This window comes from Halichoerus grypus, chromosome 2 (genome assembly GCF_964656455.1).
Source record: "Halichoerus grypus chromosome 2, mHalGry1.hap1.1, whole genome shotgun sequence".
Lineage (NCBI taxonomy): Eukaryota > Metazoa > Chordata > Mammalia > Carnivora > Phocidae > Halichoerus > Halichoerus grypus.
In genome coordinates, this window is record NC_135713.1 from 137,944,948 (window position 1) to 138,233,305 (window position 288,358).

The 288,358-nt window shown below is 40.5% G+C and overlaps 1 long non-coding RNA gene across 1 annotated transcript; it reads left to right on the forward strand.

The window, feature by feature from the left end:
• Positions 1-54,940: 54,940 nt before the first annotated feature.
• LOC144380990 (uncharacterized) lies at positions 54,941-220,758 on the forward strand. The gene is made up of 4 exons (XR_013445380.1): positions 54,941-55,093; positions 101,318-101,398; positions 159,247-159,350; positions 220,627-220,758. It is a non-coding gene; the product is annotated as an uncharacterized LOC144380990 (long non-coding RNA).
• Positions 220,759-288,358: the final 67,600 nt, after the last annotated feature.

Below are 288,358 nucleotides of genomic sequence, written 5' to 3' on the forward strand. Positions count from 1 at the left end.
TCCTGAGGGAAGCTGTCTTCTGGGTGACCGTGGGTGATTAGATGATGGACGGCAAAGAACTTTCGCTGGCCTGGAACTGGGCCCCAAGGAACTGTGGGAGAGCCTCTGTCAGGGAGTGGAAGTCAGCTTCTTTTAGGACTCAGGAAAAGCCTCATAGAGATGCTTTGGAACACTGGAACTTAAGTTTTTAAAAAATTGATGATAAATTTTAACTCTCGTTCTTGTCAATGCCAGAGGCCAGGAGCTGGGATCCTGGGTAACTTTATTAAGGGCAGTCACTCAGGACTTCCTCCTGAACCCAAAGGGACGTGAAACATCACTCATTGCTGGGGGACCCCTCAACCAGCTGGTGCAGAACAATCAGGGGCCTCTGATTGTGCGCCCTCTGTCCAGCCCCCGTGGGACTGACTTCCCTCTGCTCCCATGTCACTGTGGCATGGGAAGGAGCTAGGAGTTGGGTTCAGCTTCCAGATGGAATAGTTGTAAAATATCCAATCCACTCAATTTTACCAAATGCAGCAATTTGGATTATAATATGCCATTAAAATAAATCTGCACAGGAAGCAAATGTGGTATTATGAATTTATGTCAGTTATTGTTCTACAGATAAGAATATTATCTATCAACTTATCATACATTACTCAATAGATCAGCAATAGACCTTAGAGGAGAGAGCCCAGGATTTCTCTTGTTGCTCTTTATTATGCTAAACCAGAAAGGAATGTTGAGGGTACTACGATGGCATAACAGTCTGTTTGTCCATGCCCATCCTTTGAACACAAATAAGAGGAAATTGAAGGAACAGTGTGAAATCCTTAGGGTGGGTCCCACATAATATGATAGACCCAGCAGAGGAGGCTAAAAATAGGGTTTCCTCTGAAGGAATCACTGCCAGAGTATAACTGAATTTTAGTCTGATTGGAAGCCAGAGTCTTATTTTTTTTTTTTTTGCACTTTTTAAAATTATGTTATGTTAATCACCATACATTACATCATTAGTTTTTGATGTAGTGTTCCATGATTCATTGTTTGCGTATAACACCCAGTGCTCCATGCAGAATGTGCCCTCTTTAATACCCATCACCAGGCTAACCCATCCTCCCACCCCCCTCCCCTCTAGAACCTTCAGTTTGTTTTTCAGAGTCCATCGTCTCTCATGGTTCGTCTACCCCTCCGATTCCTCCCCCTTCATTCTTTCCCTCCTGCTATCTTCTTCTCCTTCTTCTTCTTCTTCTTCTTTCTTCTTTTTTTTAACATATAATATATTATTTGCTGGAAGCCAGAGTCTTAAGGAGCCTGTCCCCAAAGAAGAAATTATCTCCTTCATGGTGGATTCTTGAAATTTTTGGTGTTTATGACCTCTTGCTGGGGAATTTAGGGATCTAGGTTTCCTCAAGCTGGGATTCTGATTGTCAATTAAGTATTCACTTAACTTCTATGGGCTCCATTCCCTTATCTTCAAAAAAAGAGCATTGAACAGGATGGTTTATTAGATCATTTCTTTATCCAAAGTTTACCTTAGTTATAGGAAAGGGCTATATTCACTTTTGATGCGGATTCATTTTTCTATCATTCACTTCCTTAGCAGATACTTATAGACTACGTACTTAGGTTTCAAGCACTACGTTAGGTTGAGGGATATGCCTGCAATGGTGAATAGCAGAGTCTGGCTTCCAAGGAGCCCAACACAGAGTATCTGTGTTGTCAGTATGTGTGGGGGGATGATAGATGATACAGATAAATTAGTAACAAGTATACAGTATAATACATGATAATCCATTAGAAATCTAGAGTGCTTTGGAAATGTGAAGGAGGGATACATCACTTAGTCTTAGGAACAGAGAAAGACAGATTCTAGGAGGAGGAATGGACATTTAATTTCAGCCCTGCAAGGGTTCTGCTGAGCAAGAGGATGAGGGGTTGAAGCTGCAGGGTGAGAAGGGTTTACACAAGGATTGAGAGAGAGAGAGACAGAGAGACAGAGAGGGAATGAGTGATATTCTAGTGAGGTTGGAGGAAAATCTGCATGAAATCCAGCACATGGACAGGAAGGGAGGAAATGGTAGGAGACAGCTGGAAAGTAGGGCGAGGGCAAGTCATTGTACTTTGCACCATGGGGGTTGGAAATTATTCTGAAGATTAGCAGAGAAATGGGGGCTCGTGAAGCAGGGGTTGTGGAGCTATCAGCACTTTGCTTGAGAAGGATCTTTGGCTACTCTGTGTAGATGGTATTATGGGGATGGGGAGGGGCTTGGAAGGCTAGACTGGAGGGGAAACCTAGAGAAGATGCTTCCATTTCTTGACAGGGCCACCAACTGCGTAATTGGAGTTTTCCAGGCTGCTGGACATGGATCCTGAGGAGGTTGAGCCAGGAGTGAATGATCAGAGGGTACCAGATGCTGCTGTGTAAACCTGGGCCCCTTCTGAGGGTGCCTCAGCAGACAAGAGAGGAGCTGCTTACTGCCTCTTCTAACCTGGGTGTTAACTGAGGCGTGTCTCCTGTCCAGATTGGGGCTGGCATTTGCAGCCTCACCAGGAGTGGAGAAAGAAGAGCCAACTCCCTTGCAGGCTGATAGGAAGGAGCTGAGGCTCCACAGGACACCATCAGTCAGGATTTGCTCATTGCCTGGCTGAGTTGTCCAAATGGGCCCATATGCCCCACAGTTCCTGTCCATGCCCTTGAATGACCTTGCGACTCTCAGCTTTTACTTTGTTGATTCATGTAATACTTGGACTTTCCAAAGATTATGCAAACTCCTTCTTTGTTGGAAGCAGACATCTTGGTCATGCTTGCAAAGGGCTGCAGGGTCCTGGATGAGGGGCCTGCGAGATACCCAGAGAGAGCAGACTTATAAAGGAAAACAGGCTTGGCTACATGTCTCAGGGCCCTCCTGAGTCCTGGTAGACAGAAGAAGTGCACATGTATGAGAACACCAATTTTGGCAGCTGTACCACATCCCATTCACACCACATGGAGAGTAGCAAGTCCAATAAGGTGGGCTGGGGTTGGGGGATAAGGATTGCCAGTCTCTCTACCGAGAAGAATCAGTGCTTGTATCTCTTCCCTATGCTTCTGGGCCTGAAGCATAACCACTGGGTGTCAGTCCTTAATGAGCCTGTACAAGACCCAAGGAAGGCCTGTGCTTTCTGAAGGGGCTCTGTGAATGTGTTATCTTGGATTGCATTTTCTCTGTTACCGTTACGTATAACTGCATGTTTAACACCCTCAGTGGGCTACAATTCCTTGAGAAAAGCAAATGCATTTATCCCTCCTAGTTTTCCTGGAAGCAGTAAGCAGGGTGCCTTGCATTTAGGATGTGCCCAATAAATGCCTCTTGGAATATCAGGGACTATGTGCTATAGGGTTAGGTTTGCTCACTCAAGTTTTAAGAGTCTAATAGGGAAGGGAGGTCCTGTAGTCAGGGTATGCTACCAGCAGTCATATGTCTTAAATTACTGGATTCTAACATTTGATGCCTTCCTAAGATGAGATCCCAGAGACAGAACAATTTCTGAGGGGCTCAGAGCACACAGCCATGGGCAGGTCTGTGAAAAGCATGGTTTCACATGTTTGCAATGGCTTTGGAGACCATTTACTACTGATCATTAGTTGCCATATCACCACATGTTCCCCACATACCAGGCCTCAGGGTCAGGCCCTGTGCTCAATGCTTTACATCTAGCGTCTCTGCTAATCCTTGCCACAACCTGTGAAAATAATATTGCTATTTTTAAGATGTGGGCACCTATGCCCAGTGGAGATTATAGCTTTTGTTCAAGCTGAAGTCATGTTAAAGCTGGGACTCAGATCTAGATCTGCTTGACTCCAAAACTTTTTCTCCTTTCCTTAATAGCTTCACCGGTTGTGTTAGTAGGATGGGGTCCTGGGCAGGTGGGCCAGCATCTCTGGAAGCTTCACTGGCCCTGGCGGACCAAGGATAGACATGTGTGTGCGAATTTGCTTCCCAGAAGATGCCACAGGAAGTAGAAGAATACCACAAACCCCAGACTCCCTCTTCCTAGTCCTGGGATAACTTTTTGGTATGTCCAGTTATGATCTAGAACAGAAGGAAGAGATGTAGTTGTGGCTGAGGGACCATTTTAGGGCAGGACAGTAGAAAGTAATAGCGTGTATGTGTGTGTGTGTGTGTGTGTGTGTGTGTATGTTTGTGTTGGTGGGGTGGTTTATGGACTGCAGATCTCTGGGCCCTCTGGCTGACAACTATAGAGACAGAAACAGCAAACTTAGAGTTTGGTGAGTTTGTGTGGACTCTGAGTAAGGTAACCTGAGCAGGTAGTACCTTGTCTCTATGAAAGAGTCACACTTGAGGGTCAGTAAAATACAGTCTATGGAGCAGAGAGGCTGTTTCCCCTACAGGGTTTACCCAGATTGAGGGGCTGGAGGGGAGAAGCAGCAGGGGAGAGGAATGTATAGAAGTCAAGATGTCTAGAAACAGCAAGGGATAAAGCAATCAAAGAGCCACTGATTATTTGTGTTGTTGAAATAGTCTGTGTTTCAGCCTTTGAGTCTTTATGACAGGTAGAATCATTCCTTCCTGTTAGGGCATTGGGTACAGAGAAAAGACAATATTCTCAAATGCACTCAAAGTTTGGCAGAATTGTATGAACCCAAGGTGTTATTACTATAATGTAGCAATCTTTGCTTTGCTTTACCAATAATGCTGATATTTTCTTGTGAACACAGTCAAGAAGTTGAGACACAATTTTCCAAAAATTCTGAAGTTTTTGTTGGGAAAGTAAAAGGTGCTCTTCGTTGTCACATTTACGATTCTAGTGGAAGTTCTCCTGTGATCCCCAAAGTCCCTACTGACTATGTTTTAGTATATGTGCTGCCGAAGCGAGCACCCTACTGACTATGTTTTAGAAGACGAGGGTAGAATTATAGAACTGACCATATAGATTTGATTTATCTGTTTATATTATTTTTTCTCAGTGGGAGGGAGAGGGCATCTTTGTTTAAAAAGGATTTGGAAACAAACCCCCAGTGTAATGAAAGGCATTTTCCTGGTGATGTTAGACATCGTTTCTTAGAAATCGTTGCCACTGGCAGAAGAAATGGTTGAAATTCTCTTGACAGCCCTGAGTTATTTCCATCTGCATCGTGAGCGTGTAGTAGTCCCTTTTCATTGTGGTAGGCTTAATTCATTCAGGGAGGCTTTGAGCGGTCTCTTTTAGGTATGGCTCTGGCATGATCGAGGCCACCATGAAAGGGAAAAAAACAAGATATATGGCCGTCATGCAGCAGAACAAATAATTATAGCTCGACCTGGCTTCACTACTATTCCCCCTAACAAAACAAGAGCGGCGAGAATTGATCTGTTTACAGAGAGACAGCTTTAGACTATAATGACCCATTCCTGGCTCACCACATACCCTAGACTCATTAAATCCATTTCAGCCTTCTTTCTCCTTTGTTGGAAAAGCTCTCAATAGCACTACTGACCGAAACAACTCGAATTAGTAAGTTGGTTTTTGAGGTTCTATTATTTGGTTGGTATCTGCATAGTTCATTTAACGGAGTTAAGTTAAAGAAAATTGCACAAGAGTTAATCTCACCAAACAAATAAATGTGAAACAAACTTTGTGATTGCATTTTGGGTGCATTTTTCAAATAGCATTACCTATCTTGAAGTCCCTTTCAGACTGAATAAAATCCATCATTCTGAATGGCAGTATTTACAGCAACCAGGTCTTATTTGGATCACCTTATATAGGCAAATGTCCATCTGTGGCTGGGTTTGAAATCTTCGGTTGGTCCTTTTCTGTAGAATCTGGTAATCAGCAGACCTCAGACATAGGTTTTAGGGGAGAAAAATCTGTGCTCCTGAGATGTGAAATATCTTGAAGTTTTGCTCAGAAATCTCTATGGGTGCTTCTTAACCATTCTCTTACAATCATTGAAATGATTCTTAGCTCAGAAGCGAATACATAGGAATGGTATGAATGTGAACTTCGGCTTTATGCTGCTTCAAGTTCAGTGGGAGCCTGGGGGCAAGAATGCATCTGTGACATCAACAAAATAAAACACTTCTGTGATTCAAAGGATACCATCAAGGAAGTAAAAGGGCACTCCACAGAAGGGGGGAAAAGCTTTGCAAATCATACCTCTGATATCAGGCTTGTATCTAGAATATATAAGGAATTATTACAACTCAATAATAAAAAGATAACCCAATTAAAAAATGGACAAAGGATTTGAGTAGACATTTCTCCAAAGAAGATATACACATGTCCAGTAAGCACAGGAAGAGGTGTCCAGCATCACTAGCCATGAAGGAAATGCAAATGAAAACCAAGTGAGTGAATACTTGATACTCACTAGGATGGATTTAGTCAGAAAGATAATAAGTGTTGATGAAGAAGTAGAGAAATCAGAACCCTCATATATTGCTGGTAGATATGCAAAATGATGTAACTGCTTTGGAAAACAGTCTGGCAGGTCTTCAAATGGCAAAACAGAGAGATAAAAAAAAAAAAAATCAGTTGAAATCTTGAGGGGAGAAAAAGACAAACATTATATGTGAAATCCCCAATGTTCAAACTTCTGATTTGACCAAGCACAGTTATATCCCAGAATGGGTTGAGATGGCACAGAGGAATTGTCTTTTGATACTTTCTGCTTTTGTAACCAAGGAGAAAATTTTGTGGGAAGTCTGGGAGTTAAATAATTCCAGGAATGGCTAAGGCAGGTAGTGTCCAGACTGGGAACTGAAAAGGAAGGAAAAACAAACAGAGAGGAAAGACCCTTTTCTAGAGTGCAAGAAGCCTTTGAATCTGATGTTTTTTTGTGGCACCCCATTCCAGAGCCTGGTGGTGACTTTTTGCAAGCCTGTTTGTCTGTGGATGCGAGATAAAGAATCAAAGCTCTGCCCACGGCTACTCTCCTTAAAACTACACCTTTCTGGAGGTTTTTGTGTCACCTGACTCTGTAGTGTGTTTGGGACAGAAATTGTGAAAAGAAAATACAACAGAGAGTTTACAGGCCCAGGCAACATTGGAAATCGTCCAGGCATCCTGCAGAGCATGCACAAAAGAGATGTTGAAAGCAAGGCTTCATTTTGAAAGAAAACCCTTAAGGGAACACGTTTTAAAATTCTTTAAAAAGTCTTTGTTTGGCACATGAAAGTGAAATGACCAGAGGGAAGACTGAAGAAGTTAGACGTAGTTTAAGTCCAAACTTGAGGGCAGTCCCCTGTTTTCTGTTTTTCCTTATTGTCTTCCTTGTTGGATCAGCTCTCCTGTTTCCATTTATTACTTGAGTGATTGATGAGTGAGAGAAAAGAACCTCAGGAGAAAGTGGCGTAAAATCCTTATCAGTGAATTGGATTTAAATAGCACCCAGGTGGCTGGCAAAGGAAAAAACCCAATAGCACAATCAATCAGAAACCCGCTCTAGTCGAGAAGCACAGTTTATGCCACGTATTAAGTGAAGGATTCAGGATTATTGGAATTTTTGCTCTCCTACCCTTTCTCTTTATTTGGTACAAGTGTGTGCTTGAAGAGCTTAATTAAAAAATGTAAAAAGTACTGGGGGAGACTGAAATAGAAGTCCTTCAGAGCCAAAGCTCAAAGCTTCTTGCCGTCTGCTTTCCTAATATGGCCTATCTATGCCGTGTGCTTGTAGGCATATTGTTTTATTAATTGGTGTTGGCTTTTCTGCATGCTAATCAGTGGATACAGGCAGATATTGATGTTAATTAGTGTTCTGTTAAAAACACAAAACAAAAACAAAAACCCTTCTCACAGGAGGCACTCTTTGGAATGTGCATTTGTAGTTAAATTGGCCCACTTGGGCTGACCTCTAATGACATTAACAGACAATTTAGATTAGCATAATACCCTTTGTACCGTAGATGTTTCTACAATGGAATTTACACCTGGACTATAGAAAAGACAAGTGGCCTATAAATATTTTCTGTGCATGTTGAAATAGTTGTTCACAGGTTGTGCTTTTAGTCTTTGGGAACGGACAGTAGGGGTGATTCCACTCTATCTCATTTCAGCAAGACACAGAGAAACAGGTGGACACCTGTACTCCAAGATCACATTGTCGTCCCCACCTTAGGCCTCTGGTATACCTAGCACCTGCTGATGGGGAGTTGTTTCTGGAGTGGGATCTAGAGAACTTGCATTCCAGACATTGGCACTTTGATCTCGGACAAGTCCCTTAATCTCTTTTGAACGCTGGTTTCCCTTTTTGAAGTAAGAAGATTGGACCGGCTGAACCCTTGCATCCTTTCTAGCTCTCAGGGTCCATTATTGTATGATTTATATGCCTCAGGACTACCATTCTTAAAACAGGTTAGGTCTAATCACATAAATTAAAATGTAGGTGAGGTAAAGCATATGGGACAGGGACATTATGCTTACCTTTGTTTTCCCCAATAAAAAAGGAAAATATGTTTGCATATGCACAGATATACAAACATATTACACATACACAACACGTTAATAGCCTTTTTTTATTAGTGATTGAACTGAACTTTGCAGATAAATTTTCACTGCATTAGCCCAATTATTTGTGACTCTTATAAATTTCACCAGTGTGCAAACCAGTAGCCCACCAAAGTCAACTACTATCAATCTCTTTCCCAATTAACAACCGATTATTGTATCCAATATGTGTTCACATTGTGCTAGGAACTCTAGGGCAATTGAAGAAATTTAAAACTTAGTCCAATTAAGAACAAATAAGTGCTACATTCTTTGTTTTTTTTTTTTTTTTAAAAGATTTTATTTATTTATTTGACAGAGGGAGAGAGAGCACAAGCAGGGGAATGGCAGGCAGAGGCAGAGGGAAAAGCAGGCTCCCTGCAGAGCAGGGGGAGCCCCATGTAGGACTCGATCCCAGGACCCTGGGATCATGACCTGAGCTGAAGGCAGTCGCTTAACCAACTGAGCCACCCAGGTGCCCACATTCTTTGGTATTAATTGTATACATAATAGGGATTTAAGAAGGAGGGAAAAATAGAAAATGGTTCTATTTTAGAGGAAGCACCATTGGGTTGTGACTCATGAGTTGGACTCTGAACATGGAGTGGAGTATGGGCCTTCTAGTAGGAGGATGGAAGACATAAACATAAGCAAATGAATGGAGATGGTACTAATCATGTGCACAAACTATGTTGCTATTGGACACCACTATAAAAGTGTTTTGACTTGAGGGGGTGGTCACCACGGACATGGTGTTTTGAAGAAATCACCAGGGAGTGTGCAGAATGAATGCTCATGCCCTGAGATTACTTCCTCTATAGAACATTCCATATGTTCCCAGATGGAATTAAAGTGTCCATTGCATGCTCTTTCCATTTCTTTTTCTTTTTATTTGTTTTTAATTTTTAATTTTTATTTTTTTGAAAGAGTGATAGTTTTTAATTTAAATTCAATTAATTAACATATAATATATTATTAGTTTCAAAGATAGAGATCATTGATTTATCAGGCTTATATATACCCAGTGCTCATACATCTTGTGCCCTCCTTAATGCCTGTCACCAAGTTACCCCATCCCCCCACCCCCCACCCCTCCAGCAACCCTCAGTTTGTTTCCTATGATTAGGAGTTTCCTGGTTTGTCTCCCTCTCTGATGTCATCTTTTTTATTCTTCCCTCTCTTCTCGTAGGATCCTGTTTTGTTTCTTAAATTCCACATATGAATGAGATCATATGATAATTGTCTTTCTCTGATTGACTTATTTAGCTTTGTATAATACCCTCTAATTCCATTCACATCCTTGCAAATGGCATGATTTCATTTTTTTGATGGCTGTGTACTATTCCATTGTATATACATACCACATCTTTATCCATTCATCTATTGATGGACATCTGGGCTGTTTCCCTAGTTTGGCTATCGAGGACATTGCTGCTATGAACATTGGGGTGCAGGTGCCCCTTCAGATCACTACATTTGTATCTTTGGGGTAAATACCCAGTAGTGTAGTTGGTGGGTCATAGGGTAGCTCTATTTTCAACTTTTTGAGGAACCTCCATACTGTTTTCCAAAGTGGCTGCACCAGCTTGCATTTCCACCAACAGTGTGGGAGCATTCCCCTATCTCCACAACCTCGCCAACATCTGTTGTTTCCTGACTTGTTAATTTTAGCCATTCTGACTGGTGTGAGGTGGTATCTCATTGTGGTTTTGACTTGTATTTCCCTGATGCCAAGTGAGTTGAACATTTTTCATGTGTCTGTTGGCCATGTGTATGTCTTCTTTGGAGATATGTCTGTTCATGTCTTCTGCCCATTTCTTGATTGGATTATTTGTTCTTTGGGTGTTGGGTTTGATAAGTTCTTTATAGATTTTGGATACTAGCCCTTTATCTGTTATGTCATTTGCAAATATCTTCTCCTATTCTGTCGGTTGTCTTTGGTTTTGTCAACTGTTTTCTTTGCCGTGCTAAAGCTTTTTATCTTGTTGAAGTCCCAATAGTTGATTTTTGCTTTTGTTTCCCTTGCCTCTGGAGACATGTCCAGCAAGAAGTTGCTGTGGCCAAGGTCACAGAGGTTGCTGCTTGTGTTCTCCTCTAGGATTTTGATAGATTCCTGTCTCACATTTAGGTCTTTCATCCATTTTGAGTCCTTTTTTGTGTATGGTGTAAGGAAATGGTCCAGTTTCATTCTTCTGCATGTAGCTGTCTTATTTTCCCAACACCATTTGTTGAAGAGACTGTCCTTTTTCCATTGGATATTCTTTCCTGCTTTGTTGAAGATTAGTTGACCATAGAGTTGAGGGTCCATTTCTGGGTTCTCTATTCTGTTCCACTGATCTATGTGTCTGTTTTTGTGCCAGTACCATACTCTCTGGATGATTACAGCTTTGTAATACAGCTTGAAGTCCAGAATTGTGATGCCACCAGCTTTGATTTTCTATTTTCACATTCCTTTGGCTATTCAGGGTCTTTTCTGGTTCCATACATATTTTAGGATTATTTGTTCCAGCGCTGTAAAAAAAGTTGATGGTATTTTGATAAGGATTGCATTGAATGTTTAGATTGTTCTAGGTAGCCTAGACATTTTAACAATATTTGTTCTTCCAATCCTTGAGCATGGAACATTTTTCCATTTCTTTGTGTCTTACTTAGTTTCTTTCATGAGTATTCTATAGTTTTCTGAGTACAGATCCATTGCCTCTTTGGTTAGGTTTTTTCCTAGGTATCTTATGTTTTTTGGTGCAGTTGTAAATGGGATCAACTCCTTAACTTCTCTTTCTTCTGTCTTATTGTCAGTATATAGAAATACAACTGATTTCTGTACATTGATTATATATCCTGTCACTTTACTGAATTCCTGTGTGAGTTCTTGCAATTTTGGGGTGGAGTCTTTTAGGTTTTCCACATAGAGTATCATGTCATCTACAAAGAGTGAGAGTTTGACTTCTTCTCTGCCAATTCGGATGCCTTTTATTTCTTTTTGTTGTCTGATTGCTGAGGCTAGGACTTCTAGTACCATGTTGAACAACAGTGGTGAGAGTGGGCATCCCTGCCATGTTCCTGACCTTAGGGGAAAAGCTCTCAGGTTTTCCCCATTGAGAATGATATTCCCTGTGGGCTTTTCATAGATGGCTTTTATGATATTGAGGTAAGTTCCCTCCATCCTTACATTGTGAAGAGTTTTAATTGAGAAAGGATGCTGTACTTTGTCAAATGCTTTTTCTGCATCTATTGAGAGGATCATATGGTTCTTGTCCTTTCTTTTATTAATGTAGTGTATCACATTGATTGATTTGTGGATGTTGAACCAACTTTGCAGCCCAGGAATAAATCCCAATTGGTTGTGGTGAATAATTCTTTTAATTTACTGTTGGATCATATTGACTAGTATCTTGGTGAGAATTTTTGCATCCATGCTCGTCAGGGATATTGGTCTGTAATTCTCCTTTTTGGTGGGGTCTTTGTATGGTTTTGGGATCAAGGTAATGCTGGCCTCATAGAAAGAGTTTGGAAGTTTTCCTTTCATTTCTATTTTTTTGAAACAGCTGCAGAAGAATAGATATTAATTCTTCTTTAAATGTTTGGTAGAATTCCCGTAGGAAGTCCTCTGGCCCTGGACTCTTATTTGTTGGGAGTTTTTTGATTACTGCTTCAATTTCCTTGGTGGTTATGGGTCTGTTCAGGGTTTCTATGTCTTCCTGTTTCCGTTTTGGTAGTTTATAAGTTTCCAGGAATCCATCCATTTCTTCCAGATTGCCTAATTTGTTGGCATATAGTTGCTCATAATATGTTCTTATAATTGTATTTCTTCGGTGTTGGTTGTGATCTCTCCTCTTTTATTCATGATTTTATTTATTTGGGTCCTTTCTCTTTTCTTTTTGATAACGTCTGGCTAGCGGTTTATCGATCTTACTAAGTCTTTCAAAGAACCAGCTCCTGGTTTTGTTGATCTATTCTACTGTTCTTTTGGTTTCTATTTCATTGATCTCTGCTCTAATCTTTATTAATTCTCTTCTCCTGATGGGTTTAGGCTTTATTTGCTGTTCTTTCTCCAGCTCCTTTAGGTATAAGGTTAGGTTGTGTATATGAGACCTTTCTTATTTCTTGAGAAAGGCTTGTGTTACTATATACTTTCCCCCTTAGGACTGCCTTTGAGGCATCCCAAAAGTTTTGAACCGTTGTGTTTCAACTTTCATTTGTTTCCATGAATTTTTTTTAACTCTTATTTAATTTCCTCATGGACCCATTCATTCTTTAGTAGGATGCTCATTACCTCCAGGTATTTGAGTTCTTTCCAAATTTCCTCTTGTGATTGAGTTCAAGTTTCAAAGCATTGTGGTCTGAAAATGTGCAGGGAATGATCCTGATCTTTTGCTACCAGTTGAGACCTGATTTGTGACCTAGTATGTGATCTGTTCTGGACAATGTTCTATGTGCACTTGAGAAGAATGTGTATTCTGTTGCTTTAGGATGGAATGCTCTGAATATATCTGTGAAGTCTATCTGGTCCAGTGCGTCATTCAAAGCCCCTGTCTCCTGGTTGAGCTTCTGCTTAGATGATCTTTCCATTGCAGTGAGGGGGTTGTTAAAGTCCCTTACTATTATTGTATTATTATTGATGTGTTTATTTAATTTTGTTATTAATTGGTTCATATAATTGACTTCTCCTGTGTTAGGGGCATAAATATTTATAATTATTAGATCTTCTTGTTGGATAGACCCTTTAATTATGATGTAATGTCCTTCCTTGTCTCTTATTACAGTCTTTGGTTTAAAATATAATTTGTCTGATATAAGGATTGCTATTCCATCTTTCTTTTGATGTCCATTAGCATGATAAATGGTTTTCCACCCCCTCACTAAATCTGGAGGTGTCTTTGGGTCTAAAATGAGTCTCTAGCAGACATCATATCGATGGGTCTTGCTTTTTTATCCAATATGATACCCTGTGTCTTTTGATTGGGGCATTTAGCCCATTTACATTCAGAGTAATTGTTGAAAGCTATGAATTTAGTGCCACTGTATTACCTGTAAAGTTGCTGTTCCTGTACATAGTCTCTGTTCCTTTCTGGTCTTTGTTACTTTTGGCCTGTCTTTCCATTCAATGGGTCCCCTTTAATATTTCTTGCAGGGTTGGTTTAGTGATCACAAATTCTTTTAGTTTCTGTTTGTCCTGGAAGCTTTTTATTTCTCCCTCTATTTTGAATGACATCCTTGCTGGTTAACTATTTTTGGCTGCATATTTTTCTCATTTAGCACCCTGAATATTTCATGCCCGTCCTTTCTGGCCTGCCAGGTCTCCATGGATAGGTCTGCTGCCAGTCTTTTGTTTCTACCCTTGTAGTCATGGACCTCTTGTCATGAGCTGCTTTCAGGATTTTCTTTTTGTCTCTGAGATTTGCAAGTTTCATTCTTATATGTCAGGGGGTTAACCTATTTTTATTGATTTTGAGGGGGGTTCTTTGCACCTCCTGGACTGGAATACCTGTTTCCTTCCCCAGATTAGGGAACTTTTCTGCTATAATTGTTCCAACATAACTTCTGCCTCCCCGCCCCCTTCTTCTGGGATCCCAATTATTCTAATATTGTTTTGCTTTATGGTATCACTTATCTCTCAAATTCTCCTCGTGATCCAGTAGTTGTTTATCTCTCTTTTTCTCCATCCTTTGGTCTTCTATATCACTAATTCTCTCTTCTGCCTCATTTATACTAGCAGTTGGAGCCTCTATTTTTGATTGCATCTTGTTAATAGCCTTTTTTTATTTCGACTTGATTAGATTTTAGTTCTTTTATTTTTCCAGAAAGGGATTCTCTAGTGTCTTCTATGCTTTTTTCAAGCCCAGCTACTATCTTTATAATCGTTTTTCAGAACTCTAGTTCTTATATTTTACTTATATCCATACTGATTAGGTCCCTGGCAGTCAGTACTGCCTCTTGTTCTCTTTTTTGAGGATGAGAGTTTCCATCTTGTCATTCTGCCCAGAGAAGGATAGATGACCCGAGATAATAAAATACTAAAATGGCAACAATGACCCCAGAGAAATATACACTAAAGAAATCAGAAGAGACCCGCCCCCCCCCCCAAAAAAAGAGAGAATATAATCAGACAGGTGAACAGAACAGAGCAATACACTGGATTCTGTGTGTATTTTGGTCTGTTTGTTAGAAAACTAGATCCCAAAATTGTAAAGAAAGAAAAACTTATATATGTACAAAAATAAAATTAAATACAATGAAAGGATAGACTGTAACTATAAAAATGGAAATTAAAAGACAAAAAAAAGGAAAGAATATAAACAGGCAGGTGAACACAACAGAGCAATACACTATATCATGGGTGTATTTTGTATGTTAGAAGAAACTGCATCCCAAAATTGTAAAGAAAGAAAAACTTATGTATATACAAAAATAAAATTAAATACAATGAAAGGATAGAATGTAACTGTAAAAATGAAAATTAAAAAAGACTTAAGAGAAAGAGTTGATAAAATAGGAAATTGGTTGAAAAGGAAAGAGAAAAAAATAAAATTGAAAGACTAAAGAATCATGGTAAAAAACCCCATGAATTCTATATGCTATATTCCCCTAGTACTGGAGATTTGCAGTTCTCATTGATCAGTAAACTTGGTCTTAGCTGGATGTTCTTGCTGATCTTCTGGGGGAAGGACCTACTGCATTGATTCTCAGGTGTCTTTGCCCCAGGCAGAATTGCACGATCCTTGCCAGGGGGTCAGGCTAAGTAATCTGCTTCAGATAGCTCTATGTGGCTTTTGTTCCCTGAAGTCTTTCTGTGCCACTTTAGGGAATGAGAATGAAAATGGTGGCCTCCCAATCTCCAGCCTCAGAGCCGAGAGCTCGGGACCCCATTCCTCAGTACTCCCTCAGGGAGAAGCAGTCAATCACTCCTGGCTCCCTGGTCTCCGTCAGCACTCTGTGCTCACTCAATCTGTGACCGAGTGTTTCTATCTCAGCCACATGACCCTGTTTCGAGCCTCTAAACCCTGCAGAGTCCTGTGGCATGCTCCCGTGCCACTCCTCCCAGGGGAGGGAGGGGAGTCTCGCTGGTTCTGCTGCTTGCTGGGCCCCTGCTCAGAGAGCGGTCACCCACCCATGCTGCAGTTCTCAGATTATGGCAACACCAAGCTGAAAATCCACTCCTGGGCTTGCTGATTGCAGCCAGCTTCCCTGTCTCAGATGCTGAGACCACACTGTCCCATCTAGGATTCTGCCCCGCTTTGACACCTGAGCACCTTTCACACAGGAACATCCCTTGCATAAACAGACTTCTAAAAGTTCTGATGTTGTGTTCAGCTGCTATATCACTTTCAGGTAGCAGGCTGATGGAGGCTCCCTCCGCCTGTGGTTTATCTTCCCATATATCGCTTCAGATTCACTTCTCCACACCTCCTACCTTGCAGAAAGTGGTTGCTTTTCTATTTGTAGAGTTACACCTCTTCTTTTCTTAGATCTCTGGTTGAGTTTGCAGGTGTTCAGAATGATTTAATAGCTATCTAGCTGAATTTCTGGGACCAGACAAAACTAAGGTCTCCTACTCCTCCACCATCTTGGACTCATCTTCTTTTTTCCATTTCTAACTGTTGGGCTGCAATTAAGATGATGCTTGCTGAGGAAACCTAAACTATCTAAGACCTACCTTATTCCAGCCTAATTCCTTTTGAGGCCTTCAAAGGAGATATAATGCACAGAGTTGTCTTTTAAAAACAGAAAGCATATGACATCACTCCTGTGCTTAAAATTCTTTAATGGACTTCAGCTCCACTCTGAAGTGTGAAAAACTTAGTCAACACTTTAATCCTTATGACAAGAAAAAGCTGGACACACTGAAAATCAAGGACATTTTTGGACCCATCAGAGAACAGGTCTTCGGGCAAACCACCAGTATGAAATCTGAAGAAAAAGGTGCATCCAGGGAGTCATGGCCAAGATCTATTTCCCTCAAGCAGAAGCTGCTGAAGCCATAGACTTGGACCACTTCAGTGGTAATTTTGATGAATTGTTAGAGGCTGAGTATGGACTGTTTGAGAGTGAGAAACACCTGGGGGATATTACTTTATGGGCTTTACCTCCAGGAACCCATCAGGTTCTCATGGTGAAGATCTGAGAAAGAACCTTGTATGGCTCTGATAGATAAGGGAAGCATAATTGTTATTAAATTTGCCTGGACCCCTCTCTGTAACCAAAGGACACTCTCCAGGGGAAATGGCTTACCATGTCCCAGTTCAGGTCAGGTCATTCCTCACACCCCAGCTCCTTCCAGCCTTCCCATCTCACCTAAGAATGGAATGGTGGTAGTAGTGGACATAGGTGACAGGGCTAGGAAGAAAAGGAAGTTACGTCTGTGGAGAAACACTGTGAAGATCACAGCCCCAAGACAGACCAAGCAGAAGACTAGTGAGGTTTAATTAGAAGATTATGAAACACTGCCCCTTTCTACACTTTACCACCACATCAGTACGGACCCAGTATAACAGTTGGTTATAGTTGAAAGAGCTTCAAGACACAGACTCTTTATGGGGAGGAAAATACTCAGGGAAGCAAACATCAGGGGTGGATAGGGGGAGACAAACAAGGACACTGGAAGACTTTGAAGCTCTGGCACATATAGCTACAGCAAACATTAAATATAGCCCAACTCCTACTCAGATTGACATAAATACTCACACTGAAGGCCATATACCTCAGTTCCTATGACCTGATATGTGTGAAACTTTCAACAGACCATTATAAGGCATGACAAAAGGCAAGAAAAAAAAAACAGTCTACAGAGACAAAGCAATCCTCAGAACCAGATGCAGATATGACACACAGTATTGGAATTATCAAATGGGGAATTTAAAATAACTGATTTTTATGAGTTCTAATCGGAAAAGCAGACAACATGCAAAAACAGGTGAGTAATATAAATGGAGGAATAGAAACTCTAAGGAAATACTAGAAATCAAAACAGAAATGAAAAGTCGCTTCGATGAGCTCACCCATGGGCTCACCATGGCCAAGGAAGGAATCAGTGAGCTTGAAGATAGGACAATAGAAACTTCCCAAACTAAAATGCAAGGAGAAAAGTGAAAAAATAAGAATAGAGTATCCAAGAACTGTAGGATAACTTCAAAAGGTGCAATATGAGTAACTAGAATAACAGAAGGAGAAAAAAGAAAGGAGCAAAAGAAATATTTGAAGGAATATGGCTGTGAGCTTCCCAAATTAATGACAGGTATCAAATCACAGACCCAGGAAGCTCAGAGAACGCTAAGCAGATAAATACCAAAACCCAAACCCAAACAAAACCAAAACCAAAAACAACCCCTACATCATGACATATTATATTCAAATTACAGAAAACCCAAAACAAAGAGAAAATTTTTAACCAGAGTTAAAAAACCAAACAAAATAAGAGTACACTTGTCATGATGAGCACTGAGTAATGTATAGAATTGTTGAATCACTTATATTGTACACCTGAAACTAAGATAACACTGTATATTATTTTATTAAAAGATTTTATTTATTTATTTGAGAGAGAGAGAGAGAGGAAGAGCACAAAGGGAGAGGGAGAGGGAGAAGCAGACTCCCTCTTGAGCAGCGAGCCCAATGTGGGACTCCATCCCAAGACCCTGAGATCATGACCTGAGCTGAAGGCAGACGCTTAACTGACTGAGCCACCCAGACACCCCCAACACTGTATGTTAACTATACCAGAATTAAAATAGAAAATTAAAAAACAAAACAAAAAAGACACCCCAATTTTTTTTTTAACATATATTGCATTATTTGTTTCAGAGGTACAGATCTGTGATTCAGCAGTCTTGCACAATTCACAGCGCTCACCATAGCACATACCCTCCCCAGTGTCTATCACCCAGCCACCCCATCCCTCCCACCCCACCCTCCACTCCAGCAACCCTCAGTTTGTTTCCTGAGATTAAGAATTCCTCCTATCAGTGAGGTCATATGATACATGTCTTTCTCTGATTGACTTACTTCGCTCAGCATAACACCCTCCTGTTCCATCCACGTTGTTGCAAATGGCAAGATCTCATTCCTTTTGATGGCTGCATAATATTCCATTGTATATATATACCACATCTTCTTTATCCATTCATCTGTCGATGGACATCTAGGCTCTTTCCACAGTTTGGCTATTGTGGACCATTGCTGCTATAAACATCAGGGTGCACGTACCCCTTCAGATCCCTACATTTGTATCTTAAGACCCCAAAATTAAAAAAAAAAAACCCTTTACCTAGAGGAACAGGAAAAAAAGCCATGAAAAGAAGAAGAGAACAAAGTGAAATATTTTACGTGTTGAGAGGAAAATTCCCACCAACCCAGAATTCTATAGCCAGCCAGATTCTCCTTCAAACTTGAAAAAAGAAATAGATTTTCTCAGACATCCAAAAACTGAAGGAATTCATTGCCAGCAGACCTTCCCTACAAAAAAATGTTGAAAGATGTGCTTCCAGGAGAAGAAAAATGATCTGGGTCAGAAACTTAGGTCTACGTAAAGAAAGGAAATATTTTGCAGAAGGAATAGATGAAGGTAAAATAAAATATTTTCTTTAAAAGATAATGGTTTTTGGAAGTGATGATAATCACTGGGTGATTATAACATTGGTAAGTGAACTGAAGTCAGTTGTGTCACAGGACTAGAAGGGAGAAAGTGGGAATGTTCAGTTCTATGGTATCTGCACCACATGTGAAGTAGCATGGGAGCATCTGAAGGTGGACTTAGCTAAAAAGGCATGTTGCAAACTCTATGGCAATCAGTAAAATTTTAAAAAATTTTTAATTTTTAATTTTTAAAAAAGGAGAGTAGTTGATATGCTAAGAGAGAAGATAAAATGGAATCATGTGAATGCTTTAAATTAAAACCAGAGAAGGCCAAAAAAAAAAAAAGAAAAAAGAAGGGGGCAAGCAGGACATAAAGAGTAAATGCAGTGAATAGAAAATGGTTGCAAACATGATAGACGTTAACCTGACTTTATCAGTAGTCACTTTAAATGTGAATGGTCAACATATACCAATTAAAAGACAGACAAAGTGGATTCGGGGGGAGGGAAGGCCCAACTATGTCAACTCTGTTGCCTACAAGAAATCCATTTTATTTATCTTTATCTATTTATTTTTGATTTGAGTGTAGTTGACACACATCACATGAGTTTCAGGGGTACAGCATCGTGATTGGACAAGTCTATACAGTATGCTGTGCTTACCACAAGTACAGCCACCATCTGTCTGTCCCATTACGTCACGATTACAGTATCATTGACTGTATTCCTTATGCTCCGCTTTTTATTTTCATGACTTTCTCATTCCATAACTTGAAGCTTATATCTCCCTCTGCCTTTCACCCATTTTGCCCAGTCTCCCATCCCACTCCCCTCTGGAAAGACACAGATCAGTTAAAACCTTCTAATGGCTTTCCATGGCATTGAGAATAAAATCCACATTCCTTATTAAGGGCTACAGGGCCCTGTGGTCTGGCCTCTGTTATTTCTCTGGCTTCATTTCATACTGCTCTTCCCGTTCCTTGAACATTTTTCTCCCAAATGGAATTTTCCACATGTACTTCTGCCTCATGACCTTTGTATATGCTGCTTCCTCTAACTGCATTGCTCTTTTCCTCAGATGTCTCATTCCCTTGCTGCCTTTATAGGTCATTTTTCAAATGCTACTTCTTCAGAAAGCCTTCCATGCTCCTGTGTTTAAAATCTTCACTTTCCCTCCAGCCCTGCCTATGTCTTTTCCCTACTGCATTTTTTTTCCACCTTAGCTATAAACCATCCGATGTTCTTACATTTTACTTTTTTTTTTTTGTTTCCAAACTGTCCTTATCTACTACAACGAAATTCCATGAGATGATTTTTTTTTTTAAAATTATTTGTTAGTACTATATCTCCAGGGCTTAGAATGGTGCTTGGTACAGAGCAGATCTTGATAAATATGTATTGCATGTTTGAAGGAAAAATGGATATATTGTTAAATGCCATGTCCTCAGTGCCTAAAACAAGTCCTAGAAGAATGGGAGCTGAATAAAATACTTGCTGAATGAGTGAAGGTAACACCTTATTATTAACTGAGTTTTGGACTCAAACTCCAGTAAACTCCCAGGAGCTAGGCTACTTCATGTGGGCGGATTCCTTTTTCTTAGGCAGTTTGGGCCTCAGAGGGGCTCAAATCAAATAGGCCTTAAGGCCTGATCTATCTTTCCCCCAATGCCCCACGAGCAGTGTGCTGGAGCCAGTTTGTACCAGATCTGGAGAGATCATTGTTTAATTCTTAGGAATTATACAAGCTAATTGTTAAGTTTGAACTTGGCCATGATGGGAGTATTTATAGCATAGTATTTATACTCCCCATCCTCCCATGGGCTTGAAGAGCTAGTCTTTTACTAACATATCAGTGGGGGACAGGAAGGAGATGGGAGAGATATTTGTTTTTTTCCCTTGGTGGTTTTCAAATGGGAACATACATTTTGATTTACCTGGGGAACGTAAAATGCACACACTCACACATAAATATCTAATACCTGGGTTCCATTCCATTTATCTACTGGTAAAAGCAGAGGTATATTCATTGCCTATTGCTGCTGTCACAAATTACCATAAACTTAATGGCTTAAAACAACAAAAACGTATTCCTCTATAGTTGTGAAGGTCAGAAGTCTAAAATTAAGGGGTCAGCAGAGCTGTGTTCCTTCTGGAGGTTTCCTTGCTTTTGAATGCTTTTTCAGCTTTTACAGCCCACCTTTGCTCCTCGGCTCATGACCCTTCCTTGCTTCACTCCATCCTCTTCCTTGTATTATCACATCTCTTACTACTAATGCTGAAAGTTCTCCCTACCTCTTATGAAGACCTCTTGTGAGTACATCGGGTCCACATGGATGTCCAGGTAATCTCCTCATCTTAAGATCCTTCACGTAATCATATTTGCGAAGTCCCTTTACCAGGTAACATATTTATGGGTTTGGGGAATTAGGACATGGTCATCTTGGGACAATTATTCAGCCTACCGCAAGAAGTTTTGGCTGAACATTAGAATCACATGGGGATCTTAAAAATTCTTATGCCCAGGCAGCATCCCAGAACAATTAAATCAGAAATTTCTGGGCTGGGACCCAGGCATCTTATATTAAAAACTCTTCAAGTGATTCCAATGTACACGTGGTGAAGGTTATACAACACTGGGTTAGAAGTGCCAGGATGGGATCCAAGATGCACATTTAAAAACACCCTCAAAGGTGAAATCTGAAGAGTACCCTGATTTAGAACTCCTGCTTTTAAAACTGAGAGGATTTATTAATTTATATTCTCTTTGCTTATCAACCTAGGGAGACTGGGAACTCCTTAGGTTCAGGGCCATGTTTTGCTCATCTTTGTCACCACAGGACAATGTGTGATAAATATTTGTTTAATGCATGAATATGGTGAGTGCTGTGAACTGTGTAAGACTGTTGAATCACAGCCTGTACCTCTGAAACAAATAATACATTATATGTTAAAAAAAAAGAAGAAGAAGATAGCAGGAGGGAAAGAATGAAGGGGGGAAATCGGAGGGGGAGACGAACCATGAGAGACTATGGACTCTGAAAAACAAACTGAGGGTTCTAGAGGGGAGGGGGGTGGAGTTAGCCTGGTGATGGGTATTGAGGAGGGCACGTTCTGCATGGAGCACTGGGTGTTATGCACAAACAATGAATCATGGAACACTACATCAAAAACTAATGATGTAATGTATGGTGATTAACATAACATAATAATAAAAAAAAAAGTAATCTTGCTTATGCCATGCTTCACCTCAACACTGTCTTCTACAAGATGCATGCAGTCTTTCTACTGTCCATGAACCTGTACAAATTTATTAGGAGTGCCAAGACGGGGTAGAGGAGGGTTGAGTCATTTCAGTGGGAGAGGACCATTGCCTTATCCTCATCTCACTTGCCTGGTGGCTAACTCATTTTCTTCATGCAGTCCCCCCTCTACTGTGGCTGTCTTCTCCTAGTGCATCTATGAGACATATAGTTTATCCATTCAGAGCAAGGGTATTGCATATTCCCCAGAAACATGAGTGTTAGAAGTTTAAAGAGATAAGCTTCCATCTAGAGGAAGTGATGCAAAGTAATCTGTGTCAAGACTTTTTTTATTAACCAGTGGCAACCACTTTTTTAAAGGTCTAGGAACTATCCATACACAGATGCATATTATCAGGTTTTAAAGGGATATGCTTCTACTTTGAGTGGAAGACACCGAGTGCATCAGCAAGCAGAGAAAGCCGGTGATATTCCAGAGGGGTCAGCTAACCCCCATATTCACCCTTACCCACACTGCTTTGGCCACATTGGCTAGTCACTGCTCCCTGAGTGTTCCAGACAAGGCCAAGTGCCCTTCTGCCTGAGAGCCTTTGGTTAAGCCGGCTGTCTTTTCTCTTCCCTAAGATACCTGCTTAGCTAACTCCCTTGCCAAGTTCAAGTCCTCCTCCATGAGGTTACCTTCACCATACTCCTGTTTGCCTTGCCCTGGTCTACTTTTCTCTTTTTTTTAAGGTACTAACCATCATCTAATAACATTTATTTTTTTTTAAGATTTTATTTATTTGAGAGAGAGAGAGAGACAGAGAGAGAGCATGAGCAGGGGGGAGAGGCAGAGGGAGAGGCAGACGCAGGGAGTCCGATGCGGGGCTCCATCTCAGGACCTGGGATCATGACCTGAGCCGAAGGCAGATGCTTAACCGACTGAGCCACCCAGGCACCCCAATCTAGTAACATTTAAACAGGATCCTCATTTTTAAATTTGTCTCCACTTTCTAGAGTGTAAGCTCTGCAAAAGCAAGGATCTTAATCTGCTTTGTTTGCTGATGTTCATCCTGGCACATACTTGGTGCTCAGTAAAGACTTGTTGAATGAATGAGCGAATGAATGAGAGAAAAGGATTCCAACAGCAAACGGAGAAGCTAGAGAAACACAGAGCATGGTATGGAGGAGACAGGATGCAATGTCCAGGATCTATGGGAAGAGAGAACACTTTAACATCCAAGCCAGCACGAGAAGAGATACAGAGAAGTCAGCTATGAGGAAGGAGGTTGGGATGTCAATGTGGTTTTGATTAAGGTTAAGATGCAGGAATTATTGTCCAATGGAAGAGACTTATTACTCCTGAGGAATCCAGAAAAAGGCTAAAGATGGTAATTTAACTTGGGAATTGAAGGGAGAAGTGTATAGGTACTAATCATTTATAAGCTAAAAGTTCAGGGCTTTGGAAAGAAGGTAGAGAAGACAAAAGGGCATTTAAGGAGAATGCTGACAAGCAGTGCCTGGAAAGAATTGTGCTTAATGTATTTATACCTGAGCTGTCACCAAAAATGGTAATGGCGCGATTGAGTGCTTTAATTAAATCTGAGCTGTGCGGACCGTACAGTGTGAGTGTAGGTATTGTGGTGCTTCAGTGGGATGTGATCTGCGTGAAATTCCCTGCCTGGGGCTGCTCAGCTGACTTGTGTGTGCTTGACTCCTCTGAATAATCAGGGTTGTGGCTGGATGATGGTGCAGGAGGCAGTCTAGAGGGAATCGCTCTAGGGATACTGGAAACAGGGGAGCAGGCCAGAGCCAAGGGTAGGCAAAACGCAGGTACACACATACACACACACACCCACACACACATTTGCAGGCATGTGTGCACATTCCCATAATGGCCAATCAGGACCAGTAGCAACCATATTTCATACCATTCCTGTTGGCCTCATGGTCCTCAGCAGAGTGGTAAGTAAGCGCTTGAAATAGATAACATTCGTGTTTGGGGATGGCTGGGGGTACACAGGGCATTTTTTTTTTTTTTTTTTGCAAAGAGTTCAAGGAGGATGGGATTTGAAAGGTGGTTGCTACGGTTCCCTACCCCACCCCACCTTGTGCTGGAAACGAGCAGGCAAACTGACTCCAGGACTATTAGTAAATAGCACCTGATTGATCATGTAAACCTGCTTAAACATCAGTGCTTGTAGGTCTTACCAAGGGAAGGAATTTCTTTAAAATCTGCCCACCATGATTGGATCCTAAGGAAACATGAGCTGCACTTGGTTGTTTTTCTTTTCTAGTTTGGGCTAATTGGGCATTTCTGGTAAGCCCAACAATTCCACCCCTGTCACAGGCTCAGGGATTGGGAAAGGGTGGAGGGTGAGTGGGCTGGAGGCTGAAGGCGAAAGAGCTGTGGCATATAGCTCCAGCTTTCTCCTTCAGTTTATTCTTTAGATGATTCCTTCTGAAATGGCTCTTACAAATAAGCAAGCGGCTGTTAACACAACCATGCAAAGTCTTTTGAAGTTACAACACCCCTTTCTCCTTGATCTCTGAATCTCACTGATGAGCTTTTATCCTTGGCATCATCCCAGTCTTGTTTGGCTTTGATTGCTGACATAGTGGATATGTTGTTATTTTCTGTAAACTCTACAAGTAGGTCTTAAATAACCTAATTAGCATTGAGGTTAATTAATAGGGAGGAAATTGGCCTCGTGATTAAAAGGACAGACATGTATACAATGTCATATGCATTGAAGGCTGGAAACAAAGAGGAAAATATAGAATGTTGGTTTTTAGGATTAATAAGACTCAGTTCTGTTTATGTGCTTGCTGAGAAGTGGAATACTTACCCTGATGTGCAGAACATCCTGGAAACAGTCAAAATCCTCTTCATTAGTAAGATGCTTTGGGAAGCTTTTCTCTTCTAAGTTATTTACTCTTTAGTGCTCTGGGGAGATAGAATTTTAAAAGCCAGAAGATAGAACTTCATGCTCTCCCTGACCCCAGGGCATATACAAAGGGATAAAAAGAGACAAACCTAGATAATATCAATGGATTAAACACTGAGCACATTAGCCCTTTGAGTAAGCATGGTACTAAAAAAAACAGCAGAGAAATGTTTGCTTTGTTGAAACAAAAATAAATGGAACTTAATGATGTCAGTCAGGACTCAGTTGCCAAATGCAAATCACTTACTGTAACTTTTAAGCTCTCTAAATAAAAATTATGACAGAAAAATGACTCAGTATTCTGGATGTCATACTGATAATTCTAAACAACGAACACAGACCAGCATGCACAGAACACAGACTGGTTTGTAATTCCATTCTCGCCCAACAGGGAACCAAAAGGACCCAGGTTCTCCCATCCTATATCCCACCAGGCTTCTGTTGTGAACACTTCATATAAACAATGGACAATTTTAGTAGTTGCATTGAATTTCATAAGAGCTACCCATTAGTGAGTATGTTAGGCAGCCTGTCTACAAAAAAACATGACGATGGAGGAAAGTGAAGACCAAAGACCAGAAACTGCCCCCAGATCTGAGGTGTCAGAGACAGATTTTGAGTATGAAAGCAAATCAGGACATGGAAGTAGGAAGTACAGCAAAGAAAGGATGTTTCAGGGAAATTGTTCCACTTAAATATTTTAAAATAATAATTCCAGCCCCCAGTGTAGACAATGAACCTCCTATCAATGTTTAAAAGTTTCCAGTCTTCCTAAAAGAAGTGTGGTCTTTTGAGCCGATAGATCAACATCATGGATCAAATCTATTGCCAAGGAACACAGATTTTGACCTGGTGACATGAAATCATTCTGGAAACCTAGAAGTCACTGCATAGCGCCTTCAGAAGGCCACCGGACAGAGTGCAGAGAGGTGGATGAGGATGCGCCACTCCGGGAACTGCGAGGCCCCCGCGGCAGTGGTCTCAGGCAGTTTGATTTTCAACAGAGTTGAAAAGGTAGAATAAAAATAGTAGCTCTGGATCTGCTCCCAGAGTATCTGAGGGGAAGACTGGCCAGCCAAGACGGCTGGGGGAAGGATAATGGGGGAACAGGACTCAGGAGCCAAAAATAGATTTGGTTTTTGTTTCATCCAATTTCTAAGTAAAACTTTGTGTGTGTGTGTGTGTGTGTATGCTGAGGAGAGATGAAAATACATTTCTTAGTGCCAGGCTGAATGTTTGGCCAGAACACAACTCACCCTTCGGCTGCTAGCAATACGGGCACCTTTAATAAACCCCGGTCTTGATAGGTAATGCGTGGGGACATCTGGCTGCCAGGCGCGATGTCTTGACACTTGGAACTATTGACTTTCTGAAAGAACAGTTTTGCGAAGGCAAACAATAGTATCTGCTTGTGTTAACAGCCTGCTTAGTTTTGAGTTGCTCTCAAGGGCGGTTTTTGAGGCTTCCCACCATCTCTGATGGCAACTGTAAAGATATTTGCAGCTTAATTTCACTTTCTTACTCCCCCCCCGCCCCCCCGGCCTTGGCTACTCTCAGTTCAGGACATTTATCAGGGCCCATTACCTGCTATTTACATTGGCTTTTTACTTAAACCTCCTTGGGCCTTGAAAATGTGAAGTCTTGAGAAGAAACGAATCATAGATTTTTAGGGTTGGAAAGAGACCATGAAGGTCAACATTTATCATCTTTATTTACTATAAGGTTCTTAAGACATTTTACAGAGATCATTGCGCCTGTGCTGGAGAATGAAGTGGGACTAAAAATAAAGACTCTAGCAACTGTGAGGACCGAATTTGCTCTAGGATCTGTATTCCCTACTTTAGGTTTCTACTGTTTGGAAGTATTAACAGAATCTGATCACCTGGGAGTAACAACCTTCTTGGAGTCAATGGGCCTTTTAGGGGCAAGCATGGCGATATGCCAAGCTGCCACTGAGGGGGGTTGCCCTCCTGCACATAGCAAGTGGGCTGTGTGGTATGTTGGGGAAATAATGTTTACCATCAGGTCTTTGATGCTGAAACATAGGGGAGACCCCATAGCTGTGTCTGGCCCCATAACAGGTGGCTGGGCTTCCATACCCACTTAAAATAGACATGCACAATTTCCTAGAGAGATTGGGAGGCAGTTTAATACCATTGAAAAAGGAGGACATTTCCTTACCTTTCAGCAGCAAAGAAGAATGCTGGAATATGGTTGTACGATGCTCACATCTGATACTGAAATTTAGCAAGTGAGAAGAAAGGCTAGATATTTACTGGGTCATTTGAAGATCTTGCTCAGAAATTGTATTCTATTGTAGACCATCCTGGAAAAGGACTCCAGAGTCTTTCCCGTGTGTCAGTGAGGACTCACATACATGTACGTGTGCTATCTGTTGAATGGAACTAGAGTTTGTTTGGACCTGCCATGTGGCAGACATGGTGCTAGACCCTGGAGATGGAAAAACAAAGAAGACTTAGCTCCTGCCTTGAGGGAGAAAGCAAAAGATAGCTATAGATGGATGTCCTGCTGCTGATGTCATTCTTGTCACCCTTGGAAGAGGAAATCATTTTTCAGGCTGAAAGTAGCTCTCTTTTCCCAAAGGTGGGCATAGCCCCAACTCTCCCTGCCCCAATTTAATTCCCCGTGTACAAAGGAAGCAAGTAGGGTTGATACCCTTTAGTAGGTGAATGGAAAGCCCTGTTTTCCAGCATAAGCAATGTAATCAGAAGTCTATGGGGGCGGGGGAGAGAAATCCATGGGGATGCTCCTCCTGCATGACCACAAACGGATGGTGTGTGGCTTGATTATCTAGGAAAAAAGATGTATGGAAACATTTTGCATGTCAGGGGATGAAGAGAAAAACTGTTTTTACTATAGGTGATGAGAGCCTCCTAGGAGGAAAGGGAGTTGAGACCAGGTGTGTGAGGGCAGACACCGAGCTCTGTCTGTCATCTCTGACACAACATTCCTAATTTAGCTAATGCCCAGGCTATGGTGGGTACAGGGTTCTCAAAGCTTTGGGAACCCAAGGCTGGGACATTCTTGGCTGAGGTTAACTTCCAGGGAGTGGATTCATGCTCCTGTGCAATTCCATGGATGGTTTGTGGAAAGACTTGGAGCCCTGCCCCCAACCGTCAGCACAGGGCATCCCAGATCAGTTAGGAGCATTATGTGAGCACCTTCTTAGCTTCCAAATCCACTTCCCAGCTTGCCTGATCCTTTTCTTTTGTATTAGTAGAGGTGTTCCTTCTCCTGGCAGAGGCTAGGCCACCCTGTCCTTCTCAGAGCATTCCATAATCATCCATCCCCTCTTGAGCTTGTATGTTCAGCTGTGTGTCCTCCTCTCTAGCTTCATCTCATTCCTTATCTCATCCTCCTCCCTCTTTCAGGTCCTTAAAGGCATTAGGATTTCTTCAGCCACAGATTCTTTGCTTGTGTCATGCTCTCTGCCCGGAAGGTCTTTCCTATGTGGGACTAGACCGTACTGTGAGGGAATACCAGATTTGAGGATTGGCAAAATGTGGATAAATAACCTAGGTTATTTTTCACTTTATTTATTATTGATCCAGGAAATGTAGATCAACATTACATGACAGTATGAATTGTCTCTTTCTCTTGTGCAGGAGGGAAACCCAGGGAGTTGGACGACAGAATAGGGCCCACTGCCTCTTTAAGGCTAGATGTAGGAGAGGGCAGCAAACATGAGAAGAATTCCTCATAAGAGGAATTCCTGATTCCACCAGTTGTATGTTTCTGGGCTTAATCAAGGTTTAGTAAGACTGGATATGGCCTACCAGGCTCTCTCTCATCCTGATACCTTCTCATCCCTGGATGTTTGTTGAACCTTTGCTTCCTCAGAGAAGACTACCCTGATCCCCACTCTGCCTTCCCTTCTTGAGTGATTTATATAGGGGATTATGTGGCACATCTCCAGGACCATAAGTTCACATAGTAGACTCAGATGTGGATGGTGCCACTTCGAGTTAGGTAGAGCAGCTGCTCTTGGCATAAATGATGAGGCCAATTTATTATCTTATATAACGAGTATGTGTGTGTGTGCTGGGGTGGGGGGACTTGAAGATTGCTTAATTCACCTCAGTGATGGCATCAGCCCTAGCCTACCTTCTTCAGTATGTCATTTAGCTTTCCTGATGGCTCCCAGATGCCTGCCATAGGACCTACACAGTGTAAGAAGAGTGTCTAGCTCTTGCTACATGTCTCCGTGTAAGAGCTAGACACTGTTTCATAGATGTGACCCTGAGAGTCTTATGTGCATATCTCATGAAGCTGTAGGTGTATACATGATAATTACTGCAAGGGGAATGGGGTCATACCTGTTGACATAAACCATTGTAGACTTACACTTGGGCTCACCATAGGATCCCCTCCCTGAGTCACATGGAGGGAAAATACCTAAATAGAACGAAGACTCTGCTACCAAGGAAGAAGAGAGAAGAGGCTTTTGTGCAGGCTACTCCCAGTGTTGGTGACATCATTACATATTTACTAGTGTTACTGTTGAAGTGGTCTCCTTGGCTCATCTAAGCTTTCCCTGAGAACAAACTGGTGACTCTCAGTCCCCAGCACTTTGCGCGGGGTCTGACTCATAAGAGGCACTCAGTAAATACGTAGAATGTCTGAGCCAATGAACCACCCTCTTCCTTTGGGGCATTGAAACAAGACTGACTTCCCCTTCCAGACTCCAAAAGTCCCTAGGGATCTTGGACCACACTGGGGTGAATCCTCAGGAGGGAGATCCCGAAATTCTACCTACAGTCAATCCTCATTATTTGCAGAGTCTCTATTTGTGAATTTACTTACTTGCTAAAATGCATTTGTACCACCCCCCACCAAATTAATAAAGCACTTTTGCAGTCATTTGCAAACATTGCAGAGTGATAAAAAAATGTGAATTTTTAGGAATGCCTAATCTGCATATTCCCTACTGATGTAGAATAAGGCCAAGTTCTGCCCTTTTGTATCAGCTCTCATGCCGCAAGTGAATGTCCTTTTTATGATCTATTTAGTGCCATGTTTTTCACATTTTTGTGCTTTTTGTTGGTGATGTCACTGTTTAAATGGCTCCCAAGTGTAGTACTATCTGTGTTCCTTAGCGTAAAAAGACTATAATGTGCTTACAGAGAAAATGCGTGTGTTAGATAAACTTCATCAGGGATGAATTATAGTGTTGTTCGCTGTGGGTTTGATATTAATGAATCACCAGTATATATTAAATAAGGTGTCTTTAAAGAGGAACACACACAAAACAAGGTAATGCACTGATTGGTTGATGATAATATTGTGACCAGGGGCTCACAGGAACCTAATCCTGTATTTCCCGTAGGAGCAATGGTTCAGTATTTGCTAATTCAGTGTTCATGGCAGCTTTATGGAGCATAACTACTACAAATAAGGAGAATCAACTATACTTTGGTTATTTTGAGTAAAGAGTAAATGAGAGAGGACTACATTAGTATTTGTAGATTATAGAAATATTCGTAAAGTTAAATGGTTAACACTAAATCTTTGTATATTCTGTGACAGAAATTACATAAGCATGCTCCTAACATTTTCAGACAAGGGAACAAATGGCTCCTCCAATCTAATTTTTTTTCCCATCTCTCGTTTTATCCTATACCATGTAGAATCTTGTATGCATGTGTGAACAATTCAAATTCCATGTCCAAGCTCCATTCATACCCTCCTGCCAATATTTGCCCCTTGGTGACCCCTGTGATCCAGGGGTGAATATGCTGGTGGCAAGGTCTGCGCTTGGGAGTCAGGCCAGGGAAAAGGCCTTTGCAAACCTTGGAAGAGGGCTCAAGGCCACTTCTTGGATCCAGTTTTTGGTCTAGAAGGAGGGGGAGACATTGGGTGCTTGAATCCTTCTTCACTTCTCCTAGATTCTTTGACCCTAGGGGAAGGTCACAGTCAGAGGAAGGACAGGGTAGGACCCTCCAGAGTACTGGGCCCAGCATAGGAGACCAAGTTTGTTAAGTTTAAGGTAAGTACTGGGTATGGAGTATGATGGGGCACAAAAGTGGTTATTTCTATTTCCAGATTAGATAAGAAACAGGAAATTCCTTATGAAGAAACAGTGTTTTAAGTGAGTTTTGAGAGATGATTACGAACTTCCTTGGTATGTGAAGATAAAGGCTGGGTTGGGAGGTGAAAATTTCTCAGGCAGAACCAAGTAATATGATAGTGTTTTCAGTGAGCTGTGAGTAATTCTGTAGGGGTTCAGCATCATATGAGAGGCGTGGACGCTCCGATGGTGGCAAGGGCTGGGTCATGGAGGGCATTGCATGCTGAATTGGAGGGTTCCTTCTTTATCTTGCTGTGCTGGGGAATTTTTGAGTGACATGGTCCCATCTCTGTTTTAGTTACAGCAATATGCATTGGATTGAAGAAGCATGGGGTGGAAGTTGGACTTTGGAAGTAGCTATGGGTTTATTGTGATTTTTCCAGATGCAAGGTGAAGAAGGGCTGAACCTCAGTCCTAGCCCTGTGGGGTAATGAAAAAGAACATGAGCAAGAATGATGAAAATACATTTCTTACATAAAAGGAATCATCCCAAGTGTTTTACAGACAGGATTTAATCTTTATGTCAACCCTGAGCAACAGGTGCTATTTACCTCTATTTTATAGATGAAGTTCAGGCAGAGAAGGGTTAAATAAACCACTTCTATGGACTGAATGTGTGTGCTTCCTCAAAATTCATATGTCAAAGCCCTAATCCCCATTGTGATGGTATTTGGAGGTGGGGTCTTTGGGAGGTGATTAGATATAGGGAGGTCATGAGAGTGGAGCCCCCATGATAAGAAGAAGAGGAGTCCAGAGCTTCCTCTTTCCCCCATGTGAGAATACAACGAGGGGACAGCCCTATGTAAACCAGGAAGAGAGCCCTCACCAAGAACCATGCTGGCCCCTGATGTCAGACTTCCGGCCTCCAGAAGTGTGAGAAATAAATGTTTGTTGTTTAAGGCACCCAGCCTATGGTATTTTTCTTACAGCAGCCTGAGCTGAGATATTGCTCAAGGTCATATTACTAGTAGGTGGTAGAGTCAGGATTTTAACTAGCTATGACTCTTGTCTCTTTTCCCCACACCTCTAAATCCAAAGGGGCTGGAAAGAACCAGCTTTTCATCTCCCCCTTTGTTTTGTGGGACATTCTCCATGTCATAGTCACTTCCATAATGGTGTTATGTTCCCTATTCCCCTTTCTGGAGCTAAGGGGGAAATGAAAATAACATTGATTCTTCCAGTGATACCACTGATGGGAGCCCGTGTTTCTGATCAAAGATGCGCCATTGATATAAGCCACCGGAGCCCTGGAAGGAAAGATAGGACAACCATACAACTCTACAAACATGTATGTAATAAAGCTATTCTAAATCTTGTAAAGTCATTTTTTAAAAAGATTTTATTTATTTATTTTAGAGATTGAGAGTAGGGGTGAGGGGCAGAAGGAGACAGAGGGAGAGTCTTAAGCAGACTCCAACTGAGTAGAGAGCCTGATGCAGGGCTACATCTCATGACCCTGAGATGATGACTTGTGCCGAAATCAAGACTTGGACACGTAACCAACTGCACCACCCGGGAACCCCTTTATAAAGTCATTTTAATGCACTTTATACCTTAGTATATGTGAGGAATTCCACAGTATCGTAAGTGTTACTTTAGCATATAAAAGGAAACTCAATTGTGTCATAAATTGGACCTCTTTAAAACCAATATGCTAACATAATAAGTATTCATTAAATATTTAATTAGCAGGAATTTAGCCTGCTTTTTAGAATGTGGTTATGTCTCCAAAACCCCAAGATCATGTAATTAATGCATACTCTTACTAGCAATGTGTTTCTAAAAAAGTTACTTAGCTCTTTGTACCTAAGATGCCCCATTTGTTTGTAAGATGGGTGTATCAATAATACCTACGTCATCGGGTCATTGTGAGGATTTGATTAGAACAGCACTCAGCACATAGTAAGCACCATATTAGCATTCGCTACATTCATTATGGTTTGGGTAGGCTGAGTCTTAACCTCTTAACCAATGCTTTCCTTCACTGCTGCAAAGATGGGTGTGAAAGTTTATCTTTCTTTGATCGTCATTCTTTTTATTATTATTATTATTTTTGTTACATGTATTGGAGCAGCTGACATTTGAGTTCACCCATGATGCCTGAGGTGAGAGTTTGGAAAACAAAAGTAACTTGGCTTAATGTACAGCTTCATTCCCATTGCTTCACTGTTTTTTAGATGTCTGAGGTCCTATCCACTCAGGAATGCCATGATTCTTTCCGCCTTTCTTTCTTTCTTTCTTTCTTTCTTTCTTTCTTTCTTTCTTTCTTTCTTTCTTTCTTTCTTTCTTTCTTTCTTTCTCTCACATTCTTTGAGCACTAAATAATTCAAGCATTACAATGATTTTTGGTCATTTTCTACTTGATTTATATACAGAATTCTTTCAAATGGCGAAAGATACGATGTCATAGCATTTGCTAATCATAGCTAGACCCTCAAAGGTTGTATCAAAGATGGGAAAAGTTGGAAGACACAAATGTTGGGTGTTTGAGGAAGGAGAGAGCATTAAACCATCTTCTTATTTAAATTTGCATTTCTGGGATTACTAGTGAGGTGGGCTCCTCCTCCCTTTTGTTTGTTCTCTATTTGATTATTTTGTTGTCTAAATTCTCTGTTCCTGTCCTTGTCCATTCATCTGTTCAAGTTTTTACCGGTTTGCACCTTGATTTACGTGAGCTCCTGAAAATTAATAAGACCTTATTGGTCATATTTACAGCAAATATTTGTTTTTACCAGTTATCTTTTGAGTTCGGAAAAGAAAAAGTTTTGAAATTTCCCATAACCAAATCTACTGACCATTTGTTTTGAGACTGCTTATGTCGCTTTAAAGATTGGACAATTTTCCTCTCCCTTCCTTTGGCAGAGTCACTTATATTATTCCGAAGTTGGTGAATTTTGACTCTTTCAAACACTCAACTCTTTTATATCCTTGGAGCTTATACTGTTCATTGGTTGATATATATGTATATTTACATATATATGTATATATATATACACACACATATGTATATATGGGCATATCAAAAGAGAAACTGTTTTAATATCACATAATGAATTCATGTTTTGTTTGTTTGTTTTTAGAGAGGGAGAGAGAGAGAGGGTTGAGGGAGGGGCAGAGGGAGAGGAAGAGAGAGAATCTTAAAAGGTTCCACATTCAGCATGGAGCCTGATGCGGAGCTCCATTCCAAAACCCCAAGATCATGACCTGAGCCAAAAATCAAGAGTTGGATGCTTAACCAACTGAACCACCCTGGCACCCCTGTGTTTTTTTTTTTTTTTTAAATCACATTTGCTCTGTATCTGCACTAACACTGCAGCCTATAGTTATGTGTGACTCGCAAGCACCTGAACTATGGCTAGGCCTTGCTGAGCTGCGCTGTAAGTGTAAACTGCCTACTGGACTTCAAGTCCTTAGAACAACAGCAGTTAACAACAGAATGTAAAACACCTCGATAATGTTTTGATATTTATGGCAAGTAAGAGTGATAATATTTTGGGTGTAATAAAATATATATAATATGATATATAATATATTGACATAAATAATATAATTGACATTTTTCAAGTTAACTTCACTTTTTCCTTACTTTTTAAAATGAAAGTATTAGAGAAATTTCAATTCTCTATGTGGCTTATATTGCATTTCTGTCAGACATCAGCTCCATACATTAGAGTTTGTTCTTTTTTTTTAAGATTTTATTTATTTGAGAGAGAGCGAGAGTGAGAGAGAGAGAGAGCATGCACAGAGGGAGAGGGAGAGGGAGAAACAGACTCCCCACTGAGCAGGGAGCCCGATGTGGGGTTCCATCCCAGGACCCTGAGATCATGACCTGAAGTCAGACGCTTAACTAACTGAGTCACCCAGGCACCCCTAGGGTTTGTTTCTATACACTTGATTTTTTTCTAAATGCTGTTTGCAGGGCGCCTGGGTGGCTCAGTTGGTTAAGCGACTGCCTTCAGCTCAGGTCATGATCCTGGAGTCCCTGGATCGAGTCCTGCATCGGGCTCCCTGCTCGGCAGGGAGCCTGCTTCTCCCTCTGACCCTCCCCCCTCTCATGTGCTCTCTCTCTCTATCATTCTGTCTGTCTCAAATAAATAAATAAAATCTTTAAAAAAAAAATAAATGCTGTTTGCAAATTCAATGATGGTAGCTTTAAAATATGTTTTCAGATCTGCTAATTTCTTTTCTTTGCCATTTTCTTTCTTCTTTCTTTCTTTCTTTCTTTCTTTCTTTCTTTCTTTCTTTCTTTCTTTCTTTCTTTCTTTCTTTCTTTCTTTCTTTCTTTCTTTCTTTCTTTTGCCTGTCCTTCTGGACAACTTAAACATTTTTTCCAAGTTTCAAGAAAATTAAATCCCTCTGAGTCTTTGATTTAAATCACACAAAATTTGTAAAGTGATTTTGAAAAAAGTGACATCTTTACAAGGCTAAGTCTTTTTTTTCCCAAGGAAATAGCATCTCTTTTCATTTTTGTCTTTGTGTTTACATTTCTCTAGCAATCTATGTGTTGTTTTTTGTTTTTTCATATAAATGATACACATTTGTTCTTTGGATTATTGTTAGGTATCATGTTTTTATTGATGTTGTAAATGTGAGTTATTATTATTCCAATACACTTTTTAACTGGTTTATGTTAGTTTGCAAGGAGTGACCTTTAAAAATGAACCTTGTAACTACTTTTACTGAGCCTTTGAAAAATTAATTCTAATAGTTTTTCAGCTGATTCTCTTGAGTTAGTCTCCATTTCAAATTAAAATGCTGTATCACAGTAAGCTCCAAATCAGCTTCTATAGTTCTCTCCCAAATTCTAGCTGTCTAAAGGTGATTTTTGAAAAAAGTGGAATGTTTAGGTATAAAGTCATCTTGTTTATTTTAGATGCAGTTTTATCAGAATTTATTGGAAATCACGGAGATAGAACGCTTTTTTTTTTTTCCCCTGTGTCTTTCTTGTTTCCAAGGACTTGATCCAAGGACTAGGGAAAAGTGGTGTAGGATTCAGCCAGCATAGCTAGTAAATTCACAGCCTGTGCGTGTGCATAAGACTAGTTGTAAGGAAACATTTTGACTTCTGATAGTTGCCTTTTGCTGGGCATTTTTACATTCATCCGCAGATGGTTACAATGGCTCGCTGAATTATCTTCTCAATTGGGATTTCACCTTGAAACTCTCAGCCTTTTTCTTGGATTTCTGAGAGCCTGCAGCTTACGTTTCATTCTTGCTACATGATTATAGGAATTCAATTTTTATTTGGTCTTAAACATCTTTTCTTTCTGCTCTCTGCCCATATCCTTTTACTAATGCCTTTAAAAAGCTTTCTTTCTTTTTTGGGTAGCATGAATAACACTTTTATTTCATTCAAAAATAGTAGTTTATTTTTAACAAAAATCTTTGAGCACAAAGTTGCTCAGGTATTGACAGTTTTAGTCCTCTCTGAATCCGCTCATATACAGAATTGTTTCTAATCACAGAAATTATGATGATGTTGCATTCCATCATAGGAGCTGCAGAAATATAGGACAAAGGCAAGAAAACAAAAACACGTCCTCGTTAGAAGGAGTGTTGGTAATCAGCAGTATCAGAGATCAAACCAAATTAATACCATCTTGCAAAAGATAACGCGTATTTGTAGATTACCTTCAACCCTTGCCTTAAGGGGGAAAATTAATTTTCTCTGTTGATGTATTTAAACAAAGTTACATGACTACCCATAACAAAATGTTTCCTCTCTAGGTAACTTACGGGGCAAAAGACAGGCTCCAGACTTTTGATGTGTTCGTGTGGGCATGCACCAGCTTCCCCCACCCACTGCCCCACTGGATTTCCATCAAGGTGCTGCCATATCACTGGCTGAAAACCCCTTAGTTTGCTGGTGTGGATTTTTAGCATCCTTACATGGAGGCCTCTTGATTGGGTGTTTTTTTAGTCCTCTCCTGGGGCCAAAGGGAAAACATGAATTTGACATTTGGAAACATGAGGTAGCTGTTACATTTTATATACTGTGAAAGTTTATGTATACACACACACACACACAGGCACATTGTGTGATGTGGAATGAAATCTTTAATGAAAAATGTTATATTGACATGGTGCAGGTGTGTGTGTGTGTGTGTGTGTGTGTGTGTGTGTGTGGTGGTGAAGCCATACCATTCCAGCCTACTGGGATTTTTATGTAAAGAGAAATTATTTATATGTGGTTGGTATGTGGACTGTGACTCTCTTGCCAAGTCCTCCAGTTGGTTAGCTTATTTCCTGGGTAATATAATTAGAAAAGCAAAAACCCATAGAATTTAAGGTGTTACACATCTCTTCAGCTCCGAGTGAGAAATCACTTTACACGAGACAAGAATATATTCACTTGTATTCCAAGCAGAGATGGAAAAATATCTTATAAATTTTTAATCCACCAAGTGGCATGTATTATCCTGAGTGATTGTCCCGGGTCAGTCTGCATTTTATACCTGTTTGTGTTCCATTTGGAAAGGAAGCTACTGTGATGTGGAGGACAGAGCCACTCCTCTCCCCCACGCCACTCCCAAACTCAAGAAATACCGAAATGATGGGTTTTAATGAGGGGGTAAAATTACCGGAGTTTATTTTTATTCATATCCTTTTCCACCAGTGAGCTTCACTGAAGCAACATAGATTTTTCTTTCCTCCATCCCGACACTGAACTCAAAATGTATTCTAAACTTAAAAAAAAAACACCTTATAGTAAAGAAAGGAATGTATATATATGTATTTTAGTTACAGTGTATTTTAAAACAGAATATATTATACTACTACAATAGCAAGATTCAGGACACTGGCTACCTCTAAGATATGAAAAATTGAGAGCATTACCAATGATGATCAATTATTAATTTTAAATGATTAATATTATTTATTAAGATTAAGCATAGCCTTAATGAAATACATCATATTCTTGTAATTATTAAATTCTACTGCAGAAATAAATCTTCACTAATTAAATCCAAATGTTTACAGAATAAATTCTCAAAGTTACTACAAAGACATATAATATCAAATGGACTGTTAATTTTTCTCACTTATTTATGGCCAGAAGTAAGAGACTGAAATATCTTAGGAAATCTCAAAGGTGAGGACGAAAATACCTTTCAACCAAAAGGCAAATGAGGATATAAGGTTCTGGGATTACTTTTGGCTAGGATTGTTTAGATAGTTCAGATATTTTAGGTAGGGTTCGTGTATTTCAGGGAGAGTTTATGTATTTCAGGTTTAGAGTATTTAGCCCACTGGATGTGTCTCTGCACTTAATAATGCAGTAAAAACAAGACCCTATACATAGTTGAGTGGTAGGGGTGCCTGGGTGGCTCAGTTGGTTAAGCGTCTGCCTTTGGCTCAGGTCATGATCCCAGGGTCCTGAGATCGGGTCCCACATCGGGCTCCCTGCTCAGCGGGGAGTCTGCTTCTCTCTCTCTCTCAAATACATAAATAAAATTCTTTTTTTTAAAAAAAAGGCTCTGCCCCTCCCCCTGCCCCTGCTTGTACTGCCCTCCTTCTCTGAAAAAAGAAAAAAAATAGTTGAGTGGCTAAAATTCTCTTAAACTCTGTCCTACACCAATTTCTCTATTGTGATTTAGTGACTTAGGGCATAATGTAGTGCTAATAAACTTATTCAGGCTTTTCTGTCAAGGATTAAGGATATTTTCAGAGAATGGAGGAGGGTTTCTCTGGGAACATAACTAAAGGAGGAGCCAGGATGAATATTTCCAGCCTGAAATGTCTTGATGAATGATTCGGCCCCTGACGTTCCTTCTGTGAACCGTGATGACTGCGGCTGTGAGAGAAACATACTTTCGTTAGAGTGAGGCTTTCTTAAGAAGAGGATTTTTATAAAATAGCATTTGGCAGTAAAACTCAATTTGCAGTAAAATATGTTTAAAATTGTACTGTTTAAAGTTCCCTGGGCATCAGGGGTTATGACATTCTTCTCTGAGACAGAAGGTCAGAATTTCCATGGTGCCAGAAATTAAGACCCTACTGAAGTATCAGGTCATGGGAATAGCCTGGTCCACAGTAGGAAGGGGAACCCCCTGATGGCCAAGAGGGCCTTTGATGTTTTGCCCCCAGCAGGCTCTGCCCCACCTCTATTTCTGATCTTAGACAGAATAACCTTCTAACTAACCTAATTGGAGGTCCAGCACACTCCTCCTGCTGGTTACCTCCAATTCAAATGAAAATGGCTAGATAATTAAGCCCTTTCTTAGCTGCCTCAAGCCTGGCCTTTGTGACCCGGCAGAACCCCTTTGCCATCATCCCCCAAGTTCGCTGGGGTGGATTTTTGGCATCCTTCCATTGAGGTCTCCTCATTGGATGCTTCTGTTAGCCCCCGCCCCGTGCCAAGCAAACAGCTGCTTTAACACTGGACATGCCCAAATGATTAAAGCACCATAAATTACATCCCATAGTGGCCTTATACTTGACTGCTTCCTCCCCTTACCTTGTTCACCTGCTTCGACCCCATCTGAACAGCAGTTCTTTACACTACATTCTTAGCAAGGTTATTTACTCGGCATGCCCAATGAGATTGCGCCTTATGTAATAAGTTCTCGGCCTTGAGATATGCCCGAGAGCACAGACTTTTCAGCTGCTAAAAGAATTAACCTTTTAGCTGAGGATGGCCCTTATTGCTGGATCTGCCTTCGAAGCCACGTCTGTGACCATTTAAGAATGTCACCGTGGTACCCGGAGACTCTTCATTCCCCACAGTAGATCCGTTTCACTAGTCGGAGTGACCAGGAGGTAAGAGTCTTTGCCAGTTGTGTAGTTAAGTATGCCAATTTATTTTAAAAATGGCTCTGTAGACTCCCCTCCATTATTTATGGAAATCGGAGTGACAGCGATAATCAGCATCCACTCGTCCTTTCAGACCACATTTGGGTGAGTTCAACCCACCGCCTGGCTCCTTAGAAGGCAGAAGAAGAGGTCAATGGGTCAGGCAGTGGTCTCGTTAGACTCTCAGGATATTGAGATTCTTGGGTGAGAGAGAAAACATTTCTTAGTATTATAACTGTGTACTGAGTGGTTTAGACAGATCTGATGGTGATATTTAGGCTCGGCCCAGGGTAGGTGTTCTGCAAATTCTAATTCCCCTTAATGGTTCTTGCCTTGTTTGTGTGTGTCTGTTGGATGTATTTACTCACCCAAATTTGATAGCACCCAAATACTACCTGCGTCCCACATACTCACCGCTGCTGAACTTTCTCTCTCCACGTTACATACGGCGCACAAGGGGGGGTCCTCTTACAACCTTAAACAGCACCCTTCTCTTCTCTTCTTCTCCTTTTGTCCCCGTTTTATTTTCGTTTTGTTCTTTCTTGTGCCTCTTTGCTTCTCTGTCATGGGGTGGAGGACTTGGCCCCACTGGATGGCATTGAACAAGGAGGATGAGAGATGGCAACAAGAAGTAGGTGAAAGGCCTTAAAACTTGGCTCAGCTGCAGAATCTTTATATTCAGAAGGGACCTCTTGAAGGTGGATCACGCGGTAGTTGTGCGTTGCCCTCCTTTTGCCGGCACCTGAGGATATCGCCGTGATTGCGGGGTGCAAGGGGGGTGGGAAGATTGAAGAGAGCAGACTCAGAGTCCCCTCAGACTCAAAATACGAAAAGAGTGATTTCACAAAAATACTGCATGAAAAATGCAGTGTGTGGAATTCTACTATGTTACCTTGGAGCCCTCACTTAAAACAGAAAAAGACACAGACCCTGTGGCTCTCTGGGCTTGCACCTGCCCCTCCACACTGAAGCAGGGTTCTTAGAATTGAAGGTTTGCAGGGAGGAGGGAAGGCCCAGCCACAGGAAAGAGGAAATGACAGCCTCGTGCGGCTGTGGGGAAGGAGCTGCATGGGGGCTGCCTGCGGATTCATCTGAAATTCTGCATTATTCTCCTGAACGAGAGGGTTCTCATGCTCAGATAAAACAATCGCGGTGAACGGCCTATTCAACGATCTATTGAAAAAGAAGTTCATGGGTAGGAAGTTGTCAAATCTTTGGCTTCTGCTGCTATTTATAGTCGAATCTGGAACAAGATGGTGTAGAATTTAACCCCAGGTGATCGCATTTTAATTTCAGCACGTGGCCATTGCGCCGCGCTCTGAGAGAGCTCCTTGCTCTCATGAGTCCTGCATCTTGGAAGGCAACACGTCCTCGCCAGAGCACAGACTTTGGATTTAGGGTCCCGGCTTCCTGCTTACGCTCTTGCACTTCCTAGCTTGCCCTTCCCCAGGGAGCCCCTGCACCTCTCTGGATCTCCGTTTTCCCTGAGCTTTGGCAAATTGGGATACTGACAACCGCAGCAGAGGGCTGTTAGGATGATAACTTGCAGTTACGCACGTTTAAAGCGCTCAGCCCTTACCCCTGGTGTGGGACCTGTATCTAAGCACAATGTATGCCTCTACTTTTTTCCTTTACTTTTCCTGTACCAGTAGGAAAGACCACAAGTAGAGGCAACACCGTTTTTTAAGGCAATTTGAGTTCTTTCAAAGTAACTGAGGCTAGTGTTCTCAGACTTTCATGAAATCTTACCTGAAAGCTCTCTATGGGACAGGTAAAATGGAACTTGGGGAGGGGGCCTGGGGTTTCCACCATTCAGTCCCTCCAGCAGCATTTCCCCTATGACCTGGGAGCAGCAGCCCCAGTTCCTTGGGTAGAGTGACCACTGATCATTTATTAGAATTGCTTGTTCTCCTCTAATTTGCTTGTGTATCTGAGATATTTTAATGGTGTCATACACTGGACTCATAAAGAATATGTCAAGGGGTGCCTGGGTGGCTCAGTTGGTTAAGCTGGCTCAGGTCATGATTTCAGGGTCCTGGGATCAAATCTCCCATTGGGCTCCTTGCTCAGTGGGGAGTCTGCTTCTCCCTCTGCCTCTGCCCCTCCCCCTGCTTGTGCTCTCTCTCTCTCTCTGACAACTAAATAAATAAATAAAATCTTTAAAAAAAAAGAATATGTCAGAACTCTGTACCACACATTCTCTCTGAAACCAAAGGGAGAGAAGCACATGCCTAGGGGATTCTGAAGCACCACGTGCTTGGACCTGGCATATTTCCTTGAGGGCATTCCATTTTTAAGCAATGTGAGCCAGCAATCAGCACGTTTCTCAAGGATTATTGCTTGTCCTTGGGCATACTCTGACACCTGAGGTCAAGATGAGCCAGAATATTTACTCAGTCCCTGGCAGGTAGTGTATTTCCTGCTGATAATTTATAAACAATAGATTTTAGTGGAAAGTGATGGAAAATATTCCTTGAATAACCGAGTTCTCCTATATGTGCTCACTGATGCTTAACTCAGTGGAACATCAGTACCCAGAATATTAAATCCTTTTTACACAATTAGATGGTACACTTACGCATACTAATAAGGTGTGAATGTGGGATGTTTATCTTCTTCCTGAGGATTATAAATTCTTTTGGCAGGTACTGTCTCTTTCTATTTCACTGTGTAATATGTGCCCAGAGGCAACTATTCTTTGCCAGAGTGCATCCTCCAAACAACAGAAATCAATGAGGTTAAAGAACGTCCTGAAATGTGTGTCTCAAACATGTTGCATTTTCCCTCACTGGTGCATGTACCAACCAGTTGGTGGCTGTCCTGCAGCTGTTATATTTATCATGTTGGTTTTCGGGATAGATCCTTTATTTTATGATCATTTAAAGAAGAGAAATAAAAATTGGTAGAGTATTGAATGCCGTACTTTGTTTTTGATTTGGGACAAATACTTAAATGGCTTATGCAAGAGCCAAATTTTATTTTATTTTTTTAAGATTTATTTATTTATTTGAGAGAGATGGAGAGTGGTGGGAGGGGCAGAGGGAGAGAGAGAGAGAGAGAGAATCTCAAGCAGACTCCCTGCTGAGCATGGAGCCCACTGTGGGGCTTGATCCCAGAACCCTGAGACCATGACCCGATGCTTAACCAGCTGAGCCACCCAGGTGCCCCAAGAGCCAGATTTTAATTTTCAACTGCACTTGACAGTATTTCGAGGTCTGAAAAATGTCTTTATGCTGTCCCTGCATTTGGCTTTCATTTGTTTGTTTTGCTTTGCTTTGGCCCATCTTGTTGTATCTGCGAAGTAGAGTAAAGGTAGTGGTTACCTGTTCCTTTGATGTTTCCAAGCCAATCTGGATCAGGTAATTTATTGAGAGGTCATACCTTTGGAGTCGAATTGCCAGATCAGAGAGCTCTCAGCCTATTCTTAATCTCAGGAGGGGAGCAGTCCTGGGTTATAGAGAGATAAGGAATAAGAGGAAGAAGGAGAAGAAAAATTTCCATGCCTCTGCATTTTCTGAAATCCGGGGGCCCATATGACTCTACCATCTGTTTGCAAGTGGTCAGGGCTTTCTTGTGGATAGGGAGGTCGACATCCGCCGGTGTGGTTCTATTGTATTTTTTGGGTCATCTTTACAAATTTGAAAGCAACAATATGCTTTAGCCTCTCATGATTTAGTAATAGATGTCTCCTTATTGTCTGTGAGGCATCCAAGGTTGGGCTCCCACAGTGGTGGTGGGGACTGTGTGCTTACTACGACAGTACATCAATTTGAAGTACTGGTTATTTGCTTCCTCCACTCTGCTAACCACAGTGGATCTCAGCCCTTACATGTGAAACCAAGAGAAGTGATTTGAAATGAAAATGAATATTAATAATCTATCACATAGGTGGCTGCTGGCTGTAATTCATTCTGAGTAATGCTGGCGCGGACTCTGAGCACATGCCTGAGAGTCTTCAGACATATGACGAATTCTATCCCACAGAAGCAGCTACGCACAAGTACGCTGCACCAGGCTTCAGGGTGTGCCTGCCTCCGTCAGTCTGAGCAACATCCTTTTCTTGGATCTGCTGTCACCAAAGATAAGCACGCCATCATAATTCTGTCACGGAGATGGATTTTTGGGTGTGGTGGTATTATACCTCTACCACGAGTGGCCATGTGTTCTGAATAAAGGTCTGATGGTAACTGTAGACATCATCTTCATTTTGAAGAGTAATTTGGAAGTCGTGCGGAAATAGTGCATGCCATTATTATATATGTACGTGTGCACATGTATCCAAATTGCATGCTTGGAAAAAAAAGTACATGTTTTTGTTTCCTGAGGTTGCATCGGAGGTTAGGAAAGAAAAGTAGACGCTTGCTCAGCTGATGAGCAAAGAGATAGATTCACTGGTGACGGGGCATTAATCAGGGAAGAGGATCCCAAACGAGCTGGGAAAGGTAGCTGGCAGAAGATCTGGGAGGGATATAGGCAGGGAGAGGGCTATCCTCACAGTGTCTCATGGCCCCAGGGGACCCTTGTACTCTCCTGTCTCTTTTAGGCAGAGGTTGGCAATTGTTTTTCTTTGAGGCGAGAAGGAAGCATGTAGAGCAGAGAGAACAGGGCAGGGGAGGTACAAGCAACAGGCGGAAATCTGAAGGTAAATCTTTGCAGGTTGTTAAAGGCCCAAGAAAATCCCCCCAGAGTGCTGGTTCCGAGTTTGTGTGGTGGATGGCTTGAGGCCTGGAGGGGATTCCAGGCCTCTGCCACAGAGCAGGTAGCAGGAACCATAAAAATGACAGCAATAGCCAGAGTAACAGTGACGAAATGGGCAGCTGACGTTTACGCGACAGCTTCTAAGTGTCGGTTACTGTGGTTAGCACTTGATGTGCGTAATCTTATTTCATACACTGGGCACAGAAAGATGATATTATGCCCATTTTACAAATGAGGAGACTGATGTGGAGAGAGGTTAGATTGCTTGCTTAAGGTTGTACAACCAGGAATAACAATAATTTAAATTTAATCAAAAGGAACCAAATTGCTTTTAGGTGTTTGTAGCTTTTTTTCTTTTTTGCAAGAGTAAAGCAATTGACTCTCAATCTCAGCTGTGCTTTAGAGTCATTTGGGGAACTTTAAAAACTGGTGCCTGATCCTACCTCCCAGACATTCTTTAGTTGATCTGAGGCGTGATTGGGAGTTTTTAGAGCTCCCCGGGAGATTCTAATGTAATGGCCGAGGTTGCAAAGCCCTGCTCTAAAGTAGGTTCTCTTCTGGCTTTTCGCTAGACTTTCATTTGATTCCATCATTTAACTTAATCATAACTGTGAACCTGTGTTTATGGTCTGATCACGTGTTTGGTCTGTCCCTCCTAGAAGAATGCAGACCCCATTCCCATATCTCCAGAGTCCCGTTTAATGCTGGATAAATGAAAATGAGTAAGTATCATCCCTCTGTAAAAGTAGTTAATCACCAGTCAGAAAGTATCCATCCCTCAGTTTTTAAAGCCAGCATTTAGTACTTTAATTGAAATAGTAATTTATTTAAAGGGGTGGAGGGGGTCCTGGCAATTTCTCCTTATATGGGACCACCTAAGATGGTCAGATGGAGGAGGGGATGAGGAAGAAGAGAAAGACCAGGAGCCCAGTGAGGTCAGTGGTGTGGAACTGTGTTCCTGAGAGGAACATCCATTACACAAGGATTTTTCAGGATGAGACGTGGGCTTTAATATTTGATTCAAACTCTTACATCAGTTTAGATAAGGGACTTTGATGGACACTGCAGGATGGTTGAAGACAACCTGGGTAGGGAACCTTTGGTTTCACCAGCCGGGCAGGGAGCGACTCTGCCTTCACCCAGTGCAAGCTGGTGTGGGCTGGACTGGGCTGGGTGGGGCAGGGGATCGTGAGGAGGTAGGCTCTCCTGTGTCTACTTTAGTTCTGGACCAGGTGACAAATACAACCAAAAGGCATCTGTCAGCATCTTTCAGGCCCCAACAGCTCATCAATCTGCTATTGCTTTGCTAGAGCAAAAATAATATGTGATAAATAATTTCTCACTGCCTCAAAAGGAATGAAAATTTCTTTGTAAGAATCTTTCCTATTTAAAGGTAACCATCATCACAGCATTAATGCTTGATCATACACTTAATTTGGAATCCAAATATGGGAGATTTAAACTGAAATTCTACTCATAAAATGAAGTGATTAACTTGGTAAGTTGTGATTTCGGCATGTAGTTCCAATCCTCACAAAGATAGGATGTGGAGGAGGAATGGAAGTAAAGCTGTCAGGGTATGTGTTCATATAATGAGTGTCATGAACTGTTTTAGATTTTATTTAATAGGCGTTTTAATAATACTTAGTATGTACCAGGCACTCTTAGGAGCACAATATAACTATTAACTCATTAAGTCATCATATCAACTCTATCAAATAGATATTATTGGTATCATTCCTGTTTTACAAATAAGAAACCAAGGCACAGAGAGGTTAAGTGACTTGTTGAAGATCACACAGCACAAATGTGATATAGCCGGACTCAAACCTCAGCTCTGGCTCCAGAGCCTGCGTACCTAACTACGATGTACCTCACCTCTCTAGGGAAATGCCTCCCAGATTCACATGCTTTCTTTTTTTTTTTAATTTTTAAAAATTTTTTATTGTTATGTTAATCACCATGCATTACATCATTAGTTTTTTTATTTTTAAAGATTTTATTTATTTATTTGAGAGAATGAGAGAGGGAGAGCATGAGAGGGGGGAGGGTCAGAGGGAGAAGCAGACTCCCCGCCGAGCAGGGAGCCCGATGCGGGACTCGATCCCGGGACTCCCGGATCATGACCTGAGCCGAAGGCAGTCGCTTAACCAACTGAGCCACCCAGGCGCCCCACATCATTAGTTTTTGATGTAGTGTTCCATGATTCAATGTTTACGTATAACACCCAGTGCTCTATTCAATACGTGCCCTCTTTAATACCCATCACCAGGCTAACCTATCCCCCCACCCCCTCCCCTCTAGAACCCTCAGTTTGTGTCTCAGAATCCGTCGTCTCTCATGGTTCGTCTTCCCCTCCGATTTCCCCCCCTTCATTCACATGCTTTCTTATTAAAGCTGAGCAACTGCTTCCTGTGGAAAAAGCCCATTCTTGTCAATTCAGTTGAAAACGTCCCATGCCTGAGATGAAATCTGTAAGACTGTTGAATAATGACAGGTGGCACTGTAGGTTCATTCTGAGGGATGGCCATCCTGGCTATTAGACAGGCACTCATCGGATCCGCCCTTCCCTCCACGGTGGGAGTGGCTAAGGCCAGAAAGGTGAACTCACACGTGTGTTTGCAGGTATGCTAAAGGAGAAAGAAGACGTGGATGGGATGGACACAGAAAAAATGTACTCTCGAAAGTGGGCTGAGAGGTATGTGGCAAGTGGAGATGCACTTTTCCTTGTATATTTTCTGCGCTGCAAAAATTTGTTTTTCTTTTTCAATACTGTGCAAGGGCTAGTTCCATAATCTTTTCAACAAAAAGGGCTATCACTCTGTATATGTGTCAGTTGAGGTAAGACTGGAGTCAGGGAGGCTAGGTGGCCTTTGCCGTGATACATGTAGAAATTGTGAGTGTCTGAGCAGAGAGAGAGCAGATGAGGAGAGGGGGGTTTTGGGGCCATTCAGGAGAAGTAACCTCGAGTCATCGGTGACCTGTGAGTTCTACCTTCTTGGGCTACACACCTGCCGATAGGAAGGTGAAATGTACATGGCAGGTTGAAGTGCTAGTGATGATAGAGCAGATAGAGGCTGAAGAGATTCTGGAGAAGGGGGCACACACAGGTTAGGATACATTACATCAGTGGATGTATATCTATTACAGCGGTGCCCACTGGCATCTGCAAAAGGGAGAGAACCAAGATGCATGGTCTTCATGCCAGGTGGCGTTGCTCCTTGATGCACCTACACGTGTTTGATTCTGAACCCTGGACAGACCTTATTTTGACAACTTGCCCGTAGGAAATGTGCAAGGGAGGTAGTCTGTGCCTGTCCAAGCTGGCAAAAAAGATAAATCTTTTTTTTTAAAGATTTATTTATTCATTTTGGAGGAAGAGAGCAAGAGTGAGAGAGAGCATGGGGTAGAGGGGCAGAGGGAGAGGAGAGAGAGTCTTAAGCAGACTGCACTGAGCATGGAATCTGATGGGGGGCCTGATCTCATGACGCTGAGATCATGACCTGAGCCAAAACCAAGGGTTAGACACTTAACCGACTGCGCCATCCAGATGCCCCAAAACTGGTAGACATTTTTGTTTATGCCCATGTCTGTAAATCTAATAGGAGAATGAGGTGTCATGAATTAAAATACATATGATTATTTTTTAAAGCTATGGTTAATCAGATCATGACAGAGTTAAATGAATACATTTAAACCCTTATTAATGTTTCTAATGCTAAGCAGTTACTGTTAAGATCAATATTTTTCTCAAAGTGATGACTCTAGGTACTGGATTGTATCCATTTAAGCATAAAACTTTCTGTGATAAATATGCATTGGGAAATGATTTTGCTTCTAACTTTCCTTTTAGGAAAAGTGGAAAAGTTAAAGGGTTTGGCAAAACCACATATAGTAATTTATTATTTTATGTAAAAATAAATTTTTGTCAATAATTAATATGTATTTAAAATACTGTAAAAGTATGAACTCTAGTACTGTATGAATTCTTTTTTTTTTTTTTTTTAGGTTTTTATTAATTTACTTGACAGAGAGACACAGCGAGAGAGGGAACACAAGCAGGGGGAGTGGGAGAGGGAGAAGCAGACTCCCTGCTGAGCAGGGAGCCTGATGTGGGGCTCCATCCCAGGATCCTGGGATCATGACCTGAGCCAAAGGCAGATGCCTAATGACTGAGCCACCCAGGCGCCCCTACTGTATGAATTCTAAGAAGGCAAGAAAAATGATTATTAACTGTTGGATTCATGTTGATTCTAACTAGGAATTTATATTTAGAATTGTCAAAATTATGATAGGGCGGAGCTGTATACTTTATATGCTGTAATACTTTGGGTCCCCTCATGAAAGTCATGTGTCAGCATTAATAAGAATATCCTTTTAAAATTGAGCTTAACCATTTTATTGTTCTTTCCATTCTTTGTTTCCCTAAGTGGGTCTCAAGTATAAATTCTTTCTGCCTTCAGGTAAAGAGGAATTTGGAAAGTTCATTTAGTATAATAATTAAGAGTGCGAGCTCTAGAGAGACTCCATAGATTCCAGTCCCAGTTCCAGGGTTTACTAGCTGCATGGCCTTGGGAAAATTACATAACTTGTGTGTGTCACAGTTTCCTAATCTATAAAAGGGGAATGAAAGTGGTACCGACCTCTATAGACGTGGGAATTACATGAGTTACTATATAAAGCAATTAGGACAATGCATACATATAGTAAATGTTCACTTAATATCAGATACCATTATTAGTCAAAAGCTAATGACTGCGAATAGCTTCTGACTAATAATAATACCTCAACATCTTTGACTCAAGATCTTAGAATAATGTGCTTTTAAAGCCTATTAGGAAAGACAACGAGAGAACAGTGCAGCTGACCCTCATTGAGTGCTTTCTCTGTGTCAGGCTATTTTCTAGGTACTTCACATGTACTCTTTTAGTCTGTGTCAAGAAATAAAGAGTAAAAAGGAATTAATAGGCATAGAAAAACTGTCTTAGATAAACATAATGGAGAAGAATTTTCCCTAAACCTAAGAGATCCCCTAAGTTGGCATGAGAGACCGTAGGTCTTGGTAGAAGGATGGCCTTGGTTCCAGCTTCTCAGCAGCACAGCCCCAAGAGACACTGCTGATTGGTGTTTCCGGGTCCATGAGATCAGAGGCCAGTCTTTTGTGAAAGATTCCTGATGGAAAGATTTCCATCATGGAAAGCTCAGAGGACCCTCCAAGTAGGGTCACGGTTCCAACTCATCTTGTCCTGCAGATTGGACAGTGGTCACTAGAGGGCGCACTGCCCACATTTGCACACAAGGACTAGGTCAGCTCTTCTGTACCTGGACATCTCCAGATTTCATTTAGAAATCTAGGGCAGTCCTTCCACCCGGAGAGGTACCTGCCCAGTACCGAGACTGCTCTATTCCATGTGTACATCCTTCCTCTTCTCACAACACTACAGCACATCTGAGACCAGAAAAGGTGGTGTGGCCCCCATCACTCAGAGGGGTGGGCTATGTTATTATGGGGTACAGTGAAGCCACTTAAAACCCCAAGCTGAGACAGCCATTAATGCTCCCCACATTACATTAGTATTTGGTGTATATTTGTGCTTATTTCAGAGAATTTTTAAAAAGCATACTATGTCCTATAGCAAGACAGAAGAGGTAGATTCCTTACAGATTTCCCTATATCCTTGTGAACCTAGTTACTTGTTTTCTTCATCTTGAAGCATCAAGGGGTTGGCTTATAAGATGATGTTAAAAATTTCTAACAGTCACAAATACTTTGTGCCTTAGAACTCAATTTAATGATTTTGAATGCTTATAGAAGACCAGGGTTAAATTATGGAAGCAAGGTTGTAATACAGGGTTATGATTTGCAGATTGACAAGGATGAGGGCTGATAAAAGCAGAGCAGCTTTTGGGGACAGGGACAACAAGCTGGTCAAGGAAGGAAAAACTATAGTCTGGAGAACAGAAATAAGATGGAGAGTTCTGGGGAATGTGATTAAGTCCTTAACCTCTGTTGACATCAGGCAGGGGTTTTGAAATCTTTGTGCCTTGGGTAGATTTGTAGGGTGATTTTTGTTTGTGGACAAAACAATAATTTACAGCTTCTTTCTGATTTCCTTAGGTCCTTTGATTTCCTTAACCCTGAGAACTTGAAAAATAGGAAGCTATGCATTGAATGCCTGGACAAAGGAAAAAGATAGGAAGGGTTGGACAAAAGGAATAAGATAGGAAGGGAAATAGTTTCTTAGCTTTCTGGTCCCCAGTGCTTGGCTCCAGGATGTAGTCGTTCACAAGTCCAGGCCCACTTTCTTTAGGGAGGAATGTGGCATGGAGTGAAGAGATATTCATCACTCCTTGTGGACCATGGTGTGAGTGGCACATACAACCTTGACCTTGAAGAAAACCAAGGACTAGAAATAGGTCTCAGGGGATAGATATCATGCCAGCAGTAGCAACTGTGATTCTCCCAGCTTCTGTGCATCAGAGTCAAACCATTCTCTTACTGGTTTCTTTTCTTAAAAGCATCAAAAATGTGTATTTATCTCTCATTGGTTTATTTCTTCCTCAGACTCATAAAATGGAGAATGCATCTAATCACTTTCTCTTACATAAGGATACATTTTTTATAAACTTAAAAAGTACTTTTTTGGGGGCATTGGTTTCAGCATATATCTTTTGATATACAATACTCACTTTTTAGATTTTTCACATTGTCATAGTACTTTTAAAAATAAAAACAGGAGATAAAAATATCTGTAGAGGGATGTTTCCTTGATGAGGCTGAAATTTCTTTTTTTTTTTTTGATGTAGTGTTCCCTGATTCAATGTTTGCGTATAACACCCAGTGCTCCATGCAGAATGTGCCCTCTTCAATACCCATCACCAGGTTAACCCATCCTCCCACCCCCTCCCCTCTAGAACCCTCAATTTGTTTCTCAGAGTCCATCGTCTCTCATGGTTCATCTCCCCCTCCGATTTCCCCACCTTCATCTTTCCTTCCTGCTATCTTCTTCTTCTTCTTCTTTTTTTTTTTTAACATATAATGTATTATTTGTTTCAGAGGTACAGGTCTGTGATTAAACAGTCTTACACAATTCACAGCGCTCATCATAGCACATACCCTCCCCAATGTCTATCACCCAGCCACGCCATCCCTCCCACCTCCCACCACTCCAGCAACCCTCAGTTTGCTTCCTGAGATTAAGAATTCCTCATATCAGTGAGGTCATATGATACATGTCTTTCTCTGATTGACTTATTTCACTCAGCATAATACCCTGCAGTTCCATCCATGTCATTGCAAATGGCAAGGTTTCATTCCTTTTGATGGCTGCATAATATTCCATTGTATATATACACCACATCTTCTTTATCCATTCATCTGTCGATGGACATCTTGGCTCTTTCCATAGTTTGGCTATTGTGGACATTGCTGCTATAAACATCCGGGTGCACATACCCCTTCGGATCCCAACATTTGTATCTTTCTTTTTCATTTTTTTATCCTAAGTAGTTAGGTCCAAACAACCCATATTTATACTCAACAACTTAATAGCCATTTGAAAAAAATAGTATATATGCATTAAAAATTTTTGAAAAATTCTTTAAAACCCACAGTTACTTACTAATGAGATATGTGTATCGGTTTGGCAATTCCCAGTTTCTCAAACTTTGGAATCAGACTGAACTACCTTCACTTCGTGTTCCATGTTGATTTTCATGAAATACTTGCTTTTTATCATAGCAACTACCCAAAACTTAGCCTTGCAAAGATGTGAACCTCATTAAAAGCAATAGAGTGTGACCTAATGTCAAAAGTATGAACTATCTCAAGCTAGGAGTTGGTGCTGTGTCTGAAAGATATCAAATATTATAATGTTTTCCTCAAAAATTTAAAACACCTGAGATCACTGTGGTGTCCCAGGGTGCCTTGGTGCACAGTTTGGGAACCATGACTCTAAGGTTCGATGGTGGAACTTAAAAAGTGGAATTCAAAGTATTGGGTGTTATATGAAAACAATGAATCATGGATCACTACATCAAAAAATAATGATGTATTGTATGGTGACTAACAAAACACAATAAAATAAAAAAATTCATTAGTTTCTAAAAACAAACAAACAAACAAACAAAACAAAACAATTCCACTGTAGTAGAGAGTTAGTTAAACAACCAACATCTTCTTCATTGCCTGTCACTTTCCAGATGGTGGGAAGTTGAGAGATGACAGTTCGAGCAACCAGGAAGGCAGGTGTGATACTAGCAGGCAGAAAGGAGGATGGCTCTCTGGGGAAGGGGCTGAGAAAAAGAAAAAAATCTTGGCTCATTTTGACTCAAGGAACACAGTGAAGGTCCTAGAAAAGATAATTTTAACCTGCATCTTAAAAAATTAATATTTGAATAGATTTAGGTGACCAGATCTCTGCTTTATCTGGTACTGTCTTCAAGGTAGGATTACAACATCTAGCTCTAACATTGTATCTATGGGAAAGTATGATCTGTGTTAAGTTGGTTCTTTTGCATGCTGGTTTTCTGTAATGCACTATGCTTAAAATATGGATCATTTATCTAGTATTATTGGTTTTTCAATATACTAATGCTGAGTTATGTCTATAGCATAGTCCTGAATGTATAGAGAATCTCCTTCAGGTGAATGCTTCTAGTCATTAGGATATAACAATGCAGATTTATTTCTAGGCATCTGTAAAGTCTCCAATCCTATTAATACATGCCTATTTTCCATTAAAGTCCTAATGGTATGTTATATACATAAGTTTCTGCCCCCCCCATTAAAAACAAAACAAACCCTCTTCCTTTTATATCTTTTAGACAAGGTGGGAAAAAGAAAACACCAGAAAATATGGACACCAAAATATCACAAAATATAGCAGATATGGTTTAAAGACTGTTAGTTAAATGGTCATGTTAATATTGAATACCAAAATTAGGCAGACTTAACCATTCACTTCAAGTCAGTATTAGAGTGAGGCGGTCTTCTCCCTGCGGGAATAGGCCCTGCACAATTTATGCCATGGGGGAGTAGAGGAAAATGTGTGCTTTCCTCAGATAAAGCCCGCCTACCAAAGAGGGATGGGGTGGGCATGTCTCTTATGCTCCCCACACTAAGTGGTCTCTAGGAGGAGTGTGAATCTGGGCCAGCAAATGATCAAGGATTACACTGATTAGCACCCTTCATAGAAGCGAAATGTTGGGAGTAGGGAAGAAATATTCCCAGTCACATCTGAGTTACTGGGAAGGGCTCAGGGAGTCCCTTACTTGGGGCTGAGATCATCATGTCAGTTTAGAGACTTCCAATCCATGACTCAACGTCTTTAAGGGTTAAGTTTGGGAATGCTGGTTTTAACAATTCCAGACTCTTACAGAAAGCAGTTGTGTATCTAATCTTTTGCTTATGGTGGTGAGTAAGGACCTACTTAATCTAAACCAGAAAAAGAACAAACTCTAGTTACAAATAACAGATGACAAGAAATGGGAATGACTGCCCTGTGCTTATAAAAATGGCTACCAGGAGATTTCACGTGAAGGACTATAAGGGCATACTCTCTGGCGCCAGGGTTTCCCTTTCCCATAGGAATGATGGCCAGCTTGGCATTGATGGGGACGCCCGGTAAGAACACGGGATTATGGGGCGCCTGGTGGCTCAGTCATTAAGCGTCTGCCTTCGGCTCAGGTCATGATCCCAGGGTCCTGGGATCGAGCCCCACATGGGGCTCCCTGCTCCGCGGGAAGCCTGCTTCTCCCTCTCCCACTGCCCCTGCTCGTGTTCCCTCTCTCGCTGTGTCTCTCTCTGTCAAATAAATAAAATCTTAAAAAAAAAAAAAAAAGAGCAGAGGATTACACGCATAGCGCAGGTCCAGCGCCTGCCCGCAGGCTCGCTAGACTCCCCGCTGCGCCGCTACCACGGAGGACGTGGCATTCAGTGCGCATGCTCACTGCGGTAACTGCCAGTGGGCCGCTCAGGTGGGGCCGCCTGCGCATGCTCACTCCGGTAACGGCGGTAGGCCCCTCAGGTGGGGGCGCTAACACCTAACCTCTCATCGCCCCCACGGCAGTTCAACGCCTTACTCAGCACTGGGTTTAAGTTAGCTAGGGCTCTTTTCAAACTCAAAACAACCCAGCTGGGGAGAAGGATGATTTCACATCATGGAAACAATTTGTAAGGGGTTTTGGTGTAAAGCAGTTCGAGAAGCTCTAGAACCCTGGACACTGGGAACGTTAGGGTCTCAAGTGAAGAATTCCGGGCAAGTTACAAGAGGAGTCTGTCCACACCTGGAGTAGGAACCCAAGGTGAGAAGCAATTTGTCACTAGCTGCTAAGACTTAATAAGGAAAGCAATAGCAGTCCAGATATTTTGTCTTTCTTTACATCTCGTTTTAATTGAATGTCTTTAAAAAAATATATAGAGGCTAAGAATAGTTTTTTTTTTTTTAAGATTTTATTTATTTGACAGAGAGAGACAGCGAGAGAGGGAACACAAGCAGGGGGAGTGGGAGAGGGAGAAGCAGGCCTCCCGCCGAGCAGGGAGCCCGATGCGGGGCTCAATCCCAGGACCCTGGGATCATGACCTGAGCTGAAAGCAGACGCTTAACGACTGAGCCACCCAGGCGCCCCTAGGTTTTTATTATTTTTATTTTCTTTTTTTAGGTGGAAAGGATTATTGAGTAGCAAAAGTGTCCCTTCTTCTGCCTTCCCATTTTTCTTACGTTCATTTCCTCACACTTAGTAGATCAGTACTGAATATACAAAATTTGTTGCCCAAACCATGTATCCTTTCTCTTTCTGGTCACAGCATGTCCAGATAATAGACAAAATATCTAAGAAAAAACCATGTATCTTAAGTGTGGAGTTTTCTGTCTCAAATGCATATAATGAAAGTGTAAGTCCATATTGTGGGAGTAAGGGTTTATTTATAGAAACTGAAATACCAGATGTGCAGCCATGATTATTTTTCCAGATAAATCTAGAGACAGTGAATCGATTTCATTAAGGAAATGAGGACACTTTTAAAAGGGATTTATTTAATGAACTATTTTAAAAGTCTTATTTAAGGTAATGGAGGTAAGGGGGTAGTAGGTTAGTACCTGGGAGAGTCCATTTGTTTGGGCGCGGAGTGTCGAGTGCAGGGTTGCTACAAGCAGGAAGGACTGGAGTCTTTGTTACCTAGATTTGAATATGGCAGCGGTTAATTCTGGAGCGTGGAGGGCATTGTCTGACGCAGAGCCGGCCCCACGGCGAGGGGGCTGGAAAGTTGCTGGGAAGAACAGAGACCGCATCCGGCACAGCTGAAAGAACTTCGCTTCCCCTCCACACTGGTCAGTGACACACAAAATCAAGCATGAAAACAGGAAAAAGTGGTTTTGAAGCTGAGGCGGTCCAAGCCACCCACGATCACTTTGAAAAACTTTTAGCATTCACCTCAGGAAATGACCCTTCACATCTCTTGTTCACATGCTGGCTGGCGGCCCAGAAGTGGGGGGTCAAGGAAGATGATTATACAATTCAGAACTTGCTTGAGGAAGGCCTGAGCTGTCGGCAGGTTTCATATTAAATTCGTCCCGTGTTGTGGCGGGGGCCGAGGGGATGGGGAGGAGTGTGAAGGCAAGTTGTCATGATGGTGATGTGTTTTAGTTCTGAAGAGAGTGCTTAGAAGATATTGTAGAAGGCCTTTAATTAAAGAGTTTATTTTGATGAACCAAAACACATTATAAAATTCTTCAACTTTGACGTATTTATGACACAGTGTGGGGCCAGATTGATGGAAATGTTAAATCTGTGGGGTGGTGGGTGCTCAGGTGGATATCTGAGTCACAGATGATTGACTTGGGATATACTCTTTCCACCATCCAGGCCGACTAATATACCGTGTGGTTGTGGAAGTCCTATCTCAGAGAAGTTCAATTTCTAAAAATCTCAGCACAACTTTATAGAACCCTCAAAACTAGCACCTGAGTTTTTTGTCTTGGCATCTGGTGCTGCCCTTGTTCTGAAAGGCCTGAAACAATGGCATTGTTATGTTGTCTTGCAGGATAAGATGCGGGATCTGCACCAGGGGCCACAGAAGTTCCTCTCTTGCTGAATTCAAATGGCTGAGTGGCAGAGTTTCCAAGTCCCTGTGGATCTAAAGGCAGTGCTTTAAGTCATAGTATTTCTTTGGATAAATTTTTTAAAAGTTTACTAGAAACCACTTTCTGCCAAGTTAAGTGGGACATTTTTAATCATTGGGTCAAACGGCCACCTGGAATTGCGATATCTTATTGAACGAGTTAGCATTTCTGCCAAACCTATTTAGTTTACGTTGAGCCCTAACTGCCTTTGGCTGAAAGTGGTTACTAAAAGCCGTTCTTTGAGCTTGTGATTGGCCCATTGGGGTATCCACTTGTGCAAATTCCTGCATCCATCAGTAAATGTGTCTGAAATCACGGCTCTGGGTTGGGCAGAATAGCCCTGACAACTCAGACTTTCATGTGGGTTCAGGACATAGGTTCTGTGCAAACGGGAAGCACTCTCACTCTTGGCTCATTCAATGGACTCGTGAGTCCTTTCCTTCCAGGAATCTGACCAAACAAACAAACTCCAGGTTTCCTTTAAGTGAAATTCCAGCCTATCTGCATGAACTTTGGACACTTCTTCCTGAACTTTCAGACTTTGGTTTGCCTGTGAATTTGCAAGGTTGCACATATTGGTGACTGGGATAAGCACAGGGAACTTGGGGCTGGCATCGAAAGGGATATGGAAAGTTATATTAAAGTCAACTCAAGACTTTTTGCAGTGAAGCCTTGGAAGAGAGAGTTAGCTGAGGGAAAATGGAGGAGGATAAGGAAGAGGGAGAGGAGTGAGGTAGGGAAGGGGACAGGAGGAGAAGAGGGGAGGAGAATGAGTAGATAGTAATTGTTGCATTAATTAGAGCACTGTGCAGTGAGTATGTCCAGCTCTCCTTGCCAATGAAAATGGATAATTCGCTCCTCTGTTTCTGATGTTAATCATGGCCTTCTGGCTTGCTTGGCTAGTATAACATGGGTGGGTGTGGTATATGTTGCTTACAGGCAGAAATGTAAAGAATGTAGTTCTCCACATTTCCTTCTGTCTGCTGTGATCATAGAAGTGTCTGCTCAGAGTTAGCCCTGTCAGCTTGATCCCCGAGTGACAGTCATGAGCAGAGTCCCTTTGCCAACCTGCATTGGACATGTCATGTGAGCCAGGAAATAAACTTCTGCTAAGGCATTGAGATATTGTTCCCATAGCATAATCTAACTTATCCCATCTAATACAGAAATTAGCACCTAGAAAGAGGAAGCTTGTATAACGAGACCATACAATAGGTGGCTTTGGCCTGACTGCTGAGCAGCAAAACAACTTGTCAGAGCCTAGAAACGCCATGATCCATATTAGATAGTGGCAAGTCATTAAGTAAAAGTGTTGCTTGCAGTAACTTTGAACAGCTATAAGTCAATAAAGAAAAGTCCAACAGGACAATAGCATGATGTGCAAAGAATATGAATAGTTAATGTATTAGTCCAGATCCCCTGGGGCCTGGATGCCAAGATGGGATTACATGTGCAAGGGGAAATGTTGTTTGAGAGGAAATGGGAAGGAGCTGGGAGAGGTTGGGCCAGTTCTCAGACCATGATGTGAGTGTGATGCTAAGTGACACTCGGGCAAAAGTGTCTTAAGCCATCCTACCATCTCAGGAAACTTCTGCAGGGTCTTTGGAGAGTCCTTGGCCAAAGCAACCCTTGGAGATGTCTCATGGAACAGGCCTGCCTCAGTGTCCCTGCCATGCTTGGTTATTGGCTGGGAGCAGAAGGCGGCCGCTGGGACCCTCGGTTTCTTTCAGACCCTTTGGTTGCAGGTCTGCAAGACGCACTCTTCTGGTCATCACCGTTAGCTTCCACATGTTAGACACATGACAAGATGGGTAATCTTCCTCATCCTAAGTGGATTTCAAAGAACACAAAACGTGTTTTCATCCCTCACGTAGGTAAAATATTAAAAATATTTGATAATAGACTATGTTGACAGAGATGGGGAAAACAGCACTCTCCTCCTTGAGTTATGAGAATTTAAATGGGTATAACCTTCTCAGAGACCATTTTCCATATCTTTCAAAATCACACATGCATATACCTCTGGCCCAGCAATGCCTTCTTTCTAATCTCTCCCAAGGACACATTCGCATATGCACAGAGTATTATGTCCCGAGATATTTACTTAAGCAGTGATTGTAATAGCACAAGAGTGGAGACAAATGCCCACTGATAAGGAACCAATTCTATAAAGTATATCTATCCATAGAATTAAATATGTGCCTTCAAAATAATGAGGCATGTAATGATAAGGCACACTCTCTCAGATTTAAGTTTAAGTTAAAAAAAGAAGATACACCAGTGGTAAAAGGTGCTCACATTTGTGTTTTGAAAAGAGAAGTCCTAGATATGCATGCCACTTGCATCTCTGGATGACCACATAAGAGGCTAATGGCAGTGACCGTCCCTGTGGGCACATCCAATGAAGGGGTATTAAGGGACAGGAGTGGAAGGGCGACTTAACTTTTCACTGTGTTTTTTTTTAGTATTATCTGAATGTTTTACCATGAATATGGATGACCAATTAAAAAAACAATTAAAAGATAAATAAATAATACAGTAAGAAAAAACTTTCTCTCCCTTCTGGCACTCACAGCCACTCTGTGTCAAAATGATTTCTTATCCTCCTGTTAAATGGCCATGTAGAGCTGTTCTTGTCTGGCATGAGTACATATTATTAAATTGAAAAGGAAAAGAACTGAAATGTTATTTCAGCGACCCTGGAATCGTGTTTGAGGACAATTTTTGCAGTATTGGGAAGATTTGCCTTTTACCAGGATCTGCCGTATAATGAATAGTGCCACCACAATCTAGAGAGAAACCAGAATGCAATTATAATCCAGTTTGGGCACATGATTTTAAGGTTCTGTATATCATTTTGCCAAAGATTTTTTTTTTTTTTGAAAACAAAACCAAACTCCGCATTTCTCTTGAAGGTCACACACTAGTATGAACCTGGGGGAAGCTATTCAGAGAGAACAGAATGTGACGCACTTCACTTTTTTCAAGGAAAATCAGAACAAGGAACATTATTTTTTTTTAAAAGGGGATGGCCATTATTTGTATCATCCTCTTTGAACATATATTCTAGGCTCCTATCTGCATCTCTGAGATCTGGTATTCCAGAATCACCCAAGCGAAGGGATCTCAAAGGCCATCTCTTTTTCTGCTCTCATTTTATAGATGAAAAAACTGGAGCCCAGAGAAATTGAACACATTTTCCAAGGTCATACAGCCAGAAGCTTTCCCATTTTCAGCATCAGAACACTTAATGTGAGCATGGCCCCGTCCTTAAAAATGCTGTGTCCCTGACCACTTCTGGCCACACTTCCCAGAGGCTCAAGAAATCTTTCAGGTGGGCTCCTATATATGTTCTCTTTCCCACCTATGCTTAGGCCTTTCCAGAAAGACTATCTGTTGGTACACATTTGCTGGTAAAACCGGATAGCAAGATGGGCATGAAGAATGGAGATTGTTCATTGTTCTCCATTTTAAAATTTATCTTGAGCCCCCCCTTTTTTTTCTTTTCACGATTACCATATGAGTATTGATTTTAATTAGTTCTGTCTATTAAGATTCCCCTTAGGTTCAGAAGCCAGCCTTATAATTAACCATTCAGCTTTCCTCTTGCTGGCTGTTTTGTTCGGTGAGTTACTGCCGCCCTCGGTCACAAACTGGGATCGATGCTCCTCTATGGATCCGCCCTCAAGAGTTCAGACTCAGATGGAGTTACTGTCTCGGGTGGTTTTCCCTGTCTTGTTACAGACATGGGAGTAGGAAAAGGTGGCTCTCAGACTATATGACCCTTTTCCTATTCATTAAAGCAGATACACTTGCATCAGGGTCTCCAAATGGTGTGTATGTTGCTGGCAAGGATTATGGTGATGTCCAGATGAATGTTTTGAAGCTTGCTTGATATAAAAAACCTCATCATGCTGCACCCCTTTGTATTTTGTGATTAACTTGGTACTTCTGTTGGGTGGAGTAGGGCTTGAAGCAAAAGTTTATAGTCAGTTTTCTCTTCTGCTTTCATGCCATCATGAGTTCTGGAAGGGTAAGGAATGCTCCTCGGTAATTTATCTCATGTGTGAGATCTGATCACCCAGAAAACATGTGTGGTGTTTAAAGTTTTAGAATACACATTTTGAGGCTCAACTCCCAGGTGCATTTTCTGTGCATATGCAGATTTTACCAACCAATTTGTATTTGGGTTTGTAGTTACGATAGAGTAGGTGTTTGGGATAATGATGGTAATTCTGGACTTTGTTTACAGACAATCAATTAATAATTGGATGAGAGCCATGACAACAGTCCTTTCAGATTAAATCAAAATCCCTGACGTTTTCTGGGGCCTATTATTGAATGCAATCCATTATTTTTAATGAAACAGCTCAACAGTTTAATGTGCTCTTTGTGATGTTTAGAGACTCTGGATTTGCTGATGAGACTACAAAATTCTCTGTGTTCACCTGAACAAATGGTGAAGGAGGAAAATGTCCAGGTCCATCTGTTCCTTAGGTGCCAAATGCCTTTCCTTTCCCATGGCCCTTCCCTCCTTCAGTGTCCCGTCTGCCTCCCAGACTCTCTCTCGGGTACCTGGAAACCTTTACAGTCAGAGTTTATTTCCTGATGTTGGTAGCTAAGGCTATCACTCAGAGCTGAGGCTTTACTTCTCTTGTGACTTTTTGTTCTTTCCTGATCAATCTGGGAGAGTTTCAACTGCATGGAAGCCCATCTTGAGGGCTAAAGCCAGAATAACTGGGTCAGGGAACTCAGAGTAATCATTATAAAACAATTATGTAACCAGAGGAGTGTCTTCTCTCATCTGCTCCTGGTATTTTTAAACGACTGTCATATGGCAGGCTGAAATGAGATACTTTGTGTCCTTTGTCTTATGTTTAGCAAAATATCACTGGACAAGAAAAATAGAGCAGTGCATTAAAACATGCGTTACTACAGTGAAGCAATTTACTATTTGATTATTATTTATTGAGTGCCTAGTATTTACATACCGACATCATGAGGTATATAAAATAAACTCTAAGTTTCCTGCCCTCAAGGAGGCTCTATCTAGGAGCGATTAGGTCTGATCAAAGACATAGAGCTGTCTGTGAAGCCAATGAGTCGAAGTGGCCCAATGGCGAACCTGGGAACAGCGGTCATGCAAATGAGCCAGAGGAAAGCGTATTCACGTACTCAGCTCAGAAAAGACTTGGGTCACATGTAACTGCGTGTAGGAACACGACTCACAGCTGGGTTTTAAGGACAATTATGCAACTATGACAATACTAAGCAAGATCTGATTTCCCCTTAGACTTGAGTCCTGCAAAGTAGGAATGTGTTATCTATCTCCTTTCACAGCAATGCTTAATGATGTGTCTGTGCAACAACAGAACAATCCTTTAAGGGGGAAAGTGAGTGACAGTCATTGACAAAATTTGCTGGGAATTAATTTTCTGCGGTTCCCTAGTGAGCACATGCATTTCATATTTCAAGACCATTGTTGCAGATGAAAGAAATGTAGGAAAAATGGAGCTATATTCAATACATGTTAAATGTAATACTTTATACTTCCAGGGGAAAAAATGTTCATATTTGCTCCAAAGAAGGTTAGAAACTAAAGTTGCCAGTAATGAAACATTAAATGTTTGAATACTAACCCACCTTGAGATGGTTTAATAGTGTTATATTCTGAGGCCTGATGGCTTCAGGTGTGTGATGTGTGGTTATTTCCAATGTTCCTCTTCTAGAAGATGGTGCTCCTGGGAAGAATAAACAGGACTAGGCAATAAGTTTTTTTTTTTTTTTTCTTAAAGCAGTTTCTTTTAAGTTACTCACAGTTTATCCTCTGAAAAAAGTGCTTTAGAGAATAAGTAGGATGCGAAATAGGATCTACATGCAAGTTTGGTATTAGCAAATGACCCCAAAATAGTATGGTAGGTTAAAGCGTCCTAGGGAGTCCAGAGGCCCTCTGGAATCGGACTGCTGGACTGGCTTCGAGTCATGGCTTTGACACTCATTAGCTGTGTGATATTGGCCAAGTTAGTTAACCTCTCTGTGCCTTACAAGGTCTATCTCGTATGGGTTTTGTGAGAATTAAGTAAGTTAATAGTAACCGAAGTTGTAGATCCAGTATGTGTTTAGCATACGCTGGAAATAGTCCTGAGCATTCATGCCTTCAGAAAGTGCTGTGTAGTGGAACCTGAACATAATGTAGCCTTGTGTGTCAACTGTACTCCAATAAAATAGAAATAGTTTCAGAAGCGCTGTGTTTGTGGTTGTCATTAGCACAGAGCCTAGCCACCTGCTGTTAAGTCGTGCCAGGGGCCACCAGGCTTCAAGTCTGTCAGTGACTGCTCAGCTTAGTAACCCCAGAAACATGTGGAGTGGCCCTGGAAATGGTGATTCCTTCCGTGAAGGCCTAGGCTGATTCCCGAGACCGCTGCTTCTTCCCCGGATGCTGCCCGTTGGATAAATTCCCCATTGTTTACTTGGTATATAATTTATCCCCTGTTTCCAAAAGGGATTCAGAGTGTTGATGGGGGGCCTCAGTCCTCCAGCTGCGTTGGCATTTCCTGGCGGGCCATTTCACCGTTGGGTATAGAGACCTCATTGTTCTCTGCCACCAAATGTGACACAGTCCTTTTCTTGTTGGAATCTGCGGCGGGTTTGCCGAGGGGGGAATTTCTGTTGAAAAATCTCGTGTGGGGCCAAAGGGATCCTCTTTGGCTCCGTATAGACTGCAGTTGCACTGATGTTGGAGGGTTGGGGGACAAAAGCGACCTCCCATCCCACCAGGCCTGTCAGTATTTCCTTAGCACCTGCTCTGTGTAAGGGAGAAAATACTCATCTGCTTTCAGAAGATCTATTTCCAAATCAGAAAGCATCAAATGTGAGATTTTCCCCATGTCAGGCGCCAGAACAGATCCAGTGGAAAGTTTCTGAGTATTGTGTGGAAAAACACAACAAAACAAAATGTAAAACAGTGACTTTCTCTCAGCCTCACCTGGTAGAAAATATCCAAGTGTATCAGAGTACCAAGACTAGGGCAGCCCGAGGAAGGGGAAAGAAACATGGCCCCCACACCCCATTATTCTTAGAGGCTGTGTGGAGACAGGCCATAGGGCTGCCCTCCATCCTTTGCCCCTTGGTTTGTGGTTTCTGTCAGCTTTACACCTGCTGGCAGACCCTGCCCACCATTCTGCCCTGTCTCCACCCCAGTTCTCAGGGAATTCCGTGATTTTGGATTCCTTCTCCGGTCAATCTAAACCTTCTTAGGCTCTGTCCCTCTGCTGTCTTCATTCTCAGACAGCAGAGAAATAAACAGTGTTACTCACATTAGCTGCCTCGAGGTCACTTTAATTCCAAGGTAGGCATGTGTGTGCCTCTGTGCATTTGTAAGAGTTGGGAGAGGTGAGGATTGATATATATATTTAGGGAAGAATGTGAGTAACTCTTAGGCTATTTCTAATTAATCTAGGCACCCTAGCTATTAGTTTTATTGTTGTTCCTCTGAGTAAGCTAGGACTGTGAATGTTGATTGGATGTATTTTTTTCAATCCATCCATCCATCCATCATATGTCATAAAACACAGTTTGTCCCTTATTCTACTGATGGACCAATTTGATTATTTTCAGGAAGAAATATTTAAAGAGATGTGCAGATGAAGTCCAAGTATGCCATCCTGATTGGGTTAAAACAAATCCCTATCAGAATATGGAAAGAGGAAGGTAAGGGAGAGTTGTACATTTATTTTATTTATTTTTTAAACCTTATAAGTGATCATGTGTCATCATGTGACAGTTATCTTGACAAAGAAAAATAAACCCACCCCAACAGTGTGTGGGGACATGCTCTTGGTCTGTATCTCAGTGCTGGCCCTACTTTACCCTCTTGAGAAGCCGTGAAGGCTCCTGGTCTTGCTTTCCCCCATGTCTTTCTCCTGGTCAAGGGGAGATTTTTCTCATCATCAGACTCACCCAGGGGCAGCTCCTTGGCCTGGAACTGCTGTGAGGCCCAATGTCAAGGGCCTTCTAGTTTCCACGGCTCTGGCAAGGAATTCAAGAGACCTGCCACATTATATAACTTAAAATCAGAAGTGTCCTAGGGAGTCCAGGGCCCAGAGAGCAGGCAGTGTTTTACCGGACGACCCCTAGCCGCCACAGTTGGGTTGAGGAGGAAGGGTACCTGCCAAGTGTCTTTTCAGCATGGAGTCCTCTCCTCATAATGGAAGACCACCATCCACATGGCATTATTTTCAGGTGTTGATAGTCTCTTTGCTGCCTCATTCATTTTGCTCTGATAGTTGGCTTGTGATATGGATATTATAATATACCTGCACATTACCTTTTGTTGTTTACAGAGACTAGATCTACTCATTTCATTGCAAACTGTGTTTAGTCATGTAGTTAAGTGGAGAGGGACAGAATGCAAATAATGAAACAATGAAGATATATAGGAGCAGGATTTAGGGAGAAATAATGGGACGAGTACTGGACTAGGAATCCCAGGGTTTGGATGTGAGTCCAAGTTCCCATGTCTCGGGGCTGGTCCAAGGATATCTGAGGCTCTGTCTATGCTTGCTTCATTCTGTGTAGTCCCCGGGTGCCTTTTCTCTCTTCTCTTGTCCAGCTACATGTTGACCCTCTTCTTTTGATTCCTTATAATTTTTCTAGGTCAGGGGCAGGGTCAGCTCTTTGTTTCCTCCTCTCTTCCTCTTCCCTTCCCTCCCTCCCTCCCTCTTTTCCTGTTCTTGTTATCCTTTATCAAGCTGCCCAGAGGATGGGGAAATGACCTAGCATTTATTGAGGGTCTCTGTTTGCCAAGAATTTGACCTGAATCCTTGAAACAATGCTGAGTAATTGGAATGGTTGTTTTCGTATTTTTATTATTTCAAGGAGGAGGAAACTGAACCTAAGCGATGTTGAATACCTTGGCCAAGATCACATGGTTGACGTTGGCAAATCTACATCTAGCTAAGTCCAAAACTCTTTGATCTTCCCATTATGGAACACTGCCTCCCCTTGAGAGTGTCTTGCCGCCCAGGGTTTCCAGTGCTTTTAAGAGTTGACCCTCTTCCAGTTTTGATGAGTAGAATGATGATGGTGTCTCATCCAGGGCTCTTCTGTCTTTACTCTTCCTAATTCTACACTGAGGCAGACAGTTCTAATTTTTTTTCAGCCTCATCAACATACTTACTTTGGGGTCCCCTTCATCTATAGAGACCAGGATTCTTAACCTTTCCCGGGTCATAGAGGTAGAGAATCTGATGGAAGTTATCCTTATGAATTTTCGTGTGTGCACGTGTGCATGCACACACACATACACTCCACGTTTTTGCATAGTAATTATGGGGATTCAGAGAACCCCAGAGGCTTAACTCTGGACCCCTGTTAAAGGTTGTTGGATCAGGAGGATTACTTTTCACCAGTCAGGGGCTGGGAAAATGTCCAGTTTTCTCTGTCCTGGGTAGGAAAGTAATTCATTTTCAGCACCCTGCAACGGCATGGTGCTCATGTCTCATCCCAGGTGGAATTTTTTTTCCAGGTAGGCGTTGGCACGTGCTCTGCGTGTCTGCCGGCTTCCTCGGGCTGGCGAGCCCAGTGAGGCCGTCACTAAAGATGATCAGCCTGTCTGGGCTCTGTGTCTGTGCCTCCTTTCTCCACCGGAATTACTGGCATAACTCTTGCTTCCTCTGCTTCTCAGGGCAAAAGGGAAATGGGGTAAAATATACGAGCACTTTGAAAGTAAAGCTACATGTCAGTGTGTCACTGAAGAAAACACTCTGGGCTTGGCCATGTTTTGCATAGTCTTCTATTCCAGCACTTCTGCTTGAATCATCTTGATTCAAAATAGCTGTAGCTGACATTTCTCAAACTTTCTGAAGGAAGGGAGAATTTGGTATTCCACCTGAGGCTTAGCTAAGGACCAGCAGCCTGCTGGTATACGTCCCAGCTGCTCAAGGCCTTCATTTTAAACGCACTCTGAGGCTTAAATTGGACAGACCCTTGCATTTTGCATTTTTTTTTCCTTCTTTCTGAGAGCTACCCAGCACTGCTGGCAAATTTATAGCTGGCTGGTTTGGTTAATTAGGAAAAAAGTCTGATGCATGAAGATTATGTAAACCACAAGCACTATAAAGTAAGCATCTTTCGGGGTTCACAATCAACCCAGGGAGATGTGACACCTGTCCTTAAAATGCCCGACACGGTAATTTTGTATTATGGATTCGAAGTTGGGGATGTGTCATGGCAGTTTCCCTGTTGTTTGCTTAGGTGGAGGCACAATGTTACCGAAGCCCTACCATGATCTTATTACAGGAACGGCTCCAGTGTCTTGCACAGAGTGAGCAATTCTGATTCATTTTCTCGTCGTGATGCAGAAGACACTTGCAACTTTAATGTGGTCCCTGCTGCCTGTTGGAGCCCTTTTTAGGACTAATCATTTGACTTTGCACTAATGAGATTAAACCCAGCAGGGGCAGATATTTTCCTTTTTAATTTTCATTCCTGTTATTTAATTGGCATTACACACACATAATGAGACCAGAAAAAAATAAAAACACCCTGTAGCAATCTGTTCAATACAAATAATTCAGCCAGATGCAGCCAGATGTATCCATGGTGACTTCCTTGACTCTGTCACTGCCGGCACGACAGGGAAGATGGCCCAGAGCACTTAACTCCCTGGTTGCTGAATGGGTCAGAGAGGTGCTTTCTGCCTTGCTCCTTCCACAGGAAAAGGCAGTTAGCCCAATCCGTGTGTTTCTCTGGATTGGGAGTTGTCTGCTCAGCATCTGTGTGAGTGATATGGCCTGGGGTTCGGCGTGGGTGCTGGTCCTGGTGTTGGGGCTGGCTCACCACCATGTGGTTCCAGTGGTGTAGACAAAGACATCATCCATCAGTTCCCAAGGCTCCATTGTATGGTATTCTTCCTGGCGATGAAACACTGAACCACACTGATGGTGAGGCCATCAGAACAGGTAACAGACAGGAACACTTCCTTTTTGTGCACCAGGTTTCTGTATCAGAACCAGTCTTCTCTTCTGAAAAAAAGGTACCGTCTTTTGGCGTCCAGTAGGAGGAGGTCCTCTCTGATGAGCCGTCATGGTTTTAATCTTTTTAGGACCTTTCGCTGGATTCAGGATCTCAGGATCAGCCTCTTCATCCAGAGGTGTCCAGCAGAGCACCATCACATGGTGGTGACCATGAGGCTTCCTTCAGTCCACCAGAAGCACCTCCTTTCTTCCCACCCCCGTCAGGTGACCATTATTGTAAACGCCACATCCCATGGAACAAATGGGTTGATTCTAAAGTGTATTTTGGAACTTTCCTTTGTTGACACAGCACATGGAACATAGAAGTTTCCGTGCCTGTAATATACAGGACATTAACGTGATATCGTCCATGTTCCCACTGAAGGAAAGGGGCGAAGGAAGGAAGCCTCACTCCTCTTCATTATGCTCTGTCCTTGTGGTTTTTTTCTACCCAGCGCTGGTTCTCTTGCACTCTTCCCTTTTCCATGAAATGCACCAGCATCCTGGTGATAGGGAAACTAGGAGGCATCTTTCAGACTCCCTCCCTTTTGCCAATGCATTTCCTTGTGTGGCTTGGGATCTGGCTCTTGTCTACTAAGATGCCACCATCTCTTGCAATTGCCTCTCCTGCAATAGTCAGTCGCTTCTTTATTGTCTTCATTTCATTCTTAGACGAAAGCAGGATGATTAGCATCCCTCCCTGGCTCTGTGCTGTCTGTCCTTTGCTGGACGCTCCAGCCTCACCTTGTTCTTTGTTCTGTCTGCTCTAGCCACTTCCTTTCAGTTTCCTAGTGCTGTGCCTCTCCCTCGCGGAGGATGACTCTACCAGCTTCAGACTTTACCTGGAACGTCCTTTCCTCTCCCCTTACCCACCTTCATCTTGCCAGCAGCATAAGCGGCCGTTTCCCCACAGCTGGCTCTCCAGGTCACGTCATATGCTTTGTCATTCCGGCTTCTACAAGGGTGGCCCCTTCCCAACTCCCACCACGGGCTATAAACTTCCATCTGTAAAGTGACCCCAATTTTCTCTTTTCTCAATGAGAAGATCTCTCTCTTTTTTTTTTTTCCAAACAAGAATAAACAAACCTGGAGAGATAGAGTTGAAACAGACAACAGCCTGGTTATGATATTTTATGTCGGCATATATTCCATGTTCCCAATCACATTATGTAAAACAGTGTGAATGCAGAGACATGCTTTTTCCTGCTTTCACTGTGTCTGTGGTCTTCATATTCATCTTTGACATCACGTCTTCATCATCGCTAAAGCCACTTTTTGAATTCTCTAACGCAGTTTTGGGAGGCATGTCACTTTCACTTCTGTCTAAGTTGTTTGAGATACAGCACTTTTTGAATCATGTATGATGCTGTCACTGGAAATTTATCCCGAGCCACTAGAACCCATTTGTGTAACATTAGGACAGTCCCCCCCCCCCCATTTGTCCTGTGAGTATGTATTTCTGCTTGCCACGCTCTAGCCACTCACTGTATTGCTTTTAAAAGGGATCTTTAAAAGGCTTGTTTACAATGACATCCAACATTTGCAATTGTTAGGTCATCCCTCAGGGACAATTACTAAATCTTCGTTAAATTCCATTCCTTCTTTATTGCCAATTATGTCCGTTCTAGGTTAATTTGCTGAAAGACAATTCAGTGAACGACCAATTTGCTTAATTTACCTGTTTCTTTTCACTATTTAATTTTAGCCCACAGGCTTTTGTTTTGTCTGCCCAACAGCATTGTAAGGAATGTGAAATTGGTCTCCACCTCAGTTCCTTCTACTTGGACTGGGTACTGTTTGGCAGCTCAACCCTCCCCTCCCCAATTTCTTTTTTCTAATAGAACATTTTCTTTTCTTTTTTTTTTTAAAGATTTTATTTATTTGACAGAGAGAAACACAGTGAGAGAGGGAACACAAGCAAGGGGAGTGGGAGAGGGAGAAGCAGGCTTCCCGCGGAGCAGGGAGCCCGATGCGGGGCTCCATCCCAGGACCCTGGGATCATGACCTGAGCCGAAGGCAGACGCTTAACGACTGAGCCACCCAGGCACCCCAGAACATTATCTTTAGGTATGCACCCCTCCCTCCCAGCCATGGGACCCTGGAAAAACTGACCCCATCTTTGTTTTAAGCATTTTACATTGGGTGAGGCCAGATGCAGATGAAGAGAGAAAAACCAGAGTTTTACAGTTTTGTTAGACCACAGACCCCTGGGGAGAACTCAGTATGCTACTCAGGGACACTTGGGGGAAGCATTGAGGGCCTACATGATGCAGAGTGAGGGAGCAGAACTGGGGGCAGGCACGTGGATTGTGGTTTCTGTGGGAAGGAATGGGAAAGGCAAGGATAGGCGATCTTAGGATTGGATACGTATCTTTGAAAGTGGCACCCCCACGGAGTTCATGTTCACTGTGACATTAGAGTATATGGTTTGGGGTTATCTAAAATTTCCAGATGTTTTTGGGTGAGTCCAGGTTTATTTGGGAACAGCTAATAGACATTTTGTGGATGTTAAGGCATTGATTTACAGAAATTAAAAGAATGTCTGATATAATCCCCACTTCACAGGTGAGTCTCAATGAGTCTAAACCATGTATGGAATATGGAATCTCCCTGGTGAAATATGACATATGTTTGCCTGATCCTGTCTTAGGCTGAGAAGGACTCAGAGAGTCCTGGCCATCTGAGGCTATGCAGGATCGCAGACTTCATACTGGATTCCAGTATGGAATATTGAGACCCAGATGAGGCAGATTACATCTTAGCAGAGGCCAGCGTGGACAAAGAATTTTCACAGACATGTTGCCCCATTCCTCCTGATGCTCGCAGATCATCCACAGACCACAGATCACCCTCAGGGAGAAAAGAAGAAGGAGAGGTGAGAAAGGATAAAAACTGTGTGTTTATCCAAAGGAGTCTGAGTGTGTGTGTGTGGGGGAAAGGGGGGTAAACCTCTGGGATGGGCTCAGTTTACTTGACTTGATATATTCAGGCTTCTACCACAAGCGTCCAAGAGCTAAGCTGAGATGTTCAGAAATGAAAGAAGTGAGACTACTGCATTCATCCCTGCTCTTTAGCAAATATTCTGTCTTGATCTCTTTAAATGGCCTTGAATGCAGAAGTTCCGGGCCACATTTCTCCTTTGTAAGTTTGGTGTTTCAGTTGGCTTTACCTGTACTTTGTCCTGCTCACTCTTCTTTTAGTATGGTACCCCTTGTGGGTGTTGTTAGAACTACAGGGGTCTGAGCCAAGGTGAATTGTGTCGCATTGGATCCTCTGGCTTGCCTATAGTTAGTGGAAATTGACTAAAGGTGGCCTTGTCAAATTATTTGTACTGGCTCATTTGACATAACAGAAATGCCAATGCAAAATTCTTTAATCTTTCTAGACTAAAAAGCCACAGTATTTCAAGCCCTAGGTGGGTGTCAGAGATGATTGGTCAGTCACCCTGCAGGTATGGATGCTTGCAGCCTTCTCTCTCTCTCTCTCTCTCTCTCTCACATACCTAGGTATTTTGTGATAATACTCTGCAGATTAAGTCCTGCCTTTCACATTTTTACGTTGTCACTTAAAGTTTTTCATTACATATTTCAATGTTCCAAAGGATGTAATTTCCATTATTTGGTAAATATTGACACCTTAAAATAAACTTTAAGATGACTCTTTTGAATGTATCCAACACATATGAATTCCATAGTAATTTGATTCCCACTATAATCTTTTAAAAAAATTCATGAAGAATCTTTTGTGTAACAGTAGGAAATTTTGCATCATTTCTTTCTGTGTTAGCAGTCATCTTTCTGTTGGTCTTCCTTCACAGAAATGTATTACAACGTAATATATTATTATATTTGAAAGTCTTTCACCTCACCTTACTTTTCTAGCCCCAAAATAACTATATACATTTAAATTTTTAAAAATCTCTTACCACCTTAAGGCTTTAAAATGTGAATACTTTTCTTCTCGATTCACTTATCATTATAATTATTCATATGTGGATCAGAAAGCATGCATTTATTATAAATTATGACAAAATACATAAAATTATGACAATATACACAAAAATAAAATTATTATTGAAAATGCATTTATTGGGAGATGGTTAAGATGACTTTGGCTTCAAAGAGCATTCATTTTCTCTCTTTGTTCGGCTACCCAATTTGGCCCCTTGGGAAAATGGACCAAGGTAAGACTGGCCAGATATTGTGAAAGGGGCAACGAGTGATATAACTCAGGCATACTGTCTCGAGAAAACCAGTGTTAGGAATGTGTGCATGGAGAAGTTGAGGATCTATTACCAGCCTCACCCTCCTCAGGGCATCCTCAGGGGTGTCCATAACCTACTTTGAAGACCAGTGTCTTTCACGATGGGAAATGTGGCAGAGATATATTTCAGCAAAATATCACCCCACTTTCAGGCTCCTCTTTTTAGGAAAGAGCAGTACCAGAGCAAGCCTTGGTCTCCTCTGCAGACTGGGACGCCTACCGTGGCAGCTAGGCACCTGAAGTAAAATGATGACTCTGCACGGCTGAAAGAGTAAACTCCTATATTTTTAACATGGAAAATATCTGAAAAGCAAGTTAAAGAGGGCGCCTGGCTGGCTCAGTTGGTTAAGCGACTGCCTTCGGCTCAGGTCATGATCCTGGAGTCCCTGGATCGAGTCCCGCATCGGGCTCCCTGCTCGGCAGGGAGTCTGCTTCTCCCTCTGACCCTCCCCCCTCTCATGTGCTTGCTCTCTCTCATTCTTTCTCTCTCAAATAAATAAATAAAAAATCTTTAAAAAAAAAAAAAAAGCAAGTTAAACATGATAGATGACCATTTCTTGGAGTAGAACCAAAATTCTCAGGTGCTAGGGAATTAGCATAGCTCAGTGATACTAAAACTTAACTTATTTAGAAATCTATAGAGATTTATTTGTTCTGATACAAAACAATGGCATTATTACGAAGGGTAAAATGACCCCAGAAATCAGAAGACATTCTGAGGTCCAAATCAACAAAATATCAGCGCAGATATCAAAGGGAAATCTTTGATTTATCATATGAGGCTGGAGTACCTTCGGGGAAGGTTTCTTTCCCCTCCCCCCCAGGTTAGCCGATATACAAGTCAACTGGATATGTCAAATGTAAGACAAATAATGGTCTTAATAGAATTGCACAACCGAATTGCTTTGATGGAATTGGATCAAGGGAAAGCAAGAGAAGGAACACATTTGTACAGGGTGAAGAATTGTCTCGGAATACATTGTCTCGTGAAATTTGGCTTTCCAAATGGGCTCAATTTAATTTTAAGAATAGCCCTTTGAATTGAAAATAAGCCCTCAGAACCCAAAGAGGAATAATAATAGCACCGGGTTGAGCTGCGGACAGTGTGGGCCTTTCCTGAGGTTTCGTGGCAAGCTTGGTTTGACCTGACCTGTCCGAGTTCCCTGGACAGGTCTGGTGTTCCTACTTGTGACTTTGACAGTGCGCATGCCGGACCACCGTACCAGACCTCTTCTGCCATGTCACAATCACAGGACATACTCCTTGGTAATTTTGCTCTTGGGCAAACAGTCACACAATAGCAAAGATCTCCAGTGACCTTCTACTTTTACCTTGGTCTTTGGCAGGTGTGATATACTATTTTAATATAGAAAGTGTTATAGACTCTGAGATTCTGGACACTTCAGCGAAATTTTTTGTGGGCAAGTGCAAGGGTTTTTCCTCTGCTTTTATTTGTGTTCTGGCTTTCTGATGATGCACCTTTATTGAGAAGATGTAAATATCTCTTTCTGTTAATTTATTTTCTGGTATCTCTGGTGGCAGTGATTTGTTTGTTTGTTTGTTTGTTTTTGGTTCTGCCGCTAAGGAAGGCAGTTGTTTTGAGACTGTGTTGTTGTCTATCCTTGAGGGTTTCTGGTCATTGAAAATGATGTCATTAAGTACTTGGAAGGAGAAATAGGTCATTATTTACAGTTAAAGGGATATACTTTAAAAAACATCGTAATTATATGCAATAATTCTATGCAGTTTTAAAACCAATATTATATGAAAATATTTTAAAATTCAGAAGTAAGGGAAAATGTGTTCTATTTTCCTAATATTGTTGTATTTTACAGAATCTGGTCTCATTTTTTGGCAACACCATAAATACTAGATGAAAATCTCATTGGTCCAAATAGTATTTACTGTGTGATTTCATGAATATTCTAGCCACATGCATGACATATATATATAGTATCATCATATTTATACTCAAAGTAATTATGAAAGTTGTAGATATATGACCTGAACTATTCCCCTCAAAATTTTGGATCACCTTGAGCAATAGTCCCTAGGACATTTCCACTGCTATTATGATAGATACAGATCCCCGCCTCTAGATACACAGAAAACTTAAAGGGAACGGGAGAGGGGTGGTGAGGATGGGACCAACTTCATATTTAGCAAAATGCTGATTTGGGATTAGATGACCTTTCCTATAAATCAGAAGGAAGGCTGTCCGCTGGGCCCTTTCTCATTTGCAGGAAAATGAGGCAAAGCATTCTTTGAAGCGAAACATTACATGCGATGCAATTCATGCTCACCGTTGTTTTCTCTCCTCGTAGAAGCTATTAGTGAACATAAATCAGGTGAGTCCCTGGTACATCCTGCTCCTCCACAGGCCCTTCCTATTAGTAGCATCTTTATTTTCCTACCTGAAGTGCTCTTGCCCTTCCCAGCGACAGGAGGGAGATAAGGTAAGCTTCTGCTGAGCGGGCTTTCTTCAACAACAACAACAACAACAAGGAATGTTTTGCAATACAAAAACGGAAAGTGTTGGGGTCACATTGTTCCAGAGGATGGTAGTGAGATGCTTTTAAATTTTTCTGAACTGCAGAGCGACAGCACTCTGCTGTTCCTGGGAACTCGATGTATTGGTTTGGAGCCCTGGGAAACTTCCTGGTACCTTCGGGAAGTCACATCGATCCTGGCCATTGTTTTAGACTCCCAGAAGAATACCAGCATTCCTAGTGGCCACATGAGAAATGCCCCAACTGTTAGATTGCCGCCTTCATTCTCTGGGGGAAAAAAAAAAAGTTTTATAATTGAGTGCTTGTTTTCCTTTGCCCCTCTCCTCCCCCCGCCCCCCATCTTTCCAAGCTTCTTTCTGCTGATAGCAGATTCACTGTTTCTTCCAGTCAGATCATCCTCTTTCCCAGGTGGTTCACTTGTCATGCTCTTCTCCACTCTAGCCCCTGCTCACACCTCCCATTCTGCCCCTCTTGTCCCCTCAGCTCTCCAGATTTCATGCCCTCCACCCAGTGCAGTGAGTGCCCAGGGCTGCTATTTTTCTCTCCAACCCACTAACTGTCTGTGATGCTGTCTTCGCCAGTGTGACTCGGTTCAGGGTGTCAGGGGAGAAAACACTCTTCGAGAGCCTCAGGTGAATCTTACCAAAAGGGGATAGTAATGAGATATCCTACTAATGGCCCAAATTAGATTGTTCACTTATCTGCCTTTGAAGCCCATTCCATCCTGAAAATCGTGTCCCTGAATCCTTGTGGCCCTGTTGCAGCCGCCCATAAATAGAAAGAGCGTTGGAATGACACACTCCTTCTAAGGACCCTTAATGTTTAAGGCAGTCATCTTGCCTGTGTTTAAAGAAAATTGTCATCTCGCCTGTGTTTTTAAAGAAAGTTAGGGATGCCTGGGTGGCTCAGTCAGTTAAGTGTCTGTCTTAGGCTCAGGTCATGGTCTCCGGTTCCTGGGATCGAGTCCTGGGTCGGGCTCCCTGCTCAGCGAGGAGCCTGCTTCTCCCTCTGCCTCTGCTGCTCCCCCTGCTTGTGCTCTTGCTCGCTCACTCTCTCTCAAATAAATAAATAAAATTTAAAAAAATAAAGAAAGTTAAGCTCTGGTCTTGCCTCCTGGGAACTCTCTCATCCCATTCCTGGGAGTGTGCAATTTGTGGTTGGGGCAAAATAAGAGAGAGTTTTCAGGGACCCTGACTGTGGTCTGGATGGCATGTGGAGGTCTGGGTGCTATGCCCAGCATATGACAGTGGGTGGGCAGCAGGACAGCATGCTCGCTATGCTGTAGGTAGAAATCCTCCATCTCCCCCCATTTCAGCAGCTGGTGGCAGGACCGCTACGATCCCCTTTACTCCGGTTCCTTTTGTCTGTGGCTACATCGAAGGACTTGTAGTTTCTGCACTGTGTGTTTTAGCAGAATTAGCTATATTCATTATATTTATTGTGAATTCCCTTCTTAATAAGGATTTGGTGCAAACTTTTCATAGGGTTGGGTTAGAGAGAATACCATAGCTTATCCTGGACAGGCATTTGTTTGCATTATCTCCTCGCCGCTTCGTGATGACAGGAGGGAAAGATGAGGCTCAAGGAGTGATTTTCCCGGGTCACTCAGCCATCAACAAGTGGGGCTGGGATCTGTCCCTATCAGCCTGACCCCATAGCTGGCGATCTCACCTGCTGGTGTCACTGGTGGTTGGAACTGGTTTGGTCACTGGCATGTGTCAGGGCCGACACCTCTGCAGTCCCCTGAGCTTTTCCTTGGAGGTGGCTGCTGTAGTTTCTGCTCTCCCTGCCTGTTTTCAGGTGAGAAGGATGAAGGACGCTGGGATTGTGAGACTTCCAGTTAGGTCTCATCAGCTTGAGCTCTGCCACACGGCATCTCTAGCTACAGAGGAAGCTGCAAGAGGGAGTGTGTAGCTTTTCAACATTTACAGTTAAACGAGTGAAAGGACATGGTTTGGGCTTGGTTGTGGGGTGACCCAGTTGATAGGGTCATCCACGTGTCTGATTCTATGGAGGTCTCTCTTACTGGGCTTTGAGACAGGTGCCAGGCAAAGGACGGTTTCTTTCCCTGAACACTGCTGTTCCCTGTGGAAGGCTGAGTAGTGTCCCCCACAGACATCCAGGTCCTAATCGTGACAGAATGTCCTTGCATCCTTGTGGCCCTTCTATGGGCAAAAGGGACCTTGAAGATGTCATTAAGTTAAGGATCCGAAGATGGGGAGATGTCCTGGATTATCCACCTTGGACCTAAATGGAATCACAGGTGTTCACCCGAGGGACAGCAGAGGAAGATTTGACTGGAGAGGCAGAGGTTAATGCAATGACTTGAAACAAAATGATAAGCTTCTGGTCTTGAAGTCAGAAGAAGGGGTCCTATGCCAAGAAATGCAGCTAGAAAAGGAGCTAGAAAAGGCCAGAAGTAGATTCTCTCCAGGGGCCCCTGGAAAGAGTATGGCCTTGCTGACATTCTGATTTTGACCCCGTGAAACTGATATTGGGCTTCCAACCCCCAGAACTATAAGAGAATACATGTGTGTTGTTTGATGCTACCAAGTTTGTGACAGTTTGCTTGAGCAGCCTGTGTGTGTGTGTTTGTGAGAGAGAGAGAGAGATGGCCAGAGACAGAGAAATAGAAAGAAGTAGAAGGCAGGGTAGGGTGACCCGGAACTCACCCCAACTAATGGAAGTTCTCTGCCCCATGACATAGTTGCTTCATGTCTTTGTTCACAGCTCTTGTCCTTAGCAATTAAAGCTGAGAAAATAGGGGAAAAAAATCCCATTGGATTCCATTAGACACTTGATAGTACCCTGTGACATCTGTGGTGGTGAGGTCTGAAATAATAGGGCCTGAAACTTTTTCAAAGGCAAGAACTTTCATATGTAAGTCGAAGGGGTTGGTTATGTAAGTCAGATTTCTATTTTTAACTCCACTTGGACTCAAGTAAGGGATCCATTTGCCATCAGGGCAGTACCACGATGATGTCATCAGTTGTCAGAATGGGATTCTTTTCTCTGGTTTTTGCCAAGGTCCTAAAGGCTGAGAAGAAAGCACTAGAAACCCCACATTTCAGAATGAGTTGCCCCAGTCTCCTACACAGGACTGGCAGAGGAAGCAGCTGAAGCCGGTGTCGTAACCTTACCTGGAGGGTACCTAGGAGATGGGCTAAAAGAAGGAATGACTTAGGACAAAACTGTGGGAGAGCAGTGGCCTTCTCTTCCCTCCTCCCATGCCATCCTCTTCTCAGCCTGAGAGGGGCTTCAAGAAGTCTGCCTGCAGATTTCCAGCTCTCCTGTGGAGCTTGTAGGGGAAAAAGGACGTCAGACCCTTTCTGAGGAGGTGGCTAGAGCCGTGTGCCTGGCAGCATGACACACACAGAAGTCTGTGCCGGGAGCCAGCTTGCCCCCCTTCAGTAGCAGGACAGAAGGCACGAGTTTTCCCGGGGGGCGTGAGGGTCTGTAATGGTGGAGGCAGCGGGGAGCTGACCAGGATGCAGGCAGGGAGCCCACGCGATGTGACGACACAGGAGAGTCTGCACGGGGATTCTGCTGGGGGGTCAGAATGGACCTGCCACCCAAGGTAGCATCACCCACATCCAGGGCCTCAGTTAGAGGTCACCAGAAGGGGGCGCTCCACATTACCCTCCAACGGCCTCATGACACAAGAAGCTGGGTTAACGTCGCCAAATGTTGGATCACAGAGGAACTGGCCATGCTCAGACTCTGTCCTTCCCCTAGTGCCTTCCTCCCGTGGGCCCGCTCCTGGACTCTGGGCCAAGCAGGGAGGCCTGGGAGTGTAAAGCTGGGAAGGCGAGAGCCCAGTCCAACAGGCCTCCCCCACCTTATATTTATTTCTAGGCCGAACACAGTAACATAGTGGAGATGGAAAGGGACTCTAAATTAGGTAGGAGTTTGGAGTGTTGATTTTCATGTTTGAGTAGGCATTTATTTCCCAAAAGAAACTCTTCTTGTGCCTCAATCAAACTGAAAGAATTGAGGAATCTTCCAGAGATTTCCTCCAAGAGGTCAGGAAGAATGAGTGCAGATGAGGTTTGAATGGGGGAGCAAATGAAGAATCAGTTGTTTTCGGCTTGTCCCCTGGGGTGGATGGCTTGTTCCATTCCCCGGGTATAGCTGCTTCTGTCCCATTCCTGGGATGCCAAGGCAGAGTTGCTGGGTTGCTGAAGCTTGAGTTCTGGATGATCTTTCAAAATATGCACAGCAAAATAAGTCAAGCAGAGAAAGACAATTATCATATGATCTCACTGATATGATGAATTTGAGAAACAAGGCAGAGGATCACAGGAGGGAAAAGTGAAACAAGATGAAACCAGAGAGGGAGACAAAACATGAGAGACTCTTAATCTCAGGAAACAAACTGAGGGTTGCTGGAGTGGAGTGAATCACAGACCTGTACCCCTGAAACAAATAATACATTATATGTTAATAATAATAAAAAAATATATAAAAAGAATGTACTTGGCCAGACTGAGTAAAGGTGAAACTTCCATGCACATTAGGGGTGGTGCTTTAGTTGCACGGCTCCCTTGGGTAACTCCACGTAAAGTAGATCTGAGCATGATGCGGGTCAGAAAGACCCGGCTCCCCGCCAACCCCTTCCCCTGCAGCTGGCCTCCTCCTTCCTCCTTTGCTGGAACTCAGACTCAAGGCCTTGAGTGTTCTGCCTTTGATCCCATTAAAGTGCTCAAGGCTACACTCAGCAAACATTACTTCTGTCCTGTCATCCACCTTAACCCCACCTTCCTCCAGTCATTGCCTCGAGTGTCCTTTGGATACAACAGCAAGGATTGAAGTGAGGGTTGGCAGGGGGTAAGGGTCCTTGTCAAAGCTTCAGCCTGGGTGGAAGATGAATTTCCCTTTATGCTGTTGTTATGGGGACTTTTGCTGAAATAAAGGGACGATATGGGGTGAAATGGAGGTGGTGGTCTATATAAAAGGGGGGGAGTGTCCATTTTTGGTTCAAATCGTGAGTGCATCTCAGGGAAAGACCGACTCCTCTGTACTTTGTGGAGGGGAAAAAAAAAGATTGATTTAGTGAGTCATTTCTGAAATGCACTGAAACATGCATTTGTAGGCTCCAAGCTATGCGATGGATTGATCCTGACTTAATGCAGTTCAACAATGCTTGTTGAAGCAATCACCGTTAAAAGGATACACTAGCAAAGCTGAAAAGTGGAGGGTTGAATGGGTTTCAACTTTCCTCCGCACTGAGCCAGAAACTCCTCATTTGTTTTCCTTTTCTGAGAATCACCTCATGCCATTCAGACAAGGTGACAACCATGCCTGAAGAAGCTCTGTTAAGCCAATTTACTTCAGGCGTGTGGCTGCAGAGTCTAGAACAAAAGCCGTGAGCAAGGAGAGATAATTTTCCCAACTCCATGGAGCTTTCCAGGGACCAAATAAGTGAGCTCTTCTTTCAGAATAGTCACAGGGTTAATCTGGTGACTCTATCCCCCCCCACCCCTCACACGCCATGTAACCTTGGCAAGCCATTTAACCTGACAGGTCTCCAGTGGCTTCATGTATAAATGGTGGAAAGTGGGCTAAAGCTGGACGCTATGCGAGCAACAAGTCTGGTTTCATGTCTGTTGCTGGACAGTCAGCGTGGATACCTGGGTGGTTTTCACCTTACTGTGGTCTTGTGATGTCACAGATAAGCCACCAAGGTGGTCTGACCGGCAAGTTCTAGCCTCAGTATTTGAAGACCCGCCAAGCTTTGACCACCTTGGTCATCCTGCTTCTCGCTGCCCTGACCGGAACTGCATGCGGGCTCCTTACTCAAAGAAAAAGAGCTAAGAATACTTTCTTTTGGACTTAAAAAGTAGATCCTAGAGGGGTGCCTGGCTGGCTCAGTTGGTGGAGCCTGAGACTCTTGATCTTGGGGTTGAGTTTGAGCCCCATATTGGGTGTAGAGATTACTTAAAATCTTGCAAAAAAAAAAAATAGATCCTGGATTTCTTGTTTTTAAGTATTGACTATTGCAGTACAGTATTGTAATACTTCTATTAATTCTTTAGAAGAATTATATAATCAGACTCAACTCATTATTCCTAGATAAGATATGAAGGCTGTGTGTATTATTGGCTCTGTTAAATGGACCTTTGATTGTTCTCAAACACTATTTTGGCTGGAGGTGGGTAAGGGAGGTGATTTTGCCTCCTTTCTTCTTCTGGGTGTTATCACATGTGCCGAGAGAGAGAAAACATGACTCCTGTTCTAAAACACAGACGAGAGAGTTGGAGATCACACATATGAACCAGAGTTCGATGATGTGGAAAGGAGGCTCCTCACCAATAAACATGATGTTCCCAGGTGTGGAAAGCCCAGGTGAGGGCTCTGTCACTCTACCCACTAACAGTGTCTGGTCTTCTGGGTCAGTTCAGTCTAGGAGTCTCTGCATTTTGAGTCTCCATGACCCATTCTATGTGCCCCAAATTACTCTATATGTCATGAGGGGAGTTGTTATATCCCTGATTCCTCTTCCAGTTCTCTCTCTTACCAAATGTCTGTAAGCCTCATGAAGGGTCAGATCTACTTGCTTATTATCATTTTCCTAGTGACTGGCATTTATTGATTGAAGTACTTATTGATTGAAAAAAGTCATTGATAATTTAATAATCTGATACTCTTGAAAGACTACTGGAAAGTTTCCAGGAGAGGTTTAATGATTTTCTTCAACTTGGCCCCTCTGTACTTACATTCCCCTTCTGCCATGGTAGACTGAACATATTAGATGCTATTTATTAATTCAACAGAAAATGTCTGTGCATCATGATTTCTGTGTATGAGGAGTGGTGCTGGGTTCAGAGTTTAAAGGGGTGAATAAGAGACAAGAAGATTGCTGTCCTGGAGAGCAAGAGGAGACAGAAACTAAATAAGCAAAGAAATAAACAAGGATCTTTTATTTATTTAGGACATTTTAGATAGATCTTTGTGCTTAAAAACAAAGGCTGCGTGGTGTTCTAGAGATTGGGTGGTGTGGGAAAGCCTGAGGAGGGAAGCCCCCTGAAAGATGGGGAGGAACCAGCCATGTAAATGGCTGGGAGTGGGGTAGGGTGGAGGGGACAGTTTAGGCAAAGACAAAGGTCCAGAGATAGGTCCAGACTTGGAATATTTAAGAACCAGAGAGAAATCCCAAGTGGCTTGGGAGGAAGTGAGTGAGAGTGAGTTCAATAATATGAAGCTTGAGTAGGAGGCAGAGGTCAGATCATTTAGGGCATTATAGGCCATACAGAGCCAGAAACCAAAAGCACACTAAAATTGGGTTATTTGGAGAGGGTTTTGATGTGGGCAGGCTTTAGGAAAAGCAACAAGGACTAGTGCAGTACCCCACGGGTGGTGAAGGGAGGTGGGCAAGGGGAGGGAGCAGCTCCTGACTGTGAACCAGCAGGGAGTTGGCTGGGGGGGGAAACTATTCCTTCATTTGCCTCCTTGTCCCAGAGTTCCCATGGATGCCTCCCACTGGCCACAGCAACCAGAAGCAGGAAGGCAGGGGAGCCCAATGTTTGCAGGCCAAAGAATGAGCCCACCATGGTATAGACAAGAGTCCAGCTCACCCTGCTGACAAATCTGGATTTTCATCCCATGCATAATGGAAAACCACTGGGGGATATTGACAAGGGGAGTGACACGGTCTGATGTCTTTTGCAAACTCGACCGCAGCTGCTCTGTGGAGACTGGACTGGGAGTGCAGAGCTGTAGGCGGCCTGCCCTGTTCAGAGACCCACACCATGGCCCATGGCTGCCATCCCGCCTCGCCCAGATGATTCAGTCACCGGAAATGGCTCCTGGCCCTCCCTGGTGTGCCAAAGCTGGTTGAGTGGTTCTTCAGGTCCACCCGTGATGTTACGTGCTGGGGTGTTGCATGAGGTTCCTGAGCGACGTGGGGGAGGCAGGATGGTAGTCGCACAGCTTTGTGGGACACTGACCGCGGCACTCTTTCTAGTGTGCAGTTTGGTCTGAAACTGAGTACTGGCTTGACTAGCCAAGGGTGGTCCTCCTTCACGTCAGACTGCCCTGCGTGCTGTGTATCACCCAGCAAGGCGGGTTCCGGGGGCATGCTTGGCAGAGTGTCTCAGAGGAGGAGCTCAGCTAGGAGGAGTCCTCTCCTGCTGTGGGGACTGTTTGCTGGGGTCTTTGCTCTTGTTTCTGTTAATGGCATCCGGATACTCCTGGCCATTCCTGGGGTCTGGTCTCTCTAAATTGGGCTCTGGTGAAGGAGGACTGGATCTGAAAGAAATTTTTTGGAGAAAACGTAATAACGGGTTGGCAATCCTGGGGAGAAAGTATATATTCTGTGTATGCATACATGTGTGTGCTTATGGGGAGCAGGGAGGGGAGAGGGAGGGAGGGACAAAGGAAGAAGGGAGAAAGTGCGAGGTGTTGACAACACTTAGATGAGTTCAGCTTACCTTTCAAAAATGTTTTGTAGAAAATGTTCTAAGGTGTGCTCTGCCCAAATTGAGGATAATGGTAAAAATTCTTGAAATTTAAAAAACAACACACACATAAAACTTTCCTCTCTTTTTGTTTTACGAGTGTTGGACCTATCAGTCTGAAACACTGAAATTCTGTATATAGTTTGTGTTGCTATCTATAGTTCTGATTTAAAGTGAGGTTCCATACTAAAAATCTATAGAAAGAGTGTTGTTGAGTCAAAAACCAACTTAACTTTTGACTCCATCGTAAGTCTTGGGCTATCCTAATGTGATTGGAGGCTTGAAGTTTGAATAGTCTATTTTTATTGCCAAATAGAATTTTGATAACATGGTGTAAGGTATAGAAAAGAGTGGCTTTAGTTTTTCAGTTATTTTTAAAAGACATTTTTAAAGAAAGATTGCAGTTTTCCAGATTGGAATTACTAACGAATAAGTCAAATGTTAATGACGGATAATATTTTAATACTCTGTTACAGGTATATTGATCTAAATTGCTCAGGAATCTTTGATTCGTTAGTTAGTATTCAAGGGATGGCTGTTGTGTAATGAGATGGCTTTTAACAAACTCATTAAAACGCATTCAACTGACGAAAAATAAATTGAATGTGGACTATTTGTAAGACAAGTGAAGGAAACTAAAATGCAAAAGGCATAGTCTCTGCCCCCAAGGAGCTTATGTATTGTGATAATTTTGCACTTCACTATAATCACCTTGGGAAGCTATCACTTTTTTCAATGAGATCACTCCTGCTAAAGGCCTAGGAAGTCTTTTGGAATTGTCTTCAGAGCCAGTTTAACACATTTGTGTGCGTGCATGCACACACCACACACACACACACACACACACACACACACGCAGGTACGCACACTGACACTTTCCTTTTTTTAGAACATGGTTCAGCAAAATATGGCCTGCGTCAGATCCATCCTAACTGCCTGCTTGGTATGGTTCCACAGCTAAGAATGGTTTTTACATTTTTAAATGGTTAAAAAAAATCAAAAGAAAGATAATATATCGTGACACATGAAAATTACATGAAATTCACATTCCGCTATTCATAAATAATGTTTTGTTGGAATGCAGCGATGTTCATTCATTTGTGTACTGTCTATGGCGGCTTTCATGCTATAATGGCAGAGGTGAGCGGTTTTGACAGAGACCATATGGCCCTAAGCCTAAAATATTTACTATGTGGTCCTTTGCAGAATCATGTGTTTAGGATCGTTTCTAATTTGTTTTTTTTTAAAGATTCTCCAGTTAGATCCTCTACCTTCTTTCAAAGATTTGACTCTGTTATTCTTTTCAGTTTTTCAAAAAACTTTTTCACAGAGATAAAAGATTTCATATCATTTTATGGACATTCAGGAGAATCTTGTTCAGGTTTTGAAATCATCCCCTAAAAGTTCCCAAATACTGTGAGCAGTGGTCACGTTGTTACTACACTGAAGAGGGTTCATCCCTGAGGCTGTTAGGATCTAAGGAATATGGAGAATGAACAACCACCTCAGTAGTCCCCCCAAGAAGACCTCAAAGAGAAATAGAACAGTGTCCAGGTACAACAGAAACATGAGTCCACTCATGTGGACAGGGCAAAGTTAGAGTCTCTGCCTCTCTGTTGTATTCACTGTGACTCTCTCCTTCTGAGGCTGTTGACTGCCATCTCTCTCTCCTAGTATCCCCTACCCCATGGCCTCTCTTTACTGGTGGCTTCCATTGTCTCATTGCTTTGGCTTCTTGTCTGTGGGTCTCTTTTCCCCTCCTTCTTGGTGTCTCACATTCATACATTCTAGGAGGGAGGATCTTATTGGGTCTGTCAGTCCCTACCCTGGGAGGTATGCCTTTGATGCACAGGGTGCTTGACCTAGGTCCCTCCCAGTTAGTGGGGCAGTCCTCCCTGTTGGGCAGGGAGAAAAAGCAGCCCTGATTAGTGACTTGTTGCCCCCATTTGGAAAATGTTTGTTCTTAGTCATCTGTTGATCGGTTGGTCCCTAATTGCACTGGTATATGGATGTCCAGGCATTAGGGATACTGCTTAAATGACAGGTGTCCTCCTCATTATTGAACTCAACAGCCAGTGAATATCAACTTGGTGAATCAATATGGTGGAAAAATGCTATCTATAGCCCAATCACTGGGAGCTGACTATAAAATATTCTAAGAGGAAAAGAAACGCAGATGTCATTGGATGTTATTCAGGTAAGCTGAAAGGAGGAGAGTGAGTCAGGTGGAGCTAAGTTTGAAATACTCCATAATGGCCAGCCTGTGACCCTTAAACTGGGATCCCAGTATGGCCCAACCCAAGCCTATTTACATATCTGCAATTTTATGTCTCTGCAACAAAAATTTGATTTTTAGTAAGTTCATTGGGATATGCAGAGGTCCTCGTTTGAGATCAAGTAATTTGAACCTTTAAAATAAACCCTTTGTACTTTCAAACTCCAGACCTATTTACTGTCTCCTGGATCCATCCCTCTCTCTGTCTGTTCTCATTGTTACTCTACCTTTTCTCTCACAGTTTTATTTAACCATTTTATATAGAGTCAGAGTAAACCAGAGGAAAATGGAGCACTCATTCTAGAGACAGTTTGCTTTATTGTAGACAAGGGTCTAGGACAGAGAAACGAGAGTGACCTCAACCCCTTAGAGATACACCCAATGACTCTGCCCAGGTAAAAATCCCTCATTATTTATTTCCCTGTGACAGTCACATCTGCCTCTCTGGAACATCTGGGCCACTCCACTGGCATAGGTGGGATTCTCTCTGGAGAATTTAGCTCTTTTCAATGCCAGGTTGACTTTGTCTATGTAGAACTTGGATCACTTGCTCTGGGAAGCAAAGGAGGTGAAGGTGGGGGCCATTAACACGGTGACCTTGGTACTATCTCAGGACCAGGTAGTTCTGACTGGATAACTTGGACAGTATTAAAGGTGGATGTCTACCAGGATTACTTGCATATTAAGAATTAAGGATTAATTGTTGCAGAGGCAGATATGTACATTTTGGGAAGGGTGAGGAAAGAGGTTCTTTATACATTCTTCCATGAATTTTCTTTCTTTCTTTTCTTTCTTTTTTTTTTTTTTGAGAGAGAGAACACAAGCAGGGAGGGGTAGAGGGAGAAGGAGAGAGAGAGAGAATCTTAAGCAGGCTCCACACTCAGTGCAGAGCCCAATGCGGGGCTCCATCTCAGGACCCTGAGATCATGACCTGAGCTGAATCAAGAGTCAGATGCTTAAACAACTGAACCACCCAGGCGTCTATGAAATAGTTTTAATATAACTATTATCATTTCCCTTTTTAGTGTTCTCCCTGTGAATGATGTTCCCTTTGCCATCAAATGGCCTGAGTTATCTCAAACACGAGTGAACTTTGAGTAGCTGCCACCTTCTCCTGTACCAGTTACCACTCCTGTTCATGAGAGAATAAAAAAAACAAAACAAAACGTAAAAACCCTAAACACCACAACGTTATCCCCGTGGCGATACCTGTTTGTGTCTGTAAGAACGTGGTGGAAGGCAGCTGCTGTGGTAAAGCTGGATGCCTGGCCTGAAACCCAGCTTGCCAGCATGATGGGGGAAGTTAATTAACCCATCTGGATCAGAGACGGAAGCCAGAAGCACATCTCAGAGCTCCAGACAGTTTTGAGCATCAGGATGATTTTAGAGGGAGTAAGATATTTTGAAATTATACAGTGAACTCTTTTAAAGTGATAGCGGCTGGTACCGCTTGACAAATCAAGGAATTTTATAAGAAAGACGAACTGCACACTTCCCGTGAAATGCAGCTAGACTAACGTCAGGGGTTATAGCAAAAGCACTTGTTGCTGTCAAGTCCACACAGCCTCGTTGACCTTCGGTAAGTGGATGAAAGTAAGTTTAGCAAAGCCCAGCAAAATGTATTGAAAACTGGCTGGAGGTGAATGGCGGGAGGTCTGAGCAATTTAACTAAACCAGCCAATCGGCAATAATCGGTAAACGGCCTTCTCCCTTGAGAACCCGGGGACAGATGTAGCCACCCGTTGGTAAGCTTGTGGGTTGCTTGGAGGGCACTTTATTGACTGTTTTTGCCTTTTTTTGGTGGGCATCTCTCCACGGGCTTTAACAATAATGTCTGTGAATCTGAACCTCGTGGCTGATAAATGTTCTTTGGCCCTGGCAGTAAGCGTTCAGCTTTGCTTCGGTCTTTGTTTTTTGCCAATGGCATGGCCTTGGTGTGTTGAGGTATCTCCTTGCAGCCCAAGGCCATTATCTGGGCAGCACACTTCCATTTCCTTGAACATTATCTCTTAAATACTTTGTACCGAAATGAACCTTTTTGAGGAGATTATGCAATAGTTAAAATCTTTCTTGGGGGACGCCTGGGTGGCTCAGTCGGTTAAGCGTCTGCCTTTGGCTCAGGTCATGATCCCAGGGTCCTGGGATCGAGTCCCGCGTTGGGCTCCCTGCTCAGCGGGGGAATCTGCTTCTCCCTCTCCCTCTGCCCCTCGCCCTGCTTGTGCTCTCTCTCCCTCTCTTTCTCGCTCTCTTTCTGTCAAAAAAATAAATAAATTTTTTTTTGAAAAAACTTAAGCTTTAATAAAAAAAAATCTTTCTTGGAGGGCCATAAGCAGTTTTGTCAGTAGAGTCTAGTTCAGTCCTTGCTGTTTGCCTTTCTTATGTCAGGAACACACACCAGGACAGTCTTCCACTGGTTCTTGAATATAGTTCTCTAATCAGTGATCACTTGACTTTCCCTCCCCACCCTCAGCAAAAAAAAAAGAACAAAAAAAACCAAAAACAGTTTAATTAGGTCCACTGGTATGAAATCCATTTCTCAACTGTGAGCCTGAGCCCACTTCTTCACCTGAGCACAGAGCTCACAGAATTCCCTGAGTGACCCCCCCAGGAGATGCCACTCCAAGGGCAATGGGGCCGAGCCTTGCAGGGGAAATGGGATGCAGACAGCCTTCTCTTTCTCTGTGGCTCAGGAACGAGGCCCATTATTTACAGTGCCCTCTCTGCTCATTGACTCTGTTAGCATTTTTCTTTTCAATTTGGATCCTGGCCTGCATTGTGCCCCTCTCATGAAGCACGTGCCATTACGATTTTAAAATAATGGGAAGAACGCTATGGCACCGCTCGCTGGTGATACGACTCTCAAACTGTCTACAGATTGCCGAGTACGTGAAATGTTTTGACAGAGACAAATATGTGTTGTCAACATTGCTTTACCCATGGTTGAGAAGGGAAATTGAAACTGTGCTTCAGCGGGGTTCAGATGTTGATGACTAGAATGATCTCCTCAAAACAAATGACTACAGACCACTTTGTTTTCCTTTAAGCCTCATTCTTCTCTAATGAAATGCCCAATTAAAAGCGAGCTCATGTGCTTTGAAAAAAGGCTTAGGAAGGATTCTTGGAAGGTGCTGTGACAGGAGACATCCTTCATCACGGGAGAAAATCATAGCAACATTGTGAAGAAACAGTCTGTGTTGTGACCTCCAGTGTCCTGTGTAGAGATTTTAAAGGAGACTCAGAGTAAGTGTAACCTTTTAAAGATAGAAGGTTGTGTGTGTATTTGTGTGTGTGTGTGAGAGAGAGAGACAGAGAGATGGGGGTTGGGGGAGAGATGTGAATTATTTGTGATACCTCAAACACCAGACACTGGCTAGAAATAGGAAAAAAAAAAAAATCCCCAGTAGAGTAATATGTTTAGGACAACTTGGGAATTTATCTCTGGGATTAAGTGGAATGTGGAACTGTGCAGCTGTGTGTTGTCTCCTCGCAAAATGAGTTTCTCTCTGTTTCCCTGGCAGGTGTGTTCTTGTTAAGAGCTTGTTCGGAGTGGGAACACGGGTAGCTCCCGGAGCCCTGCTGACCATTATCTTCCCATTCAGGTCTGCATTGTGGAAGCGCTTCTCTATTTTCTCGTTTAGAGAACATTCTTGATAAGAGAAAATGTTGACAACTTTGCCTTTTTTGAGACTCACTAAGGAAACATTTCTTCTTGTCAGTCTCCTTTCATGGACTGGGCAGGAGAAAGGAAAGGGGATATTGCTTTGTGGAATAACCTTGACTTTCAACGGGAATTTAACAACCAGGATTATCCTGAGCACTTACCACGTGCAGGAGTATATGCTACTCATTGCAGGTCGTGCAAAGATGAATGAAGCTGAATTCCTATTTTTAAGTTGCTTTGCACATTCTTATTTAAAAAGTTGATGGCGTAATTGGAAAGGCTATAAAATGGGCACGGATAAAGTAATACGGGGATTTGCATGGGCTGAACTTCCTGTGGCCTACTTTGAGGGTTCTGGCATTATGCAGACCTGAACTTGAACATTGACTCCAGCACCCATTCCCCATGACATTGGTTGGCACAGTATACTTTAAGCTAAGTGTCCATTTTTCTCCTTTGTTAAATGAGGGTAATGATACCGACCTTGCAGGGCTGTTGGGATGCGTGAATGAGATCTCAAGAATACAGTGTCTAGCGCAGTGCCTGGCACAGATGAGTTCTCCTGGCATGTCGGCTTTCTTCCCTCTGACTTCATGCCATGCTCCATCCCCTGGCAGTCATACTGACGCCCGCCACAAAGCTGCCCTAAACTCCACGAGTGACTTATTAGCGTTGTCATAACGTCTTCTACTGTGTCACAACTCTGCAAAATACAGGGGGTGTAAGCAGGCAATAGTGAGGGTGGTTTTCTGAACACTACCTTTTCAAGGTTTGTAAGGCCAAGTGAGTCTTGTCCCCATTGAAGAATGGTCACACAGGGGAGGTGTGGTGGACATATGTCCTTCCACCAGTATCCTGACTGTCCTCCCTCCAGGAGCATGGCAGTGTCATACGCCTCTTCCCCTTGGAAATTAGGCATTTCCTGTGATTTGCTGTGGATAGTGACATGGGAACGGAAGCGACTTGCATCACTTCCGGGAGGAAGCTTTGGAAGATTCCATTCTTGCCGCCTCCATGACGGTGGAAATACCGGTTGAAATAGGGCTTGTGTCAGCCTAGGCCCACGAGATACTGCAGGGAGCAGGATCCCTCTGACAAGCCATGTGGAACACAGAGCGTGAGTGAGAACCTAACTTCTGTTGCCTTGCACCCCTGACGCTCTGGGCTTTTCTGTTCATAGGCTGCTTACACTGAGGAGATTGCACATGGATTCCAGTAATGCTGCATTTGCTCAAAGCATTTCAGGGCCTCGTCGGGTGGAGCCGCTTTCAGGGGCAGTATAGAACAACCACAAAACCCGTGTAAAACCATCTTTGCTCTCCTCCCTAAGGTAGTATCACCCGGCTTCCTCCTCCACTTTATTCGTTAGAATGGATGGACGGTAGCCCCTGCAAAGGAGAGATTGGGTACCACTGAGCGATTGAGATGAATGGGCCTTCAGAAGCAGTGGCAAGCAGAGACCGGGATGGGAGCGCAGCTTACGGAGGCAGCTCACCCAGGGTGTGGGCAGTAAGAAGAAAATTTAAAAATAATAGACCCGGGCGCCTGGGTGGCTCAGTCGTTAAGCGTCTGCCTTCGCCTCAGGTCATGATCTCAGGGTCCTGGGATCGAGCCCCACATTGGGCTCCCTGCTCCGCGGGAAGCCTGCTTCTCCCTCTCCCCCCCCCCCCCCGCTTGTGTTCCCTCTCTCGCTGTGTCTCTCTCTGTCAAATAAATAAATAAAATCTTAAAAAAAATAAAAATAAAAATAATAGACCTGACGAAGATGCAGTCTATTTTTTTTTTTTTTATCATCACTGCTGATGTGCAATTCTAAACAACATTAGGGACAAGTACTCCTCTCTTCTGCACTCCCACTTTCCCGCTTTGTTATGCACCTGCTCAAAAGCAATGACAAAGAGCTTTCAAACCTTGTGAACAACAGAAATGTGATAGGAACATGTTGCCCCCACTACAGAGTGTTTGAAAGAGGTAATATTCTTTTGGGATATTTATCTAAAAGGAAAACGAGAAGTCATTTCACTGTATCCTTGCCATTTTTGTTTATGAATTTGGATGTTGGTTTATGAATTTGTATCTAGTCGTATGTGCATTTGTCTAAATCCTACTCTTTGTGTTGTCAGATCCGTGAGGGCAGAGCTGGGACTCATTCATTCTTAGGTGCCCATAGGGTCGGACCTGTGCTGAACATCTAATTGGGCCCCCATCTATGATGGATGACTTAAACTCTGTTAGCAACAAGAACAGTATTTTCCTTTTTTTTTTTTTTTTTTTCTTATCGCATACCTGCAAGAATCAGGGGCAGGCTCTGGCCCACTCCTTTGAGGGATCTTCCTGTTGTTGAAGCTGAGAAACTTCAGGAACCTGCTCTTTGGAGAGAGATATATTCCAGCTGCTAGAGCTAACAGAGATCCCAGACTGCTGCTCGCACCCAAATGAGACAGTGCACACACCCACCGATGAAGGAAAATCAGGAGCAGCTGACTCCTCTGTGTCTGTCATACACACGCCCAGGATTGCTCTTCATGAATACCACTTCTGATGTTCTTTCCACACCCTGTTATTCGCATGCAATGAAGATTACGAAGTAGGGGGGAAAAGAAAAGAAACATTTTGATTTGTCTCAGGAGCCACACTACTCCTAAGTGAGAGTCTTTAGTGCAGGTAGGATTCTATAGGAGCTAAGAAGGGGGGCAGGCTGGAGAGAAGCTTGAATGTTGGCTGGTAACTCCAGGCTTCAGTTTTAGAAAGTGTGAATGAATATAACACTGGTGAAAATAGTGATTAGGATCAACCTACAATAATCAATAATTGTGGACTGGTCCTGGATACCAGGTCAGAGTGAGCTTGGCCTTGGGGAGAAAGTTTACTCTCCTGAGCTCTCATTGTTTTATGGACAAATTATGATCATGGAAGTGGGTGTTCAGGGAAGCTTGGGCATGAAACGGAGTCTTTTTAACATTTTGCATGCCCACCTAATGTTTTCTGGGTGAGAGTCTAATATTGAAAGGATCATGTGTAGCCACTGTCATGTTTGGAGTCTATCCCATCTTCCAAGGGACCTTCCAGATGGAGAGTGGCCTTGGGTAGACCATCTTGTGAACTGGAACAGGTCTCCAGGGCTGGGTAGATATCATCTGGAACTTTAAGATGTGGCCCAGGTTCTGGGATCATGAACTGGGGAAAAGGCAAACAACCCAGGGATTTGCATTTCTGATTTTTCCAGAAAAGTGTACGGTCATTTTGAGCTCCTGAGATGAGATGGTAGAGCACGAAGAAGCTGGGAAATATGCCTATTTCTCTACTGCAGCTCTCTTCATTGGGGTTTGCCATTAAGGGTATATTTGACTGATGTGTAAGTGCTTCTGAACTTGTAGGCTTGACATGAGATCGGAATGAAAGAGGTGGCCAAGGTTTTGGCTTTGTTTCTGCTCCCCGAGAAAAAGTCCCGGACTTTTTTCACTATTGTCTCTGGAAAGAACACCTGAGTGGGCAACCCAGAACCCAGACACTGAGTGAAGCAAGGATACCTGCCAGAATGTCTGAGTTAAAAAAAAAAAAAAATTCTTGCTTTAGGAGACGTCATGTGTATAATTTTCTTAGATTTCTGATAATATGCATTGGTGCATAAGTGAATTTAGGACCCATCATTTTCTTTATGGGATGTCTTTGGGTAAATCGCAACATGATCTTGTTTATTCTCGTCCATTTGCCATTTGCTATTCAGACAATAAAAAGGATACAACTCCAAGCATGGCCTTGGCAAGTCACTGAACAGTTTTAAGCCTGTCATCTATGAAATGTCAGGGTTGGACTGGGTGACTTCTGAGGTCCCTGCTAGCCTCAGAAGCCTGTGCTCTGGATGCAGGCAGGGAGACAGCCATCCCCAGGCACAGAAGCTATATGTGCATCCCCTTCCTCCCCGCACCCCCCCCATTGTTCCTTTTCCATAACTTACATTTTCCTTGGTGGCACAGTACTACTCTCATAGAGGCAGGCCTTCCAATAGTGTTTTCTCTTTTAGCTCTAAAGCCACATTTTAGACTTTGCAAGAATTATCTGGATAAAACAAAACAATTAAAAACTTCATGGAAACATTATTTTTAGCTCTGCGCATTATTTCACAAACCCACTTCCTTTTTTCTCTCCTTTGTCACAGGACTTAGGTGGCTTGTTTCTCTGGCTTTCATCAAATATCTTTTTTCCCTCCTGTTCAAAATAAGCTCTGTTTCCTTTTTCCTGGCTAGATGAAAGTCTGTGTACCCTGCTTTTCCCGATATCAACCCAACTATGGTGGTATCGGGGGTTTGCGTCACTCCAGACTGTCAATTTCAAAGGATGGTTCGGAGACAGGGGGATGAAAAACAAGCTTCAATTTTCCTCTTCAGATCTCTCCCACACACATTGCCTGTGTATTATTTCAGAAAACCCATTGAAAAGTAGACTGTTTCCTTCCCTGACTCGGCACCAAATCGAGAAGTGGCACATAATGTATTGGTGTGTTTATTATGCATCATTTTGCTGCTGATACCGGGGCCATCAAATATTGGGAAATTTACAGCCAGGGAGGTCCAGCCATCATGCTGCAGTGAAGGACAAAGTATTCTGTTATTCATCTCCAGCTCTGGCCCTTTTTGGTCAGACAGTGAGCAATACACTTGTCAAAGTCAAAATAACCTTCATGTTAGAAAACACACTTGTCTTTAATTGCCAGAATAAGAATGCATAAACAGCTTCCGTCTTGACCATAGAAGGAAAGCTGAGTTGATGTAAGTTTTGAGTGTTGTGTGATTTGCCAATAGCAGTGTGCTCAATTAAGTGTTAATTCACCAATTATGTGTATATTATACTAGAGAAATGGAAAAACTTTTGGAGTTAAAAATATTTATACAGTCTAAATACATTTCATACTTATGATATATATACCTAATTGTGGTATGCATGTATATACTTATGATATACATGTTCATGTTATGCATTGTTTTCTTTTGAGTCAAAGCTAACTCCAGGAGTTCTCCTTCTCTGCCCTGGCCCATAGTAGGTAAGAGCCTGGGTACTAGAGGCAAAAGAATATGAGTTTGAATCTCTGACTCCCTCTATGACATAGGCATAGGCCCTCGTTTCCTCTTCTGTGACATGGTGGTAATAATAATAGTACCTACTGTATGGAGGTGTTTTAAAGATTAAATGAGGGCGCCTGCGTGGCTCAGTCAGTTAAGCGTCTGCCTTCAGCCCAGGTCATGATCCCGGGGTCCTGGGATTGAGTCCCTGCTTCTCCCTCTGCCTGCCCCTCCCCCTGCTTGTGCTTTCTCTGTCTCTCTCTCTCTTTATGACAAATAAAGAAATAAAATCTCTTAAAAAAAGATTAAGTGAGATTGCACATATGGAAGAATGCTTAGTAGAGTGCCTGGTCCATTATAAGAACTTGAAGAATATTTGCCATGATTAGTACTGCCCCCTTCCTTTTATTGTTAAGAAAAGTATTCTGTAGAAAATACATACAGCCAAGTCCTTTATATAGAAGAGGCAGGAAGGAAATGTTATTCTGACTTTACAAATATGTATCCTTATGTGTCTATATATGTATATTATGGCACTCGATGGTCCTTGAGAGGCATATGATTTTGAGAACCTCACTGAGATGACTCAGAAAAGAAAAGACAGCCAAGCAGTGAAAATAATTCTTGGTTGATAAGGCATTTGTGTTTACCTCAAGTCCCACCTGCCCTCCTGAAAAGGTCTCACTGTTTAGAGTTAGTGTAGTCCGTGGAGTGCCATCTGAGCGTGTCAGGGTAGGGATGTTGGAAATAGGCAGATTCTGGAGTGTGGTAGTAACACTTGTGCCTAGAGTCCCTGTGGGGCCAAATGCAAATGACAAAACACAATTAGAAGATAAACTCTCATGCTCTTCTGGGAAGGACCAGGAGAATCTGTGGAATGTGATCACTCCTCCTAGCTGAGAGCTGAAGGTAACACCAATGGACATTCTCTGAACGTTTGCTGACTTGGGGTGTCAGAATTCCTTTGTGATGATGGTAGGTGAGGTGTTGGATGGTGACTTGGAGAAACAGACTTGAGAAGTAGCAGGAAAGAAAATGGCTGGCCATTTTAATTATAGACAGTTGGCCTGAGAGTTTTTTGTTATTCTTTTTTCTTTTCTTTTCTTTTCTCTTTCTTCCTTTCTTTCTCTTTCTTTCTTTCTTCTTCTTCTTTTTTTTTTTTTTTGTATTGCTGTAAGATGAAATTTAGGCAAGTTAATGGGCTATAATTTCAGACCACTAGTCTATTCTGAAATCACAAGGCAGGCAATAGACGACCCTATTTGAAATGAAAATGACAGTTTGAGTATATATGTCTTTCTTCAGACTAAGTAGAGTGGACAAGTAGAATTGTTAGAATCTGCTCGTGATTCATCTCTCTCTCTCTCTCTCTTTCCTTCTCACACACACACTCTAAAAACACAGGACAAAAGTCTTACCCAGATCGGCTGGAAAGTTCCCATTCAAGCTACATGTGTGTTAGATAAACATTGCTTGGCTTTCACAAGAACCACTGTTCAGAGAAGAGGAACCATAATGTATATTAATAGGTGAAGAAAGCTTTTGGGAAAGACCATAAAACCTTGGAGGCCATAAACTCTGGGAATGGATTCCAGAATGAAAATACTCTGAAAGCCCAGGACGCAGGCTAAGTGTGTGTGGGGCCGAGTCAATGAAGCTTTTTGTCCTGAATTACAAAGTACATTTGGTGCATTGTCTCCTGAGCAACTCCACCTTCACCTTCACCTTTTCTTCTGCCTCTTAACCTACTTGTTGCTTTTTGAGGGTGACCCTGTGATTGTAAGAGAGAATATAAAATTCAATGAAATGGGAAAATTTTGGCTGGATACATTTGTTGAAAAAGGATCACTATAGATTTTTAAAGAGGTGTCTTGGCTAGCATTTTGGCCTGAACAAGAAAACAGTCATCAAATTAGTGTGTTCCTCTTCAGAGCCACAGATCTCTCCAGAAGGTTCTGTCTTGTGGACACAGCTGCCTCGTGAGGCTGAAGGGGAAGCCCCCCCCCCCACTTAGCTTATCTTGGGTACAGTCTGGAAGCCTAGAAATGATTGTGTATGAGGGTCAGCTTTCCCAGTGGCCTCCCTCTGTCCTGACATCGTAGTCTTAAAAGTGCATATGTTTTCACCATCTTTGTAAGATCACAAACCGCTCCGGAGTGATGGTCACCAGCTTTACAGCTCCACACTGGGTCCCCTCTAGAGTTTCTGCCAAGCTCTGGGGGTCCCACCTAAGCCTCCCACCGTGTGGCCACAGCACATGTGTGTTTCCTGAGTGAACTCAGGGCTGCTGTCTGTGTGCACATTTTCAGTCTATAAATCGTCCACATTCCTCTGCCTGTTTGCAAGGCCTCCAGGCAGTGCTGTATTGTATGTGAGCATGCTGCATTTCTCAAGAGAGCCAAGCACTCCTGCCTGGACCGTGTGGATAAACCTCCAGTTGCTGAACGGGAACAGGCCCTTTGTGTGCAGATGAGTTCGCTTGCCCTGGACGGTGGGGTATGTGATCACTCTGCTTCAACTATGGAAGGTGGCAATGTATTTATGTTGTTTCAGGCTTAATTCAGACACTTTTTTCTTTCTTTCTTTTTTCTTTCCACTCCAATATAATGACTGGGCTTCCCAAGGTTGGCAACACCAGTGGTGAAACCATCTCCTTTTCGAAGTCAAGCCATGGCTTCAGTAAAGAGTTGACCATTGTGGATGATGAGTCCTTGGAGTCAGGAGAGCAAAATGTCACATATATTGGTTTTGGTCACACGATTCATTTTTTTTCCCCCTGGGATTTTAACAGTTGTAACATTTTTCACATTTAAAATCCTGAGAGAAGAACAAATGCGTGGGGAAGCTAGGGTTAGAGAGGAAGAAATAGAGCAGGTCAAAGGCTGAGTGGTCTTCAGGCAGTTGTAACGTGTCACATTGTAAATATTAGGATAGGAAGTTAGTGAAAGTGGGGTTATGGGTACTCGTAAGGGGAAACTTAGGCATCCCTGCTTTAGATTTCTCACTTAGGTATGGAGGTGGTATTTGGGCAACCTCAGGAGGGTAAGGGGAGGGTGGAAGGGAAACGGATATCCGGGATAGATCCTAGAACCATATACAGAATGTCTATTGCTCCTGAGTAAGTCAATAGAGTTCCTCTTCTTCATTCAACTATCTTTACAGACTGCTTACTCTATGCCAGGGACTGTCCCCTGGGGATACTGGCTTGTCATCATTAGTCACATCTACATCTTTATTAAATGTTTCCATCCGTCCATACTTGCTAGGTGTTACAGGGGAGTTAACTGGAGTCATCAGTGGTCTCCCAGAATTTTGTGGAAAAGACAAGATGCATATGCTTCTTCACAGTGTTCTGTGTTGGGAAATGAGCAGTTTTGCATTGTTATGCAAACACCAAGGTAATAGAATGTGTGTAAATTACAGCAAGTGCAATTACTCACAGGAAAATTTGTTGGCACTTAGTCATGTTATTGTGTTCACTGAAGATTATAGCTTGTTACTTTCTATTCCTCTAATATACTTTACCCACTTAAGTTTTGAAATAGAAATGAAATGCTGGTGTATCATCATTTTGCAAGAAAGATATATATGTGTCTTCTATTGCATTAGACAGGTTAATATGTTTTTGCATTTTACAACAGGGAACTTTATTAGCATGATGAAATTAATGCATGCAGGGCAATATCTTCTGAACCAGTTGTTACCAGTAGATAAAGTCTGTTGTGGTAATTGCTAACTGAATGTCGGATCACTGAAGTAAAATCATTCACTGTGGGATGATCAGAGCTACAATGTTGTGAATGATAAAAGAGCTGCCTCTATTCCCTAGTTTTAGTTAGCTGTTAAAGAGGTGTCCTGGGTGATTTTGAAAGGCTCATCTTATCAATATTGTTATTTAGAAATGATTTATAATATTGTTACAGAGTCTGTTAATGTCTCTATCATTAAAAGTCTATCATTGTTTCCATTATGAACTCTATTGTTTGAAGGCTTTGCAGACAGAGCTTAAATATTTCCTTCAAAGCTTTGGGTGCATCTTTCTTTAAAACATTGTAAGGTCTTAAAACCCCGGGAGTTAGTGTTTACGGATGGACCACAACTGATATTTATTCATATGACAATGCCCAGCTTCAGTCTCATAAAGAGATGGAAGCCTAATTTTAGAGGAGGAAATGTCTTCTCTCCTTTATCCATTGATTGTGTTTAGAAGTGGGTCTTGGTCACCCTAGAAATCTGCATGAGTAGATTTGATGTAATAGCTCTTCTGCCATTTAATTAGTCAATAGACTTTTCTAGTATTAATGTTTTGAAACATTAATAAAATTTCCAGAAGGACCTAATTTATACTCTGAAGTGGTCCTGAGTGAAATTTCCATGTTGGTCAATTCCTGAACAAGTATAAACAGAAACATTTTTGAAGAAAAACGCTCTCCAGAGGGCTGGAGCTCACATTATAATGACTGTGTTCCTGAATAATCTGTTTGCAAAATTACAATTCTGTAGCTTAGGTCCTGTTCATGGTCCCTGTGTTTATACGATTACATCATTCCCATTGGATTCATGGTTGTGCAATCCTTGGATTTCTAAATCTACCGGGTAGCCATACTTCACAAAGGTTATTTTTAGGAAAGTGATGAACTTTCACAGAAGTTTTGTTTTTTTTTTTGTTTTGTTTTGTTTTTATTTTTGTTTTTTTGATATTTGGAGGCACCATAGAAATTACTCTTATTTATGGCTTACATTTGAGGAAAATGAGACCAAAAGAGACTGAATACTTGTCTAGAGTCAAGTATCTATTTAGTCCAAAGACCCTGTACCAGAATCTAGCCTGGCATAGTAGTATTTCTTTCTGCTAACTGCTTGCCTTGCATTGTTATTGGCTATATATATTTATATTTAGCCAATATATATATGTCATATATATATAAATATAATTTATATGTATATAAATATATATATTTAAATATGTATATATGTTATATATATAAATATATATATGTTACACATATATAAATATAATTTATATATTTATATATAATATAAACATAGTAATAAGGTAATTTAGATAACATGTCAGTCACTGTAAGATCAAAATTCCATCCCTTCATTATTCAGTTATGAAATTTGAGCAGATTGTTGTGACTGCCAGTTTACTTGACTCTCAGTGGAATGAGCTAGTAGGCTTCAGGGATGGTGGCTTTCAGAGGATGAGGTACAATTTATATCCCAGAAATCCTCAGAGATAATGAGTCCAAATGAGCCGGGAAGAGATTTTCTTGCCATTTTAAGGGTGCTATCAATTTTCATGCAAGTGCATCTGTTTCCATTTTAGTGGTTACTATAAAAAGGGTGTTGAAAATCCAAAATAACTGGTACCATATTTCCAGTATATTCCAATGATGTGTTGGTGCCAGGATTGCCCATCACTTATTCCAGTGTGGCATTTCATTACTCTTTCCCATATTATTCCACAGGTTTGCAACTTGACCAGATTTATTTATGGCCTCTGGAGAGATGTACAACTTCTAGTGCTGACAGAGCTAATCAATGCCTCAGTGAATTTGTCTCCATAGCACAGGAATACCTGGAGGACTTTCTGACGTATTTGTCCTTTTGAAGTCATAGGGTGCCTGGAGTTATGTTATAATGGTTATCTGTGTCTTCTGAAGCAATGCTTCTCAACTGCATTGGGACTTTAGAATCAGTGGAAGACCTTGTATGAAGTCCCAATGCCTGGGTCCCATTTTTGGCAACTGTATTCTGGGATGAGACCTGGGCACGGTAAGTTTTGAAAGTTCCCCAGGTAACTCTAGCATGATCCCCCTTTTTAGAAGCTTCCCAAGCATGCAGCCAGGGTTGAAACCCACCAATGAAAAGCAATGGCCCCTTCATAGCATTGTTTAATGAGAGGGGATTCTTTTATTAGAAACAACCCATGATTTAGCCGTCCATGTGCCATCATGAAGAAAGAATTGGAGCTGACCTTGGAGTTGTTCCTGGGGAATGATGACCAATGGCCTCAATGTGATGGCTAAGTGTGTTAATTTTCAGATATTCTGTTTTCACCTCAAGGGGCTAACCGTACCTTATTAGTTTATGTTTAACCTGACAACAGTAAAAATATGAAAATGAAATATATCCCAGCAATGTGTATATTACCAAAAGAGATGTATATTTTTGTTGTTATTTCTCTTCTATTACTATGAGATTTCACCAATATTAAGAAAATGACTTCTGCTCATGTTAATAAGTAAATGTTTCAGCATCCATTCATTTATTGATTCAAAATATTGGTTTATCCTTTTGTGTATCAGGCACTAGAATAATCAGTCTGCAACACATCATTATCTTCATAACCAAAATTTACTGTGGAAATAGACAAATTATTTTGTAGAGTTACTGTTGATACCACAACATCTTTGAGACAAATGCTTTAAAGTATCATGTGATAGGCAATTGTATGGCTTTTTCAACAAAGGAGGTCTGCTAGTTTTTACTATTGTTGGACGAGAGGCATTAGAAAACCAATGGTAACGACTCTAGAGTCTCTAATATAATTTGCAAACTCTGGTGCTGTGGTTCTAAGCCTTTTGTTCTTAAGGCACAGACTTCCAAATTAGAGACTTTTTGATAATGTTCACGAAGGGAATAAAAGATAAAGCATGAAGGGCATCTGGGTGGCTCAGCTGGTTAAGCGACTGCTTTCAGCTCAGGTCAGGATCTGAGTCCTGGGATTAAGTCCCACATCGGGCTCCCTGTTCAGCGGGGAGCCTGATTCTCCCTCTGACCCTCTCCCCTCTCATGCTGTTTCTCACTCTCTCTCTCAAATAAATAAATAAATAAATAAATAAATAAATAAAATCTTAAAAAAAAAAAAAGATAAAGCATGAATAAAAAATAAACGCAGAGTTATTTATAAGAGAGAAGATTAAAGAAGTAAAAACACCCAACAAAAGGGGTTAGCTAACCATTATGGCATATCCATATGATGGGATGTTATGATACAAATTTTAAAAATTGTAAAGAAAATGGGAGCATGCTCGTATTATGTAGAGAAGAAGCTGAATATAAAGCAATAGTAACAGTATGATGCTCTCTAAAATGCACAAATATTCATGTTGATTTTGTTTTTCTCCATTCCCTGGACACTTCAGGGTGATGGCAAAGTCAAGGAGATTCCCAGATGGTCTCGGTTGTCCCGGAAGCTTACCCAGGCACACGGCATTTGCAAAGCTGCTTCTCCCAGGTGTGAGTTTCCAGTTTCTGGTGATTTCTTCCAAGCGTGATGCTGGATTATCCTTGGGAAGACAATGTGGGTACTTAACTAAAAGATTTACTGCCTAGCAATGACTCAGATAAAAGTTAACTGGCCAAGTGATAGGTCAGCATTCCCTCAAAAGCTCTTTTACCTAATGGAAGCCATCATTCCCACTCACTTCATGGTGTCTTGTAGCCCAGCACCCCTCTCGACTCCCTCTAAAACCACCCCCGACGGAAGCTCACTAGACCAGATATACTTCTATCCCTCATTCGTGTTCTTCTCTTTTGGTTGTTTTTTTTCTCATTAACTTAAAGCAGTGGTTCTCAAAGTGTGGTTCCTCGAGTCTGCAGCATCAGCTGGGAATTTAAACTTGAAAAAAAATTGCACTAGTTACCTATGATGTGTTTCTTTCCTTTATAATAATATTTCTCTCCCAACAGTTTATGGAATTATGATAGCTAAGATGTTCATAGCTCTTACTCTGTGTTGAACATTCTTTGAAGTGTTTTCCAAATAACTCATTTAATTCTCACAAGCACATTATGAAGTAGGTGCCATTAGTTCCCTATTTCGCAGAGAAGGAAACTGGATAGAGAGAGGGTAAGTAACTCACCCGGGGTCATGCAACTATTAAAAATGCTCATAGGAGAAATGCTGGAAGCAAATACACAATGTCAGCGGTGATTATTTCTGGGTGTGGGACTAGAGAGAGCTTTACATTTCTTCTCCATGTTTTCTGTATTTTCTAAAACAAATATGTATTATACTTGTCATCGGGAAAAAAAACAATCCACAATATTATTGAAAAGAACAAAGGCGGAAGTTTCAGAGGAGACCTGGAGTAAGGGCGAACCAGAACAGGAGCAAGAGGTATTGTGACTTATTAAAAAACCTTCTCCCTCAGGTCAGGTCTTCCAAGATCCTGGCAGCTGCTGAACAAGTTAGGAAATAAAGAGCCCCAAGTGTGGGCACAATGAGCATCAGAACTGGAAATCCAGGTAGGGCGTGACATTGAGCCATCTGATCTTTCCAGTGTCTTCGCTGGTTTTGGAACTTACTGTCTTTGTGGGTAGGCCGTAGTAGTAAAGTACATTTCATCACAGTATGTCCAGGAGACCTTTGATGGAGCAGAACTCAGCTCTCTGTATCCAAGAAGGGAAGTTTGTCCATAAAATAATGCCCTGACTCATCTTTAATTAAGTGTGCAATGTGGGAAAGGAATTAGTGTCTTCTGTTGTATGGGATGGAGAAACAGCTATAAGTTTTCAAAATAGCCCATTATTAGCAATCTGCACTGAATCGATTGGTATCCACGGCTCAGTCAGCCTTTGAACAAGCTGGACAATAACTGAAGTAATTATTTGGGGTAAATTATTGCCATCATAAAATGTAATCAATGTTTTATTACAGCAGAAAGGGATGTTTTTTCTTAATTTCTCTCTCCACTCCACCTCTCCTCAGCTGGATCTCCTTGCCTGAGCTCTGAAAGAATGGTATTTTGTTTCCTCCCCTACATTGGCAAGAGAGTCTCAGGCATCCACATGCAGCAAGACAGGACACATCTTGTAAAGGTTTTCCATTTTAATATCCCTTAATGACCAATAATGAATTCTTTATAGTTAATCTGCTGTTCTCATGAAAACAATCTAGATGGTTAAAAAAAATCAATCATTAATGAGCAGTAAATGACAGCTCCCCAACAACACAGCTGTATTTTTGTAAAAGTGATTAAACATTGTCTGCATTCATAATTGCATGGTTAATAAGAATGTTGAGCACCAAGTCAAGCATTGTTGCTAATGATGACAGATTACGATGCTACAAATGCTTTGGAGTTATGGGGCTAAATTTTCAAAGGCAGTCCCTGGAACGGAATGCACACAGACCCACTAAGTATTCAATTTGCATGGACCATTACCAGGTTTGTGCATGGCATTTGGGAGCTATGCAGTTGAGACTCTTTTGAAAATCTGGCCCATTATGACAGAAAGCATCTGTAATTAACAGTAAATGATCTCCCTCTGCCCAGTGTTGGGGAAGGGTGTAAAATGCCCTGTGTGTGGTTTGATGGAGTCTAAAGCCCCTTTGGTTAGGAGTCCTAGAGGCTGAAAGGAAGGCAGAGAGTCTCTGGAGTGGTTTTTCAGCCTTAGAGGTAGGTGTTGACATTAGAGATTTGCAAGCAGGTGACAGAGTGGGCATGTCATTGAGGGGACCTGGTAATACTATCATTGATGCTTTGACTCTCTTGTTTTGGCCTTAAACATACTCCCTACACCTTGGGAGTTCCTGGATTATCAGTCACGGGTCTAACTATTGAAAATCTGAGGTTGTCCCAGGGTCCACTGGGGCTTGGTAGCTGTGCTCAGGGATGAATTGTAATCGTTACGAAGCTGTGGGCAGAGTGAATCACCCAGTGATTGAGTAAGTCCCATCTGCTGCTCAGTCTGTCTGTACTCTGATCAGGTATGAAGGAACTCTGTGTATGAAGCCCTATGTAATCATAATTTATGAGGAAAATTACATGCTAAAAACAGAATTTATAAATTCGTGGATTCTTGGAAAACTCTGGTCTCTCTCTCTGGGATGTTGAGGTTCTAATGGACAGTGCAGTGGTTTCATCTAGATGGTTAAAAAAAATCAATCATTAATGAGCAGTAAATGACAGCTCCCCAACAACACAGCTGTATTTTTGTAAAAGTGATTAAACATTGTCTGTGCTATTATTTACTTATTCCAGTTTGTACGGATATCTTATCTTGATGGTACCTTGGCCTGGAAAACAAGGACCATGTGTATTGGTCCTCTGATTGCACCTGACTCAGTGATGTTTTTTCTGGATCAGTTGTCCTTTGTCTGAGCTGAGGGTTACAGAATCTCAGTCTGCAAGACAGGCTCACCTGGGGTGAAGAACATGGTTTTGAGATGCCTGGGTTTGAAATGTGCCTCTTTCACCCACTGGTGACATTCCACATGGTTGAGGATTCACCTTTCCTCATCAGTGAAGTAGGAATAGTATTAGTAGGTACTTGCTAGGGTTATTGTGAGGATTCAGGGAGGTGTTTGAAGCTCTTAGCTGAGTGACCAGGACATAATATGTGCTCGATAGAAGTTAGTTGTTCCTGTATTTATCATTGTTAAAGCCACAGGTTTGGGTCCTGAGTGAGTGAGTTAAGTGCTGCAGCTATGAGGGTGTGATTTCTTTAGCTAGGCGGGGTCATTTCTTAGAGATCCAAGAGCGAATGATGGACTGCCCTTTGCCCGTGTGTGAAGTGGCTATAGCCGATAGCAGTTATTTACATAGTATAGGCTGAAATGGGTTCCTCCTCTACCTAATAAGGAAGAAAGAGGGTCACCAGCTCAAGCAGATGGGTCAGCCTGGAAGCCTGGCAGCTGTCATAGTTAGAGGGTCCCACAACCCTAGTCCCATCAACTGAAAACACACCCAGAGCTGTTATGGGGCCATATTCAGGAGCAGGGTTGAAATGTGAGTAGGTCAGAACTTTCCAGAGCTCAAGCTCCTGGTCCTGATGTCAGTGAGCAGGGGAACTTCTTTCTTTCCCACACCCTATAACCAATTTTATTATTTTTTTCTTCCATTGTTTATTGTTTAAGATACAAGGAAATAAGTATACATAGATTTGTTTCCCACCCCTTCTTGTCACATAAATGAGGGATACTGTGCACTTTTTCACTTTGCTTTTGTTTACCTAGCAATATATCCTGAGATGTCTTGTAGAAGTATATATCAATCTTTTCTATTCCTTTTTACCACAGATTCCATTGAGTGGACATACCAAGATATAGTCAGCTAGTCCTGCACTTGATGGATATTTGGGAGGGAAACTTTCTTTATGAAATAGCAGAACCTGGATGGCAGTTTAAACATCCGACAGGCTGGGGCGCCTGGGTGGCTCAGTCAGTTAGGCATCTGCCTTCGGCTTGGGTTATGATCCTGGGGTCCTGGGATTGAGTCCGGCATCGGGCTCCCTGCTCAGCGGGGATCCTGCTGCTCCCTCTGCCTCTGCCTCTCTCTCTCTCCCTCTCTGTTTCTAATGAAAAAATCAGTAAAATCTTTAAAATTAAAAAAAAAATACATCCTACAGGCTCTCGTCCTTTCCTGTTCCCCCTTCCCCTTCCTTGGGTTGTTTGCCCTCTAGTGACTTAGCAAGCCCTCCTCACAGAAGGTAGTAAAAAACTCTGCGCCGAATGAAGCCGAGTCACAAGGGAAGAATAGATTTGTGCCTTTGTCTTAGTTCTCCTCTCTTCTATACCAAATCCTTTGGATTATTCATGTGTAATGGCAGAAATCCTAAAAATATGATGGAGAATTAAAACCAGAGGCAGACAATGATATATGTCAATTGTGTCTCAATAAAACTAGAAAAAGAAAACCACCCCAAAGGCAGAAATAAATGCACGGTGTTATAAAATTTTAAAGAATCGTGTGAGTGCTCAACATTTTAAAATAATTTAAAGAATGAAGTGATGGGGGAGTGTGTGTGGCTCCAGGGATTTAATGAAAAACTTGAAATTATAATTTTAATACCCATCTGCACTTTAATGCTCCCTGTCTTCATCTGGCAAATGAAAATCATACTGGGTGTCACACACTTCTCCTGTGAATGGAGAGTAGTAGCCGCTAAGTTACTGGCAAATATTTTGTAAATATGAAATGCACAACCACAGTAGTGATTTGTATGGTGATGGTCTTCATACATCATTGGCATGAGTGATTAGTGAGAAGATAATGCAGGACCGTGCATTCTTGGGAGCCTTCATAAAGACTGGCAAATGCCAAGGTATGCACATCTTCTTTTTTGGTGCTGAAGCAAAGTAATCTGAGACTCTGTGTACGTTGTTACATGTAGACGTTGCTGCTGGGAAGAACTTATGATTTGATCCAATCCAATAGAAACTTTCTTCTTTGAGTAGTCCAGGCAATGCCCCCCTGACACCCCTGACCTTTGTCACCACCCTTTTTATTTACCTGGCTCCTTCTGTTTCTTGTGTTTATTTATATTGTCCCCAAGCTAAGAATTGGCTGTTTGTTGTGCTCCATCATGGCAGGTCCTACACTGAGAACACATCTTCAAACCCAGGTCAGTCTAGTGCTACATCCTCTTGTGTGGCTTGGAAGCTGGTATAGTTGGCAGTGGCATCTTGGGTCAATTTTTTTTTTAACTTCTCTGAGGTTTTCATGGTCTGTAAAGCACAGAATATGATATTTATGTCTCAGGATTATTATGAGGATTAAGTGGGATAATGTGAGTAATTAGTGGTCAGTAAATTTAGTCCTATTCTATGAAACTCTCTTTGATGAGCCTGCCCTTCAATGACACCTCTTTTGTTAGAATGCCTGTTACATTTATGAGACTTCAGTGTGTGACACACACCTTGTCGCTTGAACAAGAATGATTTTGCATTGTGCTCTTGCTGTGTTATATGTATAAAAAGCCTATATCTCATGCTTTTTTTAGATTGCCTTCTGGAGAGCAGAGGCTAAATTTTAATTGAGCATCTACTGAGACTCAAAATAAAGCTTGGAAGCAGGTTTTTAGAATGAGAAGGGTAGATAGGGATGTGTCATGTTGTCTTTTCCAGACATGATAACTTTCATCCTTCATGTTCTTCTACAGTGTGGTCTTGCCACTTTCCCATCAGGAGGTCAGGTCTAACTCTTCTCCCTTGAATCTGAGTAAGCTTCAACCAGTAGAATACAGTGGAAGGAACATTATGTGACTCCCAAGATTAGGTCATAAAATGTCATGCAGCTTCTTCCTTGTTGAATAGAGTCATCACATTTTGGGGTTCCCAGTCTCCCACAAGAAACTCAAACTCCCTAGGTGCCTGGGTGGCTCAGTCTGTTAAGCATTTGCCTTTGGCTTAGGTCATCACCCCAGGGTTCTGGGATTGAGTCCCACATCAGGCTCCCCACTCAGCGAGGGAGTCTACTTCTCCCTCTCCCTTTGCCCCTCCCCCTGCTCATGCACACACACACTCTCTCTCAAATAAATAAAATCTTAAAAAAAAAAGAAACTCAAGCTCCCTGAGGCTGCCATGCCATAAAGACGGTCCAGGCCACATGGAGAGGCCACCAGACATGTAAATAAAGAAGTTGTCTTGAAAGTGGGTCTTCTAGCCCTTGCTGTTCTAGGCCTAACCATTGGGTTTCCTCATGGAAGCCCCAGATATGATGGAGTAAAGTTGACCCACTGTGGCCTTCCCAAACAACCCATAGAACTCATATCCCTAGTAAAGTGGTTGTTGTTTTATGCCACTGAATTTACCAGAGTTTGTTATACCACAAAGATAATTGGAACAAGCGATCACGATTTGAGTACCATGTTTTGGAGATTACATAGGCTCAGAGAGATTAAATAAATCATTTTATTCAAACAAGGACTTAGTGGTGGAATCATTCTTAAGCACTGGGTTTCAGTCTTGAAACTACATGCCCTCATGATTCATTATGTCATGTACCTTTCTAGCTCTTGACATCAGCCCTGTGTATTTGTGGTTAAAACTTGACTTCAGCCCCCTGTTCTCAAGTGATACACCCTTTAAGGAGTACTCTGCTCATGTAGTAAGCAAAGAGGAAATGAATTAAATGATAAGCCTAGCATAGAGGAATCTGTTGCAGACTTTAGGTGGTGAGACATATTGGGGGCTCCTAGAGAAGGGACAAGGATGACGAAATGAAAAGGAGAGGTGACACAGTCCACTGAGGTTGGAGCCTTGTAGGAGAGGAGCTGGGAAGCAGCACAGCAGGATTAAGATCACAAGGCACTGGTGGAAAAAGAAGGGTTGAAATTGCTTCCACTTTATTGAGGCAAACAACTGTGTGCTGACAAGTTGAAGGCTGATGAGCAGCTTTAGCCAATCTCTTACTGTCTACAGCTAAAGGAGAAGTGAGCAGAGGGTGGCATATGGAGCAAGAAGGAGCAGAGGGAGGCAGCAGGGGAGGGGAGAGAAAGCTGTGGGAGGGATGGGAAGATACTCAGGAAGTCTATGGAAGCAGCCTGATGAGGTCTACCAAGGAGTGAGATGGGGAGCCCAAGCAAAGCTTTGGGGAACAGTTGGCCCTAAGCATCCAAAAAAAAAATAGGAAGAATTAGAGACAGTGGGAGACGATGAAGGGAATAAAAGCACAAACAAAAGATGTTCAAAGAGAGCATTGGAGATGGAACTTAAAGCAGTTAAAGAGTGTCTGGAAGAGATGGGGAAAAATGGGGATTGAAACCCATTTTGGGTGAAAATAGTCAATTAATTCAATTTTTGATAAAAGAAAATAGTTTGGATGAGAGTTTGAGTGGCATGGCATATTTTGAGTCACTTGCTTACAAAGAAGGCCATATTGTATTTCTAAGCTGTCCCCAAAAGTGAAGTTCCAAATGTTTTATTATAAGAGAAATTATACATATATAAAATTTTTCACTAAATGGTCTGGGAATTGCGTTTTCTTGGTTACTCAGAGAAAGAAATAGCACTAAAAGTAAAAGCTTATCATTGTAATGACACAATAAAAAATCAGTGAGAGAGTGTTCATTGTCTAACCAATGCCTGTATTTGAGACCAAAGGAAAAGAAAACCCCAAGAAGGTAATTTGTCCAGCTCATACTCTGGAGTTCTTTCTGATATCCAGAGATCTTCTGGTCCCTATATTTCGACTTGGTAGTACTTTAAATCTGAAATCTTGATGATGATGATGATGATGATGATAATGATGACGATGTTGATGACAACGGTGATGAGGATCATGATAGCAGTGATTAACATGGTGCTTCCTATATGCCAGGCACTGTTCTAACTGCTTTACATATATTAACTAATTTAATCCCCCCAATAATTACTTGGGGTTAGTTAAATGACTTTGGTTATGTCCGTTTTGTGGATGAGGACACTGAGGCATATTTCTCTTTTTCTGTCTTCATCCTATCTTATGTCTATTTCTATCTAAGTAATTGGGGGAAGATTAGAAAGGAAACCTCAAGCCTGATAAGTAATAAAAAGCAGCTGTCTGCAAGGTCCTGGTCATCTCAGAACCTTGTCACCTCCCCTCTCTGAGGCTCTGCTCAGGAGTGAGTTATGTGTCCCCAAGTCCCTTGCTGCTAAGGTGTTTCTTATCAATGGAATGACTGATGTTGTCAATGGAGTGGTTGATTTTTATGATGGTGGGAGAGCAGAACATTATAAGGCCACCCCAGAATGGGGTTTTATTCTTCAGCAGCTGTCTGATATAAATGAAAGAGTAGGAACTCTGGAGTGGGACAGGGCTTCAAATTTGAATCTTGGCTCCACCTCTTAATAACTGTTTGACTTCGGAAAAGTTACGTATCATTGTTTTATCTACTTGTAAAATAGAGATAATACCATCCACTTTGTGGAGTCATTTTGAAGAATAAGTGAAATGAGAGATATGAAGTGCCTAGGAAAGTGCTCGAGAGTTAGAACTGTGTTACTTCTGCTCTTTTATAGAACTGATAATTGGTTCTATTACAGATATTTGATATTAATCAAATCAAATGTTGATAAGTCCTTTGTATGTGAGGCTGAAAACTTCAAATTTTCAAAGGTACAAGGATTATGTATCTCCATTGTGAAATGATCACTCAATGAAATATTGGAGAATAATGATGAGTTTTAGGCACATGATAAAAGAACACCCAAAAGAGAAAACTATAAGTGTCTTTTAATTTCAAGAACCTTTTTGTGGTAGACAGAATAATGACTCCCCAAATGTGGCCACATCATAATCCAAGGACTCTGTGAATATGTTACCCTGCATGGCAGAAAGAACTTTGCAGATGGGATTAAGTTAAAATTCTGGAGATGGAGAGATTATCTTGGATTATCTGAGTGGGCCATCTAATCACATGGGTCTCTAGAATCAGAGAATTTTTCTTTTTTTTTTTTTTAAAGATTTTATTTATTTATTCATGAGAGACAGAGAGAGAGAGAGAGAGAGGCAGAGGGAGAAGCAGGCTCCCAAGGAGCAGGGAGCCCGATGCGGGACTCGATCCCAGGACCCTGGGATCATGACCTGAGCTGAAGGCAGATGCTTAACCATCTGAGCCATCCAGGCGCCCTAGAATCAGAGAATTTTTCAGACTGTGATCAGAGCAAGAGATGTGATGGTGGAAAAGAGTCCAATGTTGCAATAGCAACATTGTCGGCACTGAAGATGGAGAAAGGAGCTATGGACCATGAAATGTGGGTAGCCTCTGAAAGATGGAAAAGGCAAGGAAATGTATTCTCCCCTAGAGTCTCCAGAAAGGAACACAACTCTGCTGACACCTCAATTTTAGTGCAGTGACAGCCATGTTGGACTTCTGATCTACAGAATTATAAGGTAATACATGTATGTATTAAGTGGTATAGTGGCCTTTGTTCTCAAGATGCCTGTTGGAAATAATCTTAATTCTGGCAATTTCTTAGCCTTTATAATAAGAGCCTTCCTCCTAATAGAGTCCTTTTTGAAGATATGCTGTGTTAGGCTATTAGGCCCCCTTTGGAGTGACTTAACAGTGACCTCCGTTTTCTGCAGCCTGCCCCCTTCACTTCATCACTCAGATGATCCCTTCACAGTCACATTTGTGTTATGGGATTGCCCACTTGGACAGTTAATTTGAAAAGAAGAGTTACATGGCTTAATGTGGGCCAATGAACATCTCTTTCCCAGGAGTGTGGATTAGGTTGAGGGAGGTGTTAGTCACAGCCTTTGTATGTGGCTTGAACTGAGATGATTGTGTGAATTTGAAGGCTGGGTGGTGGCCATCAGCACGGAGAACGTAAAAATCAGGCCTGACCCTTCTGGATGGAGCAGAGCAGAGCAGAGATGAGGGTCTGAAAAAAAACCAAGAAGGTGGTGACCTTGTTTCTGCTGACTCTTAGTCAACATTTTTACCCCTACTGGGGCCCAGGTGTATCTCTGCCCCACATTCCACAAGACAACATTGTACCATTAAGGAAAAAAAGTCCTTTCCCCCCTTAACCTTGCTAAGAGGTTTTCTGTTCCTTACAAACAAAACAACCTTGACTAAAATACCTACTATGATAGAGGTGCATCAGGAAGTTGGGAAGGAGATTCCACTAATGTCATTTTGGGTTCTCTTTCATGCTTAATTCCCAGGAAGCTTATAGACAGATTTAGAGGAATATGATTATGCTGAAGGCCAGGGAGCATTTCATACTTCTGCAGCTCTAGCTGGACCTCATGGCAGGACCTGTCTTGTAGGCTTTGAGACCCGTGGTTGTAGAACGCTTCTTTAGGCTCTGGCCAAATACATCTGAAGCTCACATACAAAATTAATGTTGGCAGAAGGGTACTTTTAAATCAGGATTTTGCAATTCCATGTGACTTTTCTGCAGCAAACTTAAACACGAAACCATGACCTTGAAACCCAACCTTAGTGCTTTTCTGTAGTTAACTTAATTTTAAGAGTATGCATGGCAGAGATTTTGGTTTCTTGGAGGAGAACCTGCAGCCAGAAATGGTAGTTTTCCTAATCATCATTAACTCATAGATTTTATTTATTTTTATTTTAAGATTTTATTTATTTATTTGAGAGGGAGAGAGAGCATGAGTGGGGGAGTGGGGGGGCAGAGGGAGAGTGAGAAGCAGACTCCCCGCTGATCAGGGAGCCTGACACTGGACTCCATCCCAGGATCCCAGGATCATGACTGAGCCAAAGGCAGACGCTTAACTGACTGAACCACCCAGGTGTCCCTAACTCAAAGAATTTAAAAAGCAATCACAAAGTCAAGCTATTCAACTTTTTAGTTATGCAGACAAGAAAATATCCTCAGAAGGGTTACATGGCTTATGTTATGATCTTGATGGGGTTTATATGTGTATCTATATACAGAATTATGAAACTCATGATTATTTAGAGAATGAATTAAGTATCAGAGAATACAGAAATCTCTGAACTATTTCTATGAATACCAAGTAATTTTTTTATAATGCATAGAAAATATTACCTTTCTTTTTATGAATTGGAATTATTTCTATAAACTCAAGTGTGTCCAAAGAAATACAATTTCTTTGATGGACTGTAAGTTATTAACAAGAAGTTAGATAGCCCTAAAGATAAAGTATCCATGAATTCATTCATCTTCCCTCCCCTTCCTTCCTTCCTTCCTTCCTTTTTTTCTTTCTAAGTATTAATTATCGAGTGGTTGCCATATACCTAGCAATTTCTAAAATGTAGAAATACAAGACTAAAATAATATGCCCTCATGGGGTTCTCATCTCACGGTGCTCCTACCTTCATGGACCTTACATTTGAGTTGGGGAGAATAAGAAAAAAAAACACATAAATATATAAGATAATTTTGGATAATGATAAAGTGTTATGAAGAAAATTAAAAAGTAGTAATGTAATAGAGAATAATAGGCTAGGGTAACACAGGGTATGATTTCTTAGGGTGAGGAGGTAACATTTAATTGATCTGTTTATCCTATCTATCTATCCATCCATCCTATCTATCTTCTCTGATTATATAAGACAACATGTTGATCTATTTACTCGCAGTAAACAGAGATTAAGTCACTTTCACAAATCACAGAGTTCATCATTTTAAATCTGGTTTTCTTACTTGTTTCTACTGCCTCCTCAAAAGGGCACTGGGTTAAGAATCTGTTTTCAAAAAGTCAAATTTAAGTTGGAGAGAAAACACAAATATGGGATAATATTTCAAAGTACCAGTTTTCTTCCCCTTCTCTACAATCCTCACAAAATCCCATTGCTGTATCCCAAGAACTTCTTCTGTGGCTCCCACTCTCTCCCTCAGAGACCCTAAACATAGACATGAGGCAAATCAGAAACAAATCCTACAACAACTCAACTGTTCTTTTGGAAAGCTCCCTGTAGATGTGAAGGGAAAGATTCAGACACATATTTGTAGTGTTCATTTTCCTGATCTCAGAGTCTAGTCTGAAAAATTCTACTGTTACTGAAGCAAACACCCTCTGCCATCAGTTCTAGCCAGCTGTGGGGAAACTGAGTCACCACACACTTACTGCTTTCATTGATGGACCTTGAATATCACCAGAAGTCTGCTTCAGTCATCTGAAATCATGGTTGTCTGTATGAAAAGGTCTGCCCAGGAGCCTGAAAACTCCACAGATGGGAGGGTGGAGAGACAGTGGTGACAGGAATGGGAAGCTTCAGTTCTGACCAAGATGGGGCTAGATATCCTCTGAAATCATATATTGTGTTTTGTCATATTTGTTGTCTGTTGTCATAACAAACCACCCCACCTATCAGTGGCTAAAAACAATAAGCATTCATTTACTTAGTCTGTGGGTTGGTGATGTAGGCTGGACTTGGCTGATTTTATCTGGTCTCAGCTAGGCTCATTCCTATTTCTGGTGTTGGGCTATTGGCTGATCTAAGATTGCCCTTGCCAGGATGATGGGGGATGCCAAGTTCCTTCCATGTCTCTCATCCAGTAGACCAGCCTATGCATGTTCTCATGGCAGTATAGAAGAGTAAGAGCAATCAAGACCAACTGTACAAGTGCTTCTTAAGCAAGCATCTTACTGGCCAAACAAATCTCATGACCAAGCCCAGGGTCAGCATGGGATGGAACTGCAGATTTGCATGGCAAAGAACATGCAGTTTCAAGGGCAGGTGAAGAATTGGGACCATTAATGCAATCGTAACAACATGAGTTCTTCAGGATTAGAATATTAAGGGTTACTTATTTGCCAGATGGTCTGGGCATAGTTTGAAGCGTAGATTAGAACAGGGAGAAAGTGGAGGCAGGAAACAGACAGAAACCTGTCCAGGGAAATAATGGCAATGCCTGAATCTGGGGTGACCTGGACAGTGGAAATGGAGTGGTGGGAGATATTGCCCAGTGTGGCTGTGCTGTGGATGAGGAGGTGCAAAAGAAATGGAGGAAACAAGGTGAACGCTGGAGTCACTGGTCTGGAGGGTGGTAGTAACTGTGACAGGCAGGTAACCCACTATGCCTAGGAAGTGAAGGCCTGGAGATACCCTCTGAAAGAAGAGAGAAACTTGGTGACATGAGTAGGTCAGGTATGTGGGAGACAGAGCAGCAGAAAAGCAACATGGTAGGAGGGTTATCTGCTTATAGCTGCAAGGCATCCTGGGAGGGTAATGGTTGTGAGTACTGGAGGTTTGGAGAGGCCAAGAACTCAGGGAGATTGAAACTCATGGACGATCATTTGGATTCACTATGTTGGAGAATTGGGAGATTGCCATGGCTCTGAGGATGGTGTGTATGCCTTACTGGGTTACCCTCCAGTGTTCCCAAGACGCCTTGTCTAAAGGGTCATGCTTGAGGAGACCCCCCGAGTAGGTGGGGCCATGATGGTGTGCCTGGATCATGACTCCCTGCCTCCCCACAGTGGCCAGGCTCTGCTGCAGGTTTAATCAATTATGTTGCTTTCACTTTGTACCCAGCCACCTTTCCCAGCTCACATTCAGGTACTCTCTGAATACGTCTCTTTCTTCTAATCCTCTCTAGTTCAATAAACAATTGTAAAACCTGGCAATCAGGATGAAGCCAAGCATTCTAAATCTTAACTTATTTTTCTGTTTTTCCAATAGAAAGGTCTTTTCAAGACACCCAAAGTGGAAAGTATTTTGAATTACTTTCTTTGACTGACTGTTCTTGAATTCCTCAGGATCGCCGTCGATAACATTCAGAATGATTTCTGGGACACAGCGCTAGGCTTAAAATAGTTTGGAGCCTTCTGGGGCAACCACTTGATATGAGAAATGATTTGTTAGCTATGTTAAGGAAGAATCAGATAGGTTAATGAGCAGCAACTGTTTCATAGCTCGAGCGCGCCCCATACTGCATACCCTGTTTTCTTGCCGCTCCACAGAGAGTCCCAGTGTTGTAGGTAAAATAGAAGTTATTAAATACAGACATTATTTTTTCTAGTTCTTAGATCTGCTCAATCCATCTTTGTCTCCTTTGTCCTGTGAGGCAACTCCTGCCATTTGAAGTAAGCCGAGTCTCCATGAAGGGCCAAGTTGTTTTTGCATTGTCAAGGAGACCAGAAAATAGAAACTGGGTAGCAAAACAAACCCTTTGTGGGCGTGGGTGTTGCTCAAATGTGGAAAATCTGAAACCACGTCTCTTTTCTGCTCCTTCCTGGAGCTGACTTCTGCTGGAGTTTTGTGAGGGGGCTGTGAGAAGACGTGCATTTCTCTTCTCTCCAATGTGGCAATAAGCAGACATGGTGTCATCACCAGTCATGAAGGAACTGTGGTTCTAAGCCCGGGTTTCCCAGAGTATGGTCTGTGGGCCTGAGACAACAGATCAGATTTACTTGTGAAAATATCTCTGCACCTGGCTCCTGGGAATCTACATTAAAAAAAAAATTTTTTTTTTTTTTTAGCATGCATCCTAGGTAATCTCATACTCCTTGATGGATAAGAATCCACTAACCCAGGAGACAGGTGTTCAGTTATTTGTTATTATTTGTATGCTTCAAAAGAACACATGGTAGCAGGAGCAAATAATTAAAAATGGGATCCTTGCTTGTGGCTATGCAAAACAATCTAAGCTGACTTCTGACTTTAAGGCATCATCTTACGTCACTTGCCCATCTTCCGTTGTGTTAGCAGGGTGTGATGGAGATGACTAGTCATTCACTGACCAGTCATGCTCTCCCTTCTATATAACACAGAATTGTTCCTGGACTACTTGGCCCACTTGAATCCAGGAATGGCCTATGCCTAGCTATCTAGTGGAATGGAGCTGAAATGGTGTGTGCCTATTTCTTTCCCTTCTGCCAGGGTGGAGAGGAGTCTGAGGCCTGAGTAAGGGATGAATGGAGCCCAGGTCCTTAAATTTACCAGGTGCTAGGAGCACCTGCTTTGGACTTTTACCTGAGTAGGAAGTAAGATTTATAGTGCTGAGCCCCTGAGATTTTAAGGTATCAATGGCTTTTGTTACGAGAGTAATTCATGGAGGTTGGCCTATTAGGCAGTTTGAGATAAGAACTATGTTCTTTGCCAGCTCAGATTCAAAATACACAGAGTTTACTCAAACAAACCTAGTAATCTTCTGAAAAGTAGGAGATCATCTCTTAGTAGAAAAAGTACCAGTCTTAGAATTAGGAAAATGGATCTAAATCCCAGGTCTACCACTTACTGGCTCTGCAGTTTTAGACAAATCACTTGATTACTCTGAGCCTCAGCTCCTTCCATTATGTAGTGAGAATAATAATAATACGGTATTATTTGCCTCTCAAGGTGTGTGTGAAGGTCACGGATTCTCTCATGGAAACACTTCGGAAATTATAAAGTGCCATTCTATGAATGGGAGGGATGACTTGGCTCTTTTTTTACAGAGCTGGAGTGAAGTGCTATTTTCTCGCTTTGATATTTTCAAAGGCTTCCCAAGTCTCATTTTTTTTCCCTTTGGAAAATGGGGATAATAAAGCTTACTGGGATTATTGTGAGAATAAAAATGGATAATGTATGTGATGGTGTCTAGCACCAGACCCAGTGTATTGCAGGAATGCAGAAAAATGTTAGCTCCCTTCCCTGCAGAACTGTGTGCTTGAGGGAGGTGATTCAGGAAGAATCCATTTGGCTGATGATAAATATGAACCGAGTGCTTCCATTGCTTATGTTTTACTCACCTCTGCTGACCGATGAGATGATATTCACTGTATCATGTGTCCCATTCTTCCCTGTGCTTGATGGTGGTCCCACAGCAGCAGGAAAGATGGCCACAGAGGAGCTTGTACTGTTACCTGCTTCCATTGCTTCTCCTGCAAAGATGGAAACTCTAGGCTTTGCGAGGCTGTCGGACCACATACTGAATGAAGCCTCTTGCAGCCGGACCCTGACATTTAGACCCTGGTATTCCTGAGTGCTTTCTCATGCATGGTCATTGCTTGAAACTCATCCTCTTCTTTTCCCTGTTTTGCCTTCACTTGACTTATTCTTTACCCTGGCATCCTCTTTACTTGAACTATCCTCAAGCTAATCTACTTGATTGGAAGTTCATGACACAGAAACCTGGCTCTAAGATAAGTTTTTTACGACAGTAATGGTAATTCCTGTGATTTATTTGTATGCTGTGCTACCATTTCCATAGTACTTTCAGGTGAGTTATCTTGTTTGTTCACTGTTGGTTTTCATAGACTCACAGCTGCCGTTAATTCTTTTGCTTAGCTTAGGTGCATTTATTGGGCAGAACACCATGGAAGACTGCCAGGAGGATGGGGTGGAGGGTAGAAGGGACAGAGAGTTTTATCAACTGTAAAATTCCATAGAGAGGTTAAAAACTTTGTCCAAAGTCAAAAAGACTATGTGGGTGATAGAGATGGGATTTAAATTCTGGTCTCTCTGGTTCCAAAGCCCATGTTCTTTCCTTGGTGTTACTATCTCTAGCAGATGGATCAACAGAGATAAGTAGTTGCTGTCCAGGCAGTCCCATGTCCATTAACTTGGGGAGTAAAGACAAACATTTGAGTAGAAACACAAGGGAACATTCTTCTTGTCCTTCCTCCATGTCTCCTTCCCTCCTGCAACATTTATTATCTATTTTGTGGCACCCAGTATTCTAGGCTCTGGGGTATCACATCCCCCATCCTGTAGTGACCAGTCTAATGTGCAAGATAGAGAAATTGATGAACAGCTAGACAAATAATCTAACGTGTGGTAGTGACAATTGCTAAGAACAATAAAGCAGGGCAAGGGGTAAACAGTGATGGAGCTTCTGCGTGAGATGGGGTGGTCAGGGACGGTGACATTTGGGTAAGTGACACCTGAGTAGGTGGCATTTGAGCAGACCTGAATGAAAAGAAAGGCTTTGAGGGGGTAGGAGGGGGTGGGGAAAGGAACAGCATGTGCAAAGCCCAAGGCAGGAGTGGGCTTAGTGTTCAGAGTTGGAGTAAGCTCAAGAGGGTGGTGGGGGTGAGGGTGGAAAGTTCAGGAGAGGCCTGGGGGCCTTGGGGAAGCCTTTAGATTTTATTCTGAGTGAAGTGGGAAGCCATTAGAGTTCTGAGCAAAGAGGAGGTAGGATCTGACTTAACATTTACAAAGAAGCACTATGGATATTGTGTGCAGATTAGATTTTAGAGCCAGGGAACCCAGTTCAGTCAATTGCAGTTGATCATACTTGAGAAAACCCAATGTGGACGGTACCAAAAACAAATATTACAACATTTCATTCCTTCACTTTCTGTTCTTATCTTTGGATTTTTTATTTCAATTCTTTGTAAATCTCTTTAAATTCATTAAATTCCTACTGTGTTCAAGGTACTGTGAAAATTGCCATTTGTGTCCTTATCCCTTTCTTTAAACCTCTTCCTACAATCTGGATTTTTTTTTTAACCTAAACCAAATTACACATTGTTCCACTTATCTCAACAGAGGTAGAAAGAAATCAATTGCTTTGGTTTTCTGATAGCACAGACCTAGCTACAGATCTGAAATGAAATGAACTGACATTACATTGATAGGAGGCCAGGCTGCTGAGAGCACCCTTTCTCAGGGACAGCAAGCTACTCCTGGAAACGGTTGGGACGAAGGCTGATGTTTGTCATCAGCTTCAGACTTGGACCCTTGCCCATTTGCGTAACACTTGCTCTCGTCCAGCTGAAGTAGGTGATCGGATTGAGACTATCACACGTCAAACGCCACTAAGCGCTATTAATATGGGTGGGATAATTGAGTAGCCTGACTTGTTGGAAAATATAACTACTTTACACATCATTGTAAATTGTTTTCCAGGCTATCCTGGCCTCCCTTCAGCCATGAAAACATTCAGATGTGAGAAGGAAAAAAAAAAAAATGCTTCTTGAACACTTATCCATGAAAGTAAATGAGATTGCTTTAGACTTCTCTGTAACACTCAAACTATCCACACATGGAAATTATTACCCACCCTGTGTTTGTTTAAATGTTGGTAGATGTTGTCATTGCCAGCACTGCTGTCTGGTAGTATAATGCTTACTTCTGTGCAAAGGAGGGAACAGTCCAATACTCTTTACCATCATTTTTGGGAACATTCTTTCACCTAAAGAATGAGTCTTAAGTACATCATGATGATTTGATGTCTTCTCTCTAATTTAAAATAGTCTTAGATTTTGAAGCTGGATTATGTTCATGCATAATTACTCTCACGTTGCAACGAGGGGCCAAACTGTGGGATGGACATAGCATGTGAAGGCTGGCCCTTAGGTACATCTGGGAAGAGTTTTAAGCAAGTCAACTGCCTTTGCGTTTATCAAAATCTGTCCAAATCCTTCTTGCTTCAAGGTCAAGCTTGAATCTCACCTTCTTTAGGAAGTTATGCTTAGGTCATTTAGCACATATAATCACTCTCCCTTCTCAGAGAAGAGGGACAAGAATGAATATTTTCTTAGCAGCCACTGTGTTGGATTGTCACATATCTCATCTAATCTTGACATGAGTCCTCTGTGAGGTGGGTGCTGTTGTCCCGGTTTAGCCCAGGGAAGGGATCTGACGTATCTGTGGTCCCACAGCTAGGAGGTGGAAGTGTCAGGATGTGAATTCAGGTCTGTGTGACAGTAGAACTCTTTCCACCATGCCACATGACTTCTTAGGACCTTCAGAGTACTTAGAGCAAGATATACATTCCTTAGCTCTTTATCAGATACCATTGCTTGGTACTTGTTGTTTCATGTGTGGGTTTTCTATTCCCAGCAATGTTACAACGTCCTTGAAAGCAGTTCCAGGACACACAGAGAAGATGTGGCCTCTGCCTTATGGGAGCTTTGCAGAGAGTTACAGACATGAAAAGCAAGATGTTTCCTAACCCATTATAGGGAGTCTGATGGGACTCTACAGAGGATACTCAGGCGGTGCAAAGGAGGAGATGGTCTCTTGTGCCTGTGGAGGTTGGGGTAAGGGTGGGTGGGACCAGAAAAGGTTTTGTAGAGAGATGAAATTTTAGTTCTTCAGATGAGCAGGTATTTGTCCGGTAATCTGTAAGACTTGGATCAGGGTGAGGCTCAAAAGGGTAAACATCCCAGGCAAAAAGAAGTCACCAGGCTAGGAAATGCAGTCAGGTGTGCTGCATGATGGTAAATAGCTTGGGAGGGTTGGATCATATGTTAAAGGACAAGAGGGACATCCGGAGAAGAGGCTAGAGGGAGAGGTAGGCAGAGACCAGGACATGAGTTTCTTGAATACTTACTGAGTTTGAATTTTACTCATTGTGTCTTATGCCATTGAAAGATTGTAAGCTGGGGTGCAATGCCATCCAAAACAAAACTTCTTGTTTAAGGCTGTATGTGGTGGGGGAATTACTTGGTTGGTATTTGAAGAGTAGACAGGAGGGCAGTTAGGAGACTGTTGGAATTCTCCAGGCAAGAGAGAATGAGGTCCTGGGTTAGATGAGGAGTGATGAGAAGAGAAGGGAGTCCATGAAGACACCTGTCATCTGTTTTTCTGCCATGGGTGACCTTAAATGCTTCTTGTGGGCAGGAGTCATCTCCTACTCAGTTGCTCTTACCACACAGTCCCAAACACATGAATTCCCTTTCTCATAAACCTGCAATGCTAAAAGCTTCATTTGCTATAACAGTAATGAAAAGAATGTGAGTGCAGATGACTGCAAAACATGGGAGTCCTGCCCCAAGATCAGGGGTGAAGTTGAGCCCTTTCTTCTGCACTGAACCTGTGCGGGCAGAATTACTATCCACAGTAGTCGCTATTGGAAGCAGTGATTCATAGATGAAAATAACTTTAGAACTTTTAAGAAAAACCAGGAGGAAAAATCAGAATTACTACCAAAATAATTTTTCTAACAGGACTCTGGTTATTTATCTTTTCACATAAGTGAAGCTAAACTATATTAGCAAGTATTAAAGCAATTTAAGAGTTCTTAGCTGTGTGTCCTTGAAGACTATAATATTTGTGGGAGGTAGTTCCACTGCTGTAAATCTATGTTGACAGGTGTAAATTTACACTAATAAATTAATAACACAAGTAAGAGAAACAAACCCCAGCTCCTAGGATGGCGGATTCACGCTAGAACTGATGGGATTGAGAAAACACCGATCAAATGCCTTCTGATTGATTTTCCCTCTTGATTGGTGTAAGATTTGTGCAGATGAAGTTGTCACATTTGGTATTTTTCTTAGCTGTGTTTTTCACTTTTTAAACATATTCATCACACCTCTCTACTGTTTCTCCATCCAGAGGTATGCTCTAAAGGTGCTCTAAATTAAACAAATGCACAGTATTTCTCAGGAGGGCCACAGCAGAGTTTTCTGCTCTCTCTATACGCTGTGACATTTTGAACCTCAGCAAGCTATTTATCTTCCAGTTTCCAGCTTCTAGGTTTTTTTTTTCCTCAAGATTTGTGACAGCTCAGTAAGTGAGTGTTTTCTGGTTTTTGAGTCTTCTGTACTGCGTTTCTTGAATCTCTTTGTAAGAAGGGATTCTGTCTTGTTCATCTTTGATCACATTCAGTTTCTAGCAAAATGTCTTGGCACCTAATAGGGGCCACTTAATCCATGCTGGATGAGTAAGGACAAATGTATGCCCTTCGGGAAAAGGGCATAATTGTTTTCAGGGCGAGATGGGGTGAAAGAAGGAGATAGTAGTAAACTAAATTGATATAAATCATGGAGAAAGTGGGAGAACACCCGGCATGACATATGATATGTTGAATTTTACATAGGATAAGTCAGCCAAAAACATGGCCTTACACAAGACCATTTTGGTATGGATCTTAAGATTTTTGGCTTTGTCAGCTCTGAAGCGGGAACAATTCTTTTTTAATAATGGTATCCACTTAAAAAATTCAGGTGTAGAAGAAGTATGTACTTCTTTCCTAAAAAAGAGAAACCCTACAGAACCCTGCAAATTCTTCATGGTATGTACAGATGGCTCTACCCTGATGGCCCACGTACCTGTCCCATGTGGTTACATTGTTATCACTGCCTCTACTAGGTGGGCACCCTCAACCACCTGGGCTGCTCTGCCTCTTCACACTGACTGGACAGGACGCTCCCTCCTCTCCTACATCAGCGTATGTAGTCTGCCCATGCTGGTTTCCTATTGGCGCCATCACGGTTCATCAAAGATTTGCTGGCTTTAAACAACACCTGCAGTCTGTGGATCAAAGCGTGTCTGGGTTCAACTGGGTCCTCTGCTCAGGGTGTCTCAAGGCCAAAACAAGGTGTTGGCCAGCCTGGGCTCTCATCTGAGGCTCTGGTAAAGAATCCATTTCCAAGCCCTTATGATCGTCAACAGAATCAGTTATTGGCGGTTGTAGGACTGAGATTCTTGTTTTCTTACTGGCTGTCAGCCAAGGTCCACTCTCTGCTCCCAGGGCCCCCTGCATTCTTCCCCAGGGGGCCCCCCTCCATTAGAAAGTCTGTCTATCACACTTCTCCCGAAAAGGGAAAGCTTTGCCACATGGAGGCTGGTCAGTCCTCTGTAGAAGATATCTGTAGCTAACAGTCCATTAAAAAAAACACTGCCACTTTGCATAAAGCATACAGTGAGTTTGCTTTACGTCTACCTTAGAGCATAGTTTCTGAAATCTAGATGGTTTGGTTACTAGCAGAAGAAGCCAGGTAGCCAACCATTAGGACATGTTTCATGTGCATGTAAGGACTTGCACTTACAGATGGTAAGGGTACACATGGTACCAGGGAACAGACTGTATCAGTTCATCTCAGGGTCGCTCAGCCACATTACTGTTACTGGTGGCACCATACATCATGTAAATGCCTTTGAAAATAGCATAGCATGGTGCAGCATTGAATGAGAATGTGAATGCAGATAATTGTCCAATCCTAGGCAGTATGATGATGTAGTGGAAGTTACCACTCTTTTGGACAGAGCTTCCTTTTACTTCCCCCCAGGCCTGGACAGGTTTGTGGGAATGATTCGCGGGTCATGAAGGACTCTCATTGAGTATCTGCCACCATCACCAGCTTCTGGGTAATTTGCAAGAGAAGCTATTTAACTTTCAATAACTAATTCAATAAGGAATTTCAATTACCCAACAAATTTAATAGAATCTTCCAAATTGTGGGAAGTACAGATTAAGCATTGGAAATTATACCATCTGTCCTAAAGTTGCAAAGTAAGAAAAGATTTGGAAGTATGGCTTCTGAACAGCGTGTTACCTTGATGCTATAAAAAACTGTTGACGTCAAAAGTGATGCTGGGGAATCTTTAGGCTTTAAGATAGGAAGAGCACGTATCCTCAAACTCATTGCAGTTTCCATACATGACCTTTGGTGACATCATCTGAGATTGTGACCATCAGTGAGATACCGTGTTCTGCAGACATTTCTGGGTCATTAACATGAGGATGATGGAATCTTCCCTATATTTTCCCCTGTGAGACCACTTGTAAAAGCAAAGCTGGTTGGTGCTTATATCACGCACTGAGCTCCCTTGTAGGGTGCCTTTAAAGCACTGTTTTGATTTAACTGCAAATCAACTGCATTCCTGAGTTTGGGAAATCAAATTTTAACATTAACTTGCAAATAGCTCTGGTGCTTCACCCCTAATTCATATTCCAGCAACCTTCACTGAAGCAGGAAGCAGAGTCAAGCTGTTGCCATGAAGATCATTTCAAGAGCTCAGAAATCCTCCAGGGATCCCTTTATCACTGCTTTTCAAAGAGGTCTTTATTCCTCTCTTCTCCTGTTTCCTGCAAAGGGAGTTGTGTCCAATACTCGAGGACATGGTGGAGCCAAAAAGGACCCAAAGACTCCTTCAGGACTATGATCTTCTGAATTGTGAAATCTGCCATTCTGATCACTATCCTTTCTTCCCACCCAACCACACTGGAATAAATGCTACTGTTCTGTAAAACTTTACTGTATAATAAACCTGCCTTTTCATTTTTAAAGGACTGAGCTCCCAGGTCACTTGGCACTTGTTTTGTTTTAAGTCTTTCTGTGTAAAGGTCCATCAAATTCTCATAAAAGTAACATTTTTTGGACTATATTATCTACTTGAAGATCATTTTACTTTTTTATTTTATTTTATTTTATTTTTTAATTCCAATCTAGTTGACATATAGTGTTATATTGGTTTCAGGTATAAAATATAGTGATTCAGCATCACTCTACATGACTCAGTGCTCATCATGATAAATATACTCTTCATCTCCTTTATCTATTTCCCCCATCCTCCCACCCACCTCCCCTCTGCTTTGTACTCTACAGTTAAGAGTCTGTTTCCTGGTTTGTCTCTCTACTTGATCTTAATTGACATACGTTTTTCTTGTGACTGGGCACCAAAAAGTGTCTGAATATAAGACAGTAAAGTGGACTTTTATTTCAAGTATGTTATGCTTAATTTTTTTTTCCTCTGAAAGGTATAGGGGCCAGAGATGAAATGGTAAAAAAAAGTAGTAAAAAAAGTTGTATTTATATTACTAATTACAGATATGAATGTAGATCCAGAGTTAATACATGGATTTAATGTATTTTCAGTAAGGTTAGGACTAAAAATTACATCATGTATTTCATCTTATTTGCGGTAGCTGGGAATTGCCATCTTCCTTTTGGAAGGGAAAATAGGAGTTTTCAACTTCACAACATTTTGAGGGAAACATTGCTCTCCTATTTTATAGGGGACATGGAGAAAAAGAAAATAAGGTAGATTTTTAAGAAGTCTAAAAAGAGGTAGGCATTGTCAATCATATTTATATTCAATCCAATAGATCATATGATTTTCTTCTGAAAAAATATTAACCTTGGTCTATATCTTTTTTTATTATTATTATGTTAGTCACCATACAGTACATCATTACTTTTTGATGTAGTGTTCCATGATTCATTGCGTATAACACCCAGTGCTCCTTAATACCCATCACCAGGCTAACCCATCCCCCCAACCCCCTCCCCTCTGAAACCCTCAGTTTGTTTCCTGGAGTCCATAGTCTCTCATGGTTAATCACCCCCTCTGATTCCCACCCCCCTTCATTTTTCCCTTCCTTCTCCTAATGTCCTCCATGCTATTCCTTATGTTCCACATATAAGTGAAACCATATAATAATTGTCTTTCTCTGCTTCATTTATTTCACCTAGCATAATCCCCTCCAGTTCCATCCATGTTGATGCAAAAGTTGGGTATTCATCCTTTCTGGTGGCTGAGTAATATTCCATTATATATATGAACCACATCTTCTTTATCCATTCGTCTGTTGAAGGGCATCTCAGATCCTTCCACAGTTTGGCTATTGTGGTTACTGCTGCTATGAACACTGGGGTGCATGTGCCCCTTCTTTTCACTACATCTGTATCTTTGGGGTAAATACCCAGTAGTGCAATTGCTGGGTCATAGTCAACAAAACTGAGAGGCAACCCACGGAATGGGAGAAGATATTTGCAAATGACACTACAGATAAAAGGCTGGTATCCAAGATCTATAAAGAACTTCTCAAAACTCAACACCCAAAAAACAAATAATCAAGTCAAAAAATGGGCAGAAGACATGAACAGACACTTCTCCAAAGAAGACATCCAAATGGCTAACAGACACATGAAAAAATGTTCAACATCATTAGCCATCAGGGAAATTCAAATCAAAACCACATTGAGAGACCACCTTACACCAGTTAGAATGGCAAACATTAACAAGGCAGCAAACAACAAATGTTGGAGAAGATGTGGCGAAAGGGCAACCCTCTTACACTGTTAGTGGGAATGCAAGTTCGTACAGTCACTTTGGAAAACAGTATGGAGGTTCCTCAAAAAGTTAAAATAACCTTAGTCTGTATCTATGTGCATTGTCAAACTAGGGTGTGAGAGGGGCGTCTGGGTGGGTCAGTGTGTTAAGTGACTGACTCTTAATTTTGACTCAGGTCATGGTCTCAGGGTCATGGGATTGAGCCCCACATCAGGCTCTGCACTGAGCACGGAATCTGCTTGAGATTCTCTCTCTCCCTCTACCCCTCCCCCCACCTAGTGCATTAGCATGCACACATGCTCTCTCTCAAATAAATAAATCTTAAAAAAAAATAAAAACAAACCTAGGGTGTGAGTACATGCTGGAGAACATGGATGTTACCTGTATATTGAAAGTGTATGAACCCACAGAACAAACTGAATCAGTGTTCTTAAAGTAGCTACTGTTCCTACTTGATGGGAAGTAATTAAATATTTTAAAATGTAGTGTCAATGTATATTTCATCTCTCTATATAAGTATATATAGATAAAATTATATATGTATATGTGTGTGTATATATGTGTGTGTGTATATATATACATATATATATATAATGAGATAAAAGCTGAATTTGTATTTATTTTTAAGACAGAACACTATAATTCAAAGACAGTTAATGGGGAAGCAAGTCTGACCCATGAAGTATGTATATATTCTCCTCTGAAATAGGGCTTTTTCAGTGGCAAAGCAGGAGAATGCTCATCTGCATGATGGGGAGATTAGTGTTTGGGCAAGAAATAAACTGATGTGTTCTTAAAAGAACACAGAATGAAAAATAATACTTGGCTTCAGGTATTTAGAAGTACTGCACAGATCTAGGCTTACAATAAGATTACCATTTTCCCATTTTCAATTATTTGAGGATATAAAACCAAGACAAATAAATACCACTATTGAATATCTGCCATATTCAAGCCAGAACTGTATGTAAGGAAGGGGCCGGGATAAGAAGCATTCATGACCATGGTTAGGGAACACCCTGGCCAAGCTTCAGGGGGGCAGGAAAGGTCTACTCAGATGAATGTATCATAATGTGCATTACATATTAAAAATGGCAAGTGGGTACAGGTGGTTTCTTAATAAGTCAGAAGCTTCCAGCTGGTCTAAAAGAATATATTGACAGGCAGGTGGAACAAAGTAATGAAATGTCTAGGAGGAAGTGTTTGGAGAACAAGAAGGAGGTTTGATTACAGGTAGGAAAACTGAGTCCTTGGGAGTTGGAGAAAGTAACTGGCAAGACATCTAGTTTAGAGGAATTGAGGAATAAGGCATACCACCAACCCAAGATTCAGTATGTGGGAACCTACCATGGATCAAGCCTTTTTATGGTTCTCAAGAACCTACATACTTGACTGGGGTCATGGTGAGGCTGATAGCAAGCACGATTTAATGCTGATGTCTCACCACTGACCTGAGGGGCTCATGACAATTAGCCTGTCTCAGAAGGGGCCAATTCCAGAATTCCAAATAGGGAAGACAATGCAGACGATGATGGTCATGGAGCCTCAGGTAAAGAGTAAAGAAAGTCACTGGCACTTCTCCAATTGTTTTGGAGGTGCAAAAATCATTTAATTTTCTGTTTGTGCCTTGAATGAATATGCCACCTATTTAGTGGCATAAACACAATAAACACATGCAAATTAAATGTCAATACATATTTGAATGTTTTAATCAGTGTATGTACTAAATAATTTGAGTTTGCGAAGAAATTATGGAGACAGAATCTAACCTTAAGCTCGGCAGGAAATTAATATTTGGGCAAGGAATACTAGTGCATTTTGCTATGGCATATACTCAGATTTAGAATAAAACCACTGTATTTTTCAAGCCAATCTAGGGATATGAAACTAAATCTAGTTAGAATGAGGATATTAAATTAAAAACAGTTTTGTTAGAATGGAATTCAGAGCTTCCATGTAGAACCCTGGGATGAAGCACAGTCATCAGCAGAACAAAGACCAGCCTCAACACAGGGAGAATCAGAGAATCTGGTCCAGCAAGACAGAAGGAACAGTCAGAAACAGCCCTGAAAAACAAGGCCCTCTGACAGCTCTCTTTAGAGCTCCGCTGGTGGTAGCCATACACTTGCTTATGTGTGAGCTTTGTGTGGAAATTGGGATCACAACACAACCCCCCCCGCCCCCCCCCCCCCCCCCCCCCCCCCCCGCTTTCCCTGCCTGTGCACTTGTTGCTTTGGGGGCTTCGCATGCTGCCTGCTCACATGAGTCTCTGTTTTGTCCTCTTCTGGCAATGGCTGCTTGGAACCTGGCCTCTGGCAGCTGATGATTTCAAGTATCCAGACCTGTCACGATGCTCTCCAGGAGAGGTGTCAGGCTGTCATCATCGATTAGGTGGTCCCCGGCTGACGCCTTTCAGGGAAGGCTCCTCTCTTTCAAGCTCCTGAATTACATCTTTTGATAGGACTTGAGATAAGAAACCAGTTCAGAATCCGAAGTGAGGCATTTAGGCACTCTCCTGCCCACTTGGCCTAATTCATTAAGTCACTCTATTGCAGGTTGGACGAAGTTGGCATAGTTTTGACAGTTTCAAGACTTGAGATGTAACCACTGATTTTTTTTCAGAAAGACTGTTCCATGGGTCATGGAAACTGAGCAGCTGGGCACTTTCTTCCCCTCTTCATCATTGCCAACGAAATGAAAAGACCAAGGATTTAAGGACACTGTATGAAGCGAATCTTTCTTCCTCTGGACCCAGCTAAAGCCCACTCCATTCTTGAATAGAAGAATGTCAGGCCCTGCCTCAGAGGTGCTTCTCTTGCCACAGAAAGGGTGACAGGACCATGTCCTTACCAGAAACTGAGACAAATTAGACCTCAGCATGTGGCAGTGACAGAATTTTCTCCCAATCTCTTCTTGTTCTTACTCTGCTACTGATCTGTGCCTCTGTTGTAATAACTAGGATTCAACCTTGTTATATATTTGGATGAAATAATTTCTCTGCCTTGCTTTTCTGGGTGCCCCTTTGTTTCCTGTCCAGATATGCACTTCTTTTGGTAATCAGGGTCCAACATGCTCATGTACATATGTTTATTTATGGCTACCCCTTAATCATTTTGCTTTCTTTGGTCATCACAACCCACATCTCTCCAGGAACCATGCCTTCCCCACTTGCAGGGATGGAATATATGATCCAGTTTTAAGTCATTCATGCTTCACGGGCTCTTGTCATTGGTTCCAGGCTAGGCATGTGCCTCAAGCAGGTTCTCTCAGAGAGAGAAGTAGAGCACTTTGGCAGACTCTCCCAGGCAACACTTGCTTTAGTTTTTGCTCAAGTTTTAGGCTAAGGTCTAAGAAGCTATAAGGTGGGCCAAAGGTCTGAAGCTGCAGCAACCACTTATGGGCCATTGAGGGTGTCTGTGTTAAAAAATGAAGCTAATGTGCAGAGCAGAGCAAAGTAGAGGTGACAGATGGAACATATCTGGTGACATCATCTGAGTCCCTTCAAGCAGCTGCATCTTAAGCCAATTCTAAGTCACTTTATTCTTCGCTTGAACAAGTTTGTATTGGATTTTATGTAACCTCATTTTTTTTTTTTAAGTGACTGAGAGTTTCAGGGGTGGGCTTGGCTACTAGCCAATAGCCTTCTTGATATCATCTATGGCTTACATCACTGACCATCTCCAACTACCTTCATACTTTCTGTGCTGGGCTTACCCTCTGTTGGGACATGCAGATACTTTATATTCAATCCTGATGCTCTTTTGTGGTCTGGATGAAATTCCAAGCTATAGCAACTCTGTGTTTTCCCACTGTATTTTAGGAAAGCTTAATGACTCAAATAAACCATCTCTTCACTAATTGAAAGCAGGGAGGCTTCAAGGAATTTCACAGAACTGACCCACGGATATATAAATATATTAAGGTCCATGGCTCATTAGTTTTTCTTTTTCTGTTGTGGACATTGTTATATTATTTTACTTTCTTTGATAGTGACCCTCACAACATTTTACCTGGCTGGCAGGTGACAGAGTTAACTGCCCATAAAGGGAAGAGAAGATGAAAGAGGTTCTGTAATAGATTTTGCTATATAATGGGATAAGAATGGCAGGGAAGGCGAAGAAGCAGTTAGAGGCAAGGTAACCTCATGGCTCTTGCTACCTTGCATCTCGTGGTTTTCTGAGAAGCTAAAGATGACCAGAGAAGTGGGGTTGAAACAGGTGCATATTGAGATCAGCAAACTCTTAAGACTGCAGTCATACAATGAACAGATACAGGCCTAGGGATCTTCTCTTATACACAGACCATGGAGTGTGTGAGAATGGAGGTTGCTTCTGGGCGTTATATGGAATCCCAACCTGTGTTCCAAACTCAGGGCCAACCTTATGCCTTTTAGGAATACTATCTTTTCATTTTAAATTTCACCCCATACTCTTCTTTTTTATGGCTCATTGTGGGGTGAGGGGATACAGATGCCTCATGGGTCAAAACAGAATAAGACAAAACATAAGTCCTCCACAGCAAATTGAGAAGAAGCTGAAGTCCTCTCCATTCTCTGGCCCTCTCTTTCTTTGTTCATTTCCAGCTCTTATTCTCTTTCTTTTCTGCTAAGACCCTCCCCCTCCTTTGTGATTCTGATCCACTGTGTAAAACATTTTAGCCTGGGTGCTAAGAAAGTAGCTAGAAAAAAAGCCTGCAATGTGAGGGTCAGAGAGGTTCCTGGGTTAAGAGGGGTGACAAGGGCTTGATGCTCTTAGTTTGGAAACTCTTGATAGATGAGGTAAAATATAGTTACAGAAAAAAAGAGTCATCATGATTTAAAGAGAGAAAATGTAAGGATTACTGGGAAGGTAGGTCAGCTGGACAAGAGAGTCCACCTTTGTCAGTTTTGTAGTCAGGCAGATGGAAAAGGGGCAAAAGGGGGGGGGGAGGAAGCTTTCCCCCAGTTGAGGTGGTTTTCCTTAGGCTGTTTACCCAGAATTCCCATGCTTATCCTATTGACCAGAGCTTAGTCACATGATCACATCTAGTTGCAAGAGTGTCTGGGAAATGTAGTCTTTTAGGTGGTTGCAGTGATTTCCACCCCTCACCCCCGCCAACAACTGACCAAGTAAAATCTGGGTTTTCTAACTAAGGGAGGATGAGAAAAATGGCTCTTAGATAGCAACTTGTAGTTTTCCGCTTTGAAAATCCTTGAAATCCATGATTGCTTCTTTAGAAGATGTGCTAAGTTGTTAGAAACTTTGTAGACTTATAAGAAATATGGGTGCTCTTACTTTCAACGTACGAACTGGTTAGGGAGAGCCTTATTAAGAATACTAGCTTTGGATATAGTGACCTGCAATTTCTGAGAAGGGGTTTATAGCATTTGATTATGAGTGAAGTACAGAAGGAGGTAAAAACAAGATTTTAAAGTCTTTGGGGCTTAGATATGATAAAAATGGTCAAACAGAAGTTATAAAGGGATGGATAGCCCACAATAAGAGATGAATTTATTTAACACTGAAGAGTTTGAGGTAGATTTCAAATGTTATGCTTATGGTTCTGGACTAAGGGGGGAGAAAGTCTGAAATAAATCATGAGCTGGAATTATAGAAGTAAAACTAATGCATTTTAGTGCTTGCCTTGGCCATCTGGTTGAGAAGCAGGTCATGTAAAGTGAGTTGGTGAAGGGGAATACTCGTAACACAGTAGGGAACATTGGGAATTGAGGGAATAATCTGGAGGGGCAGCTACATCTTGTCTGTAGCCAATTATTGCCATCACAGAAATCAGGCTTATATCTTCTACTTTTCCAGAGAAGACAGAAATGTAGAATTTTACTAAAACTTCCACATTTAAAAATCATTGTGCAGGCCAAGCACATATGTTTAAAACCTGGATTTGTCCAAATGAGTACCAGTTTTTAATTTTGGGTCTAGTTCAACATCTTTATTTTACTGAGATGGGAGAGATCTAGGGGTTTGCTGAGGGTCACATAGCTAATTAATGATAGCGCTGGGACAAGAACCCTGCCCCTTGACCCCCAGGTGTCTTCCTCCTGCACCATATTCAGCATAGCTTTCTGATAGAGTTAAGACAGTCATGTGGAACTGTCTAGTGGAAAGACATAATCAGGGGGATTAGGCATTTCACACAAGGTCTACAGTTAACCCTATAAGTGCCTGACACAGTGCTGAGCATTCAGTGGGCATCCATCAAAGTTAGCTCAATCTCTATGTAAATTATTCAAATCATGTAAGTTAATGAATAAAATAGAGGGAAAGGAAAAGAAGCAAAAGAATCGTTATCAAACCTTGGGGAGCCCCCATAATTAACAATGGAAGCAAGATAATGAATTAGCAAAGAAGGCATCCAAGGAGCAGTCAGAAGCAGCCAAGATTGCTTTGAGAATCTCTTGCCTTTACCTTTGCCCTAATTACAGCTTTAGGCTGTAAATGTTTTAATTTGAGGATAATTTCCAGCCCTTTAATAAATTTCTTTCCAATTATACTGCTGTCTTAAACTTATAGTCTCATAAGAAAATGTGGTCTTCAGAGGACCTTTCTTCTCCCCTTAGTAGAAATTAGATAGATTGATTAATTTTGGCTTCACTTTCTAAAAATGTTCAGCTGTATCTTGAGATTATCCCACCATTAATGGTTAGGTGTCCCCAGAATAAGTAATAATTGTCATTAAAAAAATGAGTTTCACCAGATGAAATGTCCTTTGAAAATCCCTTTTTTGGTATAAATGTGTCCTTATGTATGACCAAAATTTGTTGAATTATCTCAATGCCATAGATCACAGAGTAATAATTTTTGAAGTGATCGATTCTTCTTTAGGTTTTAATGTGCAGAGTGAAATGCATTTTAAGACACTGTTTAAAATTCTGAGAACTCTCTGGAAACTAGAATTTTTGATTTAGTGTTGAAGTTCGAATCTTGACTAGTGAACACAACAGAAAGACCTTGGGGGATCTGGTGGATTCCTTAGGCAATTTATCTCAGAACTAACTGCTTTTGCAGTGGATTTTGCTTACAGTAGTAACAGCCTATATTTATAATTTGTTCTCTTGGCAATTATCTCAACGGAACTGAAACACCTACAAGGTCAATGGTGCCGGACTAAGGTCACATACTGGTAACTTGTGTATTTAATTGGATTTATCATTATAATACTCCAACTTAACAGTGCTGAAAGGAGCTGGAATGTGGTCATTAAAAAGAGAAGAAAAAAAAAAGTCTATTAATCATCTGATGTTTAACCATTCCCTTGTGATTTTACTCTTCTCTTTTCAGTTCCAAGGCATATGCAGAATACCTACAGATCTCAACAAGAAAATAGGATGTTTCTCTGCTATCACCTGAAGTTGCTGTGACCGTAAAACTAATAAATCACTACAAAATCTCCTTGCCCATAAAGAATGTCCACTAGAGCAGGTCCAGTATCTTATCTCTCCATCCAGATGGTCCTTGTTGCTAAATACACAGAGCCTGATTTTACAGTCTTTACTCAACTGTGGTTTCCACTATTTTCACTGGGGTGGGGCGGGGAGTCATATGAAACGTTCATAAATAATGTGAAATGGGCTATATTTTTGCCACTTGCATTTGTTGTCATGTGGGATCCATTGAAATTCTTTTGGGTCAGCTGAACACAGTTCCTTGCTGCCAGTCTGGGGGATGAAAGAGTGAAAGCATGACACCCACCACTTGGATGGGAGTTTCTGACATTGCAAGGGCAGAGATTCTGGAGATAAAGGATATTCTTGATCATAGATCTTTGAAAACAACTCTGTAGCTCTCAGAGTGGACCAAAAGAGGCCTTTCCCATTGCCATGAGTCCTGAGGAATGAGACAAATATTTGTGATGCAGCAAGAAGGATTTTAGGTTCTTAACTTCTGTGGGGTCACATACTCCTTTGATAGTGAGATGAAAACATTTCCCCTGAAAAAATATCCATAAAGGCACACCCATAGAATTTTGCAAACTTGTGGGTTTATTTATAAAAACCTGAAAGCCTTTATTCCCTAAATATTTCTTTGGATTGTTTAGGGGTCCTGGAACCCAGGTTAAGAATCACTGGAACTCTGAGGATGATTATGGAAACTTGCCTTGACATCTATATAATCTGTGTTTCCCTAGCTACACTTACCTAATCTTATATATGGGGAGATGTTAACAATAATAGCCAATGTTGTGTGCCTTTCGTGTCTATCTGCCAATACAGGAACTCTATCTCCTGCAAAATCCTTTTTGCTTTCTCAAGTAATTATATCTGGAAATCCTTCAAGACATTTCTGTTGGGTTCATAAATAAGTCACATGGTATCCTCTGGGTCCTGATGCCTTTGTTGGACAATGGTGTCCTCTCTGTTGGATTCCTCTTCTTCCCCTGAGTACTGCCTCATCTGTCAGGCACTGATGCTCAGCCTACACATCATTGCCCCTTCTCCTGGAGTCCATGGTGTTCACCTTCTGCTGATGCGTTAGAGTCCTTGAGGGTCCAAGGCTGCTGTGTCTTCTCCAGAATTTCAATGATTCCAGGCCCTGTTTCATGGAGAATGCTATACTCCCTTCTGTGTACCTGTTACTAGAGTTAGATGGTTTCTAATCAGTTCTGGTTTGAGGGTCTTTAGCAAGATATATCTTTAGCTTTTATTTCTAGTTCCTCCCTTCTTGGGGTGAAGGGAAAAGCCAACTGGCCCTGGATTATACTCAGAATCCTTAAACCTCTCCCATGATTATAATTTGTCTCTGGTCCAGGGGTGTTTGCCTGACTCCCTCTCCCTTTGCAAATGCCATGCTAGGGGCCTGCCCACCACTTTATCTCAGATGCTCAGAATTGCTGCTCAGCAAGGAATAGACCCAGCACTGATTTAAACTAGGAAATTCAGCGGGGCGCCTGGGTGGCTCAGTCGTTAAGCGCCTGCCTTCGGCTCAGGTCATGATCCCAGGGTCCTGGGATCGAGCCCCACATTGGGCTCCCTGCTCGGCGGGAAGCCTGCTTCTCCCTCTCCCACTCCCCCTGCTTGTGTTCCCTCTCTCACTGTGTCTCTCTCTGTCAAATAAATAAATAAAATCTTTAAAAAAAAATAAACTAGGAAATTCAAGAACATCAATATTTAAGCAAAGTATAGACAAAGGTGTGACCTCTGGGGCTTAGGCATAGTATTTTTAGGGAATATTTTGGAGAGGTTTTTCAGACCTCTGTGGTGGCCTTCCAAAGACAAACTCTTTGTAATTCTACTCTGTCCTACATCTAAGCCAGTGCAGGTACTGTGAAAATGGCATTAAGAAAATTCTAGGCTCTTACTGGAAACAAGCACCTTCTTTATTGTAAATAACTCCAGACAGCATCTGTAATAAGTTAGAATCAGAATGATCTTTCTGTCATGATTCCATGTTTTTATACAACTCATATACCTCAAGCTCCACAGGAGTCAATAACATATGATTCGGAAGTAATACTGAATTTTAAAGCTTAGTATGCTGTGTATGGAAAAAATGCCTCATCATTTTTCTTGTTGTCTTTTGAAGGCATAGGCATAGATAGATTCATCACAACGTTGGAAGCACATTTTTGAAAATGCCATTATCTCCATTGCTTAGAGATTTGTTATAATTAATGCCACGGCTCCTGCTGTACCATTGTATTCTTCACTCAGACCCCTAGTCCTCTCTGACACTCCGGACTGTGTTCACCCACCTCAGTGTGGCTCTCTCCCTTGGATTCCATATACTCTCACCTTCAACTTCCTGCACCTCCGCTGGCCATCCTCAGACAAAAAAAAAAAAAAAAAAAAAAAAGGGCGGGCGGGGGGGATTTCCAAACCAGTCTTCATCCATATTTGTCCTATGAACTTTCTTTCCCTCATGTCAGTTGCATTTTCTCTCATAAACTATAATATATTTTTTGAAGATTTAATTTATTTAACAGAAAGAGAGAGAGGGAGAGAGGGCACAAGCCAGGGGAGAGGCAGAGGCAGAGGGAGAAGCAGGCTCTCCACTGAGCAGGGAGCCTGACTTGGGGCTCCATCCCAGGACCCTGGGATCATGATCTGAGCCGAAGGCAGACGCCCAACTGACTGAGCCATCCTGGTGCACCATAAACTATAATATTTAAGACATATATGTATATATGTATGCATATATTTATGTATATATATATGTGTATATATATGTACATATGTAATATTTTGAGGGAATCTTATTTTTTAAAAGATTTTATTTATTTGAGAGAGAGAGAGAGAGTTAGAGAGAGCACAAGCCAGGGGGAGAGTTAGAGGGAGAAGCAGGCTTTCCGCTGAGCAGGGAGCCCAATGCGGGGCTCAATCCCAGGACCCTGGGATCATGACCTGAGCCGAAGGTAGATGCTTAACCAACTGAGCCACCCAGGTGCCCCTTGAGGGAATCTTAGATTAGAAATGTATGAGGTCAAGTTGGATGTGAAAATAAGATGGAACTTTGTCTTTCCTGCAATTGATATATTTCCTCATGAGGCTTATCTCCTTGGGTTTAGGTATAGGGAGTGGTAGAGGGTGGTGGAACAGGAGAATTCTGAAGTTACAAAATGATTCTCTGACTCCTTCAAGATCCTTTTTGTCTGGCATTCTCTTTTAGGTAAATGCTCAGTTCTTATGCTTTCTCTCTCTCCTTAGCTCCTTTCTGAGATGGCACCCTGTCACATAGAGGAGGGCCTTATGTCATCTAGTGGTGTTGGGGCAGGGAGCCTCATTGTCTGCCGGGCGTCCTCTGGATCCTCTCTGTTCTGATTGGTCTGGAGTACACTGAGGTACCTCTGACCCCACCTGGACTCTTGGACATGTGTGCTGTCACTGCTTGCTGAAGCCTGTGACCTGGCCATTTTCTTTTGATGTGGAAATCCCCACATGCTGCAGCATGTGTGGACTCCATTCCTCTGCCAGTCCCGCAGTTCTCTTGGGGCCTCTGCATCTCTGCATGTGCTCCACCACACCCACAGCACTCCATGAGCCCCTGAAGCCACGTAAAGGTGGAGGAAAGGCAGGAGAAGAAGCTCAGACTCACCTGCCTTGCCAGGTCCATCTGCCAGGGCTACCTCGCTCCTGCATATGGCGGATGGGGTGCTGAGCCACATGCCAGGCTACTCCTAGAAGGTTGCAAGTTTTCCAGGCTACCCACTGAGGAGGCCAACCATGTGTTCTCCTCACCTCACTATCACCACTGTCTTCTAGAATTCTCGCCTAGGCATGGAAGTAGAACATTTGTGTCTGGCTGCCTCCTCCTCTTTGCCTCCTCCTCCTCTACTTTCATTCTGCCGATGAGATCTTCCTTTATTTCTTCTTCCAGCCTGGAAGGAACTTTCTCTGGGCTCATGATGGCAATCATGATTCAAGGTGGTGGTGAATAGAGGGAGAGAAATAGAAAACACATCATTTAAAAGGTTTTGAAATAACATCCCTGAAAATAAAATTATATGCTATCTGTAAGTAGTGTTTCTTCAAACTACATATTATCCTTGAAGAAAAATGGGGATCCTATGAATGGTAATAAGTACTGTTGTTTTGGGTCTCATCTTTATCTTTTATTTGGGGACTCTAGTCCCACTTGAAGTTTTCCACATTTATGGCTAGGATTCTTACTCATGTATTTCTCTAAGTAGTGTGAGTGTAAGACTAATCCTTTTTTGTGGCCTCTGCTATCTGGGCAACCCTGTACATCCCTTCCATGGGTATCCAACATTGACAGTGAGGGGGATGATGCTCAGGCCAAGGGCACTGTCTTCAGTTATCTGCAAACAGAGTACCCTCTGCTGCTCTGGAAATGCTTGGTGCAGGGTCCCTGGAGAACCTGAATGATGAGGTCACACTGCTGCCCAGGGAGGGCCATGCCTCCTGGCTGCTTCCTGTCCTGCTCTGGCTTCATCCATCCTGGGCCATGAGGAAGTGGCAAGAAGGTTTCTCTCCTTCTGGTAATATTAGTCAAACTTCTTAAAGTCTCTCAAGGAACTTTTGAAGGCTCAAAAATTTATTCACTATTAACTTGCCACTCTTAGGGGTTATGACATAGCACCTGGGTGGCTCAGTTGTTGGGCGTCTGCCTTCGGCTGAGGTCATGATCCTAGGGTCCTGGGATCGGGTCCCACATCGGGCTCCCTGCTCAGCAGCTTCTCCTTCTCCCTCTATGCTCTCTCTCAAGTAAATAAATAAAAAATCTTAAAAAAAAATAGGGGCTATGACAGAGCAAAGTAAATCTAACCTTGCTTCTCTTTCGGTGACTGGTGTATTGCTATTGGGTAAAGCCTGTAATCCTTATTTCCTCTTTTGGGATATTTTTTGTGTGTTTGGGAGTTTGTCTCTAGGACTTTCCTTAATTTCTTATGCAAATGCTTAATTTGTAGGCTTTTCCAACCAGTTTTCCTGACACTATATCACTGTGGTAGTAAAATTTATATTTAATCTGGGGCTCCTACCTCCACATATAATTTAAATAAATTACAGATTTACAACTTTCTGTTTAAATCTGTAAATGTTCCAAGCAATTCCTTGTAAATCTTTTGGTCTCTTATTTCCTGGGTTGCCAAATTGTTTCAACAAATTCAAGAAACCCTTGAAATGTTTGAATCTTGTCCCCACTGCCCCCATTCCATAATAATGGAAGTAATTGATTAAATGATCTCTTGGTGAGAGATCCTTTTCAGGTATAGCTTTGTTTGTCTTTCAGGTCTGTCTCCTCCTCCCACTCTTTCCAAAGATGGTATCTTCTATCTCCTTCCTTACACTGGTTTGTATGACTTTCCGAAAAGCCTTTTGCTTTCAAATTGGGGAAAAGTAAATTAAATGTAGTGAGAGGGAATGAAACGACCCTCCCCCCTCAACCCCATTAGGATCATAAATAATCTATTGGGAGACAGTGCCATCCATTCTGGTTGACTCAGGAAGAGCCATTCTCAACTAATGTGTGGGCTTCTGGTAATAAAAGGAGGAACAAGTAGGAGTCAAATGTTCCTTTAGCAAAATGATGTCAGTTCTTTCTCAAAGTTCTCAAGAAGCAGCTTTGAAATCATCTTAACGTATTTCCTTCATGTGAGACCAGTAAACTGAGCCTCCCTAGGGTAATTAATCAATTAATTAACTGATAATTAATTAATTCCTACTGTGATGAGATGAGCTTGACTTTAGTCATGGAGGAACTTAGCACCAGGCTTCCATGGAAATAAATGAAGACCAACCAAATGAGCATGAGCAAAGGCTGTTTATTCAGGGCTTGCAAGGGAATCAGTGACTGTCACTTTTGTTTTGTTTGTCTCAAAGGCAGGCAGAGGACTGGGAAGACTTTATAGTGGAAAAAAAGAAGACTTCAGAGATGCCCTGCATGGAGGCTGTTGGCATGGGGAAGGTACAGGTGGGCTAACTTCAAGCCAGGCAGTTCGTGGTACATATTGGTGAAGGGTGTGTATTTGGCTTTCTCTGGTTGGCTCTAAGTTGGAAGTGGGTTCAAAAATTTTAAAATCCATCAGTTACTAATCAAGTTCTGGCTGTTTGGGGTTGAATGTTACATGGGTTATTTTTGTCTCTGAGATTGGCTGCTAGAGAGAGTGGTCTAATTTCTTACCAGTCTGGCTTAGCAGGTGGCTTCCTGTGCTGGTTACTATAGATAATGGGTTGGTGGTTGCTGCAGATGGTGGGTCAGAGTTCTGTTTTTATATGTGGTCTGGCCGTTGTCTGTTCGTGTATTTAGTCTTTCACTTTACTCAGAGAGAGTCAACCCAAATCAGGCTATATACTATTTCCCTGTATACATGTGTAGTACCAGGGCTCATCCACCCTTCTGAAGCCAACAGGAACCTTAGGCAGAAAAAAACCTACATAACTTCTGGTTGAAGTTGAAGCCATAAGAATTTGCAAGAAACAGTTAGGAATAAGGGGCTGGCATTGCTGAAATGGTGGAGGTGGGATTTTCTGGAGGAGGGAGGTAGAATGCTGGCCAGAAGACAGTTTCTTATAGGTAGACTGGGAGGAGATGATATGGGACAACTGGGAAGATGAGGGAATTAGTAAGTGAGGAAGCACCCTCATGAGGCAACCTCCCATGGCCTAAATTCTAACCTCTTGGGTCCTCCTTGAGTTGTCCTGAGAAAATGAGCTAGGAATAGAGCCGTAGTTCTCAATCTTATTTTTCCAATTTGCTTTGTGATGCTTGTCTGATGCCTCAGTGGAAGAACTGCCACGCCTGCATGTTAGTGTGGGTTCAATGGGAGGCTGGGCATGTGATGCTGAAGGACAGTGTCCTGATTGGTCAGTTGGTTGGGCCTTGATGAGAAAGGGTCAGGGCACTCCTCAGCTCCTCAACCATTGAAGACTGGTAGATGGAAAGAGCTATAGGCAAGTAGGCATCATTCTGAAGAATGGCAAGGCCGCATTTTCTGATCTTACTTTTATGTTCCTTGGCAATGCAGGGGGGAGGCCCAGAACCATCAAGGCAATATTAAAACTACCTCTGTTCCCCCAAACAAACAAACAAACAATCAAATGAAACAAAACAAAATCAAAGCTAGCCTGAAGACAGAACCTTCCCAAATTGTGACTCAGTGCTGCTTATCTGAGTGTGGATTACCCATATAACTACACACATAAATAACGTCTATGCTCTGGCTTTGATATAGAAGTTGAAATAAAACAGTTATCTAGATTCATTAACTTTTGATAGGTAGGTTTTCTTTGCTGAATATTGTTTTTATGGATCAAAAAATATCTTCCCTTGAGGAAAGTGGTTATAATGGCATCAAAATTCTCACAAATAGATTTTGTAGGATGATCTTTTTCATGGGGAAAACATTCAGATTTGATTTACTTAATCAAAAGAAGATTTCTTAGGATTAGTCATATGGTATTGAAGTCTTTTAGGGTGTGAAACAGTGCGTTATAAAAAAGAAACCAGTTTTCAGATATTTGGAGGTTCATGTTTATAATTTCAGTTCTTCCAAAATACAATTATTACCTTATATAGTGCTTCCATTGTGATGTGACTTTAGTGTATATATATATATATATATATATATATATATATATACACACACACACACACACACACACACATATATATATATTCTCATATATTCACATATATATTCATATACATATATATGTATGTATATAGTCATACTCTTCTCTGACTCAAGGACTTTTGGTACTAGATTCAATAAAGTTTAATTTAAAAGATGAATTTGAAAGTAAGAACACAATCTTGTTTGAACAGTACCTTCAAAAAGGGAACTATTCTACACATCTGTATGGAATACATATTTGGGTTCATCAGTGCAAGTTTACCACAAATAGCACACAAATAGCTGGGGACCCAGATATAAGGATCTGTGGTCAAGGCAGGACTTGGAGCTCTAAAGAATTTCACCTGGGAAGGAGAAGACAAAACCTCAGACCAAGTGACCTGGCTTGGGTGGTGTGTCCCACAGAAGAAGGCCAGTGTCCTCTTACTCAAGTATCCTCTGCATATGAAGTCAAAACAGTAAGGCCACACAGCTGAGATGAAGCGCTGAGCCACAGAATTATTAGCCTAGAGCTCTTCAAATTCTTTTTTTTTTTTTTAAGATTTTATTTATTTGCGAGAGAGAGAATGAGAGACAGAGAGCATGAGAGGGAGGAGGGTCAGAGGGAGAAGCAGACTCTCTGCCGAGCAGGGAGCCCGATGTGGGACTCGATCCCGGGACTCCAGGATCATGACCTGAGCCGAAGGCAGTCGCTTAACCAACTGAGCCACCCAGGCGCCCCAGAGCTCTTCAAATTCTATCTACTTTTATGATAGTACTGGATCCAGTGTCTGGGACAAGATCAAACACACAGGTGAGCACAGAGGTCCCAGTTTCAAAGACTAAGGGGATGTCAGGGCCTGAAGCCAAGCAGATCCAAGTAGATGGGACAGTCTGGGGAAAGGATGATGGATTGAATGGGACATTTGCCTCAGAGAAAACAGCCTAAAACAGCGGTAATCCTAATCAGAGTTTCTGTAAGGAGAGTTCAGGATACCTTGTTTTGAACCAAAGAGTTGAGTGTCTTTAGAAATGCAGTATTGGTATTTGGGGCTCATGTATGGGATGCATGTGTCCACTATTTTCTTATTAAAAACTTTCATTACCATGCTATGGTATGACCTTGGCAAGAGCATTTCTCCTCCCACATTCTAGACCTATGCTATATGTTGCTAACTGATTGCGTAGCATGGGCACGAGCTTGCACCTTACTAGATCACCCAACAACACCTGTATTTTTATGTGGCCATCAAGTGAGCATGTCAGAATGGCTCTGAATTTGTGTGATCATAACCTACCAGGTAGGTAGGACAAAGGACACACCTTTCTCCTCTCTTATGTACAGATCCACCAAGCTAGCTCTCTGATCATTTCAAAACTCCAGTTTCCTCACCCCCAGCACATCATCTCCCTCCTTTCCACCCTCACTTTCAGAATCTGATGACATAGGCTTAAGAGATTGGTTAAACTTTAATACTGTTCACATCTCTCCTATCAATTCCAAATTGTTCACTTACTATGTCTGTTTAATTTGCCCTTTGCCATATTCCAACTGGACCAACTAGAATATTTGTCTGATAACTTGTCCTGTTGCACTTAGATTACTATGGTGATCTAGCAGGTCCTGCTGCTAGAAGTATCTCTTCCTGAAACCACTTTTATTAGGAGATTTCCTATGTAAGGTCTACAATTGTTGTGGGCTCATTTGTACCTGGTATTCTATATCCCTCACCAGTGAACCCCACTGCCTAGCCTGCTCTGTTTCCCTGCTTCCTCCCATCCCGACCCTGCACCTGGATAAAACCTTCTCCTGACTCCATGTCCCATGGCCTGAGATAGTCCCCCTCTACTCTGCTATCCTGATCCCACCTGTCAGGCCAAGCCCAAACCAACACTCATATTCCCCAAGACATTTTTCCAGTCAAACTCTAGTCCACAGTGATGTTCTCTTTACACCAGTTTTCTATGTTGTTATAAAAAGCATTGTCCTGGAGCTTCTCCAATTTGAAAAAAAAGTTTTCATATACAGTCTATGGTACTATTGAGTATAGTCTCTTAAGTTAGTATCCATTAAGCCTACTTTCTTGCCCTAATGGTCAAGCTTTTTTTTTTTTAATAATTTATTTTATTGGAAAGAATTTCTACATTTTGGATTGAGACTAGTGGTCAGCGTGGGGCTAAGCACGGATTGGATTTTTAATGGAGGTTTCAAGGAAAATGTGTTCTTCAGCTGGAGACAAGAGATTCATTTGGTGACAGAAATGAGAATAGAACAGTTTTATGTAAGGACAAGAATAAATTGAGCTAAATGATTATACTTGGATCAAATTACTGAACCTCAGAAAAAAATATAAACTGTATTAAATCAATAGTATCAAAATCCATCATGTATCCTCTATCTCATGGACTAGAAAATGATTCAATTGGATTATTTTGCTTTGTTTTCAGAACATATGACAAGTAATAATTTTCTGTTTGTGAATGATAGCTCTGAACTTTTTGAATTATTTGCTCATAGGTTTGTAAAAATATGTTTATTGGTTTGGTTGAAAAAATATTGAAGTTTTCATTCAAAAAAGGGCTTCTCTTTTTTTTTTTTAAAGATTTTATTTATTTGACAGAGAGAGACACAGCGAGAGAGGGAACACAAGCAGGGGGAGTGGGAGAGGGAGAAGCAGGCCTCCTGCTGAGCAGGGAGCCCGATGCGGGCTCGATCCCAGGACCCCGGGATCATGACCTGAGCCGAAGGCAGACGCTTAACGACTGAGCCACAAAAAAGGGCTTCTCTTAATAATACATTAGCACATAGACATGGGGAGATATTTTATCATCTTTTAAAAGCAGCCTTGTGAAAATCTGGAGGTCTGATCCAGGAGGTCTGTATTTCAATGTTTCTAAAAAAAATTATGTTAGGCTCTTCCATGTTGCAAGGGATATAATACCATTGACAAGCTCCCATAGTAAGGATTTCTGGGAAGGATTGCTATAGAAATAAAGGAGGAAGGAATTGTTTTCACAACTAAAGGTGAACCCCAAGAAGAAGCAGGACATTGAGCAGGCTACAAGAGCTGCAGGCATGCTCCCCAGTTAGGAAGCCCCTGCAACTTTTTCTCTGCTGGTCACTAGAGACCAATACCTCTCAGTTCTTTCTACCTTATAGATTCTACTTTCTTTCATTTTTTTAAAAAAAGATTTATTTATTTATTTTAGAGGGGAGAGGGGGGAAAGAGGGAGATGGAGAGAGAGTCTTAAGCAGACTCTGAACTGAGCATGGAGCCCAATGCAGGGCTCAGTCCCACAACCCTGAGATCAGGACCTGAGCCAAAACCAAGAGTTGGATGCTCAACTGACTACACCACTCAGGCGCCCCTAGATTCTATTTTCTTATGACTTGTGCTGGCATATTTCATCTGTTTCCTCTTGGCTTCTTTCAGCTGCATTCTCTTTGTATCTTTTCACTGTTATCCATCCTGATGTGTCTTGACTCTTTTTGAAGTCATGTCAATTTGTCCTAAGGAAGATCTAATAGATTCTATTTTATCACTCACTTCTTATGCCAAGGCTCTCTATAGCCTGCTATGGGTTGGACACCAATCCGTGGTCCAATTAGGTGTGGTCAGAGTGGGAGAGGTCACATTGTTCGAAGTGGGACCATACCAGGTTGCATTTTATTGGTAAACTTATCTTAAGCTAGAGTTGGCCTTGCAGGACTAGGAAATTTGTCTTATCAGCGTCCCAGGATAGATAGATGTGGGGATGCTGGAACTGTACCATGAGAAACTCATAAGACTAATCTGAAAGCCAAGATATCAGGTTATTTACTTAAAATGAGAAATTTAGCTATCATGCAAATTAGATATTTGTGACTGCCTAGCCAATTCACTTTTCCGCCCTGTAAGCTGAGCTAAACCATGGGCAGGTTTGCCAGACAACTGGCCAGAGGACCAAGCTAGGCAGTGTTCTAAACAGTTTTGGATTTCCACATGTAACTCCTCACATAACTGGCCAAATGGAACTGGCTCCACTTCTTTTTTTTTTTTTTTTTTTTTTTAAAGATTTTATTTATTTATTTGACAGAGAGAGACACAGCGAGAGAGGGAACACAAGCAAGGGCAGTGGGAGAGAGAGAAGCAGGCTTCCCACGGAGCAGGGAGCCCGACGCGGGGCTCGATCCCAGGACCCTGGGATCATGACCCGAGCCGAAGGCAGACGCCCAACGACTGAGCCACCCAGGCGCCCCTAAACTGGCTCCACTTCTGACTCAGTAGGTTGGTGCTTAGTAGAGGCTTATTGAATGTGAAAGTTCCTTACTGCACCTTTTGGTGGAAATAAAAATTGGTCCTTACCAGGGCCAATCTATCTCTGAGTTCTTTTTCAGAATAGACAACCATGTTGCATTTTGGACCTGGAGACCAATGCCCAAACTCTAAGACCTCCTGGTCTCTTAAAGTTTAAGACAATAACCAATTGACTGACTTTTTACTGTCTCTTATCTTGGGGCAGAGCTTTGGCCTTTCCTCCTACTGCTCCAAGCATTCTGGCTTTACATATGTTAATACCTTAATCCAAATTAAACAGGGCTGCCTGAAAGCCTGTTCCAGGACAGTGGATGGTGGTACGTTCAAAATCAATCTCTCCCCAAAAGGCTTAAGACATTAATTTAATAGTATCATTAATTTCATGATAATAATCTAATCGCAGACATTTATTCAACATTTTGATTCTCTCACAATACCTTAAATCAGTCATGCATTTCTAACCTAGGAGCCCTTCTACTATTTTTAAGAGGAATTTACATATTTCTGATCTGATCCATTACCCATTGGTTTAGCATTCACATGGTGCCACAGAAAATTATTCAAATATGAGGCCCTGTGTTAATCACAAAGCCTAGTTATTGGATAGCCAAATTTGTCCCCAGCTCTCCACAATTCCCCTTCTCTGTCTCTCCTACTAAATCTTGAGCAATTTGAAGCCTGGGTGGAGTCTTAGTGCCAGGACCTAGCACCCTGTCTGACACATGTCTGGGACTTGGTTGAGGTTTACTGAATATGAAAGTTCTCCATTGCTAATATATCCTGGTGATTTTTATAACTGCTTATAGATTCAGATTGAAGATAGTTGTAAGGAATTAGTGAATTGAGCAGAGGAGTTAGCTTAAATCCCATAATGTATAGATTTAACACCATCACTGTGAGAAACACATCTTCCCTTTTCTATCAAGGGTGTGATTTCAGTATTGATTTAGCATCCTGAGAGTAAATTGACAGAGTATCAGTCTATGGTATAAGAACATGTGAGACTATATTTCTTAAGTATTTGGATTTGAACACTCTATCAAGAAGTATGAAATGATCACCAGGCCAGCTAATGGAACACTATGTCGGCTTACTGTGATTCAACAAACAAAAAAGGGTAAGTCTCCTTTGGCGTATTTGCTCTTTGTGTGGATATATTTGCTCTTTGTGTGTGGTGATGATTTATCCCAATCTGAGATTCACTTTACTTCTAGAGAGATGATGGTGATGACCTTTGCTCTTCATAAGAGAGCTGTGTTGTGACACCTTTCAATGACTTCAAATATATGTACATAAATATATACACTTTATATATATTTACATACATACACACACACATATATATATTTCTTCTCTTTAGCCATCAAAGAGTAAGGCAATTGCTCTCTCTTTTTAAGAGCCATTACCTACTATTAGCTGTAGTACAAAGTATGCTCTTATATATTATCTGGTACACTAATTAAATTGAATGGGGTAGTGAGAATGTATTCACAGTGTTGGAGCTAATGACCCAGTGCATTAGTAGTGATAGAGAAAGCACACTGGAAGACAAATGTCTTGTTTTAATTGCACTGTTGTACCATTTGAATAAAGAGAGTGACATTTCTTTCAAATTGTCTGTAAGTAAAGTCTGTCATTATATGAATGGTAAAGTATCATCTCTGTCTCCAGACTAACTAATGTTTAGTAAACATTTTTCCTCTGTTGATTATATCCATTTAGGGACTGTAAAATCAGTGCTGCTAATGTAATTGTAAATGGGTATTGATACCAATTATGGTTATTATACTGTTGAAAAATTAGGCAGTATGGGAGCCGCAGAATTACGTTAGAAAAGATAGTCTATATGTACTTGAAAAAAAGTAGCAGTGCTGATTAACAGTGAGAGCCTGTGTTCAGGACCTCATGACAGAACAGACACAGAAATACATAGAGTCATGGGGCAATGTGAGCTTCACAAGAGTGGGGTTTTGTTTGCTTTGTGAACAGCTATGTGTCAAATATAGAGAGGAATGCCTGGCACACAGTACCTTATCAATACAAATTTGTTGAATGAATAAAAGTCGTATATAATTTCCTATGAGACTTCATCTTCTCATGAGTAGCGAAGATGTATTTCTGTCTCAGTCTATTCAGGCTGCTGTAACAGAAATGCAATAGATTGGGTGGCTTTAACAACAGAAATTTATTTCTCATAGTTCTGGAGGCTGGAAGTCCAAGATAAGGGGGCCAGCTGATCCCTTATCTGGTGAGAGATGGTTTCTTGGTACCTTAGTTGGCCATGTTTTGTTTTGTTTTGTTTTTGCTCTGACCTCACATGGCAGAAGGGTGAGGGAGCTTCCTGGTTTTTTATTTTTTTATTTTTCTAATTTTTTATAAAGGCATTAATCCCATTCATGAGGGCTCCACCCTCGTGATCTAATCCAAAGGCCCCGCCTTTAAATACCGTCATATTGGGGCATAGACTTCAACCTGTAAATATTGTGAGGACACAAATATTCAGCTTATGGCAATTTCCAAACTACTTACTGTTTCGTTTATTAGGATTGGACTTGAAGTATAATATTAACAATCTACCTCTCTCCATTCAACTGAGTGTCTCTTCTCCAATATTAAGCAGTATCTGTTCCCTGTTATTTGAGAAACTAGGTTGTAAGAAATTAGGAGATTTGGGCACAGTCATTTGGTTGTGCACCAATAGAGCTGTTCTGTCCTCTTCCTCATGCTCTCAGCTCCCACCTCCTTCTGCAGTATGCTCCAGCCACAGCTAAGGTGGTAATAATGTTGTGGCTCCATTCTTGTAAGAAATAGAACCAGAACATCAGTATGCAGGTGACTGATAAATTTAATTAAACTGTAAGCTAGGTTTGTATTATTACAATTTTATACAGTAAAGAAACTGAGATAATTTGTTTGCACTAAGCAACAGAGCACTAGAATGTCGTGAAAAGAGACTGTAAATACCAGTATTTGCAGTAGCCTTCATCAGGAAAATTATTTAGTAATGACACTGACAATCTGACGTCTAAAACCCTAGGCCTGATGGAGAGGAATTCATTTGTCTGAATTGATTTTGAGGCCCTAGATTTTTCTAGGTTCTCTTGCAGTGACAAATGATCCCAAATCTCTACAGGTTTCAACAGTTTTTATGTGGCATACAGGTTGGTTGTATCTCTGACACACAGGCTAGAGAAACAACCCCAGGATCAAAGAACAGTCCCTATCTGGGACCTACCATACTCTAGGCAGAAGGAAAGGAGCAAGAGAACTAACAGAACCACCCAATGGTTCTTCAGGCTTCTGCTGTGCCGCACAGCATTTCCCTTCACATTCTGTAGGCTAAAGCTAGTCATGTGGTCAAGCTCAGCTCCCCAGTGGAGCTCTGAGGTATATTCATGGGCATAATAACTCCTGTCTTTTCCTGGGCAGTCTCCATAGTACAGCCAAATCTCCTTATTTGCTAATAATCTGATCATATCACTATCATTCCTGAAACCCAGGAATGGCTCCCTCACTGGGGCTAGCAGTGGGGCTGAGCTCTCGTGATACTAGGACAAGGAGACGAGAAGTATCAGAAGCCTCTGCTGCTGAGCTGCTGTGGTATATGTCCAAGGGGAGACGGACAGAAATGCATCCGATTCCATCCACAATCCCAGCATGAGGCTCCTTAGATCTGAGGAGGACGGCCTGTCATCTAGTCTTTTTTTTTTTTTTTTGATGATTTTAATGAAGTTCAATAATTCTGGATGGCGGCTTAGAATCGTTAAGGGGAGTCTGAAGAGAAACAGAGTGCTCCGTCAGGTGGGACGAAGTGGCTTGGGGAAGCAAGAACGGTAGTATCTCTTTGCAACACTCTTGCTCCATGGTAGGGTTTACCAGTGTCACTGGCACAAGATTTAAATTGAAAGACGAATTTCTAATTTTCACTTGGTTAAACGCTGGCGTTGTCAAACCAAAACAAAAAGCAAAAATGGATTTTTCAGTTGAGAATTTCACCGAGAGCCTTGTGTCCACTCAAGAGAAATACTTCAAGAATGAAACAGACCAAAGTATTTGGCCTCCAGGCATGTTTTCTGAACAATTAAATCGGCTGCCTTGCAAGCTCTTTCAAAGACATTTCCTGTTTGAAGCCTGCTGCCCACTCTGCGTGAGAGGATGTAGCTGATTATCTTCCTATAAACAAGGGAAAGACCTCAGGTGGTCTGACTTGGAAGGGAAACCTGGCTGTGGGAGAGAGGAACCTTCAGGGCTAAGAGAAAAGGCTAGAGAGGAAGCAGGGGAAGGAGATTTAAAGCATAAAATGGACTGGAAAGAATCCAAACAAGGTGTGGTGGGAAGGTACTGTGGGCCCTTTGCTGGGTGAAGGACTGAAGCTGCTTATCTCATTGAGACAAACTTGGTGCTGTGTGCTATGCAGGAAAATGTCAGACCTCAGTGTGCGCTGGCAAAACACTGTATTGTGAAAGTTTTGACTATTTTGTGTAGTGCCTGGCTTTCTACAGCAGAATATAAAGTAGAGGTTAACTTGAGAGATCAGAGAAAAAGATGCACTGGATGTAGTTAAACAAGCATGAAAGCCTTTATTCAAGGCATTGTAATAGGATTGAGAGGTTGAACTCAACTCCCCTGAAACAAAAGACAGGAGTGTTTTAAGTGCTGAGGTGAGCTAGTGGAAATTACCAGAAGATGTCATGGGGGAGACTGGTCACTGTGATTAGGTCGGCTGAGTTTGCTAATTGGTGCTTATTACAGTTAAGCCCCTACCTTGCCATAGACCGGCAGATAAGGACCCTGTCTCCTATGGCTCTCGGGTCTTCCAGACATTCCTGGCTTATAAAGCTGGCAAGAGGCTTTTAAAAAGATTTACGTCTCATGGAGCAGAGAAAGAACATACAATAGAGCATTTTCTCAAGTAAATTCTCTAAGTAAAGGAAGATCAGGGCCTTTGGTCAAGAAGAAACCTGCCTGAAGTTCAGGGAAGTCGAGGGAAATGTTAAGCCCCTCTTGATCAATATAGGTTAGGTGTGTTTAAGAGGTCAGTGAGAGTGGGTAAAGTCTAACTGGTTGCTTCTCTCCAAGTCAACTCACTGAATTAATAAAGAGAAGGTGTGTTGTTTCATGTCACAGAAACTTCCAGGTCACATTTGGTTTGATCCAGGGCAGAAAAAGTTTCTTTTTTCAGTATCTCTGCTTTGTTTCCTTGACCCTCACACCACTGGGATGGAGGTTCTCCCATACAGTTTCAAGATGGCTGCCCTTTCCAGGGCTAGAGCATTCTTCTCCACTTCCAAAAGGAAAAGGAGGTTTTGTCAACAACTCAGGAAAAAGAAGAAGGAGGTTTTGTTTCCCAGAAGTCCATAAATATCTCCTCAAGTCCTCTTGGCTCTTGCTGAGTCACATGTTTATCCCTAAAGCAATCCTATGGCCAGGTAGATGGACTTTGCTGATTTCCTTGAATTGGGGGTGGGTTCTAACCTACCCAAAGAACGTGGCTGAACATGAGGAGGGTATGCGTATTAGTTTGCTTGGGCTGCTGTAACAAAGTACCACCAATTGGGAGGCTTAAAATAATATAAATTTTTTCTCTCACAGTTTTGGAGGCTAAAAGTCTTAAATCAACGTGTTGGTAGGACCATGGTCTCTTGCAAGCTTTCAGGGAGAATTTGTTGCATGCCTTTCTCTTAGCTTTTGGTGCTGCCAGTAATCCTTGGCATTCCATGACTTGTAGCTAAGTAACTCCAATCTCTGATTTTGTGTTCTTGTCATTCTCCATGGGTCCAGATTTCCTTCTTTTAATAAGGACACCAACTCTATTGGATTAGGGCTTACCCTAATGACCTCATCGTATTTGGTGATATCTGTAAAGACCCTCTTTCCAAATAAGTCATATTCACAGGTGCTAGGAGGTTAAGACTTCAGCTTCTCTTGTGGACATGATTCAACCCCAAACAGGATGAATTCCCATAATACGGCTTCTTTTGTTTTGAAGAAGGGAATGGCTGTTGCAGAAGTAATTGCAAAATATCCATATATTGTTGTTAGAAATAATCGTAATTTTAGGTCTCCTGCTCCCTGATTCCCATCTCCTAATTTAAGATTTCCCTTTTTCCAAAATACCTACTCTAGCAATTCTGTTCTCCTCAAAGGATCTCTCCTCCATTGACCCCATCACCTCACTGCCCTCCCTACTTGACTTGGGTTGCAAGGTTCTCATTATAATCACTCTCTTGCTCATACCCTTAACATGCTTGTCCTCCTTCCCTTGGTGAAATGCATTATACAAAACCATGACCCTGGCTGAATCTACCTCTTGGTTAGCTCTGCACCTGAACCTGAGCCCCTGAACATGGCTGGAGAAAAAGACGCTTAAATGCTGACTGGTCTCATTTAAAATTTATGACCACAAATCTCAAATCTCAAATGGCCTCTCAATATTTCTCAGCCATCCTATTATATATATATTTATCTTGTTCATTAAAGTTCTCCCACTCTCTCACCCTATTTCACATCTTCCCTTTTCTTCAACCTTCCCACATTCCCCTCACATTCCTTAGGTCCATCTGATGCCCTTGTTTCTTATTTCAGTGCTAAAATAGGAAACGAAATAGAGCATTTTAATCCACCGATCACAGAATCTACCAAAGTGCCCCTCCTGGTACCCATACACTTTGCTGTCCTTCCTGTGGCAGCAGAGACGTGGACTCCCACGGAAGGTAGTAAACCTATCTAGTTGTGCCCTTTGCTTCTGCCATTCCCCTCTCCGCAGCCCCATTTCCCTCCATCTACAGGGTCATTTCCATAAGCATAGAATAGGCTGTAATATCTCCATTATATCTCTCTGAAGCCATTTGCTCATTTTCCTGCTTCCCTATAGAGCAGAACTTCATGGAAGAATTGTCTTTAGTCACTAAATGTCTACCTCCTACTGCAACTGGGCTTTCATCTCCAAGACTCTACTTGAACAGCTCTTGTGTGGTCCCCAGTGATCTCTACCTTGCCAAAACCAGTGGCCAATCTCAGTCTTTATCTTACCCACCATCTTGCAAACATTTGATACATTTGTTCTTTTTTATTCTTTTGGACACACATCCTGGGGATCACATGTTTAAAGTGAAAACACATGTCTGGGAAGGACACCACCATCAGTGGCTACGCCTCTACAGTCTCTCTCTTCCCGACATTAAATGTCCAAGTGCCCAGAGCGCAGCCCTCAGCCTTCCATTCCCTCCAACTTCCCTCACCTCCTTAGGTGATCTCATTCATTGCATGATTTATAGGTAATCTAAATGCTGACGACTCTAATACATGTCTCAGGTCCTTACCTATCCTTTGAACTCTAAATGCCTACCTCTAACCGCCTGTCTTCCATTTCCATTTAGATATCTGCTAAGCTTCACAAAATTATTGCCTCTAACAGAAGTCTTGATTTCTACCTCCAGTCCTTTTTTAAATTTTTAGAAGATTTTATTTATTCGTTTGAGAAAGAGAGAGCGAGAGAGCAAGAGCACAGGAGCAGGGGAAGAGACCATACTGGCCAGGTCTACCGTCGGCAGAGAGCCCGAATCCAATCACTCTGACCATGTCCACTGTTAGTCGACCCTAGGCTAATGCACTATTACCTCTCTCCTGAGTCATTTTTGACCCTCACCGATCTGGTTTTCCTGCTTCCACTCTTTCCCCTTGAGGGTTTCTTGCCCCAACCCAGCAGCAGACAAAACGATTTTTTGAAGTTGTTTATCAGATCATATTATTCCTTGATTATCAGTCTTTCAATAAATTGAGTATTGCACAAAGTGCTTATCACAAGCTCCTGAGGCTTCACATGATTTAGCACCTGTTCTCCTTTCTAATCTCATCTACCATTTCTTCTACCACTAGCCCTGGCTCCCTCTATCACTTGAACCTACTATTTCTACTTTCGTAGCTCTTAACACTTCTTGAATACTATGCTATGTATATATGTGTTCACTGCTGTATCCTTAGCACCTAGAAGGTGCCTGGCAAGTAGAAAGTGCTCTATAAACATGGGCTGAATAATAGTAAGGACATTACCAACAGCTCATAGTTGAGCATTTTATATATGCTATGTGCTTAGTATTCCACTAAGGGATTATTTCATTTAGTAATGAGAACAGCTCCATAACGGAGGTTCTAGCATTATGTCCACTTCAGGGGTTAGCGCACTGAGTCTGACATAATGTCACACTGCTTCTAAATGGTAGAGACTGAATTTAAACCCTGGCTGTTGGTTTCTGGAGCCTTGTTCTTGACTGTTCTGTCTCTCCATCCTAAATTTCAAAGCCCATTACAAACTCAGAGAACTTCATTGCTCCGTTTTGGAAGTGCGAGTGGAGATGAATCACGTGGGCATAGCTGCATGTTCTTCACGTCATCCCCCAGCTTCCCTCCTAGCCTAATGTCCAGGTCCTTCTGGTTGCATTACTGCACAAAGGCATTTCACCTTTGCCTTTTACATGTGTTCCCCTGCAGCCCCAACACAGCCTGTTAACTCTTTTAGGAATTTTTTGTTGTGCATTTTATCTCCCAGGGCAAACACCGATTCTCCTTTTCCCACTCCTATATTTTCATTGCCACCAAGATGCAAACGCACACTTTCAGGTCCATGGAAATGCATCGAGATGGAAGAAACAGAGTTACCACAAATAATTAGGCATTGGCTATAACTAAAAGGACGGTACACCTGTCCTAGAGACTCACTCGTTACTTGATTTATTAGTAAAGGATGACCCAAAACAAGAATACCCTTGTTTTTCACTCTTTGAAAATGAATTTAACATAATTGTTGCTTCAAGAATTACTCTACTGATGCATAATGGTCCTTAATGTCTATGTTTTAATGGCCAAAAATCCTAAGTAGGCCTAGGAGTGGTTTGGAAGATGTTTCCTCTCCTACATGGATCTGAAATTTTATTTTTTAGGAAGGGCTACAGTGAAGAATCAGGTAGCTTATTCTAAGAGCTAGTTAGTGTTTCCTTCACTACTTGTCTTCCTACAGTCTGTGTGATGTAATTCTGCTCCGTGCTTGCTTATCTTGAACGTTCAACTTTAATCCACTTATCATTCTGTGGAATGTTCACTAGATAGGTGTTTTATTTCATAGCTGGAAAATAATCCTTTAGGCTATTTTTATTTATTTATTTTTTGACTTTTATTGTTATGTTAATCACCATACATTACATCATTAGTTTTTGATGTAGTGTTCCATGATTCATTGCTGTGCACAACACCCAGTGCTCCATGCAGAACGTGCCCCCTCCAATACCCATCACCAGGCCAACCCATCCTCCCATCCCCCTCCCCTCTAGAACCCTCAGTTTGTTTTTCAGGGGAGGGTAGGCTATTTTTAAACATAACACATTCACTTTCAACTTGAAGTCAGCTCACTTATTCTTGTTTATGCTGAAAACCTCTTCTTGCAGAGAACTTTCTCCCGCTCCCCCTTGGATAATTTAATAACTGGTTTTGCTCCTTGCTCTTTGGACCTGGAGGCTTGCCCTGATTCTGCAGCTGATTTTCATGCAGATCTCAAGATAAAACCCTTTTTTCACTCTGCTTCGCCGTTTCCTTAGATAATACACTTGAAGGACCAGTGGACCCCACTGGACAAATTAATTCTGAAGTCAACTAAAAAGCTAACTGAGCGCTTCTCTCAGTCATCTTTGAAGAGGAGGCATTGGAGATTTTGTTTGAAAACGCAAACCAGGGAGGGGCTCTCCTCTAAAGAAACGGTTCTCTTGATCTATGAGTAGCATGGCTTCTTAGGATTGTTCCCTGTCTTCCCACTTTGCTTCCTAAAAAATGATCTTCTTGGTTTCTCCTTGCACTTCTGGTGCACACACACTTACTCCCTCAGCAACACGACCGTCCTCCTGACACACTGGGCCAAAGTCGAGAACAAATTACTTAGCATCGCTTTGCCAACAACAGGGACCACAAATGTGCTGATTCACCTAGTTCTTGAGGAAAAATCAATGGTGTCAAATCATCTTGCAGCATGATCAGAAAAGTTGGGAGCACAAGTCAATCCGATATTCATTTTGTACTTTGGATTTGACACTGCTTGACACGGAGCTAAATCTGACGGTCCTGCCCCATAAAGCAGGCGTGATGGGTGGCCCCTCTATCATTTACCACCACCTACAACTATTTATACCACCCCCACGGCTTCGATGCCTGCTGCGGCTTCTACAACTACTGGGAAACTTTTATTAGACACTCAGTATATGACAGGCACTGTTCTGATTATCTTCACTTAATACAACTGTTCTTGTGCCATAAGAACCATTAATATGTCAGTTTTATAAATGTACAAATCAAAGCCCAAAGCAGTTAAGTAACTTGCTCCGAGTCACACAGCTAGAAAGTGGCAGAATGGGGGTATAAATTCTAGCTCCGGAACTCTGTACTTCCCTGGACTCAGCCTCTAATTAACATAGCGGATATAGGCTGGATGCTTCAAGGATACCTTTACTTTGTATATTTTAAGATGTTAGTGTAAACAGTCTGAATGATTTGCCAGTCTGAGCTGCATATATTTATGATCATATTGTTTTATTTTTATTTTTTTAAATAAATTACATGAGACCAGCCCACTCTTATGAGTGGTGCTATCTTCTTGAAGCCTTCCCTCTCCTCTATCCCTAAATGTCCAAGAACCTAACAGGTCTACTCCGTCCCATAGGGTTGGTCCACCTTCCTGCTTGCAGTTCCTGCTCAGTGCCACAAGGTGTTGCTTTTGGGAACTGGTCCCCCATCATGTCACGGAGCACAATTCAGTCTTCGGCCATAATTATGTCTTCGCAGTTCATTCATTCAGCTGTTTTTAGTGACCATGTATTATGTGCTGGGTCTGTGCTGCGCTACCAGCTAAACTACAAAGAAGACGAAGAGATACACACTCCCTCTTTAGGGAACTTACATTCTCCTGAGAAAGGTTGACATAAACAAGGAAACCAGTAACTAAGTAATACAACTATCGATCATTATTAGCTTGAAGACAAGAAGCAGGAAGTAAGGGGTGTGTGTCTATTCGGGATAATCAGGGAGGACAGCTGTAAGGAGGTGCCATTTAAACTGAGCCCCACAATTATGAACATATTCTAAAATCAGATTATGATGATGGTTGCACATCTGTGCGCATACAAAACACACGGAATTGTATCCTTTAGTCAGGTAAACATTCTGGTATACAAGTCATGTGTCAATTAAAGTGTTTTAAAAATCCCTGACATGCAGAGGGGCGCGTGGGAGGCTCAGTCGGTTAAGCGTCTGCCTTTGGCTCAGGTCACGATCCCAGGGTCCTGGGACGGAGCCTCACGTGGGGTTCCCTGCTCGGCGGGGAGCCTGCTTCTCCCTCTCCCTCTGCTTCTCCCCCTGCTTGTGCTCTCTCTCTCTGTCAAATAAAAAAAATCAAATCTTTTTAAAAAAATTTAAAAAGGTAAAAAACCCTGACATGCAGAGATATGACAAGAACTAGACTGCTCTGTATTTTCTGCCTTTGTGCCTTTTGAGGATTCTATTGTATGAACTGGGGAAATTCTCAGTGATCCCCATTGATTTCATTCGTCCACCTGCATTGCAGCTTTAACTTCCACTGGTCTTTTCTCTCGGTTTTTCCCTATTCCTGTGAGTTTATGCCCTGAAAAAAATTTCCCTGCTGTGGTTTTGGTGAAGTTCAAGAGAAAGCAAAATGAGATGTGTTTATTCAGTCTGTCATCTTAGCTAATAACTCCCGTTATATTTTCTACATGGTCGCTGCGTGTATATATGGATGCTGTTGCTCTGTATGCCAACCAGTATGCTTAATTTTCTTATATAATTATATCAAGTGCATATTATAATCATGCCCATATCTTGCTGATACTTAGGTTTTATTTCTCTTGGCAATTGCATTCACTAGTACTTTGAGGAAAAGTGAAATAATAATGGTGACGATGGGAGTCTTTGATTTGTTTTTCCTGAATGTCATGGGAACGCTTCAAAGGTTTCATCGTAAAGCATGATGGTTTGGTTTGAAATACATCTTTATAAAAAAACAAAACAAAACAACAACAAAGCTAAACGTTGGAAGAAGCCAGCCACACAAAGAGGCAGGGGAAGAGCATTTCATTCAGTGGTGACTTAAGAAATGGAAGGGAGACCAGTGTGGGGGAGCTTGGTGAGCATGGGGAAGAGCAGATGGGCTGGAGTTGCAGACATGGGCATATGGGCATGCCCAGCCCTGTAGAGATCTCGAGTGCTGGAGCGGTGTAGACAGAGGTAACAATTCCTTGTAATTTCTGGTTAAAGCTTGGCTTTAATGATGTATTTGAATCTGCACTGGTCACTTCAGCCTCCAGCTCTTGGTTCTACCACCTCCACTGCCCATTTGCACGTCTGATGAACTGGATTAATTGTAGGATAGTGGTGGTGGTTAGGGAAGAAAGCACTGCTATTTCCGGGGATCACTCGGGGAGGGGGGTAAAGATACCCTGTGTCTCAAGTACTGTAGCCACAGTCGACTAATACTATTGTACAGCTGCCATGGGGTAGGGAGAGGGTAGGCACGCGTAGTGTCTGGGTTAGAGGAGAAGGAATAAAAGTAACTAACATTTATTGAGAACTTAGGTCCTTGGCACTGATTTTCCTTCTGGATACATTATCACATTTTTGCTTCTCAACAGAGATAGATGTTTAGAGAGAAACACCTGAGATTCAAAGTAACATTCCTGTGATTGGATAGCTGGTATGATCTGATTCCATTCAAGCTTGTCTAGCATCCACGGTGCCTGCTTCATTCCACAGCATCGACAGTATGGCTTTAATAATTTAAGGAGGCAACAAAGTCCAAAATACATTTTTTTAAAGTTTTTTGTGTGTCCCTCAAATCTTTTTATTTATTTTACTAATTTATTTTTAATTGTAGTATAGTTGACATATTAGTTTCAGGTGTGTAACATAGCAACTGGACATGAGATACTTTGCAAAATGCTCACCATCTGTCACCGTACCAAGTTAGGACAATATTATTGCCTATATTTCCTTTTCTGCTGTTCACATTTTTAAAAGAGGTCCATCAGAAGTGCTAATGTGAAGAGGAGATACATCTCCCAGCCCTAAGGAGCATTAGCTAATTCCAAATAGACTCATTTCTTAAGGTTTTAGATTCTTTGTGCTAATTATTTCAATGTTCTGAGGGCAAACACTCTGAACTCGTAAATACTTAACCACAAGACTGAAAAACAACTCTGAAAGATATCAGCACAGCAATCCATAAAGCCTAAGACTTTGCGGAAGTCTTCTTACCCCTGTTAGGCTGCCCATACCACAGAGCCGTGCAGAAGGGGCCCCCAGAGCCCTGGTGCTTGCTGTTTCTCCAAATATGGTGGATTTTATTGAGAAGATAGTTGAAGTGGGCAAATTTAGGGCATATTGATTGTATAACATTATCATGTTTACTCCTTTCCAAAATCCTTCTCTCCTTCCAATCCTTGCTTTTCAAGATGAGTGAGAAAAGACTGATCTTGTAACGTTCTGAGCAAGGAGGGTCAGAATGGTTTGGTTTGCATTTCCGCCCCCGCCAACCCCCCGCCCCCAGAATCATCTTCTTTTTTCCTAGGAATCTTTTTCTCTGGATCAAGAATACATGCATTGAACTTCTTTCTCCCTTGCTAGTTAAGCCTGAGACGCCAGAGCCCCATTCTTCCGGGAAATCCTACGTTAGGATTTGGAGGAATTCTGGTATCTCTGGAAAATAATGAATATGGAATATAATGAATAATATGGATTATAATAATAAATAAAAAATATGGAAAATAATGAATTCCCTAAAATACATAATTACACAGAAGTTCTCTTTTTTAAATTTACATCTTAAATATTCAGTTTCTTTCCCTCCAGGAGCTTTTCTTAAAGATCTGAATGGTTCTGGAGGAAGATGTCTCATGAAACTACTTTTTTATTCGTTAGCCCTGCCTTGATAATTCGGAAAGAGAACCCTCAAGGTATGTGTGATTATTAGATATTTGAAAAATAGAATTCTTTTTTTTTAATTAAATGGCACTTTTTTTGTTCTTTTTGGCTTTTGTGTTTCAGAACGTATTAGGTAAGTCATTTGAACTTTCCATTTGTAGGTCAAAATGATCAAATATTGTCAATTTCGTACGTTCAGCCTAATCCTAATACCCTGGCATCTCATGTGTTACATTTTGTGTGAAGTTGTTCTCTCATAAATATTTCCTCTTCTCTCATAAATTTTCTGACTGAAAAAAAAAAAAACCTGAAAATGAATTCCTTTTTAAGTTTCTGGGGAAAGTCATTTACATTGAATATTTTCTTGCAAATGAATCAGCTGCTGTGTTTTTACCCCTGTCTTCTATTTTAAAGCATATCTTAAAATGTTCATTTCTCCCAAAGAATTCATGGTACAGTTGCATGAAGAACTCCTATAACAAAAGTAAAATATCTGTCTTGGTATTATTTATAGGGAACATTAGTAGAATTGAACTTGAATGCAGTGCAAAATAGCCCCAATTAAAACAGAGTAAATACCTTATTTCCTGCTTCTGGCAATACCTCTCACTTTATTTAAAAGTATGTTCCTAAGCTGACTAAAAGTAAATTACATAGCCTATTAAGAAAGAAAAGGGGTAAATTTTTGAAACAAAATAACTATAAACCAGATTTTAATTCTGATGTAAATATACTTACTTGGTATTAGAATTCCTGAGAGTGATACTTAAAAATTTTCAGCCCTCTGAAAAAGAAAAAGGAAAAGAACAGTTCCTTTAATTGCACATTAGTCTTTATTGAGGGCCAGCAATTGTAAAGCACTTGAAATCAATGGATTTCACTTTTAATTTTGGCTCTTTTTAAGAGCTCAAGGTTTAAAATGTTACATTTTTACCTGTGAAGACTGAATGCACCGTCACCCTGATAATGACCGTCTTGGTGGGAATGGGTAGAGTGTTTCCTTGGATTATGAAAATAAGGAAATCACAAGGAAAATCCCCCCAGGGCTGCTCTCTCTGCATATAGATGTGTTAGAAATTTCCGGTTTCCACCTCACCTCCCTCTCTCAGGTCCAGAGGGACCCAACCAGTGTGATGTTTGGGGGGTGGGGGCAGTTGGGGGGGTCCTCTCTTACCTTCCTCTCTGCCAACTCTTCTCTTTCTCTTACTTCATTGGGAGGGTGCAGGACATTGCTAAACTGAGGGCACTCACTGCCTGGGGCAGCATACATTAAAACAGGAGAGAATTAGGACATAATTTTGAGTTTAGTTGTCCTTATTATAAGTCACATTCAGATGGTAGGGGTCTATTCCTATTTTTTTCTTTTCTCCTGTTTTCTTTTTACTCCTCCTCCCCTTCCCCCTCTTCCTTGAACCCCTCCTTCCTCTCCCTCCACCCCAATTCCATTTTCCTCTTCAGTTTCCTCAAAATTACTTGGTAGGCTGGTTTGGCACCTGGAGTGGATTTGCCATAAAATGATATTGTAAATGATGGTCAGAACCCATGCTAGTTCATAAGCTTTAATGCTTATGTTGTTAAAATATTATATTGAGATTATGAAATCACATTGTTGCAATATTGGTAATTAAACTCAACAGAAGACATTTAATTAAAAGTAGACATTTAGTTTACAAGGATAATTTTTAATCCTATTTTCTATTTCATTTCATTTGCTCTCATTTTAACTTAATTTTAGGGTTCACTATAACTTGCAATTCAATTCTGAGATTTTAATTTATTAAATCATTTAATTCACTTTTTTCCCCATTTAACTTGACTCAGAGAAAATGTCCGTGAGAAAATCTAATCAATACTCTTCCATTGAAGAAATAAAGAAATTAAGAAGAGTAAATGCTTAAGGCAGTGATTCTCATCATTAATTAAATGAGGCAGAATTAAAAAAAAAAAAACCCAAACTGTGCTAGGCTAGTAATTTTCTCCTTCTCTACCTGTGTTACCTAGTTGGTAGTAGCATTTTTGCAAGTCTCCCGGGCTTGAGATTTCAGAGACAATCTATAGTGATTTGATATTGCCGCTCATTGCTTCTCTCTGCTACTTCTCTGCACTCTTGGACATACAAGAGCCATCAGCTCTCATCATGTTGTGATCTGATGAACTCCTCTAGTTGACTAAGGTCTGGTTAGTTCTGGAATGCCACATTGCTATTTTTCCAGGATTTCCTGAATTTTTCTGCTTAGGGTAGGGGCCCCTGGTCCCTCTCTTCCCAGTTCCCACAAAATTTCTTATGGTTTCTGAGGACAGTCACAATGCAGGTCCCATTTCTCAGGAGCCAATGAGTGTCTTGGTTCTGATGAATAATTCTCTGACCCCCTCTTGTCCCAGCCTTAGGGGAATCTTGGTGTGATAGAAATGTACGGGAAGGCTGTAGGCTGACTTTTTCTCTTCTCATTTCTTCTAAATCTGTTCATGTGTCTTCCCCAAGATTTGAATGTGTTCAAGGCCCTGGCTTTTGAAATTTAGAAGAAGGGAAAAATCTAGCAAAGAGGGGATGGGGATAAGAGAGGACTAAGAGGTAACAGAATATGGAGGTGGAGACAAGCATTAGTTATTTAGAAAATATCCCACCTTGCATCATTACTTATTTACCCTCATTCACCACATCTAATTGGGCATATGTCCTATGGATGTGAACACAACAGTACCTCTTGAATTCATTCTGTCTTCCCCAGGGAAGGTTCAGGGAAAACTTCAGTGGCTTTATACTTCCTGCCAAGTAAACACCAAACTTCTCAAAGGTTATAGCATCCAGATCTCTTCAAAACTGGGTCCCAATGAAAACACTTTTTGGACCTTTTCTTGCCTCCTACCCGCTTGACACTGTACTATTTCATTTCTTGACAATGTCCTTCACATTGCTACCTTTCTATCTTTGTTCATGCTAATCTCTTTACCTAGAATCTTTCTGCTGCCTTTTGGAAGACTATTCATATGTATTTATACAAGGCCCAGGTTAAATATTACCTCTTCCATGAAGCCTTCTTAGATTTCACCAGACAATAACTACTGGTTTTTCTTTTTTGACCACCTTTACCCCCTGGCTTTTTTTTTTTTTTTTTTTTTTTGACTTTCCAAACATTGAAAAAAAATTCTGCCTTAATTAGGGAATTAAGAGGTACAAACTTCTAGTTATAAAATACATAAATCATTGGGATGAGAAGTACAGCATAGAGAATATAGTCAATAATACTATAATAACTTTATATGGTGACTGATGGTAACTGCGCTTATCATGGTGAGCACTGCGTGATGTTTAGAATTGCTGAATCACTATGTTATACACTTGAAAGTAATATCATGTTGAATGTCAACTATGCTTTCATAAAAAAAATAAATAAGCAAAAATCATTTGTTTAAACATTTAGCTTTTAGATACCTTGAAGGAAATAATTGTTTCTTGTTCTGAAATTTAACAAGGATTTCTGATTTTTTCTGTTGCTTTTATAGTCTGCCCTTTCAGTTGCTCTAACAGAGGCCAAAAGTTCAGTTTTGTAACTCAGTCCCTCTTAATACGGTTTCCATCTCATGCTCTCCGATTATGGTGACCATAAGACCTTCGAGCAATAGGAGCAAATAGGAGTGTCTTATGTAAACCAGTTGATAAGGTCACTCTGTCTGAATTGGCTGTTCTTTCAAAGGGATGAAAAGGAGGGAGATGTGAAGGGAAGGAGAAGGCAAGCTTCTGGAAGTTGTGCTCATACCTTCCATTACATCTCAGAAGACAGACTGGAATCCCAAGGGTGCACTTAACTGCAGGAGAAGCTGGGGACGTCTGACTGGGTGCCATATTCCCAGTTAAACTCAGGGATTATTAGTACCAGGAAGGAGTGAGGGACAGCAAGTAGTCTCTCCACACAGACTGAAGCTGAACATTTCCTTTTAAGTCAGATAGTAGAGAACTAAAATTTCTACCAACTTTTTGAAGTGCTTTCCTTTAGGAGATGGGGGAAATCTTACTGTGTTTCACTCTTGCATTTAATAAGTAGACCATCTTCTTTTGCAAGAGCAAGTACTGAATAAAAATTTCTGAGCAGAAAGTTTTGAGAAAGCAGCTCAGGAAATGTAATATGTTTGTCTTTGGTATTTTTAGGTTAGGCTTTCTTATGGAATTAACTGAAGGATGATATTCCATAGGCTGTCCTGGTAAATAGAGTTTAGAGGAAATTGGTGAGGAAAACTCACAGTGAAACTCAGCGTTGTCTGTCTAGGTATTACCAGCTTGGTTTTCCTGCTCTGCTCTGGTGGAGTGCTGAGGCTTCACACTGGCATGACAAGTAGTCGGGCTGTGCCTTCAGCCGCCTTCTCTAATTAGCCACACCATCCAGTGGGCAAACCCAGTTGGGAGGAAAGTAGCCAGAGGCACCCTCGGTGTGCCCATAGCAGGAAAGGGTACGCCAGCACATCTCCAAGAGATTTTCTTTTTTTTAAGATTTCAGAGGAGGTGAAAGGCGCTCTTGTAGATACCTCTTTTTAATCAATGGTGACCTCAATATGTCATCCCACATTTTTGAAAGGGATCTGTGAAATGCAACAGCTATTCCTTAAATTCGAATGTATACTTTGTCCTCTCTCTGCAGCCCCCAATTTTGCTTTCAGTCATGGTTGCTAATATCCCTGCTGTCTTCAGCTTAGCTGCCAACTTTGTCAGTTACTGAAATATTGTTTATGCAGGAGCAATTTATATTTTAGAGAGATGAAGAGCAGATTGCAAAGCAGACTCTTGCCAACTTGTTGGAACGTATTCCAGTTCAGAACATTGTAATGTAATTTTTGAAATATTATTTATTATTTTATGTTGATTGGTAAAGGGCTTCTTGAATAATTGATTCATAAAAAAAATCATGCTGTGTTTGAAATAATTGCCGGAGCTGCTTTATTTGCGTTTTAAGATACCTAATTATATGTTCTTGAAAATATTAAATGGAGAAAGGATGAATTGATACTCCCTCAGTGTGACATGTTTTTGTCCTGTAACACGTGTGATGGTAATTTATGTGCAGAAGCATATTTTAGTGTATTTTTCATCTTATTTGTAATGACTTGTAATTTGTTTCTAAACAATGTTTTATATATTTTTTTCCTATTTTAAACAACCTTAGAAGAATGCAGGTAAGGCTGAATGGTTCTTGTCTTGTTTAGTGGCCTCTCTCTATGTCTTGGAAGAGACAACCAATAGCAGACATTTCTACTTCCATGTTGAGCTTTGTATGGAAGAAAGTGATGCTTGAAACTCGATTTTCTGCCTTTGATTTACTTTTCTTCCTTTCTTCATCACATAATGTGCTGTTTTCCTTCTGGTCTCCCTCCCTTTCGTCTTCTCCCCACCTCCCCCCATTTTTTTTCTCTCTCTCTTTTAATTGAAGTACAGTTGACACAGTGTTATATTAGTTTCAGGTGTACAACACAGTGATTTAATAGGACTCTACTTACCCTGTGCTCACCAGGAAGTGCAGCTACCATCTGTCACCATGCAACGCTGTTACAATATCACTGGCTCTACTCCCTGTGCTGGGCCTTTTATTCCTGTGACTTATTCTTTCCATAACTGGAAGCCTGTACCTCCCACCCCCCTTCACCCAGTTTGCCCATCCCCCAACCCCCTGCCCTCTGGCAACCATCAGCTGTTTCTCTGTACTTATGGGTCTGTTTCTACTTTTTGTTCATTCGTTTTTGTTTTTTAGATTCCACATGTAAGTGAAATCACACAGGATTTGTCTTTCTCTGTCTGATTTATTTAACTTAGCCTAATAACCTCTATGTCCATCCATGTTGTTGCAAATGGCAAGATTGCATTCTTTTTTTTCTTTTTTTTTTTTAAGATTTCATTCATTTATTTATTTTAGAGAGAGAGAGAGAGAGAGAAAGAGCAGGGAGAGGAGCAGAGGGGGAAATACTCTTAAGGAGACTCCACGAGCTGAATGTGGAGCCTGATGTGGGGCTTGATCTCATGACCCCTGGAGAGCATGACCTGAGCTGAACTCAGGAGTCACACACTGAATGTACTGAGCCACCCAGGCACCCCTGGATTGCATTCTTTTTTTAAGGCTGAGTAATATTTCACTGTGTGTGTATATATATGCACACACATACACACTATGTATAGATAGATGGATAGATAGATTATAGATAGGTAGATATCGTGTCTTCTTTATCCATTCATCTATAGATGGACATTTGTGTTGTTTGCATATATCAACTATTGTAAATAATGTGATAAGCATAAGGGTGCCTATATCTTTTCCATTCTTTATCTCTTTATATTTTATGTTATTTTTAAAGTGATTTCTTTATTTATTTTAGAGAGAGAGAGCATGAGTGGTAGGAGCAGAGGGAGAAAGAGAGAGAATCCCAAGCAGATTCCACACTGAGTGCGGAGCCTGATGTGGGGCTTTATTTCATGACTGTGCCACCCAGGCACCCTGCTACTTTTTTTTTTTAATTCCCTGTCCCTCTCTCTTTTTTTTAAAAAAATATTTATTTATTTATTTTAGAGAGAGAGAGAGAGCATGCATGGGTGAGCGAGGGGAGGGACAGAGGTAGAGGGAGGGAGAGAACCTCAAGCAGAGTCCACCCTGAGCATGGAGCCTGATGCAGGGCTTGATCTCATGACACTGAGATCATGATCTGAGCTGAAACCAAGAGTTGGACGCTTAACCTACTGAGCGACCCAAGCGACCCTGACCCTCTCTTTTTTAACTTCATGTAGAACTTATGGAAGTTATAAGTTACTTCCCTTTATCCACATTGATTACCTGAGAAAATTATTACCTTACTCTGTAAGTACTATTCTGTATTTAGGATATCTGAAGTGTTGGTCAGTTTTAACTCAGATGGCATAACTCGAAAGTGTCAGTGACTTTCCAGCTCTTCATCTTTCTTGTCCTCTATTGCTCTCTTCTCTCTATTTTGTATTTTATAAACAGAATAATATCAAAGATCATTATAATATCTCTAAGAAAAAAGAAAAACAATACCCAGGTCCTTGTATTTCAGGATAGTAGTTATTATTTCTGCTTTAGACATAGTGACCATTGTTCAGTTTGACCTCCATTAACTTGTTGGATAACTCTATTAAAAAGTTACATATTTTTTATTTTTTTGAGTGAAAATGCAGCTAACCTATGTGCTATTGGAGAATAAACCTCCATTTTCACTGAGATTGCACGAAATGGCAGAAAGTGGGATCTTCCTTTTTCTGGACAGAATGAAAAAGAACTGCCTCCCCCCCCCTTTTTTTTAAAGTACAATTGCTTAAAAAATACTAAAAAAGAATTTTTAAAACCTGCCTAAGTGAAAGGCATAATACAAACATTTCAGACACCAGTTTTCAGTCTTATTTTTTGACCCAGGGTTTCCTGGGTGCTGTATAGCAGTTGGCAAACTATGCTATAAAGTCTTTGTGGTTATAATTCTCGCTGGTTGTTTGATATAATTACAGTATTTTATTTTCTGTATAGTGAGAAATTTATATACTGAATAGAAGGAGTGTCTTATAATATTCACTGTTTGGCTTTTTATCATTTCATTTGATGTGTAAAACATCTTCCTGTATTAGCAAGCAATGCACGTAGCAGTGCTATGCTAATCACCTTATTAAATAGCCTGTGGTATAATTTAATGTCTAGATTTGTTCAGGAATCAAGTAAATGATTCAACAGTTTTTACCGAAAATAAATTTCTTTTCATTTTTCTGAAAAAGTATACATTGAACTTTCTTATCGCCAGTGGTCATTTGGGACAATTATAAAATCAGTAATATCTGCTACTGCTAGAAAGAGCGAAACACACTTACCATTTCATATTTTCACCTCAAATGGTGCACAGTGCTCTCTAATTATGCATTGTGTCTGCCCTGAAATAAAGTTTGGGATGGATGATAGTGAGACTGTTGTAAATAAACAAACCTCACAGTGGTTGGTGTGCCGTTTTTGAAGTTGAGACTTACTTAGACTTGAAACTTGATTCTGTGTATGTACATATATATCCCCTTGATTGGCTAATGAGGATTTTTAGGTGTGTAGATATCCTAGAAAGTGGACGTTCCGTGGTGCAGTAGGTATACTTGGTCAGATATCTAAGTGAACCCTCCCAAGCAAGTGATGGTAGACATAGAGGGACGTGCTGCAAATAAAAGGCAAAAAAATTTTTTTTAGAATGCACTATATATTAGCAGTGGACATTTGGTAAGGACCTCAGAATTTATTGTCTATGTAACTGTAGTAACTTCCTGAGCTAGCTTCTCTGCCCACAGTCTGGCCCTTGCCGCTATTTTCTTCACATAATTTTCATCCTCAGATGTAAATTGAGCCTAACATTCTCTTAGATTCCCTCACTGATCCATTTCACCTGCAGGATCATCTGTGCTCTTTGGTGTCCTGGGCACAGCCTTCCACGTGTGGACCTGGCCACAGGCACCGTCACTTTCTCCCCCCCTCACCTCTCCACTGAGGGGCTCCCCTTGTCCAGATGCGCCAGGCTTTCCCTTGACCCTGAGCCTTTAAAGTGTCCTCCCCCACCTGACTTTCACCTTGCTCTTGGATTTCTGGGCCCAACTCAGGGTCACCATGTCTGGGAAGACTTCCTTAATCCTAAACCCCCAAAGTTCTAGGAGCTAGGAGTTCCTCTTCCCTTCCAGATACTCTGTGCATAACGTCACCATATCCTTCACTTACTTCCCTGTCTCACCGCTAACCTGACTGATGACATTTACATCATGGGTGGCAGCCAAAATGACTTTGAGATTCCAGAGTGACAGGTCCCTTCCAGTATGTGCTTGGGGAGTTCTCTATTCTTCCTGGTCTCTGAGACACTGTGGAAAGTATGGGCTAACGTTCCCCTGAAATTCCTCTGTGGTATCGAGGCAGGTTACCAAGCTTTTCTGGAGTCTTCTGGAGTCACACTTTCAGTCACGGCAAAAGGAAAACATAGAGGTTGTTTTGCTAAGGCTGTAAATTATTCTATGCTATATAGAAGACAATGACCGCTAAAGTAGGGTTGGAGAACACATTCGTTTTATAACAAAGAAACAAACACAGGAGTGAATAAATACAGTGGAGATTCAAAAAAATATTACATTGACTTGAACACCCACACTCTATCAGAAACCTATTCATTTCTGGTTGGAATATATAAAGGTTATATTGTTAGTGCCAGTGATATGTTGAATGGTAATTCATTCATTTATATAATTTTACTCATTTATCACACGGTTATTAGCTGCTTACCATGTGCCAAGAGCTGTGCCAGGTGCTGGTAATGACCAAAACAGGATTCCTGTTCTCAGAGAGCTCCTGGTTGTAGAAGAGAGAAGCCTCTTTCGACTCTCTTTGAGAGAGCTGGAATGTAATTCAAACAGATCTGATAGTAACGGTTCTGAGAAATATTTTGTTTTTGTTTTTTTCATTTTTTTAAATATAGAAGACATGTTTTGGCAATATTTCTTGAATAAATAAACTGGAAATTAAAATTTTCCAATTTGAAAACAAAACTGAGAATGGCCAGCCACGAGTGAACAATACAGTGTATTCACTTGCACTGAATGATGGCAAAGCTGTGTTCTATTGATCACTGGAAATAATACCCTGAAATAGAGGAACTTCTACAGAAAAGAAATTTAAACTCCTTTCTCACTTGATTATTTGTTAATAGCTTCATATTTCACGTGGTACCAGAGGATATTACTTTGGTGACATTCAATAAATCTAAGGCAGCAATAGAAATAATTAATAATCTATTCATAGAAATCATGATAAAATACTAGGAAAACACAATCCGATTATGGTAGTAGTAGAAAATAAAATGGCACAGGGTGGAAACCGTGACAAATGAATAAAGACTCATATATGCCCCTGCATTTCCAATTTTTATTTTTAAATGGATGACTCTCTTTAAAATGGTTAATTGTGTTTAACTTTAGAAAATTGTATTTTATGTTCTTGTTTAAAAATGTGTAAGTTTTTTGTTCACCAAATTGCAGAGTAGGGAGGTTTGGTGACAATTTCTGCTCATTATGCATAGTTTCCAAACATCAAATGAGTGAGGATTTCAGCGGTAACCTTGAAAAGCCTGGCCCTCACCCACATCAGCTTGTGGTACTTCCTTTCCGCTCGACCTATAAAGAGAAGAAATGTGTATAACTGTACCGTGATCACTGCATGTGTGATCCTGATTGATGTTCGGGAATCTTCGATCTAGCTTGATTCTCTTGTCATTTGGCAAGATTTTGAGGTCTGTTTGATTTTCCACTTCTTGTAAGTCATTAACCCCTTTTAGTAAACTACAGGAAAGGTGGGGGAGGAGGAAGTGGTGGGAACTAGAGAGGGTCTGGTGTGGGCAGAGGTTCGAGCTGGGGTTATGGACTTGATTCTGGGCTTCAAGTGTTTTCTTAGTCCCTGTTTAACAAGTCTTCAAGAAGGGCATTGTGCTGCTTTGGCAAAAAGTGCCGATTGATGTCTTCTAGTGAATGCTGTGCTTTGTAACAGACCCTGGAGGTCAGCTAGAGGTATCTGGGTTTCTGGAGAGACTGGTTGGAAGCCAGCCTATAGGCATGGGAGTGAGCGGTGGTCGCCACTTCTGTATATAGGCTGGGAAGAGACTTGGTTCCCAGGATGCTGGAGTCAGAGTTGGTTTAAGGGGCTTGCCTATAAAAGATTTCCAGAATGAATTCAAATGGCCTCTGTCAAAGGAATTGGGCCCTGTGGATCTGTTAACTGAAAAGTGCACAGTTGCCTAGTGATTTGGGTAGATGGATGTATAAAGGAGAGGGAAGAAGCATTGCAGCACTTGTAAAGACAAGATTATTATGCAGTCCCTTTGTTTCCGCAGTCCTGTCAGCGGACATCAGGTTTCTTATTAACTCTGATGCTGAGAAGCCTCCAGAGAGGCTCTGTGGAACAGTCTGCACTGCAGGTGGTTTCTCTTCTTTAAGGGAGAAATTTCATAGAGAAGTGTGTGGAAGGAGATGGACCAAAGTACTGTCGTTCCTGACCTTGTGAGGGCGTGATCGTGGGGCTATAAAGTGAGAGTGGTGGTCTCAAACTTTTTTATGCATGTGTTTCGTGCTGTTTGCATATCAAAAAAATTCAAGTAACCATGAGAGATTTTTATATTCTTCCGAGAAGATTAATTATTGTGTTTATTGTTGCGGTTCTATAACCTCAGTACTGTTAACCTAAAAACAGTGGAATATTGAAATGTGTGGACATAAAATTGTGATTAAAAAGTAATACTAACAGGCATCTCTCTCAGTTAATGGAACAGAGCCATCTCCAGAATGCTGCCTTCCAGCGAGTTCTTGAAGCTTTATGGTCTTATCTTTTTGGTTGTTACTGCATTTCTGAGCAGAGGGAAAGGGACAGATAGGCTTGTTTCCATTTCAGGATGAGAAGAATTTTAAGATGGCCTACTGAGAATAGTTGAATAAATTATGGAATGTTCATATAATGCATTAAAGGAGATGGATGCATTTTGACTTGGGAAAATGTCTTCAGTATGTTTAGTGAAGAAAATAACAAAATAAAATGAAAACACTTGAAGATGTCGCATAAAACACACACAGACCCCCACAGAAACACTGTTGTGATAAAAGGGATTATATCTGTGGGATTATATTAAAATTATTGTCACTTCTTTTTTCTATTTTTTATTGTAAAATCTAGATGTAAAAGTAGAATACACATATCTGTATGTACATACACCATATACATATATACACATTTTATATATGTATAAAATTACAAAAAGACTCCCACGCAGGCCACCAATCTGTCCCTCTCCAAATGCATCTGCTCTCACCCTGCCTCCTCTTTTCCAGGTAACCACTCTCTGTCTTTTGCCTGACTCATTTCCTTGCTTTATTTTTTATTTTTTATTTTTTTAAAAGATTTTTTATTTATTTATTTGAGAGAGAATGAGAGAGAGCACATGAGAGGGGGGAGGGTCAGAGGGAGAAGCAGACTCCCTGCCGAGCAGGGAGCCTGATGCGGGACTCGATCCAGGGACTCCAGGATCATGACCTGAGCTGAAGGCAGTCGCTTAACCAACTGAGCCACCCAGGCGCCCCTCATTTCCTTGCTTTAAAAGATGATTTGCTTTCTATGTATTTTATCTAAACAATATATTGCTTGGTCTGGGAAAACTGAGCGCACGTACAAATCTGTTACCTTTAGATGAAGACTCCCGGGAGAAGATAACATGAACAGTCTCTGATTCATTGGCTTCAGGCATCTTTATAATTTCCAAGAATCCTTTCTCAGAAAAGTCAGTCTACAAGATTCTTTGAGTCCTGGGAAAATGGGGCTCACACCACTAAGCAGGGTATCTAGCACGACTAATATAGAATACCCCGAAGAAATGTACTCAGAGGAGGTAGAGTGCTTCATGTTTTCTTCTTTAAGGGTACCATGGTCTGCTTTTCAAGTCTCAGGTTTATCTGTGGGGTGAAGTGAGTGAACTTGCCTGCTTCAGGGTGCAGTGTCTTTAGAGAAGAACAGGAGTTTCATCAGCACATAAATCAAGACAAGCAAGGCATACAGATAATCCATGCAACCCATGTCCAGGTGTTTTATCATCAGGTACCTAGGATTGTGAGACTAGAACTTGTGAATGTCATCTTTTGAGTGACACTACTCCAGCCAGGACTGGAAGCCATATACCCCTGGGCACAGCAGCAACCCTGGGATCTCTCCTTCCTGTCTTGAGGATTCCTTTTGTTTCTTTGCCTGTCTCCTGGGTCGGATCCCCTATTTCCTGATACTAATGTCCTTTTGTTTGTTTATTCCTTTTTGTTGTTGTTAACACAGATTCCCTAGCAGATTTTGAGAAAGGGGCAGAGGGCTATGCATGTTAAAAAGACATTTCAAGTCTGAAAATGTCTTTGTCTTATCTCCACACTGATGGATAATTTAGCTGGCTATAGAATTCTATTTTGGATATCATTATCCTTCAGAATTTTGAGACATTTCTTCACTACTGTCTTTTTGCTTTCAGGATTGCTACTGAGATGTCCAAAGCCATCGGATTCCTTCTACTATCAATGTGATGTGTTCTTCCCCATTCTCCCTCACTCTGCCAGAAATACATAGAATTTTCTCTTTGTCACCAATATTCTGAAAAACCAAGTTATGTCCTGATACAAGTGGTTTTTGACCCACTGCACTGGGCACTCACTGACCCATTTCAATCTGGCAGTTCATGTAGAATGCTTTTGTTGGTAATTTCTTCCTTTCCACATTCTCTGTTTTCTTTGGAAATTCTAATTATTTGGATGCTGTATTTGAGGAACTATTTCTCTTATCTTTTCATAGCTATTTTCCATTTCTTGTTCTTTTGTTCTACTTTCTGGGAAAGTTTCCTCTTCTTGACCTATTAGTGCTTGCATTGGGGTTTTCATTTCTGCCATCATGTGTTTTAATTCTCATAAGCTCTTTTTTTGTACTCTAAATGCTCTTTTTTATGTGTCCAGTTTGTGTTACAATATCTTCTTTCATCTCTTTGAAAAGGTTCATGAAAGTTATTATTTAAGATTGTCTTCTCCTCAAAGTCACTCTTTATCTAAATTTTTTGGACTCTATGATCTAGGTTAGAGCTTTTTCTGATTATCTAGGACTTTTACTAATGATGAAGATATTCCCCCCTCCCCCAATTTGTGTGGCTTGTTGATATTATGCCTAATTGTAGGGTAAGTTGGGTGGGCTATTTGTAGGGTAGGGGCACTTTCTAATGACACCATCTCTAGGTGTTTCTTTTGGGGCTGGGCAGATTTTTCTAAGGATGGAATCTTCTAGTCTCCTGCTTGAAGGATAAAAGCCTGGTTGCTGGAATTCTAGAAGTGAAGTTGTATTTTTTGCTCTCAGAATTGGGAATGAATATAGAAACACAGTTTAAAATTAAAGATAGGTACTTAGGCTCTCAACTGTGTGTGATATCCCTCCAGCCAGAGAGCCTCGGAGATGAAATCCACAGATTTCTGCTGAGATGAGAGATGTTTCCCAGCAACATGGCTTACAGGGTTTGATTACCAGTCAACAGTTGGAACACCAATCAACAGTTGGAACACCAATCTCAGTGTTCCAACAGTTCTTCAATAATTTAATAATTAGCCCTTTTCCCCAATTCTCCCCTATTTCTGGAGGTACCAAGAGACGCCAGACTCTGAGTTTGTAAGGATTCTGTGATTTTTAAATAAGGTTATTTCATAAACTTTTCCTCTATTGGTAAGGAATTTAGCTTCCTTCTGTCTTCTAAATCAGTTACTACACATCCACGTCCTGGGCAGCACGTAGTGCTTCATTACTGCCCTCTCCTTAAGGGTTGACATCTTTTTTTTTTTTAATTTAATTTAATTTTATTATATTATGTTAGTCACCATACAATACATCATTAGTTTTTGATGTAGTGATCCATGATTCATTGTTTTCATATAATGCCCAGTGCTCCATGCAATACATGCCCTCCTTTTTTTTATTAATTTTATTAATTTTTAATTTTATTTTATTATGTTATGCTAATTACCATACATTACATCATTAGTTTTTGATGTAGTGGTCCATGATTCATTGTTTGCATATAACACCCAGTGTTCCATTCAATACATGCCCTCCTTAATACCCATCACTGGGCTAACCCATCCCCCCACCCCCCTCCCCTCTAAAACCCTCAGTTTGTTTCTTGGAGTCCATAGTCTCTCATGGTTTGTCTCCCCCTCCGATTCCACCCCCTTCATTTTTCCCTTCCTTCTCCTAATGTCCTCCATGCTATTCCTTATGTTCCACAAATAAGTGAAACCATATGATAATTGACTTTCTCTGCTTGACTTATTTCACTTAGCATAATCTCCTCCAGTCCCATGTATGTTGATGTAAAAGTTGGGTATTCATCCTTTCTGATAGCTGAGTAGTATTCCATTGTATATATGGACCACATCTTCTTTATCCATTCATCTGTTGAAAGGAGAATTTCAGACCCATATCCCTGATGAATGTGGATTCCAAAATCCTCAACAAAATCCTAGCTAATAAGATCCAACAACACATTAAAAGGATCATCCATCATGACCAAGTGGGATTTATCCCCGGGATGCAGGGGTGGTTCAACATTCACAAATCAATCAATGTGATAGAACACATTAATAAGAGGAGAGAGAAGAACCATATGGTCCTCTCAATTGATGCAGAAAAAGCCTTTGACCAAATACAGCATCCTTTCCTGATTAAAACTCTTCAGAGTATAGGGATAGAGGGAACATTCCTCAAGTTCATAAAATCCATCTATGAAAAACCCACAGCGAATATCATCCTCAATGGGGAAAAGATGAAAGCCTTTCCCTTAAGGTCAGGAACACGTCAAGGATGCCCACTCTCACCACTGTTGTTCAACATAGTACTAGAAGTCCTAGCCAGAGCAATCAGACGACAAAAAGAAATAAAAGGTATTCAAATTGGCAAAGAAGAAGTCAAACTCTCTCTCTTCGCAGATGACGTGATAGTTTATGTGGAAAACCCAAAGACTCCACCTGCAAATTACTAGAACTCATACAGCAATTCAGTAATGTGGCAGGATAAAAAAATCAATGCACAGAAATCGGTTGCTTTCTTATACACTAACAATGCAACTGTAGAAAGAGAAATGAGAGAATTGATTCCATTTACAATAGCAACAAAAACCATAAGATACCTCGGAATAAACCTAACCATAGAGGTAAAGGGTTGACATCTTTAAAATAAATCCCCTTTACTCTGGTTTCAGTGGCATTTTGGCAGAAAACAAATTACAACGAATGAATTTGGCCCTCTTACACTAGAATGACTTACTTTTTAAACGTCTTCATATTCTCCATGTGTGTTTAATAATGAACATATATTACTTTAAAATTACTTAAAGTCACGTTCATTTTGACCAAAAAAATGATGAAATAAGTGTTATGATAATAAGAAAAATAGGAGATATATTATATCTCTCTTTCCAATATTTACACAAATAGTTGAGAAATAAGAAATTTTTCCTAATTCCTTGTGGACCATTTAAATGAGTCCTTCAGAAGATTGGCATAGTTTTGAGTGACTTGGAGAGTGAAAGTTCTAGGTAGTGACATATGATGCATGTGCCTATAATATGTATATAATTAAGGATGTATGTATATATATTGCATACACATATATTTAAGAGATTAGATGATATTGTGAAGATTGATTTTGCATGAAGAACAGATAAGTACACAAGCTCAGAGTTGCTTAACAAAAGCCAGGAGTAGGGACTGCACCTGCAGGCCTCTGGAGTACACATCCTGTAACTGTGGGTCAGGGTCACTCTCCCCAGCATGTAGTGTAGACTGTTGCATCCACCCCATGTCCAGAACTTTCATACCTTCTCATGGAATCCCATGCCTGTTGCTTCAGGATCTTTTCTGCTCGGGCATTCAGAAGCAAATATTGCTAAATTTTCCAGGGTTGTCAGTGACTTAATACATTGCTATTCATGGTTTACAGATTTGTAAGTTACCCAGGGTTTCCTGGAAATAATACGTTAACACTTAGATTATCTCCAGTGATATTCATATTCATTTCAGGAGCCAATAAAGGATGGGCTTAAAATGGGCTAATGTAGTATCATCTCAGGGTCAATTCCAGCAGACCTAGAATGTCCTAATGGATTAAAAAATGTACCTCAGCAGCACTGACTCCCTGGGAAAGGCATGAAACATGAAGGGTATTGCTTTGTCATTGTGGGTCAGAATTTGGGGAGGTTTGTACCAGCTTGTCAGCATTGTTTACTGAAAACAGTGAGATTGATAACAGTGAGATGAATGATTTATACCCAGAGGATTCTGCTCTTGAGGCTATGAATGTCCCACCATTTATTTATTTCTTTGACTGATTATGGCTATTTGGATGGTTTCCAGCTTAGGGCTATTATGAAAGTACTACTATGAACATTCTAGGACATGGGTTCTGGTGAATAAATGTATTTCTTTCTGTTGGGCACATAGTTAGGAGTAGAATTGGTTGGCAATTTAGATATCCATATTTGTAGCTTTAGAAGATATCGCAAGGTGTTTTCTAAAGTGGTTGTACCAATTTATACTTGTATGCAGATGATCTTTTAGGAGGTTGGAAAATGTTGCAGACTTCCCTGGGAAGTGAGGAAATTCTTTTTTGATGACTCTGTCTATGTATAAATTAATTATTTTAAATATTTAGCTATGAATTTTACCTGATGGGAGACACCAGCTTGGTTGGTTCTTGTTAAACAATTCCTACCACTAATTTTCTTTTCTTAATTATTATTGATTTCTGTATCCAAATAATTTTTCCATTCTATTCCTTTTAAAAAAATGAAGGCAGGGGTATCTGGGTGTCTCAGTCAGTTAAGCGTCTGACTCTTGATTTTGACTCAGGTCATGTTCTCAGGGTTGTGAGATCAAGCCCTGCATTGGGCTCTGCGCTCAGCAGGCAGTCTGCTTGAGATTCTCTCTCCCTCTCCCTTTGCTCCTCCCCCTGCTTGTGCCCTCTCTCTAAAATAAATAAAATCTTAAAAAAATTATAAAATTAAAAAAATGAAGGCAGAACATCATCTTACAGATATCCCTTGATGTGGATTTCTGAGCTCAAAATTGGTCAAATTCTAGTCTGTAAACTATTTTGGAATCTTCTGGTTATTTCAGGTTTATGATGTTTTAAAGAACATCGTCCTCCCTACCATTAGCTATTCTCTAAACTCCTGTGAGAGAGGAAGAGAAAATCTTCCACAGACCCATGAAATTTTATTTTTCAAAGAGATGCATGATTAAGACAGAACTTGAAGTATATCTAATTCACTTTGGAAGCCCAAGGAAATTTGGATAAATATGAGCAAGTTGAGAAAATTAGACGTGTAATACATGCCAATGAAATTTAAAGAAGGAGAGGATGACTCATCTGGAATTAAAGAAAAGAAAAAAAGATGAAAAAAAGACGTGACCAAATTGAGAACCAGTCTTGCTGTTGGAGCACAGGAGAAGGGCACTTGGGGTGTCACAGCTTGGAGGAACAAGCTTGAAATGCTCAGTAGAAAAATTCTTTTTTTTTTTCCTCCATCAATAGCTATTCCTTTGAAAAGTCCCAGAAAGGTCCAGCCATCAAATGTAAATTAGTGTAGTTGATTAAATTTAATCAGTAACAACCCTGTGTGCAGGGCAGGCAGGGAAAGTAATGGGGAGACCAGGCTCGCTTGTGCACATGTTTCCCTTGCTGACCCACTATGATTTGTTGGTCAAGGGCTTGGCATGTCAAGGAATTAATAATTCATAAGCCTTGGTTTGTTTGTTTTTTAATCTTTTTTTTCTCTTTATAATGGAAATTATCAAATATTCACAGTAGTAGAGAGCATGGCGTGGGAATCTGAGATACCCATCAGCCAGCCTCAGCAGTGATCATGGCTGTTCCGTCATGTTTTATCTGTATAGACCCTCACTTCACCCCACCTCTACACAGATACTGATGACGCAGAGGCTAGCCTCCATAATCATTTCATTTAAAAATGTTTCAGCATATCTTTAGAAGACAAGGTCTTGTCTTTAATAGTATAATTGCTTTATCATTATCACACCTAAAACAAATTTCCTTGATCTGTGTTTAATATTTTTCTGTTGTATTACTCAGGGAAAATTTCAACACAAGACTTGGATCAAATAACCATGTCTTGATGTCTTAAAGTTTCCATTACATTTCATCACACATGAGCATGACACGATCTATGTTCAGATCTACTCAAATTCATGGCAGAGTTCAGTTTAATAATGGCTTTCTTTACTTTATCTTCTTCTTATATCATTATTTCTCTTATATCAACATTTCTCCCTCTTCTGGCATTGCCTGATGGAGCAGATATCTGATGGGTCCTTGTGTGTTTCTGCAGAGGTGTCTTAATTGTGGAGTATGGGGTCTTCCAGCTATGAATAGTTAGACATGAGTACAAGTACAGCATTTCATTCAGCATTTTAAAATTGTTCCCATATGATGTCAGTAGACCTTTGGCCGGGGTACCTAGAGTGGTCTTCCTGTGCTTGGTAGCAGGAATTTTCTAGATGAGATTATGTTCTCTGAGCCCAGAGAGAGTCCAGTGAGACCATCAGACATTTCAGTCTCATGAACAGTGCCATTTCGTGCTTTGAAAAGCAAGGATGAGTTGCAAGTCTTCTTCTGTCTCTGCTAGAAGTGAATGTGTGGTGGATAAAGCGTAATCAGTGAAAGCTAGTGTAGCTGTACTCTTGTTATCCAGGCATATTCATGTGTTTTTAGGAAACGAATAGCTCCAGTGATGTGCTTGCTTTATCCAAAACCTATAGACACTTCTAAGCACCTCAGAAACAGATGGGTAAAGCCTGCCATCAATACAAAGCAGTATATTTGGGTATTTTTAGGAAGAAAGAGGAGGTTCAGAATTCTATTAGAGCCGCTTCATTCTCGTCTTAACCAAGAAAGGACTACTTTCTCCTTTCTATAGGCGGTCGCTCAAAATATGATGTTGCATTATGCAACTGTGCAGTGCCAACATGGAAGGTCTCGAGGCACTCCCCACTTACCCTGGCATGGATGCCTTTGAGGGGCGCTGGACTGTAGCTCTTAGCTCTGCAGCCCTCCCTTGCCAGGGGGCTCTGATTACTTTTTTCTATCTCATTTCAATTCTATGTCACCAGTTGTATGCGTTAGGAGGGAGGAGGTTATGCCACGGTAATAAAACCCCGACATCTCAGAGGCTTGTTTTTTTTTTTTTTTTTTTCCTCCCATAAAATCCTCTGCTGGTCAAGGCATCTCTCTGGGGCAGCTATCCTCCATGTGTTGGTGGAGATAGGTTCAGACTTATTTCTTTGAATACTGCTAAAACTCTATGTTCACTGTTTTTTGTGAGGAGGACCCCTCCCACCCCCAAAAAAGGCAGCATGTCTCCTTTTCTGTTTCTGTCTCTTTTTCTTTCTTTCTTTTAGAGCATCTCCACATCCCCACGTGCTTCCCCAAACTTTGGCAGTGGAAGGGAAAGCCTGGGGAATGGTGTACCAGTTTCTAAATGCTTCCCACATGGAAGTGGCCCAAGTCCTCTCCCACTCATGCTGCATCGGCCAAAGCAAGTCACCCAGCCATGCCCACGTTTAATAAGTACAAGGAAACGCAGCCCTGCCATTTTCTTAGAATGGGAGGAGGTTGGAAGGCCTCATGAGCCTCACTGATGGATATCCTACCAGTTGCATTCTGGCTGATTTCTTTTAATATTGCTAGAACTCTACACTTTACATTCACATTTGGGTGAGGACACAAAACAAGCCACCATTTCTTTCTTTTTTTGTTTTTCTTTTCCTTCTTCCTAAACATTGTATACTACTGCAGATATTTGGGTGGTGGTAGATCCATGTGTCTCAAGCTTTAAGGTACATACAAATCACCCAGATTCTGGCTCAGCTAGCCTGCGGCGCCCACTTGGAAGAACAAGCCTTTGGTCCATCACTCTGTTGAGATGGGGACAAGCATCATGATTTTCATTGGATTCAAACAGAAATTTAGGCCATTAGTTTTTTTTTCTCTCCCCTACAGCTGAATGAAGGGCTGTGTCCCATGGTGATAGTTGTCAACCACGTACAAAGCTTGTCAATGCAACTCAAATGCATGCTTCTAAAAGATAATTGGCTTTGTGTTCATTCATATTGAAACAGGACTGCTAGGAAGAAAGGAGACCTAATTGAACACTCAAGACATCCCCCTAAAAGCCAGAGTCTAATTATGGTGGGGCCCACACAGCAGGGACACTGAAGGGAAGAGGATAGACCGAAAACATCTTTATACACTTTTGCTCTGAAGAGCCCTTCCCGAGATCAAATGCAATTTGTGCTAAGGAGGCAGTAACTGACAAGTTTTACCCCCAGCAAGCTTCTCAGAGACAGGCAGTCAGAGCGTTTGTCATCATGCTTCAATTTTGCCTAATTATTAATAGAACACTTATTTATTTATTTATTTATTTATTTTTTGTCCTGATCCTTGACTAATTAGGATTCTTGCATGTTTTAAGCATTTCACTTAGCGCTCAGGATTCCAGATGAGTTGCCATTCGGCTCCAAGATACAGACCGGCTGCAGAGGGCTGTATTAGAATTGTGTTTAGATGTGCACTGGGGTAGAAATTAGGCTGGGCTGGGTAAGAGCACTCATAGGCCCTTCTCATTTTATCCACAGCCTGTTTTTGACTTTGCTCATTTGTAATGCCAACCCAGGAGGGCGAATGGGTATATTGCTATAAATTAACAGCCGTGTCTCATAGTTCTCATTCTGGAGGTGTAATTCAAAGAACTGTCACAAGGAATAGCAAAGCTATATATTCTTCTTTCCAGCAACCATCATAAAAAAAAAATCCCAATTACTTTAAATTACCATGAAATGACTTTAGAATCAACCCCCAGACCTGCTGCCCTTGATTTTCTTGTAATTAGTTCAAAGGACAGGAGACAGAGCAGTAAGTTTTGGGATATATTATATAGCAGTTACATTTTTCATGATCAAGGAACTTTTAGTTTACAGCTTCTTTCCTTTGAACTAATTCATTGAAGGAGATAATAATTCTAGATCCATTTCCTCATTCTGCTGACACTCAATTTCTGGGACTTGGACATATTTCACTTCCTTTTTATCATTAAAATATTTAAAACTCTAATTTAAAATCTTAGCAAATGCTTGGTTTTTATGCGATCAACGGAAACTCATTGGTATTAGCCCAAGGGATCCAGAAATGCCCAAATTCTGTCCTGGCAAAGCCACTCTCTTTAAGAGGTTCTGAAGAAGATGGACACATGATGGACAATTACAAAGGCAAATACTTCTTGGGCCCACATGTCTAATCTGCCACTGCAGGATTCTTTGTTAAACCTGGCTATAACAGAAGGCTTCCTCTGGACATTTGAGAACTTTCCTCCTATCCCTAAAATTAAACCCAAATTTTGCCATCAACACATTGGCATAAGAGGAGAAACCAAAGAAATCAGAGTGTTTATCCCTGTGTAAGTAGAACACGTTAGTGCTACATCATGGACCGATCCAATGGGAAAGGCTCTAGCACATTTACTTGCTATACAGAGTGGAGTGGTGTCTCCCATGGATTTAGGCAGCTTGGAAGGTTGAATTACTTTTTGTACAATGTTCCTTACCATTTGCTAATTGCAAAAAAAGACATCGAGTTCTTGTACAAATGCAGAAACTCTTATCTCTGGATCCATCTCTTTGTACACCGATCCATGCATCCATCCATGGATCTGAACTATCAAGAGAAAAATGGCGGGAAATAATGGTGTCCTCTTCCGACCAGAATATCTGTTCCAGTGTCTTCTCCTGTTCCCACTAAGAGCAGTCATATGTACAGCAATTGCTTTAGCAATTACATTTTTAAAATATGTATCTTAACTCAGGGTGGATGGTGTGGTACAAAGGGCACTAGATCAAATAAATTTATCCAAAGGCACTGTATCCCCCAGCTCCCAATTACTTGATTTCCCCCTATATTTGGAGTGTTGGACTTATTATCCATGGGTGCGATTTTTAATAGCTATTCTTATTACCCTTTCTTCATCTCCACCCATATAAAAAGCATATGGAAATGGTCTATAAGTTTAAGGTATTTTTTCCACCTTAGTAGAACAATTTTAGGGAACTTCAAAGGATGATTTTCTCCTGAGATGTCAGGAAATGTATAATCCGATGCAAGCGTTTCTCAGGATAGGTTGCTTTTGGCAGTTTTCTAGGTAGGTGCTTTTTGGTCATTCTGTCCGCTTCTAAAATTTTGATAAATCTGCTAAAATCTTCTGCTGAGGGCATTACTAACACTGTCATTATGCAGAGTTGACTTTTCTCAGGAAACTTTCACATTTCGTTATCTCTCTACTCTATAGCCAAACTTCTTGTCAGCTGACTGCTTTTTGTTGTTCTATATCCTGGCCATCTGAATGCTCCCTCATTCCTGTCCAGCCACCATACTATTTTTCTCTCCCATTAGCTCTATACAATGCTTCCATTTCCTCACTTAGCACTCACCCAATTACGCAATTTAATGTGGCTCCTGGTCCATCACTCTGCTGAGCCAGCTCTTTCTAAACTTGCTAAGGAGTGGTCTGTTGCTAAACCCGAAGAATGTGTTCTGGTTTTAAGATGTATGATTTTTGAACTGCATTCAATGACGTTGGTCACTGCTTTCCTCTTGAAACAGTCTCTTAGTCTGCCTTCCATCATATTCTTTGCACCTGCTCTGCAGGCTTCTCCATGATGTTCTTCTGTGGTCACTCTCTAGTCTCTCCCAGGGTGGAAGCATTTATACTTAAGGCTTCAGTCACTTCCTATAAATAAGTGACTTAGAAAGCTATATCTGTAGGTAAGACCTCTCCTCCTGGCTCCAGGTTATCCACTCTCTCTGCTTTCTTGACCTCTCTCTTGCATGAGTTACAGACATCTCAAAATCAGTGTGATTAACACTAAACCCATGAACTCTTCCCTGAGCCTAGCCTTCTCAGGTGTTCTGTCTCTGCACGGCATTGCCATTCATCTAAGATATGCCATCTAGAATCTTGGGAATCATCCTTGACACCTCATTTCCCTTATCCTTGTATATGCTCCTTCAACATTTATTCCACAAATATTAAGTGTTCTTATGTCCCAGGCACTGTTTTTTAGCACGAGAGACACATCATTAAATAGATCTACATCCAGTCCCAGTGCTGTCAATTTTACCTCTCATGTGTAACCTACTCTCTCAATTTCATCCATTCTGTCCCGAGTTCTCATCATCTCTCACTTATGCTACTGCAATAACCTGTTCAGTGTGTCTACACCAAAACAAACTTTCCAAAAGCTTAGTGTTACCCTAGCCAATCCCTACCTCCTGCTCTTGATTAAAACCCCCCAGTGCTCTTGGAGAAAAAAAAAATGCATTATTTTGACTTGCTGGGCCATGACTGCTCTAATCCCTGCTATCTGCCCAGCCTCGTCTATCCTTAGCTTTCCCCTTGGTCTTTCCTCTCCATCTACTTTCCATCCCTTTTACTGCGAGTTCTTTGAATATTGCTCCTTCCAGCTTTTGCAAAATCTCATTTCACAGCTCAGCACAGTCCTCCCTTGTACAGACACTCTCCTTGCCTCTCCAGACTAGATCTAATGCCATTATTACACACTTGAGTGGAATACGCCCAGGTCTCTGCTTTCTCCCCACAGAGTCTGCAGTGCTTTGTACAGCAACTGGCACATATTAGGGATTCATTGATACTTACAAATAAAGAATAGTTCCTTACCTCATTTTTATGAAAATGAGTTGCCCAGACCTTTTGCACATTTGCTCATCATAATGGAATTCTTTGGATTACCTGGGCCTTTGCTGACACTTTTCTTAGGCTCTACCTAGATTTCTGTCTCTGTCCTGAAGTGACCTTTTAATGAGTTCTATGTGGACACTGTCATCTCTGATTATTTAAGATGCAGCAGAGAACCTCAGACCATTTACATCGGAGATAATTGCTGGGGAATATGTAAATTAACATCAATTACTTGCATTTATCAAAATTTTCATTTAAACTCATAGTTGAGCTGTACACAGTTGCATAAATTATTTTAAAAACTGATATCCTTAGGAGAACACCTTGTAATTACGCTGGAGTGGAAAGATGACTGACAGAGAAGAAGATGGAACTATTTATGTTGCTTAAAGTAATTTAGAAAAGTGCCCAAACAGTTTGGTTATGGTCTTGTGACTCTGCCAAAGTCAGATGCTAAAACTCGGCACGTTCAAATTTATATTTTATCTTTTTTCCCCTCAACCTGCCTGGTTCTTGCAGTGCCTTTGAGAAGTAAAGAGGAGAAAAAAGTGGGTAATTTGGATAAGACACCAAATTAAAAGTAAGCTCAAAGACAAAGAAAAGATTTATTTATTTATTTATTAAAAAATTTTTATTATTATTATTTAATTTTTTAGAAAAACACCCACCCAGCTGCTATTATTTACAGGTGGCATCCATTAGCCACATGATCTTGGGAAGAGCCCTTTACTTCCTAATAAAATAGGACCAATAATATATATATTATATATGTGTGATATATGTACACATATGTAATGTATGGTAATGCTCTGTGGAGTGCCATGCCACACGGTTAGCTCATATGATGAGTGTTTCTCTTTATTGTGAATAACCAGGCTTCCTGGGATTCCTATGTCCAAGACCTTTGGGAATGGCAAACACTTTTTAGTGTGCTCTATGTGCTGGATACTAAATACCTTACAAATATTTATTCATTTGATCCTTATGACAACCTGATTATGAAATAAGTATTATTATTGTCCTCATTTATAGAGTAAGCAACTGAAGTGAAGGGAAGTTAAATAGTTTGCCATGGGTGAGGATCACATGACTAGGAAGCAGTGTTTTCATTTTGGAAAATAATGACCGTATTCTAGAAAATTCCAGGTCTTGGCTAAAACTCTTCCCCTCTAACTTACCTTTCACCCGCAGGGTGTGGACACCATGTTTCAGTTGTAGCCGCTCTGTGGAAAAATTCTTTTCTCCGTTTTCTGTTTGAATGTCCCACTGGCTTCACTTTGTATGTCGGGTTGGTGTCGTGAGACAGGCTCTTGCTTCAAGATAGGATTTACTGTTTCACTTTATTTTTCTTTCAGGATACCATGCCAGAATGCTTCTGAAATTTTGTTACTCTCTGCATCAATGATTTGTCATTTGAAATAGAGAAATAACATCTGTCATTCTGACATTTGGAGATCTAGACTGTGCCATTTATCCCTTCTTAGCCTTGTTATAGGTAGTAAATCAGGCAAGGTGTAGGGGTTCTTGGCTTGGAGATTAGATATTATCTGTAATAAGAGTCTCTTGGTATTGGCATGTTTTGGATATAAAATGGAGGATTTTTGTTTTCATAACATTTTTACCTCATGCAGAAATGTTTTTCTTTTCTTAGGGTGTTAGCTCTTCTGACATATCAAGAGTATCTGTATTTGTTATTCTCTATCGCACCCCCAAGGTGACTGAGGGTACAAGTCTTAGAACTAATGATTTGATTTGACTTCAAGGATAATGAAATTAAATATCTCTTGATTCATCTTTGTTGCATAGACCATAGGATTACTTGTTTCGTATGTGTGTGTGTGTTTTCAAATTTAGTAAACAGTGTTAAGAATCTCTCACCTTAAATTTGAGCAGATTTCGAATCTCAGAGCAAAATCTTACAGGTATTTTTAAGAGAATGGTAAGCTATTTTTTTCCCAATGCTGATTTTGAACTGTGGTAAGAATCCTATTTTTAGTTACATAGGAAAAAATGTTTAGGAATGGAAAATGTTTAATTTTGTCTAATTTTCTACTTCTGTTTAGCACTTTGAATATTCTTGAATTATACTGTGTTTGACATAATTAGGTTGGTGAATATAGTAGAAGGCAGTTCTTTTATGCTTTATATATAAAAACACTGGGAAACAGTGAGAGGGAGATAATGTGTTGTTTTAGACTTTCTGAAGCCCTGATCTAGGGTTGCCAAATAAATACAGGACACCTACTTGTATTTGAATTTAAGATAAACAGTGATTTTTTTTTCTAATGTAAATATGTATCAAATATTGCATGGGAACATATTTATACCTCCCCACCCCCAAATTCATTGTTCATTGTGTAACAGAGCATCCTGTATTTTTATTTGCCAAATTTGGCCACTCTATCTTAGTTCTGGTTAGTCCTATCGTTGTCCCTATTAGACAGCGATTTTCCTCTCAGGACCTCTAATTTTATCATTTCTAAAAGTCACATCAGTCCCAAAGTGGGATTTAAAGCCATTATGGAAATAAGCAGATAAATAAACACATGAAAGAGAGCCATGTAAGGATTGTGGTTAATCCATTTCCATCTACCTAAGGCACATAAGAAAGGACAGTCAAATCCCCACTCCCCCCATTCCAAGTCTTTCATGGAGAAAGGTAGCTGGCCTGCCCAGAGGGGTGCCCATGAAGCCTTATCTGGGCAGCATGGCTGCCCCACCCAGTCCATTCTGAAGCTCTCAGACTGGGACAGCAACGCCATATGGGATATGATAGCTACTCAAACCCTATGTTGCTACTAGCAAATTGGGCATTCAGTGCATTTCTTTCCTCTTGTTGCCCTGCTTCTTTCTCTTGCCTTGTGTCTGTTCTTGGCCCATACCAGTAGATTCTGCCACAGCCATCAAATAGTACTCAAGGACGACCGTGGCTTACTTATAATCCACTCCCAAACTGCCAATACTTAGCACAATGTTTTGGACATTGTAGATATCAAAATGTTGTTACACAGATCAAAATGCTATAATCCTATCATGGCAAAGGCTGAAAGAAAGTATCCAGATTCTATTTAGGGTGTTAGACTAAAAAAAAATTATTTGAGAAAATCCTATTTGAAAAATGTTGACTGGACTTATCATGGTATTTGCTGTGATAGCATTGACTGCTTTTATGGGAATGGGTCTTTCTATGAACCCTAAATTACAAAGCAACCTCATGCTAACTTATGTCAACAGTAACATTATTAAATGCATGATAAATACACACTTCCTCTCTTAAACACAAATTAATAAAAGTGAAAGTGCCTTCATCATGGGTAAGAAATATGGTGGTCTATTTTTTTATCAAAGTGTACTTGATGTACAATATTATATTAATTTCAGGTGTACAACATAGTGCATCAACATTTAGATACATTAGGAAGTGATTACTGCAATAAATCTAGCCACCATCTGTCACCACACAATGTTGTTACTTATTCTTAACTGTATTCTCTGTGCTGTACGATGTATTCCTCTTTCTTATTAATTTTATAAGGAAGTATTATACCCTTTAATCTTCTCACCCTATTTCATCCATCGCCCCCACCCCACCTCCTCTCTGGCATCCACCAGATTATTCTCTGTCTCTCTGAGTCTGTTTCTGTTGTATTTTGTGTATCCATTTGTTTTGTTTTTTAGATTCTACATATCGTGAAATCATATAGTATTTGTCTTTTTCTGTCTGCCTTACTTCACTTCACATATTAACCTCTAGGTTGCATCCATGATGTTGCAAATGGCAAGATGGCATTACTTTTCCTGGCTGAGTAATATTTCATCTTATGTGTATTTATTCCACATTTTCTTTATCCATTCATCTGCGATGGATATTTAGGTGGCTTCCATATCTTGGCTATTATAATGCTGCAGTGAACATAAGAGTACATATATTGTTTTGAATTAGTGTTGTCATTTTTGGGGGATAAATACCCAGAAGTAGAATTGCTTGATTACATGCTAATTCTATTTGTAATTTTTAAAAAAGATTTTATTTATTTATTTGTCAGAGAGAGAGAGAGCACAAGCAGGGGGAGCAGCAGGGGGAGAGGGAAAAGCAGACTCCCTGCTGAGCAGGGAGCCCGATGTGGGACTCGATCCCAGGACCCTGGGATCATGAACTGAGCCGAAGGCAGACGCTTAACCAACTGAGCCACCCGCATGTCCCTATTTGTAATTTTTTGAGGAACCTCCTTCTTACTGGTTCCCATAGTGACTGTACCATTTTGCATTCACCAACAATGCATGAGAGTTCCCTTTTCTCCACATCCTTGCCAACACTTACGTCTTGTCTTTTTGATACTAGCCATTCTGCCAGATGTGAGGTGATATCTCATTATGGTTTTAATTTGCATTTCTGTGATAATTAGTGATGTTGAGCAGCTTTTCATGGACTGTGGCCCATTTGTATGTCTTTTGAGAAATGTCTGTCCAGGTTCTCTGCCCATTTTTTATTTATTTTTATTTAATTTTTTAAAAAGATTTTATTTATTTATTTTAGAGAGAGAGAGAGGGCATCTGCAGGGGGAGGGGCAGAGGGAGAAGCAGACACCCTGCTGAGCAGGGAGCCCGATGTGGGACTTGATCCCAGGACCCTGGGATCATGACTTGAACCAAAGGCAGACGCTTTGGTCGGTTAACTGAGCCACCCAGGCATTCCTCTGCTCATTTTTAAATTGAGCTGCTTGTTTTTTTGATATTGAGTTGTGGGAGTTCTTTATATATTTTGAATATTAACCCCTTATCAGCTATACCATTTGCAAGGTGAATTCTACTTAATTTGATTTACTTTCTCTATTCCTTTTTTGGTTTACGTCAGACACCTTTCTTACAAGTTTTCCAATTTCTCTAGTTTTGACCTCATCTGTTGGGGAAAAAAAACACCCTAAAACTGTCTTGATAGAAAAAAGGTGTAATTTCATCTGATGGATCTCATTTCACTTACGTGTTTTTGTGACTCATCCTGTGTTCATCCTTCTGTGGCTATAACAAAGTGGTGTTTGTTGGAGCTTTGATCTAGACACAGACATTCAAACCTCAGTATTCTCAATTAAATCTGGAGATAACAGTTACCAGGCGGGGTTTTTCCTCCTGTCTTATATCCTTATTATCAAGAATATTGTTGATCCAGATATCTGAGTTACCTGTGACTCTTTGCTGGAAAAGAAAAGGTTGTTGATGGAAAGAAGAAACTTCTTAGAAAACCGGGTCTCTTCTTTAGCTCCAGAAGTGACTGACCGCTTACTGAAGAAACTTGAACTAAGGACAATAGATTCAGAACGCTGACAGTTCAGTCAGGATTTTATTCTAACAGAAAAATATTTGAACTCTAGGCAAGAGCTCTGACCCCGTGCTCTTCCCCCCAAAAGGGCTGTCTTGCTGTCAGATACTCAGATAACTTTTCCCTCCTATGACAGCTTTTGCAGTGGATGTGACAGTCTGTCTACAGCGGGACAGCATGGGGCTGCTTGATGTAGTGTAGCCGAGGGGGACGTCACTGTTTTTCTAAGATTCTCATATGTGACTGGTTAAGTTAATAAGGGAGTAAGGTATAATCCAGTCATTACCCTGAGACCAGATGGTTTCAGACGACACACTTTTGTTCAAATCAGCTGAGGTCATGACAAGCAGAATACTTTTTGATTTTCATTATTCTCAAATGCCTTCTGTTCATGGTGTTACCCTGTGCTGGACACCTGGTAGAGTAGTGTCCCCATATCATTTCCTCACACATGAAGTTCTGGGAGGTCTCAAGCGTGAGGCAGGTAGGTTTGACTGGCTGAGAGAAAAAACCCTTCGCGTGGTCAATGTTCTATCAATTTCGTTTTTGGTTAGAAATGTACCACAAATGGAGCTAGAGGTTGTTATGCTAAGTGAAATAAGTCAATCAGAGAAAGACAGTTAACAGATGATCTTGCTGAGATGTGGAATTTAAGAAACAAAAACAGGATCATAGGGGAAGAGAGGAAAAAATAAAACAAGCCAAAACCAGAGAGGGAGACAAATCAGAAGAGACTCTTAAGCGTAGGAAACAAACTTAGGGTTGCTGGAGGGGAGGGGGGTGGGGGGATGAGGTAACTGGGTGATGGACATTAAGGAGGGCAATTGATATAATGAGCACTGGGTGTTATATAAGACTGATGAATCACTGAACTCTACCTCTGAAACCAGTAATACATTATATCTTAATTGAAATTAAATAAAGACAAATAGAAAAATAAAATGATAACCCACCCCCCCCCCCCAAATGTACCACGATTCAAATGGTTTTGAATCTTTCCTTCTTTAAGACACCATATTTTTTGCCTGGAATCATCATCCTTACCATATTTACTTGAGTGATTTTTTGTGCAAAACACAATGATAGTTCCATAGTGAATTTTCCAATTTTTAGTGATAACATCCTTAGGAAGCCCTGAGTAAAGCTAACCAGCTGAGTTCTTTTGTGCTTCTGAATTTGAGCACCATGAAAGATGGAACATTCACACCTGGATCCTGGCTTCACAACTGGAGACTAGGCTTCTTCTTGTGGTTTTGCCATCCTTTCATAATTAATCTTGGAGAAACTTGACTCTGACCCTGAATTTCTTCATCGTTCACAAACAGGAGGGGTCAAATGAATGCTCCTTGGAGGGTCTTCCAAGTCTGCAATTTAGTGATGACCTGTTAGTCAAAGGGCTTCTCCTGGTCATCATGAGAGGTAATGACCTTCACTTCAGGCCCTTGTGGTATTACTTGTATATGATTTTTGTTGTTGTTGTTGTTGTTTTTCTTCTTTCTGTGAGGACTGTGCTGGACCTGCACACCATTCCCTTTCCATAGATGTACTCATAAATGCCATTTTTCATTTTGAGTTTAGAGACACTGTCTTCCAACCATGATATTTGTGGCTCTCTCTCAAGCTCCAAAGTTAATATTACTCAGAATGATCTACTCATAAATAGGCAGGGTTCAAAACACATATAATATTTTTTATAGACTATGCCTCTTTGTGGTTGCAGGCTACTCCCAAGTGTTTGTACATTGACTCTAATTTTTCCCCAGAAAATGGCCTTTTTCTTCTTTGAATAAGAAGAAAAACAACCAATTGATTAGACTGTTCCATTTGTGGAGGAAAGGAGGGGTAAGGATGTGTACGGGTGTGTGTGTGTGTGTGTGTGTGTGTGTGTGTGTGTGTGCGCGCGTGCGCACGCGCAGTGTGCTCCAGGAGGTTCGGGGAGGAATATCATTTGCACAATGTTTTCCTGGAGGAGCAGTTTAGAGTTTGTTTTGGTGTAAACTGAGCCGAAGTTTGAAAATAAGAAAAGACTTCCTAAACGCTTGCTCTCTGTATAACTACCTTGTTAAATAAATGCAGCGTTTGGACCAATTCTGTTTTCCTAATTCCATTGTACACTTGGGAAAGCAGAAGGCGTTTTGCATTATGCAGAATCTGGTGTTTGGTTATTTGGAAAGCCTGCTTTACTCACCAGGTCACAGTAAATGACTACAGATGCTGAGAATATGTTGACAGTGCCAGCAGTGAAATCTTTGCCACACAGATTGTGAAAAATTACAGGAGGGCAGGACCTTATTTATTTTGCTAACGATCTATTTCCCATCTACAATTTGTACCTGTTGAAGCTGAAAGTGCTCTCCTTATTTTGATCCAATTCTTGCTTCCCTCTTCTTTCTCCTTCCTCTGACAGGCATGCAACACTTGAAGCCTTAAGTTCAGATGAGCATTATTAACAGCAACCTTTATAGTCTACCGGGGATTAATTTAATTTTTTTTGGTGTGTGTTTTTACAATAGTTTCAAGATGCTGGAATGTAGATATAGTTCTTGTAAAAGAAAGAAAAAGTTTAGACAGTTTGATTCATTTAGCTACCCAGCAGGATCTGATTGCTTTTGCTAAAATTAAATTCCAAAGAAGAAAATCTAACATACAATCCCATCCACATCCACAAACACGTAGCACATACCACACAAATACACACATACACACAGTGTGGTAGTGATGTCCAGGCCAGGCAAGACATGCTTTCTTACATGGAAACAGATTAGGTTTTAATTAATTTTTAAAAGTGTTTTTACTCTGGTCCGTTTTCCCCTTGGATGAACCATGACATATTAAGTAGATATTTACATGATTTTGTTCTTACTGAATCATTTTTTTCAGTAATCGAAATCACCAGATTCCAGTGCAAATTAAGAGGTTGTTTTCTTTATACATTGGGAGTGGGAGGGTGTATGTTTTATCTTGCTTGTTTGGTTGTAGCTGACACAGTTAGAAAAATCTTTTGTCCTGTTTTTTCAAGCTGTATGCGAGCTCCATTTCAATGCCGAATAGGTAGGTAGGGCTGTAAATTATACGTGTTGTGGATGTGCTAATAATAAGTTATTCTTATGGCCTTTCCAAGAAATCCTTCTGGAGGAAAGGCAGTGGGAAGTATGTCTTGCTGTTTTTGGAGCACACAGAGAGTGAATGATACTCAGACAAAAATGAAAATGTTTAATTTTTATACTTTCACCTCAGTTTGAAATGCAGATGAAAGTTGCATTTTTATTTATGGCTTGAAGGATAGCAGGGCCTGATAACAAATCATAAAGAAAGATGGAAGCCCCAACAGCAAATTTCGTGTGGAAAATTTCATCATTTGTCACGTATCAGTTGTTAAAAAAAAGAAAAAAGGGAGTGGGGAAAAGAGCCTTGAATTTGTGTGATCCTCCAAGCTCCAAACGTAGCTGAAATCATGGTGTGCACTGGACCATTTGGAGAGCATATGCAAAGCTCTGGGCTCTTCTTCTTTTTCTTTAAAGCACAGGGTAGAAACATGGAGTGTCTTGAACACTTTCTTTTATCAAAGATACATTGACCTCTCACAGAGATTTTCCCTAGTACCCAGTGCCTCTGGCCATGCAAGGACCCATGCTTTGCACAGAAAGACGGGGTCAAAAAGAGAGCTAGGGTTATTGAATTAGTGCGTTTGGTGGTGTGGAGGTTAGAGGGCAAGCTGCCTCAAGTTTTCTCACGGTCACCTAATAGTGTTAATGCTCTGTAAAATTAACTCAATTTAGAGGAGCCGACCTCCAGGCTAGTCATGAAGTAAGGGCCTTTGTACTGAGTATTCCATTTTAATTCTTCAAGGCGATCTTTTTCTCCTTCTTCCAGCCTCCAGATCATACTCTGCGCCCCTGCCTGCCATCCATGAATGCACGAAACCAAAATAAGACAGACCCCAACCTCTGTTTCTGTTTGGGTTTGGAGATCTCACAGGGTTTGCCAGCTGATGTCTCTTGCCTTCCTTCTGTAAAATTACCTGATGATAGATAGATGACCCCTTTCTTAGGTCAGCTGCATAACACAAGATTCTATATGTCACATAAAGATACAACGGACAGTGGAGAAGATATTCTGGCCTGGAGGGGTCTTAGCAAATACTCTTTATCTATTTGAAAGAATGACCACACCTAGTCAATCAGAGATTGTTGGAGATAAAGACATGATAGATAAAATAGAGCTTCTTCTAAAATAGAGGATTAGATTTCTTCAAGTCCTTTTTGGGGTTGTATTTCTTTTAGAACTTTTTAAAGCCTTTGGGCAACATAGGGAGACCTGAATGGTTAGAATCAAATAAAAACATTTTAAATGTTAATTTTTATGGCTATGGTGTCATAAATTGAAAGACGGTGTCTAGATACAGACTTTGGAATTGGATGACCTAGGCTTTGTTGTCCAGTCTGTCTGAACGTGACCTTCTTTGATTATAATAGCGGGAATGGTTGTCAAAGGGCCCTAATGGGGATGGTGTGCATGCAAGTCCCCATGAACACAGAAGGTGTGTGAACATGTTAGTTATCATTAGTAATAAATGGTTGCCAACCCTTTCTAGAAGCACTGTCTGCTGGCAAGTTAATTAAAAACCTATTAACTGTGATATATGTAGTGGAAAGAAGAGCAAGAAGGGAGTGGCAAAGCAGATTTCTAAAAGAGTGGGACAATTATGTAAATAGCTTGAATTTATTGATTTAATGCTAATTATTTTTAGCTTGAGTGAGTTTGTCAGACATAGAATGTTACATTAATATATCTTAGCTAGTTGGATTGGTTTAATTTTCCATGTAATTTTCAAGGCTGTATTGAACAGCCACTCGCTATCATGTGGGATATTAGAGAACATTGCAGTTACTTGACGCTAAAGAGTCCTTGTTTTGGGCAATGGTTTTAGAGACGAGTATAGCAATAAATGCACTCTGAGATTACATTTATCCATTCCACTGGAAGAAGTTCAAAAGAAAAGGAAATGTATATCCACAACCCTTATGAAGTAAGTTTTATTTCAATGGTTTACATATATATCTGTTATTCTTAATACTATATGAAGAACTCCCTCAGTTGGAAACAGAAGAGCCACTCATCATTTATATGAAATGGTGCCCTAGAATATCTTTGATCAATATGCACAGAAACTAGTGACCAAAATCTGTTGACAGAGTATGTGAATTATTAATAAAATTTCTGGAAACTCCTGGATTTCAGGGAGGCATTAGGTGGCCTCAGAGAAATAAGAGGAAATAAAAGTAAACTATTTCTGTGACTGAAAGAGGAATTTTTAGAGAAACCCATGAAGATCTGTAATTCATCACGAGACACCAAGTTGGGATGCCCAGGAAATTGCTCCAGTGACCTCCAAGGTGATGCTGTGTTTACTTTTCTGCAGTTCCCAAATATGTACACTGCCATGAGGCTGGATTCCTGTAGAAGGAGGTGAAAGGAACATTCATTCCTTAAGCTCACAAACAACACACAGTGCTAACAGTTCAAGGGCCTTGAGTACCATCTGGTTTAACCTTCTCTCTTGGATGAGGTAAATGAGTTTGAGTAAATGAGTAGTTTATCTGAGTTATTGCACGAATACTTATTGCCCGAAGGAAAAGTGTGAGGATAATTAAGAATTATTACATACTTGTTGTTTATTTTCCAGTATATTCTATATCACAAAGCTAAATTGGGCATTATCACATCTATTTCACAGGTGACAAAATTGAAGTTCATTAAGGATAGGAAACTTGAGTAAAATGTACTTGCTGGTAATTGTTAGGATTTGAACCCAGAAGGATCTCACCTTTCCTCTAAGTCACATTATCTCCCAGGAACCATCATAAATGATAACAACAACAACAAAAAAATCCATCTTGGTTTTAAAGCAATGACTTCTTCTTCTTCTTTTTTTTTTTTTTGTATTAAGATTTGCTCCTTAAGCGGTGAACAGGCTCAGGCAAAGTGGAAGAAATTATTCAAGAAGGGAGGCAGGAAGAAAAAAACTTCCATGAAGATGGAGGAACCTCAGTACCAGGATGAAAAAAAATCAGTAAGTGGATAAATGTGACAAAACAGAAAAAGGGAAGGAAAGCAAATCCCCTACTGTGGGAGCTGTGTAAGGGTCTGAGAGGGCACAAAATGAAGCTGAACCTTTACTGGAAGATACAGACTGCTAGGCTGCATGAAGTCCTAAGAATGCAAGAAACACATGTGCATCAGTAAGTAGGATACATACAGTTGTAACTCTTCAAAAGTAACAATGGTTAATATCTTTCAAGTGAGGACTGCCGAAAAAAGTAAACTGACATGCCTATCCAAGAACTGAGCTGCTTTCTGGGGGCATAAATCTAAGCCATAAATGAGACCCCCTTAGACTCATTAAACCAGTTAACTCCAGCTGGGATTGAAGGAACAAACAAGAAATTTGTTCCCAAACCATGTTCCAAAGGAAACTTCCATAAGTAGGGGAAAAAAAAGGCTCTGTGCTGAATTAAGCTCAGGCAATATCACATGCTACATCTTTGCTCTTGGAGAGTCCCAGGAAAGAAACCTGGTAGACTTTGTTTAACCTAGAATTTTCCAAAAGATTTTGGCCATAGGCCACTTTTTCAGTAACACATATATTAATGTGCAGAACAAACTTTTTGAACATATGGTTCTCGAATACCTGCTAATACTCGTTGGCCTGTCAAATGATTTGATATTTACAGAGAAAAAAGGGAAAGAAATACTTTAATTTCAATATATTTTACAGCTTTGAAATAGAAGATTAAATCTTAGATCTTCAGAAATTCTGGTATTTTCTTACAGTCTTGTATGTTGTTACACGTACCGTGTCAGTCAGTTTATCTTGGCTTGAATTCAGTTATCAGGGAATAGATTGTTTTGGCTAAAGTCTTTGCTCACCACTTCCTTACTGCATAAGCTAAGTTCATGTTTTCTTTTTTAGAGTTGCTTTGCCTTTTAGCTTCAATTGATGAAAATGCTGTATAACAACATAAATGCCGTGGTAAAAATTGTAAAGTTAATGTATCCTCTCAGGATAATTACATGGATATAGAACATAAATCTGTGTATGCTCAGAAAAATAATTAATCAGCTGCAACAAGTTCACAGAAGCAGCCAAAAAAAAAAAGAAAGAAAGAAAGAAAGCTACAGGTAAAAAATAAAATGAATATTCAGATGGATGTGTGAAAATGTAATTTTATAGGATCTGCAATCTATTTCTAGAATTATGTCAAATACAAAAAACCCTGTTTACTATGCTTGTTTCAAAGTACTGGTAAATCAATCAATCAAATCAATCTAGATTCTTCTAAAATAGGAATTGGAATAAAATTATGTTTATTCAGAGAACTGCTGGGATCTCCAAGTTGTCAGAGCATAGCAACCACAAACTTTGGGGACAAGAGAGGGAAGAAAGAGGTAATTGGTGAAATCGAAGAGCTGGAGAAACTTCAAAATCTTTGGGAGCTAGAAAAAATTGACATTGCATTGGAAATTCCTGAATCTTGTTATGAAGTCAAGAAGACACAAAATTTACTGTGGGATTTTTTTTTTTTTTTAATACTACATTCCTCAAAAAAAAAAAAAAAAAAGCATGTTGTACTTTTGCCAAAAGGAGGATAAACTGATATAATTATCTTGAGAAAGAAAAGAAAATTTGCAGGTTACAATTTTTGAATCAAATAATATTGTTGGGTGTTGCCTAATATCAAGGATACGTTATTTAAAAAGGCAGTTATCAGTATGTGCTTACTAAACACTTAGCAGTTTTGTTTGGACAAAACCACTGATGGGCTCCGCATGAACATGTTCTTGGCAACTATGCAGTCGGTTTACAAGAGACAAGTGCTCAATGGGTCTCTGTTTTGGTTATCACTAAATATATTGCTGCAGAAATTTAAAAAAAAATTGTTAACGATTATATTTGAACTGTGCTGCAGAATAGAAAAGGTGGGGTCCTGCGAGTGGCCTGGGAGAGCAGGAGTCACTCAGACAGGAAGAAATAGCGTTAGTAACACAATAAAAAAGAAAGAAAGAAAGAAAGAAATAGCATTAGTGGGTGCATTGCCTTGAGCGCCGGAAACGGACCGCTTTATTCATAGTAGATGATTGGAAACATTTTTTTTCCTCTTCGCCATGAAATGAAATACTAAGAATTATGAATACAGCCACATTATTGTGAGTGTTCATACCTCTTTTCAGTGTGTTTGAGAAGAAAGAATAGAAGATTGCATAAGACTGATTTTTTTTTGTTAGAATATTCTAGGTGTCAGTGAAAAACAGGTACTCTCACCAGTTTTTGAAATAAAGATGATATAAAATATTTTTCTTGAAACTTTTTATGCTGATAATTTCAAGGTTTAGTCAAATGATGAATCCCACTGATATGTTGAATCTTGAAAAGGCTAAATTTCCTGCTTAACAGCAGATATATCATGACTACTCTGTTTAAGCATTCCAAGATTTAAAACAAGACTAAATTATGGAGCAAATGGCTCATACCATGAGTTTGATTCTTACCCAGGGCTTGATGGTTTTCTTCTCTCATCAAAGAAAAACATTGATAATATGTCATGGTTATATTTTACATCGATACCTAGATGCTGCCACAAAATTACTTTCCAGGGCAAAATACAATGTAGCAAATGAAAATCTATTTGCGACAGTATTGCAAATTAAAACATTTTAATGTGGTGTGTTTGCCAATTTATATTCTGAAGGCCTGTTGGAAATAGTGTTTGATGTGAAATTTCTTCATAATTTTTGGGTCACTGTTTAACTTTTTAGCCAGAATTATACACATGTACTGCCATTATGGTTGACTTACAAGACTTATAAATCAAGCCAACCTCTACCTATTACCTAATCTATAGCTGATCTTATTTATTGCTGGCATTATGTTGAGATCTTGGTATAAGGTGAGAGACAATATTTTCCCTACCCCTGATAGGAAATTAATAAAAATACCAATTTCAATATATACTTTATTTTTATAAATGAAAATCATAACACTTAAAGTTTACTTAAAATTAGTGATTAGGGATTTTTGTTAAATAACTAATACATGTTTTGTAGATAAAATGTTATAGAGACATTGATGTAGGAGAATATTTTGGAAAATGCTAGATGAGGAACTCAAGTGTTGGAGGCATTCAACACAAAGGCCATGAAAAGGAAATGCATGGTTTCTAAAGCCAAACTTGAAATAAGAGAAAGAGGAATCTGATGCTCAAGTAATTCTATAAAGCAGAGTTTTGTTCACAAGGACAGGTGTGACTGAGAAAAAAGTATCCTGGAGGAATACCAGTGACAATTAGAAAAGGAGAAAGAATGAAGGGAAAAATGCACTTGGGGGCTGATTCTTTATTCATTTGTCCAATTAATAATATAATAATATTTTCTGAAGCTAAGTAGCTAATTGATATGGAACTGAGTTAGGTGTCTGAGGTAAATCTAGAGCCCATGACTGTTGGACTGGTAACCAGTGCTCTGGACCTTTGGTGACTGCCATTGATAGAATAATACACCCAGAACAAGGACTAATTTCTGAAGAAATATCATGAGTTCAGTTTTACTTGAGTAAAATCAAGGGCCTGTGAAATATCTGCCTGGGATATCAATTTTGCAGTTTGATGTAAGGTCTGACATTCAAAGTAGCCGTCTGAGCTAGAGATATCAAATTAGGTGTCATTGTGTTACATACAAAACCTGGAGTCGATAGGAATTTACCTCAGACATTTGATCTGCACAGCATGTACTTGTTATTTAACAAGTGGAGGATTTAAAGAGACGGGAGTCTAGAAACACTCGATATTTAAAAGATGTAATCCCAGTATTGACCAGTTACATAGAGGAGGAGAAGCAGTTAGAGAACACCAAAAGGGAACGATTAATAAGAGGAGAGGAAAACCAATGGAGTTGATGTCACAGAATTCAAAGGAAGAGAATGTATGTGTAGAGAAGGACTACCATGTGCAAGTCTGCTAAAAGTCAAGAAAAAGAAGGGAGGAAAGTTCCACAGAGGCTTTAATGCAGAGGTATGGTTGAGGTTCCCAAATCAGTGGAGAGTTGATAACAGAGCACGGAGCATGAGTCCTAAGCAGGAAATATGAGTAATAAAGGCAGATTTAGACACCGGATTCTAGCAGAAGCCCACGGCATCTAGATGTAAAGTTAGGTTTAAATGAATTTGGGTCGGGCACTGGTGTGGCTCAGTGGGTTAAGCGTCTGCCTTCTGCTCAGGTCATGATCCCAGGGTCCTGGTATGGAGTCCCAGTGTCGGGTTCCCTGCGCAGCGGGGAGTCTGTTTCTCCCTCTCTTTCTGATCCTCCTCCCCACTCATGTTCTCTCTCTCTCAAATAAATAAAAATCTTAGAAAAAATAAATGAATTTGGGTCATCAGCTGGAAACTTTGGAGTTCTCCAATTGAGAGTGATTGGGAGAGTAAGGACAAGCATGGTCTTTAACACTGGAGGATACCCGATGTTTATATTCTGGACCCACAAATACGAAGTTCAAACAAGGTTGATTGGATCTTTGTTCTTCTTCCTTTTGGTCTCCTTTCACGCATAACTCTCCTCTTGAATGTCCCTTTTCTCTTAGAGAGGGGTGTATGTGTGTGTGGTGTTTGGGAGGGCACAGTTCAGGGGAACATGGGATCATCTTAATGTTGGAATATGGAATTAAGAAAAGAGATGCATCCAAGCTATTCTGTGGGACAAGGTAATGACATAACTGAATTCAAAAACAAATCTTGAAAGTCCTTGTCATAGATGAATTATACGCTTTATAATTTGATGAGGAAAGTGTTTAATTTTTTTCTTTTTTTTTTTAATTTTTTTATTGTTATGTTAATCCCCATACATTACATCATTAGTTTTAGATATAGTGTTCCATGATTCATTGTTTGTGCATAACACCCAGTGCTCCATGCAGAACGTGCCCTCCTCAATACCCATCACCAGGCTAACCCATCCTCCCAACCCCCTCCCCTCTAGAACCCTCAGTTTGTTTTTCAGAGTCTATTGTCTCTCATGGTTCTTCTCCCCCTCCGATTTCCCCCCCTTCATTCTTCCCCTCCTGCTACATTCTTCTTCTTCTTCTTTTCTTTCTTAACATATATTGCATTATTTGTTTCAGAGGTATAGATCTGAGATTCAACAGTCTTGCACAATTCACAGCGCTTACCAGAACACATACCCTCCCCAGTGTCCATCACCCAGTCACCCCATCCCTCCCACCCCACCCCCCACTCCAGCAACCCTCAGTTTGTTTCCTGAGATTAAGAATTCCTCATATCAGTGAGGTCATATGATACATGTCTTTCTCTGTTTGACTTATTTCGCTCAGCATAATACCCTCCAGTTCCATCCACGTCGTTGCAAATGGCAAGATCTTATTCCTTTTGATGGCTGCATAATATTCCATTGTATATATATACCACCTCTTCTTTATCCATTCATCTGTTGATGGACATCTTGGCTCTTTCCACAGTTTGGCTACTGTGGACATTGCTGCTATAAACATCGGGGTGCACGTAGCCTTTCGGGTCCCTACTTTTGTATCTTTGGGGTAAATACCCAGTAGTGCAATTGCTGGATCATATGGTAGCTCTATTTTCAACTTTTTGAGGAACCTCCATACTGTTTTCCAGAGTGGCTGCACCAGCTTGCATTCCCACCAACAGTGTAGGAGGGTTCCCCTTTCTCCGCATCCCCGCCAACATCTGTCATTTCCTGACTTGTTAATTTTAGCCATTCTGACTGGTGTGAGGTGGTATCTCATTGAGGTTTTGATTTGGATTTCCCTGATGCCGAGCGATATTGAACACTTTTTCATGTGTCTGTTGGCCATTTGGATGTCTTCTTTGGAAAAATGTCTGTTCATGTCTTCTGCCCATTTCTTGATTGGATTCTTTGTTCTTTTGGTGTTGAGTTTGATGAGTTCTTTATAGATTTTGGATACTAGCCCTTTATCTGATATGTCATTTGCAAATATCTTCTCCCATTCTGTCAGTTGTCTTTTGGTTTTGTTGACTGTTTCCTTTGCTTTGCAAAAGCTTTTTATCTTGATGAAGTCCCAGTAGTTCATTTTTGCCCTTGCTTCCCTTGCCTTTGGCGATGTTTCTAGGAAGAAGTTGCTGCGGCTGAGGTCGAAGAGGTTGCTGCCTGTGTTCTCCTTTAGGATTTTGATGGACTCCTGTCTCACATTGAGGTCTTTCAACCATTTGGAGTCTATTTTTGTGTGTGGTGTAAGGAAATGGTCCAGTTTCATTCTTCTGCATGTGGCTGTCCAATTTTCCCAACACCATTTGTTGAAGAGACTGTCTTTTTTCCATTGGACATTCTTTCCTGCTTTGTCAAAGATTAGTTGACCATATAGTTGAGGGTCCATTTCTGGGCTCTCTATTCTGTTCCATTGATCTATGTGTCTGTTTTTGTGCCAGTACCATACTGTCTTGATGATGACAGCTTTGTAGTAGAGCTGGAAGTCTGGAATTGTGATGCCGCCAGCTTTGCTTTTATTTTTCAACATTCCTCTGGCTATGCGGGGTCTTTTCTGGTTCCATACAAATTTTAGGATTATTTGTTCCATTTCTTTGAAGAAAGTGGATGGTATTTTGATGGGGATTGCATTGAATGTGTAGATTGCTCTAGGTAGGATTGACATCTTCACAATATTTGGTCTTCCAATCCATGAGCATGGAACGTTTTTCCATTTCTTTGTGTCTTCCTCAATTTCTTTCATGAGTATTTTATAGTTTTCGGAGTACAGATCCTTTGCCTCTTTGGTTAGATTTATTCCTAGGTATCTTATGGTTTTGGGTGCAATTGTAAATGGGATCGACTCCTTAATTTCTCTTTCTTCTGACTTGTTGTTGGTGTAGAGGAATGCCACTGACTTCTGTGCATTGATTTTATATCCTGCCACTTTACTGAATTCCTGTATGAGTTCTAGCAGTTTTGGGGTGGAGTCTGTGGGATTTTCCACATAAAGGATCATATCATCTGCAAAGAGTGAGAGTTTGACTTCTTCTTTGCCAATTTGGATGCCTTTGATTTCTTTTTGTTGTCTGATTGCTGTGGCTAGGACTTCCAATACTATGTTGAATAGCAGTGGTGATAGTGGACATCCCTGCCGCGTTCCTGACCTTAGGGGGAAAGCTCTCAGTTTTTCCACATTGAGAATGATATTCGCTGTAGGTTTTTCATAGATGGCTTTTATGATATTGAGGTATGTACCCTCTATCCCTATACTCTGAAGAGTTTTGATCAAGAAAGGATGCTGTACTTTGTCAAATGCTTTTTCTGCATCTATTGAGAGGATCATATGATTCTTGTTCTTTCTTTTGTTAATGTATTGTATCACGTTGATTGATTTGCGGATGTTGAACCAAACTTGCAGCCCAGGGATAAATCCCACTTGGTCGTGGTGAATAATCCTTTTAATGTACTGTTGGATCCTATTGGCTAGTATTTTGGTGAGAATTTTTGCATCCATGTTCATCAGGGATATTGGTCTGTAATTCTCCTTTTTGATGGGGTCTTTGTCTGGTTTTGGGATCAAGGTAATGCTGGCCTCATAAAATGAGTTTGGAAGTTTTCCTTCCATTTCTATTTTTTGGAACAGTTTCAGAAGGATAGGTATTAATTCTTCTTGAAATGTTTGGTAGAATTCCCCTGGGAAGCCATCTGGCCCTGGGCTTTTGTGTTTTGGGAGATTTTTGATGACTGCTTCTATTTCCTTAGTGGTTATAGGTCTGTTCAGGTGTTCTATTTCTTCCTGGTTCAGTTTTGGTAGTTGATACATCTCTAGGAATGCATCCATTACTTCCAGGTTATCTAATTTGCTGGCATAGAGTTGCTCATAATATATTCTTATAATTGTTTGTATTTCTTTGGTGTTGGTTGTGATTTCTCCTCTTTCATTCATGATTTTGTTGATTTGGGTCATTTCTCTTTTCTTTTTGATAAGTCTGGCCAGGGGCTTATCAATCTTGTTAATTCTTTCAAAGAACCAGCTCCTAGTTTCGTTGATCTGTTCTACTGTTCTTTTGGTTTCTATTTCATTGATTTCTGCTCTGATCTTTATTATTTCTCTTCTCCTGCTGGGTTTAGGCTTTCTTTGCTGTTCTTTCTCCAGCTCCTTTAGGTGTAGGGTTAGGTTGTGTACTTGAGACCTTTCTTGTTTCTTGAGAAAGGCTTGTATTGCTATATACTTTCCTCTTAGGACTGCCTTTGCTGTATCCCAAAGATTTTGAATAGTTGTGTTTTCATTTTCATTGGTTTCCATGAATTTTTTTAATTCTTCTTTAATTTCCTGGTTGACCCATTCATTCTTCAGTAGGATGCTCTTTAGCCTCCATGTATTTGAGTTCTTTCCGACTTTCCTCTTGTGATTGAGTTCTAGTTTCAAAGCATTGTGGTCTGAAAATAGGCAGGGGATGATCCCAATCTTCTGGTACCGGTTGAGACCTGATTTATGACCTAGGATGTGATCTATTCTGGAGAATGTTCCATGAGCACTAGAGAAGAATGTGTATTCCGTTGCTTTGGGATGGAATGTTCTGAATATGTCTGTGAAGTCCATTTGGTCCAGTGTGTCATTTAAAGTCTTTATTTCCTTGTTGATCTTTTGCTTAGACGATCTGTCCATTTCAGTGAGGGGGGTGTTAAAGTCCCCCACTATTATTGTATTGTTGTCGATGTGTTTCTTTGCTTTTGTTATTAATTGCCTTATATAATTGGCTGCTCCCATGTTAGGGGCATAGATATTTACAATTGTTAGATCTTCTTGTTGGATAGACCCTTTAAGTAGGATATAGTGTCCTTCCTCATCTCTTATTACAGTCTTTGGTTTAAAATCGAATTTGTCTGATATAAGGATTGCCACCCCAGCTTTCTTTTGGTGTCCATTAGCATGGTAAATGGTTTTCCACCCACTCACTTTCAATCTGGGGGTGTCTTTGGGTCTAAAATGAGTCTCTTGCAGACAGCATATCGATGGGTCTTGTTTTTTAATCCAATCTGATAGCCTGTGTCTTTTGATTGGGGCATTTAGCCCATTTACATTCAGGGTAACTATTGAAAGATAGGAATTCAGTGCCATTGTATTGCCTGTAAAGTGACTGTTACTGTATATTGTTTGTGTTCCTTTCTGGTCTATGTTGCTTTTAGGCTCTCTCTTTGCTTAGAGGACCCCTTTCAAGATTTGTTGTAGGGCTGGTTTCGTGTTTGCAAATTCCTTTAGTTTTTGTTTGTCCTGGAAACTTTTTATCTCTCCTTCAATTTTCAATGACAGCCTAGCTGGATATAGTATTCTTGGCTGCATATTTTTCTCATTTAGTGCTCTGAATATGTCCTGCCAGTCCTTTCTGGCCTGCCAGGTCTCTGTGGATAAGTCTGTTGCCAATCTAATGTTTCTACCATTGTAGGTTACATATCTCTTCTCCCGAGCTGCTTTCAGGATTTTCTCTTTGTCTCTGAGACTCGTAAGTTTTACTATTAGATGTTGGGGTGTTGACCTATTTTTATTGATTTTGAGAGGGGTTCTCTGTGCATCCTGGATTTTGATGCCTGTTTCCTTCCCCAAATTAGGGAAGTTCTCTGCTATAATTTGCTCCATTATACCTTCTGCCCCTCTCTCTCTTTCTTCTTCTTCTGGGATCCCAATTATTCTAATGTTGTTTCGTCTTATGGTATCGTTTATCTCTCGAATTCTGCCCTCGTGATCCAGTAGTTGTTTATCTCTCTTTTTCTCAGCTTCTTTATTTTCCATCATTTGGTCTTCTATCTCACTGATTCTTTCTTCTGCCTCATTTATCCTAGCAGTTAGCGCCCCCATATTTGATTGCACCTCATTGATAGCCTTTTTGATTTCTACTTGGTTAGATTTTAGTTCTTTTACTTCTCCAGAAAGGGTTTCTCTAATAACTTCCATGTTTTTTTCAAGCCCAGCTAGTATCTTTAAAGTGATGATTCTGAACTCTAGATCTGACATCGTACTAATGTCCGTATTGAGTAGGTCCCTGGCAGTCGGTACTACCTCTTGTTCTTTTTGTTGAGGTGATTTTTTCCGTCTTGTCATTTTGTGCAGAGGAGAATAGATTAATGAGAGAACAAAATGCTAGCAGGGTAACAACGTCCCCAGAAAATATACTCTAAACAAATCAGAAAAGACCTGAAGCAGTGGGAAAAGAAAGGGAAAGAGAGAAAAAAGAAAAGGAAAGAAAAAAAGAAAAAAGAAAAAGATAAAAACAAACAAAAGCAGAACAAAACAAAACAAAACAAAAACAGAATGTGATCAAATATGATCAGGCTGGTTTATAGATCAGTGCCACACACTAGATTTTGGGTGTATTTTGGTCTGTTAAAAGAAAGTCCCTCCCAAAATTTTAAAGAAAGAAAAACTTATATATGTACAAAAATAAGGGTTGATATGATGAAGGGATGGAATATGACTGTAAAGATGGAAATTATAAAAAATTTTAAAAAAGAATTTGATAAGTTGTTTGAAAAAAGAAAGAAGAGGCTTAAAAAAAAAAAAAAGAAAGAAAAAAGGGAGAGAATGTGATCAGGCAGGGGAGTAGAAAAAAACCATACACTAGAGATTTAGAGTATATTTTGATCTGTTAGAAGAGACTATCTCAAGATTTTAAAGAGAGAACTTATATATATATGCCAAAAATACGGGTAACTACTATGAAGGGATAGAATATGCCTTTAAAAATGAAAAATAAAAATGTTTTTTTTTAAAAAAGGGATTGATAAGATGTTGGTTGAAAAAGGGAAAAAGAAAAATTCAAAAAAAAAGAAAAAAGGAAAAAAGAAAAAAAGACAGTTAAAAAAAATAATTAACTTTGAAAGACTAAAGAATCGTGGTAAAAAAGCCATGAATTTTATGTGCAGTATTCCCCTAGCGCTGGAGTTCTGCCGTTCTCATTGATCGGTAAACTTGGTCTTGGCTGGCTGTTCTCGCTGATCTTCTGGGGGAGGGGCCTGTTGCCGTGGTTCCCAAATGTCTTTGCCGGAGGCAAAATTGCCCCGCCCTTGCCGGTCCGGGCTAAGTAATCTGCTCGGGTTTGCTCTCAGGAGCTTTTGTTCCCTGCAAGCTTTCCGTACAGCTTTGGAGGCGGAGAGTGAAAATGGCGGCCTCCCAGTCTCCGCCCCGGCGGAGCCGAGAACTCGGGGTCCCGCTCCTCAGCGAGCCCCCAGAGAAAAGCAGTCAGTCACTCCCGTCTCCCCGGTCTCCGGCCACACTCTGCGCTCCCCCGGCCTGTGACCGCGCCTTTCTATCTGGCACCCGACCCCGGGTGGAGTCTCCAAACCCAGCAGATCCCCGCGGTGCACTCCCGCACCTCTCCTCCCGGGGGAAGAAGGTGAGTCTCCCCGGATCTGCCGCTTGTTGGGTCCCTGCTGGAGGAGCAGTGGCCCGACTGTGCCGCAGATCACGGTTTATGGCAACCCCGAGCTGAGAGCCCGCGCCTGGGCTCCGTCTCTGCAGCCGGCTTCCCCGCTCCGATCCCTGGGAGTTCTGCCGCACTCAGGCACCCCCGGTCTTTCTGTGACCCCGAGGGTCCTGAGACCACACTGTCCCGCGAGGGTTCCACCCCCCACTTCGCCACCAGAGTGACGTCCCTCAGCGGAGCAGACTTCTAAAAGTTCCGATTTTGTGCTCCGCGGCTCTATCACTTGCCAGAAGCGGCCGACGGAGGCCCCTCCCCGCCGTCTATCCTCCCGAATATCGCCTCGGATTCACTTCTCCGCACGTCCTACCTTCCAGAAAGTGGTCGCTTTTCTGTTCAGAGAGTTGTTGCTATTCTTTTCTTCGATCTCCTGTTGAGTTTGTAGGTGTTCAGAATGGTTTGATCCCTATCCAGCTGAATTCCTGAGAGGAGACGAAATCCAGGTCTCCTACTCCTCCGCCATCTTGCTCCGCCCCCTGAGGAAAGTGTTTAATTTTATTGTAAAATTAAAAACAACCCTACCACATTCTGATTTCATAAAGATGTTTAATTTTAGAAAAACAACTGCTAAAGTGTTATGTCTGCAAAAATATTGTGTGGAAAATAGCAGTAAAAAAAAAAAAAACCTCTCCTTTTGACCATTTTACTATAGTACGTGAATAAGGATTTATTTAATGTTGTATTATATTTTATAAAATGAAATTAATATCACAAAAGAAAGAAGTGGTGAGGAACAGGACCATTGTACTTCTTTGGAAAGTTTTTCTCTCTTTGTAAAAAAATCTTTGCTTCCTCATCCATTCGTTTTGGAATACAGAACTTACACCGCAGAAGGAGTAGCATCTGTGGGCTGCAAACTGGCAGATCACTTATTTTGTCTGATTTCTTAATTACGGAGCTTGCTGTATATGGTACCAAAATTTATAGACTTTGCCAGAGTCATTTTGTCATTTCACCCAAGATTTGTATAATTTATTTTTGATGTGGTGGACATGATCCTGCATTAAATTATCTGTGCATCTATTTCCTAAAATAACTGAATGTAATAAATAAGTGTTTTGGTTTCAAAATGGAAATCAATTCTGGTTAAATTTAATGGGAAAAGTTAGCTGTTTGAAAGAATTCGTGCATTCCTTTCCTTTATTTGACAAACCTACTCTGAGCACCTATCATGAGCTAAGCCCCATCCCGGGGTTAGGGGTAAATCAGGAAACAAAGCAAAGGCCTGGAAGCATATATTTCAGGAAGCTTATATTTCTATTAGGAAAGACAGACACCAAATAAAACAAACATGTAATATGTTGAATGGTAAAAAATAATATCAAGAAAAATAAAACAGTCATTGGAAATTAGAATTGATGAGGACTATGTGAGTTAGGCTTAGAGAAATGGTCATCATTGGAGGCTTAGCAGTTATGGTGATAGCCAAAATAGTCTGGGAGGGATGCTGCTAACTCTTCCTTGGAAATCGTTAGCACAAGGACAGGATATTTGCTTCATCCATTGGATACTTCACTCCAGAGTCAGAGACTGGACAGGGAATGGCTGAGTGCAGGTCTTGCCCCCATACTTGAGCTTTGCAGAGAGATTGTCTGCTCCTCTGTGACATTTCTAATGGAAACATGACTCTGTCACCCACCACTCTTGTTTTTTTTTTTTCCAATTTGGGGACGTGAGATAAAATACAAGATAAATGAAGTTGAATTTTAGATAAATACTAGTTAATGTTTTAGTATAAGCACGTTCAAATTTAAGTGAGTGTCCTGTATTTGTTTTTGCTAATTCTGACAACTCTACCTCAAATAGTAAAGATGTTGTTTGCTGAGAGCCCCCAAATGACAAATGCCTACTCCAATCAGTTAAATGCGAAGATTTGAGAAAGACCGTACATAAAATCAGAATCATAATACAGTGTACTCTGTGCTATAATAGGAGTGTATATAAAAATCTGTGGGAGAATATCTGAGAGAGGAACTTTTTTTTTTTTTTCTGCTTAGAAATTGGATGGAGAGTTTGGCCAAGCTGCAAATTAGGGGTGAATTTTGAGATAGGTCTCAAAATAGTAGGAATCTGCCAAGTAAGAAAAAAGAGAGGGAAACCCTCCACCAGCAGAGAGCGCAAACAACATGGACCAAGGAGTTATAAAGTGAGTGTCATGAATTTGGTGTGGTTTGCATGGAGGGGTTTGTGTGTAAGAAGTGATTGGGGCCAAGAGTGTAGAAGGGCTTTGAGTAAGATTGAGAAGAGTTTGATATAGTAGAAAAGACAGGGATTAGAGCTGAGCTTGGAAACCTTGCTGTAGCTGCTCTATATGACTTGATTTGGGTTTTATAGGTTTGGCTTTGTATATTTATAACTTGAGTCCCTAAGATAAAACAACTTACCTTAAGTCACTCAGTAATTATTACAAGTGTGTTTGTTGGCTGGGGACAGACTGAGTGTCTGGTTTGTGGAGCTCTGGAAGGGAGGAATGAAGCCAGTGCAGATGATAAATCATGGAGTGAATGACAGTGTTGGGTGTCCCCACATGGTGAACCCTGGTGAGGCCACAACAGTGCTCTTGGTGTGGTGCACTAGGTGGCTGGTAAGGCTGGGTGCCAATAGCAGAAAACAGGAAAGGAATCTCTGAGGTGACAAGTGAGTAAAGGGACATTCGATGTGTGGCAAGCTAATGAGGTCACAAGTGCCTAAATGTAAAGACTTCCCCGGACTTTTCCCTCAGCAGGGCACTTACTTTCCTTAGGCAACTCAAAGTTTAAGGAAGTTGAAGCCTTGAAATTAAATCACACATTTTATTCAAAGAGAAATTTTGCCGTAGCAGAATTCATACCAACTCTTTTAAGACTATGAGAATTTTGAGTTCAGAGAACAGACTCCTATGAACGTTGGTAAATACTTGTCTGTAGTTTCTCAGGGGAAATTGTAAGAGATTTTTGAATAGTTACGCATGCCAAGACAAATTCACTTGTCACCCAATTGGCTTGTAGTCTGAAGACTTGAATCAAACCAGAAGTGTAATCTCAAAAATTTTTTTCTCATGGTTTAAGATAACTTTCACCACATCAGTTTTTGCTTCATTCAGCTGTTCATTTCATTGTTTTTTTAGGTATATCGCAGGCACTTGGGGTTACATCAAGCTGGAAGGCTTTTTGATATATCAAATTAAGGACTTCCCTAACTCCACTTAAAATTTTCTTTTTGCATGTCCTACATCTTTGGTGTATATATATATATTTTACATTTTACCTTTATGAATATATATGTTGTTAGAGAAAGAGAAGTCAGAGACAAAACAATTACTAGCATCATGGTTTTTAAAAAGTTGAGAAACTGTACTGACTGCTTGTAAATTTTATTATTTTTAAATCTACCTCTGCCTCCCACATTAGTGTGAATAATGGGGAATTAGTATACTAAGATTTTGCATAGGCCCTCTAGTTATACATGTAAGACATTAATATCACTTTGTTGTAGGGGTTACATAAATGCATATATGCAAATGTGCATTTTTGGAATTCATTTTTTTGTAAAGAGCCAATAATTACTGTTGCGCAGGAATATTGGAAGGATATACAAACTAGACCAACTTTGCTATACTTGTAGGACGTGTGCATTGGGATAAGGGAGGATTAAAATGAAGGTAGAAAACAAAAACAAAAAACTCAAAACCTGAACATAGTGAGAGGACATTTTGAGAGAAGGATTTGGTCTAATATGGCTTAGCTGGGTTTCTGAAAACAGATTTCTTCCAAAGAAGTAACCTGAGAAACCAGTGGATGACTAGTGGGAGGAGAGAACCATTTTGAGGAGGCCAGGGGGATGCCAGGAAGGCAGTTGGGCTGGTTGCAAAAGATTGTAGCTATTAAAAGACCAGAAAGGACTCAGTTTTCTCTGAAAATCTGATTTCTAGAACCTCACTGACCCTGGAGCAGTGTTCTGGAGATTGGAAAAGAATTAGCTTATGTTAGATAAAACATTTTTCATCTTTGTAATGTTCTACAGTTTCATTGTGGAGATCCTGAATACCTTTTGGTAGACTTATTCTTTGGTATCCGGCTTTGTATTCTTTGATGCTATTGCAAAATGATGTCTTGCTCTTTTAATCAAATTGTCTAGTTTGCTGCTCTTGTCTAGACATGCATCTGTGTATCCAGCCACATTGCCAATAAATCAATAATTTTGAGTCTTCAAAATGCAATTAATGATACTATTTGCAATTTTAACAGATTTGTCTCCTCAGTTCTAATCTTTGTTTCTGATCTGTTGTGCTAGTTAGGGCCTCTAACTCAATATTAAATAGAAATCATCATCATCATCATCATCATCATCATCATCATCTTGTACCATTCCTGACTTCATTATTATTTTTAAAATTCTATTTTTTTGTGGTAAGAACACTTAACAAGAGATCCATCCTCTTAAATTTGTAAGTGTATAATACAGTATCTTCAACTACAGGTGTAATGTTGTATAACGTCTTTACAACTGATTCATGTTGCATAACTGAAACTTTTGCCCATTGATTAACAATTCCTGTTTAGCTATCCCTCCAGTCCTGAGTAACCATCATACTATTCTCTGATTCTGTGAGTTTGACTACTTTAGATTCCTTGTATAAATTGAATCAGGCAGTATTTGTCCTTCTGTGATGGGCTTATTTCTCTTACAGTGATGTCCCTTGAAGTTCATCTGTGTTGTTGCATATTGCATAATTTCTTTCTTTCTGCAGGCCAAATAATATTCCATTTTGTCTATATATACATTTTCATTAACCATTTATCCATCCAAGGACATCTAGTTGTTCATCATCTTGGCTATTATGAATAGTACTGCAATGAACATAAGAGTGCTATCTATCTCTTCAAGATCCTTACTTCAATAATTTTGGATAAATCCTCAGAAGTGGCATTGCTGAATCATATGATGTTCCATTTTTATTTTTTTAAGGAACCACCATACTGTTTTCCATAGCAGCTGCACAATTTTGCATTCCCACCAACAGTGTACAAGATTCCAATTTCCCCACATCATTCTCAACATTTGTCTTTTGTTGTTTTGATAATAGTCACTGTGATAGGTATGAGGCGAAATCTCATCGTAGCTTTCATTTGTTTTCCCTAATGGTTATTGACATTGAGCATTGTTACATATACCTGTCGGTCATTTGTATGTCTTTGCAGAGATGTCTATTTAAAATCTTTAGCCCATTCTCCAGTCATTTATTAGTTTATATCTCAGAGTCTCTTACATATTTTGGAAATTTACCCCTTATCAGATAAATGGCTTGAAAACATTTTCTCCCATTCTGTAGGTTGATTTTGTTGATTGTTTCCTTTGCTTTGCAGAAGTATTCCAGTTTGATACACTCTTTTCTGTCTCTGATTTTTCAGATATGTTTTTAGTGTCCTATCCATGAAATCATTACCAGGATTTATATCCTGAAGCTTTCCCCTATGTTTCCTTCTCTGTGTTTTATAGTTTCAAGTCTTAAGTTTTAGTCTTTAATCCATTTTGAGTTGATTTTTTGGTATTGTGTGAGATAAGAGTCCATTTTAATTCTTTGACATCTGGCTATCTTGTTTTCCCAACACCATTCATTGGAGAGACTTTTCTTTTCCCATTGTATATTCTTGGCTGCTTTGTTGAGAATGAATCGCCCCTATAGACATAGATTTATTTCTGGGCTCTCTATTCTGTTCTATTGATCACATGTCTGGTTTTATACCAGTACCGTACTGTTTTGATTACTATAGCTTTGTAATAGAGTTTGAAATCAGGAAGTGTGATGCCTTCAGGTTTGGTCTTCTTGTTCAAGATTGAATGGGTTATTCAGAATCCTTTGTGGTTCCATATAAGCTTCAGAATTGGTTTTCTATTTATGTAAAATGTGCTATTGGGGTTTTGATAGAGATTGTACTGAATCTGTAGATCACTTTGGGTAGTATGGACTTTTTTTTTTTTAAACATATTTGAAAATTTATTTGAGATTTAGACGTGAAAAATACATTATGGCATTCAGTGTGATTCATCAGAAAGAAGGTAGTCTGTACTTTTCAGGACATTTCAGTTTTTTTTTTAATTATTATTATGTTATGTTAATCACCATACTAATCATCATTAGTTTTTGATGTAGTGTTCCATGATTCATTGTTTGCATATAACACCCAGTGCTCCATGGACTTTTTAACAATAGTATGTCTGACAATTCATAAACACAAGATGTTTTTCTATTTGTCTTTAATTTCTTTTGTCATTGCTTTGTGGTTTTCAATGTATTAGTCTTTCACCTCCTTAGTAAAGTTTATTCTTTTTGGTGCTATTGTAAATGGGATTGTTTCCCTAATTTCCTTTAAGGTAGTTCATTATTAGTATATAGAAATGCAACTGATTGGGTATATTGATTTTATATCCTTGAAGTTTACTAAATTTATTTCTTACTTATAACAGTTTTTTATGGCATCTTTTTGGTGTTCTGTATATAAGATCATGTCATCTGCAAACAGGGACAGTATTACTTTTCCTTTCTCATTTGGATGCCTTTTTTTTTTTTTCTCTTTTCTTTCCTTTTCTTTTCTCTTTTCTTTCTTTTCTTCATTTTTTTGCCTAGTTGTTTTGGCTAAGACCTCCAATACTATATTGACTAGAAGTGGTGAGACTGAGTATCCTTGCTTTGTGCTGATCTTACAGGTAAAGCTTTCAGGTTTTTACTGTTGGGTATAAAATTTGCTGTGGACTTTGCATATATGGTCTTTATTATGCTGTGATAATTTCCTTCTGTTCCTAGTTTGTTGAAAGCTTTTATCATGAAAGGGTCTTGAATTTGCCAAATGCTTTTTCTGCCTTGATTGAGGTGATCATGTGATTTTTATCCTTTATTATATGTGGTAAATCATATTAACTGATTTTCATATACTGAACCATCATTACATCTCAGGGATAATCCACTTGGTCATGGTGTAAGATCTCTTCAATGTGCTGTTGAATTCAATTTCCTACTGTTATGTTGAGAATGTATGCATCTATATTTATCATGGATATTGGCCTATAGTTGTCTTTTTTTGTGGTGTCTTTGCTGGGTTTTGGTATTATGGTAGTTTTATTCTCAAAAAAAGTGAATTTGGAAGCATTTTCTCCTTTTTATTTTGTTGGAGGAGTTTAAGGATTGGCATTAATTTTTCTTTAAATGTTTGGAAGAATTCACTGCTTAGGCCATCTGGTCCTGGACTTTTGTTTTGGGAGGTTTTTAATTATTGATTCAATCTCTTTACTAGTAATTTTTTCAGATTTCCTTCTTCTAAATGATTCAGTTTTGGCAGGTTATATGTTTCTAGGAATTTATTCATTTCCTCTAGGTTGTCCAATGTGTTGGCATAGACTTATTCATAGTAGTCTTTTGTGATCCTTTGTATTTCTGTGGTATCAGTTGAATGTCTCCTTTTTCATTTATAATTTTATTTGAGTCCTCTTTTTTTTTTCTTCATAAGTATAGCTAAAGGTTGGTCTACTTTCATTATCTTTTCAGAAAACCAGCTCTTATTTTCATTAATCTTTTCTATTGGTTTTTTTTTTTTTTTTTTTTGGTCTCCATTTCATTTATTTGTACTTTGATCTTTCTTATTTCTTTCCTTTGACTAATTTTGGGTTTCGTTTGTTCTTTTTCTAATTCCTTGAGGTGTACCGTTAGGTTGTTTATTTGAGCTTTGTCTTTTTCTTAATGTAAATATTTATTGCTATGAACTTGACTTATAGTACTGCTTTTGCTACGTCCCATAAGTTTCAGTATGTTGTGTTTGCATTTTAATGTGTCTGAAAATATTTTTGATTTCTCTTTTGATTTATTCTTTTACCCATTGGTTGTTCAGCAGCATGTTATTTAGTCCCCACATGTTTGTGACTTTCCTAGTTTTCTTATATTTGATTTCATACCATTATTGTAATACTAGGAGATGGGCATTTTTCCCTCTGTCCTCTGAGCTAAGCCCTGAGTGGATAGCCGTGGTGAGTGTTTGCACACCTATGAAAAACTGCTAATTTTTTCTAGTCTTGGGGTTTCATGAACACAAGCCTAATTGGCTTTCAGAGCCAGGTGTTTTAGATGCCTTTGCCTTGAAAGGGAGTCTTAGAAGTTGAGGTCAAGTCCTTTTCTTTTTCAGGATTAAGCTGGGAGTTGAGAGTTACCTCCTGATTGTGTGGTATTGTGCCAGGAATTGGGTTTACGGTGAGACTGTGTCTCAGCCTTTCTAACCTGTTTCCCTGTGGATATTTTCTCATTTGCCTTATGTATAGGAACCTTTTGGCTATTCTGGATTTCTTTCAGAAATTTCTTGCTTGATGTGTCTATGGGAGGAGAGGGGTTCAGGAGCCTTCTGTGGCACATCTTGGTTGACCTATACATATATATTTTAAATTGTTACTTTTTTTTTGGTAAATTGAGACCTTTATCATTATGCAGTGATCCTCTCCATTCTTAATAGTGCTGTTTCTCTTAAAGTGTACTCTATCTGATATTAATAGTGCTATTCCAGTTTTATTTTGGTTAGTATTTCTGAGATAGGTCATGCTGTACTGTTTTCTCCCAATATTTACATGTCCTTATGTTTTTGGTGAATTACAAGCAGCATATACCTATTGGTCCTTAACAGTCCTTTTAGTTTTCCAATTTAGTATATTTATATTTATTGTAATTATTGATATACTTGGACCTATTTCTATTAACTTTACCAATTTATTATTTGGTTCTTTCTTCTGTTTCTTTTTAGTTCTTTCTTATTTTAATGGTTTGAGTTGATACTTATACTCTCTCCCAATAAGGCAGGAACTTAGCACTTTGTCTACCAAAGAATTTTCCACCCTTAAACCCAGATTACTGTCACTCCCCACCCCCAAGCCTTCTACATGCTCATATGTAAATACTAGTTCAAAATAGCTCCTCATTATTTTGGAGATTTCAGTTTTCTGCATTTTCATACTTCAGTTCTCTCAGGGTTGATTTTGGCCAACAGGTCCAAACTAGTTTTACTAGATTTATATCTTCTCAGAACCAGGGCCCATTAGAGTTGCTCTGTATTCTATAGCTATTTTTCTACTATAATCTGCATACTTTTGTATAGCTGGTTCCTTGAGACTACTTGTGCCACAGTTATGGAGATTTAGATTTATTACCAGTATGTTTTGTGTTTTGTTTTACATGAAGTACTTTGGATGAAGGGTACAAGTGCTCTAATTGTTTTCTTTTTTTGGTGGGTGGGGTTGTATGTTAAAGTTTAATGTAAACTTTTTTAAAGTTAAAAATTTATTTTCTCATACTTTTTAAAAATAACTGATGTTTATTTTAAACATTGGAGAGATAGGCCAATCTGGAGAGGGTAATTTCTCTCCACTTTCACCCCATTTTGGAGAAATATTCATGGCTACTCAAACCATTGGTGTAGTTGAGACACACAACCCTTCTTAGGTTAGTGTTGTCCACAAGTTCTGCAACACATTTCATAAATACTGACATGGACTTTTCAACGTAATGACAGTATTTATTTGTTGTCATCCATTACCTTGTTGAATTTTCCATTTTTCTTTATCTGGTACTCGACCTTATGGATTCTGAAGTATCGTCTGTCCTCTAAGAGACTTTTCTCAGAAGTGAACACATTTTGACACCTTATCTCACAGCTGGTATTTCAAACCAGATTTTCTATTATGTCTATTTGTTAAGCAAATATTACTGTCATAGAGACTAGGTTACCCTAAAAGTGTTTGGATTACACATTCTTAAAAATTCTTATCAAGCCTGTGATATGTGTCAGACTTTGCCCTGGTAATGGAAGATTTAATGATAAATAAGTCCAACTCTTCCTGCTTTTTAAAATGACATTAACTTAGGGAATAGAGTTAATACCATACAAGATTCAGACAATTTATTAGTTTTCTATGAAAATTTACTACTCAGGAATAGGAATTTTGAGGTCTGTAAAATCCTCATATTCTCCCTCCTACTGGCCTCGTCAGCATAATCAACAGGTAACTTCTGTGCATGGATTCACAAAAAGGATGTTTCCTATATATTAAGTCTAAGCCAATGGATATGGATTACAGTAAGCATTGTCCTATAATTTGCTTTCTTTTCCTTTTTTTTTTTTTTTTTTAAACATGGATGAATGAGTATGGTCACCATATACCTCTCTGAATCTTCTCAAATCTAGAAGCTCTTTTTTGTAGATAACAGATGAGGTGATAACCCAGTTTTACTGGCTTTGGGACCATTCTGTTTCATTAGATAAATTTGTGTCTCATTTTGTTTTGATCTTTTTGTTAAGAGTTGGTCTTAAACAGTAGTAGTAACTTTCAAGAAGCCATTCTCATTTGTGTTTTCCAGGGTTTTTTTTTTTCAGGGAGGGTTCACCTTCCTATAGATCACAAGAACAGATGATAAATTCTAGCATTTTCTATATTATTTCAGAAGTGCCAATAGTGTTACACTTAATTCATAATCAATCTCTTTCAACTAGAATTGTAATTTGAATTATTTTGATTTGCTTTGGTATTTATAATTTACTTTTGACTTTGAATTTTAGATAAGCTAATGGAATGCTCTCTGTCATGAGTTCTGGGTGTGCCAGTCTCCTGACATGGTATTTGCAAATGCTATGTTTTTATATATGGATTATAATTTACAGTTTATTCCATTCCACACATTAATTCCAGAAACTAAGTATGTAGGATATCTGGTATTGCCAGGCTCTTGTTTGTAGGCAGATGTAGTCTAATTTGCTATATGCATATTCTGGCTATTATTAAAAATATGGAAATATTAGAATATGGCCATAACATGATATTTCTGTCATATTGTGGGTTTTTTTGTGTGTGTGCATTTGTTTTAATTGGAGTATATTTGACATACAATGCTACATTAGTTTCAGATGCGCAACATAGTGATTGGACAAGTCTATACATTATGCTATGTTTTTAGTTAGATTAAGAATATATCTGACACCTTTGGTTTAGCGCAAAAGGTGTTTTGTTTAATTCTGCTGAAATTAAGGGCTGAACTGTTAAGGAAGACCCTTTGACAGAGCATCACATTTGGTGGTAGGGTCAGAGGCTGTCTTATGACTGGGTGAATAACCTTATTTATTACCTGAAATGAAATCCTAAAGAACACATGAAAACAGATGTAGTGGAACCACAGAGTGTCAAGATTTGATGGCTAAGCTCATGAGGTTCCAAAGTAACCTGTGTATAAAAATTTCATTTTTTTTCTTCAAAAAATGGACTTACTGTGTGCATCTAACTTCAAGAGTGGCTCAAAAGGAAAATTGGTTTTTCTCTGCTTGAGTGAAATGGGAAAAAACAAGTTATGGAATTTCATATAATGGAAAATTTTATGAGAGGAATGAAATTGAGATTGGTGGCCCTCATTTGCACAGCTTCCAGAGAATTTATAACAAAGAGAAACAAAGTAGAACAAAAGAGAGCAGTTGAGGTCCACTCAAACAGGTCAGAATGAGGAAGAAGCAAAATAGTCTGGATCCTGCTAGGAAGGTGGGTGGAGTGAACGTGTCATCCTCAGCAGAGTGCTAACACAGCCTTGATTTTCAGAGCCTGTGTCCTCAGCCACCATCTCTGCTGATGCTTGATGGGTACACCATGTTGTTTAAATTCAGGTTAAATGTAATCTCTTGGTGAAAATCTGCAACTAGAACAGAGATTGATGCCTTGAAATGCAGAGATGGGCGGGGAGAAAACCTCTCCCGAATTCCAGAGCTGTTTTTCAATCCCCAGTCTGAGGGTAGAGTCCATGCTGAAGTTACTGCTTGGAAGATGAAGAGAAATGGGACTTGAAGTAGTGAACATCTTCCCTATTTGCCTTCATCTGCTTTATGTGGAAATATCCATATTGACGCTGAAAGGATTATCTGGGGAAACGTGTGTGTGTGTGTGTGTGTGTGTGTGTGTGTGTGTATTAGTGAAAATAAAATTGAGAAATAGAAAAGGCACTTAAATGTTTATCTTTCAAGAAATACCTGCCTGTTTTCAGGAAGGATGTAACGTATACCCTGTTAAAATGCTAGAAGTTGCGTGATTTGGGTTTACAAAAAAGATTTGTATGTGAAAGCCTTGCATTGTGAAAAGAAGCTAAGATCCTTAGATCAAAAAGCCCCTTCATCACTTTGAACATCAGTTTTCTTGCCTCGGCCAACTGTTTTCCTAGATTAAGTCTCCTGCAAGAACTGACATGTCCTAAGTGAAGTGCATGGCTTCTGTCTGTAAGCCCGTCTTGCATCAAATATGTCTTCTGTCAACCTGAGAAGAAGCCCCTCCCCTCCCCTTGCACATACACAGTTCTCTCCACGTCTTGCAGTTCAGAGACTTCAAGCTCAAGTGTCAGATGGGAAACTAGCCAAACCCTCCAAACTCCATTTACTGTGGGAAATTGAAGGACACAGCACCCATGAGAAACATCTGATCTTGAAGATGACCACCCCCTGTTTTAGATGTTTCCAGTTTCAGAAAGTGCTGAGATTGGAAGAGGATGAAGAGAACCATAGAGCAAAGCCTCATAAATTGGTAAAGGTACTGGGAAAAGGTAGAGGCATCCAATCATATGTTGATTCTGGAGATGGAGTTACTTCTGTGATGAGTAATGCAGGAGGCAGGGGCTGTGAGGTGACTCGATGCACGTGAAAATGTATCACACTGGAAGTGTGGAAGAGACGTGGCTTAGCCAGAGGACATGGTGGGCTTGAGATTGTGGAGGACATGGACAAACTGAGAACAAGGCCAGTTCCTCCTCACATCAGAAAACTCCCAACACTCCCTCCTGATGAAAACAGTCTTTGTGATTACTTTAGGATGTGGCTGCCAAGTCTCACATGTTTCCCTGTGAGGATGCAAATATCATGGGCTGGCAGGTACCGTGGGACAGGGATTAGGGAGATGCTGCAAGGGATATAGAGGGATATAATTCTAGGACATGGAATGGATGTGAAACTCTCCAGTTGCTTGGTTCTCTTACTCATATGTGTCATAGGCCTTTTGGACCTACTGTGAAATCTAATGAGCTTCTTTCAGATACATTTTAATTTCAATCATAAGGTATTTCCATTTATTTTTCAAAGGTTTTATAGTAGTTGTGCATTTTTGATAGTGAATGTAAGGTGTATTCTACGAAAGCTGGGTGACATGTTTGTTGAATCTGTTTTTTTTTTTTTTTTTTGCGTTCATTTGAATCCTCAATGAATGTTCTATAACCAGATAGAATACCAATTTTCTGTCTAATTTTTATCTCTCTCCCATTGTAGAAAGTGAACCAAGATGATGTGATCAATTATTTTTTTCTATAAATAATCATTTGGAGCTCCTTATATGAAACAAACTAACTTTCTAAAAACAGTCTCTTTGAGGAAAGGGCAGCATATGCTGAGGGGTGACAGGAAGGGATTTTTCATCTCCTGGCCAAGGAGTTTCCTATACTGGTAGATCATTACATCAGCATCCTGGGATTCTGCTCAGCTTTTCAAATGCAAGTCCTCCATTCACCCTTCTAGTCTAGTGTATTGAGGGTAGAGTGGATAAGTGGAGCACCTTATGCATCTAACCGACCAGCCTGGTGGGTGCACAGATTCCACTGCAAGCATTTGTGACCCCTCCTTAAAGACATTCCCAAATGTTTTGGTACAAGGACTTGCAAGCCCTTTGAATTGTGGTTTCTTATTTCACATGTTATCTGTCTTCCAGTTTTCAGAGATTCCTTGGTATTTCTCAGTCCTTTTGACACTTCTTGATTTGGGGGGCTGTTAAGGATTTCATTTATCTATAATTTAATGTCATTTCTAGAGAATTTGATGAGAGAGAGAAAGGTGGGTGTGCTTAGGTCATTACTTGACTCCTGTCTTGCAGGATTGGTGCAGAATATATATAGTCAATTTTTTCCCTAGCAAGGAATAAAAAGTCCTTTTCTTTAAAAATAGTAATTTTCTCACTAGGAAAAAAAAAAAGATGGATTGTGTTTCTTTAAATTTAAATTGTTTTTTGTTGAAATCGGTTTTTATTTCCAATAATGTCCAAGTGCTCTCATATTTACATTTGCTATTGTTGTTTTATTTTATTTGGTGTATCTTTGACTTCTTTTCTGCAGTCTGATCGGAAGGAGAATGATCCACATTATTTTCACTTGTCTAAGCAAGAGTAAGTCCAGTAAAGAAAGAGAACTGAAGCCAAACTGTGGAAAGAGCCAAGATGCCCTTCAACAGATGAATGGATAAAGAAGATGTGGTCCGTATATACAATGGAATATTACTCAGCCATCAGAAAGGATGAATACCCAACTTTTGCATCAACATGGATGGAACTGGAGGAGATTATGCTAAGTGAAATAAGCCAGGTAGACAAAGTCAGTTATCATATGGTTTCACTTATTGTGGAACATAAGGAATAGCATGGAGGACATTAGGAGAAGGAAGGGAAAAATGAAGGGGGGGGAAATCAGAGGGGGAGATGAACCTTGGGAGACTATGGACTCTGGGAAACTAATTGAGGGTTTTAGAGGGGAGGGGGTGGGGGGATGGGTGAGCCTGGTGATGGGTATTAGGGAGGGCACGTTCTGCATGGAGCACTGGGTGTTATGCACAAACAATGAATCATGGAACACTACATCAAAAACTAATGATGACTAACATAACATTATGTGACATTAAAAAAAAAGAATTGAAGGAGAGACCATATGGCCATTTGTCTTCTGAGTCACTTGAATTCTGTTCATTTCTCCATTTGCTGAACTTCTTTGCGTACACATGAGGATGAACTGGCATGTCATCAGGTAAGCAGCCACAGAAAAGTAGATGCCATTTACATTTTGGGTCAGCAGAAATACACATTCTAGATCAGTCAGCCATCAACCTAGAGTCAAATAGTGTGGTGTTTCATTAGGATCGATATAGGAGTGTTCAAATCAAAAGAATCTTTTGCATTTTAAAACTAGATTATTGCATAGTTCATTTTATTTAATAATCTAATTAGGCCCTATTCTTCTTTTTTACCTTCTTACCAACTGACCCTGTTTGTCCAGGACTTAAAGTTCTGTGTCCTGGTAAGCCCCTCAGTGTATCTAGTGGTAACTGCCACTTTTAATTTACCTGAGACTTAGCTACTTTGCTTTTAGTCTTGGATGAGTTCTATGAAAATATGTGTTTTCTGTAATCCATTTTCTTAATATATATCAGATAGTAATAGAGGAATAGGGTGATAGAAGCACAAGGCTGAATTACCCATTGGTTTGGAAATTCAAATCCTCTCTTTTTTTGTTTTATATCAGACTGCAGGATGTGAAATAGATGAACAATAAAATGTTTATTTCTGTATTTCTGAAAAAACAATGTTGACAGATTGTAAGATAGTAAAATTGCTGCAAACTATCACTTTAGAATTTATCTTTTTTTCTTAAAATTTGAAAGCTTTTTATTTTAGCCCATTGTTTCCTTTTCTTTGTTTTTCAGTTAGAAAATATTGCACCAGGCTGTGTGAATACTTTTCAAATATGTGCTTTTCTGTATGATCATCTTTTCATTGCTTTATTATCTTTTAATTGTGTGTTTGAAAACTTACGGAGAAATTCTGCTAAAGAATTAATGTATGAAATGAGTTCATACTTAATGACTTTTATAGAAAAAAATGAATCCAGCCATGTTGGAATTGGAAAAGAACAGTGGTAATATTCTCATATTAACAAATACTTGTTGGGTGTGTCCTTGGGCAAGGGTCTGTTGTAGGAGTTAAAAACAAAGGCATAAGAAAATGTACCTGTGGATTAATGGGTTGACTTTCTACACAAAAGAGGTGAAACATAAACATATAAGAAATAAGATAAAGTAATGAAGTTGCTAATAACATAAAATAGAAATAAATGTACTGTAAAGTAAGTAAAATGTATTGAAATATTTTGAAAACTCTAACTTGACTAAGTTCAGGACAGTTTTTACTTTATTTCAATTTCTAGGAAACCTCTTCTATATCAGAGTTTTCTAGCTGTCTAGAAGGGTTTGCATACTACTGACATCTTTATTTGAGGCGGGGGAGTGGGAGGGAAACATGTTTCCTGAGTAGGCAAATCAAGAAAAGCTTTGTAGTGCCCAGCTAGTTGGTAGAGGATAAGAAAAGCTTTATAAATTTTTCAACTACCTTGAAAGGGTGTTATACTTTTTGACTTGTCAGTCACCAAATATTTTTGATCTTGACGTCTCACTTTTTAACCCTCTTTGAACCATCCAGCCTTTCAAAAGTTTCTCTCCCATCCCTGTATAATAATTACTGTTTGTCTAATGCTTACTGGAAGCCACATGGTGTGTTACTAGCTTTATGTACTTAATCTCCCTTAATCCTTGTGCATGATCACCCAAAAAGAATGGGTGGAGTTGAGAATTTAGCCACTGAAATTTGCTCTACTGTTGACTCAGTGGTATCATGGGTCATCCTAACAATGAATCCAGTCACAGTTTAGTTGAGTATATTGCTGATGATCAACACACACTTGGTGATTGACAAACTGATGACTGCTGTTGACAGAGAAAGTCCAATGCATCTTTCACATCATCTCTGTTCCATATTAAACACTTCATCTGTGTCCATTTTAACACAAGAAAGCTAATAAATCTTGGGGCGCCGGGGTGGCTCAGTCAGTTAAGCGTCTTCCTTCAGCGCAGGTCATGGTCCCAACGTCCTGGGATCGAGACCCACCTGGGGCTCCCTGCTCAGTGGAGAGCCTGCTTCTCCCTCTCCCTCTGCTTGCTGCTCTGCCTACTTGTGCTCTCTCTCTATCTCTCCAGTCAAGTAAATAAATAAAATCTTAAAAAAAAAAAAAGAAAGCTAATAAATCTTGCTGACTAGCCTTGGCAGGCCCTGAAAATCAAATTGGAGAGTAGGCCTGGGAGATAGGTAGTTTCAGGGTTTGGGACTATGTGAAAATGATCCCAAGTGATGCCTATCCCCATTTCTAGGAACCTCGTTCCCTTTTGAAATTTCTCTAATGCTCATTTCAAGATATGTAACCTCTTAACTCGGAATCTATTGGTTCTTCTCTATTAACCATTCTGTTGTGACTATTTAGTTCATAGTTCTAACAATCAGCTAGTCACAACTTCTTGATTGAGAATCTGTGGGTTCAGTCAAAAGAGTAAAACTGGCCGTACAATTGACTTAGTAAATATTAGTTTTGAGTATACATACATGTGATTATTCGTGCACATCATGGGCTTTTCATTAATCTCTAACTCTGATTGGAGCATACGTCTTTCATTGTCTACTTAAAAGTGAGAAATCATTAGATTCTTGAAGTGGATTGGATTCACCGTGTACATTGTTTTTTTTCCTCAGATATTCAGAAACACAGCAGGAGAGATGGCACATTTATAGTATCAAGTGAGTGCGGATCCTGGCTAAATATTATCAATGTAGAGTATTTCTTACTGAGCATACAAGATGGCATGTGAAGTGTATTTATGTCATGGTGATGATTATTATTTTTTTCTGAATCCTACTGGGCAACCAATTTTTTCTAGAATAAATAAAATCATCCTCCCCCTCTTTTTTTTTTTTTTTTGATCAGCATATTGTATAATGTGATTTCAAGTTAACAAAGAAAATATACTGACTCAGTTTAATCACACGGGAATATGGTCTTCTGGAGTTACTGAAGATGCTTTCAGAAGTTAAAAATAATCTGAAAATAAAGATGGGAGTCATGATATATTTTAGAGCTAAGGAGATCTCTTCATGAAGGCTGGCCAGTTCAGTTTCTGTCAAGTCTAACCACATGTTATCATGATACTAAATCAAGAACAATAAGCACAGTTCAGTGACACAGATAATGGAGAGAAAATGACAGGGTTCAGACGCACTTTTGCTTATGTGTTATCTGTATAATTTCTAAATTTTTCCAGACATCATGATAGTGAAAGAGTCTGTGGCTTTGCTTTTAACTATCCTTTTGAGTCTGTCTAAGGCAGTTTGAAGACAAATGGAATCTTTGCATCCCTGGTGGGTGTTTTCCAGCACAGCCCTCACACTTCAGGACAGATTGAAAGATGTGAGTAGTACTAGCTCAACAAGCTGCAGAAATAAAATCTTGAACACATGCCACAGACCTCCACAAAGTCCTCCCTCTCCTCCTTGTCCTTAGAAATAGTTGTTTGAATTGAAATGATGTTTTTTTTTTTTAACATCTTAAGGTGTTGAAGAGTTTCATGGAAACTGAGGATAGCTGTTTCTTTCAATTTTAGTAAAATTAATTTTATAAGGCTCTGGAGTTTGACAAATTTGAGGCTTACTTAGAAGCAAGTAACCCATTATACTTGAACTACTGTCATGTAGCTGTGTGTACAGTAGTCACACTGTTTTAGGATAGCTACTACCCAGAAGAGAACATTCATTTGATCTACATTTCTGTTTTCTTATCTGGAAAACAGGGATAATAATATCACATAGTTTACAGGGTTATCGAGAGGATTTAAAAAGCTAAATTTGATTAAGTGCTCAGCAGAATGTAATTGGGTTGGTCTCATTTCTGTGGTCTCCACTGTCTATTTAGTAAAGCTCTTTCTATCACTTTCAGGCACTTAGGTGGCTATTTTATTGAACTCCTATTGAAGAGTGCATTAAAAGAGATCTCAGAGCAGTTTAGATACATTATCTCATTTAGTCCCAGATTCTGTTACTGAGATCACAGGCAATATATACATTCTGGGTCATGAATTTATTTGGTTGGGATAAAGTATCAAGGAAAACAAGGTTAAAAGTTTAATTTTTCTTGGGACTCATCACCCAGGAGGGCACAATTAAAACTTGCCAATCAATCATCTGTGAGGTGCCAGTGATTTTATTTTTGTACATTATCTCAGGTGAGACTCGTCATTTTTTTTGCAAGCTCAAAAGGTGAAGAAACCTCTATTAGGTCAAACAGATAATAAGCAGTGAAGCCTGAATTCAAACCTGGATCTGACTCATTTTCGAAGCCGGCATTCTGGGTGGTATCCTCCCCAGAGTAAACTATGATGGACAGAAATTAAGACTTTGGTATGTTGCCTTACAAATGCAAGTTATTTAGCACAAAGGCAACTATGTGGAAGGATCTGGCTGCATGTCTAGATATTTGAATCTAAAATAGAGCCTATTACAAATCCTAGACAAAAAAGTCTTTTTTTAAAATAACTGGTCTGTGCTTTTATTTATTTATTTATTTATTTATTTATTTATTTATTTATTTAGAGAGCACGAGCAGGGGAAGGGGCAGAGGCAAAGGGAGAGAGAGAGAACCTCAGGCTGACTATTCGGAGTGCAGGGCTTGATCCCAGGACCCTGAGATCATGACCTGAGCTGAAATTAAGAGTCAGACACCCAACTGACTGAGCCACCCAGGTGCCCTCTGGACAAGAGAGTTCTATCAGTTCGCTGTCCGATTCTCTTCCCTTCCCTGTCAGAGAAGAATCCTTTGTTGTGTTTGCTGGTATTAGCCTGTATTACAAGTGTCAGAAGAAATCTGAAATAACTCTAAATTGAATCGTTTAAACAATCCATTGACATTTTGAAATTATTAGTTCAGTTTTGAAACAGATTTCATTCAAAGTAGGGGCAGTTCTTCCTATATTACAAATGTTCTCAATTCTTTAGTGAAATGGTATTCCTTTAAATTAGATCTAAAAGAAGAATGACCTTTATTGCAAACGATTAAAAAAATCTAAAGAACTGTATATATATATATATATATATATATGATATAAACTTAATTTTTTTCCCTTTTGTTTCTCATTTGAAAGTTAAAGGTCACGTGTACTATTTAATGAGCTCCCAAATTTTATAGATTGAATTGCCCTCTGTCTTTAAAGTCTTTGTCTCTCAGGGGTCACAAACCATAAGCAAGGGTTTCCACCCATCCTCATGCAGTTTAAAGAGGATTTGGCCCAGATTCAGAGCTTTGTTTCAGGAGTGGGCACCCAGCCTTTTCCTTCACTGCAGTTTTATTTTGAAATGCTTTCTAATTGCATCTGACAAATACATACAACCTCTCTTAGCTTAGTGGATTCCAGGTGAAGTCTGTGAAATACTTGGAGTTGATACTGCTCTTTTTTTTTCATGGGGTCCACCATCTGACTTTCTTATTCTGCCTTATTCCTTATGTAAAAATCTCTCTAAATTTTATGAGAGCCCTGCATCGGTGATGGGATATGTAGTGGGGGGGTAGTATGTGAGCAACTGCTCAAAAGCCAAGTGATACAGCAGGACGGTGCCTGTTCCAAGGCTAAGTTTGAAATCTTGAAAGAAATAAAAGATGAAAATTATATTCAAATGAAGTTTCCCAGTTTTGTCTTTGATATTAAACTGATGAGGTAAATTGCTTTCAGAAGTTAAAATAGAGATCTAAAGGTTATAATAATATCAATGCAAAAATAGCCCAGAGAAAGGAAGAGATGGAGAGTTCATTTAAATATGTGAATGATTTGTGGAGGTGTAATGGCCCTATTAATATTAATTATGCCATTATCATTCACTGCTCTCCAAATGGAAAATTGCCAGTCTCGATTTCACTGGCAGAGATACTGAAATGTAAATACAAGTTGACAACCTTGCTTCTGTGCATATGGGTCACCCATGACTCCTAATTTAAAACACTGTAACCAATCTAATGTTGAAACAGTCAAAGTTTGGCAGAAAAACTCAGGAAGTGAAGAACTTGTTACTTCCAAGTGTTGCTTGTCATGGTACCTTGAACTTGGTCTTCTACTAGTTGTTGAAGTACTGACGCTACCTGGTCCCAGGTTCTGGTTTATCTCTTCCGGGGTCTGCATACCCCCCTGTGAAGGTGTCTGGTCAGAAAGAGAGTTCTGTCAAGCCTGGTGGAGGGGTTCTTGAAGGCAAGGAGATAGCCAAAGGGACAGTCTGTTTCTGACCACCTGGGATGGAGGGGATATTTGTTTCAAAACCCATTACTTAAACCAAAATTTTGTCTTTATTTGGGGATGGGTTAGGGTGAAGATAAATAATTTTATGCCTGAAAAGCCATCTCATCAGAGAGAGGATAGTCTTTTAACTCTGCACACTGATGCTTTTGTCTTGAAGCAATTGACATCTAATGAGGAAGAAAACAACATTTTGAAGGTTGTATTTATTTTTTTAACGCTGTGACTGTCCTCGTGTTTGGAAGATAATGTTTTTATGTGTGGTTTAAAATGTTTGATATCAAGTTGAGTTCTGAGCAGATACATTTCATTAAATTCCCAAGACTTTGGTTTTCACCCCATTAAGTTCCATTATCAAAATTACCAGGCGATCTCTTAAAAGCTTAAAAGTTACATCTCTAATACTTGCACAGGTCTCTTCCTTCTTGTTCAGTGTAAAATGCTATTTTAAATGAATCAGAGTGTGTGTGTAGCTGCCAATTTGAATCCCCACATCTGGGAATCGTCCCAAGATCACACACTTCCTGTCTGGAGGAGGGATCATTCTTGGTATGAGCATCAGCAGCAGTGATTTGATGCAGTAATAAAAAGAGACATCCCTAGTGAGTCCATGTGATTAAATATGGAAAAGGGGACTCTGGATGTCTTGGGTCCTTGACACGCGAAGGTAATTAAACCTCCGAATTCAAAAGTCTCCTCTTCTCTTTATAACTATGCTGGTCCTAAAGAAATAAAAAAAAAAAAAAAAGATTTGAAATATGGGCAGAGGGGTGTGGTGCCATATGGCAGAACAAACAAAATTACCCAAACACTTCAAAAACAAGCAGGGTGCACTTCTCCCTCTGTTCAGTAACCATATGTTAGCTCAACACGCGAGAAGCTCCCTTCAAGTTGATGCAAACAGACTCTTTGTCTTTTGGCCTCCAGTGTGCTTCCTTAAAACAAAAACCAGGGGACCTTGGAGAGACGTTACAGTGAGGTCCCTGCTGGGTCTGAATCCAAGATGGCAAAGCTTGTAGAACTGTTTTTGAAGTCAGAGAACTTCAAGAAGCAGGAAGAAGATGTAGTTGATAAAAGGATCCTTGCCATCAAGAGCAAGACTCTTCTGGGAGTTGTTAATAGAAGATGGGAGGGATATACTCCTGCCTTGATGGGATGGATCGTCAGCGAAGGACAGTTTGGTCATTACAAACAATGGGCACAGAGACATCTTTACAAAATCATGAGAATAAATTGGTTGAATGAAGAAGCAATGCACTGTATGGGAAATATCAGTAAAGTGTGGTTATAGGTTATGGGTGAATCCTCTTGCCTCCAAACTTTCCTTTTCTTGTACGGCTGCAAACTATGCATGTTTTCTTGCTGACTACTGGCACAACCCCTCCTTTCATCTTTTCCTTTGAAGTTCCCACTTGGCTTATTTCAAACCTGCATATTGCTTTGGGACTAGGAAACCTTGTGTCGTGGGTGGCATCGATGATATTGCACAATATATAAAGGAAATATGTAAAATTTAATTGAGAATATAATATAAACCGTAGGAAAGAAAAATCCCCAGCAGAATGGACCAGAAGAAATCAGAATCAGAAAAATCCAGAGGTCTAGAAATGGCTCTGACCAATCTGGGCCGGGGGAGGCAGCGTGTAGACATATCAGAGGATCTCATGTTAGTTCCAGATTCCAATTCAAGTACTTGGTACAAGATCACTGATACTCAGTTCAAGTAGCTGTGTTAAATCGAGTAGTTGGTGAAAGCTTTAAAAGACCAAATTAGTGAATGACTTGGTAATTCAGTAGACATTTTTGAATACCTAATACACGTTAGCAAACCAGTCTGGTAAACATTATTAGTGGCCTAGCTACAGGGCAATTTGAACACAAAGTATTAGTTATTTTTGTTGTCTGCACAGCTAGCCAGGTATTTAATCCTTTTTTGGAATTTTCATTATACACATTTTAACGTTCAGAAGTTCTTTGTTTAGTGTATGGTATTACGCTAGTTATCAAAATAATAATGAGGTTGGTTGTAACACATTGTTACGGAAAGGTCAGACGCTTGGCAATCTCAACTCTGTTTAGGTTAATAATAGTTTGGATTTTAAAATACATCCACACACTTACACAATGTAACACATGCCCACTCACATGTTCAAATACTGTTTTATTAACTGCTTCCAGAGGACTTGATTTAAGAATCAAGAGTGAAAGGAGCTTTGAAAGATCTGCGAGTCTGTAATATGAATCACTAACTGCCCGTTTCCGTTTCCACATTTCTCTGGTCATCCCCGAAACGCTTGTGAACGTTCCGGCGTCTACAACATAACCTAACCGTCAACTTGGCAGGAACACGCTTGTTAAGTCACTGTGACGTCAGGGAGGCGCGTGTGACTCTTGCACATGGCAGGGCGGCTGGAGCCCAGAAGCAGGCCTTCCCTCTCTCACCTGTTTGTTTTTAAAGTCCTTTGTGGGAGTCAAAAGTTGCAACTGCCAAAGCAGCTCAGGAGCTAACTAATCCATAGTTGATTTCAATTGATCTTAAAGTGCACGAAACACACTTTTCTCAGCGGCTGGCCCCCATTTATATGTCAACGCAGATCAGTGTTGAGCACACAAGTGACCCAGAGCACTGAAGGAAGAGTTGTGTTGGTCGGCTCAAAAGTTATTGGAACAGATTTGCCCTTTGGTAGAAATGCGCTGGAACGGAATAATGTCTCTTTTGCCGGAAGACAAGCACTCAAGTGATGTCAGCCGTGCTTGAAAAGGGCATTAAAGCGTCTTCTATTTAAACAAATGGAGTAACAGATTCTAATAGCAAAGCAAACTTACTTTCGAGGACTCCAGGATGCTTTATTGGTGGATGTTCTGTAGTTCGCTTCACTTAAGATTATTTACTAATAGGACTTTCAGTAAGACTTGAAAATGTTCCATACTTACTGATTTTTTTCCTTTGTATTTATGTAATTTTATTTTTAAAAAGATTTTATTTTTAAAAAATTTTATTTTTAAGGAATCTCTACACCCAGTGTGGGGCTCAAACTCACAACCCCGAGATCAAGAGTTGCATGATCTACTGACAGAGCCATCCAGGTACCCCTAGTTGATTTTTTAAATTATGCATTTTTCATATTAATTTTGTTTTGGAAAAAGCAATATAAAACATTACTACTCATTATATTGTCCAGCTATGAAAGGTCTGTAGCAATGAGGTAATATGCCAAATGCTATTTCTAAGTCAGACACTTAAGGGACAACACGTTGGGGAATAATGATGATGAGTTCTAGATGGTAAGGTACAGGGATTGCCTAAACTCAGAAAGTAGTACTGTCCAGGTGACCTGCAGTTTAACTACAACTTTAGTGCATGACAACTTCATCTATGTCACTTGATCTTAAAGTTGCTTATTTGAAAATAAATTGTATTACTACGGTAGTCAAAAGAAGTATCTGCATTTCTCGGGCAGTAGCCTCGTGTTGATGGTAGACCACGAATGAAATATTGGAGGCCTCTCCTTTCTCAGGTTAGGCTTAATTTTGCTAACCTTATTGTAGGCTATTAGCATCTTGGTTAGAATGTAAGGAAAATATATTTTACTGTGTTTTAGTTACTCGACAAATGCATAAAAGTTAAAAATATTAGTCAAAAACAGGATAAAAAGACAGGTGTTAGAAATAAAAGAGGACTTAAAACATCATTGAGGCCCTTTTATTTATTATCTGCTGTGTTCCTTTGTGACTTATTGCTGTAATGCTGGGTTTTAAACCTACAGTCTTTGGAACTGCTTCCTTGAAAGCAGTTTGTTATGTACTTAATTGGCCTCAGCCTCAGAGTTGTACCTGTGTATTTATACAGGTGGGGACCACAAACCAGGAGTCACCACACCTCAAGGATCTAAGAATCTTGGACTTACTGGGAATTTACTTTGAATTCTTAAAATGAATGAGTTTCTTTCTCCCCACCCACCCACCCCTAAATAGTCTATCTTCCTCCATGGAGGAGGAAAGAAAGCATTACAGGGCAAGGACGCTAGTTTTCCCTGTGAACATAGTTACAACATGTGGGCTAGTGACTTCTCTCTACGAGGATTGCTGAGTGAGGAATTTGAATGGGACAACAGATGATGCTGGTTTTTTTTTTTTTTTAAGATTTTATTTATTTATTTATTTGAGAGAGAGAGGGAGTAAGAGAGAGGTAGAGGGAGAGGGAGAAGCAGACTCCCTGCTGGGCAGGGGCTCAATCCCAGGACCCTGGGATCATGAGCTGAGCCAAAGGCTTAACTGATTGAGCTGCCCAGGTGCCCCAGATGATGCTGTTTAATAAGTAGTTAATGAAGCAGTGATTATCTTGGATGGAAACATGGAGTGATCCCGGGCACCCCCCACCCCCACTGCTGCAGGCTCCCAAATCCATTTGGGATCCGTCTCCCTCTCTTCATCCTTGCTGTACCCTCTGTCTAAGCCATAGTCCCAGGACTAATTCAGTTGCCTTATAACCAGTCTCTCCATTTTGCTCTTAATTCTTTCCAATTCATTTGCTATGAAGCAGCCAGGACAGTTTTGTGGTTTTTTTTCTTAAAAAAATAAAATAAAATAAAATAAAATTAAAAAACCTTAAAATGCTCCCAATGATTTCCTGTTGTATTTGAGATAAACATAAAGTAGAATATCCTTAATATAGCTTTTTAGGTTCTGTGCAGTCTGGTCCCTATCTACTTTTTTGTCTTTATCTTGAGCTATTCTCCCCTTTGATTCATGACCTTCTTTCAAATGTACTACTCTTAATTTAGTTCCCCCAAAGGGACAAGGCCCATTTCCATGGAAGAACCTTTACAGTTGCTGCCCCCTCTGGTAGAAACACCCTTTCCCCTACTTTTTTCCTACTTACCCTTCACTCTCAGACTAAGTGCTACTTCCCCATTAAGGGGATCTTGGAAGGACCAATTTAAACTAGATATACCCTGTTGGTCTTGTTTGTAGTGTTCTGTAAAAGGTTAATTCCGAGGGCTAAAACCTTACACGTTTCAAAGAAAGACCCATCTTTAGGACTACTCCTAGAAGATAGATACTGAGCCTTTTAGAATTATAGATTTTTGTACCCCTGAGGCCTTAGGCTTACCCAGTGCCATTTTGATTAAGTCTTAGCCTAACAATATGATTTATGGTGAAGATGCTTTTGCTCTGGGGGTGGGGGGGGGGCCTAGAATCTGAGTAGTTGAGGTTAGTTATGCAGGAGCTACATACCTGTATGACTAGCACCCAGTTCAAACCCTGGACATCAGTGCTCAGGTGAGGTTCCCTGGTTGGTGACACTTTAAATGTGTTGTCCCACATCACTGATGGGAGAATTGAGTGCATCCCATATAACTCCACTGGGAGGGGACTCCAGGAAGCTTGTACCTGGTGTCTCCTAGATTTTGCCCCTTCTGCCTTTTCCCTTTGCTGATTTTAATCTCTGTTCTTTCCTTGTAATACACTATCACTGTGAGTATAACCGCTTTTCTGAGTCCTGTGAGTCCTAGTGAATTGGCAGGACCGAGAATGATAGTAGGGACCCATAATATCTTGTTTGTTTCCTTTGAAACAATTATCTCCATTTGTCATTCTATAGATTTATTTTATTTACTTTTTTTTAAAGTACTACATTCTAGTGTAGAAATTAGGCAGTGCATAATTATCTTTCTCTCCTTATACCTAGTCCCTGGCATAGCACCATAGTCACTCAATCAAAATTTGGGGGGGGGGTGGTTAAAAGTAAAATATATAGTGTTTGGTGAAAATAAAATTTTAAATGACTCCAAAGAAATTTATTTTTTTATTTTTAGAGATTTTATTTTTAAGTAATCTCTATACCCACTGTGGGGCTCGGACTCACAACCCTGAGATCAAGAGTTGCACACTCTACTGACTGAACCGTCCAGGCGATGCAAGAACGTTAAATAAGATTCAGTAACCTTGTCTTCTTACTTGATTTCACCTTAAAATATGATTCAGTTTTAATACCTGAATAATTAGTGTATAATTGGAAATAGAAAGTCACCAAGATTTCAATTGGCTTTCTAGATTTGTGGAAATTCTCCTAGCCATTTTTTCACTCAGTTCTCTGAGTTTACATTTTTTGTCACATTTATATAGGATCCCTACGATAATCTGTAAATTTGAAACAGAGGATTTTGGTATGACTAATGGGAAGTAAGGGAGAGACAAAACAATGCACACAGAATTATTTGGGTTGACTTAAGAAAACAAAGTAACAGTGTTGTATATTAGATATCCAGAATTATTCGCCTTGCATAACTGAAATTTATATCTTTTGACCAGTATCTCATTATGTCATTCTCCTCCCCACACCCCCTACAACCCCTGGAAACCACTGTTGTGCTTTCTGTTTCTATGAGTTTGACTATTTTAGATTCCATATATAAGTGAGATCGTGCAGTATTTATCTTTCGGTGTCGGGCTTATTTCACTCAGCGTAATGTCCTCCTGGTTCATCCGTGCTGTTGCGTGAGTGGGGTTTCATCTTTAAGGCTGAACATTTCATTATGTATCTCTATTCCTATCTATCTATACATCTCTCATCTTTCTTTCTATCCCATGTTTTCATGTCCATTTAGCCCTCCATGAAATTTCATTATTTCCTTATCTAGGCGAGTGTGAATAGTGCTGCAATGAACATGGGAGCGTTAACTATCTCTTTGAAACCCCTATTTCAGTACTTTTAGATAAATACCCAGAAGTGGGACTGCTGGCTGATATGGTAGTTCATTTCTAAGTTTGGGGGGACCTTCATACTGTTTTCCATCATGCTATGCCAGTTAAATCCCCACCAGGGCTCACTTTGCTCCACATCCTTGCCCACAGCTGTAGCTTTTGTCCTTTTGATAAAAGCCGTTCTAACAGATATGAGGTGATATCTTGTTGTGGCTTTGCTTTGAATTTCCCTGATGATTAGTCTTGGTAAACATCTTTTCATAAACTTGTTGGACATTTGCATGTCTTCTTTGAGCTATGTCTATTTAGGTCCCTGGCTTATTTTTTTAAAAAAAGTACTTTTATCTTGTTTTTGCTATCAAGTTGTAGGAGTTCCCTATGTATTTTGGAAGTTCATCCCTTATCAGATACATGGTTTGCAAATGTTTTCTCCCTTTCTTTAGACTGCCTTTTCACTGTGATCACTGTTTCCTTTGCTGCGCAGAAGCTTTTTAGTCTGACGAAATCCCAATTTCCTATTTTTGCTTTTGTGGCCTGTGCTTTTGGTGTCTTATGAAAAAAATCATTGCCTAGACCAACTTCAGGAAGCTTTTCCCCTGTGTTTTCTACTTGTAGTCATATAGCTTCAGCTGTTAGGGTTAAGTGTTTTATCCATTTGAATTGTTTTCTTTTTTTGTATATAAGTGTTTAGTTTCATTCTTCTGGATGTGGATATTCAGTTTTCCCAGCACTATTAACTGAAGAGACTATGCTTTTTCCATTGTGTTTTATTGGCACATTTGTCAAAGATCAGTTGAGTGTAGATATGTGGGATATTTATGGGTTATGTATTCTGTTCCTTCGGTCTATTTTTATGCCCTCACCATACTCTTTTGATTACTGTAGCTTTATAATATATTTTGAAATCAGGTATTATAATGCTTCCAGCTTTGTTCTTGTTGCTGAAGATTTCTTTGGCTATTTGGGGTCTTTTGTGGTTGCATGTGATTTTAGAATTTTTCCTATTTTTCTAAAAAACACCATTGGGATTTTGATAGAGATTACATCAAAGATGATCATATTCTGGGGATCTACTTACTATACAACACTGTGACTACAGTTAATATTATATACTTGAACTTTGTTAAGACAGTAGATACCAAGTGTTCTCACCTTAACAACAAAGAAGATGGCAACTATGTGAGGTGATGTTAATTAGCTTGATTGTGGTGATTATTTTGTAATGTACAGGTATGTTAAATCATTGAGTTGTACACCTTCCATAAATACAGTTGTCAATTATACCTCAGTAAAGCTAGGGAAAAAACACAATGTGGCACTAAGTGATGAGCTGTCCCCGGAGGGAGAATTTTAATGCTGTGAAGAGCATAATTAATTAAAGGACTTTGTAACTTGCTCTTGACCCACATTTTAAGCTGCAGAGAGTTAGTAAACCAGGACTAGAAACCTCTAAGGAATCAAGAGGAAGAGACAAAAGCTTGTCTTATAAATAGAACAGGGGTAATGAAAAATTAATTTAGGAGTTTAAAAGGCATCTGTAGTAGTGACTGATCAGAAGTCGTCCACTATTTCCTTCATGTCCTTGCATTTATCTCTGTGTTCTGAGCAAGAATGAAGCTGTTCTTCCCTCGTCCTGCATCACACCCATCGTGGATGGAAGCTGATGTGGAAGGAAGTAGAGGATGGGAATTAGGGGCCCATCAGAAACCGGTCATGATATGAGTCTGGTACCCGACAGTGTGTACTCATTTGCAAAGATTCTATACAGGATAGGATATGTCCTGTAACATTAATATTATCATCATTTTCCTAAGCCAGACACACTTTGTTGTGTGAGTTTCAGTGTTCATTCTCTGTCTGTAAGTACAGGGTATTGAAGTAGTCCTGTTTGTTTTTCGTCTGCCTGGTGTACGTTCCTCTTCTCATAAAGCCACCCTAGTGTCCCACTGAGTATCTGTCCTTCCCTGGACACGGCCTGCGTGTGTGACATTTGCTGGTCCAATTTCATACACACACGGAAATTTAAATCTGCAATAGAAATTACAGCCAGGAATGGGATTTCCCAGTTGCTAAGTCCTATCTGTATTCTCAGAATACCCTAATTCTTCATCTTTTCTGAGGCAAAATAATTTATTTGAATCAATGAGATACCAAGTACGGACAGAGCTGGAGCCTCAAGGTTGTGGTATTAATCTCTCACTGCTAGGAAGAGCCACCTAATGAAGTGAGGCATGGCTTGGAAAGGTTTGGGGGCTGATGCTGATGTGTTCAGGCAGATTTATTTTAGTGGCCTTGTAATGTCCCTTATGGCAATAGTGCTCTTACCCCAATTAATACATGATCTATCACGGAAGCAAATGCTTCTTAGTATAGTTTTCACTACAAGATTGGATCCGGTTACTGTTGCTCCACAGTAGAGTGAATTCAGTGAAATAAACTGGGTTTTGGCTGCTAAACTACTCTTCTCTTCTCTTTATTCATTGCCATTCAATAAACATTTTCAGAGTTTATACTATACAGAACACACTGTGCTGTGGGCTAATAGGGCTTCTTTCTAGGACATTTTTATGTGACTGAAGTGATCAGTTTTGCTAGAGAAAAATTTAAGAGACTTTGGGAATAAATGTCATTTCAGAGAGGTGGAGATCCATGAAGTTTTTAAAGACTTTTAAGAAATTGTGGGCCTACAAAATAATTGTCTTTGTCAACAGCTCCTAAATAGAGTCTAGGGGCGCCTGGGGGGCTCAGTTGGTTAAGCGTTGGCCTCTTGGTTTTCGGCTCTGGTCATCATTTCAGGGTTGTGAGATGGAGTCCCCCCCGCCATAGGGCTCCGCACGCAGCAGGGAGTCTGCTTGTCACTCTCCTTCTCCCTCTGCCCCTCCCCCTGCTTGCCTGCAGGCGTGCACTCTCTCAAATAAATAAGTAAAATCTTAAAAACCCATATATATAAAATCTAGTATTTCACCTCAGAAGATAACTGACCTGAATTCTTCTAAAATCCATTTACGCCTTTTCCCCCATCTTTGCACCCATGGAATAGCCCATTCCTATGATAATCCTTCTCGTAGTTAATAGAGTTCATGAAAAATCCTTTCTGTAGTTAAGGAAGCTATGAAGTCACTTCAGCCTTTTTCTTCTTCTTCAGGCGAAGTAATCCAATTATGCCAACCTTTTTACCATAATTAAATGAAAGGGTGCTGCAGAAGACTTTAAATCACATCCCTGAATATCCCCGATCCAGCCAGGTGCCCAGCAAGGAGAACTGTGGTTAGTGGCCCAGAAAAGCTAAAGAGGTTTCATGTTCTGTGCTGTGCTGTTCTGTTCTGCTCTGTGCTGTAAGCCTCCGTCTGGCACAGACTTGGAGGAAACAAACAAAAACCCCATTCCAGCCATTGCCTTTCAGTGGGGCTTCACCCGTGAGAGAATGACCTGAAACAGGTATGATTCATGCCCCACTGGTGAAAAAAGTCCTGAACACAGGCTACTCAGTGTGTTTACAACAATGTCCTAGAGAATCAGCTTCTGGATCTAGCACGTTTGAATCTGAGGCCTGCCTCGTGTGTGGGTAGAACAACCTTAGAATTAGCAGGTTAAGAGATCTCATCTGTGCCTTGCTATCCTGTATCTTCTGTCTTCTGCCGGGGTTAGGAGAGGGGGTGGTGGCCCCATGGCTCTATGACCTTACCACCTTGCCATGAGTCAAGCTATGTGCCTGCCATTGGTATCTCTTTAGCTATAACTGGTCTACAATTTTTTTTAACAGACTCAGATATTACCTTTAAAACAGCTGATAGATTTTAACATATTCTTTACATATTTTAGATAAAATATACGTTCCAAATAACTTCATGTTCGTAGGCTCTCTTTCACCCCCTTCCCCCCCTTTTTTTTTTACTTCTGACTGCTATCTAAACCTTAAAATAAGGAAGAAGGAAATTACTCTGGTGGTCCCACACTCCACCCCCCTCCTAAACTGAACAGGGAGCTGACCTGAAATTTGAATCTGGAGCTATGTGACTTCTCAGTTTCAGTTCCTTCTGGTGCTACTGTCTTAATACTGGGATGTCCTGAGGGCCAAGACTGGAATGAAGCAAGAGAGATGCCCAGGGTGCATGCAACATTTAAGGAGGCACCAACTCACAGAGTTTACTGGCCTCCTAGCCGGGCCCTCCTGACTTTTTCCTGGTGAGGTATGAAGTAGGCGTACGGATGTACTAGAATGTGGTTGGAGGGGGGCATCACATGTTAGCTGTAGTCCTGGAGAAGTCTGACTCACATACCCATGGAATAAGAATTCTGTGGGTCCAGGAGAGGGACCCTGGGAATCAGCTGTCTGTGGGTAAATCAAGATCTCTATTCTGGTCCCTCAGATTTTTTTCTTCCTCTTTTGACTTGTGCTGATGTTATGGACTGAATTGTATTCCCTTAAAATTGATATCTTGAAGTACTCATCCCCAGTACATTGGAATGTGACTGTGTCTGGATGTAGGGACTTTGAAGAGTTAATTAAGATTAAAGGAGGCTGTATGGTGGTGCCCTTATTCGCAGAGGTAGAGACCCCAGGGATGTGTGTGCACAAAGTTAAAGGCCATGTGCAAGCCAAGGAGAGAGGCCTCAGGAGACACCAAACCTGTCAACACTTTGATCTCCGACTTCTGGTTTCCAGAACTGTGAGAAAATAAATTTCTGTTGTGTAAGCCACACAGTCTGTGGTATTTTGTTGTGGTAGCCCTAGCAGGCGAATACAGCTGATCATATGGCCAATGCGATGCAGAAAAGTCCTAGTACATGAAAAATTTTCCCTCTTAGCCCTGAATATGACCTTCTCGGGCACTCCTATGGACTCTTAGTTTTTACCATTTTATTCTCTACTCCTAAACTTCAAAGAAGCTATTCTTGGATTAAGAAATCCCTTTATGAGTTATAATTAGAATTTGAGGCCCAGCCAAGAAAGACCTCTAGAGGCTTCTCTTTGCTCTAGGAATAGGATTGTAAATTTTAATGGATCGTCTCAATGTTCTCTAAGTTTGAGGCCATGCCCAGTCCCTGCTGTTATTACCTTCAGTAGAAAAAAAAAAAAAATTGACTAGATGTCATTCTTGAGTGATGGACCATGTCTTTCTTCCAAACAAAAAGCTGGCTAATTTCCATAATGTCCATTTCATGATCGGGATCATTCGTCTTCCCAGTTCTTTTCACTTAATTTAGGGTTAAATCACATCTATTCTTTTTGCTCTTAAACACACACCAGTGTATAGAAACTCCAAAAATACATAACCAAAAGGACCAAAAGAACATTCCCCCTGCCACCCCCAGGGGATAAGTATCTGTCATGAGTTTGGTGGTGTCAAGAACCAGGATTGATTCCACTGTTGATCAGCTCAAGTATCCATATCTACAAAGGGAAGGTATTGTACTAGGTCAGTCATCTCTAATTCTGTTATGTAAAGATTCTGTAACAAGAGATAAAGAAAAATAATTGGAAAAACTAGGTTACTTGTTCAAATACTAGCAGGTTGGACCACATTTCCTGAAGCTCCACTCTTTCCTAACCAAGTCAAGAAATTCAAAGTGAACCTCTCTCTGATCTAGCAACTATATCTCAGCCAATGCTCTAGGCAAGCTATATTCATTCAGCATTTGAAATTTACACCCTAAGCCAAGATTTTCCAACCCAATGCCTATTGGTCAGGACGGGGGCAAAATGGCGGCATTGGTGAGCTGAAGAACAGTGCACATCAACTGTCTAAAGGGCTCACCCAGGATTCTGCCCTCTATGATATTACTGACCTGCAAGATGAGGGGATCCATGGTTGCTAGATCTTCAGATTTTCTGAGAGAAGCCAGACATCCAAATTTCAATATCACATTTCATAACCCTAAAGTGTTAGCAACCATAATTTTTTTTGAAACTCTGTAAGATAAATAAACATGTCTGCCATCATTTTTTTTAAATAACCCTATAGTTTTCAATGGTGGAGCTATGCAGACATTCCCTGACACTGGGTTCATGTTGTCCACCTTTGTGGGAAATCCGTGTTCCCCCAGAGTGTAGTAGATTCTCAGGACTTCTTATGTATTTGTTTTATTATTTTTGACTTGGCCTAAAATTTAATTTGAGCAAAGGGTTTTTTCCATAAATAGATGTGAAGTGTTTAAAAGTCCTGGGCACATCACAAGCACTATTGAAGTGTTAGCTACTGTTGTTAGTAAAGAGTTGGTAAGACATATTCTGTAGGAATCATGAGTTAATGTCCTAATTTTTCTACCATGTTGTTCTGGAGAAAGACCACCCTTCAATTTCATGAAATTCAAAAGCATTTTAAAACATCTTTAAAGTTTTCATGATATTCAGAAATAGCTATACTTTATGTAAGGCTTTAATGTGCAAAAAACCAAAGAGAGTCTTAGCTAGTTTGCAACCTCGCTTTTGCTATTTTTTCTTATAGATTAAAAAAAAAAAAAAGTGTGCAGTTTCATTTTTTATCTAGGTTACTCACAGCTGGGCTGACTTGGGGGATTTTACCTTTGGATCTGAGAGTACAAATACTTCCATCAATATTCTATTTCCCAAAGGTATGCTAATTCTCATGAATAATCACAATGATCATGGCAAATTTTTAGAGATTATAACTGAATCATTCCTCTGCAATTGCTGTAAAGAAAGTCTGTAGTAGAAGCTACTTAACTTGAAGATCCTCTCACATTCTATCCAGCCTCTGAGCTACCTTTCTGGGAATGCATACTGGCAGTGAGGAGTGTTACACTTTCTTCCTTTGCTCGCATCATAACCTGTGCCCAGAATGCCTCTCATTTCCCTCTCATTGTAAAAATCGTTCCCATCTTTAAATCATGGTTTCAAATTCTGCCTCCTCCAGCTAACATTTCTTCAATATTATAAGCACCCTGTGCCAGCCGTGACATTTTCTTCCTTTGAGACCTCATAACTGCTTATTTTATCTTTGAAGGTACTCACCAAGTTCTTATTGTGCATGTCCACATACCTTTTATAGCTCCCTAGTAGATTTTCTGCTTTGTGGGGGTATATAGATTATTGACATTTTACGAGGCATTATTGCACATCTAATTAAATCTATTAGCGGTATTGATTCTTGGTTCCTTTCTTCCTCCTACATGTTAAGCCCTTCTATGGCCAGTGGTTCTGACAGCACCTCCTAAATTTTCCTTCAGTCAGTTTGAGCTGAACACTCAAGTGGTATTGGGGTGAGGCATTTTCTCTGAACTTGTTCTTATAGATACTACCATGTGTTGCCTCTATAACATTCTATTCTCTCATTGATATATCGAGTTATTGGTTATCTTAGAATGTTTTATTGATTCCCTTGGGGATGGGGGTAAATTTAGAATATGAAACCTGTCATTATTTAACCTTGTCATAGTTTCCCACAGAAATCTGTGTAAACCTTGATACTCACTTTGCTTATTCTTTTGGGTGAAACTTTATAGAGTAATGTGGTCACAAAGTGGCTTTCAAATGCTCTCCCTGTTGTCTGCTAAGGGCTCACGGTTGACGCTGGAGGACAAGCATCTCCAAAGCCAGCTCAAATGTCAAGGGAGCTGGTCTTCTCTTTCCTACAGCTAAGGTGCTCAGACATTTCTCTTTGTCTGGAATAGAACTCAGTTATGCCTCTCATCCTTCTGTAACTATTAATAGGGACCCCTTGCACCCTCAAAAGTGTGTTAGTTTAGATAATAAATTATATAGTCTCTCTACTCGTAATAGCCTTCTCTTTATTATGAAATGCCAGTTAGTACAGTATTGAAGACCTGTGAATTGAGGGGCAATCAGGAATTAAATTGGAATAAAGAAGGATTTGCTCCTTAGAGCTGGGACCTCTTTCTTCCTGAGTTCAGTACATTCAATAAGATCCTGTAGGCAGAATGAGTTCTTATCTCTATAAGGTTGACCTGATGTCTCCACAGGGCTATGGCAATGTGTGTGTGTGTGTGTGTGTGTGTGTGTGTGTGTGTGTGTGAGATGGATATGGATGTAGAGGTGGGTGCTATTACTGGTAATACAAATGCTCTTCCATAATGGCGTTGGCACAGTTAATAAGTGTGGTAGCCAAAGAACCCAAAAGCTTTGGTAGCCAACCTTGGTGGCAGTGAGAAATGCCTACCACTGATCATTGTGGCAGAAGAGGCACCTTCAGAAAGTTTTTGCCTCCTGGCAGATCCCTGAATTTACTTAGGGGACCTGGGTATTTCTTTTTAGGTAAATCTTCTGTTTGGCTTTGTGCAGATTACTTTATAAACATCAGGATTCACGTGCCCATTTTTTTTTCTTCTGAGCTCTATATCATAATATTTTAAACTTACTTGTCCTTCCAATGCCCTTGTGAGCTAGGACCTCATGTTTGAAATTTGGAGATTATGCTCCTTTTCCTGGACATCCAGTGACAGTGCTCTGCAGCTGGAGTTAGAGAAAACATTCAGGATATGTCTGAAAAGAGACAGAGAATTTACAATAAAAGGAAAACTAGATGTCAGAAGACTCACTTTGGGGTTTGACTATAAAAGCTCCTAAGTCAAGAGACTTGTCTCATATTTCTTAGTCTTTTATTCTTAATTCCCAACTCTTCCTCCATCTACCCAGCAGATTCTAAACTATGTTACCTGAACACAAACTGATCTAATTGATCAGCTTAGGAACGTAAAAACCTGGGTGTGATCTGGGGGCTAATGGAAAACATTATGGAAAAATTAAAGTCATCATTGATATTTCCTGAATTCTCTGAATAGATTCTGCAATGTCATGGTTAAAAGCATGAGCCCTGTAGCTCGGCTGCAGGTGGGGGGTGGGGAGTTGGGGGTGAAATTCCCATCTCCCCACTTATTAGCTGTGTGATCCATACCAAGTTCCTTTGGTCTCCAAATCTCAGGTCCCCATCTATAAAATAGGCATTTCAAGATCTGCCAAATGACATCATGGAAATTGTATGTAAGATAAGGTATTTCAAGATCTTAGCATTGTGTGTGGACATATGAATGACCAGGTATTTTTATTAATCCTATGTTTCTGATGCTTTGACTTCTGGGGTGTTATGGATCCTGGAGAGACTGCTCGTCCCAGGGCTAGCCAGTTCCTAAAGATAATACGTGACTCACCTGCGAGGTGAGTGACTCACCTTTTATACACAGCAGCTAACTAATTCAGATCCAAGCCCTCACCTCTCCTCTGTCAGGTTCTTATACTCAGGGCCACTATTCCTCTGTCTTCATCATCCCAGGGTCAGGTATCTGACAATGAGGGACAACCCCTATACCCCAGAGCCCACTGAAATGACTCAAACCAGCCAATCCTAAACCCGATTTCCATGTCTCATCCATTTCTTCCTATGGAAACCACAATAAAACTCTTGCTCCCAGTTTCCCCTTATTCCCTCTGCCTCCTGACTGCCCCTGGTGCTTCCCTGGGTGGCACTTGTGGGACTGGTGTGACTCTCCTCTGGGGAACCACGGGCAACAAACCATCTTTTCAAGAGAAATCATCTCCTTATCTGTTGCCTGTCCCATACCTGAAAAATAATAAAATAGACATTTTAAGACAGTATTTTAAAATTATTATTGTTATATGCTAATAGGGAGGACCTCACATCAATTCATTATCCTGTAGCTAAATGCCTATCCACTAAGGTCTTCATGTTATAAGTTCTCAAGGCAGAAAAAACCACCAAATTTTGGATTTTTGCTTAGAAGTTGGAGGACTTAGAAACTGGGAGATTGAAATTCTAGATTTAAATCTGTCACTAAATTTTACTGAGGAAGTATCGCAAATCCCTTCCTTTTAAAATAAATAAAATAATACAATTAGATTGATAAAAGCATCATTTATATAAAAGGATAAAATGTGAGTGGCTCGGGAAGAGTTTTGAAAACACAAGATGGGAAATAGTATGTCACATAGTGAAATCAGTGACCCAATTTGACAAAGAATAAAGAGCCATCCCATTTCCATTGATAAAGAAATGTTGGATATCATCTCAGTCATTTTAGGCAAGAAAAATAATGAGGCAAAGCTGTTATGGAGAATACATCTAGGGAAAAACATGCTAAACTATAAATGAACAATGCCTGTGATGAATTATGCATGATTTTAAATTAGTTAATGAAATAGATTCATATTAAATGATAATGAAGGATTTCTGGTTCTGGTTTTGAATTCTGTACTGAAGTAAATCACTGTGCTAGAATTCCTACTGATAGCAATGGCAGGGTAAATCTCACCATGTGGCCCATTCAGTGCATCCACCCTAATGAGGAAGGAAGATGTTGGAAGTATTGACATCCTGGATTACAGGAGTGAGGTTATGGGTGGGTAAGGGACTGAAATATGGAGAAAGAGCATAGCATGTAGGTCCTTGCTGAGGATGACATTGTCAGCAAAGTCATTTACAGCTCAGTCCCCACATGGCCTTCGAGTGGGGCTCTGTTTTCTCCTTGATGGATATGACCTCTTCTAGCCAATTACCCATTTGGTCCATCTTTTCTGATGTTTCTTTAGCATCTAGCATTTTGTTTTGGAGGTTTCCTCCTTTCCTTGCTTGGTGGCCAGTTAGCTCAGCTGATGATAATGAGGCTATCGGTCAGTCCTGAAGGCAGCAGGGAGGGTCATTGGTCATTTGGCAGTGTGTTCTCCATGGCTGGAGCCAGCTTCCAAGCTTATTTGCAAGAATAGTGGGTTTTTTTTTTTTTTAATACCTTCTAAATATCAGGAGCTTCCCATGCATTCTTTGATTGAATCCCTATATTTTCCCTTTGAGCTGAGTGTTTTCTATCACATTTTTCTAGTCTGGGCTCAGACATCTGGGCTCATGGAGGACAAGTGGTTTGGCCAAGTCTCATACCTAGTAAATGACCAAGCTAGAAAATGATGTCAAAGCGATCTCATTCCAAACCCTGCACTCCTACCCAGTGATTACTTCTCAGATGTTCACCTGGTCATGGGGGAGTGTGGGGAGCAATAGAACTATATGTGTTAGAAACACTGAGCACCACTGGAAAAACTCCCAAATATCTTGTCTACTCACTGCTTCATCTTTACGTGTGGAGCATGACACCTTTGCATTTGGCTCCATGTATTCATGCCTGAATCTCCTTCCTGACATTTCTAGAGGTTAGAAACAACCAAATGACCCATCCAACAACTGCTCATCCTAGTAAATTAAAAGCAACCTTTGAGGGGCGTCTGGGTGGCTCAGTCAGTTAAGCTCTTGCCTTCAGCTCAGGTCATGATCCCAGGGTCTTGGGATCAAGTCCTGCATTGGGCTCCCTGCTCAGTAGGGAGTCTGCTTCTCCCTCTCCCTCTGCCCCTCCTCTCTGCTCCTGTTCTCTCTCTCTCAAATAAATGAATAAAATCTTTAAAAAAAGGAAATAACAGAAAACAGTATGCATTGTTAAAAAAAAAAAAAAAAAAGAAAGAAACCCCTGTGAGGGGAGTGAATACCTCAGACATACCAGACATTTTCTGGCTACTGTTGAAATATCACTTGCCTCTTCAAGGATGTGTACTTTTCTCATGCCCAGATTTGGATGCAGCTCATAGACAGGGAAGCTCTGGTCATCTCTTTGGATCCTCTGGTCCCACTTCAAGACTCAGTTAAATTTCTCTCTCTAATCTCCTGGCTGACACGGTAGCCCACAACCAGGAATTCCTCTGTGCTGATGTTCACTTGTTTGGTACTTAATGTTAAAGGCAAGGTATTTCTGGCTCATTATTTCTGTTGGTACACCATGTCCTATGAACCTTTGAAGGTTGTGTTCCTTTTTGGTTTCTCCAGCACCTTCTATAATGCTTAGTCCATTGGAGATGCTCAGGAAATACAGTTACTGTACTCCTATCCAGTGGGGGAGATCTGAGGACTTTTGCAAGTTCATCCACTGAAGTGTGTCTGAGCACTATAACAAATTTTAGGTTATGATAGATCTAAAACTATTCCATAGCAACACTGCATGAATAACTCAAGCTGCAGAAGCTGTCTATATTTATAGTTCCAGGGACTACAAAACACCTTCTTCTAGTCAGGGAAGATGATCTCAATTAAATGGAAGCATAAAGAAGAATCCTGGCTTTGGTGATCACGGGATCTCAGACTGCTTAGCTCCTTCTTTGCCCTACTGTGCGTCCCCATATATATCCCGCATGTTAAGCTTCTTAGGGATTAAGCTTAGTGCATTCGTTTGCATGTACTTGGCTGTATGAGCGTCTCAAAATCCATGTTAAATGTGTATCTAATCCCCACAGTTCTTTTTTGTTTATATACATACAGGCAGAAGTAAAAGCATGGCTTATCTGAGTTGTAAATGATTTGGTTTTTCCACTTTCCCCCTTTTAATATGAAGAAATCAAGCAAAGGCTTTTTAAGATTATCCTGGAGGCCAAATCAAAGTCAAGTGGCTCTCATTAACAATTATAATAATCCAAATTATAATAATCAAGTAATTTTCCATTAGGTCCGTGAATTCGGGAAAGGGTCTCTCTTTAATTGGTACCGCGTGGTTGTTAAATTTCCCCTTGAACTGAGCATATAGAAGTAGATTATTTTTTGCAGATTTTCTGAATGTGACTGGCTGGGATAGAAGCTAGCTTTTTCTCTCTGGTTTTATTATTTATGTCTTCTGTGTGCATTTTCCCTCTTAATCTTTCATAAACACCTATAATTTGATTCCCCATGTACCCTGGTGAAAGTATATGACTAATGCAATTTTAAAATAATTAATAGAACAGAAACACTGATGATACCTCACTTTGTTGTTACCTTTTCCTACTGTCAGTTATAAATCTCCTCCTCATGCTCTGTGACTAGAATCATACATTATGAAACTTTATGACCTCATTCTCAGATGATTTCTTTAAGGTGTTCTATTTGAAACTCCTAAAAACATGCCTCTGAACATAATGTTTTCACACAGCATGTGTATTATTAATTTTTGAAAATGCGACCTCCAAAACCTATTACATTTTGTCACACTGTGATGGAAACATTTACTCCTGGAAATGGTGTTGGGGCCATAAAGGCAAGCGTCCTCCAAAGCTGTGCCATTATCGTCACCTTACCCATGTGGACATCTTCTTCCTGCCAGCCACCGGCTTTCATCATGTCAGCAAGTGCATGACAAGGCAATGACCACATTAAGTTTTGCAGAGGTTCATTTTGGGAGTTGGCATTTTGTCTGAGCCCTTCCTGACTGTATGCGTCACCCCGGGCTGCCGTAACAAAATACTACAGACTGGGTGGTTGGAACAACAGGAATTTACTCTTCATAGTTCTGGGGGATGGGAAGTCCAAGATCACAGTGCCGGGTGATTTGGGTCTGCCGTGAGGGCTCTCTTCCTGGCTTGCTGATGGCCGCCTTCTCACGGTGTCCTTGCCTGAGGTAGGGAGAGCCTGAGAGGGAGCGAGCGCGCTAGCAAGTTCTTTGGCATCTTTTCTTATTGGGGCATTAAATCCTATCACGAGGGCCTCATCTAAATCTAATTTTCTCCCAGAGCCGCGTCTCCAAATACCATCCCCGTAGGGGTTAGTGCGTCAACATAGGGATTTTGAAGGAATACAGTTCAGGGCATAGCACCTACATCACAAAGGGACAAAATTTCAACATGAATGTGAACTCAGCTCTGACCTTCCCCACCTGGCCTCCTCTGGTCTTTTCAGGTAAGCAGGCTTTCATCCTGCTCCCATTGTCAGCTCTCCCGGTGCTCAGGCTGCGTCCCCTGCTGGACGTCTCCCCGGGGCCCCATCGTGCAGCGTACGCCCACATTTTACCTGCCATCTGAGATACATCTCAAATGCCACCCCTTCTGTGAAGCATTTTCTGCTTCTCATAACCAGAAATCACTTATTCCCACTTTGGTCCCCCATGACTTTAACGTGCACTCTGAAGGCATCTGCAGTCCTGCCTGCCTCAGCAAGGCCCTGAGGTCAGAGCATCAAAAATACAGAAAATCAGAAAATGTAGTTAATACACCTTCCTTTGCTGGAAATCCGTCTTAGATAATCCCCTTGGCAAGGATGCCCATTGGGGAGATCAGGAATGAGCATATGAGACTGTGAGCCAAATTGGGATGACCTTGGCAAGAGGAAGGTAGAGAGGCAGAGATTGGAAGGTCCTTGAGAGACATTCTCTGGTCCTTGGGATTGCTCTCTTCTCTCTCTGCCCCTTCTCTCCCCACTTCTCATGGACTGCTTTGCCTCCACTCTTGATTTTCTCTTCCTTGAAGCTATTCCCTACTTGTGTCTCCTCTGCTCATGATTTCCATACAAATGCCCCCTCTGATCCTTTGTGACCCATTCCAGCTGTGTCCTCTCCTGATACAACTCTCAGCTGCTGCTGCCCCCTGATTCTCTCCTTATCCCACAGTTTGCATTCCTAGGAAAGGACTGTGTTTGGCTTCACGCAAACCTGGTAGAGCAAAGACCGTGGTACCTAGGTATACCAGCAGTTTCCCCCAGAAGAGGTGGTGGGTATGGCACAGCCCAGGATTAATGAGTGTGGTCAATATCGAGCTTAAGAAGGGGAAAGACATGCACCTTTACCCTCAAGGAGCCTCCCACCCAGAAGAGGGGAAATGGTCCATGTGAATAATATAATTCTTGTTAAAAACTCTGTCCAAAACAACAAAGTGATATATAGATAACATTCCTTTATTTATGATGATAATAATAATAACGGTAATAATAACATCTTTTGTGAACATATTACTTATTAAATGCCAGAAATAATTCAAGGTGTTTTATGTATATATTCTATTGATTCCTCAAAACAACCCTTTCAGGAAGGTTTTATTAATACAATTACTTTACAGATGATAAAACTAAGGCACAGAGAAGTTAAGTAACTTGCCCAAGGACACGAAGAAAATGACAACTAAGATTCAAACCTAAGAATTCTGACATGATGGTCCATGCTGTTAACCACTCTGCTGTACTTCTACTGTAAGTGGACACTATGTTCCATATTCTTCCAGAATTTAAGAATAGCTAAAGGCCTGGACATAAAGCAAGTCAGTAGCACATGCAAATCATTTTACTTGATATGTAACTTATTTGAATATTAGCAAAATTATTACTGTTGGCAAGTGACAGTAGTCTAAGGAAAGAATACCACTTATAAGATGGCAAATGTGATGTGATTCATATGCGTGGTTGATATTTTTAGACCTAGTCATAGCTTTGAGGGAATGGACATTTGGGAAAGTGCACACAGTTTTCCTGGTGACTCAGGCTTACCTCCCCCCAAGAAGTCTGAGAGCAGCCATATAAACAGGATTCACTTCCTTTCTCTCTCTCTTTTTTTCTTTTTTCTCTGCCTTTTTGTTGGGAAGCAGCATAGTCTTCCATGGGGGGAAATATTACATTAACATGCAATAGAAAATTGACTTAAGTGAGGTTTCACTGAACCAGCCACAGTTTCAACCCTGCCTCATTCAAGCAAAAGAACTCTCCGGCATTGAACCCAAACAACCAGATGGTGAACTCATGCGTACTATGCATGTTACTGCTCAAGTATGTTTTCCAGCATCTTGGCTGCCAAGGGATGCCACTGATAGCATAAATATGTCATTGATAATTTGTCAGTTTGCCCTACTAATGACAGAAACTGTAACTCTCAAAATGATTAAAAAATTAGCTAAGCAATAGCTGTCAACCCGGAAATTTTGAAGACTGCCTTTTCAATAGAACAAGCATGAGGCTAGCAAGTGGAGTATGAATTCTGGTGGATCTCAGGGGGTACCTACCCCTGGGCTACGGGGCGGACGTGCAATTTCTACTGATGGCTCTTAAGAAGAGCCCTGTGAGTTCAGTGCCTTTCTGAAAAGGTCAATATGGAAAACAAAGATAAGGCTTCCAAAAACATCTTATAGCATTCCAGAAACATTTATTTTCATTACTGTATTTTTTTTCTTATTATGTGTATGCATGTTCCAAACCTAATATGCAGAACAAAATCATTCTTTGAAAAGAATTGTCTCCATTTTATTGAACCAAGATGTAACGTGACCTTTTAGAAGAGAACGGACCCCATCTCATGTTTTATTTGTCTGCTCCGTGTATAAAATGAATGCCATTGTGTGCCTTGAACAAAGCAAGAGACACATAGAGCCACCTTGAGAAATACACCGAGTTGAAAGATTTACAAATGGAAAGCGTGAGGAAAGATACATTGTTGATTATGCGGTTTCAGAAGCTGGTCAAGAGAGAAGGAGTATAAGGAACAAGATACCCATTTATAGCAGAAAACAGAGAAAGAAAAATCCCCATCTGGAAATTCACTCCCTTAATATTGAGTAAGTGGTCACAATCTACTTGCCGTAACCCACAATTCTTTGGCAATATTTTAGTATATTCCAGAGATATCATCAAGATGTGCTGGGCATACAATTCTACTTCAGCGCCTTCCCAACTGGCCAAACTTCTCCCTTTTATTTATGAGTTTGATTAAAATGTCAACAAAAAAGACAGCTAAACCCCAAGTAATGTACTGGCCTGCGAATATGGTGTACAAACTGCAAATAAATGTATTTAGTAAGATATTAGTATCTTGCTTCAGAAGTACATGTTAAAATATGACGGCGCTGCCCCCTTTGAAAAGCAAGTGGTTTTGTTACTTTATTTACTGATTAGGTTTTATTGCAGGCCGTATTATATTCTGACAGTTCTATGGTGAAAGTGTATTCTGATGCCATTTAGGACTGTGGAGTGGTGCTAAATTCTCAGATAACAGAATAAAACTGCTTGGAAAACATATGTTTAAGTCAAATATGGTTTGTCCAGTTTGGTTCAGAGTGACTTTGCCTCAAAAGGAAAAGGTGCAGTCCCTTGAAAGAGGAATGATGTTTTTTGAAATGGGAAGAGGAGTTAAAAAACAAAACACAATGGCTTTCAGTATTATATGTCAGTTATATCTCAATAAAACTGGAAAAAGAAGTAGAAAAACAAAAACAAAAACAACCAACTGTGGCTTTGACCTTTTAGAAAGAAAGTGTGGCAGACTCTGGGAGAAATCAAAGGCTGGGCATCTTTGTCTTTGTCCTACATGGAGCGCAGGTTGGGGTGTGGGATGTGGGACCGTGTCTTCTTATTTTCTTCAGGACTCCTCCTGGGCCCTGTGAAGGGGTTCCAGTACCACCAACATACTTCGTTTCTTCCTCTCAGCTCCCAGACCTCCCTGCAGTGAGATGCTGTGTGACCTTGGAGCTGGTCCCAGGAGGGGATTCTCACTGGCCTCTGACATCCCAGAAGGCTGCTGAGGGGACAGATGTAGGGCCTCGGGTACTTTGTACCACCACCTCCCACTCTATCCCCCTGTCCTCTTTCCCATCATACCCTCATGAACTTTCTTTTCTTTCTTTTAAAGATTTTATTTATTTTTGTGTGTGAGAGAGAGAGCGAGCAGGAGCAGGGGGGAGGGGCAGAGGGAGAAGCAGACTCCCCACTGAGTAGGGAGCCAGATGTGGGACTTGATCCCAGGACCCCGGGATCATGACCTGAGCTGAAGGCAGATGCTTAACTGACTGAGCCACCCAGGCACCTCCTCATGAGCTTTCTATGGGAATTCTTAGTCCTGGCCCCTGGGTCTTTCCGATCATGCAAGAATGAAGCCATTGCCCATGGGCCCTGAGTCTGATCTCGTTCCTCAAACCTGATGGGCAAAGTGTGACTATGGAATCCTGGCCTGAGCCCTGTTATGAAATGAAAGGTCATTTTTAGCATATGAAATCTTTGTCCCTCGCTGTAAAAAATTGTTCTCACTCAGTATTAAACTCTCGCTCTAAAATTTAACAACTCTGCAATTTTTATGAACTTGTGAAAGCCATATACATTACCACTTACTGACAGGCAGTAATGACTATATTAGAGTAAGTCGAAATTAGTTTAAAAATAAATTTATTTGGCCATAAATATATAAATGTGACGTGAGTGACTGAGTTTGCTAATAATTATTCTTTTACAGACATGACAGTTCCTTTCAAAGGCGAACGAGAAGGGAGTGATAAAGGGATCAGGAGCTGAATGAACTCCTCAAGCTTGCTTTGGAGAATTTCTCTTTTGGAAACCATATCAAGATTATCAGTGCTTTGAAGTCTATCACATGAGTTAAAGTAAATTGGCCTGGTGAAAACAGAAAGAAGGGCCATCCCATAATAACAGTGGTGAATAGGATTTGAAAATATGACTAATAGTTTTTGTTCCAGATATATTGGAGATCACTCTTGTCCTCTGTCTTGGCCATTAGGGTACTGATGTAGGCAGGACTGATGCAAGTATTTTCAGCTTGGAAAACATTTATAGTCTGGTTGTGTTATATTTATATGGACAAAAGCCTGTTTTTAGATCTGTAGTTCACCCGAGTGAGGACCTATTACCCTCTACTGTGGGAAGATGATCTTGACAGATGTTTGGCAGTTGACCGTGGCATGGAGGGAGGCATCCCAGGCTGGGTGAAAATATCTAAGCGTAGTCCATTCCATAGTAATATGTTCCTGGGAAAGCAAAGGCACTGATACACAACTCTCTAGCAATTATTCTGTGTCTTGCTTGGATTATTTTGTGCATAGCGTAGACTTTAATTGCAAACAGAGATCTCCCATGGAGGGTCATGGCAGCATGGCAGGTAAGTACACGTGGGGGAGACCTCACCTGTATTCCTTTAGCACCATTTGTTGAGGAGATAGCTTGTTTTCTCAGCTGTCTCAAGAGGAGAATAAACTGAGGGGCAAAACAAAAGAGAAATCTAGAAGATGATATAAAAAATACAAAATGGCTTCCTCTAAGCCTCCCACAGTGACTCCCAGCAGGTGGCAGAGATGAAGCATATCAAGGTATACTTCAGAAAGAAGTCACCCAAATGCATCATGTCACGTGCTGGGAAAACTTGACCACATCCAATTGTGAAATAGAAGAATAGCCATTCTTTCCTTTTTTTTTTATTTTTAAAGATTTTATTTATTTGACAGAGAGAGACACAGCGAGAGAGGGAACACAAGCAGGGGGAGTGGGAGAGGGAGAAGCAGGCTCCCCGCTGAGCAGGGAGCCTGATGCGGGGCTCGATCCCAGGACCCCGGGATCATGACCTGAGCCGAAGGCAGATGCTTAATGACTGAGCCACCCAGGCGCCTCTCTTTCCTTTACCCAAGCTATTCAGACAAGACCAACCTGTTGCTGGCAGACCAACCTGTAAAGTGTCTTCCTTCTCCTGAGCTGGACAGGAGGCAGAACTTTTGCCTCTACATTCCTCTCTTGAATGGGAAGGTAAGCTGAGTCCATTGGTGATATAAAAATGGTCCTGGAATTTTCAGAGTACACAGACTCCTCAGAGTCTCTGGACGTGACCTCCAGGGTTGTTGGAACAAACACACTTACACCTCATCTCCTTTCGCGTTCTCTTTCTGTATGCTTCCTGGATCCTCTGAGGTCTGTCCGAGTACCTCTGCAGAGCATGAGCCAAGCAAATACGCTGTAGTCAGAGACTACCCTTCCACAAACAGCGGAGTCAGCCTGGGGAAATCAGAAGCCTCAGCACCTGGGGATGTTGGACACGCAGGCCCAACCATCTGATGACTGAGGAGGTGGATAGAAACGAGAGACAGGGAAGAAGGAAGGCCTCCTACCTGACAGGGAAAATTCAGAGGTGTATCCTTGGACTCACATTACTTCAGAGAAGAAACTACCTATAGCTGTCAGACAGTGAGGAAAGATAGCCAAGTTGAAGCATGTCATGGTAAAATAGGACAGGGAAAGAATTTTTTGATACAATGCATTGTTTCAAGAGTGTCAGGTGATCTGACAGGGGGATGTGATTGGCATAATATCGCTAACAGAGAGCATTTAAGATGAATAAGACAACTGACATGGGCTTGATCAATTTATGAAGAAATACTGAAAAAAAAAACAAAAGCTCTCGTAGGGCAGGGAAGGCTGTCTCCCTCTGGGCTGGCATTCCACACATTTGCTCCTTCTCGTGGAGAATGTCAGACTCACAGATAGTCACAATGTGGGTGTGAATCATCTCCTGTAGATCATAAAAAGGCAATATTAAAGTAGTGAAACCGAGGTGATTTGGAAGGAAATGTTGTAAGGAATCCTAAAATAATGAACAAAGACTGAAGATTGAGGTTTAGGCCATAGACCCTGTATCTTTGAACTTATCAAGCATGGCCTATGGGAGTTCATTGAGAAACAAAAAAGAAGGCATGGTCTGAGTTGATTTGGTACAGAATTCTAGAAAGGAGACATTCATATTACAATATTATAAACAGGAGAAGAACTGTACATGATAGCTCCTCAAAAAAACAAACAAACAAACAAAACTGTGTTTGAGAATCCAAGGTGAAATCAGGAGTTCATCTCATAATGTTTGTTGTGTTGCTAGTTTTTGCAGTGAGTTATGTTAAGTTGTGTTAAGTTCTCATGCACCGCAATGTACCAAGCTCTCTCCACCTATAAAAGACAGTTCCTTAAGCTCTAATGCAATAGACAAATAAAAAAAGAACAATAGAGACAGAAAAGTTGAAGAAATCGTAATGCTTTCTTTATAGAAAGCATTATCTTCAAATCCAATCCAAACTGGCCTGGTTAGGAAATCCGTTTCTAAGAAGAAAGAATGACTTAAAAAAAAAAAAAATTCTTACGAGCCCTTGTTATTATGCATGGGACAGAGCTATATGAAGAAAATAAATCATTCTAATATGTTTACCAAAACTTATGGTTCCTTGTGACAATGAGAATGGGTGTTAAGTCCATAGATTAGGGGTTGCGAACTCAAATAATGACAGGAACCAGGCAGGTAATTAAATGGCTGAAGCAGGGTGGAGTATGATCTAATTTTAAATGTTGACAACAATTAAAATGTTTTAAAAGTACTGTAGGAACCAAACAAAACACAGCTGGGGACCACATGTCCAAGGGCAAGCCTAAAGCAGCTTTTGAAATCCTACTCCTTCTTCAAGGCCTTGCTTTGTATGCTTGCCTTTCCAGGAATCCTGTTATTGCAGAGACAGCCCATGCTGATCCTGACCTTCTGGAAGCCTCGATTGGACTGGTAACCAGGAGTACAAACTACAGCCTTGCACTCCCTCACTCTTGCCTCAGTGGGGCTTTTATTCTTTATGAGACTGAAGGTCCTTGGAAACAGAGACTATGTGTTATGTTTCTCTCATTCTCTGACATTGGCAGCACCTTTTAGGTCTTCAGTCATTAAGAATAATAATGATGGTAAAGATAATGGCAACAGCTACCTTTTATAAAGCTCCTTCCATGAGTCTAACACATTTCTAATGGCTTTTACATATATTATTTAATCCTCACTATCTGTGTGGGGCTGGTGCTACCATCATCCCATTTTACTGATCAGAAAACTGAGGCACAGAGAAGTTAAGGGCCTGGTCAAGGTCACACACCTGGCCAGCACATTTGTTGAGGCACGATGCTATAGCTATTAATTAATTCAACATCGTTTTTCCTAGCCAAGAGTTTAAAACTTTTTTTGTGCCAGAATGTTTACCATAGTGTTAGTGAATCTTAAGGTGGTGGGTTGAAGAACCATTCTGTTTTATTTCCACCTCTCTTCTCCTTTCTGTCTTTTGTCCATTTTTGATTCCTAATAAGGAACGGAGTAGTAGAGTTAACATGGAAGGGCGACACCTTTAGATGCCAAAATAGCTGGGTCATTTGTTTATGTTCTTTGTTCAAAATCAAGTGTATGTCCGTTCAACTCACCAGTCTGGAAGTTTTGTGTGTGAATTTGGCAGTTTAACAGTCAGAAAGGAGATTCTGAATAGTTTCATGAGAAGAACTTGAGAGGAGAGAGGAAAATTCTTGGTGGTGAGCAAATTGCTTTCTGCAGTTGAGAGCTGTGCATAAATTACTGGTGGGATGAAATAGTCTCAAGGTTTTGTGACTGTGGGTATATCAATATTTTACCCCTGTTTCATTAGTGGTTCTTCTCTACATGGAAGAGAAAGTATTCATGCATTGGGCTATTTCACTGTGCATTCGGGATCATAAAAATATTTATAATCATTTATGAGAGCAAGTTGCTCTGAGATTGTGTTATGGTTCCTGTTCTTTGCTTATGTAGCAGCAGAGCTCATTTTGTAATACACAGATGCCTGTATCCTCCCTGTCTGAATGGAAGATGAAGATTTGCCCTTCACACCCACCCATATATGTTCTGGTATGTTCTAACACCATGGAGAGTTGCTTGACTCTCTGGCTATTGAGAAAAGTCTTAACAGTTTGTTTTTTAGAGCCAGGATATATGCCCTGTGAGAAGGTATAGAAAAGAACAAAGATAGGATCCTTCACCCTATCTATCTCATTCCTCTCCTGGCCAGACTTCAAACATGGCTGCAGTGTTGCGGATGGATGTGGCAAACGGCCTTTCGACACAGCCCTTTGATGTGGCTGGGATGTCCTTAAGTCTTTCTACCTATGCTCAGGCTGAAAGTCACGGTCGCCCCATCATATATCTGCACCTAACATTTCATCATCACCACCATATGCTTCAGACGTTCTGCTGCCAATCAAATCTTGTCTATCTGAAGCCCCATTCCCTCCAGACCATGCATTCTTTTTAATGATAATGGGTGCTAATAGAATAATTTGATACACTAATCTCCGATAATGTTATTCTACTCAAGTAAAAGTCTCTTTTAGGCTAGTTAAAATGCACAGCACCTTCAGAAGGTCTTTATGGAGTGACAGGAAAATTAGAAATTTCTGACAGACCAATCAAGAGGAGATATTTTGGCAAGTGAGGCCTTTTATAACGCTACAACTTATGCCAGTAAAAACTCTTAGATGTGCACTGATTCATGTAGCAGTGAACTGGCCACGGTCACACACACACACACACACACACGCATGTGCATACACCTCTCACCGCTTTAGGACATATGAACATTGACTCACTGTGTACTGACTGAAAACATAGCAGCAAAAAGATATGAATTCAAATTATATAACCAAAAATGTATAGGAAATTGTATCCAATTTAATTGGATATTTAAAAATTTAATTTGGCATCATCTGATGATTCTCAAAACGTTTAACAATGGAAATATTTCACTGTTGAGGAATGTTTAAATATATTTTGTTATGCCCATTGGTGAATGTTATCTTGGGCAAATATTTAAATAGTCATAAAACAAAGTGAGTGAAAAAAATAGAAAAGAATGTGTGTGTATAAATGTGTGTGTGCGTACATGTGTGCACACACACGCAGATACACACACAGATTTACAAAAGCCTATCTGTTCCAGTATAAGACGGGAAGTCTGTAAAACAATATCTGAGCAATGTTTTTGTGTCTGAGGATGCTTTTAATGTCTAGCGTTATATTTCTTTGCATTTTGGACAATTCACACGTATTACTTTAAAAGTGACCGATAGATGAATGCGCTGGTGATGACAGAGTGTCTGTCTGTCATGGCAGCACCAGCTCTGGTTTTGCTGCCAGATAAAGAGGCAGACAGCCTCCAGTCCTGTTTCTCCTCAACCAGGAGGTGTACTACGGCAACCTGGTCCTGGCAAGCAAGACCCAGGGTTTCTGGATCCTGATGGGGGAAGGCAGGGGATAACTGGTGCCTCCTGAAGCCCGAAAGCCAGGATTGATGCTGGGCTTCATCTAGGGCATACTAAGCCCCTCTCAGAAGAAGTCAGGGTGCCGGAGAATATGTTGGGGACCACCCTAGCCTGGAAGCCGTCGTGCTCTGCTTTGTCTGTTCCCCCAAGGCACTGCCTGTACTGACCCCCATTTTAGCCATTTCTTAGAGCTTTATTTCTTATAAGATGGTAGAAGAGCACCGACCCTCAGCTGTACTAGCTGAATGTTCTTTTGGTTGACTGGGCAAGTACGCTTTGATGAGAACCAGTCCCGGGTGCCTGCTTTTGGTCAAGATCTTTTGTGTTGGGGCAGCTACAGACTCTAGCTTCTGTGGCTGCCCCAAGATGCTCTAAGTCCAAGGAGCTTTTTTAGTGTCTTTCAGCCTCCCTGCCCAAGCCATGGTATGAGGAACAAATAAACAACAGAGATTTGTTTCTTTTTGTTTTGTTTTACATTAAAAAGTACCAGAATTCTGCTTCTGTTCCTAATGGAGCAATGAGACTGGATTTGCCCATCAATGGTAAACAACCAAAGTTAGACAAAACAATTCAAACAATGGATTGCAGAGATAGGACACGTAGACAGCAGAGGGTACTCATCCATTATAGAGGAGAAAAAAAGTAAGTACTTATGATTGTCCTGCCTTACTGCCTCGAGAGACTTTCCATGCCATAGCACAGGAAAGGGGAAGATTGGTAGAATCCAGTTGGAGAGATAGACTTCAAAATTTTTTTAAGCCAACATGGCTGAAATTTGCAGGGCAGAATATTGGAGAGGAGAGAGCTACACATAAAATGAGAGATGCAGAGAGAATGAGTTTTGGAGATCTCAAGGCTCCCTCTGGGTCTTCAGCTGATACTGATCAGTGAATGCATCTTAGAAGACTATTTGAGGCCAGGGAAAGTCCTACTGGAAAGGGAAAGACAAAACAATTCACAAAGCTTGCGCAGGGCTAGGAAGGCTTCATGTTCTTCTAGAGAGCATAGAGAAACCTTGTAATGCACGGACATCAAAGTACTCAGAAGGGTTGAGTTGGTTCCACACTAAAAGCTGTTCTGGTTCCACCTAACAAAGGTTAAAATAGAGCCTTGAAAGGATTAAACTGTTTATTAGTGACTTAACTGCACCTTGGAATAAAGCTCAAGAATATTTAAAGGAATATAAAAATACTCATCACTCAATAAGGTGAAATTCACAAAGTTTGGCATCTCATCCAAAATTACTAGTCAGTCAAAGAAGCAAGAAAATGCAGCCTATAATGAGGAGAAAAATTAATCAAAAGAAAGAGACAGAAATGACACAGATAGTAGAATTAATAGGCATAGAAATTAAGAGTTATTATAAATAGATTCTGTATATTCAAGAAGGTAAAGGAAAGAATGAGCATATGAAGGAGATATGGAAGATATGAAAAAGGTGCTACTGAGACTTTTAGATAAAAAACGTACAAAGTCTGAGATGAAAAGTGCACTGGAGGAAATTAATAGCAGATTAAATGTTGCTGAAGAAAAGATAAGTAAATATGAGGATGTGATAAGAGAAAAGGAATCCTCCAAACTTCAATATAAACAGAAAAAATGGATCTCCTCAGCCCTGGGATGACTTCACATGTTTTAAGATACATGTAACAGAGAATCCCCAAAAGAGAGGGGGTAAGTACAGGGAAACTATTTGAAAAATAATGGCTCAAAAAAATGTGAAGACAAGCCACAGACTGGGAGAAAATATTTGCAAAAGACACAACTGATGAAGGACTGTTGTTCAGAATACACAAAGAACTCTGAAAACTCACCTCTAAGAAAATGAGCAACCTGATTGAAAAATGGGCAAAGGAGCTGAACACACACCTCCCCAAAGAAGATATACAGATGGGAAGTAAGCAGATGAAAGGATGCTCAACATCCCGTCAGGGGGAAATCGAGAACTAAAACAACAAAGAGATACCACTACACACCAAACAGTGGCCAAAATCCAAAACACTAGCAACCACAAATGCTGGCGAGAATGTGGAGCAACACAAACTCACTTGTTGCTGGTGGGAATGAAAAGGAAAATGGTACAGCCACTAAAAGACAGGTGGGTGGTTTCTTACAAAACTCTACATACTGTTACCATATAGTCCAGCATTTGTCCCCTTTGATGTTTACCCAAATGAATTCAAAACTTAGCTTCACACAAAAACCCACACGCAGATGTTTATAGAAGCTTTATTCACAATTTCCCAACACTGGAAACCACCAGTAGGTGAATAGATACCTAAGCTGTCATGCATCCAGACAATGGACTTGTTATTCAGCACTAAAAACAAATGCACTATCAAGCCATGAAAAGACATGGAAAAAACTTAAATGCATATTACTAAGTGAAAGAAGCCAAGCTGAAAAACCTACGTACTGTATGATTCCAACTATGTGGAGTTCTGGAAAAGGCAAAACTGTGGAGACAGTAAAAAGAATAGTGGTTGCTAGTGGTTCCGTCCCAGGAAGGGAAGGATAAAACTAGCAGAGCGCAAGCATCTTTAGGGCAGTGAAACTGTCTTGTATGATACTACCGTGGTGGATACATGACATCTTATATTTATGAAAACCCACAGAGTGTACAATGCCAAGACCGAACTTTCAACCTTGGACTTTGGATAATTACCATGTGGCAATGCAGATTTACTCATTGTAATATATGAAGCACTCTGTTATGGGATGTCCAGAGTGGGGGAGTGAACAGGGGTTTGTGGGAGGTTTTTGTAATTTCTGCTCAACTTTGCTATGAACCTAAAACTTCTCCAAAGAATGAAGTGTATTAATTAAAAAATCATGGCCAGAATTTTTCTCAATTTCATACAAGTAATAAACTCAGATGTCCAGAAAGTTCGGCAAGGTAGGAGGACAAAATGAAAACCAAACCTGTACCATGAAAATCCTATTCAAATTGTTTTTAACCTGTGATGAGGTGAAAATCTTAAAAATGTTTTAGAAAAAGATACGTTGTTTACTGAGCACAGAGATAAGAATAAGAGGAGATTTTGCTCAGCAGTAATGGAAGCCAGAAAAAAGGAGAGCAGCCTTTTTAAGGTATTGAAAGAAACAAAAGCCTGCCAACCTAGATTTCTATGTCAGTGAACATATCTTTCAGGAGGACGATAAAACGAGGCCTCCTTCAGACATACAAAAGCTGAAAAGAGTTAATCACGATCAGACTTTAAGAAATGGTAAAGGAAGTCCTTTGGGCAGAAGACAAATGTTACCAGATACAAATCTGAGTGTACATAAAGGAAGGACGAGCCATGGAGATGATACAATGATACAAAAGTTGTGTATTTCTTTGATCTTAAAAATCTCCTTACAATATAGCAGAGTGTTTAAAATGAACAAGGCTGCCTTTTGGAATTTTTCATGTATGTAGAAATATGTATGTTCTCTGACTACAGAAGAGCAGAAGCTCTCTTGGAGAGGAAGGATATAAGCACACCATGGTAAGACCCTTTTATTGTATGTGAGGTAGGTGAACATGAATTGAGAGAAGGCTATGATAAGTTAAAGAGATATACTAAAATCTCCTAGGCATCCAACTGAAAAACAGATACAAACCCATAAACAAAAACAAGTGCACAACTAGATATGGCTGTTAGATCAATAAAGGAGATAAAATGGAATCATAAAAATATTTTATCCAAAGAAGTTTGAAAAGGAGAGAAAATGGGAAGAAAAAGAAATAAGGCACATAAAAACTAATAAGCAAGATTGTAGGGTTAAACATAATCCTATCAGTAATGACATAATATGTGTGTGGCTTAACAGTGCAATTAAAGGGCAGAGTCCAATATAGATTTAAAAAGCAAGTCCCCACTGTAAATGGCCTACAAGACACACATTTTCAATATAAAGGCACAAATAGGTTAAAAATAAAAGGATAAAATCATATGTGACATGTTAACATTAAGCAACAGAAAGCTAGAGTGGCTTAGATTTGGCCAAGATGTATTACATTGAACACCAAATGCATGAAGTATAGAGAAAAGTGATGAAGTAGCACTTCATTGAAATGAAAACATCTGTTCTTTATAAGACACTTCTTTTATAGAAATAAAAAGACAAGTCATTGACTGGGAAACATGTTTTCAAAATACATATTTGACAAAGGACTTATATTTAGACTATGTCAAGAACTCCTATGATTCAAAATTTATATGACAAACAACCCAATTTAAAGATGACCCAAAGATTTGAACACTTTACCAAAGAAGATGCATAGATATTATATTCCCACTTTGTAAGTTGCTCACTATTCATAGTTCTATATGGAAATGTAAATTAAAACCACAAAGAGCTACTCATATAAAACCTCTAGAATCCCTAATATTAAAACACCATTATTTCAAGAGTGGGCAAGGACTCAGAAGAACTGGAATTTTCATACACCCTGGTGGGAATGTAAATGGTAAACTGTTTTAGAAAAGTTTGCCAATTTCTTAAGGTTCTTTTTTTTTTTTTTACTTTTTTATTGTTATGTTAATCACCATACATTACATCATTAGTTTTTGGTGTAGTGTTCCATGATTCATTGTTTGTGCATAACACCCAGTGCTCCATGCAGAACATGCCCTCTTTAATACCCATCACCAGGCTAACCCATCCTCCTACCCTCCTCCCCTCTAGAACCCTCAGTTTGTTTTTCAGAGTCCATCATCTCTCATGGTTTGTCTCCCCCTCCGATTTTCCCCCCTTCATTCTTCCCCTCCTGTTTGCCAATTTCTTAAAAAAGCAAAAAATATACCCACCAAATGACTCAGACATTCCACTCTTAAGCATTTATCCAAGAGAAGTAAAAGCATTTGTGTACAGGAAGACTTGCATAAATGCCCATAGCAGCTTTATTTTTAATAGTTAAAAACTGGAAACAACCCATGTACCCACTGAGAGAAAATGGATCAATGCTTTGTGGTATATTCATATAATGGATAACTGATCAATGATAAAAAAGAGTGAACTTTTTTTTTTAAGATTTATTTATTTGAGAGAGAGGAAGGGAATACAACATGAGCAGGGGGAAGGGGCAGAGGGAGAGGGAGAGGGAGAAAGAGAGAAGCAGACTCCCCTGTGAGCACAGAGCCTGACTCAGGGCTCGATCCCAGGACATTGAGATGATGACCTGAGCCAAAAATCAAGATTCCAAAGTTCAACTGACTGAGCCACCAAGGTGCCCCCCAAAAGAGTGAGCATTTAAAACACACAACGGCATGGATGGGTCTCCAAATAATTATGCTGGGTGAAAGAAGCTAAATGCCTCCCTACAAAAATGAGTAGTTATTATATGATTCCAATTATATACAATTTTAGAGAATGCAAATTAGCTCATATGACATAAAGCAGATCAGTGGTTGCCTGGAGTGGGGAAGAGAGTCATGGAAGGGCAGGAGAGATGGATAAAAAAATGGGAGCAAAGAGACTGTGTATGATAGACATGTTCATCATCTTAAGTGTGGTGATGCTCTCACGAGTGTAGATGTCAAAACTAATCAAATTATGCTCTTTACATATATACAGTTTTTTATATGTCAGTTATACCTCAGTAAAGCTGTACATGTTTTGAAGATGCCAGATGAGACATTTGTGGAGTGGGGACGGCCTCCCGGAATACGGCTGCCTGAATCCAAAGTATAACTCTGTGAGCTAGTTAGCTTCTGCACTGGGTTGAGGCTTCCAGGTTTATAGCAAAGGGATGCCTAGGGAGAGAACTTCTTTGTAAGGAGTGCTCCGGGTTTGACTCCTTGGAGCAGGCTATTGTACTACTTAGTTTAATATGCGCCACATTGCATTGCATTGTAATATCGACCAATGGAAAGGGGAAAGGAGGATTATTTGTGGATTAAATAAGGGAGCACAATACAGCAACCAGGCATTGGCTTTGACAGTTATGATCTTAGATTCTAAACAGAGATAATAAAAATATGTGGGAAGTCATCTGGGACTGAAAGTTATGAAGAATGGTTTTCTAAAGCCATGTACAGAAATTACCCTCATTTTCAAATATCCGAATATGTCCATACATAGTTACAATATGCTGATTAACATTAGAATGGAGTAAAGCACAAATATTCTTCTGTCTGGAATAGATTAATTTCATTGAACAGTTTCAGCAAAAATTGATTTTTGCGTGTCAATAAAATAACATCTGTATTGCATTGTTCTTAGAAATATAATGTTTCTGTTACACACCCTGAAAAAGATGCCAAAGAAAGGTGAATCTTTATGGCTTATTTGACTTTATTAGTAGAGCCAGACTCAAGGAGAGACAGCCTGAACCCAGCAATTCAGACTTTAATATTATTTTTGTTGTAATATTGTCTCTATTCCATGTTTCCAGAGTCTTCAGAGTACTGCATTAACCTCTCCCAAAGGGGATTGGATAAAGGCACCCCAAGGACATGGTGGAAAAAAATAAAAGTGACAAATACATATATGATGGCAAAAATTATCATGTTATTGTTGCTATTAAAGAAGAACAGAAATTAGTGAAATGGGACATTAGGGAATGTGGAACATTGTCCAAGACTGCCAGAAATCTTTATAACTGCCCTAAACATACTATGTAAATATGGAATGTGTTATGCTTCTATGTGCCCTATGACATTATAACAATTGTAGTATTTTAATCATCAGGAAAAAACCCTCCCTATACAAACCTTAAATATTTTGGACATATTTTACCTTTATACCATATGTATCACACCGTGGGCTGTGGGTTTATGGCAGCTGAAAGCAGACACTTCTCTACAAAATGCAAATCATTTCTGTTGATTTTATTAATTGGTATGTAATGAAATATTTGTTTTTAATAGATGAAAACAGATTGGAGTTGTATGAGTAAGACTCTCATTAATTGTAATTCCTTTTCCTGGGAAATTCTTAAATTTTATGGCATAGACCCCAAATCCAGAAATTACTATTTAGTGATCTGTATCTTCTTTTTTTTAAAATATTTATTTTATCTTATTTTAAAATTTTATTTATTTATTTGTCAAAGAGAGAGAGAGCAAGAGCATAAGCAGGGGGAGCGGCAGGCAGAGGGAGAAGCAAGCTCCCTGCTGAGCAAGGAGCCCATGGGACTTGATCCCAGGACCCTGGGATCATGACCTGAGCCGAAGGCAGATGCTTAACCTACTGAGCCACCCAGGCATCCCAAGATTGATTTATTTTAGAGAGAGAGAGAGCGAGTGTGTGCAAGCTGGGGGGAAGGACAGAGAATCTTCAGGAGACTCCCCGCTGAGAGTGGAGCCCAACTCAGGGCTCGATCCCACGACCCACAAGATCATGACCAGAGTGGAAACCAAGACTCGGACACTCAACCCACTGAGCCACGCAGACAATCTGTATCTTCTATGCAAATCTATTTCTACAGTGATCTTACATGGCTGAGATCCACATGGCTGATGCATGGAAGATGTAAGCAGTGATTATCGTACAAATTTTGCCCCCAAAAAGTAAATTATATCTAACTCACTAAAATTTTATCAAGAGATTTGTAAGAGATCTTTTAATTTGGTTATAGAAAATCCTGAAAATGGAGGAGCTTGGCCGGCTCAGTCAGTAAAGCATGAGACTCTTATTCTTGGTTGGGGTCATGAGTTCAAGACCCCCGTTGGGCCTGGAGCTAACTTGAAAAAAAAATTCTTAAAATGCTTTAGTAATTATGAAAATATATTAAGAGAACAATGATAATTTCAAGGGAAAACCAAAACCCTAACAAAATTACATTTTAAGGTACAAAATGTATATGGGATAGAAAACTCTTCTTGACCATCATGATATTGAGCCCAATATTGTCTAATAATGAATATACTGGATACAGTATAAATAGGCTTGCTTTGACACCACAAATTGTATTTGGCATCCTAATCATTTATCACCTCTTTGTATATCTTCAGAAATAATGGCTAATTGAACAATATATTCACACGGAATATTGCAGAAGATTTTAATGAGGCAGAAAATGTCAACATTTCAATGGGCGATAGGTTTCTGTTCAGAGCAGCTGAAGTTATGAATTGCCAATTAGGAAAACTTTGGTAATCTGGGTAATCTTTGTTGCCTGTCCAGGATTTATCTGAGTTTGGCAGCCATAAATTTGGAAATAAAATGATGACCTGGGGAATTCCCTTATGGTGGGCAATGTATTTGTATAAAACTTTCCAATTTCATGTCTTGCAGATTGAACTGCATAAAACAGCATTTAAAAGGTGAATATTGGGCGCCTGGGTGGCTCAGTTGGTTAAGCCACTGCCTTCGGCTCAGGTCATGATCCTGGAGTCCTGGGATCGAGTCCCGCGTCGGGCTCCCTGCTCAGCAGGGAGTCTGCTTCTCCCTCTGACCCTCCCCCTTCTCATGCTCTATCTCATTCTCTCTCAAATAAATAAATAAAATCTTTTAAAAAAAATTAAAAAAAAATAAAAGGTGAATATTTTTTTTAAAGATTTTTTATTTATACATTTGACAGAGAGAGTCACAGCGAGAGAGGGAACACAAGCAGGGGGAGTGGGAGAGGAAGAAGCAGGCTTCCCACTGAGCAGGGAGCCCGATGTGGGGCTCGATCCTAGGACCCTGGGACCATGACCTGAGCCGAAGGCAGATGCTTAATGACTGAGCCACCCAGGCGCCCCTAAAAGGTGAATCTTTATAATTTTAATTAGTAACACCTATCATCTTGTTTTATTAACTTTTTTTTTCCTGCTGGCATAATATAAAGTGAAGAGGAGAGAAGAAGAGAATTAAAATGAACACTTACCAGTTGATTTGATCAGTGTAGACAGCTTAAGTAGTTCATCTGGGTATCAAAACAGATTGTTTCCCCCCAAAGAATTGTATGATTCATATGACAAGTAGACTGTGTAATTGTGAAAGAACTCATTACATTTGTGTTGTTTGAACCTGATTTTGCCAATTATCTACTTAACAACTGATTTTGCAGAAGCTACATGGGGAAAAAGTGCTCGCTGAAGAGCTCACATGCATAAGAAAAAACGTGTAAAGATTTCTCTACACGAAGAAATAATTTTGATAAAACACTTTCCTCAGTGGAGGATGAGGGCATCTGGAATCTTTCTTGTACATTTTTGCTTCTCTGATGGATCTTTACAGGAACAACACTCAACACTGCTGTTGGAACCATGCATCTTCTGTTCTTTTGGATTTGGAAGGTATCTTCTTTGATTTCTATACAAAAGTCTGGTTTTAGTTTACCAGAAGGTACAGATAGAAGAAAGATTATTTGGTGGCAAAGTACATTATTCATAATATTTAGAAGACAATTTATTCTGATGAGCTGAATTACCCTAATTAAAATCCGCCAATTCTGACATTAAAATTGTGTTCTCCACATGGAAATTATTTCTCTCCTTGGGCCTGGATCCACATGTTGTAAAAGAATATTTGAAAAAGATAATAATTACCTTCCCATACTTTGTCACCGTGTCCATTTTTCCCACCGAGGGGATGGCCACAGTCACCCGAGAACAAAAAAGTGCTCTTATTTACTACTGATGTCTGTATTTTTCCTTTTTGTATTTTCCCCCCTTATATACATGGTGCCTTATGTTTTTTATGCTTCGATGCCATCCTGCTGCGAGAAAGAATAGTAATCACATCTAATTAGAAAAGATTAAAATCCTATGACTCAACAGAAATAATGAAAGTTTATTATATTTTATACAAGGCATAAATCCCAAACCTACATTTTACCCTTGAAATTGGCTTCCACCCCAATCAACTGTGTAGTAACAGCATTGTGAATGTTCATCATGGTGCTTGATCGCTCCGTTTTCCCAGGCTCCACAGAGTCAGCTTTGTCCCGAAGGACTCCTCTTCCCTTCGGCAGAAAAAAGAGAAGCCCGTTAGATTTTATTTTATTTTTTTAACTTTTATAATGTTTTGATTTTATTTCCTTTAGCATGTTAAGTCACAGTAACAAAGGAGAATGGAATAATATCTGTGATTCAAAAAGAGCCAGCTTACAAAACTCCCTATGTTCCTTTTCACCAGTTTCAGAACCAAAACGTTGTCTCCGGTTTTGTTCCGATTTTCCTAGGTGAAGAGAAACAAAATGCAATGTAGAGATGATGGTTTCCTTTTCAACAATGAGGATTTTTTTTTTCTTCATCCTGTACTCAGCGTGCATGTTCTTTTTAGTTATAGTCCAGTTCACAAAATCCCTCCTGCACACACACAAGCATTGGCGTCTAACATACGTGGTGTTATAGTGGAACAGAGGGACCCGTTATACACAAATAGATTCGTGCCATAAACACATATGGGCATAAGGGATTGTCTAGTTGGAAAGAGAAAAAGAAGCCAACATAAAAACTTCAAAAGGATTGAATTGCAATTCCAGGAGGCAGGAAGCTCTCATTTATCTATCTACCTCTCTGACATAAGATCATAGCTTTCTGAAAGATAATGTACAAAAATGTTTTTTAAAGTCCGATGATAAGATAATTCTGATAACACTTTGGCATAGTGTGAACATTGCCTTATTACTCTGAGTCAGTTTCCCCCTTGGGGGGATGAGCTGCTTTTACTCCACAGGTGGGTGTATGTGAACTGCGGCCATATTACGTGTAACTAAGCCTGTGGTCGTGGTAACTATAAGAAGGGATGACATTAGACACTATGATGTGTATTTATGCGGTGGGGCAGTTTTCTTGTGATCTCAGTGTGCAATGAAGGAAAAAAAAGTGATCAGAACTTCTGTTAACAACTTGGCTGGTAAAAATAAGATTGGAGTCATGGAGAAGAAAAGGACAAAGTTACCTTTAGGGAAAGAACATCAGTGAGTATTACTCCATTCTGAATGAGGAGAAGAAAAATATAATGCCTTCCGGAAATTGAGGGTGGCTGATTTTAAAAAGAGCAATTCTTTTGTTGTAATATTTGTATGCTTATCTCTCCTTTGATTGCTTCTTTTGCATGGAGGAATATCACTGGAAATAAATGCATATCATAAACCAGGAGTGGTGTTTCAAAATGGATTCTGTGAAGGTTTGGGATAATAGGTTCTTGATAGGAATAATATATTATTGTTCTCTGCTGGAAAGAAAATGAATAAATATTTATTCTCCAACACTAGCTCCTATAAAAGCAGGGTCAAGTTCAAGTTGTTCCTATAGCATGGAGCTGTCTGCCTGGACCTGTCTTGGTGTTCTTCTTTTCAAGTAAACTTCACGGTCAGCTGTGATCATCCTCCCTTTAGAAAGATGCCTGATGCCCTTGAACCTCTCTTTGCTTTATCAGACTCATTTGGCCAAACTACAGTCCAGGAAAACCCAACTCCCACCATGTCCCTGCACCTGTGAGGAGGAATATGGCTAGAAAAAACACCAAACAAAACACAAAAACACAACTCTGTCGCCTTTCTCACTGGGTGTAAACCTCCCATGCCCCTGCCTGGACCCAGCACTTTGCCCACTTTCCTTCCCCATCTTGCACTTCTCGATCCTCAAACCTCCAAGCTCTACTCCCTTTCCAGATGTCCTTGCTTCGTACTTTCCTGAGAAAAGTTGAAAGGATCGGAAGAGATAACTCCACAGCCTCCCAGCACCACATGCTGCCTTCTTACTTTCCAGAACGTGAAACATCTGAGTTGCTTTGTAAAGCATGGACCCTTAAATTTGGGCCCCAAATCTGTCCTGTCTCACATACTCTAGAACATTGCAACAACAATTCTCTCTCCCGCATCATACATCTCCCCCTCTCTGTGGGATTATCCCTTTAAGAATACATGAATCCTGTAATTTTTCCAATATTAAAAAAATTCTTCATTCCTTTTTTCCCCACCAGATAACACCCCATTTCTTTGCTCCCCTTTATAGCAAAATCCCTTAAACAGGCTGTGTATACATGTGGTCTCTCATCCTGTTCCTCCCTTCTTTCTTCAGTCCATCTGGTCCAACTCTTTCCCACCATTCCATAAAATCTGCGTTCATAAGGACCACCAGGGACCAGCCCACAGAAGAGCCCAATAATTCATTCTCAGTCCACTTGGATTTGGCCTATTGGTGGCATGTGATATAATCGATCATTCTTCTTTGACATGCTTTCTTTACGTGGCTTCCACAGTAACACACAGTGTCGGTTTTGCTCCTATAACACTCTTCTTTGCTGGTTGCACCATGTATTCCTTTGCTATTGAAGAATAACTAATGTTAGCCTAGAAAACTAAAGAAACAGCAAACAAAGATAACTTTCTCTGCAAGCTTATGACAAGTTATAATCACCAGCCAGGAGTAAAGGCCCCTAAACCTTTCTTGCTAGCATTAGGTCCAGACCCTTCTAATGAACTATGCATTTTCCTATTACATGTCTCAATGTCCAGCAAACCTCTCAAACTCTGGATGTCCATAACTGAACTAATCCTTCTCCAGATACCTTTTTTACCTGCAGGCTTTTATATCTCAGTTGATGACAGCTCTGTCTTTTTAGTTGCTCATGTTAAAACCCTTGGAGTCACTGTTCTATCTTGGGTTTTTCTTATCCTCATATCCAGTCTCATATCCAGTCACCACCACACTGTTACCATCTACATTTAAACAACCGGCATTTCTCACCTGGGTTACTCCGATAGTCCAGGGCCTGGCTCTCCTGAGTTTACAGCCCCCTGCCCATGCCCCCAGTAGTCTATTTTGAACATAGTAACCAGAGGGAATTACAAGAAAGGTTATGCTGCCACACCTCTACTCACAAACCTAAAGTGGTATCCCATTTTATTGAGAGTAAAGCCAGTCCTTTCAATCATTTGTAAGCCTTATATGGTTTGGCCTCTGGACCCATGATCTTTCTGATCTCTCTGGTAGTCTTATCTGTTCTCGCTCTGCTTTTTATGACGCTTTTTAAGAATCCCCAAACACAGAATGACATCTGCACTGGTTGTTCGTCTGTCTGGAATGCTCTTCTTTCCAGATAGCTTTCCAGGTAGCTAAACCCCTCAACTTTATCAAACCATTGGCTCAAAAGTTGCATTTTCAATGACATCTACCCTGAGCACCTTATTTTAAAGTATAGGTTGATCCTTGTTCTGACACTCCCAATCTCTTCCTCCCATGCTTTTTCCATTACTCTGATCAAAATCTATCATTCACTCATTTTGTTACTTGTGTATAGTCTGTCCTACCTCCCTCCCCCAGAATAAAGTTCCTTGAGAAAACAGATGTTTGTTTTATTCACCTAAATAGGAGGGTCTCACACCTAAGTGTCAGCTGAATGACCTGGAGGGCTTATTAAATCACACTTTGCTGGACCCCACTACTAGAGTTTCTGATTCAAAAGTATATTGTAGGATCCAAGAATTTGCATTTCTACTAAGTTCCCAAATGGCACCAATGCTGTTGGTCCAGGGACCATACTTCAAGAACCAGTTACCTAAAGGATTCCTGGTACATGGTAACCGTCTAATAAATAGCTGTTAGAAGAATGGATGAAATTGTATCTCCTTTTATATTTTGGAATACGGTTGTGATTGGATACTTCTAATATGCTAATTTGCTATTTGTTTTCCTTCTTTTGTAAATTTCTTATTCATGTACATCATCGCTTTGTTATTAGGATGTTTACTACTATTTATGTACTAAGAATATTAGCTCTTGTCTGTCACATGTTGGAAGATACATGTCTTGTTTGGGCTTATACCACTTAATATTGTCTATGCTTCTTTTATAATGGCAAATTTAAATTTATGCCATCAAAATTATTAATAACCATGTGTAAATTTTGACTACATGTTGATTTAGAAAGCCTTTCCCTATCCTAAAATTAGATACATATTCATTGATTTTTAAAAAATTTTCTTTACACCTGCTCATTTTCTGTTTAACTCTTTAATCCATGTGATATTTCACACAAGGCATTTGAAAAGGCCTATTAACCTAGCTTTCTGTATATAATCTGATAACTTGCAGGTTTTCTTTATTGTATTTTTATGGTAGCTTTTAGTATCTAATAAGGCAATTTCTTCCTTATTTATTTTTCTAAAGAGTTTAATAATTCATTTTATTTTTTGCAGAAGAAGCTCCATCAAATTACAGTACTGTTGGAAGTTTTACTGGAATTGCATTTAAAGTTATAGATTAACATTTGGAGAATTTACATTTCTATAATATATAGAAATTAGTTTTGCTATTCAGTATCATAGAATAGTGCTGAATTAAGTCACTTTTTTTGCATTAGTCAGTATGTTTTTGTAGTTTTCTTTGTATTTGCTGGACTTTATGATTTTTACTTTATCTTAGACCTATGTACAGATTTTTTTTTTTAAAGATTTTATTTATTTATTTGACAGAGAAAGACACAGCGAGAGAGGGAACACAAGCAGGGGGAGTGGGGGAAGGAGAAGCAGGCTTCCCGTGGAGCAGGGAGCCCGATGCGGGGCTCGATCCCAGGACCCTGGGATCATGACCTGAGCCGAAGGCAGACGCTTAATGACTGAGCCACCCAGGCGCCCCTACAGATTTTTATTAGTGATAGTTTTCATTGTATGTCCTGATTATCATAGGCACCTCGGGAAGTGGTTGATTTGAACATATGTAATTTCAACAGGGTGGCTTATTGAACTCTCCTATTGATTTAATTATTTTCATTTGTCATTTCTGTGTCCACAAAGAGCCTCATGAATATCTATAAATAATGATGATATTTTATCCTTCTTTCTGATTTTTTTGGTTTTGTTTTCATATTTTCTTGTTCTAGTGCATTAACTGGAAATTCCAACATTTGTTAACATAATACTGTGTTATGGCCATCTTTTTGAAGTTAATTATTTGCTTAAGGATATTATTCATGTCTGTGTTATCCAACTATATGTGTATTATTAGTTTACTGAGCTATTTTAAAATCAGAAATCAAATAGAAATTTTGTTAATTTACTATAAATTAATAAGACTGTATCCTTGGGAGATAGGAGGGAATTGCTATATCTTATTGTTGGTACTCCCTCTCTCCAAGTTGACATGTTGAAATTTTAGCTCCCAAAGGTGATGGTATTAATAGGTGGGGCCTCTGGGGGGTAAGGATCAATCCCTGGTGAATGGGATTGATGCGCTTCTGAAAGACACCCCACAGAACTCCCTCCTCCTTCCACCATGTGAGGATGCAATGAGAAGTCTACAACCCAAAAGAAAGTCCTTACCTGGCCATACTGGCACATTGATCTCAGACTTTCAGCCCCCAGAACTGTGAGAAATAAGAAATAAGCTACTGGCCTGTGGTATTTTGTTAGAGCAGCTTGAGCAGGCTAAGACAGGAATGCATGTATTAAAGAATATGGCATCAGTGATTAGTGTAGTATTTTATCTTCTGTACTGTTCAAAGGTGAAGATAAAAAAATAATGGATTTATACCTTTGTAATTGAGACTAATTTCATTTATTTAAAAAAAGATGTCCCCCTGCCCTACGTGCACGTGCGTATCTCCCCCCCCCCAAACAAACACTATGCATCCACAGGTTAAACTCTACTAACAGATGAAAAAGAGTGCAGATTTCATACTCAGGCTCACCCCCAGCATGGGATAACTCATTTTGTAAAGGTATTGGTATTTTATCTTAACACAGAAAATGCTCTAAGGCATTTAGGGTTGTGCAAGCTCAGTTTTGGGGCAGCTAGCTGACTTTAAAAGTATGGGTGTGCGTAAGTGTAGTTAGTCTAGGTACCCAGCTGACCCACGGGAAGTCAGAATCTTGGACAGCTCCGTGGGACCTCTGGGTCTTTGGCTGGGAGGATGATTTCCTTGCCTGGTAGTATTTATTCCTCCTTGTACCCGGTAGACAAACAAAGCTGATCCACTTGTGTTTGTTTGAAACTCGAGTCTAGGTCAGTCAAGTACTCTGTGGAGCATTGGAGTGTGGAGTTGGTGGGCGGGTGGCATCTTGCCCTTTTTCTCTTCAGATTTGTCATTTCTTGACCAGGATACAATTAGCATATTATTCCATGGATGGGTTTTAGAGATTTTGAGAGCACTCTGAAAGAATTTATAGATTTTGTGTGTGCGTGTGTGTTCATATGTTAAGGACAACTCCCATAGACAGAAAGACCGTTGACGGGGAATTTCTCATCTCATCTTTCTCATCTCATTCCTTTCTGTGATCTCAGGATCCAGGACCATGCTTTGCCCATTGTGATCCCTACACCTGGGCACACATGAATGAATGGGAAAATGAATGTATGAATGAATAGCTCATGAAAGAGACTGCTATCTCCCAGTATTACAACTGCTTTAAATTTTATATGTTGATATTTTGCCATATCTTGAAGAATTTCATGATTCATATTCCTAACTTGAGGATCTTTTTAAACTTTTGAGAAGCATATTTATAAATATGTTTCTGAGATTCCCTGCCTCTAGTTAGATCTTCTCCCTATATTCTGTAGTAAAGAATAAACAATACAATTATTTATAATTGATGCCTAACCAGTTTTACTAACGTACATTGTTGGACATTTTACCATTAAAAAAAAAAAAAATGAATGATTGGGGCACCTGGGTAGCTCAGTCGGTTAAGTGTCCAACTCTTGGTTTTGGCTTAGGTCATGATCTCAGGATTATGAGATCAAGCCCTGATTGAGCCCGCTCTGGGCATAGAGTCTGCTTAAGATTCTCTCTCTCCCTCTGCCCCCACTGCCCCTCCCAAAAAGGAAAAAAAAAATGAATGATTGAATGAAAATAGAAGAACAAAATATTGAATATTCACATGACATTCTGAAGTTCCTTCAATATTAATTTTTTCTCCATTTTCGGCAAAGGCTTCTTTACTTCCCATTGAGAATTCTGAAATAGTTTATTCTCAATTGTAGACAATTATCTTTTTATGTAAAATATTTTTTAATTTCAGGCATAAATGAGTCTCTTAAGCAGGTAAACAGATAAGCTAAAACTCCTATGTTAATATTCAAGCAACTTTTCCCACCTTCATCTCTTTTTGCTATGCCATTTAAGCTTCTTTCACAAACATCTAATTTGCTTTCATTTGAATTAAACAGGCAGCATATTTTTGGGTACAAGTTTTAGTGTGCATTTTTACATCATTTCTTTATCATCTTCTCTAGAACTCTCTGAGTATCAGCATGACTGCATTGCAGATTTCAAAAGTGACTCTTACTGTCACCAGACCTTCATATCAGGTTGTCCTCTTGTGGAATCCTGTGAATTTCAAAGAATGTTCACTGCATCCTTTCTCTGGCTAGTAAGTAGTAGTTAGTAGAAGGGAAGAGTAAGAAGGTGAAAGAGAACCCTAAACTGGACATAATATCACTTTCAGCCATCACATTATTAATCCCCATTACTTACCAAAGCACATTAATAAGTTGATATTTTTACTCTAGGTCATGACATTGATACTACTTAGAAGTTTGTACTCCCATTTAGCTAAAATGTTGTTAGGTGGATGACAGTTCAGAAAAAAGTCGTTGCTGCCAGAAGAGAGGGATTTTTGTCTAAAGAAATTTGATCAGAAACATTTCTTACTCAAACCTAGTGGTAAATGGGCACAGCTGCAAACCTAAGCAACCTCAAGGACTCTGCCCATTACCGCATTTCTCACATGTCGCTCTGAGAGTGCCCAGCACAGAGAATATACTGTCACGACTCTCTCCTTCCTGAAACAACGACTTTATACAAACACGGAAGCAGGTGTCCTGGGGCCAGTGAGATGACAAACTACAAGGAGGGTCCCAAGTTCAAGGGTGGGCTCATTTCCATGCGGGGAACTAATGCCACTTAGGAGCACAAGCTGGTCAAGCTTATAAATCCAATTGTTGTTTCTTCTTGAAAAGATTCAGAAAAGTTGGTGGCCAAGAATGAGGGCTTTTTGAGAGCTCTTGTGCAGAGTGGCCTTACCTTCAAGTATCTGGGCAGAACAAGCAGGATCTGCAGCAACGTCTACTGCAAAGCCAGGCTGTTTTTGCTCTGTTCTCTTTCTTGTTCTAGTTTGCTCAGGATTCAGGCTATGGTGTCTCTCAAAGACTCCTGCAGCTGCCTCTTCTGGGCTTCCAGACTCATCTCCACGCTCTCTATTCATTCCCCACATACACAGGAGACCTAATATTCTTTTTAAAAACTCAGTCTGAGGGGCGCCTGGGTGGCTCAGTCAGTTAAGCGGCTGCCTTTGGCTCAGGTCATGATCCCAGGGTCCTGGGATCAAGCCCCATATCGGGCTCCCTGCTCCACGGGAAGCCTGCTTCTCTCTCTCCAACTCCCCCTGCTTGTGTTCCCTCTCTCATTGTCTCTCTCTCTGTCAAATAAATAAATAAAATCTTAAAAAAAAAAAAAAAACTCAGTCTGATCATTGTCACATTAAACTCTGTATAATTTACAATTGTGATCCAGCCCACTAGGCCTCCACTGAAGGGTCTGCCGCCACCTGATTTCTGGGACTCCATCCTGGACCACCCCAAGCCTTGCTCATTATCATGTAGCTCTCCAGGCCTCCTATCTTTTTCTCCAAGACTTTAAATTTGTTTCTACCTGGAGACTTGTGTTTCCTCTCCCTGAGATACCTCCTCGTGGCTGTGCAAAAATAAAATCTTTGCTTCGGTGGTTCTTTCTCATTCAAGGCTCGGCTCAAATACCACCTTCTTCCTGTCTACTTATTTTAAATTAGGCTCCCCTATTCACTTGCTATCATGATATTTTATTTTATTTTCTTTATATCTCTTACAAGTAACAGAAATTGTATTTTTATTTACTTGTTTCCTTTTCATTTGGGGTTCCTCTCACTAGAATGTAGGCCCCATGTGAGCAGAGGACATGTCTTTTGTTCAAGGTCGTACCCTTGTGTCAGGACCAGTTTCCGACATCCAGAAGCACTCAATGGATGTCTGCTGCATGTATGATTGACTAACTCAATTATGAATAAATAAATATAGTGATCTTTAGTGGCCACTGTCTGTGAGTACTGTAAAATTTGCCATGTGCTAGTCGCTGATTCTGGTATGACCTGGATATCATTTATTTTAAAAAGCTCCAAATCATTTCCTGGTTTATATTGGGAAAATCTCACAGAAAACCAAAAGGAATTGTTCATTTATGGATTCATTCGAAACAAATTCATGATTGAACACCAAAAGGAATATAGAGATCTGTGCTTTGTCTCCAGAGTCATTTGTTAAGGGCTCCTATTAATGTTTTGAAGAAAGAGAGTTAACACTGTAGATCAAAGCCAATGTGGGGAGCAGTTCCAGGCAGACAATGAGGCTAGAAGATACAGAATAGTTTTAGACTCAAGGGTGCATTTTGGAGATTTCAGGAATCCGAGGGTGGCCAGTCTGAGAATGGCCATAGTGGTGATGAGGGTGGAAATATGGAGAGGCAGGACTTTGGAGAGACTGTTAGAACTCATCACCAACTGGGCAGGCAATTTCAGTACCAGTACCAAGGCTACAGACCCGTGGTAGCCAGTGCAAGGTCCATGCAGAGCAGAGGTGGAGGTGAGGATGAGGAGGGGTGGGGGGCCTGGGTGACACTTGGTAGAATATCATAGAGACGTTCTCTGAACAGCTGAGGGGGAATCGTGCCGAACTGGGCAAAGGATGGCATATGGGTTTGTTGGCGGAGGTCAGTGAGAGGACTGGACCAGGAGCTGACCCCGGAGCTGGACCCCAGAGGCTCCTCCCCAAGCCTCTCCTAGCCTTGGATTGGGCGGAGCTGCCTACAATTATCTTGCTAACGGCTGATTTCAAGGATGCAGCCTTGCGGGATCAATGTGTTGTGGAGATCATCGGGAGGGTATATGACTGAAAACAGTGAGGGCTTCTGGATAAACTTGGAGATTCGGGCGGCAGGGGTAAAGATCTCATCTTGTGGCCCCCCAAGACAAGCCCAGTAAGTAAGCTTCCTTGTTTATTAAAATGGCCACTTTCCCATCTGTAGTGGTCTGGGCCTTTCTCCTGTCTCTGCTTGTTTTTGGTGTGCAGGGCTGTTCCACATTTCACCTGGGAGCTCCGGGGGCTCAGTGGTCTCAGTGATCTGCTTACTGGCCTTGTGACCTTTGTCAAATGGTTTATCCTGTGCAGTTTCTAGCATCCTGGGCAAGACTGCCTAAGAGAGGTGGCCAGTGTGTTGGGAATGAGCCGTGGAAGGAACTGGGTGAGGTGTTAGGGGAGGCACCTCCAGAGAAGCTGAGATGAAGATACAAGGGGGACTGTGCTTGAAAAATGATGGTTGGGGTCACCCCCAGCAGCCGACAACCATTCGTTCCTTTGTGCACAGCTAAGGTATTTAAAACCCTGTTCCTGTCTGACAGCTCATGTGTCTCCTGAGGCCTGGTGGGCATCAGTGGGAAGTGGCCTTGCTTTGAAAGAGCTTGCAGTGGGTACTTGCCTCTGGAAGCATCCCAAAGCTCTCCAGCTGTCCTACTTTCAGTGAAGTCTTGCGTGAATAATCACTGGCATTGAGGATGTGCCAGGTACTCTCTTTAGAACGTAGGGATTCACTGGTCCTCACAAGAATTTTATGGTGTGGATATGAATGGCCTCCATTTTTCAGGCAAAAAAATGGATTTATAAAGAGGGGGCATGACTTGTGTGAAGCTGCGCACCCCACACATGCTGGAGGTGGAAATCAATCCCACTCGTTCGGGTTTGAGAAGGCTATCTGACCACCTGTTCTGGATGGAGACCACCCTATTTTTAGAGGTCAGATTTAAAGAGATATCAGAAACACTTGGGGACTTGATTAAAATACGGATACATGGGCCCAATCTGAGGGAACAATTTTTTTGGCCAAGGTATCTGCATGTTTCCCTGGCTTCTTGGGGGATTCTGATGAACATCCAAGTATAAGGATTACCTTGAAATGGAACCTTGTCTCTTCCTTAAAATAGTGATAATTAAGTTAAGTCAGGACTGCATTGAGAAAACAATGGGAGAATATTCTGGAAAACACTTGGCAAATCAGTGACTCTCAGATTGGCCAGAAACACCTAGGTGGGTAATTAAAATGAAGTTCCTAGTCCTCACCTACACCTGCTTCACAGAGTTGATTGCTATAGGCAGCAGTGGGATTTGGTGGTATATAGTGTTTGAGCAAGAATGCTCTTAATTCAAACCTCGTATGTACCGTTTAGACTTGGACATCGGTTGTCACCAACTTCTCTGGGTCACAGTGTGTCCTCAGAGAAGTGCAGGTGAATATTCTTTCGCAGCCCTCTGTGAAGATCACATGAAGTGGTACCTCTGAGGTTCTTGAAGGGGCGTATCTCCCTTTAGCTGGCTTCCTTTAGAAGTGAGCCAAAATTCCACATGACTTTAGAGTCCAGAGCATTCGTTTTCAGTGATCAAATATGCATTAGTTTTTATTCTCCTGCTGTTATAATAGTTAGTCATTATAATCTTACAGAAAGAAATTTTCTTGTATAGACTTTAATGGTTATCTCTCAAACTGCCAGATGGTTCCATCAACAACTTAAGAAATTGATGAAATTAATCCCTCTATCCTTCACATTTAATTCTGTTTCAATGGCTTCAAACCACAGATTTCATTTGAAATCTGAGAAAATTAGAGAATGATTTTCCTCATAAACTCCAAAAGGCTGTTTTGCTTGCCTCTTCTGAGCGGTGCCTGATATTGCTACAAAGGGATAAATAAGCCTGGCACACGATTTTGCATTAGGCTTGAAGAGATTTCATTTTTCTTCATAATCCTAATGAAACTGAGGCATCATGACTGGAAGGTGGGAAGGGAAAGGTGGGATTTTTTTTTTCTATTGGGTATTGTATTTCTTCTTTCTTCTTCTCTGTCAGGCCAGTTTTTATTAGCGTTCATCAACTAAGAACTAAGAAGGGGTTAAGAACGTTCACATTTCCCCAGTGCTATCCCACCGTAGCTCCAACACAAAACTCACTTGAGTTTCACTTCAATTAGATCAAGGATTTTAGGTCTGCAGTGGAGTGGCCCAAGAGACATGTTCAGGTATAAGGCAGACCTGGCTCTGTGCCATACTGACTCACCGAGATCCTCAGGATGGAAGGATTTTTCATGTTGAGTTATTACATAAATTTTCCAAAAGGGGCTCATTCCCCCTTTTATATTTTAAATGAATGGTTCATGGTCACCATCAATTCCTGTGTTTATTTAGGAGATATACTGCTTCTTATTCTGGACTTAGAGAAGAAAGACTTAGATTCATTTTTAGCTGCATGACTTATTACTTATGAAAACTTGAAGTCAGGCAGCCTCCCTTTACTGACCTGTAAAATACCACAAAATTCCGTGTTTTCCTAAAGGATGAAATTTTACCAAATGTGGTGTAAAACTTTAATAATTAACTAGATCTCTAGAATCCCAGAATCCTTCCTGGAGAGTGGCAAGTTGGGTAAGAAAAGACTTGGATTTTTGAACAAATTCCAGATGCTACTTGAGTTTATATTAAAACTGGATTAGACACTGGGATGAATGGGTAGGCCCCTGAGTAGATGAGCATTTACTGCAGTGCCTTATATCCTCAATATGTGGTGCAATTATAGAACCAACCCTCGAAGGATTGACCCTGCATTCCTGTTGTCTTCTTCCCACCACTGATGGACTCCCCATTGCATTCCCTGAAATGGCTCTTCTAAATCTTCTCATGCAAGCCCCTTCCCTCCTGCCTTTTGCTGAACAATCTGACTTCTCACTTTAATGAGAAAATAAGATCGCCTGAGTAGACATCCCTCAACTTCTGTTTCTCCACCTCCCTTCTGAGGTGAGCACTGCAACCCATTCCCTGACTTATGTCTCCTATTAACTCTCTGGGATATTTCTCTCTTTAGTTCTTATTTTGTATCTTTAGTCAATTTCTGTCTCCTACTTTGAACTATGCTTATACTTTTCTCTATTTTATAAACACAGTAAATAAAAAATGCTTCCCTTTGCCCACAATCTATTTTTATTATATCTCTTCATCACTCTTGGCGGAGTCATCTCCATGTTCTGTTCCTTCTGACTCCCTGTTTCTCCTTAACTCGACTTGTTCCTTGTTGGATCTTTGGTTCTCCTTTCTTTGATCCTAGATGACCTCTTAGATACAACTTCTGGTTTATTTTAGTCTTCATCCTCCTCTACTACTTCTTTCTGATTCCTCTCTATCAGTAGCTCTTGGATGTTCAAAACTTCCTTCTTTTTGAAAATTTGCCTTCATGCTTTCATGATAGTGATTTCCCTCTATTTTTACAAATCTTCTTTTCCATTCTTCACTGTTTTCTCTTTCCTTCTTATGCCTTCTAAATGTTTACCTTTCCATGGATTTTTTTGGTGGGTTGGGGGGGGGATCTTACAGCAACAAAAATTGATGTCTCACTCACCCTATATGCCCATCACAGATGAATTGGAACTTTTGTTTCTCATGGTCACTCATGGACCCAGCCTGACAGAGGATCCATTTCTGAGCATACACCCAAAATCTCCAAGGCAAGGGCATGAGAATGTGGTAGATCACAAAATGGTGTTTACAGCTTCTACTTAGAAGAAATTACTATTAGTTCTGTGAACATTTCACTGGCCCATGTCAGTTATGTGGTAAAGCCCAACTTCTGAGTACAATCCTATCATATGTCTTAAGAAAGGTCATGGGAATGTTCAATCAATGGCCCTAATACTCAACCACACAAAACAGAGAGACCTGTGCCCTTGTGCTTCCATGGATATTTATTCAAGGGTTCTTATCTCCTATCTCCTTATGAGCTCATCCTTTCCTCCTTTTGCAAATATTCCCTCCTTGAAGAAGTCTTTGAAATCTAGGTTTGCTGTCCCCTCCAACTGAATAATCCCTACTCTAAATGATTACAGATATTTATTAGTATTTCTTTAAGAGCCTTATCTTGTTCCAATGATACAGCAATTGGCATTTTTTGTTCTTAATTTAGGTCTCCTATTAGAAAGTTTATGTATCTTTGATCTGGGTTTGAATTATCTTTTTGTAGTATCCCATCTACATTAAATGCTAGGTTTATTGAAACTCTATTCCAGAAGGGACTTTACTACATAGTATATAGTAGATACTTCATGAACTCGCTGAATTAAATTGAGGATAACTTTCAAAACATGAGGATATTTGTCTTGAAATAATGAAAAAACTCTTTACTATAAAATACTTGTTTCTCTGTTTACTCCAGTAATGCATAATGCATTGATGTGACCGGGAAGAGGCAAGAAGAACTAAGTGTAATAGGTTTAGTGAGCATTCTTCCTTTACCAAGATGGCTCAAAGATACTGTGAAATATTCAAGTGCTAATAAGGGTTGGCTAGGCCTTTCCTGCTTCTAGTTTAGGTCCTATCCTTAGCAAGGTTCTGGTTTCCCAACTGATCTTAACATTCTCTGGTCAACATCTTTCACTTGGAAGGAATGGGGACAGCAGGAGAAGGAAGTGAAATTCAGCCCTGTTCTTGTTCACTGTCTTTATTAGAATGGGCATGGATATTTTCTCATTCTCTACTCACTTCCACCCTAGTGCTTTCCTTTTCTGATCTGAATTAACTTCCAGGAGAGTATTAGGACATTTTGTATTGCACAGTACATATATATAATCCATGTATAAAAATAAGCATATTTTATGTTCAGTTGAATGTTTTAGAAATTGAGGAAAGACCAGATTATAGTAAGCTTTCAAAGCTAACTCAAGTTCTTTGTGGAACAAAGTGGGAATAGAAGTCAAATACAGCTCTTAGGTCTCTCAGTGAATACACTAGTTCAGCAACCTCTGAGCTGTGCCTTAATGGAGGCCGATATATGGATCACATGCTGGTTTTATTTTTCTTCCAAAAGGAATCAAAGATTTGGATGAAAGAATCTGAATCAGGAGTGGCATGAGTAGAGATGCCTCAACAAGAGTCAGGAGTATGACTGAACATCATGAGAGACAGCATTCAGTGGATAGAACCCATTCTCTCTTGAGAACTTATTGATAATACCCTTACGGTGATGTGAAGGAAGGCAGGGGAGTTATCTGAAAAAAAAAAAAAAAGTTATCTGAGAAGAAAAATAAATAGAGCAGTGCACTAAATGATGGGACTGAGACTATTCTGCATATCTTCCCTCTTCCTCCACAACCCATTGACCCCGTTGTGAAAAATCCTTTACTTCATTGCCTGAGTCAACTGAGTTATTCCACTTTATGAAAAAAATCCTTAGGTATGACTGCTAGAGCCTTAGCTAAGCTACTTGATAACTTCTTTAACTTGGATTCATCATAATAACCACTCTTTGGGGGAGAATTTGGGAAGTTTCAAAGAACTGGTTACTTAGTTAACCTGTATAATTGTTATCTTACTCGTATTGAGCGATTGTAATAATTAAGTTTTTTGGGGGGTTTCTTAAGCAGCCTCCCCTTTTTTTAAGTTTATTAACTTGAATCTGTACACCAAATGTAGGGCTTGAACTCCTGACCCAGAGATCAAGAGTCACGGCTCCACTGACTGAGCCAACCAGGCACCCCTACCCTTCTGTTTTCACATCTACTTCTCTGTTGCCTCAAACTTGGTTTCTCTGTTCCTTATCCTAAAGTTAGTAGTAATCTTGTCAGTACAACATCTGTGTCTGACATTCAAATGGGTTGGGATTTGTTTTAAAACATGTCCAGAGTGGTTTAGATTGAAGAGAAAGGAGACAATTACTTTTTTCCTGAAATAACTTCTGTAACCATCATACTTCACCAATTGAGTGGTTCCCTTTTCAGTAGAATCTTTCATATACCTATAGTAATTTCATTGTAAGATTGCCATAGTGTGCAGTAACAAAATTGCATTAGCAAGTTTGCATGTTTTTCTTGCCACCTTTCCAGCTTGAGTTCTGCAGTTGGCCTTTGCTAAAAAGTTCCATTTTTTGATGAAACAACAACTGTATAATTTTTCCTTCCCCTTCGAAGTTAAAAAAAAAAAATGTAAAGCAAAAAAATACTGACTTAACTCTGAATGATTGACTCTGATTTACTAGTCAAAAAATGGAAGGCTTTGAAAATGTGCCTGTTATGTAATGTATGGTGATTAACATAACACAATAATAATAATAATAATAAAAGAAAATGTGCCTGTTTATCTTTTGCTTATTTCCAAAAAGATGTACTGAAATCTACCTGTGCTGTCGTGGGTTGGCAAAGGGGATTTCTGTGTAAGCCAAACAAAAAGCTATCAGACACTGCTGTCGTAGGATGTGCTTGTTTAAATAATTGAAATTGATGGGGTGGTATGATCTGCAACCAGACACATGGTTGTTAAGTCAAAAGAATGAATTTAAGTACTAGAGTCTGTTGCTGATGATCCTGCAATGAACAAGAAAGATGAAAAAAAAAAATCTGTGTGTGTGTGTTGATTTTTGCCTTGTAGTGAGGAAGTGGGGAGAGAGAGTGTGTGTTAGTACATAGCACAAGGAAAGTCAATTTTTCTCTTGCTGGCAAATGGGAAGTAAATCAGTTTGTGTCACCACAGATTGAGAGAAGTATTAAAACAACACTGTCAATACTATATAATAGTTTTCAATTCCATCAATTCTTGATGTCCCTTTGGATAATAAATTACTGTAGGGTGAGCTGGAAATAGTGATGTCTGTACCCCATTTCTTTACTTTGACCTGTGGAAGACTTTGAAATAGTAGCTTGGTGAATGAGGATAGCTTTGATCTCAAACAGTCCACTTGGCTGAATGTGAGAATAACATCTTGTCCTATTTATAACGATTAGTTTAATTCTGTATGAACAAAATTGGTTTGCTTTTAGTATTAAAATTATAATTCACATGTATTGTTGCATTTGGGGTTGTGGTTTTACTAACTGAATATTTTCCATTGAAGAAACCAACATATGGATGTTTTTAAAGAAACCTTAGGCTTTCTCCTTACCCTCTCTGTCTCTGATGGGGCCTTGTTTGGCTTCTAAAACATGCGTTGAGCTTTGCAGCTTAACCCTGAGCTCCACCACTACCGATCCTGCGACTTTTAAGGAATAATTGTCTTTTTCAGTCACGTTCAAATGAACCTTTTTGGTACTCAGTACAACCTGATTCTGATTATGTAGCATGCAAAATTCAAGGGATCAAATCACCAGCAATTTGCTTCCCCAAGTTGCTTTCTTAAATCAGCTTTTAAATAGATTTATGTTGCCTGTGGATATAAAGCAGTAGAGTAAAACTAAACCTTCCTGATTTCCAAATCAGCATTAAAGAGCTATAATTCATATTTAATGAAGAAAAACAGCTAAATAAGCATCCACAAGCATTTAACTAGAGAGTTTATGCTCATAAAGTTTTTATCCTCTGCTAAAAGCCCCTTTACCGTATCTTTTTATTATACTTTGATGCAAAATGCTAAAAGGATGTTGGTTATTGTTAGACTCCTATTAAATTATAAGAGAACAAATATTAGGAATAAATTTTAGCTCTGTTAACTAGGACAAGACTGGCAATTTTCCTAACTGGTGCTCAACATTTAAGTTTTCAAAGAGAGAAAATGTTTTATTGCCAACAGAACACAAAACAATATTGACGCCAGATGTCTCTGACCTTTTGTGTAAGGATAAAGCACTTTCTATTTCAAGGCTGGGCATCCTGTTTATAAATAGCTACACTGTGGTGAAAATGGACTTTATTTTACCTGTGAAATTGGGTTTGGCCATTTCCCCTGAAATAAAGATGGGTCATTGAGAGCTGCTTGCCAGAAGGGAAAGGATAAAACTGATAATATAATGTATGTCTCTCTGGGGCTTGGTTGTTGTTTAAGTGTACATGGCTGGAATCTCCTATCCTTGAATAACTTCTTTTCTCAATCTCAAAGCCAAGCCCAAGACTAGCTGAAAAGAAAGAATATACTGTTGGAAAACCAGCTGATCTCTAAGACATTTCTTGATTGGCTCAAGTTGTCCATTTTGCTTCACATTTGGTCTTCCTTCTAAAGCAGACTAAAGAAAAGGAATGATAAGATCTGCTTAGACAGTGTGAATGATCCAGAGTATTAATTTAAATAGATACTAAGATTTCAGCAGGTACATTTGGGCCACTGTTAATAACACTTAGGGAGGCACAATTGCTTCTTCCAGGCATGGCCAATGTCTTGCATATTTCATTACTTTAGGCAAATAAAATGATGCCATTGGCCTCAAACAAATTCACTCTGTCACCGAATCAGCTACAAGCTCAAAACCAGTCCTACTAATATTAAAGGCATTCACTGAGCTTTAACTTGTATTTCCAACTCTTTATGAAGTCATCACATGTAGAAATTCATAAGTCTAATCACTTTGAAGAACAGGATGAAAGGAGAAGTACTGTATTTCAATCTTCTGAAAAGTACTAGCTTTTCCAGAAAATGCTGTAGGACCCATGGCAACACTTTCCTTTTTTTCTGTGGCTCGGTTTTGATCAGTGTCCAAAGAAGACTTAGTCCTAAAGAAATAACCACATGCTTGGGAGTGAAATTTTAAACTGACCTTGGACTCAAACTTGGGTGCAAAAGGATGACTGTGAATTTCTTCTGCAATGAATAGAGTGCTCCACTGATCTCTGGAATGAAATACAAGTGGTACCCAATGGACTGCTATTTTAATGCAGCAGAGCAAATTCAATGAATTGCCCAATTCTCTAGGGCCCTTTAGAAAATGACTCAGAGCATGGTTTTAATGGAGAAATGGCACAAGGAAATGGAGTACAGGGTCTCCCAGTTCTCATCCATTAAAGCCATGACATCTGAATCATTGCCTCAGAATTACTTATGGCCCTAAATAGAAGAGTTTAAGACCGGACAGGGGGTCTGGTATTGAGGCGATGGATTGTTGATGTAGAATGACTCACTCTGCGTCTGAAGGACATCTACATCTTTTGACCTATTGATTGGCTTATGAAGATGAAAGAAGTCTTTAAGTGTCAGGATTTTCCATAGAGCTAATTCTACTTGGCCACCGTGGAAAACATAGACAGCACACTTGAGAGGACAGTTAGCTTTGGGCACTCAGATTTTGTGTGTCAGGTTAATACCTGTGGGCTTCCCTTCCATCTATACAGTACTCCTCATGAGCTTGAAGCGGATCCATCCTGTGAATGGAATGGGTATAATTCTGATCATGCCATGAGGGAGTGCATTATTGAGTTTTTCATCCATATGAAATAACATTTAAAAAATGTCCAAAGTAGATAAAATGGATTAAATAATATGTATCTGGGGCATTGATGCTGCTTGAGTAATGACATGGTATATATGCCTTGAATCTGATGATGAAAACTATACCTGTGTGTTACATAAATTTGGAATTTGTGAAAAAAGTACAAAGCAAAAACTCTTATAACTTAAATAAATTTTTTTTTTAATTAGAGAGCCAGTGGGGGAGAGAGAGAGAGAGAGAGAGAGAGAGAGCCAGCCAGCCCGGGGGGTGGGGGGTGGGTAGAGGGAGAGAGAGCCTAGCACTGGGCTGGATCTCACTACCCTGAGATCATGACCTGAGCCAAAACCAAGGGTCAGATGCTTAACTGACTGAGCCACCCAGGCACCCCTCAATATTTCTTATATTAAAAATATTCTGTATATGTTAGAGTATGTGATTAACTTCCATTTTTACATGTTGTACATGCTCATAATTCTACACTGCTATTTTTAATTGCTCTATCACATTCTATATAACATAATTTATTTAACCAATTCAATAATTATAGACCAGTTTCCAAATTTATAACATGATAAATACTGCTATAATAGGAGTAACCCTTCATAGAAATTTTTGTTTAATCTTTGATGCTTCCTCAGGATAATTTTTAAGAGTGCAAGTATTGTAATAAATGAGGTGCTTGTTATAACGTTGCCTTAATTACATTGCAAGTTGCCTTCCCTAGAGATCAGGCCAACTTTCATTCCCATAAAATATTAGGAGAATTTATTTTCTCATACCATAGCCAACACTAAGAATTATTATTTTTAAAAAGTTGGCCAATCACGACAGGAAATGCTACTTCTTCTTAAAATCGGTAACTTTGATTACTGATTACTTAATTTTGAATGGCTTACACTTGTTTATCAGCCATTTACACATCTGATTTGGTGCCCTGTCTGTTTCTGTTACCTGCCAAAGTCTTTCCTACAGGGTGTTTGCTTTATTCTCTTTATTTTTTAAAGGCCTCCTTATATTTTAATAATATCACCATATCTTTTTGTCATGTGTTAGAATATTTTTTTTTAATCAGTGTGTGGTTTGGAAGGGGGCATTTTCCAGCAGGTTTCATTTTTTATATTTTACTTAGCATCATTTAAAAATAGGTAGGCACAGTGACTCAGCATTGGAGAAGGAAGAGAAGCCAAGGGATGTGTTGGACCTCGAATAATAGCAGAATAAAGAGAGGTGGTGGGAGACCAGAGTTCAAGTCGGTGTATTGTGAACTCACACAGAGGCAAAGAATTTATTGTATGGTCTTACATAACCATTGGAGAACCACTAAAAGTTATTCCCACAAACAGTAATTGGTGGTGGGAGAGATGAACTGGCAAGTGATAGGTCAGGTTAAGGTGAATAAGCTCTTACATGTGAAGAAGGTGTCAATTAGAGGGGCACATTCACTCTGAAGGTCGTCAACATTCCACATGTATGCTGCAGTCATAATTTATTACTGACC